Source organism: Hemitrygon akajei, chromosome 7, assembly GCF_048418815.1.
Source record: "Hemitrygon akajei chromosome 7, sHemAka1.3, whole genome shotgun sequence".
Classification (NCBI taxonomy): domain Eukaryota; kingdom Metazoa; phylum Chordata; class Chondrichthyes; order Myliobatiformes; family Dasyatidae; genus Hemitrygon; species Hemitrygon akajei.
This window is the reverse complement of record NC_133130.1, coordinates 143,486,456-143,752,450: the sequence shown is the minus strand read 5'-3', so window position 1 is coordinate 143,752,450 and position 265,995 is coordinate 143,486,456. Positions and strand designations below refer to the sequence as shown.

At 42.8% G+C, this 265,995-nt stretch overlaps 2 protein-coding genes across 5 annotated transcripts; one reads left to right on the top strand and one right to left on the bottom strand.

Moving 5' to 3' along the window:
* Positions 1-113,558: 113,558 nt before the first annotated feature.
* grin1a (glutamate receptor, ionotropic, N-methyl D-aspartate 1a) lies at positions 113,559-215,218 on the bottom strand. 4 transcript variants are annotated; one of them, XM_073052165.1, is made up of 21 exons: positions 214,847-215,218; positions 202,118-202,252; positions 188,364-188,540; positions 176,267-176,329; positions 175,586-175,686; positions 169,812-169,933; positions 165,786-165,960; positions 165,092-165,236; positions 161,835-161,918; positions 160,339-160,474; positions 158,516-158,649; positions 155,794-155,958; positions 153,744-153,862; positions 152,703-152,815; positions 149,749-149,897; positions 147,613-147,770; positions 145,768-145,929; positions 144,220-144,329; positions 141,454-141,599; positions 122,819-122,932; positions 113,559-117,841 (listed from the first exon to the last, which is right to left on the bottom strand). In XM_073052165.1, exons 1-21 carry the CDS (start codon positions 215,096-215,098, stop codon positions 117,773-117,775), a joined length of 2,829 nt encoding a protein of 942 aa, XP_072908266.1. In that variant the 5' UTR covers positions 215,099-215,218; the 3' UTR covers positions 113,559-117,772. The 4 variants fall into 4 exon arrangements, with proteins under 4 accessions (XP_072908266.1, XP_072908268.1, XP_072908267.1 ...); XM_073052167.1 differs by lacking the exon at positions 122,819-122,932; XM_073052166.1 differs by lacking the exon at positions 176,267-176,329.
* Positions 215,219-221,706: 6,488 nt separating this feature from the next.
* On the top strand, positions 221,707-265,490 carry LOC140731002 (cholesterol 7-desaturase nvd). Its single transcript, XM_073052164.1, has 7 exons — positions 221,707-222,089; positions 246,808-246,996; positions 247,920-248,098; positions 249,842-249,967; positions 254,671-254,790; positions 259,309-259,485; positions 262,401-265,490. Exons 1-7 carry the CDS (start codon positions 221,741-221,743, stop codon positions 262,560-262,562), a joined length of 1,302 nt encoding a protein of 433 aa, XP_072908265.1. The 5' UTR covers positions 221,707-221,740; the 3' UTR covers positions 262,563-265,490.
* The last annotated feature ends 505 nt before the right edge of the window (positions 265,491-265,995 follow it).

Sequence of the window (265,995 nt, the reverse complement as noted above, 5' to 3'; positions counted from 1 at the left end):
GCTGAGGCAGGAGTTCAGTCTAGTCATAACCAACTCTCAAAGCATTTCATCACTGTTGATGTGAGTGCTACTGGGCGATAGTCATTAAGGCAGCCCATATTATTCTTCTTTGGCACAGGTATAATTGTTGCCTTTTTGAAGCAAGTGGGAACTTCTGCCTGTAGCAGTGAGAGGTTGAAAATATCTTTGAATACTCCTGCTAGTTAGTTGGCACAGGTTTTCAGAGCCTTACCAGGTACTCCATCGGGACCTTTTGCCTTGCAAGGGTTCACTCTCTTTAAAGACAGTCTAACATTGGCTTCTGAGACAGAGATCATGGGGTCATCAGGTGCGGCAGGGAGCTTCACAGCTGTAGTTGTGTTCTCCCTTTCAAAGCATGCATAGAAGGCATTGAATGAAGCTCTACTTAGTTCATCATAAAATGTTGACACATAAAAAATTCTATCAATCTGAATGAAAGCCTAAACCAAACATCGAAGATAAGAAAAAACTCTAATTGGCCTGTTCTTTAACACCATAAGCAATAGCTCTATACTCCTCAGCCAGGGGAGACATGCTCTCTATATCTGCTCCCACAGCCCCACTCAAAAGTTGAATATTTCAACAAGGCAACTTCTTTTAATGTTTTATTATGTAATTGTGTCTGCTTATCCAGCTGTTTTAAATGTAAAATAATTTAGAACCTCACTGAACATGTTCTGAACAACTTATAGTATAAAGAACAGGTTACATTTTTTCAGACATCCTTAAATTGATTTTTCCCAATAACCCAAAGAGTACACAAAAATCTCTTGACATGGTACCATACCTCTAGTATTATAATCAACGGTATGAAAAAGAACTTAAAAAGAAAGATAAATTATTTAAAGTGAAAAGAAAAAAATAGTTCTGCTGTTCTTAGGGATGAATGTATGCATGCATGTCAGATACTTGAATTTAATATTATTGGACCTCAGGGGCAGCTGTACATCCAAAACTCTAATGGCAGAGTTTTGAAGCATCCCATAACACTTGAATTATGAAAAAACTGCCATGTCCTCATATGCCATGGTAGTTTATTTATCCATATTCTCTACAGAAGTGTAACTGACTGCATATCTGGTAGAATTTACATACAGTAGTTGCAGTGTTTGGTCTCATTACCATGTGATTTAATTCCTCATTCAGATAACCAGATCTTCTGTTCAATCACAGTTGTCAGATATTTAATATATACTAAACATTTTGGTAACACTGATGTTAGAATTATATAATATTTCAACTTAAAAAGCTGTAACTTCCAGTCCATATTTTACTAAATTCAATTTACTACATAGGCATGGTAGTAATTTTCATTTGCTTAATCTTGTTTCCCTAAGACCATAAGACATAAGAGCAGAATTAGGCCATTTGGTCCATCAAGTCTGCTCCACCCTTCAATCATGACTGATCCCTTCTCCCTCTCCTCAGCCGCACTTCCTGGCCTTCACCATGTAATCTTTGATGCCATATCCAATCAAGAATCCATCAAGCTCTGCCTTAAACACACCCAAAGAACTGGCTTCCACAGCTGCCTGTGGTAGTAAATTCCACAAATTCACCACTCTCTTACAAAATAAATTTCTCCACATCTCTGATTTAAATGGACGCCCCTCTAGCCTGAGGCTGTGCCCTTATCCTAGACTCCCCCACCATGAAAAACATCCTTTTCACATTCTACTCTCTCTAGGCCTTTCAACAATCGAAAGGTTTCAATGAGATTCCCCCCTCATCCTTCTAAAGTCCAGTGAGTACAGATCCAGAGCTATCAAATATTCCTTGTATAACCCTTTCATTCCTGGAATCACCTTTTGAACCTCCTCTGAACCTTCTCTAATACCAGCACATCTTTTCTTAGATGATCTGCCCAAAACTGTTCACAATTCTCAAGGTGAGGCCTCACCAGTGCCTTATAAAGCTTCAGCATCACATCTCTGCTATTGTATTCTAGACCTCATGAAATGAATGCTAACACTGTATTTGCCTTCCTCATACACCAACTCTAACTGCAAGTTAATCTTTAGGGTGTTCTGCACAAGGACTCCCAAGTTCCTTTGCATCTCAGAGTTTTGGATTTTCTCCCCATTTAGAAAACAGTCTGCACATTTATTTCTACTACTTAAGTATATAATCATGCATTTTCCAACATTGTCTGTAGTCCTCTGCAGCCTATCTGTTTCCTCAACAGTACCTGGCTCTCCACTAATCTTCGTATCATCTGTGAACTTGGAAACAAAACCACCTATTCCATCATCTAAATCACTGATATAGAGCATAAAAAGAAGTGGTCCCAATACTGACCCCTGTGGAAAAACTCTAGTCACTGGAAGCCAACCAGAAAAGGATCTTTTTATTCCCACTTGCTGCCAATGGCTGTGCCTCAAACTACATTTACCCATCTTTGTTCCATATTTTTAATAGAAATATTAAAGATAATGAGAGTCAGCAATGCCACATTCAGTTGGAAACTCATCAAAAACAGATTCCACAGAAGTCTTTGTAAAGGACATATTTATTTTTTATTATAAAACCAATGTTTTTAAATCCTTTTCAAAACACTTAAGGGACTTGGATTGCCTTTGAATAAAATCCACTGTACATCAAAGCATCATTTATCCTTGAAAAATCATCACTTACAATTTTGGTCAAACAATCCAAAAATCATAACTAGTTAACATTTTACAATGTTCTTTCAGTATTCATTTGCTATCACATAATGTCCTCTGTACGGATCTACAGAAAACAGAAGTAATCACGAATCTAATGGAATTTGAACTGAGGTGTAGGAATCTGAGCAGCATTAATATAGTTTTTTTATACTTGATCAAAATCAGGAAGATAATGGTAATAGATGTACAGCTAGAATAAGAGTAGGATGATTACAATTGGAAGAAAATTAACTTATTTGATTGTCACAATAAATGCACAAAAAAGTTTATTTCCTCTTAGTTCCTTCAGAATCTGTAATGAGAGAAATTAAGTTATAGAGAAATTGACTGACTCTTCACTCTTGTTATCTCATAAAAGGAAACATCTGCATTTCCACTATCAAGATCCTTTAGTATCTTACATGCTTCAATTGTCACCTAACTTCCAGAAGTTAAGTGCCTAACCTTTCATCTTAAGACAATGTATCCATTCTAGGTCTAGAAAAACTTCTGAGAAATGGCCCCCAAAGGTTTGCTCAGTACTGTAGACATGACCTCCTAAATGCCTGATGTAACTGAAGCATAATGTATGCTTTGAACTCAATTTGCCTTGCCATAAATAACAAGTCAGTTAGCTTTCCTGATTACTTGATGCTGAATATAAACCTTTTGCAAATCCTGTACTTGAATACCCAGTTCCTCTACCTCTCAGTCACAGGGAGAATAAGAAAACCCCTTAAAGTCAGGATTGAACCTGGGTCACTAGAATTATGAGTCAACTGCACTAACTTTCATACAACCATGCCAGCCTCTTAAATGATGTCTATATTCAGTGGGACTGAACCCTTGAATTTTTGTCTACAAACACATCTACTTTAATTGATCCAACTTTCATTTCACCTTCATAAACTATTGATAGTTCTTGTGAGAAAACATTTTTTCTAACATATATATCCATCACAATGCTTTCTTCCCTTACACAAATAACTCAGTTTAGTGCATTTTCAAATCTTATTTGTTCTGCAACTAGTTGAATCATTAGATGTGCATGTCGATAATAGTACATAGTGTCAAACCCACTTCGCATTATAAGCACTGACAGCTTCTAAAATCAATTTCATGAAATTGGAAAAATCGGATCACTCCTCCATCTTGCTGTTGCTGAGGTACAGGCAGAAGCTGAAACAAGAGGTGGCTATAGTTAAAACAGACCACTGTTGGTCCGACCAATCAGTCTCCATGCTATAGGTTAGCTTTGATGATGTCAACAGGAATGACTTCGATGATGAGGATGTCTCCAAGTTTACAGAAGGAGTCATGAGTTTCATCCAGAAGTGCATCGAGGATGTTGTCCCATAGTAATCGGTCAGGGTCTATCTAAACCGGAAACCCAGAATCAACAGTTGACCAACAGGAACTCGAGAAATGTAGCTACAATCTGCGCAAAGTCATCAAGGCAGCAAAACAACAATACAGGGACAAGATCCAGACACAACTCTCCACCAACAACACACGCAGCTTATGGCAAGGTCTGCACACCACTGCAGACTTCAAAGCTAAGTGCAGTGGTACTGCCAGCGTCACTGCCTCTCTCCCAGATGAGCTAAATCTTTTTTACACTCGATTTGATGTTGCCAACACTGAGCCCCTGAGGAGAGCTGCCGAAGAGACCTGCACTTTGGTCATTTCTGAGGATGAAATACACAGATATTTCCAACAAGTGGACAGTTGCAAGGCTGCGGGTCCGGATGGCATCCCAGGGTGGGTACTCAGAATGTGCGAGGCACAACTGGCAGGTGTGTTTACAGACATTTTTAATTTCTCCCTCTCCCAGTGTAGAGTGCCCTCCTGCTTCAAAACATCCACCATTGTCCCTGTACCTAAAAAACCCAAGGTAACATGTCTGAATGACTGGTATCCTGTTGCATTCATCTAAATAATAAGCAAATGCTTTGAGAGGCTGGTCAAGGACTACATCTGCAGTATGCTACCACCCACACTGGACCCCCAACAATTCGCCTACTGACACAACTGAACAACAGATGATGCAACAGCCACAGCTCTACACACCGTCCTTACACATCTGGAGAAGAAAGATGCTCATGTGCGAATGCTGTTCTTGTTCTTGGACTACAGTTCAGCATTCAACACCATAATTCCCTCCAGGTTCGACAAGAAGCTCAGAGACCTCGGCCTTCACCCTACCTTGTGTATCTGGATCCTGGACTTCCTGTCAGATTGCTGGCAGGTGTTAAGAGTGCACTCCCTCACCTCTTCCCCTCTGACACTCAACCCAGGTACCCTCAGGGCTGACTCCTAAGCCCCCTCCTTTACTCTCTGCATACCCATGACTGTGTTGTCACCCACAGCTCCAATCCACTAATTAAATTTGCTGATGATATTAATCTCAAATAGTAATGAGGCAATTTACAGAGAAGAAGTCATCACCCTGACACAGTGGTGTCAAGAAAACAATCTCTCCCTCAATGTCTCAAAAACAAAAGGATCTGGTTGTGGACTACAGAAGGAATGGAGACAGGCTAACCACTATTGAATCAATGGATCCGGGGTTGGGAGGGTGAACAGCTTTAAGTTCCTTGGCATACACATCACCAAGGATCTCACGTGGTCTGTACATACTGCTGCGTGGTGAAAAAGGCATGACAGTGCCTCTTTCACCTCAGATGGTTGAGGAAGTTTGGTATGGCCCCCCAAAAGAACTTTCTACAGGGGCACAATTGAGAGCATCCATGGGAACTGTACTTCCCTCAATTGCAGGACTGCAGAGAGTGCTGTGGATAGCCCAGTGCATCTGTGGATGAGAACACTCACTATTCAGAACATTTACAAAGACAGGAGTGTAACAAGAGCCTGAAGGATCATTGAGGACTCAAGTCACCCCAACCACAAACTGTTCCAGTTGCTGTCATCCAGGAAATGGTACCACAGCATAAAAGCTAGCACAGCTTCTTCCACCAGGCCATCAGACTGATTAATTCATGGTGATACTATTGTATTTTTATGTTATATTGACTGTCCTGTTATACATACTACTTAATATAAATTGCTATAAATTACACATTAAGATGGAGACATAACATAAAGATTTTTACTCATGTATATAAAGGATGCAAGTAATAAAGTCAATTCAATTCAATATCTTGGTTGAGCTGTAGATATCAAAAAAATTGTCTGGCTGGATGCTTTCCATTTGAAATTGCCTTGTGTTGCCAAAGTTAAGAGTCTGAAGCCATTGAAAAAAATTACTATTTCTTTTGATACTCTACAATGAATACATAATTTAGGGAAAAGAATCAAGTAAGCCTGAACATTATTCATTGTACAATTAGATTTGCAAAATAGTTAATCACTTAAAATTTTCATGAAGGAAGTCATGAACAACACAATCTTCCCAAACATGGATATAAGTCATAAAATATTTTGTATAAATGTGCTTGAAAAAAATTAGGAATATATTATTTCTATTTTAACTTAGTTGAAATTAAATGATTCAGAGTGAACAATAATGTAAAAAACATTGTGCCTGACCAAGCTATATTTTTTTAAGGAAGAGTATCTTCTACAGATCTTGCAAGAATTGAATTATTTATTTTAATTTCCCACAATATTTTTAAAAAATAATACAAATACATCAATAATTAATCTTTAACTTATAGCCTTTATGTTTGTATTGCTTCCTAGGTGAGATGTAAGCCCTCGCCACCATTGAGCATGTGAAACATTGTAGCAGGAAAGCAGCATCCATCATCAGGGGCCCCCACCACCCATGACATGATCTCTTCTCACTGTTCCCATCAGGAAGAAAGTATAGCAGCCTCAGGACTCACACCATAAGATCAAGAATTGTTATCCTCAACCATGAGGCTCTTGAACCAAAGGGAATAACTTCATTGAAATGTTCCCACAACCTATGGACTCAATTTCAAGGACTCTTCATGTCATGTTCTCGATATTTATTGCTTACATATATTTTATTTTTTCTTTTTGTATCTGCACAGTTTGTGTCTTTTGCACAGTGGTTGAATCCCCAAGTTGATACAGTCTTTGATTCTATTATGGTTATTATTCTATTATGGACTTATTGAGTATGCCTACAAGAAAATGAATCTCAGGGTTGTATAAGGTGGCATATTAACTTTGATAATAAATTTTCTTTGAACTTTGAACTGAACTTTAAGGGAAAAATCCAAAACCGTGATATATACTGAGAGATAGTATCCTTACACTATCAACCTTAATTATTACATTCCTCTGGAGTATAGCCTCTATTAGTCAATTAGATGGATTGTGCATTAGCAGAAATCAAATTGTGGAAGATCTTGAAATCTAGCTCTGCAGCTTAGTTCCTAGGAAAGCCAATTTTTTTTTCCTCTCCAAAAATAGTTTATTCAGGAATATTACAAAATAAAGTTACTTACACAGAAAAAAACCCATTTGTTAAATCTGAATCCTTATACAATAAATAAAGTTATTTACAATAAATTATGCATTGGCTCTCTGTTCCTATTCAAATTAAAGATGTTTATAATAAACCATTCATTGATTCTCAAACTTTAGGCAAGGATTAAAGACTTATTTACAATAAAATAAAAAATAATTAACAATAAACATCCAGGCGTTGACTCTCATTCCTTTACCAAAGTTCCTTTATGGTCTATACATTTCCAGCCACTCCTGGGGCACCATGTTGACTCATTTATCCACACCGCTGATGAGGGCTATGCTCCTCCCCACTCAACCTCTCCCACTCCTGTGGGTGATGAACCTTAAACTGTGGTCCTTCCCCAATGGGCCTTCGCGGTGGCTGCACCAATCCTGAGTGCATCCCTCAGCACGTATTCCTGCAGGCGAGAATGTGCCAGCCGGCAGCAGTCAGCCACGGACATCTCCATGTGCTGGTAGCTTCGGGCTGACCAAAGAGTCTCCTTCACCAAGTTGATGATCTGCCAGCAGCAACGGATGTTTGTCTCTGTGTGCGTCCCCGGAACAGCCCGTAAATCAGGAAGTCCTCAGTTACGCAGCTGCTGGGCATGAATCTTGACACCATCCCTTCCATCCTCCTCCACACCTTTTTTGTGAACCCACAGTGTGCAAAGAGGTGAGTCACTGACTCTGCTTCATTGCAGTCCTCCCATGGGCAGCAGTGTGTGGAGACGACGTTCCAGGCATACAGGAAGGATCTGATTGGGAGGGCTCCTCTCACCGCCAGCCAGGCGAGGTCTTGGTGCCTGTTTGTGAGGTCTGGTGATGAGGCAATTTGCCAGATGTACTGGACGGTCTGCTCAGGGAACCACCCCACTGAGTCCATCTTGTCCTTCTCCTGCATCGCCTGCAGGACATTACGTGCTGACCACTCAAAGCAAACCTATAGTCACAGCCATAATTTGCCACATATTTCTGCAGAGACATGTAAATGTTTACATGGATGCCATGTTCCTGGAAGATCCTTCCATTCAAGAAATTACTTCTGACTTTTTGAATTATAAAGTTTTGGCATTTTCAATTTCCATTGGGAAGTTAACTTACCCTAACATTTTGTAGTCACTTGGACAAATTTATGGAAAGGAATTACCACTTCCCACATACTTACTCCTGACCCCATCTGATTTCCCTCAGATAAAATCATCTAAGTTAATGTTGAGAATGCAAGTGACAAACAGACTGCTGGAAAAGGACTTATGGCAGAAACAGGTCTGGGAGGAGCACATGCCTCAATATTACCATTCTTCATGTCACTGCTTACATCATTATGATAATTTATCTTTACTCACATGCCCTCTTCCAATCCCCATCATTTCTGTCAGGGATTCACAGGAAAAGACCTTGTATTAGTGCATGGAGAAGTGCTAAAGTAGACAAAACTGGCTTCATGTTGCTTCACAAGCTTTGAAGAGTTTCAGATCTAACATTAAAGGTATGTATTTATGAATTTGGCTTCTAATTTTGTGAATGCTATAACCTAGATATGTCCATCAGGCTCCAAATAATTGCATGACCTGTTCCTCATAAAGATGGCAATTTTGGATAGAAAATGACAACCTCAGTTAAATTGCACAGCAAGTTGATAGAAGCTGTAAGAAATCATTCATTACTTTTGCAACCTAGCTCCATAAAACCAGTGTAAATAATTGTCTACCTCAATGAAAATGGAGTGATACGGAGAGAGTCATGTATGCTTCCTTCTCTTTGGACATCAGTGCAGTCTTTCTCTACCTTATCCCTCTATAAGTACTTTGACCTCTGTCAGGAAGTCATATTACTATGCAAAAATTCAAAGTGCAGTAATCTGTTTTTATGCCTTCCAAAATAGCTAAGAACTGTTGTTTTCTCAAGGGTTCTTGTACCTGTATATACAACTGAAACCCTCAATGAGTTGAGCTGTAGATCTTATCCTCAACTCTTTGCCTCCTGCCAATCAGCCAATCTCCTATCTATTCTAGTACCTATCCAGTTTTACTGTGGGCTCTTATTTTGTTAAGCAACCTCATGAGCAACACTTTGTCAAAGGTTTTCTGAAAACCCAATTACACAACAACCACTGACTCTCCTTTGCCTCTTCTGCCTGTTATTCCCTCAAAGAATTCCAATAGATTTGTCAGGCAACATTTCCCCTTTAAAAAATTATGCTGACTTTGACCTAATTTATCATCTGCCTACAAGGACCCTAAAACCTTGTCCCTAATAATCGTCTCCAACATCTTTCCAACCATTGGTCAGGCTAACTAACCTATAATTTTGTTTCTTCTGCCTCCCTCCCTTATCAAATACTGAGCAATTTCCCTGTACATAAGAACTTGGAGCAGAATTAAGCATTTGCCTCATTGAGTCTGCTCTACCATTTGATCATGGATCATTTCCCTCTAACCCCATTCTCCTGCTTTCTCTCTGTACCCTTTCACACCCTGACATATAAAAAATCTAGTAACCTCTGCCTTAAATCCACTCAATAACTTGGCCTCCACAGCTGCCCATGGCTACAAATTACACAAATTCACCACCCTCTGGCTAAAGAAATTTCTCATCTCCATTCTAAATGGATGTCCCTCTATTCTGAGGTTGAACCCTCTTGTCCTTGACTGCCCCACTATTGGAAACATTGTTTCACATCCACTCTATCTAGGCCCTTCAACATCTGACGAATTAATAGGTTTCAATGAGATAACCACTCATTTTCTAAATTCCAGCAAGTATAGGCCTAGAACCATCAAATGCTCCACATATGATAAACCTTTCAATCCTAGAATCATTTTCTTGAACTTCCTTTGAGAACCCTATCCAATGTCAGCATATTCTTTTTTAGATAAGGGCCCAAAACAACTCACAATGCTCCAAGTGAGGGCTCACCAGTGCCTTTTAAATCCTCAGCATTATATCCTTGTTTTTATATCCTAGTCCTCTTGAAGCGAATGATAACATTGCATTTGCCTTCCTCACCACTGACTAAAGCTGCAAATTAACCTTTAGGGCAGGGGTGTCAAACTCATTTTAGGTCACGGGCCGGATTGAGCAAAATGCAGCTTCATGCGGGCCGGATCAGTCGGACGCGTGCGAACGCAGCTTTCGTTGCCTCTGTTTTTTCAGCCTGCTCTCGTGTGTCTCAGTCTCTGCTATAACTACAAAGTGTTTCACTTTACAAATTCCGTTTCTTATGAAGAAGACTGCCGAGCAAGACTGCCGAATAAACACTAAAAACCCTGAAAACCTGGTACCTGAATAAACTCAGCATTAGCCATATCATACGCCATAGGCGCTTCGATTACTGGGGCCAGCTTTAATAGTAATTAGATATTATCTCGCGGGCCAAAGATAATTCCACCGCGGGCTGGATTTGGCCCGCGGGCCTTAAGTTTGACATATATGCTTTAGGGAATCCTACACAAGGACTCCCAAGACCCACGGCGTCTCAGTTCTTTTTTGTATTTTCTCTCCATTTAGAAAATAGTCAAATCTTTAATTTCTTCCTCCAAAGTGCATGATTATATACGAGGGGTGATTGATAAGTCTGTGGCCTAAGGTAGAAGGAGTCAATTTTAGAAAACCTAGCACATTTATTTTTCAACATAGTCCCCTCCTACATTTACACACTTAGTCCAGTGTTCATGGAGCATTCAGATCTTGGACCTCCAGAAAGTGTCCACAGCAGGGGTAATTTATAAGTTTGTGGCCTAAGGTTGAAGGAGATGAGTTATACAGCTCTTGTTACATGCACATGCAGTTCAACTCTTTGAGTGATTATTCAGAAAGTTTGAAGTTAATAACTTATCAGGGGTGATTGATAAGTTCGTGGCCTAGGCAGAAGGAGATGAGAAGGCCACAAAGAAAAGCCCACGACTGTGACACAGTTCTTATTTGTATTTTACGGTGCAACCTTCTTGATGTCATTTAGCCATTTTGGTAAGACGCCGCTGGTTTTGTTTGTTGCACATTTGTTTTTCCCATACAGTCTAGTATCGGAGAGTGAAGACATTACCAACGTTATGAGAAACCAAAGGATTGGGGTAAAGTTAATGTTGTCCGGTGTTTTGGCAGTGATCGAACTTTTTGAATCTTCGTTCAGGAAATTGTGGCATGCACGTTTGAGTTAAACCCCTGCAAAGCCAGGAAGGTTTGTGCAGTGACCACCTTCCAGCCAAAAGGTCAGTTACTTTAAGACAATATATTTCTTCGTGATTACTTCGGACAAGGCATCTCTCGGCTGTGATCGGCAGATTTGTCAATTCTTCGAAGGAATCGTTGTTTCGGGAAAGACTCTTTTTAATGACTGTATAAATCACTTGGACTTTTAAATTTGCCACATTGAGACTGTGTTTGAATGAGAACTCATTAAGAACTGTTTCTAAGTTCGACTGTTTGTTAGATATAGCCGCATAACTGTTAACTTCCGGTTAAGTTAGTTGTTTGTTTACTTTTCTACGTTTTTCAGCAGAGGTTAATAAACTTTGTTGTTTATAAAACCTGACTCAACTTCATATCTATTGCTGCTGATTCATAACACTGTAAACATAGAAACATAGAAAACATACAGCACAATACAGGTCCTTCGGCCCACAAAGCTATGCCGAACATGTCCCTACCTTAGAACTACCTAGGCTTTACCCATAGCCCTCTATTTTTCTAAGCTCCATGTAGCCATCTTAAAAGACTCTTAGAAGTCTCTTAAAAGACCCTATCATTTCCGCCTCCACTGCTGCTGCCGGCAGCCCATTCCATGCACTCACCACTCTCTGTGTAAAAAACTTACCCCTGACATCTCCTCTGCACCTACTCCACAGCACCTTTAAACTATGCCCTCTCATGCTAGACATTTCAGTCCTGGGGAAAAGCCTCTGACTATCCACACTATCAATGATTCTCATTATCTTATACCTCTATCAAGTCACCTCTCATCATCCGTCGCTCCAAGAAGAAAGGGCCAAGTTCACTCAATCTATTCTCATAAGGCATGCTCCCCAATCCAGGCAACATCCTTGTAAATCTTCTCTGCACCCTTTCTACAGTTTCCACATCCTTCCTGTAGTGAGGTGACCAGAATTGATCACAGTACTGCAAGTGGGGTTTGACCATGGTCCTATATAGCTGCAACATTACCTTTTGGCTCTTAAACTCCATCCCACGATTGATGAAGGCCAATACACCATATGCTTACTTAACCACAGAGTCAACCAGCAGAGCAGCTTTGAATGTCCTATGGACTTGGACCTCAAGATCCCTCTGATCTTCTACACTGCCAAGTGTCTTACCATTAATGCTATATTCTGACATCATATTTGATCTACCAAAATGAACCACCTCACTTATCTGAGTTGAATTCCACTGTCACTTCTCAGCCCAGTTCTGCATCCTATCAATGTCCTGTTGTAACCTCTGACAGCCCTCCACACTATCCACAACACCCCCAACCTTTGTGTCATCAACAAATTTACTAACCCATCCCTCCACTTCCTCATCCAGGTCATTTATAAAAATCACAAAGAATAGGGGTCCCAGAACAGATCCCTGAGGCACACCACTGGTCATCGGTCTCCATGCAGAATATGACTTGCCTACAACCACTCTTTGCCTTCTGTGAGCAAGCTAGTTCGGGATCTACAAAGCAATGTCCCCTTGGATCCCATGCCTCCTTACTTTCTCAATAATCCTTGCATGGGCTACCTTATCAAATGCCTTGCTAAGATCCACATACACTACATCTATGACTCTACCTTCATCAATGTGCTAAGTCACATCCTCAAAAAATTCAATCAGGCTCATAAGGCATGACCTTGCCTTTCACAAAGCCATGCTGACTATTCCTAATCATATTATGCCTCTCCAAATGTTCATAAATCCTGCCTCTCAGGATCTTCTCCATCAACTTACCAACCACTGAAGTAAGACTCACTGGCCTATAATTTCCTGGGCTGAGATAGAATTGTGATCACTATCTCCAAAACATTCTCCCACTGAAAGACCTGACACCTGACCAGGTTCATTTCCCAATACCAAATCAAGTACAGCCTCTCCTCTTGTAGGCTTATCTACATATTGTGTTAAGAAACCTTCTTGAACACACCTAACAAACTCCACCCCATCTAAACCCCTCACTCTAGGGAAATTACAATCAATATTTTGGAAATTAACATGTCCCACCACAACAACCCTGTTATTATTACTCCTTTCCAGAATCTGTCTCCAGATCTGCTCCTCAATGTCCCTCAAACTATTGGGTGATCTATAAAAAACACCAAGTAGAGTTATTGACCCCTTCCTATTCCTAATTTCCACCCACAGAGACTCTGTGGACAACCCCTCCATGACTTTCTCCTTTTCTGCAGCCATGACCCTATCTCTGATCAACAGTGCCATGCCCCCAACTCTTCTGCCTCCCTCCTTATCCTTTCTGAAACATCTAAAGCCTGGCACTTGAAGTAGCCATTCCTGGCCCTGCACCATCCAAGTCTCCGTAATGGCCACAACATCATAGCTCCAAGTTCTGATCCATGCTCTAATCTCATCCACTTTATTCATGATACTCCTCGCATTAAAATAGACACATCTCAAACCATCGGACTGAGTGTGTCCCTTCTCTATCATCTGCCTATCCTCCCTTTTGCACTCTCCAAACTTTCTCTATTTGTGAGCTAACCTCCCTTTCCTCCATCACTTCAGTTCGGTTTCCATACCCCAGCAATTATAGTTTAAACTCTACCCAGTAGCCTGAGCAAACCTTCCCACCAGGATATTGGTCCCCCTCCGATTCAAGTGCAACCCGTCCTTTTTGTACAGGTCACACCTGCCCCAGAAGAGGTCCCAATGATCCAGAAATGAATCCCTGCCCCCTGCTCCAATCCCTCAGCCACACATTTATCCTCATTCTATTCCTATACTGTCATGTGGCACAGGCAGTAATCCCGAGATTAATACCTTTGAGGTCCTGCTTCTCAACTTCTTTCCTAACTCCCTGTAGTCTTTTTTCAGGACCTCCTCCCTTTTCCTACCTACGTTGTTGGTACCAATATGTACCACAGCCTCTGGCTGTTCTCCTTCCCACTTCTAGAATACTGATAAATCTGATTTTAGCTTCTCCTTTTCAAACTGCAGGGTGAACTCTTTCATTTTGAAAAATAAAATTAATACTGTGGAACATAAGCTTGTTATCCTGCAGTCCACTACTCTGAGATAATTATACCACAATCCTCATGAGAAAATTATAGCTAAGTCATTTTACCTCTCAGCTACCTTGCTAATTGTCTGAATCTGACACCTAGCTTGATGCTAGCAGTTCAATTTTTATTGTATTTTGGAGTAGCTGTTTTGATTAAACTAAATGCCTCATTTCAAGGTCCATTACAAATTAATAACATTGCTGTGGATATATAGTACATTGATGGTGATGGATGAGTCTGTGACATTGGCTAAAATATGTAATTTTCCCTAGTTTGTGGAAAATTTTGCAACTTTTTGTTACAAATTTCTGGTGTGTAAAGAATGCTATTTTGGAGTTAGAGGTACCAGGAAGATGCCCATGAACAGTTCAGTGATGAGGCAAGTGAAGTTGAGTGAAGTTATTGCCTTTGGTTCAAGTGTTCGATGGTTGAGGGGTAATAACTGTTCCGAAACCTGGTGGTGTAACTCCTAAAGCTCCTGTACCTTCTTCCTGATAGCAGCAGCGAGACGGTGCCTGATGATGGATGCGACAATGCTCCATGTAGATGTGCTCAATAGTGGGAGGGCTTTACTTTTGATAGACTGGGCCGAATCCACTACTTTTTGTAGGATTTTCTATTTAAGGGCTTTGGTGATTTTTGTGATATAGCCAGTCAATATACTCTCCACCACATATCTAGGAGTTTGTTAAAGTCTTGGATGTCATGCCCAATCTTTGCAAACTCTAAAGGAAATAGAGGCACTGCTGTGTTTTCTTCATAATTGCACTTACACGCTGGGCCTAGGACATCCTCTGGTATGATAAGAGGAATTTGAAGTTGCTGACTCTCTCCATCTCTGATCCTATGATGAGAACTGTCTCATGGACCTACAGTTTCCTCCTCCTGAAGCCAATAACTATCTCCTTGGTCTTGATGACATTGAGTAAGAGGTTGTTGTGGCAGCACCATATAGCCAGATTTTCTATCTCCGTCCCATATGCTGATTCATCACATTCGATTCAGCCTATGACAGTAGAACCTTCAGCAAACTTAAAAATGGCTGTTGAGCTGTGCAAGTACAGCAGGGGGCTAAGGAAACATCTTTGAGGTGCACCTATGCTAATGAAGATTGCAGATGAAATGTTGTTGCCAATCCGAACTGACTACGGTCTGCAAGTGAGGAAATCAGGATTCAGTTGCACAAGGACGTATTGAGGCCAGGGTCTTGAAGCTTATTGTTTAGTTTTGAAGGGATGATAGATTTGAATGCTGAGCTGTAGTCGATAAAGAATATCCTGATGTTTGCTTCTTTGCTGTCCAGATGTTCCAGTGTTGAGTGATGAGCCAATGAAATGGCATCTGCAGCTGGACCTGTTGTGCCAGTGGGGAAATTAGAGTGGATCTAAGTAATTTCTTAGACAGGACTTGATATGTTTCATCACCAACCTCTCAAAACACTTCTTCACTGTGGATGTAAGTACTACTGGATAATACTCATCGAGGCAGGTATGTTCTTCTTAGGCACTGGTATAATTGAAGCCTGCTTAAAGCAGGTGGGTACCTCAGACTGCTGAAGCAAGAGGTTAAAGATCTCAATGACCACCTTGATCAGCACAGGTCTTTAGTACTTGGCTAGGTACCCCATCTAAGCTGGATGCTTTTTGTTAGTTCACTCTCCTGAAGGATACTCGCATGCCAGCCTCAGACTGAAATCATAAGATCATTAGAGGGCTGTGGGAGTTTGTGATCTTTCCTCCATATTCTGACAGTCAAAGTGAGCATAGAAGGCATCGAGTTCATCTAAAAGGGAAGCCCTATTGTCACCTATGTTGCTTAATTTCACTTTGTAAGAGATGACAGCATTCAAGCCCCGCAACAGCTGTTGAGCATCTTTCATTGATTCAAGTTTAGTCAGGAATTGCCACTTCGCCCGTGAGCTAGCTTTCAGGATATCAAACTTCGACTTTTGCATGCAACTTTCTTGGTTGCCAGACTTCAATGCTTCTGATCCAGCCCTCAGCAGACTGTGGATTTTATAATTCATCCAGGGCTTCTGGCTGGGAAAGACTGAATGATTCTGTGGGGGGACACTTGTCTACAACTGATTTCATAAAGTCCATGACAACCATGGTGTATTCATTCAAATCCTCAGTTTTGTACTCCAGTGAAAGCACATTTGTTAACAAGATGCTAAGTAGAGGGGATCTCATTTCTCTGCGTTTCAACCTGACTTGAAGTACACCCCACCCCTGGTGATATAATTTTGCCTGCTTAAAGGTGCAGTACTAGTTTGTCTGAGAGTTAAGTCTGTCGAGTCCTTCAAAAGACTGCAAAATCTGTAGTTCAATTGATTTAAAAGTACGCTGATTGAAGGGACATTAGATGCTGTATATTGCAGTGAGAGGAATTCAAAGGAGGTATATTTAAAAGTACTGTACAGTATGCAGTCCACAGAACATCGCCATGGTTCTCTGGTGCCACTGGAAGCCACAGATTCACTTTCAAGGACTCTTCATCTTATGCTTCCGATACTTATTATTTATATATTTATTATTATCATCTTTTTCTTTCTTTTTGTATTTTCACAAATGCTGTTTTTTGCACACTGGCTGTCCACTCTGTTGTTGCAGTCTTTCACTGAAAATCTTGCCTGGCAATCTGTTGGAATTCTTTTAAGAAATAACAAGCAGGATAGACAAAGGAGAACAGTTGATGTTGTGTTCTTGGATTTTCAGAAGACCACTGACAAGGTGCCCCAAGAGGCTGCTCAACAAGTTATGAGCCCACAGTATTACAGAAAAGATACTAGCATGGATAAAGCAGTGGCTAATTGGCAGGAGGCAAATACTGGGAATAAATGGAGCCTTTTCTGGTTGGCTGCCGGTACTAACTGGTGGTGTTCCACAGGGGTCTGTGTTGGGACTGCTTTTTTTTTAATATATATGTTACATGTCAATAACTTGGATGACTGAATTGATGACTTTGTTGCAAAGTTTGTGGACAATACGAAGATAGGTGGAGAGGCAAACCGTTTCAAGTAGAGAGACAACAGAAGGACTTAACAAGATTAGGAGAATGGGCAAAGAAGTGGAAGATGGAATACAGGGTCGAGAAGTGTATGGCCATACACTTTGGTTGAAGAAATAAAAAGGATGACAGTTTCAAAACGGAGAGAAAAATTCAAAAATCTGAGGTGCAAAGGGACTTGGGAGTACTTGTATAGGATTCTCTAAAGGTTAATTATGCAGGTGAGTCAGTGGTGAGGAAGGCAAACGTGATCTTAGCATTAATTTCAAAAGGAATAAAATATAAAAGCAAGGATAAAGCACTAGTGAGGCCTCACTTAGAGTATTGTGAACAGTTTTGAACCACTTATCTAAGAAAGGATGCGTTGACACTGGAGGGGATTTAAAGGGAGTTTATGAAAATGATTCCAGGATTGAAAAGCTTATCATATGAAGAGCATTTGATGACTCTGGGCCTGTATTCACTAGAATTCAGAAGAATTAGGGGTGACCTAATTGAAACCAATCAAACGTTGAAAGGCATTGAAAGAGTGGATGTGGAGAGGCTATTCTTATGGTGGGAAGTCGAGGACTGGGGGCATTGCCTCAGAATAGAGTGGTGTCCTTTTCGAATGGAGATGAGGAGGAATTTCTTTAGCCAGAGAGTAGTGAATCTGTAGAATTTGTTGTGACAGGTGGCTGTGGTGTCAAGTCTTTATGTATATTTAAGGCAGAGGATGATAGATTCTTGATTGGTCAGGACACGAAGGGATACAGGGAGAAAACATGAGATTGGAGCTGAAAGGAAAAAATGGATCATCTATGATGGTATGGCAGAGCAGACTCAATGGGCCAAATGACCTAATTCTGCTCCTACATATAGCTTATGAATAAATAACAGTAAATAAGATGTTAGTTATGGGCATAAAGTCAGTCATAGTGCCTAATATACCAGGAGGAGGAGAAGTGTTTTACTGAATTGTACTAAGACCTGGAATGGGTGTTCTAATTACCAATTTGATAAGAAGGTGTTTTAAATATGCTCTTATTCTAACAATTACAGTCAAACCCTTGGAATATTTGCTTGTCCTGTAATAATTTTCTTCAAGTAATGAACCTGGCACTCATTTCATAAGCACTATTTTCCCACTTCTTGAGGGAGTGAGAAATCCAAGAGTGGATTTCAAATATCCGGACCTGACTTGCAGTACCTTACTTTCCCTTTTCTATTTTCTAATTATGATTTATAATTTAATTGATTTGTATTTCAGGGAGCGCAAAGCACAGAATCAAATATCACTGTGATGATTGTACGCTCTAGTATCAATTGTTTGGTGACAATAAAGTAATGAGGAAGAAAAGATGTTCCTCTTCCTGTTAATGTCTTTGACCAAGGTTTTTACTAAACAGTATCAGAAAACCTTGCTTCTGTCATTCCAATTCAAAATAGTAGTAAGATTGGACTTTGCCAGAGTATATATATATATCTCCCCTGAGTGATCATTAGCATTTGTAACTTATATGGTTGCCCACTGTTGTTGAATTTATAATCAACCCCTTTCATTTTAATAGCATACAAGAGAATACAATATGAGCATGCTGGTGTTTTACATCTTTTATTAGCAACAGTCATTTCTACCTCACTGTCATTGCAAGTTACTCAACATCTAAAGGAATAAAAAAGTTCATGTTCAAACATAACCTTGGTTCACAATTTAACATGAAGCAGGAATGATGTATGGACAGGAATCCTTTTGGAGGAACACAATACATAAACATATCATGCACATGTGTTCAAGTTCTCAATGTGCTGAATCATTATTGTGTCCAAACCTCAGTTTACCCACGTTGAATAAACTTGCAGCTTTGGGAACTGTGCATAAAAGGTTTTGTTTTGCATGTGTTACGCCTGTGCCCCCTCCTTTTTGAGAATCGCAAGATCGCTATTAAATCAGGTCAGGAGACCCAGGAAATGAGAGAGAGACGTTTGGAATGTCCTGGCCCCTCAGCGATACAAAGCCAAGGGAAACGGCCATTGTCTCTTGGAGACGGAATTGTGTATTGAGTACCGTGCTATTTATTTGAAGCCCTCAGGGAATGACCAAAAGTGGGCTGGTTGAGGGGTGGCATCCTTCCAACCTGATTGACATCTGAGACCCTGTGAGTCAGGATAAAAGAGGGTCTGGGGAACAGCCCCTTTAGATGCACCAGAAGAAACACTAGAAATCCTGTAACAGTGTAATAGCGAAAGCCAGTGGAAAGCCCACGTGCGTCCTTTTCCATTTGCCTTGGAATTCATGGGCCTTACCACGGAAGAACGGCTTTAGCTAAAACAAAGGAAAAATCAGCCTCAACGACTTTCGAAGGATTGACATCATAAAAGGAATGGGCAAGTTTTAAACTCTCTCTCTTGACTCCAACCAAAGGTTGCAGCCTGCAGCTTGAATGAACTTGAGTGACTTTTATATTTCCATCAGACAATACATTATCCCCTAGACAATGATAGAGTTATTTCTGATTATTATTATACCCGTGCTTTTAGATTTAGTATTGACAACGTATATTATCTGTATGGTTGCATTGATATTATTTTTGTGTATTTTAATCAATAAATACTGTTAAAAATAGTACCATCAGACTTCAACGGACCTCTCTATCTTTGCTGGTAAGTGACCCAGTTACGGGGTACGTAACACATGTAACTACATATATGGTCCAGACTATTCTGAGATTGACATCATAGATCAGCTTTGCCTTGTCAAGTTAAACAACACAGCTGTTTGATGTGCAAATACGTGTTTCAAAGATATCAATTTAAAAAATGAAAACCATTATTCTAGGATTGGATTTTCTGCACTCCAGAATTAATAAGATAAAGAATTTACATTTATATTTGTTGTAAATTCTTTAAATCAAATGTCATGGTTTATATATCCTCAATCCTTTGAGATCCTTCAATGTGTGCAGCAGGATGTTGGAGATCTTTTACCAGTCTGGTCTATCAAGTGCAGTCTTCTTTGAGGTTTTATGTTGTGGGAACAGCATCAAAGCTGGTGATGCAAAAAGACTAAGTAAACTCATCAAAAAAGCTGGATCCATCCTTGGCTACAACCTGGACTCTTTTGCGTTAGTGGTGGAGAGGAGATCATTTAACAAACTGTTATCCATTATGGACAATCAGGCACATCCTCTCCATGACCTACTGAATACACAGCGGAGCACCCTTTTGAACAGGTTCATTCAGCTCCACTGTCACAGGGATCGTTACAGAAAATCTTAGCTACCAAATGCAATAAGCATATACAACAACTCATCTGTGTGCGACAGGTGAACATATATCATAGTACAATGTCTCTTTTATTATTTTGTACATTATTGGACATTGGTAAATTATTGTGTATATTATTATTCTGTACTTTATTATTATTTATTATTAGTGCTAAGCATGTTTTTAGATGTTGCTGCTGAAATGAAATGATTTCCCACTCAGGATCAATAAAGTACTTATTATTAATCCTTCCATAAGAACTTATCAGCATCAGGTTATCCTTGAACATGCCCAATCACTATCATTTTGCTCAAAGTATGGTGAAAACCCTGTTAATGTGTCTCCAACAGAATCCTGGCAGAAATACAATGTGATGTTAAATTTCAGAAAGTAAATGAAATAAAAGCTTCCATATTTCTTTACCTGTGTGTATCAGGATCTAGAGAAGGCTTTAGAACATATAACATATGTTATAACAGCAAATATAGACCCTTAATACCACAATGTTGTGCTGACTTTTTACCTACTTAGATAAATCTAATTCTTTCCTCCTACATTTTTCTATCATCCATGTGCCTATCCAAGAGTTTCTTTAATGTTCCTAATGTGCCTCTACTGCCACTCCTGACAACATGTTCCACACACCCACCCTCTATGTAAAAAAACCTTACCTCTGACATCCCCACCTATATTCTCCTCCAATCGCCTAAAAATTATGCCATTTTTGCCTGGGAAAATTTTCTGGCTATCCACTTGATCTATGCTTCTTATAATCTTATGCATCTCTATCAAGTCAACACTCATCCTCCTTCATTCTAGAGAGAAGAGCCCTAGCTTGCTCAATTGATCCTTCTAAGACATGCTCTCTAATCCAGGCAGCATCCTGATAAATCTCCTCTGCACCTTCTATGAAGCTTCTACATCCTTCTTATAATGAGGCAACCAGAACTGAACACAATACTCCAAGAGTGGTCTACCTTCAATATTACTTCATGGCTCTTGAACTCAATTACCTGACTAAAGAAGACCAAGCATCATACACCTTCTTAACAAACCTATCAACTTGCACAGCACCTTTGAGGGATCTATGAACATGGACCCCAAGGTCACTCTATTTCTTCATTCCTGCCATTAACCCTGTATTCTGCCTTCAAATCCCACCTTCCAAAGTGAATCACTTCATACTTCTCCAGGTTGAATTCTTTATGGCACTTCTCAGCCCAACTCAGCATCCTGTCAATGTCCTGTTGTAACAACCCTCCACACTCTCCACAACACCACCATCTTCATGTCACGTGTGAACTTACTAACCAATCCTTCCACTTCCTCATCCAAGTCATTTATAAAAAGTACAAAGAGCAGGTACCCCAGAACAGATCCCTGTGGAAAACCACTTGTCACTAACCTCCAGGTATTTTACTCTCCATCTGCAACCACCCTTGGGTCCAATGCCCTCAGAATGTGTATATACAAAGGTAGGCAGGAAGCTAAACACTTGTTTAAAAATTACACGAGCTGGAAGCTTTCTTCATGGCTTTTAATGAGAAAACTTGTGAAACTGCAGAAAGTTACATAAATACGTATTAAACACAATACAGAATCAGAACCTGATTTAATATTATTGGCATATGTCATGAAGTTGTTGTCTTTGCAGCAGCCATACAATGCAATACATAATAATAGACAGAAAAACAAAGTACAGTAAAATATATATATATATATATATATATATATATATATACACATATAATAGTTAAATTAAGTAGTGCAAATATAGAAATAAACAGTATGAGGTACTGTTTATGGGTTCAGTGTCCATTCAGGAATCAGATGGCAGGAGTGAAGAAGTTGCTTCTCAATGCTTTCAGGATCTTATACCTCCTTCCTAATGGTAGTTATGACTTGGGTGATGGGGGTCCTTCATGATGGATGCCAGGTTTTTGAGGCATTGCTCCTTGAAGATGTCCTGGATACTGTGGAGGCTATTGTCCACGAGTTTACAACTCTCTGCAGCTTATTTCGATCCTGTGCAGTAGACTACCCACCGTCCCACCCATACCAGATGATGAAGTAGCTATTAACATGCTCTCCATGGTACATATGTAGAAATCTGCGAGTGTCTTTGGGAGTTTGAGATTTGACATGTCACCAATGAAATTTAGTCACTTTTGTACCTTTTTTGTAGCTGCATCAATATATGCTCAGAGATATTGACATCCAAAAACTTGAAATTGCTCACTCTTTACACTTCTTACCCCTCTGTGAGGACTAGTGTGTGTTCCCTAGTCTTACCTTCTCTGAAGTCAACAATCAGCTCTTTGGTCTTACTGACATTTGAGTGCAAGGTTGTTGCTATGACACCACTCAACTAGCTGATACATCTTGTTCCTCTATGCTCTCTCGTCACCATCTAAAATTCTGCCAATAGTTATATCATCAGCAGATTTATAGGTAGCATTTGAGCTGTGCCTAAGCACAGAGTCGTGAGTACAAAGAGAGTAGAGCAGTGGCCTAAGACCACAACTCTAAGGTGATTGACAGAGAGGTGGAGATGTCTTCTGGTTAGTTAGTCGAGGATCCAATTGCAGATGGAGTCTGAATTGTTGCGTGCCTGAACATGCTATTGATTATTCTCATGATCAGTGTTAGCGAAAGTAATATGCACATGCAACATTCCGTAACTATGCTGTGTAGACCAGAGTGAAATCATGGCACACGACAGCTTAATAGTAATAAACAATAAACAGAACACTTCCCTCACAATACATTTACTAATGTTTACCAGTATTAAGAAAGCTTGAAACTCACAGATATTGCTACTTCAAGGGCAAATAAAGAGTGGTTGGAGAAGATTGTCTTTCTGCCATGTGTACTTCAAGTCAAAATCCAAATTAACCCATGCAGGAAAAGATGTAGAAAGCAGCTTACGAACAGGAAGTGACATTCATACAGCATTGTAAGGGCCCATTCCACAAGGGAGGGAGGGAGGGATGGATGGATAGATAAACAGACTGCATACAAAACAAACAGCACTTCTAGAGGCCAGAACAATGGGCAAGCTAATAATAAATCTACACACCTGTTTCCCAGGATCCTACGCCTCATGACTTTCTGAAAGAGCCTACCATGGGGAACTTGTTGAAGCATTACTAAAATTCATATACAGCACATTCACTGCTCTCCTTTCAGCAATTTGCTTTGTCACATCATCAAAGAATTCAATCAGGCTCATGAGGCATAACGCTTACCCTCACAAAGTCATGCTGATTATCCTTAATCCTGTTTCTCCAAATGCTCATAAATCCTGTCTCTAAGAATATTTTCCAATGATCTGCCCACTACTGAAGTAAAACTCACTGATTTATAATACCCAGGGTTATTGCTACTGCCTTTCATGAACAAAGGAATAACATTTGCCACTCACCAATTATCCACACTAAACCCTGTCAAAATCACTGCTAGCTCTCTGTACAGAGGGACAATATGAATCAGCAGTGGGTTGACACATGATTTACAGAATGAAGATACAGGAATGGCATCAAATTATTAAAGATATTGAAAATATTATGTTTTATTACATCTACACAGCAGAAACAATCCCACAGAACATACAGAAACTATGTTTTTCCTGTGCTAGGCAGCAAAATATTACAGCAAAGCAAGCTTTTCCCCTTTCTTTTGCCACTAACTTGATGTAATATTTATCAGAATAGAAACTCCTACAAGGCTACTTAGGTACAGAGAAGATGTCAGGGGCAAGTGTTTTTTTGTTTACACAGAGAGTGGTGAGTGCGCAGATTGAGCTGCCAGCGGTGGTGGTGGAGGCGGAAATGATAGGGTCTTTAAAGAGTCTCCTGGATGGATACTCGGAGCTTATAAAAATAGAGGGCTATGGGTAAGCTTAGGTAGTTCTAAGATAAGGACAGCTTTGTGGGCCGAAGGGCCTGCATTGTGCTGTAGGTTTTTTATGTTTCTAAATCCTGTGAATGTTCCATGGAAGAGTATTCCAAGTATCTTTATCCTGGATGGATGCTATTCAATGGCTGCAAAAGTATTATTGTCAACAAATTCAGGATTCTCAAACACCACAACATTATGCTAAAAGGGTTATGGCTGATGCAATGAATGGTACTAAACTATAAAAGAATAATGTGCAAAATATTATTTTACAGTATATTACAATGGCACCAAAGATACCACTAGTTAAGGAGACCATTACAGAGATTTATCAAATGAAGAAAATATTATTGCATCAAAGAGAACTTCAAGCATTTACATTGAAGGATACTTGATTTATGTAGTCCAATCATCGTAATTACTACTGGACTTAAATATCACTTAGAACGGGAAAATATAATTTAATTCTAGCAGAATTTAGGGCTTCAGTTTAAACGTTTTGTCTTTTAAAATTATTTAGAAATATTTCAATCTGCTCTGAACACATTTTCTTTGGTGCAAAAATGTTTACTGCTGAGTAATGAAATCATTTTGCAACCTTCTTCCACATTGTTCATTCATATTCAGCAAGTTCTTGTTGGATAAGATCTTCTATTTTATTTCACATTTCATAACCTTCTCTCAGCTATTGATAATATTGTATTTTCCAAAGAAAAATCATACCACAATCTTTTATAATAATTTATTTTTACTACTTTTATGCATTTTGCAAGCAGCACAATTTGATACCTAATTTGTCTAACCAGCTTTGATTAACCTGGCATAAATATATTTTCTCACATAGCATTTTATAAATTAGCTTATTTCTTCATTATATCAACACAGGTAAGTAGAATATACATACATCATTGGAAGTAGGAGAAAGCTCCCAGATGAACAAAGATGAAAGTACATTCACTATTAAAAGTATGTATACTATATGCAACCTTGAAATTTTTCTTCTTACAAGCAGCCATAAAACAAAGAAAGCCAATATAGAATCTATTAAAAGACTGTCAAATACTCAATGTACGAAAAAGGAACAAATCGTGCAAACAATAAGTAAACAACACTCAGAGCTAAAATTCACAAAAGTGAATCCACAGCCAAGAAGCCAGATCATTGCTGCAGCCTGTCTAGGATCTGGTTAGTTGCAGGCCACAGGCTCAGCTCCACGCAGAGACAAGTAAACCTCATAGAGCAGAATGCTGAACACCGGACTGGCCCCGACACCCCAACATTTTCAACATGGCCTGCCACTTAAGATCGTCCAAACACTGGATCATTCCTCCCTCTCAGGCCCAGGACCTACTACTTCAATTCAGCTCCAATTCCGCTCCAGCTCTTGGGCCTGGGCACTACTGACTTGATTTGGCCTGGACCCACCACGTTACAAACTTATTGCACCATTGAGACTGCAGTTCACGCCACAAAAAAAGAGACATTTAACTCTGACTGAGAAGTTGGTTCACAAAATATAAATCAAACAAGAGCACCACTAAGAAATACAAGATGTTTATTGATCTACATCCTGAATACACAGATTTGATGAGGACATTCTGAAAAAGTATCTGGGAATGGAGAGTAATGAGGACGATTAGGATTCAATGTTGTCATCTACTGACAAGTTGTTTCCCTGTATTAAAATGAATGAGAAACAATTTAAATTCTAACATACATCATTTATACTGGGAAGTTGAAGAAAAATGTAGAGCAACATACTTCCATATTCATGCATTCTGTGAATCCAGCTATTTTGGTAATATTGTATCAGTCTCTACCATGGTAGAAGCCTTTCTTCATCAAATGAATACACTCTTATCATATCAAAAGTTGACTTGAGAGTGCTGGATACCGCAAAGGTTGGGACCAGACAACATACAAGTTGTAGTACAAAAACATATGCTCCAGAAGTAGCTCTTAGCATTCAGCTAGAATTCAGTTCATTCAGAGTTCAGCACACTGGTCTATGCAACAATGTGGAAAATAGCCTATGAATGTCCTATTCACAAAAGGCAGAACTAATCTTATCCATCTAATTACTACTCCAGCAGTAAAATGTTGCCAGTTATTGTTAATGGTGCTGTCAAGAGGCAAATGCTCCCTAATACCCTGCTTACTGATTCAGTTAGGATTTTACTCATTTCTAGACTAAATCACAGTCTTGATCTAAACATACACAAAGTAGTTGGAAGCTGAAGTTGCAGCAAGTGAAAATCCCCGTGATATCAAAACAAAATAATTATGATGGTTGGAAGTTAATTATTTCAGCCACAGAAAGTCCTGAGGGCAACATCCTTGGCCTAAACATTCACTGACTATCAAAGAACCTCCTTCCATTATGAGGTCAGAGATGGGTATGTCCACTAATAATTGAAATTCCTCAGCAAATGAATCTGTCCACAATTGCTTCCAGCAGGACCCAGCAAGAAAGACTGCAGTTGCTTGAAATCTAAACCAAAACTCAAAAAAAAAAAATGCTGGAGATATTCAGTAGGTCAGACAATATCTATCAAGGGAAATGAACTATCAACATACTGTATTGGGCTAAGTCTTCATCAGGACTGGAAAGAAAAAGGGCAGAAGCCAAAATAAAGGGCTGAGGAAAGGGGCAGAAGTACGAGCTGGCAGATGATAGGCAAATCAATGGGGAAGGGGGAAGATGGGTAAGTGAGAAGGTCAGGTGGAAATGATACAAGAAGCTTAGAAGTACTGTAATAGGTGGAAGAGGCAAAGAGCTGGAGAAAATAAAATCTGATCAGGGAGGACTGTGGATCATTGAATAAAAAGGAAGGAAATGGAGAACCAGAGGAAGGAAGGTGTGGGTGATAGGCAGGTGATGAAGGTAAGGAAGGAGAAAGAGAAGAGGCACAATACACACAAAATGCTAGAAGAACTCAGCAGGTCAGGCAGCATCTATGGAACTGAATAGTCGCCATTTTGGGCTGAGACCCTTCCTCAAGAGAAGAGGTGATGGAGCCAGATGGATAACGGAAAACAGAGGGAGAGGATTATAATGTCAACCAGAGTGGAGTGATTACCAGATGCTAGAGACATTGATGATCATGACATTAGGTTGGAGACTACCAAGACAGACTAAGATGTTGTTCCCTCTAATATGCATCTAGCCTCAATTTGGCTGTAGAGGAGGACATTGACAGACACATTAGTGTGGGTATGGGAAGTAGAACTGAAATGGTTGGCAGCAGGAGATCGTAGCTATATCATTTCTTGCATCTGGTGCTCACAGTGAAGCCTCCACTACATTGGTGGGACTCAAAATTGGGGATCACTTCATCAAGCACCTACACGCCATCTGCCATAATAGTCAGGATCTCCAATTGGTCGACTCTCCCTTCTCCTCTAATAGTTTCCATTCTCACCTTCTTTACATGCCCAAATTCATCTTTAGCATTGCTTTATACTCCTGCTTATCTGCCACCAGCAGCTATCTCCCATCTTCGCACTCTCCTGCCTCTATTTTGCTCCATCTGCTTTTCCTGTCTGTCTACCTCCATTTATCTATCATCTACCACGGTCTTCCAATTCCACCCTTGCTCACCTCTCCTAGCAAGCAGTAACTGCCTGATAATTTACAGCCCTCCTCAGACTACTAATCCCTTTTGTATCCTTTCTTGCCACTCCCTTTCTCCACTCTATGCTGGCTATCTCGCCTCTCTGCTCTCAGTTCCAATGCAGGGTTTTGACACAAAATGTCATTAATTTCCTTCCTCCCTTCAATGCTACTTGATGCACTGAGTTCCTCCAGTGAATTGTGTGATTGTCGTGATTCCAGCATCTGCAATCCCTTGTGTTTCCATTGGACTTGATGAACCTGTCTCCCCTGGAGCAAAGGAGAGTGAACAGTGATCAATAGAGGTATGTACACATTATGAGATGTCTGGATATGATAAATAGTCAAAATAATTTTCCATGGTAGGAGCATCAAAACAAAAGGACATAGATTTCATGTGACATGTCAAGTTTTAAAGATGATTTGAGATATAAGTTTTTGTTTAGACACAGATAGTGGTTGTCCTACCAGAGAAGCTGGTGGAATCAGCTATAATTATTATATTTAAAGGTCACTTAGACAGTCAACTAAATCGGCAAGAACATAGAAGAGTATGGTCCTAATGCATAGAAATGGAATTAATGTAGATGACCAAAAAGGTCAGGCTGATCATAATAGGGAAAAGAGTGTGTTTTCTTTCCATACAACTCTAAGACTATAAATTGTGATTTAAAGGACAATGACACAAAGTCTAGGTGCTGTACCTACCAAGGATCAGTTGATTCTTTCAATCATCTGCTAAAGGGCAAAAGAAAAAAGTGTCAGAAACTTCCTCTCTTAACACTTTTATCCCATGTCAAGAAATCAATTAATCAATAGATCATTAGTATTCACATAAGCCTCTGTTTATTCCAACCCTGTTTAAGTAGTATAAACTAATAAATTAACTAATCACTTTCCAGTTAACTATTTACTGCAGACACTTTTATGGGTTGAGCATCACTAATCCCTTATTTCCCATGGATACAGAAGAATACAGTGGCATGCAAAAGTTTGGGCACCCCAGTCAAAATTTCTGTTACTGTGAATAGCTAAGTGAGTAAAAGATGACCTGATTTCCAAAAGGCATAAAGTTAAAGATGACACATTTCTTTAGTATTTTAAGCAAGATTACTTTTTTCCCTTTTCTTGGGGGTGCAAAAAATGCCACACGATGATAATAATACATTGAAATAGAAAAGACTTAAAAAGATTTATTAGTGACAGGGGTTTTACTTGAAGAGCGGTCTAATATAGGGTCAAGCCAAAAATTAAAATCTCCACCCATCACTAAGGAATACTGATTCAAATCAGGCAGAAAAGAGAAAAGACGTTCAAAGAACAAGGAGTCATCTGTATTTGGAGTGTATACATTTGCAAATACCATTAGTTTATTCTCAAGACTACCTGAAACAATAACAAAGCGGCCATTTGTATCAGAAATTACATTATGTTGAATAAAGGATACATTCAGATCAAACAGGATAGAAACACCTCTCAATCTAGATTGAGAAGCTGAGTGAAAATGTATACCCTTCCATTCTTGAAAGAACATGAAATATCATCTTTACGAATATAGGTTTCTTGAAGAAAGATTATACGAGTTTTAAGTTTCCGGATACAAGAGAAAATCTTATTTCATTTAACAGGGTTATTTAGACCTTTCACATTAAAACTGAGTATTGTGGCGACCCACTTTCTGCACAGGCGAACTGGCTCACAAATAGCCAGTGCGTGGGGGGAGACTTTGGTAATGCAACTCTGATGTCATTTCTGGCCGGAGAGGGCGGGCGCTAGGGATTTAAATGCCAGCATCGCAAAGTTTGAACAAACTAGTCTCGAAACAACTTACCAACTGCGTGTTGTTATTTCAGCGCTGTGTGTAGCATATCGCTACATTGGTGACCCCAACGGTCCAAACGGGATTTGGACCAAAGATGACTGACTCTTCATCTGTTCACACAGTTTCGCTGAAATTGCCGACTTTCTGGACGCTGCGACCACTCGTGTGGTTTAGCCAAGCAGAAGCTCAGTTCCAGATTCGTCAGATATCCTCTGATTCCACGCATTACTATCACGTGGTGAGCGCCCTTGACCAGGAGACGGCCGCCCAGGTTGCGGATTTCATACAGTTGCCCCCGGAAGAAGGCAAATATGAAGCATTCAAAGCTCTGCTCATTGGGACCTTTGGCCTCTCACGGCGTGAGCGGGGTGCCCGCCTGCTTCACCTGGACGGTTTGGGAGACAGACTGCCATCAGCATTGATGAACGAGATGCTGGCCCTGCCTGACGGACACAAGCCCTGCCTCATGTTCGAGCAAGCATTCCTAAAGCGACTGCCTGAGGACATACATCTGCTGCTGGCCGACGCAGATTTCAGTGACCCCTGGAAGGTGGCAGTCTGGGCAGACGTGCTGTGGAAAGCCAAGAGGGAGAGTGTGGCGTCCGTCGGTCAGATTACCAGGCCACGCGCCCAACAGCAGACCAGACCAGGCCTGGCAGGGGGGTGCATACAACACAGAGGCAGGAGTGAGGAGGCCAGTGAACAGTGGTGTTTCTACCACCAGCGGTGGGGCACAAAAGCTCGCTGTTGTCGCCCGCCCTGCAAGGGCCAGGACCAGGGCCAGCTGCCACTAATGACTATGGCGGCTATGTACAGCACCACATTCTGACCCAGGGACCACCCCTCCACGCCCGCGCACGAAGGCTCCCCCCGGAAAAGCTCCGCCTGGCGAAGGAGGAGTTCAAGAGGATGGAGGAATTGGGGATCGTATGGAGGTCTGACAGCCCATGGGCCTCCCCATTGCACATGGTGCCCAAAGCAGCCGGGAGTTGGAGACCATGCGGTGACAACCACAGACTGAACGAGGTTACAACTCCAGACCGCTACCCCATGCCGCACATACAGGACTTTGCAGCAAACCTGCACGGGGCAAGAATATTTTCCAAAGTAGACCTCGTCCGGGGATACCATCAAATCCTGGTGCACCCTGAAGACATCCCCAAAACAGCACTTATCACCCCGTTCGGCCTGTTTGAGTTCCTCCAAATGCCGTTCGGCCTGAAGAATGCTACACAGACGTTATAGCGGTTAATGGACGCGGTGGGACGCGACCTGGACTTTGGACGACATCCTTATAGCCAGCAGTTGTCGTCAGGTGCATCTGTCCCACCTCCGCCAGCTCTACTCCCGCCTGAGTGATTTCGGCCTCACGATCAACCCGGCCAAATGCCAGTTCGGTCTCGATACCATCGACTTCCTGGGCAACAGGATTACCAAAGATGGGGCAACACCTCTGCCCGCCAAGGTAGACGCGACCCACCACTTTTCCCGGCCCAACACAGTCAAAGGCCTGCAGGAGTTTGTTGGTATGATGAACTTCTACCACCGTTTCCTCCCCTCAGCAGCCTGTATCATGTGCCCTTTGTACACCCTGATGTCGGGTAAAGGCAAGGACATTACTTGGGACGAGGAGGCCGCGGCCGCTTTCGTTAAAGCCAAGGAAGCCTTGGCAGATGCCGCGATGCTGGTGCACCCCAGAACGGTGGATGCATCCGACACAGCAGTCGGTGGGGTGCTGGAACAGCTCATCAAGGGGCGCTGGCAACCCCTGACGTTCTTCAGCAAGCACCTACGACCACCCGAACTCAAGTACAGTGCTTTCGACTGGGAGCTGTTAGCACTGTATCTGGCAATCCGGCATTTCAGGTACTTCTTAGAAGGCAGGCCATTTGCCGCATTCACGGACCACAACCCATTGACCTTCGCGTTCACGAAGGTGTCCGATCCCTGGTCAGCTCGCCAGCAGCGACATCTGTCCTACATCTCCGAGTACACGACGGACATCCAGCATGTCTCGGGAAAGGATAACGTTGTGGCGGACTCACTCCCCAGACCAGCGGTCCAAGCCCTGTCCCTGGTGGTGGACTATGCAGCACTGGCGGAGGCGCAGCAGGCAGACGATGAGATGCCCAGCTACAGGACCGCAGTCTCCGGTTTGCAGCTGCAGGACTTTCTCGTAGGCCCAGGTGAGAGGACTCTCCTGTGCGATGTGGCTACCGGTCAACCTTGCCCCATCGTCACGTCAGCCTGGAGGCGGCAAGTTTTTGGCTCCATACATGGTTTGGTGCACCCATCTATCAGGACAACCATCCGGCTGGTCTCCAGCAAGTTCGCGTGGCACGGACTTCGCAAGCAGGTCAGTGAATGGGCCAGAACTTGCATGCAGTGCCAAACAGCCAAAGTGCAGCGGCACACTAAAGCCCCGCCACAGCAGTTCGAACCCAACCACCAGAGGTTCGACCACATTCATGTGGATATCGTGGGCCCCCTACCAATGTCCCGAGGAGCACAGTACCTCCTAACTTTGGTAGACTGGTTCACGAGGTGGCCAGAGGCGGTCCCGCTCACCGACACATCTGCCAATTCCTGCGCCTGAGCACTGATCGCAACCTGGGTAGCACGCTTCGGGGTACCGGCCCACATTACCTCCGACAGAGGTGCCCAGTTCACCTCCAGCCTGTTGGGAACGCAGCTGCACCACACAACTGCCTACCACCCACAGTCGAACGGACTGGTGGAACGCTTACACCGTCACTTGAAGTCGGCTCTCATGGCCCGCCTGAGAGGACCTAACTGGGTGGACGAGCTTCCCTGGGTCCTGCTTGGAATTCGTACAGCGCCCAAAGAGGGTCTGCACGCCTCATCGGCTGAGTTGGTGTACAGCGCGCCTCTGGCAGTCCCGGGAGAGTTCATACCAGCCCCAAGGGGTCAAGAGGAAGAACCCGCAGCAGTCCTGGACAGGCTACGTGAAAGGCTCGGCAACCTGCAGAACTTCACAGCACGGATGGACCCCGACCCATGTACCCAAAGACCTGCAGAACTGTAAGTTTGTGTTTGTACGAAGGGGCGGACACCGGGCACCGCTACAGCGGCCATACGAGGGGCCATTCAAGGTGATCAACAACAACGGGTCCACGTACGTTCTGGACACTGGGGGAGAGAGGAGGTTTTCACAGTGGACCGACTCAAACCAGCCCATGTGGACTTGGTGCAGCTGGTCGAGGTTCAGGTACCGTGGCCCAGAGGCAGACCTTCCAAACAGAGGCTGATCCAGACTGTGGACATTGGGGGGTGTATCACAGGTTCTGGGGGTGGGGGGGTTATGTGGCGACCCACTTTATGCGCAGGCGAACCGGCTCACAAATAGCCAGCGCACGAGGGGAGACTTTGGTAATGCAACTCTGACGTAATTTCCGCCTGGAGAGGGCAGACGCTAGGGATTTAAATGCCAGCGCCACGGTTTGAATAAACTAGTCTCGAAACGACTTACCGACTGCGTGTCATTATTTCAGCGCTGTGTGTAGCACATCGCTACAGTATATAGTAATGTATAAAAGGTAATCACAGACATGCAGATAGTGAATAAATAAAACAGTAAAAACATCCAATCAGCTTTCTGGAAGAACCCATTTCCCCCTCCCTCCCCCCAAAGAGAGAAATCAGCCAAGGGAGGCTGAAGACTAATTCTAACGTTCCCAACCTAAAACTCCGGTGGCTCCAGAAAATATATATGTATAGCTGTGCTGAATAAATGGTTGTAAATATATATATATATAAAAACAAAATATCAAAGCAAATAAGTTCGCTATTTATGGAAAAAAACCATGGGAAAATATAAGTATTAGTCTCGGTAAAAAGGAAAGACAATAAAATCAAATATTAGTAGAAACCAGTAAGAAAAACAACATATACTTGCCGGTGCAAAAGCAAGGAGTAAAGAAACAAATAGAAAATAATTAGAAGTGGTTTAGATAGCTTCCTACATGACTAATTTAAGGCATTCAAGGGAGAAAAAAAACAAAATGACAAAATGGTAAAATAATGAAAAAACCAAAAACCAGCAATAAGAAATATAGAATATTGTATACTATTGAAAATCAGTAAATGACCAAAAGGTATATAAATAATCAAAAGATAGGAAAGATCAGAGTGAATTAAATATTACTTTTTAAATCTTTTCTATTTCAATGTGGTATTCTCGACGTGTGGCGTTTTTTGCACCCCCAAGAAAAGGAATATTCATATTTCTCTCAGGTTCATCATATGTACTCTCCGATTGACTACTTTTTTATAGATAGAAACTTGCTTCCACTGGTACGATCCTGTGATTATAAGGAGATTGCTTTGTCTGATCATGCACCTGTGCTTCTGGCTTTAAGATTACCTGTTTATTCTGTATCAAGTAGAAGTTGGCATTTTAACTTATCATTGTTATCTGATAAAAATTTTCTAAAGTTTTTGGAAAACCATATTACTTCTTTCTTTAAAGAAAATTTTAAAGGAGATACTACTTTTAAAGCATATATTCGTGGAGAAATTATTTCTTACTCTACCTATATAAAAAAGCTGACAAAGAAAGGTCTGACCTAGCAGCAATATTAAAAGATCTTGATCGAAAGTATGCCCTATCTCCAGATCCAAGTATATATAATAAGCGGATTGAAATCCAATCCAAGTATAATCTTCTGCTGACTTACCCAATTGAACAATAGCTGTTGAGAGATAAAACTCAATTTTACATTTACAGGGATAGAACAGGTAGTTTATTCGCCAATCGCTTAAAATCTTTTACAGTTAATCGTCAAATCACAGAAATTTTTAAAGATAATGGTACTAAGATATCCAACCATTCTGAAATTAACAACGTATTTAAAGACTTTTACTTTAAGTTGTATCAATCTGATTCTTCTTCAGATGATACCTATCTGAATGCTTTTTTCAGTAATATCAACATTCCTACATTGTCTGCTGATAGCCTAATACAATTAGATCAGCCTATTTCCAATGAAGAAGTGGCTGAGGCTATACGTGCTTTACATTCTGGTAAGACCCCAGGACCTGATGGATTTCCTGGGGAGTTTTATAAAACTTTCACTACGTTACTTACACCTTATTTATCCTCTGTTTTATCAGAGTCCTTTAAATCAGGTAAACTCCCTCAATCTTTTTATGAAGCTTTTATTTCTCTTATTCTTAAAAAAAATAAAAATCCAGCTGAATGTTCTTCATACAGACTGATTTCTTTATTAAATGTTGATGCAAAAATTTTATCCAAAATCTTAGCTCGAAGACTTGAAAATATTTTACCATCTATTATATCACATGACCAGACAGGATTTATTAAAAATTGTTACTCACTCCGTTATTGAATGTGATATATTGACCATCCAAAAAAATATCAGAGTGTATATTATCCTCAGATGCAGAAAAAGCCTTCGATAGGATTGAGTGGAATTATCTTTTTAAGACCTTAGAAAAGTTTAATTTTGGGCCTAATTTTATTCGATGGGTTAAATTAATTTACTTGTCTCCTACTGTTCAGGTTATTACTAACTCTCAAATTTCTAAGCCCTTTAAATTACAGCAGGGAACTAGACAAGATTGCCCTCTTTGTCCTTTACTTTTTGCTTTAGCTATAGAACCCTTAGCAATAGCATTTTGAGAATCTAAGGACATTTCTGGTATACCAAGGGAAGGTATGACTCATATAATTTCATTATACGCTGATGATATTTTACTTTTTATCTCTAACACTGAAACTTCTTTACCTTCGGTTCTTTCTTTAATTTCCCAGTTTAGTTTTTTTTTCAGGTTATAAGCTGAACTTCCATAAAAGTGAGCTATTTCCTTTAAATGACCTAATGTCATCAAATGCCAAATTTCCATTCCAAGTTGTTACAAGTCAATTTACATATCTAGGTGTAACAATTACTAAAAACTTCAAGAATTTATTTAAAGAAAACTTAAACCCCTTATTGAATTATGTGAAAAAGACACTTTCTGAATGGTCTCCTCTTTCTTTATCCCCAATTGGCTGAATTAATTTGATTAAAATGAAGATTCTTCCTAAATTTTTATATCTTTTTCAGGCTTTACCTATTTTTATTCCTAAGACCTACTTTGATTCTTTAGATTCAATTTTAATATCTTATATTTGGAATAATAAACAAGCTCGTTTAAGTAAAGTTTACCTACAAAGAAATAAAGAGATGGGTGGACTAGCCCTACCCAATTTTAGGTTTTACTATTGGGTTGCCAATATAAGGAATATTACTTTTTGGTCCTATTATATTTATCGTAAAGATTGCCCATCATGAGTCTCCTTAGAAGTTAATTCTGTAAAAAAATTCCTCTATTGTCTCTCTTCTTGGATCATACTCTTCTTTTTCACCAAATAAAACAACAGATAACATAATTGTTAAGCAAAGTTTAAGGATCTGGCTCAATTTAGAAAATTTTTTGGTTTAGTGAATTTTTCATTATCATCTCCCATTCTCCTTAATTTTTTTTATCCTTTCCATGACTGACAAAGTCTTTAAGGATTGGGATTAACTAGGCATTAAGTGTTTTTGGGACCTGTTTATCTCAGGATCTCTTGCTTCATTTGACCAATTGTCAACTAAATTTGCACTGCCAAAAATACATTTTTACAGATACCTTCAAATTAGAGATTTCTTACGTTCCCAATTAACTACTTTTCCTATAGGTCCTGATAAAAATTTACTGGACGATATTTTAAATTAAAAACCTTTTGTTAATGGTTCTATTACCGGTATCTATAATTTGTTGATTGATTCTAGACAAGACTTTTTAGATAAAATAAAAAAAGCTTGGGAGGATGACCTAAATTGTCAGATTTCTGATGAAAGATGAAACAAAATTCTTAAACGGGTTAATAAATCATCTTTCTGTGCCCGTCATTCTCTTCTACAATTTAAAGTGGTTCATAGAGTTTACATTTCTAAACAGAAGCTGTCCAGGTTTTATCCAAATGTTTCTCCACTTTATAATAAATGCAACTTTGCTGATGCCTCTTTAATTCATATGTTTTGGTTTTGCCCTAAAATTGAAAAGTTTTGGTTGGAAGTATTCCATACCTTCTCACAACTTTTTAGAGTCCAATTTGACCCAAATCCCCTTACTGCCTTGTTTGGTATTATTGCAAATGGAGATATAACTTTAAATACTCCTAACCTACAGGTTTTAGTTTTTACCTCTTTTTTAGCAAGAAGAGCAATCTTGCTTAAATGGAAGGAGTCTACCCCTCCTACACATCTTCAACAGCTACGTGATATTATGTCTTATTTAAATTGAGAGAAGATCCGCTGCTCAGTCTTAAATTCGAAACAATCTTTTTATGATATATGGGGACCTTTCCTAAATTACTTTTCCAATTTATAAAGTTTAACAGTGCACAGACTTTTATGTATATTTCTATCTTTTCTTCTTAAGCGAATATGGTTTTTTTTCTAATTATCCATTATCATCCATCAGCTTTTTTCTTTGGTAGTTGGTAGGGGGTTGACTTTTTTATATAGAAAATTTATTTTATGATGTATGACCTATCTTTAACTTTTTGATTACAGAGTGGTATACCTTTATGTGATATGCTATAACATTTTGATCAATCTTAGATAGATAGATAGATAGATACTTTATTCATCCCCATGGGGAAATTCAACTTTTTTTCCAATGTCCCATACACTTGTTGTAGCAAAACTAATTACATACAATACTTAACTCAGTAAAAAAATATGATATGCATCTAAATCACCGTCTCAAAAAGCATTAATAGCTTTTAAAAAGTTCTTAAGTCCTGGCGGTTGAATTGTAAAGCCTAATGGCATTGGGGAGTATTGACCTCTTCATCCTGTCTGAGGAGCATTGCATCGATAGTAACCTGTCACTGAAACTGCTTCTCTGTCTCTGGATCGTGCTATGTAGAGGATGTTCAGAGTTATCCATAATTGACCGTAGCCTACTCAGCGCCCTTCACTCAGCTACCGATGTTAAACTCTCCAGTACTTTGCCCACGACAGAGCCCACCTTCCTTACCAGCTTATTAAGACGTGAGGCGTCCCTCTTCTTAATGCTTCCTCCCCAACACGCCACCACAAAGAAGAGGGCGCTCTCCACAACTGACCTATAGAACATCTTCAGCATCTCACTACAGACATTGAATGACGCCAACCTTCTTAGGAAGTACATTCGACTCTGTGCCTTCCTGCACAAGGCATCTGTGTTGGCAGTCCAGTCAAGCTTCTCGTCTAACTGTACTCCCAGATACTTGTAGGTCTTAACCTGCTCCACACGTTCTCCATTAATGATCACTGGCTCCATATGGGGCCTAGATCTCCTAAAGTCCACCACCATCTCCTTGGTCTTGGTGATATTGAGACGCAGGTAGTTTGAGTTGCACCATATCACAAAGTCCTGTATCAGTTTCCTATACTCCTCCTCCTGTCCATTCCTGACACACCCCACTATGGCCGTGTCATCAGCGAACTTCTGCACATGGCAGGACTCTGAGTTATATTGGAAGTCTGATGTGTACAGGGTGAACAGGACCGGAGAGAGTACGGTTCCCTGCGGCGCCCCTGTGCTGCTGACCACCGTGTCAGACCTACAGTCTCCCAACCGCACATACTGAGGTCTATCTGTCAAGTAGTCCACTATCCAATCCACCATGTGAGAGTCTACTCCCATCTCCGTTAGTTTGTGCCTTAAGATCTTGGGCTGGATGGTGTTAAAGGCACTAGAGAAGTCAAGGAATGTAATCTTATTACAATATATGAATGTACGCAATTTATGTTGAGATTTATCTATGTGTTGCACTCTGCAAATCTTGTTTTTTCTTCTGAATAAAAATATTGTAAAAAAAAAATTACTTTTTTTATTTCCATCTTTTACAGTTTCAAAATAACAAAAAGGGAAAAGGGTCTGAAGCAAAAGTTTGGGCACCCTGCATGGTCAGTACTTAGTAACACCACCTTTGGCAAGTATCACAGCTTGTAAATGCTTTCTGTAGCCAGCTAAGAGTCTTTCAATTCTTATTTGGGGGATTTTTGCCCATTCTTTTTTGCAAAAGACTTCTAGTTCTGTGAGATTCTTGGGCCGTCTTGCATGCACTGCTCTTTTGAGGTCCATCCACAGATTTTCGATGATCTTTAGCTCGGGGGACTGTAAGGGCCATGGCAAAACCTTCAGCTTGTGCATCTTGAGGTAGTCCATTGTGGATTTTGAGGCGTGTTTAGGATCCTTATCCTGTTGTAGAAGCCATCCTCTTTTCATCTTCAGCTTTTTTTTTTTACAGACAGTGTGATGCTTGCTTTCAGAATTTGCTGGTATTTAATTGAATTCATTCTTCCCTCTACCAATGAAATGTTCCCTGTGCCACTGGCTGCAACAAAAGCCCAAAACATGATTGATCCACCCCCGTGCTGAACAGTTGGAAAGGTGTTTTTTTCATGAAATTCTGCACCCTTTTTTCTCCAAACATACCTTTGCTCATTGCAGCCAAAAAGTTCTATTTTAACTTCATCAGTCCATAGGACTTGTTTAGATGTTCCTTTGCAAACTTCTGATGTTGAATTTTGTGGTGAGGACGCAGGAAAGGTTTTCTTCTGATGACTCTTCCATGAAGGTCATATTTGTGCAGGTGTCACTGCACAGTAGAACAGTGCACCACCACTCCAGAGTCTGCTAAATCTTCCTGAAGGTCTTTTGCAGTCAAACTGCGGTTTTGATTTGCCTTTCTAGCACCTTTCCTTTTTTCCCCACCCTAAAATTGTACAAAACAGAAATAATACACTAATCTTGCTTAAAATGTTGAAAAAAATGTTTCATCTTTAACTTTATGACTTTTGGAGATCAGTTCATCTTCTACTCACTTAACAATTCACAGTAACAGAAAATTTGGGGTGCCCAAACCTTTGCATGCCACTGTATATAGCCTTAATAAGTATTCCTTATATAAATATATGGTTTATAATGAACAAATTAAATGGAGGGTACCCAATACATATACATTGCTGTATGATAATCAAGATTCAGAACTAAATGTATCTGGTGACAGGAAAACTGACAAAGGAGGAAGGGGTACTCCTGTAATTACAATGGAAACTTTATGGGAAGAATTAGGTGAGAGTCTGACCGGAGTTATGTACAAAACTGTGAAAAGAACTCACACAAATTTGAAAAACACACTATTTCAATAATTGGAATAATTAATTCAAATAAATTGGGATAAACTAATCGGTAACACAAGAGTTTCTGAAATGTTGGAAATCTTGAGCAAAACACAAAATACTGGAGGAACTAAGCATGTCAGGCAGCATCGATGGAGGGGAATAAACAGATGAAGCTCTGCCCCAAGACTCTTCATCAAGACTAGAAAGGAAGGGGACAGAAGCCAGAATAAGATGGTGGGGGTCGGGAGAGAGTACAAGCTGGTAGGCGATAGTGAGAACTAAGTGAGGGGGAGTAAGTAAGAAGCTGGGAGGTGATCAGTAAAAGAGGGAAAGGGCTGAAGGAGGAATCTAACTTGAGAGGACATGGACCATGGAAGAAAGGGGAGGGGAACCACAGAAAAGTAATGGGTAACTGAGGAGAAGGGTTAAGAGGGTGATCAGAATGGACAATGGAAATAAAAGGGGGAGGGAGTAGTTCACGTTTGAATCAGTGGATCTCTGGAGTTTACACAGGGTAGCTTTTGTAAACAAAGTTGAAGAATAAAATATAGAACATAGTGTAAAAAGACCAAATTATATTAACAATCTTGGGCAAAGCTGAATTCCATGCAATGGAACAGATATTATCTACTATAAATTGGGTAAATCTGTTTATGGATTAAACCACAGTAAAGTAATAGATAAAAAAGGAATTTGCTGTTTCTACAGAAGCAGACTAGAACTCTAAAAAGGAGAACCAAACATAAAGAAGTTGTACATAAATCAAAGAGGTGTTTAATAATATTTATCAAGCAGAAAATAATGAGAAAACAATTAGTAAATCAGGAAAAGTGATTTGCCAAAATTAGTACTTGTTCACACATTGTTAAAACGTCATATACAAGTACAGATGTCTTATCTTTATTTTCTAAGATTTGGAGTATAAGAAAGCCAAACTATACAAAGCCTCAGTTAGACCACACCAGTGAGCAGGTCTCAGCATGACAGATGAGATATATTGACTTTTGAGGAATGTAGCATAGATTTAACAGAATGATGCATAGCCCTGCAAGCAGTGATTAAGAAAATAGAACTTAATTTAAGAATTCAAGAAAATTAATAAGGTAAATATAGCAAACAAATTTGTGCTAGTTGTTGCAATCTAAAATGACCTCATGTAAAAACTAAAGCCAGGCTTAATTCTGAAAACTATTCTACATGCTGAAAATTTGGAATTGGTCTCCAAAAATTGGAAGTTGATGGTAATTCAACTGTTAATTTAAAATCTCAAAATGGTATTATTTTTGGTTAATATAAGTTTAAGGGAAATGAAGGTAAGGTTGAATTTTAGAGTTAGATCATGAATCAGTTATGACCTTATTGAATGTGAAACAGATCCAAGGAGATAAGTATTCTACATCTGGTCTTATGTACCTAATTAAATGTAGTGAGTGACCAAGATCAAAACACATGTATTGCTGTATTCAAACTACACATGGAATAGTGTGTTCTATATGATCTCTGAATGCAGAAGAAGCACACTATCAAATTATGTTACCCCTCAACTACTGTCAAGTCAATTTACTTTATAATGTCATTTTGACCATAACTGCTAGTACAGTACACAGTAAAAACGAGAAGTTTTTCAGGACCATAGTGCTACATGAAACAGTACAAAAACGACACTGAACTACTTAAAAACAGCACAGAAAAAAACTACACTAGACTACAGACCTACTGAGGACTGCATTAAGTGCACAAAACAGTGCAGGCATTATAACCATATAACAATCACAGCACGGAAACAGGCCATTCTGGCCCTCCTAGTCCGTGCCGAACTCTAAATCTCACCTAGTCACACCTACCCGCACTCAGCCCATAACCCTCCACTCCTTTCCTGTCCATATACCTATCCAATTTTACCTTAAATGACACAACTGAACTGGCCTCTACTACTTCTACAGGAAGCTCATTCCACACAGCTATCACTCTCTGAGTAAAGAAATACCCCCTCGTGTTTCCCTTAAACTTTTGCCCCCTAACTCTCAAATCATGTCCTCTCGTTTGAATCTCCCCTACTCTCAATGGAAACAGCCTATTCACGTCAACTCTATCTATCCCTCTCAAAATTTTAAATACTTGCATCAAATCCCCCCTCAACCTTCTACGCTCCAATGAATAGAGACCTAACTTGTTCAACCTTTCTTTGTAACTTAAGTGCTGAAACCCAGGTAACATCCTAGTAAATCGTCTCTGCCCTCTCTCTAATTTATTGATATCTTTCCTATAATTCGGTGACCAGAACTGTACACAATATTCCAAATTTGGCCTTACCAATGCCTTGTACAATTTTAACATTACATCCCAACTTCTGTACTCAATGCTCTGATTTAAAAAGGCCAGGGTTCCAAAAGCCTTCTTCACCACCCTATCTACATGAGACTCCACCTTCAGGGAACTATGCACTGTTATTCCTAGATCTCTCTGTTCCACTGCATTCCTCAATGCCCTACCATTTACCCTGTATGTTCTATTTGGATTATTCCTGCCAAAATGTAGAACCTCACATTTCTCAGCATTAAACTCCATCTGCCAACATTCAGCCCATTCTTCTAACCGGCATAAATCTCCCTGCAAGCTTTGAAAACCCACCTCATTATCCACAACACCTCCTACCTTAGTATCATTGGCATACTTACTAATCCAATTTACCACCCCATCATCCAGATCATTTATGTATATTACAAACAACATTGGGCCCAAAACAGATCCCTGAGGCACCCCGCTAGTCACCAGCCTCCAACCCGATAAACAATTATCCACCACCACTCTCTGGCATCTCCCATCTAGCCACTGTTGAATCCATTTTATTACTCCAGCATTAATACCTAATGATTGAACCTTCTTAACTAACCTTCCATGTGGAACTGTGTCAAAGGCCTTGCTGAAGTCCATATAGACTACATCCACTGCCTTACCCCTCGTAACTTCTTCAAAAAATTCAATAAGGTTTGTCAAACATGACCTTCCACGCACAAATCCATGCTGGCTACTCCTAATCAGATCCTGTCTATCCAGATAATTATAAATACTATCTCTAAGAATACTTTCCATTAATTTACCCACCACTGATGTCAAACTGACAGGTCTATAATTGCCAGGCTTACTTCTAGAACCCTTTTTAAACAATGGAACCACATGAGCAATACGCCAATCCTCTGGCACAATCCCCGTTTCTAATGACATCTGAAAGATCTCCGTCAGAGCTCCTGCTATCTCTACACAAATTTCCCTCAAGGTCCTGGGGAATATCCTGTCAGGACCCGGAGATTTATCCACTTTTAAATTTCTTAAAAGCGCCAGTACTTCCACCTCTTTAATTGTCATAGGTTCCATAACTTCCTTTCTTGTTTCCCACACCTTACCCAAATCAATATCCTTCTCCTTAGTGAATACCGAAGAGAAGAAATCGTTCAAAATCTCTCCCATCTCCCTCGGCTCCACACATAGCTGACCACCCTGATTCTCTAAGGGACCAATTTTATCCCTCACTATCCTCTTGCTTTTAATATAACTGTAGAAACCTTTCAGATTTACTTCCACCTTATTTGCCAAACCAAACTCGAATCTTCTTTTAGCTTTTCTAATCTCTTTCTTAAGATTCCTTTTACATTCTTTATATTCCTCGAGCAATTCCTTTACTCCATGCTGCCTATATCTATTGTAGACATCCCTCTTTTTCCGAACCAAATTTCTAATATCCCTTGAAAACCATGGCGCTTTCAAACCTTTAACTTTTCCTTTCAACCTAACAGGAACATAAAGATTCTGTACCCTCATAATTTCACCCTTAAATGACCTTCATTTCTCTATTACATCCTTCCCATAAAACAACTTGATCCAATCCACTCTCTCTAAATCCCTTCGCATCTCCTCAAAGTTAGCCTTTCTCCAATCAAAAATCTCAACTCTAGGTCCAGTCCTGTCCTTCTCCATAATTATATTGAAGTTAATGTTATTGTGATCACTGGACCCGAAGTGCTCCCCAACACATACATCTGTCAACTGACCTATTGCATTCCCTAACAGGAGATCCAACACTGCCCCATCTCTAGTCGGTACTTCTATATATTGTTGCAAAAAGCTATCCTGCACATATTTCACAAACTCTAAACCATCCAGCCCTTTTACAGAATGAGCTTCCCAATCTATGTGTGGAAAATTAAAATCTCCCACAATCACCACCTTGTGTTTACTACAAATATCTGCTATCTCCTTACACATTTGCTCTTCCAACTCGCGCTCCCCATTAGGTGGCCTATAATACACTCCTAACAGTGTTACTATGCCTTTCCCATTCCTCAATTCCACCCAAATAGCCTCCCTAGAGGAGCTCTCTAATCTATCCTTCCAAAGCACCGCCATAAGATTTTCTCGGACAAGCAATGCAACACCTCCTCCTCTGGCCCCTCCTACTCTATCACACCTGAAGCAACTAAATCCAGGAATATTTAGTTGCCAATCACACCCTTCCTGCAACCATGTTTCACTAATAGCTACAACATCATAATTCCAGGTATCAATCCACGCTTTAAGCTCATCCACCTTTCTTACAATGCTCCTAGCATTAAAATAGATACATTTAAGATACTCTCCACCTCCTCCTCTCTTTTCATCCCTAACAATGCATTCAAATTTATTATCCTTTTCTTTCTTCTCCCCTACATCTTCGGGCAGAGCGCATCCCTTCTCCATCACCTGCCTTTCCTCCCTCACACACTGTCTACTTACTTGCTCTACTGGTGAACTAACCTCCTTTCCCATAGTTTCCTCAAATTGATTTCCACCCCCCCATCTTACTAGTTTAAAGTCTGCCCTGTAGCCCTAGCAAACCTCCCCGCTAGGATATTGGTCCCCCCAGGATTCAAGTGTAACCTGTCCTTCTTGAACAGGTCACGCCTGCCCCAGAAGAGGTCCCAATGATCCAGAAACTTGAATCCCTGCTCCCTGCTCCAATCCCTCAGCCATGCATTCATCCTCCACCTAATTCCATTCCTACTCTCACTGTCGTGTGGCACAGGCAGTAATCCCGAGATTACTACCTTTGCGGTCCTTCTTAACTGCCTTCCTAACTCCCTATACTCTCATTTCAGGACCTCTTCCCCTCTCCTACCTATGTCATTGGTACCTACATGTACCACGACCTCTGGCTCCTCACCTTCCCACTTCAGGATATCTTGGACATGATCAGAAACATCCCGGACCCTGGCACCAGGGAGGCAAACTACCATCCGGGACTCCCGATCACCTCCACAGAACCGCCTGTCTGAACCCCTGACTATCGAGTCCCCTTTTACTATGGTCCTCTTTCTTCTATCCCTACCCCTCTGAGCTACAGGGCCGTCCTCTGTGCCGGAGGCCCGGACACTGTCACTTCCTCCAAGTAGGCTTTCCCCCCCAACAGTACTCAAACATGAGTACTTATTGTCAAGGGGTACAGCCACTGGGGTACTCTCTAGTACCTGCCTCTTCCCCTTCCTGACCGTGACCCACCTATCTGCCTCCCGTGGCCCCAGAGTGACCACCTGCTTGTAACTCCTCTCTATCACCTCCTCACTCTCCCTGACCAGGCGAAGGTCATCGAGCTGCAGCTCCAGTTCCCTAACTTGGTCCCTCAGGAGCCGCAGTTTGGCGCACCCGGCGCAGATGTGGACGTCCGGGAGGCTTGGAGACTCCAGGATCTCCCACATCTGATACCGAGAACAACAAGCTGCCCTCACACTCATACTTCCCGAATAACTGAAAATAACAAGAACTAAAAGATAAGCCTACTGTGCCCTCTTCCGCCTAAGCCCTTTGAGCCCAAGCCCTACACTCTGCTCCTGGCTCACTCCGCTGCCCACAAACGAAGCTGCCCGCTGCTTAAGGCTGCGTTCTTTTTTATATCTTCCCTCCTTCCCAGGCCTTCTTCATGCGCCTGCGCAGTCCCGCCTCTCAGAACTCCGATCTGAGAAGCAATTTGAAAATGGCCGCCGCCGTACTTCCTCTCAAAGCCTTGCTGTCTCCTTCCAAAAGAGCTACAATAAATTACAATAAATAATAAACAAGACAATAGCCACAGTAGAGGGCAGTAAGTTGTTGTCAGTCCAGGCTCTGGGTATTGAGGAGTGTGATGGCTTGGGGGAAGAAACTGTTACATTGCCTGGTCGTGAGAGCCTGAATGCTTTGGAGCCTTTTCCCAGATGGCAGGAGGGAAATGAGTTTGTATGAGGGGTGCGTGGGGTCCTTCATAATGCTGTTTGCTTTGCGATGCAGCGCATAGTGTAAATATCTGTAATGGCGGGAATAGACCCCAATGATCTTCTCAGCTGACCTCACTATCCGCTGGAGGGCCTTGCGATCCGAGATGGTGCAATTTCCCAACTAGGCAGTGATGCAGCTGCTCAGGATACTCTCAATACAATCTCTGTAGAATGTGATGAGGATGGGGGGTGGGAGATGGGCTTTCCTTAGCCTTCGCAGAAAGTAGAGACACTGCTGGGCTTTCTTTGCTATGGAGCTGGTGTTGAGGGACCAGGTGAGATTCTCCGCCAGGTGAACACCAAGAAATTTAATGCTCTTAACAATCTCTACTGAGGAACCGTCGATGTTCAGCGGAGAGTGGTCGCTCTGTGCCCTCCTGAAGTCAACAACCATCTCTTTTGTTTTGTTCACATTTGGAGACAGGTTGTCGGCTCTGCACCAGTCCGTTAGCCGCTGTCCCTCCTCTGACTCGTCGTTCTTGATGATGAGACCCACCACGGACATGTCATTGGCGAACTTGATGAAATGGTTCGAGCTGTGTGTTGCAGCGCAGTTGTGGGTCAGCAGAGTGAACAGCAGTGGACCGAGCACACAGCCCTGGGGGACCCCATGCTCAGTGTGATGGTGTTGGAGATGCTGCCTCCGATTCAGACTGACTGAGGTCTCCCAGTCAGGAAGTCTAGTATCCAGTTGCAGAGGGAGGTGTTCAGGCCCAGTAGGCTCAGCTTTCCAATCAGTTTCTGAGGAATGATTATGTTGAATGCTGAACTGAAGTCTATTATCAGTATTCGAACGTATGTGAAATCTTAAGTAAAATAATTTATCAAAACAAATAGGTAAAGTAACAAGATACTTAAAGTAATTGCAAGTGATAACATTCTCAAAGTACACCCTGTCCTTGTTATATGTGAGGGATACATTCCTCACAGTCGACGCATAATGTGAATAATTATTTAAATAGAGAAAACAAGGATGCGTTCCAGAGAGCTTCCTAAATGTTTTATCTGTAATTTATTCATATTTTCACACCGATACAAAAGCAGTACCACAAGGCAATGTTCGTATTATATTTCATCAATTTAAGATAATATTCAATGTAATAAATCATAGAAAGTTAACATACTAGAGTGTACAGTACTCACCAACAGTGGCAGGTGTGTTTGCTCCGGGAGGTGAGTGGTGGTTGTGGTGTCAGGCAGCTTTACATGGATAAGGTGGATGGTTGCGGTCGTCAGGATCATATCAAGCACAGCAAAGGGTGAAGGAAGACTCAGAACTCTTGGAACTGCCGGCAGCAGGAGATGACACCGATTTGAAGAAAGTGATGAGGGTTGTTTGCTTGGCAGCATTTTGTTTCTCAGCATAAATGTGCTTGTAGGGAGGAAAGGTTAATGGCAGGAAATGACTGAAGTGCTGACTCCATTCTAAACTTCAGTCTGAGTCCATTGCCATGTGTGCAAAGTATTCCGACTTCCACCATTCCCTCACTGTTGGTAAACTCCTGGGATTTTCAAAATCGTCGGTTGCTTGCAGCATCTGAGAGATAGTCCGCCGAAAAAAAATTACGCCTTGAATGTGGATCACACCTTGGTCGAGTGGCTGAATCAGCGATGTTGTGTTAGGCGGCAGGAAACGCACTGTTATGTTAGGATGAATGCTGTCCAAATGTTTAGGATGGGCTGGCGCATTGTCAAGCAACAGAAGAACTTTAAAGGCAAGATTCTGTTCCTGGCAGTAGCATCCCAAAGCTGTGTTACCTTCACCTGAATAGATGCCGTTTACAATTTCCAACTTTTTTTCAAGTGGTAAAGCGGTTCTCTGCCACTTGGCTGATGGCCCAGAACGTGACACTGGACGCCTCGGAGGCATAGCTGAATATTTCAAGCACAAAATCACTGCACCGTAGGTAAAAACCAACAAAAGTTTAAGAGCGCAAGATCGCACATCCACACCATACCAAAACCAATATGAGACTGGCGGGAGTGAGACTGTGAGGCATGCGCACATGACTTGTATTGGCGGGAAAGCAGTGCTCCTCGCATAACTGTGAGTTTTGGACACACGAGGTAGAAATAGGATCCCCGCATAACTGCGAATCCGCATAGTCTGAAGTCATATATAACGAGGATATGGCGTATTAAAGCAAAAGCTTTCCACATAAACTTCACTGATAAAACTCATTGATCAATTTTTTCATTGCTATGTGTCTCCACAGAACTTGCTGACAGGCCATGCCAGAGCAAATCAGACCATTTCAATAAATGCATTCAGCTAACTCTAAAATTCCATTCTATAGAACCCAATATTATGGATGGGTGATTGTTCAGTAACAGATTAAGCAAGATGAACCTATGTTCTCTAGAGTTTCCAAGAATCCCAGCTAAGCTCATTTAAACATATAAAATTCTTAAAGGACATCACAAGGTAGACAAAGTTTCCCATCAACTAGGGAGGCTAGAACCAGAGATACATTGTTTACAAAATTGAGGGTTAGTCATTCCGAACTGAGGCAGCAGAAGTGAAATAAACATGCTCCCTTCTGACTGTGCAAGCTTTCTTCAGGTGCTCTAATTCCCTCCCGGCTTCCCAAAATATGCAAGTAGATTAGTTGGCAATTGCAGATTGCACATAGTCCAGATAATACAGATAAATAGCAGAATTGAATTGTAGTTGATGGGCATGAGACAGAGTAGACCGCTGGCGTTGCAGGGCCTCCTGTACTGGAAGTTAATATAGAAGTTAGATAAAAAGAAAAATCTTTGTAAGAGGATAACAAACCATTGGAATTAAGACCACTGGCAACACATCTTTAGGCAAGGGTAGAAAACTGCAGCAAGTCTGAATGATCAAACATTGTGGAGCCTTTAATGCATCTGGCTTCTTTCAGTCTGTTATTGGTAGCAAATCTCAGTTTGCAGAATAGTTCTCTACAAATAAAGGCACAGAATGTCTCTATACACATAATCAGAAAGACATTCATCTCATTCCAATATGGTGAAGCATGTATGCAGTTTTGCAGTATTTAGTAGTTTCTTCATTGTGAGACTGCTTTTATTTTTTTTAAATTTAGAGATACAGCATAATACCAGGCCATTCCAACCCAATGAACAAGCATCGTCCTATTACACCCATGTGACCACTTAACCTGCTAACATGTATATATTTGCAATGGAAAGAAAAGCAGAGCACCCAAAGGAAATGCACGCGATCACAGGGAAAACGTACAAACTTCTTACAGAAAACAGTGGAACTGAACTTGGTTTGTGGCACTGTAATAATGTTACACTAACTAGTACACTATCATGCTGACATAAATTGTGAAATTTTGTTGCACAATGACTTTTTGTGAACTCCGCAGCTTAACTTTGTCATACTTAATCACAGAAAGGAATCTAGAGTATCAAGTGTAACTGGCCTATAACCATTAACAGTGCATCATGTAGGTGAAGGACTGCTAGTAATGCCAACATTTCATTCTGCTCCTGTATATCAATCACCAGAAGTTGATCTTGGTGAACAAGAGCTCTTACCTGTGACAGCTCCTGTCAGGAGCCTGCAAGCACAGCAGCAGTACAACTATATAACAGGCAAATGAAAATAAAAATAAATATAGATACTAGAAAAGCAGAAAATGCTAGAAATGCTCAGCAGGTCAGATCATGTATGCGGAAAATCACACACAGCTAACACTTTAGGTCGAAAGCCCTTTGACAGAACTGGGAAGGAGAGAAGCCTGGCATACTGAGCATTTTGCGTCTTTATTTCAGTCACACAACAACAGCATGTTATTGCATAGAAAATCATGAAAATGTCATTGCATCCTCAAATAAGAATTCCATGCCAGGAATACTCAGGAATAATTCTACAACTTTGGGAAAATATTTATGATAATGTGTATTATGCTACACAACCTGGTGAACAGTGCAACCTGTCACCAATGAGAAACATTATAAGGAGGAAGAGGAAAAAGAATAGAACTAAAAAGATGAGGACAGTAGAAGGAGAAAACATGTTTTTGACATTGATGGATCCTTTCGCCTTGGTGCTTTATGTGGTCTTATGAAAAATACAGATAGTCTTCACTACATTTCCTTAACTACAGTGCCAAACTCTTTACAGTTCCTCTCTCAGTAACTATTAAACCAGCCTTTGCTGACTTATCAGTATTTTCCTCAATTCACTGCAGCTGTAAAATTAAATGCCAAGTATGAAGTTTATTCCAAATTTATCAATTGAATTATCTATGAATACACTAATTTAAACTGAAAAAAGGAAATAGCTTCTGTCTGCAAGAAGCATACAAGAACAATCAGGAATGAATTAGTGAAGCATCTCATTATGATTAGAGAAACAGTGATAAAACAGTGGTATGGAGGACCAGAATTAGTACTGGAGTCATGTAGGATTAAAGAGATGTTAGGAGAAATCTTACCTGAGCAACCCTGGTGTGATCATAACCTTCTTCCAACACAGTTTTATGATCCTTAGAGTAAAACTCTCAACTTGGTTATTCCATCTCTTTCCTCAACTGCCATGCATATCGCCTCAACATGAATGGGAAAGAGGGCCTTTATTCATCTGCTCATCTTGTTCATAGCCTTCGTTAAGGAACTATGTAGACCTTGGTTGCACTGAATTCAGTAAAATGAAAAAAAAAAGCTTGCCTGTCCTTCATAAAAAGTGTAGTTCACTTTTAATAAGCAGCAATTCCAGCGGATTTTCTTTCATCCTCAATAGCTGAACTGCCTAAAAGTACTGACATCACCTTATATACGAAAATATGGGACAGGCTTAGCAAGTGCATTCTTGATTCATGTGAAACCTGAAAATCACTCCTACAACATCCTGACAAATAAGCTCTGTTTACAGAAGCATCTTGCTGCCTATATTCATAAAATTATGTTTTTTAAATTTATTGATTGCCATCTCCCATTTGATTAACCACCCTCAAGTAGATACATCTCCCTTTCTACTCTAAAAAAGTTAGGCACTGAAATTCTGCAATGATCACTGAGCACAGAGGACAAATCATAAACATGTAACAGGAGTAGACCTCTCAGGCTTGATTCATGGTTCAATCAGACCAAGGCTAATCTAAGGATCCATTTTCCTTTATAAGTAACAGACAAAGTGCCTTAAAGTTAATAATTTCTAAAAAGTTATAATACAGGGAGTTATCATTTATCTCAGACATAGCAACAAAATGAATGAAGATAAAAATCCTTCGATGTTGCTGTTGGAAAGATAAACATTAGACAGAACAAGAGAACACTATTCTTCAGAAAGTACCTTTTTTATTTTCACTTTAAAAGTCCATCATCATCCACATCCAAGAATGTAATCTCATTTAGACTACACTTTACTCTGCATATGCAAAGATCATTAACATTATCTAGATTAATTTGACAGTCTAAGAAAATGTGAATGAACTAGAAGTAATTCTGAAGAAGTCTATTACTCGTATGCTACGATGAAGTATTATTGCTGATTTGAATATTAATGTTGTAACTTGTAACTATTACAGGGATTATGGATCTCTGCTCTTCTTAGTGCCATGGAGACTTTAGCTTTCTTACCAGACTTTAGAATACCAAATGTCTGGATGGAAAAGCCACATTACAGTGCTTTACAAAGCCCCTCATTGCTTATGTTTTGATCAGGAACTTGGATAATGAAGACCCTGAAAGTAATTTCATGGCTGAAGGAAGAATAAACGATGTATTGAATCCCATCCAACCTATAACCATTTACCAGATACCAGAAAATGCCCCAGGAACTGAGTAGTCAGTCATCATATTAGCTTCTATTGTAGAGGCGTTGCAGGATCGTCCAGGATAAACTATATCCCCAAACAACAGGTTCAGACTTTACTCCCTGGAGTGTAGGAGAATAGGGAGTGATATGATAGAGTATACAAAATTATGAGACGTAATGGGTAAATACAAGCAGGCTTTTTCCACTGGGGTTGGGTGAAACTAAAACTAAAAGTCATGGGTTAAGGGTGAAAGGTGAAATATTTCAGGGGAACCCGAGATGGAGCTTCTTTACTTAGAGGATGGTGCAAAAGTGGAATGAGCTACCAGTGGAAATGGTGGATGCAGGTTTGAAAGCAACAATTGAGGAGTTTGGATAAGTACATGGATAGGTGGGGAATGGGCGGGGGACATGGTCCAAGTGTGGGTCGATTGGACAAGGTAGAATAACAATACAACATGGACTAGGTGGGTTGAATGGCCTGTTTCAATGATCTAGCTCTCCGTAACCTCACACTAGTCACACTGCCGATTCTGGGCAGCTAGCCACATTGCTGATTCTTCTCATGAGGGAAGCAACTCGGATGTGTTTGTGCTGACACATCATTTGCTCTTAATTTGGATAAGGTACAAGATCTTAGCTTCATACATTAATACATTTGGTTACCTTATTCAGACTATGCCTGGAGAGATTTTCTTTGATAGTGCAGAATAATTTAGACAATTTGAACTTATGTTTTTACTACTAATTATGATGGACTGAAAATTTAGTGGAATTTGCCAGCTTCCATGGCCAAATCAGTTTATGTTTCCACAAGATGAAGCCACATGCTTAAAACAAAATACATAAGATTTAATTTACTCTGATTCTCAGTTGACAATATTATGACATGTTAATGGATACCAATAAAGGTTAATTTTATAACTCTACTTTTAAACTACACTTCCTACTTCTCAACAAACTACTTACAACTTTTGAAGTTTCTCGTGGAGCAGACGTGGGTATCGGATGAGCAAAATTCCTGCAGTCATTGTCAGGATACAGAGCAGAGAGAGCAGACCAAGTACTGCTACAACAGCTCTCTCATTTCCCTCTATTACCACATATGAGCAGTCACAATAACCAGCTATTATACAAAGGAAAATAAAATGCCAATTAATTATGTCAGAATTGATAAACAGACATTCTACATCTAATTTAGTCATTAAAACACCTGTTTACCTGTTACCTTCCACTCACTAGCTAATGTAGTGAGTTATGAAACATCCAGATTTAAATTTACAAAGCATGCTTCTAAATTTCAGTTTCTTTCTCTGATCAATCTAACTCTGATTAGGGTTGAATTTGGCAAAATGCACTAAGTGTGTCCATGATGACATATGGCTCTTCATATGCTTTTTATTGAGGCCAATTCCTCAAAAAATCTTTACAGTTTTCACCCCAGAATGTATGACCTACTATGACACTTTGGGTATTAGTGGTCCAAAATCAAAACTAATTCCAGAGAATTAAAAATAAGGGAAACATCACTTGAAATTTTAGTGATTACTTCCTTGGCACAAATATTCTGTGTACCTTGTACATTTAAGAATTTAAAAATCTAAGCATAGAAGCAGATTGGTCACTAAGACAACAAACAACAGAAGTAAATTCATCACAGAAAGAACAAGAACATAATGGTAAGTCAAGTGGCTCCTCAAGCCTACCCTGCTATTCAGTCTGGAAATGACTGATCTGCCCAGGTCTCATCAACTATTCTACCCAGTTCTGCCAAGCTCTCAATTTCTTGATCCTTCAAAAATTTATCTACTAAAAGTAAATTTATCTACTAAAAGTGGCTAAGTAAAGAAATAAAGCAAAGTATACGACTAAAAAGAAAGTTATATAAGGTAGCTAAATCTAGTGGGAAGATTGAAGATCGAGAAGCTTTTAAAGATCAGCAGCAAATAACAAAAAGATTGATTAAGAAGGGGAAGATAGATTATGAAAGTAAATTGGCGAAAAACATAAAAGCAGATAGTAAGAGTTTTTATAGTTACATAAAAAGAAAAAGGGTGGCTAAAATAAATGTTGGTCCCCTAGAAGATGAGACCGGGAAATTAATGGTAGGGGACATGGAGATGGCGGAAACGCTGAACAAATATTTTGTATCAGTTTTTACAGTACAGGACACTCAAAATATCCCAACACTGGATAAACAGGGGGCTTGAGGGGGAGAGAAGCTAACTACGATTCAAATCACCAAGGAAATGGTACTTGATAAATTAATGGGACTGAAGGTGGATAAATCCCCTGGACCGGATGGCTTGCATCCTAGGGTCTTAAGGGAAGTGGCGGTCGGGATTGTGGATGCATTAGTGATAATTTTTCAAAACTTGCTGGACTCAGCAATGGTCCTGGCAGATTGGAAAAATGCTAATGTAACTCCTTTATTTAAAAAGGGCAATAGATAGAAGGCTGGGAATTATTGGCCAGTTAGTCTAACATCTGTGGTTGGCAAAATGTTGGAATCGATAATTAAGGAAACAGTAACAGGGCATTTGGATAAACATAGCTTAATAGGACAAAGTCAGCATGGCTTTACAAAAGGGAAGTCATGTTTGACAAATTTGTTGGAGTTCTTTGAGGACATAACATATAGGGTAGATAAAGGGGAACCAGTGGATGTGGTGTATTTGGACTTCCAAAAGGCATTTGCAAAGGAGCCACAACAAAGATTATTACTTAAAGTAAAAAAATCATGGGATTGGGGATAATATTCTGGCATGGGTGGAGGATTGGCTTTCTAACAGAAAACAGAGAGTTGGGATAAATGGTTTATTCTCAGACTGGCAGTTGGTGACTAGTGGTGTTCCGCAGGGGTCAGTGTTGGGACCCCAACTCTTTACAATCTATATTAATGATTTGGAGAAAGGGACTAAGTGCAACGTATCGAAGTTTGCTGATGACACAAAGATGGGAGGGAGTGTAATGAGTGCAGAGGACATTGAAACCCTGCAGGGGGACATAGATAGGCTGAGTGATTGGGCAGACATTTGGCAGATGAAATATAATACTGACAAGTGTGAGGTCTTGCACTTTGGCAGGAAAAATAATAGAGCAAGTTATTATCTAAATGGAGAGAAACTGGAAAGTGCTTCTGTGCAAAGGGGTCTGGGGGTCCTGGTGCAGGAAACACAAAAAGTTAGTATGCAAGTGCAGTAGGTGGTCAAGAAGGCCAATGGAATGCTGGCTTTTATTGCTAGGGGGATGGAGTATAAGAACAGGGAGGTCTTACTGCAGTTGTTCCGGGTATTGGTGAGACCACACCTGGAGTACTGCATGCAGTTCTGGTGTCCATATTTAAGAAAGGACATACTGGCTCTCGAGGCAGTGCAGAGAAGGTTCACTAGGTTAATTCCGGGGATGGGTGGGTTGATGTATGATGAGAGGTTGAGTAGATTGGGACTCTACTCATTGGAGTTCCGAAGAATGAGAGGCGATCTTATTGAAACATATAAGGTTGTGAAGGGGCTTGATCGGGTGGATGCGGGGAGAATGTTCCCAATGATGGGTGAAACTAGGACTAGGGGGCATAATCTTAAAATAAGGGGATGCCGTTTCAGGACTGAGATGCGGAAAAATTTCTTCACTCAGAGGGTGGTGGGGCTGTGGAATTTACTGCCCCAGAGAGCTGTGGAAGCTACTACACTCAATAAATTCAAAACGGAGATAGACATTTTCCTGGATAAAAATGGCATTAGGGGATACGGTGAGTGAGCAGGTAAGTGGACATGAGGCTAGGTTTAGATCAGCCATGTGATCTCCTGGACCAGTTTTCGATAGCCTGGACGAGTCGGAGAGGAATTTTCCAGATTTTCTCTCCTCAATTGGCAACTCGTTTTTTTTTCCCCGGGTGATCACATGGGTTTGGGCGGGATGAATAATAAAATAAAATGGGCGGCAGGTGCCCTGTTGGTTGGCACTGTTGCCTTGTGGGATTTGGTGAAAACTAGAGTTAAGATTGGATCAGCCATGATCTTGTTGAATGGCGGAGCAGGCTTGAGGGGCCAATTGGCCTACTCCTGCTCCTATCTCTTATGTTCTTATGTACTGTCTTTTAAAATACCCAAAATAATCTAGCCTCCAGTATTTCACCAAGATTGAGAATTAAACAGATTCAACATCCTCATCAAAAAGCTCCTAAGCACCTGGGTTTTAAATGACTGCCCTTAATCTTATAATTATGTCTCCACATTTGATATTCTCCTTTTAGTGGAAACTCCCTGATATCTACTCTATTATGATGCTGAAGGCCCTATGTTTTAATATCATTCTTTGTTCTTTTCAACTCCACAGAATATCAATCTAATTTATTTAAATTGTTGACAATAACAAAGGCAATCTTAGGCTACAGAATGATATTAATCAGCAGGTAAATTGGACAGGACAATGACAGATGTAACTTATTCCTGAGAAATGAGAGGCGAGATATTCCGGGAAAAGGGTCAAATAAGATTAGAATGTACATTAGGAATAGTAGAGCCATAGAGAGTATTGAGGAACAAGGAGACTTTGATTTACATCCAAAAGTCACTGAATTTATAATCACAAGAAGATAGGGTGAAGCCAGTAAAAAAGACGCTTGCCTTTTTTTCAAATCAGTGTAAAGGGGTATGATTTAGTGGCCATTACAGAAACGTGGTTGCAGGGTGCAGAAGATTGGGAATTAAATATCCAAGGATATCAGGTAATAGGGAAGGACAGGCAGGAAGGTAAGGGAAGTGGGGAGGTGGGGTAGCACTCTTAATTAAGGACAAGATCAAGTTGGTCTAGGCAATCTTGAGGAGGACTTCATAGAATGCATGTTTGATAGCTTTCTTAAACAGCATGTTACTGAACCTACAAGGGAACATGCTGTCTTGGAAGAAGGCGAATGTCACACCACTGTTCAAAAAAGGATGTAGACAAAAGGCAAGTAACTATAGCCAATTAATTTAACATCTGTAGTTGGGAAAATGCTTGAAGCATCAGTAAAGAAGAAATAGCAAGGTACCTGGAAACAAATTCAGCAAAGGCAGGTCTGTTTGACAAACCTACTGGAGCTCTTCAAGAATATTACAAGATGCAGTTGACAGAGGGGAACAAGTGGACTTTATTTACTTGGATTTCCAGAAGGCATTTAGTAAGGTGCCACATAAAAGACTTATCTATACTGATAAGGATGCGGAGAGTTGGGGCGATGTATTAGAATGGATTGGTTAACCAATAGAAAGCAGAGAGTTGGGATACATGGGTGTTTCTCTGGTTGGCAATCAGTGGTGAGTGGTGTGCTGCAGGGTTGGTGATGGGCCCGCAACTGTCCATGATATACATTAACAACCTGGAAGAGGGGACCGGGTGTAGTTTGCTGAGGACACTAAAGAGAGTGGAAAAACAAATTGTGCGGAGAGAAGGGAGAGTCTGCAGAGAGATACAGATGGTTTAAGTGAGTGGGCAAGGGTCTGGTGGATGGAATACAATGTTGGCAAATGCGAGGTCATCCACTTTGGAAGGAAAAGTGGACGATCAGATAATTATCTAAATGAAAGAAGACTGCCATGATCTTATTGAATAGCGGAACAGGCTCAACAAGCTAGGTAGCTTACTCCTGCTATTTCTTATGCTCTTCATTAGTGAGAATACAGAATATTACAAAGGTGGTCTTGGTAGAACTTCATGTAATGCTGATTCGGCCATTAATGGAATACTGTGTGCACTTCTGGCTGTCATACAAATGAAGGATATGATCATGCAGGGAAGTGCTTAGGTGATTAACCAAGCCTTTGCCTGGGATGAAAAGTTTTAGTTTTACAGTAAAAGTGGATAAGCTGTGGTGTAAAAAAAATGAGTAGCATAAATAGATAGTATGAAATATTTCCTTATGCTAAGTTATCTAAGATGGCGGGGCAGAGGTTTAAGGTGAGGACTAAAAGATTTAGAGGAGATCTGAGGTAGAATTCTTTCACCCAGAAAGTTATTCTAACCTGGAATCCCTAATTGATGGATGAAGATATTCTCAAAGATTTAAGGATCATCTGACTAAGCACTTGAAATCACCATAATTTACTAGACCATGAACCAACTGCTGATAAATGGAAATATCACAGATGGCTATTTCATGTTGACATGGATATAGTGGGTTAAAAGATCTGATTCTGTGCTGTACAACTCTATGACAAGCAGCTAGTGATAGGACATTGCTCTCATCACAGAAATATAGCATGGTGAATCTCTTTTATTCTGCCTCCAATATATCCTTTCTTAAATAAAGCGACCAAAACTTGCATAGTACTGCAGATGTAGTACTCACCATTACCCTGTACAATTGTAACAATAGTCTCCTATTTCTAAACTCCAACTCCCTTGTAATAAAAGGGCTTCAGGCCACAGTGGTAGTTTGCGTCATCATATGTATTTAAAGTTTCATTTATGTTTTGATTTTAATTAATATAATTTAAAAAAGCTAAAAGGTGACAATAAATGATAAAAAGTATGTTGTATTAGATATTATAATCAGATAAAACAAACTAATTATCAAAAAATGGCATGCACAAAACTGAGATAAGTTTTGAACAACTACATTTCCATTGCTTTTGCCATCTTAAGCAATCTTGGCACACTTATTGAATTCAAATCTGAGCTGAGACCACCACAACCTTAAAGGCAATAATTTTTGGATTATTATTAAAGCCACGTGTAAATTGATGTGGAGGCAAATTAAATCAGAGTTAAATGCACAAATTATAGTGTGAGATATGAGGATTCTTTTTGCCCTGATGCAATGTTACCAATGCTACATAAAAAGAGAGATGGTTCATTAGAATATATTCAACTTAAAGCAGGGTAGAAGCCACGTTCCACTAAAACAAATAATAATGACAAAATAGAATGTCTGGAATTTCTGTTGAGGGAAATTTATAAATCTGAAACTCCAAAGCAAAACAGTGGTTTATCAACTTGGGTTAAATTGATTCTGTCAGGAATGCGTGAGGCATTTAACAATAATCGTGCAAGAGTGAAAAGTGTCAAAGCAGAACCAAATGAGCGGTGGGCTTTCAATTCCATTAATGATCTGAAGTTTTAAATATGAAACTAGTCTTAAGCAAAGATTACCACAAAGCAAGCAGAGCAGCATAAAATTCTACATGGTTCACTACTGCCCTTTAAGGGAAGGAAATCAGCTGCCTTTGATCTGGCCTATGAGTGCCTTCAGACCAACGTAATGTGAATGATTCTTAACTGTCATCTGAAATGCCTAGCCAATCATTCAATTGTACCATAAATGCTATGTTGAAACTGAAAGAAGCAGATGAAAAACTGATAAACATGAAGCATCAACCTGTGCACCAAATATGAATACAACAGTGTTGCTTCTGCCTAATCTGTCAATGTTGTGGTCATCTTCAGAAACACCTGCTGCCCAAATTGGGACAGTTATCCAAGAGACTCTTCAATCAACAACTTGACATGGTCATAGAACTAGAACTATACCTTATATAACGTCAGACTTCTACCTCAGTCCCTGTATGTATATTTTGAACCAACAGAGGACAATTAGAGATAATGGCATAGTGGTATACAGGAGGGAGAAACACCAGAAGTCCTCAGGATTTAACTCCAGACCACACGAAATCTCATGGCAATGTCAAATATGGGATAGAAGCCTTCTTCTGATTATTACCTACCCTCTTCTTTCAACCAATGAAGCAGCTTATGTTGAACAACACAGAAGCACTAAAACTAAGATGATATGGGATGTACTCAATGAGAGATTTCAGTGTCCATCAGAATTACTTAGTGCAATATCCCTCGCTGAATCCTGCATGACCTAGGTGCCAGACTAGGTCTCTGGTTGTTGTGGGTGATTTAGCTTGATGTGCAAGTCTACTTGATGCTGTCCTCATCAAACTATCCACTTCTGATATAAAAATAACCTACTTTGTAATGATGAGCATTAATTATGCAGACAGACATTAACACTGTTAGTTCACTATTGTCCTTCAGTCCACAACAGAAGTGATAGAGTGACCATTGCAGGTTCCTTGTGGAGACAATTTACATCTTCAAACAAAGGTAACCTTCTTCTGTATGGCACTAACTTTGTTCTAAAATGGAGGTCAAAACAGATCTAGTAGCTCAGAACTAGTTATCTACAAGGTCCTACAGACAACCAACAACAGCAGAAATGTACACCATTACAATCTGCAGTTTCATAACTCACATAATAATCCTCACATTACCATTACTTTCAAGCCAATAGTTCAATCCTAGCTCAATGATGAATGCATGGGTACATGCTTGTACAACACCAGACGTATCTAAAATTGATGTGATATTTGTCCAGAACATTAAATACACTTCTTTTTCCAAACATGTTGCCTCTCCTTATAAGTGCTTCTGGCATTTTCTGTTTTGTTTCACATTTCCAGTTTCTACAGCTTTTTGATATTCAGTTACCTTAACAAGTTTTGTCTCTACACCATCACAAATATTTCTTCTGTTCACATCAACCCTCCCTATCTTTGTAACTAAAAATGGTTACCTTATCACTTTCCCAGCTCTGATGAAGGGCCCTTAAAACTTCAGTAATATTTGAGTAATCAGTATATTATTTAAGTATTCTTGTTCGGTTAAATAATGCTTTACAGGTTACATGTATAAATACATGAATTGCGTACCACAACGAAGACTCTCTTCTATTGGCTCTCTTGTTTTCCTTCAAATTAATTTAACGTTTAGGACTTGTAAAACATAACCGTGGATACAAGGTATTTTTAAAGTGAACCTGAGACAGCTGCCAACCTGTTGAAGTGCAGCAATATGTTTAAGTACTAAAAAAAAAACAATGCAGTGTGTTATTCTGAAGGGAAGAGATGATCAAGTTTTTTTTAAAAAAAAGGCAGAAAATGGAAGGATCATGGGTTCATAAGCAGTGATTATAGAGTGATAATAATCAGAAAGATCGACATGTTCGCTTACTTAGTAGATAACTGGCTCATGTATACTGAACTAATTGAACAGTATTTTGAAGCAAATGAAGCAGCCAATGAGAAACAACACCAATTTTTCTGAGTGCATTGGATTTGAAGCATACAGTTTTCTTTAACTGCTCCAACCAAACCAGCTAAAATGAGCTTTGCTGAGATTGTGAAAGTAATGCAGGAACATTTAGAACCAAAACCATTGTTGATTGCAGAATGGTTCAGGTTTCACAAGCAGAATCAAAGGAAAGGAAGTCTACTTTAGTGTATGTAGCTGAATTAAGGAAGCGGAACATTGTCATTTTGGTAATGAGTTAATGATGCACTGAGAGATCATTTAGTTTGTGGAATCCTACAAGAAAACATTCAAAAGCAACTCCCAACTGAGCACAATTTACATTTAAAAGAGCAGTTGAAATAGTGGTATCAATGGAAAAGGCATATAGAAATGCAATTGAGTTGTAGTTAGGAATGAAAGTGAGCATGAATAAAATTGCAACATTTAAACAGACACCAGTCTGGCTGAACAAATTGTGTTACGGTTGTAGCAGGGTCTCGTATACACCAGATAAATGCAGATTTAAAGGCAACACTTGCAGAAAGTCAGACACACACACACAGAGCAAGTCAGGCAGACAAAAAGAAATAGACTGTACAGGGTTAGAGAAAGTGATAAAAAGTCCAGCTGCAGTTTCAAATTGATCACTAATCTGCATCGCAAGGATGAAAAATTTGATAATGATTAAGACTGACACAGGACTGGCTAGGCTTGAGATTAAGATTTTGAAAACTAACAATAGACAAGCAACACACACAAAATGCTGGTGGAATGAAGCAGGCCAGGCAGAATCTATAAGGAGAAGCACTGTCAACGTTTCGGGCCGAGACCCTTCGTCAGGACTAACTGAAAGGAAAGATAGTAAGAGATTTGAAAGTAGGAGGGGGAGGGGAAAATGCAAAATGATAGGAGAAGACCAGAGGGGGTAGGGTGAAGCTGAGAGCCAGAAAGGTGATTGGTAAAAGGGATACAGAGCTAGTGAAGGGGAAGGATCATGGGACGGGAGGCCTAGGGAGAAAGAAAGGGGGAGGGGAGCACCAGAGAGAGATGGAGAACAGGCAGATTGATGGGCAGAGAGAGAAAGAAAAAAAAGGAGGGGGAAAAAAACAAAAAACTAAATATATCAGGGATGGGGTAAGAAGGGGAGGAGGGGCATTAACAGAAGTTAGAGAAGTCAATGTTCATGCCATCAGGTTGGAGGCTACCCAGCCGGTTCCTCCAACCTGAGCGTGGATTCATTTTGACAGTAGAGGAGGCCACGGATAGACATATCAGAATGGGAATGGGATGTGGAATTAAAATGTATGGCCACTGGGAGATCCTGATTTCTCTGGCGGACAGATTGTAGGTGTTCAGCGAAATGGTCTCCCAGTCTGCATCACGTCTCACCAATATATAAAAGGCCATACTGGGAGCACTGGACACAGTATACCACACCAGCCGACTCACAGGTGAAGTGTCACCTCACCTGGAAGGACTGTCTGGGGCCCTGAATAGTGGTGAGGGAGGAAGTGTAAGGGCAGGTGTAGCACTTGTTCCGCATGCAAGGATAAGTGCCAGGAGGGAGGTCAGTGGGAAGGGACGGGGGGATGAACGGAGAAGGGAGTCGCGTAGGGAGCGATCCCTGCGGAAAGCAGAAGGTGGGGGGGAGGGAAAGATGTGCTTGGTAGTGGGATCCCGTTGGAGGTGACGGAAGTTACGGAGAATTATATGTTGGATCCGGAGGCTGGTGGAGTGGTAGGTGAGGACAAGGGGGACCCTATCCCGGTGGTGGGTGGATGGGGTGAGGGCAGATGTGCAGGAAATGGGAGAGATGCGTTTGAGAGCATAGTTGATGGTGGAAGAAGGGAAGCCCCTTTGTTTAAAAAAGGAGGACATTTCCTTCATCCTGGAATGAAAAGCTTCATCCTGAGAGCAGATGCGGCGGAGATGGAGGAATTGTGAGAAGGGGATAGCATTTTTGCAAGAGACAGGGTGGGAAGAGGAATAGTCCAGGTAGCTGTGAGAGTCTGTAGGCTTATAGTAGATATTAGTGGATAGACCGTCTCCAGAGATGGAGACAGAAAGATCAAGAAAGGGGAGGGAGATGTCAGAAATCGACCAGGTAAATTTGAGGGCAGGATGAAAGTTGGAGGCAAAGTTAATGAAGTCAACAAGCTCAGCATGCGTGCAGGAGGCAGCACCAATGCAGTCGTCGATGTAGCGAAGGAAAAGAGGGGGACGGATACTCGTATAGACTTGGAACATGGACTGTTCCACAAAGCCAACAAAAAGGCGGGCATAGCTGGGACCCATGCGGGTGCCCATGGCTACACCTTTGGTTTGGAGGAAGTGGGAGGAGCCAAAGGAAAAATTATTGAGAGTAAGAACTAATTCCGCTAGACGAAGGAGAGTGGTGGTAGAGGGGAATTGGTTAGGTCTGGAATTCAAAAAGAAGCGGAGAGCTTTGAGACCTTCCTGGTGGGGGATGGAGGTATATAGGGACTGGACGTCCATGGTGAAAATAAGGCGCTGGGGACCAGGGAACTTAAAATCATTGAAAAAATTCAAAGCGTGAGAAGTGTCACGAACATAGGTGGGAAGGGATTGAACAAGCAGAATTAGTTCGTATGCAAAATATTTGAGAAAGCTTCTGATATGTTAAGTAGACAGTTATTTGTGAAAAGCAGCTTGGTTTTAAGCTGAAAGAGAGTTCAAGGAGCTTCAGGAAATTTGTAAGCGTTCAGCTTTTCTGAGTATAAAGAACCAAAATCTACACTGTGCATTAAAATTTATTGCACGATCACCAAGTGGGAGACAGAATGCTCCTTGTAAAAGTAGATGCAAAGACCGAAGTTCAGCTGGATGAACGAAAGGCCAAAAAGAAAGGAGTCAATGGAGATATGAAAACAGAGTATTCGTCAGATGAAGTTGTGGATGAGGAAACCAAGAGAAGAGATCAGATCGCAAAGGGAACAATAGCAAGGATTAATAAGAGAGTACTCCAGTGAAATAATGTCCTTCCCAAGATGAAAATGCACAAACTAGAAGAAAAAGGATGAAGGAAGGTGTCTAGAGCAGTCAGAGTCAACACCTACAACTACCACAGAGGAAGCCCCAGAACCCAAGACTGTTTCACAGCCACAAGTCTTACCTGCCAAACAGAGTGATCCCCCTTGTCAGAAAAGACGTCATTCTACAAGACTAAGAAATTCTCCACAGTAATTAAATCTTTAGGCTTGAATGAGACTATTTAAAATTTACAGTGCTGTGATTGTCTGTATATAGTAGTTGTATTATATTGTATACTGTGTATATAGTTGAGATACAGTCTGTATTGATTTGGAGTTTATAGCTAAGCAGGGAGGAGTGATGTGTATTTAATATTTCAGTAATACTTGAGTAAACTTGAATATATATTGTTTGATTAGGCATCTTTATTTAAGTAATTCATTATGGATTTTACATGAATTGCATACATCATCATGCTACCACTTGATATATATGTACCTCTCAAAGTAGAGTAAACTAAGACTTGCATCTCTCAGCTCTTTTGTTTTCCTTTGAGTTAGTTTAATGTTTTGGAGTTACAAAACATAACAGTCAGCTCTTCTTCTCTCCCAAGGCACAGCTTCTTACTTCACTCATCTTAATCAAGATGGCGCTGAGATGCTGTTCGATCAAGATCATGGCTCAGATAGTTTTTTTTTTAAGTTTATAAGGATGGTTTTGTCAACAGAGAGAGGACTTAGGGGTCAGATTAAGATTTTGGGACAGGGATGTGGAGTCAGGTCTCCATTCAGCAATATGATAGTTGACAAAGAACATCAGGAGTTGGGGCCTCTGCTCTGTGACAACTTTTGCCACTGTTCAACATTGTTATTTTAAAACACAAAGTTTTTATGTCTCAGAATCCTGAATGAAGCTGTACATTTAGAACAAAGCACAGGAGCAGGGCCTTCAGCCCACAATGTTGTGCTGAACCAGCTAAAAAGTAAATCAAAAACCCACACAAAAAATAACCTTCTTACCGACACAACGTCCATATCTCTCAATCTTCCTTACATCCATGTACCTATCTAAACGTCTCTTAAAAGCCTCTAATGTATTTGCCTCTACCACCATACCAGGCATCCACCATTCTCTCAGTTAAAACCTTACCCCTCAGATCCCCTTTGAACCTACTCCCTCTCTCCTACATGCCCTCTAGTATTAGATATTTTTACACTGGGAAAAAATATTCCCTGTCTACTCTATCTATACTCATAATCTTAAAAACCCCCATCAGATCTTCCCTCAGCCTCTGCCGCTCCAAAGAAATCAACCCAGGTTTGTCCAGCCTCTCATGATAGCACATGTCCTTTAAACTAGATAGCACCCTGTTAAATCACTTCAACACCCTCTCCAAAGTCTCAACCACCTTCCTATAGTGGGGCGACCAGAACTCTTCATCTCATGTTCTCGATGTTCATTATTTTTGTAAATACAGTTTGTCATCTTTTGCACACTGATTGAATGCCCAAATTGGAGTGGTCTTTAACTGATTCTATCATGGATTTACTGAGTATGCCCATAAGAAAATGAATCTCAGGGTTATATATAGTTTCATATATGCACTTTGATAATAAATTTACTTTGAATTTTCAACAAGGCCATAACCAGATAGATTGTGAGGTCAAAAGTCCATCTTATCAAATTAGAAGACCATTCAATAGTCTTATAACAGTAGGACAGAAGCTGTCCTTCAGCCTAGTGGTACGTGCAGTTTTGTATCTTCTGCCCAATGGGACTGGGGTGAGGAGAGAATGCCCAGGGTGGGTGGGATCTTTGATTATGTCGGCTGCTTTACTAAGGCAGTGAAAAGAGTACACAGAGTCCACCTTAACATCAATCATAGAGGCACACAGCATAGAAACAAAACTTTCAGGCACCAATCACTGTGCTGACCAAATAACTATCTTTACTATTTCCATTTCCCATCAATCAGCTCATGACCTTCTATACCCAGGTATTTCAAGCCTTTAGGTACTTCATAAATGTTGTGAGAGTCCCAAAGAACTTCAGAACTGATATTGCTTTTACTTTGCAGTCACTGCAGTTATGTAGGAAAATGTGTCAATCATTATGTTCAATGATGTCTCAGAAAAATATAAATGATGGGTCAATTGTTTCTCATGATTTTAGTAGAGATATTTACATTGAGAAAAAATGTCAGGAAAGCTCCTAGCTATTTTTCAAATAGCCCATTTTATCTTTTATATTTTCTTGAGTAGATGTAGGACAGAGTTAAGGAAAAACTTCTTCTCCCAGAGAGTTGTGGGGGTCTGGAATGCACTGCCTCGGAAGGCAGTGGAGGCCAATTCTCTGGATGCTTTCAAGAAGGAGCTAGATAGGTATCTTATGGATAGGGGAATCAAGGGATATGGGGACAAGGCAGGAACCGGGTATTGATAGTAGATGATCAGCCATGATCTCAGAATGGCGGTGCAGGCTCGAAGGGCCGAATGGTCTACTTCTGCACCTATTGTCTATTGTCTATAAATTAGGCTTAAATATAATCACTTGACATGAAATATTTTGCACCACATTGAAATAGTAGCCTTGCTTATACACTTAGGTACATAAATAGATGAACACAGCTTGACAAGAACATAATTACCATTATAAACTGAAATCATACAAATTGGGAACTTATATTGCTTAACACATTACTTACGAGCTTTATTCATTCTCTGAAATGCTTTGCCCGATCTGTACTATAAATAGAAAGAAACAAAATATAAATCAGATAAAGAAGAAACACAAACACACAACAAATCATATGCTAATTAAATTGATATAGCTCTAATATTATACTCTATCACTTTTACCTTGAGCTAAGTTACCCAAGTGGTAAAAATGGACATTTGTTCCATGGTTCCAACACAATTGCGACAAAAAGGCTAGGTTGTTACTTCTGGCATAGCAACCACATCTACAAAGTCTTCTGTTGGATTGGACAGGCTACAGTAAAATAATCTGCCATCTGACCATAGTTCAGGATCTGACACACTTTGCAGTACGCTATGTCATGTACTCTTTCAACTCTCTACACCCTGGCTCTCACACTCTCTTCCCACTCACTAGGGATTTGGCTCCAGAGCTCCCTTTCACTTACCTCATTTCCCATGATCCTTTTGTCTGCACTCTTGCATTTCCCTTCACCAAGCCTCACTTCCCACCCTACTTTCTGACTTGGCAGTTCCCATTTCCCATCTTCCCTTCCAATTTGTTGGCGCCTTGAATGCCACACTTTTTTTCTGGTGCCCCAGAACTCTATTTCCTATGTTCTTTTCTGATCTGCAAGCCCCAGTTACCAGGCTCTTGCTTTAAACTTACTTGATTTACCAGGAAATTTACTATATACATTGTTAATACCCAACACATTTTAATTCATTTTTCATCTTAAAATATGTTGGGTATTAATAAAAATAACATCTAATAATCTGGAAAATGTTGAATCGATACCTCTGAATTGCCAAACATGTGGCATTATGGGGTTTTACTGTATTGTCAAATTGTTGAATTGTCACCTTATAACGTACAGTACATACAGTATATAGCCTAGAATGGTTACAGTAAAACAGTGAAGTGTGTATGAGAGCGATTTACATCACAAAGATTTAGCACATTTCATAACTAAAGAATGAAATTTTTTGAAAAATTATTTGTCGTGTCCTTTATTTAAATTTCATGTCTAACCACATGAAGGAAAAAATAACAAACAATGAGATTTTCTAATTAACACATTCCTCTAAACCAGAAACATCTGCCACTTAGTGGTGTCTATAGTGCATACTTCCCTTGGGGAAGTGACAAAAATAAAACTTACATCACCTTCTGGTAGATAAGGACATTATTTGAACAACATTTACACTTCTCTCCTGTTGGTAAATTAATTAACAAATGAAACTTGTATGTGGTTGTCACCAATCTTCATATAAATCCTGAATGAGTTTACAGTAATTTACTGTTCAAATGGTATTTAACACTAAAATATAACCATACATGGAGGCTTGAGTGCCAACAACCCAGAATTTGGGAGGCCTTGGAAGTATACTTCAGCTGCTGCAGATGCATTACAATAATTGAAATGCATACACATTTTTAGTAGGCTTCTCTTTCAGTAACAGTGAAACCAATCAGAGTTGATGCTCCATATTATCCAAAAATGGCTACCAGTATCCTGATCTAGACAGGTATCTGTATATCCGCTTCAGAAATATGTAGTCAGTTTGGACACCCAGTAATAGGTTTGTGTTAAAACAGAAAGAGCTACAAACATTGTACATCACCAATATTAACACAGTGGTAAGTAACTTAAATCTCATATATAGATGGTACTGGCTATATCATTTTTTCAATAGCACACATTAAACATGAAAGGATTGACCAATTATGAGTGGCTAAAGAAATTGTCTCTACATTCTTTCAACTTTGTTAACATAATAGGAGCATACTCAAATTTACTCCACTGAACTGCACCACTAAATGCAAAGTCCATTTAACATACTCCAAAATAATATATGCCTGAGTTTTTATGGATGTTTCATGGTGCAAACCACTCACCTTCGTATCAACTACAATCACAGGTTTAGCAGTAGTATTTGGAGATGTAAACCCAGTGGATGCCAGGGTAGGAACTGAAAGTGAAGTTGTTATGGAGTTCAGATTTGACGTCAAACTGGAAGCTGAAGATACAGTAGGATGTCCTTTGATAAGTATTTCCAGTGCGGATGCAGATGGAACATGAGCTGTTATATTCTCAGTTTCAGTCCAACCTTAGATCAAAATTAATTACAAAAGGTTAGTCATCAAACAAAACAAATGCACAAATAAATTAAACATGTGTCACATATTAAATTAGAAATAACTTGGAAATGTGTAAGGTGGTTCAGTTGTTTTCTGATCTTGGCATCATTTCATCACCATAAGAAGAGATATCGTCAGTGCACTGTTGGCAAACTTACTGCAGTTTTTTTGAGGATACGATAAGTGCAATGGATAGAGGGGAACAGGTGGACGAAATTTACCTGGATTTCCAGAAGGCGTCTGATAAGGAGCCACATAAAAGACATCCATAAGACCATAAGACATAGGAGCAGAATTACGCCATCTGCCCCAGCCAGTCTGCTTTGCCATTCAATCATGCCTGATACTTTTTTTTCCTCTCCTCAACTCCAATTCCCAGCCTTTTCCCCGTAACCTTTGATGCCATGTCCAATCAAGTTCTATCAATCTATGCCTTAAATACACCCAACAACCTGGCCTCCATAGCTGCAAGTGGCAACAAATTCCACAAACTCACCACCTTTAGGCTAAAGAAATTTCTATGCATCTCATTTTTGAAAGGGCACCCCTCTATCCTGAGGCTGTGTCTGCTCGTTCTAGATTCCCCCATCATGGGAAACACCCTTTCCACATCTACTCTGTCTAGGCCTTTTCCCCCTCATCCTTCTGAATTCCAGCGAGTACAGACTCAGAGCCGTCAAACGTTCCTCGTATGATAACCCTTTCATTCCTGGAATCATCCTTATGAACCTCCTCTGGACCATCTCCAATGCTAGCACATTTTTTCTTAGATGAGGAGCACAAAACTGTAAACAATGATCAAGGTGAGGCCTCAGCAGTGCCTTATAAAGCCTCAGTATCACATCCTTGCTCTTGTATTCTGGACCTCTTGAAATGAATGCTAACATGCCATTTGCTTTCCTTACCACCGGCTCAATCTGCAAGTTAACCTTTAGGGTGTTCTGCACAAATGCTCCCAGGTCCCATTGCATCTCAGATTTTTGGATTTTCTCCCCATTTAGAAAATAGTCTGCACATTTACTTCTACTACCAAACTGCATGACCATACATTTTCCAACACTTTATTTTGTTTGCCACTTTCTTGCCCATTCTCCTAATTCTTCTGCATCCTACCTGTTTCCTGAACACTACCTGTCCCTCCACCAATCTTGTATCATTTGCAATCTTGGCAATAAAGCCATCTATTCCATCATCTAAATCAGTTATATAGAGCATAAAAAGACCCCTATGGAACACCACTAGTCACTGGCAGCTAACCAGAATTTTTTTTAAATTCCCATTTGCTGCCTCCTATCAGCCAAAGCTCTAACCATGTTAGCAACTTTCCTGTAACACCACGGGCTCTTAACTTGGTAAGCAGCCTCATGTATGGCACTTTGTCAAAGGCCCTCTGATAATCCAAACATAGAACATCCACTGCATCCCCTTTATCTATCCTACTTGTAATCTCCTCAAAGAATTCCAACAGGTTCGTCAGGCATGATTTTCCCTGAAGTAAAACAATGATGACTTTGTCCTGTGTCACCAAGTGCTCCATCACCTCATCCTTAACAATTGACTTTAACATCTTCCCAATCACTGAGGTCAGGCCAACTGGCCTATAATTTCCTTTCTGCTGTCTTCCTCCTTTCTTAAAGAGTGGAGGTACATTTGCAATTTTCCAGTTCTCTTTCACCATGCCAGAGTCCAATGATTTTTGAAAGATAATTTCTAATGCCACCACAATGTCCAAATGCTATCTCTTTCAGAGCCCTAGGGTACAGTTCATCTGGTCTGGGTGACTGATGTACCTTTAGGTCTTTCAACTTTTTGAGCACTTTCTATTTTGTAACAGAGACTGCATCCAATAATGTTATTAGAGCACTTAAAGATTAATTTTCTGTTATCTTTCAGGATAAGTTCTGCCATGATCTTGAGTGATAGCCTTCCAGTCTATTTTAACCCAAAGTTAAAAGATAGGGTCCACATAAACTTAAATGCCTGCTGTACATGAGGATTCATGACACGTATATAGAAGACTAATATCAATTGTATTTTTCCATACCTTCATTCATAGCAATCAATGTTCATGCATGTGCCGGGCAATCCACATATTGCCACATTCTGCCCATCACAATACTATCCATTTATCACTCCAGAATGGAAAAAGGAAGGCATCCCTACTACCCAACACCATTAATCTCTAGCTCAGAAACTGGTAATTCAAGATTTCAACAGGATAGAGGACTGCAATTTAGATGCAGATACACCTGGTGCTAGCAGTCTGTAAATAAGTAATGAAAATACACTCACCACAAAGCAAAGCTGCACATCAGCCCTATCTGGTTGATTAGAACAAGAACTTCAAAAAGAAACATACAGGAAGGCTGCTGTGAAATCTTATCAAAATACCTTATCTAGTCTGTCTGATAGAATGCAAAAAATGATGTCATGCAAGATTCCATCAATGTAATTATGTAGGACATGATCTGTTTGTCATGCAAAACCTTTTTTTCACTGTATCTCAGTACATGTGACAATAATAAACCAAAGCCAACTCTGGAAGTTTATGCAAAACATTGGATACATATTTCTAGACAGTAAATGGTGTGAAATTCCATGCCTGTGAAATTAACGTTCCCTTGGTGTAGCCACTGCTGAAGCAGGTTTCTGCTTGCACTGAACAGAAATGGAGATCACCGAGTGAAACTGAATACAGTATTCACGCTTAAAGAATATGCTTAAAGCACAACTCTACTTACTGTAACCTGTAATCAAACTGTAGTTATTTAAAAGGAGAGGCACAGCAAAGAACAAATTGTTTCTGAAGGAAATAGCTTACTTTTTAAATATCTGTAATTTCATTTTCAAGTTTAGCATCAATGTTCAGAAAACTCAACATTTCAGCTTCTTCCTCCTCCACCAGATCACTGAATGGATAATGAACCCATAAACACTACCCAAGTTACTTTTTCCTCTCTTTTTCACTACTTATTTAATTTACTCTATATATACTCCTTATTGTAATTTATAGTTTTTGTTACGTATTGCAATGTACAGCTGCCACACAACCAGTTTCACCACATTTGCCAGTGATAATAAACCTGATGCTGATTCTGAGATTTGTTCAAATCCTTAAAACTTAATCACTTCAATGAAATATGCAGATAATGTGACAAGGGAGGCTTTTAAACATGGTGCAATGGTCCTGTATCTCTACAGCCTTTATATTCGATTTATTTATTATCAACAGTACTTTATTATTACTGATGCACCATCAATAACTCACTTTGAGACGTAAAAGCGAGGTATTGGCTTTTATTGACTGGAAGAAGGAATGAGCAGTGAGTGACCACCATACTACATCCTGGAGACTGAGAGGCCGGGCTCAGACCTCCATCACCTTTATACAGGGGTCTGTGGGAGGAGCCACAGGAGCAGTCATCAGGGGACATGTCCAGACAGGTATATGTAGTTCACCACAATTACGTACTACAATGTACTGCAGCAATATTCTATTTATTAAAAGTGTATTGGATATAAATAGCACTTAAAGAGTGATTTTGTAGGTCACTATTTTGAAGCAGTATGCATATTCTGACATTTCCCCTTCAGCAATGAAATGGAACTGCTGTAAAGATGAAGTGAATTTTTCAAGCAAAAAAATGTTAGCACTGCCAGTTGTTTTTATGATTTTTATGCCTTTTACTATCTTGTGAGCATAATCATTTATCCAATGCAAGAGAAGCTTTTGTTGTGCAACATCTGAATCAGTAGTGAGGCTTTCTTAGAAAACTACATACAGACAATATTAGTATGGAACTCTAGAGGTAATGACATTCTGATAGCAATGCCTTTTTCAATGCTCTGCTTTCAAACCTTCAACAAGAGCATCAAATTCAAAGTATTTATCAAACACATTTGTTGTGTGTATGACAACAAATCTTGAATTTGTGGTATTGCTAGAAGTCAAGAGACTTATCACCTGTTTGATATGATACTACATTTGTAGTAATGTGCTTGATTAGATAATATTGATTGGTCAAGGTCAAAGATCATTACAGAGTCTATATCATAAGATACAGAAGCAGAATTAGGCTGCTTGGTCCATCAGATCTGCTCTGCTATTTCAGTATGGCTGATTCAATTTTCCTCTCAGCTCCAATCTCCGGCCTTCTCCCAATATCCCTGACCAATCAATAATGTATCAACCTCTGCCTTAATTATACATAAAGACTTGACCTCCACGCCTGCCTGTGGCAAATAATTCCACAGATTCACCACCCTCTGGCTAAAGATATCCATTTTTAAAGGACGCCCCTCTATTCTGAGGCTCTGCCCTCTGCTCTTAGACCCTCCCACCATAGCAAACATCCTCTCTGCATCCACTCCATCAAGGCTTTTCACCATTTGTGAGCTTTCAATGAGGTCAGCCCTCATTCTTCTGAATTCTACTGAATACAGGCCCTGAACAGATGCTCTTCATATGACAAGCCAATCAATCCTGCAATCATTTTGTTGAACTTCCTTTGAATCTCCAGTTTCAGCACATCTTTTCTAAGATAAGAGGTCCAAAACTGCTCACAATACTCCAAGTGAGGCCTCACAAATGCTTTATAAAGTCTCAACATTACATCCTTGCTTTTATATTCTAGTCCACCTGAAATGAATGCTAACATTTTTGTATTTTCTCTTCATTTAGAAAATAGTCAACCATTTCACTTATTCTACCAAAATTCATGACCATACACTTCCCAGCACCGTATTCCATCTGCCACTTCTTTGTCCGTTCTCCTAATCTGCCTATCTACTCTCTCAAAACTACCTGACCCTCGACCTATCTTCATATCATCTGCAAACTTCACAACAAAGCCATTAATTCTATCATCCAAATCATTGACATCTTATGTAAAAGGAATTGGTCCCAACAGACACTTGTGAAACACCACTAGTCACAGGCAGCCAACCAGAAGAGGCTCCCTTTATTTCCACTCTTTGCCTCCTGCCAATCAGCCATTGTTTTATCCATGCTAGAACATTTCCCATACTATCATGGGCTCGTAGCTTGTTAAGCAGTATTCATGTGTGGCACTTTGTTAAAGGCCTTCTGAAAATCCACGTGTACAACATGAACTGACTCTCCTTTGTCTATCCTGCTTGTTAACTCTTCAAAAAATTCCAACAGGTTTGTCAGGCAAGATATTCCATTGAGGAAACCATGCTGAATATGGCCTATTTTATCATATGTCTCCAAATACCCTGAGACCTCACACTTAATAATTCCAACATCATCCCAACCACTGAAGTCAGACTAACTGACCTATAGTTTCCTTTCTTCTGCCTCTCTCCCTTCTTGAAGACTGGCATAACATTTGTAATTTTCCAGTCTTCTGAAACCATTCCACAATCTAGTGATTCTTGAAAGATCATTACTAATGCTTCCAGAATTTCTTCAGACACCTCTTTCAGAACTGTGGAGTGTAGACCATCTGGTCCAGGTGACCCATGTACCTTCAGACCTTTCAATTTCCCAAGAACTTTCTCTCTAGTACAAGTAACTTCACACACTTCATGACCCCTGACACCTGGAACTTTCACCATACTGCTAGTATCTTCCACAGTGAAGATTGATACAAAATAGATTCAGTTGATCCGCCATTTCCTTGTCTCCCAATACTACCTCTCCAGGATAGTTTTCCAGCAGTTCAATATCCAGTCTCGCCTCTCTTTTACATTCTATGTATCTGAAGAAGCTTTCAATATCCTCTTTAATATTATCGGCTAGCTTACTAGTAATTCCATCTTTACCTTCTTAATTACTTTTTTAATTGCCTTGTTAGTTTTTTTGAAGCTTCCCAATCCTCTAACTTCCCACTAATTTTTGCTCTATTATCTGCCCTCTCTTTGGCTTTTATGTTGGCTTTGACTTCTCTTGTTAGCCACTGTTGTCTCATCTTCCCTTTAGAATACTTCTTTCTTTTTGGGATGTATATATCCTGTGCCTTCCAAATTGCTTCCAGAAATTCCATCCGCTGCTGCTCTGTTGTCATCCTTGCCAGTATTCTTTTCCAATCCATTCCGGCCAACTCCACTTTCAAGCCTCTGCAATTCTCTTCACTCCACTGTAATACTGATACATCTGACTTCAGCTTCTCCTTCTCAAATTTCAGAGTGAAATTGATCATAGGGTTCAAAGGGTTCCTTTTCTTTAAGCTCTCTAATCAATTCTGGTTTATTGCACAATACCCAATCCAGAATAGATGATCCCCTAGTGGCACAATCAGGAGCTGCTCTAAAAACCATCTCATAGGCACTCTAGAAACTCACCCTCCTGTAAATCAGCACCAAACTGATTTCTCCAGCTTATCTGCCTATTGAAATCCCCCATGACTATTGTAACATTGCCCTTTTGGCATGCCTTTTCTATCTCACATTGTAACTTGTAGACAACATTCTTACTACTGTTTGGGTATCTGCATACAACTCCCATCAGGGTATTTTTACCCTTGCAGTTCCTTGGCTCTATGCACAATGATTCAACACCTTCTAACCCTATGTCACCTCTTTCTAATTATTTGCTTTCATTTTTTACCAACAGAGTAACAATGCTCCCTCTGCTTTCTTGCCTGTCCTTTTGATATAATGTGTACCCTTGGACATTAAGCTCTCAGCTATAATCTTCTTTCAGCCATGATTCAATTATGCTTACAACATCATACCTGCCGTTCTGCAACTATGCTACAAGTTCACGTACCTTATTCCATATACTGCACACATTCAAATATAACACCTTCAGTCCTGTATTCACCCTTTGATTTTGTTTGCCTTTTACATTGCAACTCAGAATCAGAATCATCCTGTTGACTGCAATTTTGCCCTATCAATAGCCTCTCTTCAATACACATTGCCTTATTGTAAACCAGTTATCTCATCTTTAGCACTATCATCAGCCTTCCCTTTGATACTTCTTGCATTGAAAAATATGCAGCTCAGGACACTAGTCGCACCATGCTCAACCTTTTGATTCTTAACTTTGAGGTCTTACCAACATCTGTCTCCACAACTTTTCTGGCACTCTGGTTCCTATCTCCGTGCAACTCTAGTTTTAACCCCACCGTGCAGCATTGGCAAACCTTCCTGCTAGGATATTTGTCACCCTCCAGTTTCAGGTGCAAACTATTCTTTCAGTATAGGTCCCTCATTCCCTGGAAGAGAGACCAATGATACAGAAATCTTATGCTCTCCCTCCTACACCAACTCGTTAGCCATGCATTAAACTGTGTAATTTTTCTACTTCTGGCCTCACTAGCACATAGAATGAATAGCAATACTGAGATCATTACCCTGGAGGTCCTGCCCTTTAACTTATATCCCACTGAACTATCATAAGAAATTACTTTGGCTCAATGCTTCAGCCTCATACCCGACAGAAGTGTACAGCAATGCAGCTGTAGAGTCTACAATGACTTGGTTGACACAGTAACAGAAGGTCCTTTGGGCGTGCAGGGCAGGACAATGGGCAGTTAACTGAATATGAGTTGAATGTCAGGAGACTAACTACAGAATTTCTGGCAGGAAGATCTCAGAGATCTCTAGGCAATTATTAACCCCACAACGGCACACAAAATACATTATATAGTTGCTTACTCAGGTTACTCTGGCAGCATCATCTGAACCTACAATTTCTTCCACCAAACCCTAAGGCAGAGGAAATATGAGAACACTATCATCCGTAGGTCTCTCCAACAATACAGCCACCTTGCCACAAAGTGAGACATTTAATCAACCAGCTCACTCAATCTTTGGGAACTACTGAATTTCACAAATATGGCGCCATTCCTTCTGATGGTTTTCAGTGTACTCAGCAAACTGTAAAGAATGGTATAAAACATTACTGTCCCAATCATTCTCAGTGATCTGGAGGCTAGAAATTCAGAATGAAGTGACCTTGACCGATAAAGACACAGCATTTAGGCTGTAGCTCTGCTTACAAAGGATCACAGGCCTCTGAATTGTGAAAATTTATAATCTCCAAGCATATTGCTGCTCAGAGATCTAGAGATACAAATGAGATTCCTCAACACTCTTGGGGAATATGATTTACAGACATAAACTCTCTTCCCCAATTTCATTAGGATCCTGGCATATCCATCCTGTCTTAAACACATTCTGCAGCTCTGCTATTGTTGGTAGTTATATCAACTACCAAAGTAAGTGGAGGAATGCAGTATTCTTACCTAAAAGTCCCTATGCATTCTACTAATCCACCAGTAAGCCTGTTGAGTTGCTGAAGCAAACTGCAAAAGAGTCAATTAGCTCAGGTGTCATTTAAAATATATTAAACTGCTATGAATAGAACTGTGAAGTATTTAATAAATACAAAGGGAAAACATGACCCAATTTTATCTGACAATACTATGAATGAGAACTGCACAAAAGTTGACATTATTCAGTACGTTAAATCCACCAATATCCATCACAACATACAGTTGAAAAAGCTGGATGAACTCAGCAGGTCGGGCAGCATCCGTTGAAAGCACATCCCTTTCAACGGATGCTGCCCGACCTGCTGAGTTCATCCAGCTTTTTTGTAGGTCTTGATTTGACCACAGCATCTGCAGTGTACTTTGTGTTTACAACATACAGTTTGTGGTTTATATCAGATTCTAAGCATCTTCCACAACTATCTTTTACAGAGGGCTACACAAAAGTAGGCAGTGCCAAACAAAAGCACAGCATAATAATTAACGGGTGATTGCACAAATAGAAGTCCAAATTACCCTACCTGAAGGCAAAGTGATGAGAATGGAAAACCAGATAAAATAAAATGTGGATGCTTCCATGGTGACAGTGGGGTCTGTTGTACTTAAAAGCCTCCAACCACCACAAGGTGGCACAAAGAGATATTCTGTATAATACATACCTTTGATTACTAATGCCTTTGGGGATTGTGACATCACATAATATTATTGTTACTGACTTGCATCTCTTCAGTTTTACCTGTACTTTGCAGTCCATCTGACATAACAATATGACACTGTGACATCAAGGTTTCATGGAGCACAATTACAGAACACTTGAAGACATTCAAATAAAACAAAACCTTTATTTTTCATTAAATTCTGAAAGTATTATGCTGTGAAATATTTTAAGTGCTTCACCAAATCTGGCCAGAGAGTCTGACGTAGGCATTGTCTTGGGCTGATGTGAAATTGCTGATGGCCAAGTTTGCAAATGATATGAAAATAGGTGGAGGGTCAGTTAGAGTTGAGAAAGCAAGGAGTCTGTAGAAGGATACAGAGAAATGAGAATAGGACCAAAATGGCAGATGGAATACAATGTAAGGAAGAGCATGGTCATGCACTTTGGTAGAAAGAAAAAATGGGGAGCAAATTCAGAAATCAGACATGCAAAGGAACTTAGGAGTCATTGTGCAGATTCCATTTAGATTAATGTGTAAGTTGAGTTGGTGTTAGGAAGGGAAATGTAATGCTAGAATTCTTTTCAAGAGGATTATAATATATTAAAAAAACAAATGTAATACTGAGGCTTTATAAGACATCATTCAGACTGCACGTGGAGAATTGTAAGCTGATTTGAGCCCCTTATCAAAGAAAGGATAGGTTGGCAATTGGAGAGGGTTCAGAGGAGGTTTATGAGAATGATCCTGGGAATGAAAGGGTTAATGTTTGAGGAGGATTTGACGGCTCTGGGACTGTATTCATTGGAGTTTAGAAGAATAACAGGGAATACAAGGACATCCCTTTAGAAAAGAGGGGGAATATTTTTAGTCAGAGGGGTGAGTCTGTGAAAAACATTGCTCTTGACAGCTGTGGAGGCCAAATCATTGGGTATATTTAAAGTGGAAGTTGATAGGTTTCTGATTAGTAAGGGCATCAAAGGTTCAGTCATTTATCAATATTACAGTCAGGTAAAGGAATTACAGAGGCATGTGAGAGGAGTTGACCAAAGGGAGGACATACAATAGAGCAAAAATTAGTAGGAAGTTAAAGGATTGGTAAGTTTAAAGAAAACAACAAAAGGCAAGTAAAAAAGTCATCAAGGTGAAGATGGAATATGAAAATAAGCTTAATAATATTAGAGAGTATGATATGAAAGTAAATTCAATAATATTAGAGAGTATACCAAGTTTCTTCAGATAGATGAATTGTAAAAGAGATGCAAGACTGGATATCAGACTGCTGGAAAACTATGCTGGAAAGGTAATAATGGGAGACAAGGAAACTGCAGACAAATTGAATGAGTGTTTTAATTCAGTCTTCACTGTATAAGACTCTAGCAGTATGATAGTAGTCCCAGATGTCTGTCGGGAGCATGAAGTGTGTGAAGTTACCATAACTAGAGAGAAGGTTCCTGGGAAACTGAAAAGTCTGAAGTTACATAAGTCACCTGGACCAGATGGTGTACACCCCAGCATTCTGAAGAGGTGGCTGAAGAGATTATGGAGGCATTAGTAATGATCTTTCAAGAACCACTAGATTCTGGAATGGTTCCAGAAGACTGGAAAATTGCAAATGTTGCTCCAGTCTTCAAGAAGAGAGAGAAGCAGAAGAAAGGAAACTATGAGCCAATTAGTCTGACCTCAGTGTTTGAAAAGATGTTGGAATTGATTATTAAGCATAGGCTTTCAGGGTACGCAGAGCCACATGATAAAATAGGCTGTAATTAGCATAGTTTCCTCAAGGGAAAATCTTGCCTGACAAATCTGTTGGAATTCTTTGAATAAGCAGGATAGATAAAGGAGAATCGGTTGATATTGTGTACTTGGATTTTCAAAAGACCTTTGACAAAGTGCCACATGAATACTGCTTAAAAAGCTACGAGCCCATGGTATTACAGAAAAGATTCTAACATAGATAAAGCAGTGGCTGATTGGCGAAAAGTGGGAATAAAGGGGAGCTTTTTCTGATTGGCTGCCAGTGAGGTGTTCCACAGGGGTCAGTGCTGGGCCAGCTCTCCCGTAAAAAAACAGTAAAATAATGTTTAAGTGAAGAAAAGTTAGTAAAAACTTTAAAAAAATTACTTATAAACTACTCAGGATTGTCTTAAGATATGCCTCCTAAACAGAAGCAGAAGAAAACTACTACTTTGAAGACAACACAAGTTGGAAAAGAATCAAGGCCGGCCGCCATGAAAGAGCCTCGGGCTCAAGTGCAATTTACCTCCGGCGATACAAAACAGTAAACTGCAGCAACATCAACCGTTTCCAAAAAAAAAGAGCAACAGGAATTGTGCATGTGTGAAGGAAGGGACATGCGCAAACATGAGCAACTCAAACTACAAATCCCAGCTATGATCGGAACTGAAAGTGAAAGTGAATATGAGGTGGAATCAGATTCTCTGGATAAATCAGACGAAGATGAAGAGACAAACAAAGAAGAGCAACAGGAAGAGGTTGGAGGTGATATTGGAGACATAAAAAAAACTTTGGTGCAAATAATGCATAAATTAAAAGCATTAAAAGTAATAAAAAAGATATTAACAATATGAAGATTATGTTTGATAAAATGATGAAAAGACAGTACAAAATGGACAAGAAAATTAAAAACTTGCAAGAAACAACCGGAGACACCATTGATAGAGTGAATAAAATGGAAGATAATATTTCTGCCTGGACATCAGAAAGAAAACAGTTGTTGGAAAAAGTGGATGTACTTGAAAATTTTAGCAGATGAAATAATATTAAGATTGTTGGACTTAAAGAAGGTATAGAGGGAGAGGATCCAATAAAATTTTTTCAAAAATGGATTCTGGATATTTTGGAAATGGAAGAAGGAACCCAGTTAATTGAAATTGAAAGGGCTCACAGAGCCTTAAGACCAAGACCTCAAGTTGATCAAAACCCACGATCAATCTTGATAAAATCAGAATCAGACTTTAATCGCCAAGTACCTATACACATACAAGGAATTTACTTCCGGCAGATGTTGTCTCTCTGCTCATAACAATAATAATGATAAATATAAATGAAAATATAGATTATACATACAGGTAGTGCAATCCAAGTAATAGATAGCCGACAGTTAACCGGCAGTTAACTGTTCAGCAAAGTGACCGCAGTAGGGAAAAAACTTCTCCAGTGCCTATTAGTCTTAGTCTGGAGGGATCTGAAGCGCCTACCAGACGGAAGCAGATCAAACAGTCTGTGCACAGGATGGGAGAAGTCCTTTATGATGTTCCCCGCCCTCTTCTTCAACCTGGAAGAGTACAGGTCCACAATAGAGGGCAGGGAGGCTCCAATAATGCGCTTGGCAGTCCTCACTGTGCGCTTAATGCTTAAGATATCAAGATAGAAAAGATCCTGAAGGCTGATGCCCAACGTGCCAGAAAGAGAAAAGGGCCATTGATGATAGAAGGGAAAATAGTTCTTTTCTATCCTGATACAAGTTATGACCTTTTGAAGAGAAAGAAATAATTTAACCCAGCGAAAAAAGTTTTATGGGAAAATGGTTATAAATTTATATTGCGCCACCTGGCAACCCTGATAATTTTTTTGGATGACGGAAAAAGAAGATTTTTTACTGATTATCGGGATGTGGAAGAATTTGCACAAGAACTCCCAAATATTCGCTAACCACAGCCAAAGATTTAAAAGTGAAACGGATTAAAGATGAAGACAGGGACAATGAATAGAGATGATGGATGTTTAAGGACAGAAGAATATTTAAATATATTCTTAATTATATGATACAGGGGGAGAAAGGTAAAAATTTGAGAAATATTAATCGAGAGTAGTGACATTACTTTTTCCTTTCTTATATATACTTTTTTATGTTACGGGGGACCTGGGGGAACTTTGGATTGATTGCTATGGGACTCACGTGTGTAATCATGGCGATTGCCATGACCCGTACAACGGAGGGGGGTAATGTTGTGTTTTTTTAAATTCACAACATTAGTAGGGGGTTATTTTGTTTTTTTTTCTTTATAATCTATTTTTCTTTTATCTTTCTTTCTTTGCCTGGACAATCGGGGAGGGGGGGGGGGGGGAACACATAGCAACATGGAGAATTTTAAAAAGATTCCCCAAGGTACTACGAAAGTTGAAAGGTTAGGTATTACTATAGATTGGAGTAACCCTGTTAAAATAATGACTAATTTACTGAATTTTTAGAGTTTTAATGGGCTTAATGGACTGGTGAAAAGAAAAATAATTTTAACATACATTAAGAAAATGAAAATAGATATAGCTTTTTTTTTTACAAGAAACACACTTAATAGAGATAGAACATCAGAAATTAAAGAGAGATTGGGTCAGAAATGTTATTGCAGCTTCATTTAATTCAAAGGTGAGGGGAGTTGCAATTTTGTTTACTAAAACTTTACCAATTAAAATACAAAATATATTAATTAATTCTGTGGGGAGATATGTAATTATAAATTGTCAATTTTTTTCAGAACTATGGACTCATGAATATTTATGCACCAAATGAAAATGATGTAAAATTTATACAAGAGGCCTTTTTGAATTTGGCTGATGCACATGACAAAATATTAATAGGTGGAGATTTTAATTTTTGTCTAGACCCAGTTTTAGATAGATCAACAAAGGTTGTTACAAAATCAAAAGTAGCAAAATTAACTTTATCATTGATGAAAGATTTAAATTTGATTGATATATGGAGAAGAATTAATCCAAAAGAGATTACTCATTTTATTCAAATAGACATAAAAATTATTCAAGGATAGATTTTTTTCCTATTTTCAATGAATATTCAAGACAGAGTGAAAAATATGGAATATAAAGCAAGAATATTGTCAGATCATTCCCCCTTGACAATGACAATGATAATGATGGATAAAGAGGAATTGATTTACAGATGGAGATTTAATTCAATATTATTAAAACTTCAAGATTTTTGTGATTTCATGAAAAAGCAGATTCAGTTTTTTTTAGATACAAATTTACATTCAGTTGATGATAAATTTATAGTATGGGAAGCAATGAAGGCATATTTGAGAGGCCAGAAAATAAGTTATACTTCCAAAATTAAGAAGGAATATATGGTAGAAATAGATCAATTGGAAAAAGAGATTACAAAATTAGAAAAAGAATCTCAAAGATATATGACAGAAGAAAAATGAAGACTTGTTAACAAGAAGTTACAATATAATACACTTCAGACATATCGAACAGGAAAAAGCAATTATGAGAACTAAACAGAGATATTACGAACTAGGTGAAAGATCACACAAGATTCTTGCTTGGCAGTTAAAAACAGACCAGATTTCCAAAACGATAAATGCAATTAGAACAAGTGTAAATAAAATTACTTATAAGCCTTTAGAAATTAATGAAACTTCTAAGAATTTTTATTCTGAACTGTATCAATCAAAATCACAAAATGATAATGTCGAGATAGAAAGGTTTTATCACAAATAACTCTTCCAAAATTGCATTCGTAAGAACAGAAGGGATTAGATATGCCTTTTACATTAAAAGAGGTCAAAGAAGCTCTGGGATCACTTCAGAGTAATAAACCCCCAGGAGAAGATGGTTTTCCGCCCGAATTTTATAAAAAGTTTCAAGATTTACTAATTCCTCCTTTTATGGAGTTAATATACCAAGTGGAAAGAACGCATAAACTTCCAGCAACAACACACACAAAATGCTGGTAGAACACAGCAGGCCAGGCAGCATCTATAGGGAGAAGCGCTGTCGACGTTTCTGGCCTAGACCCTTCATCTTTTACAGCAGAAAATGATTTGTAGTTGAAACTTTATAGCACATTGTTACTAGGGAAATGGCTTGCTGCAGGACTTCACCTGCTCAAAGAAGTGTTTGGTTTTACAGGTTTTGCAAATGCTTAGGGTATAATCAGAAATGTAATTGTCATAAAGAATAACGGTAATAAAAACAGAAATTGCTCAAAACACTCAGCAAGTCAGGCAGCAACACCTAAAACCTAAAAAGGGGCAATTAATTTTTCAGCTTTAAAACCTTTCACCAGCAACAGGAAAGTGAGAAAACGGGTTAGTTTCAAGATAGGATGAAACAGGACAAAATAAATATCTCTATTAGAAAAAAAGCCATTGTCAGCCAAACAATTCCAATATTTATGGAGGCATTTGTAGCTGAGTAAGTAACGACCTTGTTCACTGTATTCTAAATAACAGACCTGCGAGAGTTGTAACTTAAATTACTTCTTGCATATATGCTCGCTGATTTGATTGCTTTTCAAAAGCATACAGGTTGTGTATCCGAACCGGACAAGGGCTTGAAGCCGATTCTCTTATCGGCCGGTGGTAGGATTCTCACACGGCGGCAAGATGGCGGCAGCAACGCCGGCTCCGCGTGCCGCAAACCGGCCGCGAAACGGTCACGTGGTGCGGGCCGGCGGCATGGCGTCTTTCGGCCTGGGTTTGGTTGTGGCTTTCACATCGACGATGTTTTCCTTTACAGGTACGGGGTTGTTGTGGAAAAGAGCGTGTCAGTGGCGGTAGTTTTAGGTTCAAACGACGTGTGGAATGGATGATAGTGACTTAATTGCTGTTCAATATCAAAGCGGGAAAATGTCTTCAAAGCGTCAGGGTCGTCGAGGGCAGCTCGTTTTCGAGAATCTCTGTGGCATAGTTTTCGACAAGATCATTTTCTGGAAACACCTATTAGAAGTGTGCAAAGTGCGTAGATCATTCAAGATTGGTTAATATCCAGAACGCAAGTGTGAAAGAGAACAAAATGATTGTTACATGTCGGTAAAGTGTCTGTACATAAGGTGACCGACAGGAGTGGCGGTTGGGGCAGTGAAGGAGTGGGTTAGACGTTAGAGGTGTTGATCAGCCTTAACTGCTGTGGAAAGTAACTTCTTGAATCTGGTGGTCCTGGCGTGGATGCTATGTAGTAGCCACCTTCCTGATAGGAGTCCATGAGCAGGGTAAGTGCTGTTGCTTCATGATGTTACTGGCCCTCTTCTGGCATCTTTGTGTATATATGTCCTTGATGGCAGGTAGGCTGTTGTGGGTGATGTGTTAGGCAATTTTGACACCACCTATTGTACAGCCTTCCTGTCCTCCACAGTTCAGTTTCTATACCTTGCAGTGTTGCTGCTTGTTAAGATGTTCTCTGCCGCACACCTGTAAAATAAACTGAATATAGATGTGCATAGTCCAGCTCTCTTCAGCATTCTCAGAAAGCAGAGGTTTTGGTGAGCTTTCCTGATTGTGTAAAATGTATTCTGGGACCATGAGAGTTTGTGCGAGAGGTGCGCTCCCAGGAGTTTGAAACTGCGTGCAGTCTCCACTGTTGTGGAGCCGATATAAAGAGGGGAGTGAGTGGTGCGAATTTTCTTGAATTTAATATTCATCTCCTGAGGTACGGGCTTCTGTAAGCACACTCGTTCTCAATTGCTATGAAATTTTGAACTATCCTAGTGGTATCCTTGTGGCTTTTTGGAGATTTACATAAATATTGCTGTGTGGGACTAATTGTTTAATGCTGTTGTGTAGTGATTTGGGGATGATACCAGTTGTAGATATTACCATTCAGACATTCATGTTCTATAGTCTTCTAATTTCTACTTTTAATTAAACATACTTGTTGTGTTTTTCACTTATTGATTTCTGTATGTTATGTGTGTTTGGAATCGGTATATCTATTAAGTTGTTCTTGTTTTATCTTGTAATATTAGATCTGGACAGTGACTATCTGTAATAATGGATTGATTGTAACATAATTTATAGGACTCAGACTCTAAAACTGGATCAGGCTTGTTGTTATAGTAAGATACAGGGTGCTTTTTATGAGTTTGTATTTTAAAGCAAGATTTTGGTGAATGATGTTTGCCACTTGATAGTGCCTGTATAAGTAATCAAATTGAGTTAAACTGCTGTAATCCTATAACGTGCTGGATTGTTTCTGGTTTCTCTTGGTATTTTCAGCATTTATTGTCCTGAATTTGTTGTTTATTATGATTTTTGATTTTTTTTGTATTCGCCACCTGGCCACATATTGCCACAAGGAATTCCCCTGTTTCTGGGGAAAACTCTTCAACTCTGAGCCAGGCATTCAATGCTTCCATGTCAACATCAGATCGTGAGGATGTCTCCCATAAGACCATAAGTTTTTGTGCAGAATTAGGCCATTTGGCTCTTTGAGTTTACTCCTCCATTTCATCATGGCTAATCCAATTTTCCCCTCAGCCCCAATCTTATGCCTTCTCCCTATATCCCTTCACGCCCTGACAAGTCAAGAATCTATCAACCTCTGCCTTGAATACACATAAAAATGGCCTCCACAGCTGTCTGTGACAAAGAATTCCATGGATTTGCCACTCTCTGGCTAAAGAAATTCCTCCTCATCTCTATTCTAAAAGAACACCCATCCAATTTGAGGCTATGTCCTGTGGTCTTAGACTCTCCCACTATTGGAAATATCCTCTCCACAGCCACTCTATCAAGGCCTTTCATCATTCGGTAGGTTTCAAAGAGGTCATCCCTCATTCTTCTAAATTCCAGTGAATACAGGCCCAGAGCCATCACTCTTCATATGACAAGCCTTTCAATCCTGGAAACCTTTTTGTGAATCTCCTTTGAACCCTCTCCAGTTTCAGGATATCCTTTAAGTTAAGGGGCCCAAACCTGCACACAATACTTGAAGTGAGGCCTCACCAGTGTTTTATAAAGTTTCAACATTACATCCTTGCCTTTATATTTTAGTCCATTTGAAATGAATGCTAACCTTTCAATTGCCTTCCTCACCACAGACTCAACCTGCAAATTAACCTTTAGGGAATCCTGCACAAAGACTGCTAAGACCATTTGCACCTCAGTTTTTTTGTATTTTCTCTCTATTTAGAAAATCACTCCTTTATTTCTTCTACCAAAGTGCATGACCATATATTTCCTTATACTGTATTTCAACTGCCATTTCTTTGCCCATTCTCCTAATCTGTTGTAAGCCTTTCTGTAGCCACTCTACTCCCTCAAAACTACCTGCCGCTCCAGCTATCTTCATATCATCTGTGAACTTTGCAATAAAGCCTTCAATTCCATCATCCAAATCATTAACATGTAACATAGAGTTTAAAGATTCAGTCCCAACACAGACCCCTGTGGAACAACACTGGGCACCATCAGCTAGCTGGAAAAGGCTCCTTTTATTCCCACTATTTGCCTTCTCCCAATCAGCCACTGCTTTGTCCATGCTAGAATCTTTCCTGTAATACCACGGGCTCGTAGCTTGTTAAGCAGCCTCATGTGGCACCTTGTCAAAACCCAAGTACACAACATCTACCTTTTCTCCTTTGTTTATTCTGCTTGCTGCTACTTCAAAGAATTTCAACAGATTTGCCAGACAAGATTTTCCCTTGAGGAAACCATGCTGACCACATCTCTAGTGGGCTCAGCCACAAGCTTTTCCAAAAAGGCATCTCATAGGCACTCTAGAAATTTCCCCTCCTGTATTCAGCACCAACCTGATTTTCCCAGTCTGCCTGCATATTGAAGTCCCCCATGACTATTGTAACATTGCCCTTTTGGCATGCATTTTCTGCCTCTCATTGTAATTTGTAGGGAAAATCCTTACTCCTGTTCGGGGACCTGTATACAACTCCCATCAAGGTCTTTCTACCCATGAGTTCCTAACTTCTATCCCCAATGATTCAACACCTTCTATGTCACCTCTTTCTAATGATTTGATTTAATTTGTTACCAACAGAGCAACGCCTTCCTGCCTATCTTTTCAATACAATGTGTAACCTTGGATGTTAAGCTACCAGTTCTAGTATTTCAGCCATGATTCAGTGATGCCTACAACATTATACCTGCTAATCTGAAACTGTGCTGCAAGTTGATCTACCTTATTCCTTATCTTGCGTGCATTCAGATACAACACCGTCAGTCCAGTATTCACCCTTTTCAATTTTGTCCACCTTTTACATTGCAACTCATCCTGTTGAATGCAATTTTGCCCAATGAACACCTTCTTCTCACTCCACATTGCCTCTGTTCAGTAAACTAGCTACCTCATCTTCAGCAGTATTACCTGCCTTTCTTATGATACTTCTTGCATTGAAATATAGGCAGCTCAGAACACTAGTTGCACTATGCTCAACCTCTTGATTCCTGTCTTTGTCTGAGGTTTTACCAACACCTCCCTCTGCAACCTCTCAACTAACTGTTCTGGCACTCTTTTTCCCAGTGTCCTGCAACTCTAGTTTTAATCCCACACCCATTAACAACCACACCCCTCCCCCCACCCCCTGTTCCGGTGCAAACCGTCCCTTCTCTACAAGTTCCACCTTCTCTGGAAGAGAGCCCAGTGATCCAAAAATCTTATGCCCTTCTTCCTACGCCAACTCCTTAGCCACGTATTAAACTCTTAAAAAAATCATTAGGAGGGAAAAGACAAAATATGAAAGCAAACTAGCAAGCAATATCAAAGTGGAGAGTAAAAGCTTTAACAAGTACATAAAAAATAAAAGAGAAATGAGAGTGGATATAGGACTGCTAAAAAATGAGGCCGGAGAAATAATAATGGGGGAATAAGGAGATGGTAGATGATCTAAATGAGTATTTTGCATCAGTGTTCACTGTGGAAGACACAAACAGTGTGCCAGATTTTGAAAGGTGTGAGGGAAGAGAAGTGAGTGCAGTTACTATTACAAGAGAGAAGGTGCTCAAAAAGCTGAAAGACCTAAAGGTATAAGGGTCACCTGGGCCAGTAGAACTGCACCTTATGGTTTTGAAAGAGGTAGTGGTAGAACTGTGGAGGCATTAGACATGATCTTTCAAACATCATTGGACTCTGGCATGGTGCCAGAGGTTTGGAAAATTGTGAATTTCACTGCACTCTTTAAGAAAGGAGGAAGGCAGCAGAAAGGAAATTATAGACCAGTTAGCCTGAACTCAGTGGTTGGGAAGATGTTGGAGTCAATTGTTAAGGATGAGGTTATGGAGTGCTTGGTGACACAGGACAAGATAGGACAAATTCAGCATAGTTACCTTAAGGGAAAATCTTGCCTGAAGAACCTATTGGAATTCTTTGAGGAGATTACACATAGGTAGTGGAAGTTGTATATTTGGATTTTCAGAAGGCCTTTAACAAGGTGCCACACATGAGGCTGCTTACCAAGTTAAGAGCCCATGGCAGTTCAGGAAAGTTACTGGCATGGTTAGAGCATTGGCTGATTGATGGGAGGCAGCGAGTTGAAATAAAAAGCCAACTTTTCTGGTTGGCTGCCAGTGACTAGTGGTGTTCCACAGGAGTCAGTGTTGGAGCCGCTTCTTTTTATGCTGTTTGTCAGTGATTTAGATGATGGAATAGATAGCCTTGTTGCCAGGTTTGCAGATGATACGAAGATTGGTGGAGGGACAGGTAGTGTTGAGGAAACAGGAAGGCTGCAGAAGAACTTAAACAGATTAGGAGAATGGGCAAGAAAGTGGCAAATGAAATACAGTGTTGGAAAGTGAATGGTCATGTACTTTGGTAATAGAAATAAATGTGCAAACTATTTTCTAAACTGGGAGAAAATCCAAAAATCTGAGATTCAAAGGGACTTGGGAGTCCTTGTGCAAAGCACCCTAAAGTTTAACAGGCAGGTAGAGTTGATGCTGAGGAAGGCAAATGCAATGTTAGCATTGTTAGAGGTCTAGAGCAGGGATGTGATGCCAAGGCTTTATAAGGCACTGGTGAGGCCTCACCCTGAGCATTGTGAACAGTTTTGGGCTCTTCATCTAAGAAAAGATGTGCTGGTATTGGACGGATTTCAAAGGTGGTTCACGAGGATTATTCTGGGAATGAAAGGGTTATCATACGAGGAATGTTTGATAGCTCTGGCTCTGTATTAGCTGGAATTTAGAAGGATAAGGAAGGATCTTATCAAAACCTTATCAAATGTTGAAAGGCCTAGACAGAGTTGATGTGGAAAGGATGTTGCCCATGGTGAGGGAGTCTAGGACAAGAAGGCACAGCCTCAGGATAGAAGGCTGTCCATTTAAAACAGAGATGTGGGGAAATTTCATTAGCCAGAGGGTGGTGAATTTGTGGAGTTTATTACCACAGGCAGCTGTGGAGGCCAGGTTGTTGGGTGTATTTAAGGCAGAGCTTGATTGGTTCTTGATTGGACATGGCATCAGAAGTTACAGGGAGAAGGCTGGGGAGTGCTGCTGAGTAGGGGGAAAAAAGTAACAGCCATGATTGAATGGTGCAGCAGACTCTGTTGGGCCAAATGGCCTAATTATGCTCCTATGTCTTATGGTCTTATGTATAATCTTCCTAGTTCTAGCCTCATTAGCACTTGTCATGGGTAGCAATCCTGAGATCACAACTCTGAGAGTCCTACCAATTAATGTAGCATCTAACCCCTTGAACTCCCTATGCAGAACCCTATTACTCGTCCTATCCATGTCATTGGTACTTACGTGGTCTGCAACTTCTGACTGTTCACCCTCCCACTTAAGAATGCTGAGGACTCGATCCGAGATATCCCGGACCCTGGCACCTGGGAGGCAACATAACTATCTGGGAATCTCATTCTCGCCCACAGAACTTCTGTCTGTTCCTCTAACTAATGAATTCCTTATTACCACAGTGTGCCTCTTCTCCTCCCTCCTAGTCTCAGTGCCAGAGACCCAACCATTGTGACTCTCCTCTGTTACATAATTCCCTCCCACCTGACAGTATCCAAAGTAATATTGAGGGAGTTGACTACAGGGGTACTCTGCACTGGCTCTTTAACTCCTTTCCCATTCCTGACTGTCACCCAGTTTTCTGTGTCCTGCATCTTGGGTGTAACTACCTCTCTATATGTCCTATCTATCACCCCTTTGGCTTCCCAAATGATCAACAGTCCATCCAGTTCCAGCTCCAACTCCTTAATGTGATTTGCTAGAAGCTGCAGCTGGATGCACTTCTCACAATTGTAGTTATCAGGGACACTGGAGGTCTCCCTGCATTCCCAGATCCCGCAAGAGGAGCATATCACTATCCTGCCTGTCATTTCTACAGTTCCTAGATGAGCAGATATGAAGAAGAGATTGAACAAACTTGAACTTTTCTTTCCTTTGGTTTCTTTGAGTGAAGCCTCGAAGAGCCAATGCTACAAGATCACCACTCTGACTTTGTCCACTCAGACGGCAGCTACTGCACTTGCCCCTGCCTTCCTTTAATTTGCTCTGACTAATCAATCCCAGATGCCGATTGGTCACTGGTCAGAGTTCTATTACACTGCTGCGACCTGCTGCAGCCTTTTATCCTCGGGCTGTGGACCTGATTGAAGTCCCCTCCTCTCCAAACATCCAATGTCCGGATTGGCTGCTGTTCAAAGCTCTTATTATACTCATGCTCTATCATTTGTTAACTTATTCTTCTGTAGTGATCATTTCTTCCAGTTTAAGATGGCGCTGGCGAAGCCCATCAATTACTTATCAGCAGCAAACAAAACAAAGTATACAACTAAATACTAATAACACTTTTTGTGGTAAAATTTCTGTTGAACCATCACCACAAACAATGGAGAGGCAAATGGAGTCAAGACAGAGATGAGGTAGAGTTGAGTTAGGACCAACAGAGGTGAGGCAAAGTTGACGTGTGCGAAGGTGAGGCCTGTCCAACAAACTGAGAGTGAGGGAAGACCTGAAGTTTAATTGATTTAAGCACCAGGCCGATTTGAAAAGGTTGGGTATGGGGCAAAATGCAGCAGTGAGGTCCAGGCCCAGAGTGTATTGAAGCGATAGAGCCCAGGTCCTAGAGCGAGGAACGATCTGATGTTGGATCATTTAAATGCTGAGCCAGATTAAAAAAGCAGAGTGTCGGGAACAGAGGCAAGGATCAGTCCATTTCTGCTCACTGCTACATGCCGTTTACTCAGCTCTGTGTTGAACTGAGCCAATGGTTTTCTGGTCAAGATGGTGCCAGTCTACAACATTCCCTTGGTCGACATCTTTCAGATACCAAACAAAAAATAGCTTGTTTTACTTATTTTAAGCCTGTTCTTCACCTTAAATGTGTTTCTGGGACTACTAGAGCCTACGATTTACAGTTTGGCAATCACACTCTTTACTAGCTCCGAGAAGACTCCAGGAAGTGAACATGTACTCAGTGGGCCTTGATGCAAAGATGTTTTATTGGTATTCTGTAAGCCAATGCTTAACTGCATTTCGCCATTTAAAGCATCGAGGAAGATTGAGACATTGAGGCAAATGCAGAAGACGAGCAAGAGTTTCAGTGCTGACTACCTTTTTGATTGCTACCGGCGAAGGAATCTGTGAGTGGCCTATCACCAGGTGGCTCGCTGTGGCAGGCGCATAGTCCTCTGTGCTTCATGTGGTGTCCCTCTCTTTCAATGAACATTGGTGATATTGGAGGATGGTATCGTGGTTTTACTTTTATGGATTGGACTGTTGTGTTTATAGAATATGCACTTCTTCAGACTTATGGTTTTTATATTGTGTTTTTTTTAAATCATTGTTCCTCTTCCATTTTGTTGTGCGAGGGGAGGGAGTTTTGGGATTGCTGTTCTGTTAGTTTTTTATGTGGGGGAGGAGTTGTATTTTGGGGGGGGGTCGATATTCCTATTGTGTCTTGTGTGCGGGAAAAGGGGTTTTGGCGGGTTGATGATCGGGATGCTTTTTTTTGTATGGGGGGTTGGGTTTGATGCTTCTCTCTGAACGACTTTATGTTCTTTGTTTTGTGGCTATCTGGAGAAATACAAATTTCAGAGTTATATGTGGATACATGCTCTGAACCAAAATGAACCTTTTGAACCTTTGAACTTCTGCCCTGCTCCAGCTGCAGTGATGCCTGGCTTTGTGTCAGAATTACTTATACTCGTGGAGTGCTGAATCCTGTTTTCACAATAGAAGTATATCCTTAGAAGTTTTATCTGACTGTTGTGTAAATGTTTTTACATCTGTTATTTTCTTCCTTCTATCTTAGCTAGTGTTAATCTAAGTGTGCTCAAGTATACAGAGTGTTCTCTAAAATTTGTCATTTCAGTTCTTATTTTGCTTTGTAAGCTTTCCAGATCAGTTTCAGACCAAGATATTATGCCAAGAGAATTTGTTAATATGAGTATAGGGAATGTATTATCATTCAAGTTCTGTGGTGCATCTGGCTATGTGACTAGCAATGGTCTGAGCTAGCTGGTTGGGAGGCAACAACAAAGGCAGTACTTTCATCTTGATTTTTTAAATTCATGAACAAATTAACATTCAAGTACTCCAGTTCATTAAAATTCTTGCTAATCAGTTGAAGGACAGATTGTTGGAAGGCTGTGAAATTTTGCCTACCCTTTGTGACACTGAGGTATAAATGGCAGAAGTTGCATGTTCCAATTCAAACACAAAACATTGGGTGACTTAACTGTTCAACAATGGAGTGAAAACTTCAGCCATCTGATAGTGCATTATGGTTGGGTCTATAAATATGTTAACATTTTGCCCCAAATTTTTGAGATTAAAATAGAGCATCTGCTTTGGCAGCTGGTATTGGGCATGCAAATAACAAGGCAAGCTCAATGTAACCATTTGAAATTAGAGCTCAGTGCTGGGGATATTAGTTCCCATCAACAAGGCAGGATTGTGGAACACCTTCCTCAAATTCAGCTGCCTGCAGAAATTCATCTCCGTGTTATGTTTTACTTTAGAATGGCTTGAATGCGGTGATACAAACCAATTAAGCCTACAACAGAACAAATCTCGGTGAAAACCAGTTGCAAATAGTGCCATTGCTGACATTTTTATAGTGCATTCTAGCAGAGAAACAGGTAATTTGTTTCATCATCTGCATTGACTTTCAAACAACTATTTACATGAATCCCATTTATTCTCCTAACATCCCCATCAACTCCTCCCAGGTTTTACCACTCACCTACCCACACGAGGCAGTTTAAAGTGGCTAGTTAACCAACACATCTTTGGTAATGGTTAGAAACTGGTGCACATGGAGGAATCCAATATGGTCACAGGCAGAATTTCTAAATTCAACCCCTCATAAATCATTGATACAAGCTGTGAATATAAGTTGTGACTACACAACACTAGATGTTTTATTGTTTATTTTATGTTGATTGTTTTGTTTTGTTTAATCCCTTGCTTTGTTACAGCTCTCCAAATGCATTATCACATATTAGATTAGATTATTTCAATCCAATTGACCAGACTATCTTTGTCATCCTGCTGACTAAAGCCTTCCATCTCATAGTCGATTACGTGACTACATATGTATTATTTGTAAACTATTTTACCCCTTCCAAGACTAAATTATTAATATATCTTACAGAAAACAAGGAACATTATAGAACCCCATGGAATCTGACTGCTGGCATTCTGCTTGTCACAACATTCATCAGCCATTACTCTTTGCTTTCTGCATCTGAGCCAGTTTGGTATCCAATCTCTCACTCTCCCTTCAATCCCATAGACCTTTCCTTTATTGTCCTACTTCACTATAAGCCACTGGGACAATATTAAATACATTGTCCTGATCAACTCTCCTTTATTATCTCCTTAAAATGTATTGACATTAGGCAGATACAACCTTCTCATAACTTAATCCTTGTTTATAGTGCCCAGTTAATATCTACTTTTCTAAATGGTGAATTATAACAACTGTTTGAATAGATTACATTAATGTGAATTTAACTATCAGGTCTGCAGTTGCTTTGATTTATTTCTCTCCTTGATTGTTTTCACACCTTTGGGAGGCAGACTTAGTGAACACCCATTCATCACCATCCGTTCACAAGTTTAAGCTTCCTTTTGCAATTAACAATTTTGTAGGTTCTCAAAGGACTAGCAGTTTGATCAAAGACAGCGATATAATACATAGGAGCAGAATTTGGGCATTTGGCCCATCCAGTCTGCTCTGCCACTCCATCATGACTAATTTATTTTCTCTCTCCCTCTCCCTCCTCCTCCTCCCCCCTCCTCCTCCTCCTCCCCCCTCCTCCTCCTCCTCCCCCCTCCTCCTCCTCCTCCCCCCTCCTCCTCCTCCTCCTCCCCCCCTCCTCCCCCGCCTCACTTTCTGCCTGCAGTTGTCCAGGGTCCTTTGCTGAGCTGTGATGTTCTAACTCTACATATTTAATATCTCAATTTCCTTAGGGAGATGGAAAATGGAATGCTATAAATGTGGCCAAAGAGGCTAAAGCATTACAGTTATACTTGTTTTTTAGCATCCTAGCAGTCTTCTTGCCTCTTGCAGTCTTCCAAGAGATGTTTAATTGGAGTACAAACAAATGTGTTATAATTCTGCACCCCACTGCAGGGAGGCTGATAGAACCAGGAACAAAAAAGCGTGCAGAAAGACAACTGGAAGTGGCTAAAAGAAATCAGGTACATAGTGATATCAGAGATGCCGAAGGTTTGTCACAGCTCAGAGAAGGAGATACATTGAGGATGGGATCAACCTTGTATCAACCCCAGATTTGTCTTTAAGGCAATGGTGATTCAATGTACAGAAGCAGGCATCCCAGATTAGAGGAAAAGGTGCCATCTTAGAAAAATAGGTTGCTTGATGGAAGCATAACTGTACCACTAAATCTGCAGAGTTAGAGCACTACAGCTTGACAATAGACCACCAGAAATCTTCAGAACCAGATCTGGAAGAACAATCCGTCAATACAATTATCTGGACTTTTTTTGCTAAAGTAAGGGATGGACATAGAAACTGGATAGATTTTTATTTTGGATTTTTATTAGGGGAGGGATATAACATGAAAATTTGCTAAGAATTATAACATGGCCGCTGTACATTGATACGTTATCTTAATGGAAAGTTTGTATTTGTAGAGGTCACTGTAAGAAATGAAACTTTGCACTTTCTTTTTGCAAATAGATCAGCTTTATCATTTTAAAGTCCTGCATTCTCTAAGTATCTTCTTAAATGAAAAATAAAAATAAAGATATTAAAATGTTTTTTTTTGTGCAGATGGTACTATTTGTCCTGGGGATCCTGACTGGCACATTTTTCAACATCACTGCTACTTTTGGAATACTACTTTAACTGTTACTTGGGAAAAAGCACTAAGTTTTTGTAGGGCTTATAGAGGCACTGAATTACTCTACTTGGACACTGTAGATGAAAAGGTAACTATAAAGATCGGTGGTAGAATACCTGGATAACCTGCAATGGTTTGCATTATAGTAGTTTAACAATTTCTTAATGAGATTAAGATTCACTGGGAGCACGACTTTTCACATTATATGTGTAAGGGGTTTCTTCTACTGCTAAGGCTAATAAAATGGCTTCTTAGTTATGTTAACTGCTGAGAAAGTGCTTTTCTCTCACAGCTTGTTTGGGTTATAATTACTGAAAACGAGAATTGTATTCATTTGCTAACCAATTGTGATAGATGTTATTCTTCCTTGTGGGTCCGTAAGCTATTGTTTCACGGGCTTTGGGGAGAAGGCGCGATGGGGATAGAGAGAGGAGACTGTATGCTGGGTGACGGAACAGACCCCGAGCGTGAGTCCGAGGCCCAGGGTCTTCGGCAAGGAGAGGAGATGAGGACAGATACGTGTGGAGCGTCTGGTCGACCACCGTTGTTGGTCCCCGGCGGCGGGTCGAGGAGGTCGGGGGGATCGAATGGTGGCAAGAAGACTTCATTAACTGAGCTCCAACGGTTGTGCACAATGTGGTTGAACTTTGATAAGTTTGGCACCTTTTACTTTTCCTTTTATATTGTATCTCTATTAAGTACATAGTTCCAGTAAGATCTATAAAGTGTAATCATTTAATCGCATATGGTGTACTGTCTGTTATTTGGCGTGGTGGGGACATCACATAGCATCTACACAAGCTGATTACCCAGTTTGGCAGGGCCGAAGGCTGCTCCCCCTAGACCAGTGGTTCCCAACCTTTTTTTGGCCATGCCCCACCTAATCACCTCTAAAATCCTGATGCCCCCTGTGGTGATATATAATTCTTATTATTCAAAAAGTGAACTCCTATTCACCTGGAGGAAGCCTAAAAGACCATTAACTTGGTTTAAACAAGCTTCCAAAGAACATGGCATTCATGAAAGAGAAAAATAAAAGAACCAAAGGACTGTTAAAGTTCTGAGGAAGAAATTACTAAGAAATTGTAAAAAAAAAGAGAACATTAAGTGATATTAAAATAATAATAATAATAAATAAATAAAACAATGCCGATTCGTTTCTACAGCATACAAAGACAGATACACCGTATAAAAGAGATGACGCAATGTACACACCTTCACACCACCAAGAACTGAAAGCTACTGCAAAAAGCAGCATTGGCGTGACCTCGTACGAGTTTCTTATGCGTTTGGACTTGTTCATTCGTTCCTTCCTACATCAGTCAATTCATTAATTATGAAAGCCATTTGATGGTTGTAATGATGGTGATACACTATATATACAGTACATACGCAATTACACATGTACATACACACAAGTATTTTTATGTATGCATACTGTATATACACATATGTATTAACTGGCACACATACTCACACAGACTAGAAAAAATTCACTGTTAATAACTCATTCTCAAATTGCCCCCCTTAAAAATCAAATTACCCCCCTGTGGAGCATACGCCCCACATTGGGAACCACTGCCCTAGACGGAAGCAAGCTGAGCGAGCCTGAGGCTTACCTGGGGGCCTCTGGATGACAGAATTGATGGCTTTACTGCCAGGTTTGCAGATGATACAAAGATAGGAGGGGCAAATAACGTTGAAGAAATGGGGAGCATGCAGAAAGATTTGGACAATGGGCAAGGTATCAAATGGAATACAGTGTAGGGATGTGCATGATAATGCATTTTGGTGGACAGAATAGAGCCGTAGACGATTTTCTAAATGGGGAGCAGATTCAGAAATCAGAGGTGCAGAGAGAATTGGGAAACTGCAGTATTCCCTATAGGTTAATTTGCAGGTTGAGTTGGTAGTAAGCAAGGTAAATGCAATGATAGCATTCATTTCAAGAGGAGAAGGTGGGATGGTAGCGTAGCGGTTAGTTCAACACTTTACAGCACCAGCAACCTGGGTTCAATTCCGTTGCTATCTGTAAGGAGTTTGTACATTCACCCGTGACTGCATGGCTTTTCTCCAGACGCTCTGGTTTCCTGCCACATTTCAAAAGTTGTGTTAGGATTAGATGGGTTAGGGTTGGTGAATTGTAGGCATGCTTTGTTGGCAGCGGAAACATGACAACACTTGTGGGTTGCCCCCAGCACATCCTCGAACTGTGTTGGTTATTGAGGCAAACAATGTATTTCACTGTATTTTTCAGTGTACATATGACAAATAATGCTAAAGTTTAAATCTTTTAAAGCAAGGATGTAATGCTGAGGCTTTATAAGGCATCATTCAAATCACATTTGGAATATTGTGAGTGGTTTTGTGCCCCAATTCTAAGAAAGGAAATGCAGGCTTTGGAGAGAGTCCAGAAGAGGTTTACCAAACATTGAAAGGCCTAGATAGAGCGGATGTGGAGAGAATCTTTCCAATAATTGGAGAGTCTAAGTCCAGAGGGCACAGCCTCAGTATTGAGGGACAACCCTTTAGAATAGAGATGAGAAGGAATGTCTTTAGCCAAAGGGTGGTGAATCTGTGGAATTCATTGCCATAGACAACTGTGGAAGTCGTCATTGTGTATATCTAAAGTGGAGGTGGATAGGTTCCTGATTAGTAAGGGTGTTAAAGGTTATGGGGAGAAGGCAGGAGAAAGGGGTTGAGAGAGAAAATAAACCATGACTGACTGGTGGAGCAGAGCTGTTGGGCTGAATGATCTAATTCTGCTGATATATCTTATGGTTTTATGGAGATACAGTAAAATTTTAACAGACAATAGTATTTCTGTTTTAGTCACCTCTAAGTTGGATTTTTTTGTCATGCAGACATGAATATGAACTAATGTGGAGATATTCTGAGTCCTTCCTTAGTAGTAAGGCTGACCTGTGGATTGGCTAGAAAAGTAGTGTGAAAGTATTGCTGTCACATGAGTAAACTACACTTAACATGGCCTCATCTATTTACTGAAATCCTGCATGTCACTTTGCCTTTTAAACTATTTTTGTGAAGCCATTTTGGGAGCCTAATACATTTCTTTATTGAGGACATTGCAAGACTGGCGTTTAGGGCAGCAATGAAGTCCTGCATCTCTGACTGTTTTCAGGGCTTCCTTTATTATCCCAGTAGCTTCCTCTTAGATTTCACTACTGTGAGCCATGCAAGTCCCAGGTGGACACTCAGGAATACCGGCATGCTCAGATGTAGAAGGATTCTTTGTTGCTGTTTTTGTTTTACCAGTCAGGGTTGTTAGTCCTGAGCTAAACCCCCGAAACTGGAGGATTGGTGGACCACTCTCAGTCTGGCCTCTAACCTTTGACCTGTTTGGCATGGGTGGTCCTAGCAAGAGCCAAAGATAAAGCCAACATAGCTCTAGGTCCTTGAGACATGCAAGCTTCCGTACCATGAGAAAGTTTTGGCCCTCTTGGAGGTTGGTAAGTAGAACGGTCTGCACTTAATCATCAGATGTTCCAGGTTGGGGGAACAAGGATGTGACAAGATTGCTGCATTCGAGCACCACAAAGAATTTATGCAACACAGATCTCCACCTTTAGTCTTCTCTGAGTCAATAGTCCTTCCATTCAGTGTATCGAGAAGCCCTTGGGTCTTACCAGTGTATCTAGTGTGGTACACAGAACACAGCAATTCATTATTTCCCTCCGATACAGCAATCTTGCCCTTAGGCCATTAATCTTATTCTCCAGTGACTATATATTTGTTAACAAGATCCTAAGTAGAGGAAGTTTCATACCTCGATGTTTTAGTCTGACATGGAGACCTCCCCTCCTCCCTCCCTTTCAGCTGTGGTGAAGTACATTCGTCTTTGTAAAGGTGCCATACCTGTATGCTTGGGAGCTAAGTCTGCCGAGTCCTTCAGCAGATTGTGAAATCACCAGTTCATTAAGATGATTCAAAAGTATATTACTGAAAGGGAAATTACAGGTTGTAGCTTGCAGTGACCGTAGTTCAGAAGAACAGTCCTAATGATAACCTAAACTGGAAATTAGTGAACAGGTTATTGAAACACAAGTATTGCTTGATAGCACTGAGGATGTTCCCTTCTGTTTCTTTGCAGATTGACAGTTGGTTGATTAGGCAGTTATTAACTTTACCGTGGACAGGACATTTCTGAGAAATGCTTCACATTTTTCTGTTGGATGTCAATGTTCTATGTTTACTGGAATTGTTTAGCTAGAGGTGTAGCTTGTTCTAAAATGAAAGTCATAAGTACTATAGCTGAAATACCAACTTATGCCCTAGACATTACACACTACTAGCAGCAGTTTCTTGATAAAATATGAATAAAATTCATTTGTTAAAGAATGACTTCTGTGATTTTGGGAAAGTCAAGAGGGAGCTGATATAAATCACCTCAGCAGCTCTAGCTAAACTTAGTTGTGAATGCTGCAATGGCCGTCTATCATAATGCTGAGTCATCACAAATAATTTGCTCAAAGAATTTGGGCAAATGCTATATACCATTCTCCCATTGCATAGATTCTGCTAAAAAAAAATAGATTTCCTGGGCTTATTTCCTCAGGCCAGAAGGCTTGAATTAAGTTCCAGGGTCGTAGAGAATTTAGCATGTTTAAAGGGAAGAGAATTTAGTTGTTATAATTGAATTGTTTTGCAACAGGATTGGCTCGCAACTGAAATTTCTGGAGTTTATTGGACTGGACTCAATGATCGTGACACTGAATCTGATTTTCAATGGACAACAAATGCTCCTTTGAATGCTTCTCTGATCCCGTAAATATGTTATAATTATTTTATTATTCTCATTCTTGTTATCTCATCCTCCCATGGCCACCAACACCCCTCCGCACCCCACTTTTCACTAATTCCACTTTGTAAATTAATCCAGTCCTATACGATATATTGTTACAGTAAAAAGCTTTTGTTGCATACTATCCAGATAGATCATTCCATACTTCATTATTCTAATGTGGTAAAAAGGAATCAGAATCAGGTTTAATATCACTGACATAAGTCATGAAATTTGTTGTTAGGCTGCAGTAGTACAATGCAATACATGATTATAAAATCTGTGATTTCCAGTAAGTAAGTGTGTGTGTGTGTCTGTGTCTGTGTCTGTGTCTGTGTGTGTGTGTGTGTGTGTGTGTGTGTGTGTGTGTGTGTGTGTGTGTGTTTTTAAATTAATAGTGCAAAAAGAGAAAATAAAAGTAGTGAGGGAGTATTCATGGGTTCAATGTCCATTCAGAAATCTGATGTCAGAGGGGATGAAGCTGTTCCTGAATCATTGATTGTGTGCTTTCAGGCTCCCATAACTCCTGCCTGATGGTAGCAATGAGAAGAGGGCAAGTCTGGGTGATGGGTGTTCCTTATGATGGACACCTCCTTTTTGAAGCATTGCTCCTTGAAGATGTCCTGGATGCCGGGGAGGCTAATACCCATGTTGAAACTGACTGAGATTACAACTTTCTGCAGCTTATTTCAATTTTGTGCTGTGCCCCCATCGTAGATGGTGAAGCGGCCAGATGGAACGCTCTCTATGGTACACCTGTTGAAATTTGCAAGTGTCTTTGGTGACATACCAAATCTCCTCAAACTCCCAATGAAATATAGTCACCATCATACCTTCTTTGTAACTACATTGATATGTTGGGCCCAGGATAGATCCTCAGAGATATTGACACCCAGGAACTTGAAATTACTCACACTCTTTCCACCTCTGATCCATCTCTGAGAACTGGTGTATGTTCCCTCATCTTGCCCTTTCTGAAGTCCACAATCAATTCTTTGGTCTTATTAATGTTATGTGCAAAGTTGTTTGCTGTGACACCACTCAACTAGTTGATCTACCCTGCTCCTGCATGCCTTCTCGTCACCATCTGAAAATCTGTCAACAGCAAATTTATAGATGACTTTTTTCATTTGCCTAGCCACACAGACATGAGTGTAGAGAGAGTGGAGCAGTGGGCTAACAGAATGCAGAATATAGTGTTGCAATAAAGTACAGTGCAGGCAGAGAAATAAACTGCATGGACCTGATGAGGTGAACTGAGAGATCAAAAGTCCATCTTTATTGCATAAGTTGTTCATTCAATGTCTATTTTCTCAGCAAGAGAGAAGTTGTTCTTGAGCCTAGTAGTATGTGTTCTCCAATTTTTGCAACTTCTGCCCATGGGGGGTGGGGGCAGGGGAAAGATGTGAAAATGACCAGGGTAGAAAGAGTCCTTGATTGTGTTGGCTACTTTCCCAAGGCAGCATGAAATGTAGATTTTTTTTTGAGTCTACTACTGCAATTGATGCTTTCTGTTGTCTTAGCCCAGAATTTTGTTATATTACATTAAAGATCTTTCTCTGAAACTCTTTCTCTCTCTAAGAACCATATCCCATTGACTAAACATTGGCTTTCATTTCACCTTTTTTGTTTAGTGTATTTTTTTTCTCTGATAGTGGGGAAGGATCTCCCCTTCTCTCCCTCTGTTCTGCCTTCACACCACAACCTAAACCCTGTCTCTCAAATGTTGGTTTCTAAAAACTCAAATCCTGTCATTTACAGAGAAAGAAAAGTTACATTAACTCACCTTTGTTTAAATACTGTACCAGAATATAAATTAATGGTATGTGGAGTAACCTGGTTTTAGTGGGAGATTTATATAATTTAAACTTTCTCCTTTCAATTTTCCACAGTCTCTTTTAAGACTTTCAATACAACGACCAAAAATTATGGTGCCTATTTGTTCCCTTCTGCTATTTGTTTGCATTTTGTGGTCTTCAGTTTGCAGCCAGTTGCACTTCTCCTTTAAATAGTGCTGCCCAATAAGCCCTCTCTTTCCACTAGCTGAGAAGTGGGAACAGGTGAGAGAGGATTGACAAAATTATATTGAATTAACTGTGGAGAGTGTGTGGTGTGAGATTAAGTGGGAGGGTAAATATAGGAAAGACGTGTGTGAAAAAAACCCCTTTTCATGCGTCTCCTCTACAGCCAAGGTTGTTCTACAGCCCATTAAGGTCAACATTTTTTTTTCAAAGCAAATTAGATCCACTGGGGGCTTTCTCCTCCACTGACAGCTTCCTGACATTAGTGCCCTATGCAGTTTGCATTCTGCTGTCCTTCTGTATTATATCCTTCCTCCCGTCCTAGTTCAGGCCTTCTAAGCTACCTCTGGTCCTGTAGTAATGTCTTTTGAATCTAGTTATCCCATGCTGTCTCTGACTCCATGCATTCTGCACTTTTTCTGGACCATTTCCAGTCCTCCAGCAAGCTCTGTGATCTTCAGTTCTCAAGCACCATCTCTAGTCCTTCCACAGTATCTCTGATTTTCTTGTTCAGTCTCCACTCTCCAGTCTTCCTTATCCTTGCTTGGTTTTTGTGTGTTTTCTCTAGTTCTCCTCTATTTTTAGTCCTGCTGTTGCTTTCTGGTTCCTTGCCTCTCTGTGGTTTCTTGTGTAGAACTACAGAATTCTGTTTCACAGAAAGAAAACTGAACTGATGCTTTACAAAGAGATCTGCTTTCATATATGAAGCACAGAAATTTGTATGTACATCCAGAAAGTATCTGGAAGTCAAAATGAAATACTAGTCTGGACATGATATTGATGAGACATGGAATTACCTCTCACATACTTTGGTCTTTTTATTTAAAGCACAATATATACCATTGGAGGCAATTCAGAATTGGCTGATTCCTCAGTTGAATGAATTATCTCATGTGGAAAAATTTGGTTTATATGCAGTGGAGTATAGAAAAAGTGAGAGCTGATCATATTGAAATATAAGATTCCGATCGGGTGGAGCTGAGTGAGCATAGTTTTAAAAGAAGATATCACATGTTTAAGATGGACATGAGTACTTTTTAAAAAAAGATCTCTTTGAAGGCTGAGTTAATGAAGATATTCTAGCTGAGATAGCAAGATGTTTGGTCTTTGGGTGTCAGGTACTACAGGGGACAGGAGAGTAGAGCTGAAGTTCCAATTATGATATCCATAATTTTATTGAATGGCAGAACAGGCCAGAGGAGCCAAATGACCAGTTCCTGCTATTTCATAGGTTCATACAAGTGTATATACAAATAGTTCATGCCAGGCAATTCCAGACAGTTTGAGTATAATCAAATAGATTCCCAGCAGTACACAGTTTAATTTTTGTAAGGCACAATGAAGATCACACACAGCTGATCTTTTGGGCTATAAAAGGCTGGTTTTCCCAAAGTCAATAGTTATTTCAACTCAATTCATAATGTCATTTAAGAAAATTAGGAGACCTTTCATACAGTACATTTAATGGCCTCCACATGTATTGTACCAGGTTGTAGTTAGGCCTCCATTAGTCACGATAGACCATGGATTTGCACCTTGGAAAGTTTCCAGGGCGCATGCCTGGGCAAGGTTTTTTTTATGGAAGACCGACAGTTGCCCAAGCTGCAAATCTCCCCTCTCCACGCCACCAATGTTGTCCAAGGGAAGGGCATTAGGACCCATACAGCTTGACACCGGTGTCATCGCAGAGCAATGTGTGGTTAAGTGCCTTGCTCAAGGACACACATGCAAGCCTCAGTCAAGGCTGGAACTAGCGGCCTTCAGATAACTAGGCAAACGCCTTTACCACTTGGCCACGTGCCAACACCAAGCTGTAGTAAAGTCAACTGATATGTAGTTTTACAGTAAAATATACAGTAGATACTGTATATGGTTTACAGTAAAATCTCTTTAGAATCATTATCAACTAATGTTTATTAACTCTTAAAGTTGGAGGTTTTTATTTTAATCTATTAACATTTCTCTTTATGTTTTGAAGATATCTTAGGAACGATTTGCAGAATGGAGACCTAAAGGACTGTGTTCAGTTGGATACAAGTTCTGGACTGCTAACAGACATTCAGTGTACAGTGCAAAATAATTTTGTTTGTAAATCAGAAAAGGGTAAGTAAAGGCGAATTAGAACATTTGGCTCAAGTATATCTTGGGTGAAGCCCTGTTTGCTGCCTTCCATTCCCCTCCACCCTTGGTTGATTTTGCCTAAATCAGTTTTTCTTTTCTGTACCTATCTGAGTCTTCCTTAATGTTCCCTCTCTACCTGTTCACTTGGCTTCATCTGTCATTTCTCTTCATCATCTAGTTCCACCAGTCTCTGCCCCACATATCTCTCTCTCTCTCTCTCTCTCTCTCTCTCTCTCTCTCTCTCTGTCTCTCTGTCTCTGTCTCTCTCCCTCCCCCCCTCTCTCTGTCTCTCTCTCTCACACACACACACACACACACACACTTTTTTACATTGAATGTGGAACATAATCACTCTTTATGAGTGTACCAATTAGTAGAAGGATTTGGTCACTCAACCCTCAGGACTATTCTGTCATTCAATAAAACCATGGCTGTTCAGAATATAACCTCAGCTCTGCTTCTTTTTACTTATAGATATTATCAAAATTGCTCTAATAAATTAAGTTCTGAGTAGTATTTAAGAAGGTTAAAGGGAGAATTTTAGCATAAGTTAGAGAATTGTGGCAAATAGGTGGCATAGTGTTCCCCATCCAAGGGCTGCAGTGGGAAGTCTGTTCCATTTTAATTACTGCCCTCTGCATCTTGTGGTCTGGTTATTCCCTTTAAACTAGTAATCAAATGTAGCTTGCAGATCTAATCAAATTGTTAATATTGTCCTCCGATGGATCGATAGCATGACAAATCAAAAACCTCCAAAGATATTAAAAGCAATCTACTCTTTTACTAGTGAGTCATGGGTGTCGTTTTTCCTTGATATATGCTGATATTGACTGTTCCATTAGCAATAAGGTTGAAAGAACTGGGATGGTCACAAGAATTCATATTGCTTACCTTTTGTGAAACTTTGGGAGTCTTACAGATAAAGTTGAGAAGAGTATAGAAAGTCTATGAGTGAAATTAAAAGGGTAGGTTGACAAGGAAAAGACGTTATGGAAATATGTACACAGTGGCCACTTTACACCTATACACCAGCTCATTAAAGTAAACATTTAATCAGCCAATAATGCAGCAGCAACTCAATGCACAAGAACAGTTGCTGTTCAGATCATACATCAGAATGGGGAAGAAATAATGATCTAATGTGACTTTCACTGTGGAATAATTGTTGGTGCCAAACAGGATGGTTTGAGTATCTCAGAAATTGCTGATCTCCATAAGACAATAAGACATCGGAGCAGAATTAGGCCACTTGGCTCATTCAGTCTGCTCCACATTCCATCACGGCTGATTTATTATCAACCTCAACCAAGTTCTCCTGCTTTCCCCCCGTAACCTTTGACACCCTGATTAATCAGGAACCTATTAGTGAAGATATCTTAACTTCTATGGAAATAAATGTATCACCTCTCTTCTTCAGGAAAGTTTCCTTTCTTCTCTTTTTCTCATTTCCTAATTTACCCTATCACTCTCCCCTTTGCTCTACATCAAGAGAAATCTCACATAAAAACATTGACCATTCAATTCAAATAGTTCAGCAGAAGCATTTTCAGGCTTTTGTTTGATTGGACATTGTTATGTTTTTTAACTCCAGAAACTAATTGAAAAGAAAACACGAGAGCTGGGGATAACGTGTCTACTTAACTTAGAACATAGAAATCTACAGCACGTTACAGGCCCTTCGGTCCACAATGTTGTGCCAGCCATGTAGCCTACTCTAGAAACTGTCTAGAATTTCCTTATCACATAGCCCTCTTATTTTTCTAAGCACCGTGCACCTATCCAAGCACTTTAAAACTATGCTCCCTGTGTTAGCCATTTCAGCCCTGGAGAAAAGCCTCTGGCTATCCATAAGATCAATGCCTCTCATCATCTTGTACACCTCTATCAGGTCACCTCTCATCCTCTGTCACTCCAAGGTGAAGTTTTACTTTGTTTTCCTTTAATGAGCCGTCTATATATGACATGGTGGCGTAATAATGTATACGAGTCATGTACTTACATGTAACTTGTAAAGATTATGTAAACAAAGAATGCTTAATTAAACAATATATTTACAAAATTACTCAAACATTACTGAAATATTAAATAACACAACAGACACAAGGACAAGGAATCTATGACCTCAGTGTAACTTTTCACAAAAGACATGAACTTTAAGTAGTTTTCTTTATGCTGAAGACCGGGAGGGAAATACCGATTATATGTGGGCATTGAATTTAAAGCAAGTCATGAAGAAGATCATTTCTAAAGTAAGTAATGTGCCAATGAATTGCAAGTCTGATTATCAGTATTACTTTTCATTTTGCAGATAGTACATCGGATTAATTTACAACTGTGTTCCTTTCAGATATGGACTGGTTTTTGAAAAAGAATAAAATGGGTCTGACAGTAACACCAACACGTGTAGACCCTTCAGAAACAGATCTGGTCACAGCCAAAAGTGCATGCTTGCAACGAGGAACTGCATGTACCGGAATACTGGAGACTGGAACTCCTAAAGTTTTTTATATTCTTGATGCTTCTGCCAAATTTGTCGTCAATCCTCACTCCAGTGTTTATATTCCAAAAGGTAAAAGTCAGCTGTTCAGGACTGAGTTCTCTTCAAGTTCTAATTAAACTTACTAAAAATTAAGTTGGGACAGGGTGCAGTTGGGTGATTGAGTCACCTGGGGCTGTACTTGATGGGATTCAGAAGAATGAGAGGAGATCTTATAGAAACATAACATTATGAAAGGGATAGATAAGGTAGAGGCAGGAAAGTTGTTTCCACTGGTAGATAAGACTAGAACTAGGGGACGTAACCTCAATTCTGGGGAGTAGATTTAGGATGGAGTTGAGGAGGAACTGCTTTTTCCAGAGAGTGGTGAATCTGTGGAATTCTCTGCCCAATGAAGCAGTGGAGGCTTCCTCAGTAAATATATTTAAGACAAGGTTCGATAAATTTTTGCATAGTAGGGAAATTAAGGGTTATGGGGAAAAGGCCAGTAGGTGGAGATGAGTCCATGATCAGTTCAGCCATGATCTTATTGATTGGCAGAGCAGGCTTGATGGGCCATTTGGCCTACTCCTGCTCCTATTTCTTATGTTCTTATGTTCCTTGTGAATTTTGATAGCAGAAAATGCATTAAGTCACTGACCAACACCATTTTAGTCCATGGGATTTTTCACCACTTGTGAAAACCTCCAAAATCCAGATGGGGCACAGTTGCAGCAGAGAAGAGTAAGACTTTTTGTTGAACAAGACAGATCTCTCCTGCTGCTCTTAGTCTCAGACAATGTAAATAAAAGCATATGTTCTGGCCATAATCCAGTGGACTCTCAACCATCTGCTAAGTGGTAAAAGTCATCACCAACCATAAATCAGCACTGACTCAACACTAGCCTGGTCATTATTACCAGGGTTAGAATTTCATCAGAATGACATAATTCAGTTAACATCTCAGCCTTAGTCTAAACATGGACCAAAGAATTAAATTATATAGATGAGGTGAATTGATGAAGTCTGGCATCAAAGTACCCTGATAAAACTAAAGTCAAAAGGTGTATAAAGGAAGATGATCCAATGGCTGAAATCATAGCTCGTACTGAGGAATATGTAGTGCTCTTTGGACATCAGTCAACTCATCCTTCGGGAATAGTTGTTGGAGCTCCTCAGAGCAGTTTCTTAGGCCTGACCATCTAAAGCTGCTTCATCAATGATCTTGTTCCTTCAGAAGTGCTGAAGTTTGATACTTTCATTTCCATTCACAGTTCCTGAGCAAGCCATGCCTGAGTGCAGCAAGGCCTAGGTAATATTCAGGCAAGACCTGATGTGACAATTAACATTTGTGCAATGAAGTGCAGACAATGACCGTCTCTAGCAGGAAAGAGTCTACCTACTTCTGACAATTCAGTGTACTTAGCATCTCCAAATTCCCTTCCAGGATCATTCTAAAGATTACAGTTGACCTTAACTACTTTGGGCTTGTCATGTGAACACCATAGCAACAAGTGCAGGTGAAAAGATCTCTTTTTTTGTGATGAGTGACTTGCCTTCACATTTAGCCTTCCAACTATCTAAAAGATACAGGTCAGGAGTTTGTTTGCTCTTGTCCACGTGAGTGCAGCTCTAATAACAGGCAAGAGGCTCGATATCATACAGGTAAAGCACCATGCTTGTTTGCACCACTTTAAAATCCAACCCCGAAGAACATGAGCATAAAATCCAGATTTTGTTCCAAGTGTATCAAATCAGATCTTTAGTAAAAATGAGAAAAATTGAATGAAAAATGTGACAAAAAGCTGAAAAAAGTGAAATTCAAATTGTGGTTTGGGGATTTGCAGAAATACTGACAATATTCCATTTTTGAGCAATCCTTTTCTAATCCTTGTCTGCAATTTTGTTTAATTTTGTTTTGAATATGATTGGTTTCTTTGTAGTATGTGCTTCAGAATTTCCTGGACCAAAATGTGGTATAGAGGATCAATTGTGCAATTGTATTGGGATTGTACAAACATCATTCAGTGAAGGTATGATTGGTGATTTCTTTAGTTTTTGTTGAACAAATATTGCATTCAATGAATAGTTTGTAAAAATACAAGAAAGCAGAGGTTCACAGAATTGCATGTTTCACTTCTCTTCATAGTGTGTGGTATTCCTGTACAAGCATGCAAGAATTATTGTGCTAAAAAGAAGGATGGCACAGATTGTTCCAAATGTGTTCCAGTTTGTCCAGGTTAGTACCCAATGAAGTGCGTTCTGTGTCATATAAACTTATGGCATCATAGAATATCTTAAAGGGCAATATGGACAATAGTTTCTTTAAGCTACAAACCTTTCATTTCTTGTAACACAGTGAAACAAATAACACATTGGCACATTTGAAAATGTAAATGTGAATTTCATTAAGCTTTCCTGAAATTGTGAAATAAAGCACCAATAAAATTAACTATCTGATCCATTAAGACAAGGACCAACACACAGTGGGACAGCTTCTTTCACCAGGCCATCAGAATTATCAATACTCATTGATCTGATTGCATGTCTGACTGTACATTGCTCTGATTGTGTATCTGACTGTACATAAATGTATACAAAACAATTATGTATACAATTTTAGTGTTAGGGCAATACTCTCCCACATATCCCTTCTTTATTGCTTGTACATTGCGACAGAGACTTAACATAAGGATATTTACTCCCTTGTGAACACAAAGTACACTGCAGATGCTGTGGTCAAATCAACACGTACAAAAGCTGGATGAACTCAGCAGGTCAGGCAGCATCCATTGAAATGAGCAGTCAACGTTTCCATAATACAGAAATTCATAGATAAAGATTTTTTTCACAACTTAGCTCAGCCTTATTATAGAGAGTTTATAGTTTGGGCTTTCATTTACTGTATTGTAACAAAAGATTTTGCAGGAACATGTATTGAAGTGCAAGTGCTTTCAATCTTAGTGAAAAGCATCAAAGAGCATGTGATAATAAGGAAAAAAGAATACTTATGTGATTTTTTTTTGTTTACTTCCTCAGATAATGCTGAAGAGGTTTTGACTATAGAAGAGGCTGCAATAATAATGATGGCAAAGGAAAGGATTTTTGGAGGTGCTTCTACTCTAACTGTCAATGACCAGGATGATCTTGATGGATTTAAAGTATTTTACAAAGTGGAATAGTTACGTCTTGTCTGATTCTACCACAGTAAGTTTGAATGACTCTGGTATACAGTAGGTTTAACAGAGTGAAAATCAGCCAACAGCATTTGTACAACTCCTCAAAGATTCAAAGTACGTTTATTATCAAAGTATGTATGCAACATACAACCCTGAAATTTGTCTTCCTGAGCTTAAAATTTCCCCATGTAGATTGAACTTCAATCTTGAGTTGGAAATTTTTGAAAGATGTGGATAATTTAAGGTAAGTGGCTGTATTGCTGGAATAAAGCAAGGTTGTAGATCAAATATTGTCATGGGGCATACTGGTAAATTGAGGAATACTTGCATATAAACCAGACAACCCAGGTTCAGGAAGTTATTACCTCTCAATCATCAGGCTCTTGAACCAGTGGTTCATGCATCTTCACCTGCTCCATCACTATGGGCTCACTTTCACCAACTCAGGAAGGTTTTTTACTCAGAGAGTGGTTGATGCGTGGAATGCACTGCCTGAGTCAGTGGTGGAGGTAGAAACACTAGTGAAATTTAAGAGACTACTAGACAGGTATATGGAGGAATTTAAGGTGGAGGGTTATATGGGAGGCAGGGTTTAAGGGTCGGCACAACATTGTGGGCTGAAGGGCCTGTACTGTGTTGTATTGTTCTATGTTCTAACTCTTCATCTCATGTTCTCAATATTTATTGCTTTTTTTCTCTTTTGAATTTACACAACTTGTTGCCATTTGCACATTGATTGTCCACCCTGTTGGGGACAGTCTTCCATTGATTCTATTATGGTTCTTGGATTTACTAAGTATGCCCACAAGGAAACAAATCTCAGGGTTTTATTTGGTGACATTTCTGTGCTATAATAAATTTACTTTGTCTGATATTTTATCAAGTTTCATAGTGCTTTCCAGCTATTACAGAGATGAGTCAGGTTGGGGAGAGAACAAAATGGAGTCAGTTGGAAAAGGGTGGCGTATTGCAACACCCATCATCCTAATTAAATGGTTAGCAGTGTTGGATTCTGATGTTTTTGATCCAAGGTTCTTTCAGAAAGAGGCATAAAATCTGTGTTTTATGAATATTTTATGAAGTGCTAGTAGAGCAAAGAGAATTGGAAACGGGAAGAAGCAGTGGAAAGCAAGATGATGGTGGTCCAACTTGTTCACCCTTTCTTGTATTCCAGATAAGCAAACATTCCATTTAAATTTGTAGATAAGAGTTAACCAATTATATAGCCCCTATTCAAATAATGTGATACCAAGATGCTTCCAAAGAGTAGACAAACTGTAACCACTAAGGGACACACTGAACAATTGCATATATATACTGTGACCACTAGGAAACATATTAAACATCTATTTTGACACAAAATATCAACCAGCTATAAAAATTAAGCTGCTAAAAATATAACTATACAGTCTAATCCAGCAGTGGCTTGAGATAAGAAAAAAGAAAGCTGTTCCATTTGCCATTCCAGTACGTGATTTTTGGAGGAGGGCAACCTGCCCATAAACATTTCAGTGAAATAATTTTACCAGCATTTTCTTTCCAACATAGTTACGCAAAGCAAATGATGGTAGCTAGCCAATTTGTTTTTGATGGTACAGATCATTGGAGAAATGATTATAAGGCACCAAGAAAACTTTCTGTATCACTTTGAACATCATAAAGACCCACTGGAAGCAGTGGTATACTATAAGAAAGATGACCTTGACTTTGGACATCTGGCCATTGCCCGCTGGCATCCACACTTAGCTGATGATTTAGTCCATTTTGAAGAATATTTAGAGGAACGCTGAAAGTTGCAAAGATACAAGATGTAACAAGGGTTAGGTACTCCAGTGTACATCACTATGACTGGCTTAGTAATACAGTCATTCATTAAAATTGGTGCGTACTGAAGGACGTAGCTGTTGGACCTGTTCTACAACAAGTGATGAAATAACAAGAATCTGGTACTCATTGCCACCAATGTCTCTGTTGTAAATATATCTGTCCATTATAACTTTGGTAGGAATAACTACAACATATGGTCTGTGAAGACAAAGTTCTACCTTCACACCAAAGACACCTTTACCATGTTCTATAGCACCAAGACTGTGATCATCCAACGGGCAGCTTGTGAGAGGAATGATGATTCGGACGTGCTGGAGGGATCTGACTGAGAAGGCCCTTCCCACCATCAACTAGGCAAGGTCTTGGTGCCTTTTGGTGAGGATTGACAATGAAACAGTATTGGTCTGGACAGTCTGCTGAGGAAACCACCTCACTGTGTCCATTGAGTCCTTCTCCTGTAGTATTTGCAGGATGTTCCATGCTGACCACTGCCTGTTGGACGTATGGTTAAAGGTGAAGAACTTTCCCAAGAAGGTAGTGTGGCAGTGTCCAGCTGACTGGGATGTTTCGCGGCTAAAGAACCATGTTTCACAAAACCTCAGCATGTAGTGGTATTGGTGCCCACATACTTAGGTTCCATACACAACCTGTTACAGCCACACACAAAAGTGGTCATCAAGATGAGGGTGATATTTGGGACATTTTTGCCCCCAGTTCCAGGAACTTGCATCATAACCCGTCTAACCCACACCATCTTGTACCCCTAGGTGAACAGCCAGTTGGCCTGGGTGGTTTCCAAGCTGGAGGAGCAGGGGTCAGGCCACACCTGCACCTAATATAGCAGTCTGAGAGCACTTCCCATCTAATGACAAGGTTCTTACCAGTTATTGAGAATCCAGCCAGTTCTTGTTGCATGCCTCGTCCCATCCAAACCAGCACTTCCAGGTAATTGGAGTTGACAACATCCTTACCACATGAGGATGAGCTCCAAGTTTGTTCTGTCAATCTTGTGAGTCTCTGGTATAATCTACGAATCCTCCACATGGATGAGCACTGTTACATGTTTTCCAGAATGGAAACCATTATATCCAAATAAAAACAGTCCTCAAACCAAAGTCAAAGATTCAAAGTGTTCACATTTGAACGATACATAAGTGACAGACACCTTTTAAAATTATTTTATTATTTCAGAATTGTTGAAAAAAGTGTGTCTATTTTCAATACCATGCAGTATCTATAACCTGTTCTAAAACAAATTTGTAAGAATTTACATAAACTATCTTAGGCACTAAACATTACTCATAGACAAAATACTGGAGGTGCTGGAAATCTGAAATATTAATAAAAGTAATGGAAATGCTCTTCAGATCAGGCAGCATCTGTGGATTTAAAAAAAAGGCTAATGGCTAATGATCTTTCATCAGAACTAGGCAGAGTTAGAAATGAAGCAAATTTTGTAGTTTTGTTACAAAGAATGAGGAGAGAGGGAGAAACAACAAAAAAGGAGCCTGTGTAATTGGGTGGAGACAGGTGGTGATGCCAACTGAAAGAGGGTGCCTGTTGTAAACTGCAAGAGGAGCTTCTGTTCTTTGAGCTGGAAGAGACATGCCTGAGAGTCTTGTATACTATTGCTGAGGTGAAAGCCATATTGGAACCATTGGAGTGAAAGGTGACACAGCAGTCACAACTGATGCAATAGAGACATAGAAACACATTCCTTGCCGGAAACAGATTGAGAGGAAATCTAGTCAAATTGACTGTGGGAGTCCTTGAAGTTGTATTCAGATCTAAGTAACTTGACTTCAAAACTTTCTAATGAAGCTCAGTGTAAGCTTGGGAAACCATTTTCCAACATCACATAGGAGCTTCCAGGAATTAATACTGAACAACAATTTCATATAATCAGCCATTGCAGTTGGGTATCTCACATTTCTGGTATTCAGTATTTTCCCCTCCCTCCTCCGATATTTCAGATTTCATTCATCTGCTCCTAGTTAAACCTCTCCAAGATGTACTTTTGCCATCCTCTCTCTATGTGCACCATTACATTTATGCCCTTCAACCTCTCTTTGGTTTCCACCCTATGACTAAGCTTGCCTTTCCTTCTAGCAACCCTTCTCCCTCTCTGAAAATTTAAACTTACTTCCTAGTTCAGATAAAAGTTAATTGACCTGAAACATTAATCCTGTTTAGCATTCCATAGATGTTTCCTGGCCTGCTGAGATCTTCCATCGTTTTCTGTTTTTATTACACATTATCCACTGTACAGGGAATAATACAGGCTGCATCGTTTACAATGTCCTGCAATAGTGAGGATAAGTGCACTACAAGAATTTCCCAAAACATGTATGATAATAAATCTGCAGTGTTGACTTACAATCATAAATTAGTATTTTTCAGATCAAGTATATAAAATTATTTAATGGATCTCTATTCATCAACATGGAAAACTGCAATAATAAATTTCTATTCATAAATTTTTTGGCAGTTCATGTAGGAATACCCTGGAGATTTTAGTCCCAGAAATAGAGCCCAAAGTATCTCTCTATACGTTCCTCTCCCAGGCACAAATCTGAAATAATTATTAATTATGTTTGAGAAGAAACATGATTTATAGTTTCAGCAGTTTACTGTGCAGCGCAGTTGAGAAGAAATATGTAGTGTGTATAGAAGGATTGCATTTGTTAACGTGTGTAGCTCTTCAAGTAAATAACTGCTATCTGTATAACTTGTTCTGTTTAATTTCATAGATATTCTTGGGCAAGGTGTATCAATATTTGTACCTCATATCCTGTCTACTCTTCGAGTCATAATTTTTAATAACTTGTTGATGTATAAAGTTGTGCACATAAAATTTGTGCAGGAAGATTGGTGCAATAAGTTTTTGCAGTGCATGAAGACTATGGTAATTAAATTAGTGTGGGATGTTTTCATTTACAAAACTTGAAAGCATGATGTTGGATCCCACAGAATGCCAGCTCATTCTCCATATTTTCTTCCCTTAAGTACCAATCCAGTTCTCTTTTTCCACCACCCATTCCAGTTGGGAGTTTCGGATCAAAATGTTTTCTCATGTTATTCTGGGTCTTTAGCTTTATATCAATGACAATAATTCAGTGTTAAAACTAGATCCTTTATTATTTTGAATATCTTTATCAAGTCATTGGAGCATTTTGGCATTCTAGTCCATGGATGTAACTGGACCCCAAAAATAATTGGCACATTAAGGAAAAAGATTGGGGATCTTGGATGTCTGTTATCACTGCCATCCTGATAAATATGGCATCTGGGCTAAATCTTTAGCTGCAGATCTAACCTTCCAGACTATGATTTTAAGATTTTACTCCACACAGAAAAAAGGATGGGCTAACTAAATCGGGGCTGACTCTGTATTTCAGAGCTGTGAAATTAGTGTCTGAAACTTTTTTCTGCCTTCTGTTTACAGATGATGATAATTCTGGGAAATTATATTAACTGAGTGCATAGATTTGGAAATTATGGTAGAAACCTAATGAAATTATGTTGTGCAACTTTAAATACAGCATATTAAAGCTGTCGAATGCTGAAGATAAAAGATCTCAGCATCCCTCCCTCTCCACCCTGTAACACTGGGTGGCCTAGAAAATTGGCACACAATGATCAGCAGAAAATTTTACTGAATTTTTCGGCCACAGATTTCCCTCTTTGGGAACAAACATAGCAGTGAAGAGACCAAAATCTTCCCAATACAGTTATATTGCTTTACAGGTAACACTGGTGGTATATTGAAAGGAAGTCTCATACAGACAGCACAGGCTGAGTATATGTTCAGATCCTTAATTTGTCCAGAGTTGGTAAAACAATGGATAGAAAACTGATTAAGGTAGCATTTTTTGAATTTGCTCCCAGACATATAGCACCTATTTAAACTGGCTTTCTTGTTAAAATTAAAATATTGGTTCATTTATATCTTTCTTGAAATAGCACTGCACTTCCATTGTCATGTTCTCAAACTGTTATGAATGGATAAAGTGCCTACGGTCAGTGCCACTTTTTGAGTGTTTCCATTTTCTCCACGGTATGAACGGATCTGAACACGTTTTTTGTTGTTTCTATTTTTAATATTAACAAAGGAATTGACATAATTATTGAGGTTTTCTTAACTTACATAAAAATAACAGTAAAGGGAATTTTTGGCTCAATGGTTCTATGCTAGTAATAGTTTTGTTTATAACTAGAATTATCCATTTGAATCACTCTTTTTCTATTTGCTTTTATATATTTCCTTTTTAATTAGGTAAGCAGTTATGTATCAAATATTTGTCCATTAATAGCTGTTTTTAAGAAAATAATCATCTCTTTAAAGACTTTTTAATACCTCATCAAAGTCTCCCTCTACCCCCTTTAATCATCTGCTGAGATTGTGTCCCTCATTAGTAATTCACCAAACACTAGAGATAACTCTGCTGTCGTTTTCCAAGAAAATACATTGTAAGTCTTTTTTCAGAACTATAACTTTTAAATGTTGTTATTGTTTTACTTCATCTTTGATGCACATTTCATGATACATTGGCATGGAATTTTCTACAAATTGTTAGAAAGTAAAAAGTTATACCCATCATGTCTACTTACTAAACATACCTAGTGAATTGGTGTGAATTCAAAGTTTGTTCTCACAAAACTATGGCTTTTCCCTCTTTAAAATTAATTTGTGTAGATTTGGCACAATTATTAAAAACACAACAAATCTGTTTTCTTCTCCTCCAGCTCATTATATACACTTTAGCGTTTCAGAAATGTACCACCTACTGCATCAGTGTCATACTCATCCTCTTTCATACTTGCACTTTTTGTGTCCACCCTGATAAACTCTGTCAGGTAAACAACCATTTCTGCAGACCTATGGGTAATGTGTGGCTTGATGCCTACTAGACACTTAAAAGTGTACCAAAGCCATTTTACTTCTGTACCCAGCAGCCAGACACTATCATTCCACTACTCTTGGGTAGACTTTTGGCATGTTCCCAAAGTAACGGACTATGACACTAAGCTACTGACCTATCCAATTTCTTCCAAATAACACTGACAGTCAATGAGGAATACTGAAACTTTGCTGATTCATGGAAGTTTGATGGATGGTTAATACTGGAAGTTTGGTAAGTAAATAAAACACCTACAGAATGAGTAACTTTCCTCTGATCACACAAGGTTCAGTAATATTGAAGTTTTGCAGAAAAAAATGCTGACAATTTTGTTGTGATTCCATTGTATCTTTTGATTCTTCTTTCAATCTGCGAACTGCTGGTGTTCTAAAGTCTAGTGCTGTTGGATAATAATTCTTGAGTAGCTTAATTCATTCTGGTTTAAAACATCAGTATTCTGGGATTCTGGGCAGATTCACACTACAGTGCTGACAGAAGGGTCTGAGAGGTTCAGTTGCCCACTTATGTCAGTAGGATGGTATTGCTGTAAAATAAGAAAGAGAGAGGAATTAGAACCAGTCTTCCACAAGGACACGGAAGAATCAGCATGCCCTTCATCCTAGATGTCTAATGGTCATTGCTCAATAACTCTACCACACATAGGCTGAATTTGTCAAGATTAACTTTATTTATTGTTGTAGGAAAATGGGAATTTCAGGTGAGGTTAAATTAGCATTCAGGTGCGCTCATGAATGGTGAAGTAGAGGTTGCACATCAGTCAGGCACTATATGAGAAAATCTGTAGATGGTGGAAATCCAAGGCAACATACACAAAATGTTGGAGGAACTCAGCAGGCCAGGCGGCATCTAGTGTATGGAAAACAGTAAACAGTCAATATTTCAGGCTGAGACCCTTTATCGGGAGTCCTTCCAGCATTTTGTGTGTGTTGCTCGGTCAGGCACTATATCTTGGCTTGGTGCTTGCTTAAACAGGAGAGTTACAAAACTAGAACCAGTTTCAAGTTCAGTTCTTGTTAGTACTTTCTTGATGAACTGTGGGTATCAGTTAGTCAGCTTCCTGCAGGTAAAAGATTTATTTTGATAAAAATTGTTCAGCTAACCAGCCAGCAGTTTATACTTCGGGGGAGAGAAGCAGGTGCTGCTTCAAAGCCTACCAGAAATCTTATCTTTTGGGATGAGCTTCCAGCAATCCCTTTAAGGATTGCTGATTAGGTGTCTCACAACCTGGGGAAATGAGCTTGTCACCAGCCATTCATGTTCTCCTAAAAAGTTGTAATTGATTGTAACTCTTTTAAAAGCTTCCTGAAGAGACAACTCTCAGAGTTTATATTCTGATCTACCTCTATAACATAGAAAACTGTTATAGTGCCAGCATTTTCATAACTACTACAAAACTACACTTATCTACTGCACTAACTACACAAAGCTAATCAAGTCTGATATTTTTGACAAGTCAATATTTCATTGTCACTGATCGAGGGTGAGAAGATGGGGTCATGATTGTGCTTTAGGAACAATCTGCAACCTAGATTGTTGCAGATTGTTCCAGAAATCTGCAAACTGTTCCAGAAAGTGGAGCTTTTCAAGTGCTGTCACAGTGTAAATAAGTAACACTGAACAACATTAACTCCAATCAGTACATGTTGTCACTAAACTTGCTACTACTAATTATTTAGTGAAGTAAATGTATTGAAAAGAAGAACAGAAAGATTTTTTTCTTTTTCTCTGTGGAAGTTCCTAGGTCATATGCTCCAATATCAGAGCCCAATGCTTACATTTTCAGCCCCAGCTCCTTCCATAAAACAAGGTACAATCTTATCCACAAATGTTTTTAATTTGTAATCTACAGAAACTAGAACATACTCAGTTGAAGTTATAAAAAGATGCTAATTGCTATGTTAACTCCCATTTACTAAAGGCTGAAGATCCTCTATGTCATTATTGAGGTAATAAGCCTTTGCAATAAGATGATACATCACCCAAATAAACATGTTCAGTTCAATCTATTCTTATTTCTCACTGCATTTGTTTTAAGCATCTATATTTTACACATTGTTAGGAATATGGCTAGTAAAGTTATATTTTATTCATGAATGGTTTTTGCTTTAATAATAATAAATTCATTTTTCTTGTCATATCATGGTAGATAAGTGTGCTCACCTGCATTTAGAATAATATCTTAATTTAAAAATACAAATTACAAAACTGGTATCTATTAAATTAAAACTTGTCTTATGAAGTTTTTGACTGATAATACAAATCAGTCAGAGCCAATAGAAGATTCAGTTGCTGTGTTACACAAGTGAGCACCTAATGATTTTCATAACCTCATTAGAAATGTGAATCAGAATCTGTGGCATCAGTATTTTTCTTTGATTAAAGCAAGAACTATAACCCCTTTACAAATAATACAGTTACTTATGATCTAGTGAGGTCACTATTTTCCATGCACCCTTATCATGCAAAATTCATCAAACAATAACATTTAAAAACAATCAAATTATATTTTCATGAATATGGATTTTATCAAGCTTAGCTTTCTGGCCTTTGCATTAATCCTAGACAGCCAGGCTAAAATGAAGAAGCAATTTCTCAAGATCCATATTCATTATTACTTGAGTAGTCAAGTTTCTAATCTAAAGAAGAAGCAGGAAGAAGCATCACTGTTCCATCTGAAAGCAGGAGGGAAAATACATTTTCTTGTACAACAACAGATTAAATAACTGCAATACATACAAAGGTTCTTTTGAGGAATGCCACAATGGCTGGGAAATGACAGTTGGCAGGCATATCGCAGAATGGAGCAGAACATACTGTATGAAGTTAGCAACTTTGGAGTTCATTAAAGATGGAATTATTCAGTGCATATCAAAGAACAGGAAAGCACATAAAATCAGACTGACAGACAAGACACATCAGTTTGCATTCTATTTTATTTAGAAAGTAAAATGCTGTTCAATAAAAAATGTACATTAAAATTCTCAAAACAAGATCTGGAAGGATTAGAGCACAATGTACAATTAAGGGGAATGGGAAAGGAATTCATCATGCAGTTTTTCTGAAATGTCATCTTGTCTGACTTTGTGAAGATCAGAACACTGTAGAAACAAAATTATTTTAAGGTGCCACTGATGAAATGACGCAAATAAAACGTGCTTCTAAGTGAGAAGGCAGACAAGACAATGACAGAAGACGAGGCGTAGCCATACCTTTGAAATAAAAATGCCTACTAAGCTATGCTTTTTTTTTTTAAAAGGGAAGGGAAAGATCCTAACAAATGAGAAATTTTCCTAAATAGAGGCAATGGGAGTAAGCCGCATTCAAGGAGAAGGGTTCTAACCATTCAGATTAAAGGAATTAAAGACTAATTTCAAAGTAATGCCCTCGGGAAATGCAGGGATAAATAGTTGAAGCAATATTTTTTAACTGGATTTTAAATTATCATTGACGTGATAGTCAAGAATAATCCAACTGTGTAATAAAGATGTTATTCACTTCACAGTTGGCTTAGGAAAGTTAGATCAGCAAGATTAAAATATCGGCAAACCAAACCCCAGAGAGAGTAAACATGAATATGTTCATCCAAGATTGAATATTGTATATGATACCCTCTGGCCTTGTTACTCAGTTATAAGGAGAAAACATGAGTTCATTTGGCAATATGCCAAAACTCTCTAATATATTTTTCCTGTTGATATTAAATCCTGTTTATATTATTAAGTGCCCAGAGTAATTCTCAGATCTGAAATATGCTAACAGTCCTTGTGGACAGAAAAAGGCATTGTACTGTGTCAGCATAATCACTAATAGAAATTCTGACTTTAGAAATTTAACTTTATCATTCATGTTACTCTTATTATTCAAGCAATGTTTCCTGGCTTCCTAGGCATGTCCTGCTGATTTTTAAAATTTGTGCATCATTAGTTAGCTACTTTTTTAGTGCTACTCAACTATCATGACTAAGGTTACAGAGCCAGTCTCTAATAGTATACCTATTTAAAGTTTTCAGCTACAATCATGGTTCCAGGAGCTGTGACTTGGATATAATTTATTGGCTTTACATTGATTCTTTTATAGGGAAACAAGGATATTAAACAAAAACTTTAGTGAAAATAAACACTTAAAAGAACACTGCTAAATTACAATAGAACCACAAAAAGGCTGAATGGCTAAAATGGTTTAATGGTGTTATTATGTAGATGATCACTGTAATGAAAAGTGGGAAATGCCTATGTCTCTAAACAGGTGTGTTAATATATTCTCAGATATCTTGTGTCAGGGCTGGGCATTTCTGCTGTTTTGTAGGCCTGTTGCTAATGGTAGAGAAGACTCATTCTGCTCTTTCTATTGGGGAAATTTCAACCTAAAAGTATCTCTGTATCCAGCTTAATTTCTGCAAATTAAATAATTTGGCAGGCCAAACCCATGTTTAATATAGCTGAACTTGATTTTGTGATGAGGTGACTGATTTAGTATGAGTGTACAAACAGAATTCCAGCTGTCCTATACAATATATTCTTTGTGATGGTTTTGATCCATCTTGTAAGAAAACAAGTTTATTAAGGGTTCCAGTTTCTATTTTTATACTGTGAGCACTAAAACTAGCAAAATTCTCCCTTTCTCCCCCACATATGTAATATTCATTTTAAACAGTAATATTTCTGTATGGGACTATAGCCAGGATCATAAATCAATTACTAAATACATGAAAAATATCTAAAAAGAGGAAGTGGAAAATGCCAAGATAAAGGACTTTAGTTGCTGAAAATGTGTGACAATTATGTATCATTGATGACCTTGCAGTAAGAAGTCAAGATAAAGATGAATTTCAAGAAGAGCTTGAAAAAATTGGTCAAGAAAAAGATGAAATCTAAAAGGAAGAACAAGTGTCTGCAGAGAGAAAGACAAAGTCAAAACATCATTACATCATCACAGTCAACAAATATATCATAAAAAGGTCATGTCAGTGATTTAATTTAGAAATTTCATCCTCATCATCACCATCATCAAAAAGCAGCAGAAAGAACATGATCCTTGGAAATGGTGAGGGATGATTCTTTGGAATGATAAAGAACATGATTTGGAGGAAGTATATAAAATATCAATGCTTAGAAATGGTAGAAGACATGAAGCTGAGGAATGATGAAATCCATGGATCTTGGCAATGAACCTAGACTCCTGTGGCAGTTGTGAGATTTAACTGAAGGTTATGTTCATCATGAATGGATCAGCAATAAGCATAGGGAATTTTCTTTAGAACAGAGCTCAAGACCAGGGCAACTAACAATGGTAATGAGAGCAAGAACAAGTGTCAGACATAAACATTCAAGGATGTTATCAACACTTTTGGAGTTCTCCCACATTATTCCTTTGCCCAGTGTTAAGGATGTAATGCAGCTGTTTCACATGGGCATGTGGTGATGTGGATATGTAATAGTACTGAATGAGCTTTGGGCTAATGGACTCATGGTATGGTGAAAGGAGTCCCAGATCCTCTTACCGTGTCTTTGGAAGACCTACGTCTCTTGAAGCTGGAGGTCAGTGTTGAAGTGAGCGATCTAAAAGGTGTTGCTTTCTTTTTAGGGTCAGGCTCTGCGCTACCACTTTTTCTATCCTAGAACAGATATATTTGATGTTATTGACTTTTTTTGTTGATAATAGTTATTTATAATCTACCTTTGTCTAATATTTGTAGTGGCAAGAAGAAATCAAGTAGATGTACACTACAGATAATTTGCTTGGCAAACCTCTGTGGCAACCTGGCCCAAGAAAGGCAGTTCCAACAAACTGACAGGAAAAGGATGAGAATAATCACTTTGAGGGTCCCACATTGTTAACTGGCAAAGGAGGGCCTAACTGTCAAGCAGCAATAATGGTAAATCAAAGGAAAAATCTCACCACAAGCTGAGATTTGTGAAAGAGCAGTGAATCTAATGAACGTGACTCAGATCTTGAAGATGAGAATGCATGAACCTTCGTGTATGTAGTGCACTAGTCACTAATACACTAGTGTTTTTGTATGATTTACAAAATAATTTATAAAAGTTAAAAAAAATCTAAAATTTATTTCAATCTAGAATAAACTTAAAGCAAAATAAGTAATATCTAAACATTTCTGTTAAAATACTAGGTATAATTTTCATATCCAGTTCAACAATGTCTGTTCTTTTAAAAACTTTGTCTCTTTTGTTGCCATGAATGACACATTATTTTGAGCCAAGACAAACAGACTCTTTCATTGAAAAACTCATGATCCAAACTGATTCCTCCTTTGATGTCCTGAAGAGTGGAGTCCTTTTCAAAGAATGCAGAAGGATGCATTTAATAAACATGACTGAAGGAGCCTATAGGCTCCAGTTCATCTATATAAGACCGAGGTGTCAGCAGTCACTACTTCCTGTGTGGAGACCAGACTCTTCATTAACATTGATCCATTATTAGTTGAAATATTGATTCAAACCAAAACAAACATAAACAAGAACTTTTTAATCTCGAGTTTTGAACTACGGAATCCAGAGTACAATGAAGCACACCAATATAGATGATGTCAGACAGGTTTAGAAGCAAAGCTGAATCCATCTAAATTCAGGAAGACTTGGGGAGAGAGACAAATGCTGGAAAACAGACGTGGATTGACAGACAGTCAGGATGCTAAAACAGCAACATAAGAGAAAAGTAATTTTGGAAAAAAACACTTACAAAAGAACCTTGTGTAAAATGGGTTTCTATCACCATGGATGAAAGACAATTATACAAATGTGAAAAATGTAGTTTACATTTTAAGGTATGATCTCTTCAACGATAAAGAAAAACAGGAAACAGTCTTTTTGTTATCCCACTGTTTCTTTAATTTCCTCATTTGTTAGATCAATGGCAGGATGGTAATCCTGTGTGATAGAAGAGTCACAGAAACAATTAAAAAACAGATCATGACACCTTCATATCGTCCACATTCATGTTGGTCCCGCTTCTACTGACAGTATCCAAGGTTGTAATGTGAAACAACCAAGTTGGAAGTTGCACAGAACAATATAAGCAATGAATATGTTCATATGAAATTCTTTTGACTACTATTTTAATTAGGTATAGAATATTTTATCATAAATGTGCTAATATTAATTATTAAACCACCAAACATAGAAATCTGAAACAAATGCAGTATGTCAACATATTGATTACTAGTATTGTATCAGGCAATTTAGACAATATTCCCTTAATCCCATTGCTCTTTTTTGTGTCTGGACTAACTCAATGAAAATTTGATGGATCACCTAGTTGTCCATCAAACTAGGATCAAACTTGTCCACCTAAGATGTTTATCTAAATATCTAATACTGCCCTGCATTGAAGTCAGGTGTGCCATCTAATAAAAAAGGATGATATTTATTTCTTTGTCCATGAGCTAATGGAGTTCAGTCCAAGTATGATTTGAAAACTGGACTTCCAGGCACTTAAAACAGTGTAGCAAATATAAGCCCACCTGAGTGAAAACAGTTGTATAATTCAAAAGTGTTTAATATAATTTTCTAAAAATATCTGCCCATACTGTTGACTTTGTTATTTCTGTTTGCACAATGCAACAGTTCATTTCACAACTTGAGATAAATAATCATTTTTCATTTAGGATTTAAAAATTTCCTCACATTCTCCTTTCATTGGTTAATATAAATAACAGCTCATGTGGATCAGACTATTCCTGGTGCTTTTTAGATTATGTAAAATTTATGGATACATATAGCACATTTTGTACTAGTCATATTTTGTTTAATAAACAATAAATATGTGCAGTGCTCAGCTGATTAAGCTGCATCAGTGCAGATTCTTACATATCCACACGTCAGACACTTGCTCCTTCTAGAGCCTCTCCTGACTTGCTGCATTTTTCTGTTGAAATTATCTCAGCATCTGCAGTTTTTTTGGAAAAAAAATCAGAATCAGAATTAGGTTTAATATTACTGGCACATGTCATGAAATTTGTTGCTTTTCAGCAGCATTACATTGTGATACATAACAATAAAAATCTATAAATTACAATAAGAAGCACATATTAAAAAATTAGTGCAAAAGGAAAGGAAAATAACTCAGATGGTATTTATGGATTCATTGTTCATTCAGAAATCGGATGGAAGAGGGGAAGAAGCTCTTCCTGAAATGTTGAGTGGGTGTCTTCTGGCTCCTGCACCACCTCCTTGATGGTAATAAAAGAGGGGTGTCCTAGGTAATGGAGATCTTTAAGGATGGATACAGCCTTTTTGAGACATCACCTTTGAAAGGTGCCGACAATGCTGGCAAAGCTTGTGTCCATGACGGAAATGACCGAGTTTACAACTTTCTGTAGCTTTTTCCAATCTTGTGCAGTAGCCCCTCCATACCAGATGGTGATGCAGCCAGTTAGAATGCTCTCCACTTTACATCCTTAGAAATTTGTGAGTTTATGATGTCTCCTCAAACTTCTAATGAAGTAAAGTCACTGTCATGCCTTTTTTGTAATTGCATCGATATGCTGGGCCCAAGATAGATCTTTAGAGATGTTGATCCCCAGGAACTTGGAACTGCTGACCTTTTCCACTGATGATCCCTCAATAAGACTGGTGTGTGTTCCCTTGACTTCAACTCCCTGAAGTCCACAATATATTCCTTGGTCTTACTGACATTGTTGCAACACCACTTAACCAGCTGATCTACCTCGCTCCTGTATGCCTCCTCATCACTATCTAAAATTCTGCCAACAATAGCAGCAGCTTGACATAGATATTGCTATTGTCCAGGCGATCCAAGGCTGAGTGTAGAGCCAGTGTGATTGCATCCTCTGTAGATCTATTGTGGCGATAGGCAAATTGCAGCAGGCCCAAGTCCTTGCTTAGGCAGGAGTGGATTCTAGCCATGACCAAACTCTCAAAGCACTTCATCATAGTAGAAGTAAGTGCCACTGGGTGATAGTCATTGAGGAAGCTCACCCTGTTCTTGGGCACTGGTATGATTGTCACCCTTTTGAAGCAGATGGGAACCTCTGACTGCAGCAATGAGAGATTGAAAATGTCCTTGAACACTCCCACCAGTTTGTTGGCACAGATTTTCAGTGCCCTACCAGATACAACATCAGTGCCTGACATCTAGCAAGGGTTCACCCTCTTGAAAGATGTTCTGGCAGAGACCACAGAGTTACCAGATGTTACAGGGATTTGTACAAGTGTAGCTTTGTTCTCCATTTTGAAGTATGCATAAAAGCCATTGAGCTAATCTGAGAGTAAAGCATCACAGCCACACATGATGTTAGGTTTTGCTTTGTAGGAAGTAATGGCCTGCAAACTGCCAGAGCTGGTGTGCATCTAATTCAGTCTCTAACCTCAATTGGAATTTATTTTTAGCTCTTAAAATAGCCATCTGTAGATTGTACCTGGATTTCTTGTATAGTTCTGGATCACCCATCTTTATTGCCACAGATATAGCCCTCAGCAGACTGTAGATCTCCTAGTTCACCCACAGCTTTTGGTTTGGATATGTCCCATATATTCTTGAAGGCATGCACTCATCCACACAGGTCTTGATGAAGTCAGTGACACAGTGACAACTTTGCACGTTTATTCCATTTAAAGTTGAATCCCTGAGTATTGTCCAGTCCACCAACTCAAAACGGTCCTGTAAGCGCTCCTTTGCTCTCTTGACTATATCTTCTTGGTCTTCACCTCTGGTGCTCTGATTTTTAGTATCTGCCTATATGCTGGGAGTAGAAGTACAGCCAGGTGATTAGACTTTTCAAAGTGTGTGTGTGGTCTGACACAGTAAGAGTTCTCAATGGTGATATAACAGTGGTCAAGTGCGTTGGTTCCTCTGGTTCAACAGATGATATGTTGGTGGTAGTTATTCAGAAACTTCTTCAAGTTGACCTGGTTGAAGTCCCCTGCAATGATAGTGAAGGCATCAAAGTGCACTGTTTCATGCCTGGATATTGGCCTAAAGATTGGTAAATGGAACAATTCACAAGATCCTTATATAACATAGCATATGCATTGCCAATAAAAGGGAAGAGTCAATTCCTAGTAGAAATGAACCACCACAAACTGTGAAGTGCAGATTGAGATAAGCTCAGACCACTCAGCATAACAGAGAGCAGAGTTGATTAATACTATACATTCTTACTAAGAATACTATTCTTAGCAACAAGAATCAATAACTTGCAGTCTTGTGAAAAGGTGGCAAGTTAAACTCCAAGAGAAATCAAAACTAAGGTTAAATATATAAATTATCAGATCTTGCTTATTCCTCCTCATGCTCCCTCAGAGTTCAAGAGGCTAATATTTGCTTGCCCTACTATCTCCCTTTAAATTATAATCTTGTGAAAAATATCAAAGCAAACCAAACCCCCAATCAGGTCCAACATACAAATCTCATGAGTTCATCATTAATAAAGATCAAGGTGATTAAAAAATCTTCCTTGATTTCTTCCTGTCTTTGCCTTGGCCTCTTCCTCTAATGTTCCCTGTAAATTAGCCAGCAACAAACAGGAGCAGCAGATGGTAGGAAACCTTCCTAGATAGTGAGCTGAGAGGCATAGAAAACAAACATGGGGATCTGTAGCTGAAGTGTCCTGAATATATAAAGATAAAGTAGACACTGCATCAAGTGTTGGCAATATTTCCGAGTGAGTGCTGCAAGTGGGATGATTGAACAGCACTCTGGTTCACTGTGGATTATCACCCAGTCTCACAGACATTTGCTCTGGATGCTCCTCTGACACAAGCTGTGAGATCTGCCTTTGTTTTCTCCATCCATCCATCCTTGCAACATCTAAATGTTTCTCACAATCTGTATTGTGGCCTTTGCAGATAGACATTGCCTATAATAACACTGGAGCAATTACAGGTGATGGTGACAGTAAAAAATCAATATTTATTGATTTTTGTTCATCGTGTGGTAGAAGGCATTCAGTTTGGGGCTTAAAACAAGAAGCTAGAACTACTCAGCAGGTCAAACAAATGATTCCACAAGCACTGCTTGACTTGCTGAGCGTTTCCAACATTTTTATTTTGGATTTCCAGTATCTGCCATTTTTATTTTGATTCTGTAGGCCATGGAAGGGATTAGCTATGGTAATGTGACAGATTGGATTCTACTTAAGAACTCTTGACCTCACACCCTATCTCCTTACAATCTTGCACTTTATCATTCACCTACACTACACTTTCTCTGTAGCTGTTACACTTTATTCTGCAATGATATTGGTTTACCTTGTTCTATCTCAATGCACTGTGTAATGATCAGATTGGTATGAACAGCATACAAGACAAGCTTTTCACTATCTAGGTACATGACAAAAATAAGCCAATACCAAGATTGGCTGAAGTGCAGTACTGAGGTAGTTAACACCCTGAAACAGGACCCGTAGGGTCACCTGATCAATGAGGTAGAAGCCGAGAGTGAGATTTCCCATACACTGGAGGGATGTGGAAAGAAAATTCATGATCTCACAAGATAGATCAGGGTGATTGGCACACTGCAGATCCCATCTGCAGAGTGGGGTCCCCTCATCAGAAAAAGATTTTTTTGCAGAGTTCCAAATGTGGTGCCACTCATCAGGAAGTAGAGAGATGTTATCAATAGGCCATTTAGGTATCTGGAGTCGGGGTTCATTCATCCATCAGCTGTAACCTGTGCAACTGGATCTGCAGAGCAGGTTGGGGAATCAGCGCAGCATTTGGGCTTCCCTGCCTTATTGGTAAGTGGAAAGCTAAAAACAAAAACTGCAAATGCAATTGAGGTGCAACAGAAAATGTTCAAGATAGTCAGCAGGTCAAGCAGCGTCTAGAGAGAGAGAAAAACAGAATTAATGTTTCAGGTAGATGATTTTTCTACTTTTGATGTGCTTTGTGTTTCTAAATTGTAAATGATCAGTTGATTTGTAGTGGGGAACTTTGTTTGCAGGTACCTTGTGAGTATTATTTCTTTATGAGGGTGATTCTTGTATGTGGATAATGGTTTTCTTGGCCACTCAGAGGGAGTTGAGACCATGGATGCTGAGCAGGAACACCTCCCAGTCACCACCACCTCACTCCTGCTCAACCACATAGCCTCAGGCTCAAGGTCTCTTTGCTGTTCTCCTTCTGACACCAGCTGCTGGGGACAAACATAATTTCTCACTACAATCCTGATGCTTCAGTGGCTCTCATTATGTCTGCACATGTCTGTTGTGGTAGCAAAGAACCTGGGATGAGGATGAGGAGTCAGGGGCACTGAGGATGACCCCAGCCCTGGATTTATACACTGCAGACCCCACGCACCCTGCGGTGAGGGTACTCAGCATTCACCATAAGGAGATTCTTCAAGGAGTGGGTCCCATGCAAAGGGAGTGGAACCTCTCCTGTGCATAAAAGAGGATACTAAGGAAAACCCAGTGCACACACCAGAGCAGACAACAGGGCCAGTGATCATTGTAAGTCAGCAACACTGGCAAGTCCCAGTGCTGATCTGTCACACTTGCTGTAGGTTGCACCTTGAGCTCCAATTATTACCAGTAATAGAAACAGAATCATAGAAAATAGGTGCAGGAGTAGGCCATTCGGCCCTTCGAACCTGCACCGCCATTCAGTATGATCATGGCTGATCATCCAACTCAGAACCCTGTACCTGATTTCTCTCCATACTCCCGATCCCTTTAGCCACAAGGGCCATATCTAACTTCCTCTTAAATATAGCCAATGAACTGGCCTCAACCGTTTCCTGTGGCAGAGAATTCCACAGATTCACCACTCTCTGTGTGAAGAAGTTTCTCCTCATCTCAGTCCTAAAAGGCTTCCCCTTTATCCTTAAACTGTGACCCCTCGTTCTGGACTTCCCCAACATTGGAAACAATCTTCCTGCATCTAGCCTGTCCAATCCCTTTAGAATTTTATACATTTCAATAAGATTCCCCCCTTTAATCTTCTAAATTCCAGTGAGTAACACTGGAATATGGCCACATCAATGAAGACTCTGTCTGGAAGCAAGTTGTTCTAATTTCATTGAAGTCATTATGATTTTCATGTACTTCTATAACTTGATTATCTACTACTACATTAAAGCTCACCCATTTACATTGATTGACAATTCAGTCCCAGGATGATGATGCACTGAGAGTCAGAGTGAAATTCATATGACGTGCCTTCTTGTGTAAAGCACTGATTCTGTGCGTAGCATTGACCTTAGGACATTTGGAAAGACTTAGGGTCATGGTCTCGGTACTGTTGGACATCAATCCCTACACAACCTCTGTTCCTCAGTCACATTTTTGTTTCTTCCTCTGAATGCAAGTCATTTTTTCTCTTTGACATTTAGCAGCAAATGGGCACAGTATTGGGCTGAAATATGCTTACCTTTCACTGGTACCTGGGGAGATTTGCCGGTGATGTCCTCTTCACTGCTTGGAAACGTCCCGGTCTTCTGCACTTTCTGATGCAGTACAGAACTTAGGAGCGTGCTGAGGATCAGATGTTGTGATATCTGGTCTCCCTTATGTCTCTGGGCACCATGCTGGGTGGAGGTGCTGTAGTGAGCAGAGGGCCAGGATACTCTTTATGTCTGTCTCCTGAGCTTTATGCCAGCCAAGGCTGACAGTGGGGTGCATTCCCATTCACTTCATCAGGGTCACTGGCCTGGATGAGCATGCTAAGTGAAGGAAGTTTCTCTTGCATGTTAATTGTCTATCAATAGTTTACTTAATTAATTTCAATTAAGTGTACATTTTATCACCATATTAAGTATTTTTTAATTATTTAAATTTATTTCAACTATTTTTGTGTTCATTTTGATCAGAGCTGTATTGAACTGTTGAGAGGACTTTGACAACACAAGCTGAATGGCCCTCTCTCATTCTGTACAAAAAATATCCTCCTCTAACAGTGGCCATTTCTCAGAATCTGACCTTTACCCCTTGGCCTGTCAAGATTTGTTTTGTTCATAATGTAAGAGTTGTGAAGATGACACTACAAAACATTTAACAATAATGATTCCTTTCACACGTCATGTATGGGGTGACTGGCAGCTTCCACTCCAGCTGCTGACTTCCTGTAACCCACATGTGTCCATGTAAGTCTCAAGCTGAAGAAGCCAGACTCTTCAGAGCTGTGAACAAGGCAAACTTTATGTAATGTTCACATTTATACAATATGTGGGGATTGGAAATTCTTTTTTTTCTCTCATTAAAGCTCATAAAGCCATTTAAAACATGATCTTATCAATAATATTATTGCAAAGGTAGAATTTATTACAGTTTATCATTTGAAGATTACTATGTCCTTATCATGACAATACACACATTTCAACAAGACTGTAAAATATCGTCCTCTCTGGCATAGTATTTTACCTATACCTGTTCGTCCCATAAAATGATAACAATAAGCCTCCTTATCGCATATTGTCATGGCTTGACACCTTTCACTACCGCCATTCTTCACAAACCCATCCCACATCCCCTTCCATTGACAAGTTTATACTGCCAGAGTGGAATGAAACTAAAGATAATTCACAGAGCTACAGAAATTGCATGCTCTCTCAGAAAGGATTAGCTGCACCCTTTCATTGATAGCTGCCACATAAACTTGCCTCCAATTATAACACATAGGTTTTATTACTGAGAGAGGGATGAACATGGAGAAAGACAAAGAATGAGAGAATATGGGGAATGCAGACTTGTAATTTTATTTACATTTATGTTGAAAAATGCCACATTCATTCAAACTGTACCAGGTTAAAATGTAAACTGGCTTACTTCCATTGTAGCTTTAATACCTTCTAAAGCCCCAACTAGTATTTTTGGCCATTTTCTACCATATAATCTTTCTTGCTCACTGGGCATAGATGATTCAATACAAAAAACGGGTCACATACACAGCCAGTTCACTTCGATGAGTATTCTCCACAACTACTTTACCCTCACATAACCTATTCTTCAATGCATGCTTCGGTCAGCTAGTGCGATAGATGGACTCTGGAGCTCACAATTCATTTCGTTCTGATCTTGCACGTTATTGTCTATCTGTATTGCACATTCTCTGTAGCTGTTATACATTACTCTGCATTCTCTTACTGTTTTACCTCAATGCACTACGTAGTGATTTGATCTGTGTGAACTTTTCATTGTATCTGTGTATATGTAATAACAATAAACCAATTCCAATTCAATCACAAGGTGAAATATCTTCCTATAAAGCAGCCTTGCAGTTGTAAAACTTACATTATTATTGACAGATTAGAATTTCTCAACTACTTGTATGCTTTAGTAATTTGTAAACAGAATGAGCTTCCATATTAATTATTGACTCTCACCTCTGACTGTCCCCCACATTCCTAGGCCTCTCTTTTGGCTGACTGCTTGACTTATATTCTCTTCCCTACAGGCTGAAGTTTCCTCAATGAAATACTTAGAAAGCTGACACCACTGTTTTGTCTCCAACCACCTGAATGAAACTATGAACAGGCTGTTTGCTGTATGTTAAACTATGGGTGTTTGCCATATTTTAGTCTACAGAGCACATGCCTACAGCATTTCCAGGGCCTCTTATTTCCACCACTATAACATCAGCACACACAGTTCCTGCCACCGTTGATCACTGCTGGAACTCTTTTCTTGCCTTTGTTTCAGTCTATCATAGTTGCCCTCCTCTCCACAAACTATTCATCCAGATCTCTCCTGTGCTTGTCCTTACTCCCACTTTCTATTTCACTCTTGTGTGTGGTGCCCTGTAGTGACTGCCAGTTAAGCAAGTTCAGTATCAAAGCATGACGGTAGCCTCTCTGTTCTCTCCTCTTGCCCTCAACTTTATCCTTACTCCTTTTCTTCTGCCCTCTTTATTATCCTTAAAATTAATCGATAGCTGACTAAGCCTTTAAAATTCACCCCCTTAATGTTTCTGCCTGTCTTTTTTTCAGATGCAGCTTGCAATCTACTCCTTTGATCCGAGGATCTGCCCTGATATCTCCCAGTGTTGTGAAAATTTTCTTGGTAACACTTCCAAAATGCTCTGGAATGTTTTTCTCCATGTATACAATGCATAGTTGTTATTTATTTAGTAACTTATTAAAATTATTATTCTTATCAGCACTTAGGAGTCATTCTGAAATATTCTCACAATATTCATGATATGTTACACTATTTCTAATGAGATACAATGACTTTAGAGACACTAAAAACTTCACCCAAGTGGATGGAAGCTATTTCATCTGACTGTTATACCTCACTGCCGGGTACTCCACAGTCAAAACTAAAGAAAGGACAAATTAAAAGTTAGATCCATTAGTTATCACAAACTCTTGCCAGCACTCTAAGTTTCCCGTGGGAAGGTTTTGCATAGGATTTCTCTGATCCATAAAATTATGGGCACCACAGTGGTCAGCGCAAAGCTATGGAGTTTGGAGTTCAATTCCAGCACCATCTATAAGGAGTTTGTACCTTCTGCCTGTGAACCATGTGAATTTCCTCCGGGTGTTCTAGTTTCTTCCCACAGTCCAAAGACATTCTGGTTGGTAGGTTAATTGACCATTGTAAATTGTCCTGTGATTAGGCTAGGGTTAAATAGGTGGGTTGATGGGCAGTACAGCTCGTTGAGCTGGAAGGGCCTGTTCTGCATGGTATCTCTAAGCATAAATAAATAAAAAAAATAATGCAGATCATATTTATAGAGTTTATAGTGGCCTTACAGAGTTGCTGTAGTGCAACTTGTAGACAGTACACAGTGCCCCTAGGAATTGATGGATGGGGTATCCATCAAGTGGTTGCTTTGTCCTGGATGGTTTGGAGTTTCTTCATTGCTGTTGGAGAATCTCAGGATAACTACAGTGTACTACCGACTTTGCGTCTGATCCACAACAGAAGGCACTTGTCGAGTATACTCTACCACTTTATCGCCATAGTATTTATGAGCCTTGCCTCATTGAGACCAACGTTCTGGCCAGTGCTGGCCCCAAGGTTGTGATAGTGGAGGCAATCATCTACTGCAAAGCCACTGAATACTAAGGGGAAGCGCTCGAGCTCTCTCTTTCAAGATGGTCAATGCCTAGTGGTGCAGAGGTTACCTGAAGCCTCGCTGCCAATGGTTGAAGTATGAGCAGGACTGCACTACCACCTGAAGAGCTGCAAATGGAAGAACACAGTATGCAATTTTTGGCAAACAGTCCCACTTTTGACTTAGTGATAAAGGAAGACAGTGAAGGATTGTAGCAACTGGAGATGGTGGGGCTAGAAAACTGCCTGAGGAACTCCTGCAGTGATATCTTGAGCCTCAATTGATTGACCCTCAACACCACAACTGTCTACCTTTATGCGAGGCACATAACTGTTTTCCTCTTGCTATCCAGTTTTGCTGGGGCTCCTTGACATCATATTCTCACCTCACCACTGGAATTCAAAGCTGTGATGACACCCCGAGTTGGTGATCAACCCAAAATGTAGAATGTCCATTTCCCTGCAGAGATCCTGTCTGACCTGCTTTTTATGTGTTGCTCCGGGTTCCAGCAACTGTAGTCTCATTGGGATTAGCAGAGATAAGCATGGTGGTCAGTACAAACACAGTGCACTGAAGGGCCTATTCCTGTGTTGTCCAGCTTCATGATTCTATTACTGGGCTATACAAGTGTAACACACTGTAAGGTTTCTCTGCTAATGTAGTGGCCTCTCTGTAGCAGCAATGTTTGGGTTATGACTAGCCTTTCATGACTTATTCTGACCTACTAGTGTTTGTAAAAGAGCCAAAACTTCACTTTCAGCATTTACAGAAGAGCACTTTCACTGATAGTGTGAGAACATATCATATTCCCTATGAATGTGCAGTAAATGGCCAGTACTTAGCCTAATAGAGATAGCCAGCTCTTAAAGGGCTATGGCACAATCCTAGCAATACACTTCCAGTTATTGCAGAGTGATACTACTTGATGATTAGATGGTGCAGTGTTGGGAGGGAGTGAAGGGCGCTCTCAGAGAGGTCAAGAGGAGCCTGAATAGCTTGGTGAAAAGCAGTGCTCATAGAGGATATGACCAATGTGCAAGGAGATATGGAGACCTCCAAAGTTACACCAGGTGCTCCTCGAGAAAGTCCCTGTAAGGATAGGAGTACTGTCCCTGAATGCCTGCCCTCAAGGGAAGCTTGCAATACTCTGTGCCCATTCTGACTTCTCCTGTGGTCTGAAGCCCATGTAGATAAAGTCTCCTCTCCCTGATTATGGAGTTTGGGGGAAGTAGAAAGGTGTGAGATGTGGCAAAGATCAACAGCGGCAGCTTGGAATGATCCAGAGGCCAGGAGAGCTGTCCTGATGCATGGTCACATCTTAGTGAGGACAAAGAATGAATCATGAGTATTTGAGAAGCCCTTTAAATAGTTTCCAGAGAAACGGGGTGGATAAATATAAGTGGTTCCCTATCAGGCCAAATCTCGCAGCAGACTAATTCTGCCCATGATACTTCTGTTGACACAGAAAGTAAAGTCTTAGGTAACACAGAATTGCTACTGAGAAATGAGTTTCCCGCCAGGTCTTGGGACCGAGAAATGAGCTAAAATAAATCTCCAAGTTAATCAGATTTTCAGTGGGGCAGTGCTGTTTCTTTGGAGTTTTCTGAATGATTTTTTTTTTAAAAACACAATGCCTTTTTTTTATATTTTAAGGAAGCACTTGTTGAAGCCACAGCAGAATTATTTTGCTGGAATGTCCCCATCAGTGTATCTCTGAACTTTCTACAGGCCAGCAAGCGTTCACTGGTTTGTGAATGTTTAAGGCTACTGACCAAAGGTGACAGGATGGATTCCAACATTATATAAAAGCCTCTCACCAAATAAACATGTTTCTTAGTTTTGGGGGTAAGGGGTGTTACATAAAGATAGCATTTTGTGATATATTAGAAACTGCAAATATTAGAAAACTGCAAATATTAGAATATTAGAATATTAGAAATATTCTAATTAGAATATTAGAATATTAGAAAACTGCAAATATATTAGAAACTGGAAATATGGAATTAAAACTGAAAATGCTGGAGAATACTTAAAGATCAGCCAGCATCTGTGCAAAGGGAAACAGAGTCAACATTTCTGTGCCAGGATTCTTTGTCAGACTCAAAACATTAATTCTGTTTCTCTTTCTATAGATACTGTAAATAAAAACATAATGCAGGAAGTATGTAAGTAAATATCTATTTGCATTTTGCAGTTCAAGCTAAATATGGCAGGTTCCACCACCTGCTCCTCACTGCAACTTCCAACTCGTAGCCCAAGTGCCCTGCCATCAGAACTCTTACTCCTATCATACATTACAAACTATTCTCAGCTCTACTTTTGCAAACATCTACCTCTCCCCTTTGACCCAAGGTGCCAAACAGCTCCAAGTCCAGCAGATATATACACCCACACAAATGCACTGGGCAGAAACATTACAAGCAAACCCTCTGAAATGGGTAGAACACTTAAAGGTGGCCCTGGTGCATTTGGAAAACCCACAGGGACATGTGGACTCAGCAAAACATTTAATTGCAGCTGAATGATCTGTGCAGAATGGTTACGGTGGTCACTGAACACAGCATTTAAATTTAGCACATCACATCTACAAATTGTACGTGCCTCTACCAGTTCTTCCAGCAGCATAGCATGTTCCATCTACCCATCACTCTCTGTGTGAAAAACACCCTTCAGAATCCCTTTAAATCTCTCCTCTCTCTTCTTAAGCCTCTTGATTTGACTCCTCAAAAAATGGAGAAAACACAGTGGTCACCCACCTTATCGTTGCCCCTCATGATTTTACAAACCTTGATAAGATCACCCTCAGCCTCCTTCACTTCAAGGAAAACAGTCCCTACCTATTCAGTTTCTCCTTATAACAGTCCTAGCAACACCTTTGTAAATCTTTTCAGCACCCTCTACAGCCTAATCTCATTCTTTTTTGCAATCATCAGAATTCATTAGGATGAACACATAACCAAGGAAACTATAACAAGATGGTACATTTACAGAATACTTTAGAAAGAACAGTACAAAACATGTCTTTGAAGGATCTTAGTCATCCAGATCATTGTATGTCAAGCAGTAGTAAATAAAGGCAACTGGACTTGCTGTGTTGTCTAGAAGACATTTCACCACTCATCCAAAAGGCTTCTTCAGTTCTGATCCACAGTGGGTTGTTTTCTAGTTTATAAACTCTGAGTTGTTTAAAGGTATAGCAATCACATGAGGGTCGTTAAGAGTCATAGAGGTAATGAGAGGGTCATTAGCCTTATGAATGGAGGTGTGAACTGTTGTGGAGATGCCAGGGTAGGGATTTTAGGACTGCACTGGAACACCCAACCATGAACATCCCCTCTGTTCATGGTTGGGTGTTCCAGTTTTACAAAGATGGCTTCTTTAACCCCTCTTTCAAACCACCTGGCCTCCCAGTCCAAAATATACTCATTATTAGCATCATAGGCGTGTCCCTTATCCATCAGGTGTAGACATACAGCCAAGTCATGTTGGACAGGGAGGACAGGTAGTTTGAAAGAGGAGTTATGAAGCCATCTTTATAAAACTGGAAAACCCATCGCAGAACAGAGGGGATGGGGTACAACACCACCTGTCAGCTACTTACAATGCAGTCCTAACATTTCTATCCCAGAGTCTCCACAACAGTTCACACCTCCATTCATGCAAGGATAAGACTAAATACCCTTTTATTATCCTCATGTGATCGCTACACCTTTAAACAACTCGCACAGAGTTTTTATAAGCCAGAAAACTACCCACCATGGATCAGAACTGAAGACGCCTCTTGAATGAGTGGTGAAATGTCTTATACACACAACACAGCACAGTTGCACACACAGTTGCCTTAATTTACTACTGTCTGTACAAAACAGTATGCATTGGGCAAAGCATTTAAATAATCTGCAGCAAGAACACATTTAACAAACTGTAAACCATTGTTGAATGAACACTTGAAAAAGTGACCAACATTTCTAATCCAGCATGTCACAGGTAACCATGGGACATTTATATGGGTTCTTAGCTGAAGGATGAGCAGAAGGAGTCTTTCATACAGAGACACAAACAAGACTAACCCAAAGGCACAATTTACCTATCCGCTTTCTCCACAGGGTTTCTGTGATGGGCTGTACAGAAATTTTCCATGTCAAAATAGAAGCATGTCCTGGAGCAGGAACCTTTCAAGATGTTGATAATTTCTGAGTTCCTCCCCCTCAAAATAACATTGTGTGAAAACTTATGACAAGAACTAGACAAACCAAATATGGGATAATTCAGACACAAATGGTACCACCAAGAGGGAGACAGTTGTGCCAATTAATTGACATGGTGTGGTTTGTGTATTATGAAAAAGGGTATTTTAGTTAGAAACCAGTATATGTGAATTGAAATGACACACTGAAATTCATTAGAGTGTATAGACCATTTAAGTATACTTTAAATATTTTTTATCAAATAATTATCCTACAATTCCTTGTAATATTTTATTTTATATTATTTGTGGTGTATTGTATTATATTAGCTGTAGTGTACATTTCATTTTAATGAACTTTAAAAGAGCCAAAGTTCTGGTTTGCACGACTTCATGATCTTTGGTGATTTTACCAAAACCAGACACATTCGGGCCAAACTCAGTGAGTAGACATAATGGAGAACACAATGCACTGGACAGAATAATCACAGTAAGCACAGGGCACTGGGCAGAATATAGTAAAGCTGCTCATCTGGCAAATCCTAGATCTTATGATGCTGTATAAACAGATTTTTCAGTCTGTTAGATGCTAATTATATTAGTATTCCAACACACTTTTACTTAATTGTTTTTAAGATGTTGCACATTTGAATGTCAAGTTTAAAGGAGTGTGGAAAACTGGTAAGTTTCCAGAGAACTAGAAAAGTGAGGAAGTGTAGAGAGGTAATGTTTGTGATTAGAGTGCAGACCTGAGATGTCAAGGTAATAATCACTTTAAAAATTGCCAGTTAGATATAAATGGTTTTAAAAATTAAACAAACTGAAAGGTACAATCACAACGGTGGAGAGAAACAAAAAAATCGTGATTACCTGAAATCATTAAAGTTAACATTAGACCTCTAAGGCTGCAGTGTGCCCAGACAAAAGATGAACTTTGGGAAATAACAGACAAATGTGGGAGGTTGCATGTCACATGTCCACAGGATATTTCTGAATTCCTTATATGCTGCCTGTCGTTTTCCACAAATGTTTACTTTCAGTTTCAATTTGTTTTTTTAAATTTTCCTGTCAGGTTTTAAATTATTATTTTAATATCTTTGGTGTCCACCCTCTCTTCTCTCCCCACTCTTTCATGAAAACCCTTGAAAACCAAAATATGTTTATTTCCCCACTATTCCCATTTCCTTGAAGGCTTTTTGGCCTAAAACATGTGAACATCTGTATAGTCACTCAGTCTGAGATCCTTTGATTCCTTAAACCACCAAATAAAACAGATTAAATGCTCTGTACAAGTGGATTAGGGGTTTGTGTACAAACCAAAGACTTGCTCACAATCTAATCAGTTATTCCTTCACTTGCCACCCCAAAAGGGGTATTTACCATCGACACTCCTCTCTTCTCCTGTTCTTTGTTCTACCTCCCCTCCAGCTATTGCTCCACAGCTGCTGGTAAGGGCTGGTGGGGGGGGGGGGGAAGAGGGGTGGTGGGTGGAAATACATTGGGGACTCCCTCCAAAGCTTAAAGCAGGGGACCCCTCTTGTGCCCTTAGCCAGGGCATGTTTGCTCCTTGCTCTCCCTGTCTGATAGCTTCCCTTGTATACACAGGTTTTGACTACATATAGATCATGGCTGCTTTGGTGGGGGGGGGATGGTTCTTGAGCACAGACCATCGTGGACATCTGCGAATGGTGCAGACCAGGTGGATGTAACTGAGACTGTGATGCCTCATGGTTCTCGGACATTCTGACATACTGATGTGGCTCAAGCTTTGGAAGATGCAGAGGTGAAGAAATCCAGTCTCCTTCACTGCCGCTGACAACGCAGGCCTGGCCATGCTCCCTGGCCGCCGTTGTGCCTGCAGCATCTGCATGTCTTGGTTAATGCCTCCTTGCATTACTGGACACATGCTCCTTACTGCAGTGGATGTGGAGATCTATTCCCTGAATGTTCTTGGCGACTAGCATTCCACTCTTCCTCTAATGGGTGGTCTTGTTCTGCAATCCCTCTACTTACCTTCCCTGCCTTGCCTTTAGACCTAGAGGAGTATCTTCAGCTCAGTTCAAGTTGCCTCAGGTTTTGGCTAAAGTTCAGAGGTCAGACTTCAAAGCACACACTCCCTGGAGACTTCCGAAAATCCGATACTCTCCGCACACCAATCAGCAACTCTTGCTTCCGAGAACTCACCATCACACCCACAGTTAAGTGTCAGTCCTTCGAGTCCTGCTGGAAGTGCATCCTTCGAGCAGCCGAACGCTGGCTTCTCGTGTCACATAGTCGAGAGCTAGACCAGCAGCACTGTATGTGGTCTGCCTTCTCTGCATGCTCACAGCATGCACAAGGATTGCTCGGAGTACTATAGATGGCCTGAAGGTGCACATGCATCGCACATAAACTAGCAGCCATAAGGTGCTCTTAGTGCAGGGGCAGCGGTCATGCACTGAAGCCAGTGAGGGCCAAGATGCAGAACATGTAGAAAAAGGCCACGATCGGGGAGCAGAACATGTTCAGGGAGCAACATGCAGGGGGCACAAGATAAACCAAACCGTGCGGAGGCAACCGCCAGCCAATGAATTTAATGTATTTCAAGGACAGCATCCTGTTTAAAGAGTGCAATGTGTCTAAACAGTCACATAAATTACTTAACCAAGTTATTGCTACATTGTGACTAATAGAACTTATTTTCATTTTTGAACGGTTTGCACATTTCTTCATCCACATTTTTTTTAAAATGGCAAATGTGTCTTCACTGTCACATTTTCTATCTGATGACATCGTCTGCAAGCAGACGAAACAGGCAATCACAGATCCATGACTTACAGTGTACCTGCAGCGGTGGCTGAAGTTGTGAGTGGGTAATTCTCAGGCTGTTTCAATGCAGCCCTCTTGCTTTGTGACGGTTCTTGGAATCATCCCTAGAATTACTGTACCTCAGCGATGTGTTCAAAGGTTCTGCGACCTTCCCCTGAAACATACCTGCAAATTCTTTCTCCACACGTTGACAGCAGCAAAGGCTAACTGCATCTGTTTTCTCCGAGCATCCTTGTGACGCTTGTAGGCGATCTCAATGAATATCAGGAATATTCCTGCCACAATCCCTCCAGCAACCAGCATAAAGACTCCTACAGGACAGGAAATAAGGCATGAGTTCAATGGCTTCTGACTTTAAATTCCTCAAGATGAAGCCCTACTTAAAATCAGAGATGACTTAGCATCTGTGTGTGTGTGTGTCTGCGTCTGTGTGTTTTTGTGTGACCAACAGGTGCCTAGGGCAGTAAGGGCTGACCTGCTTCTGATCTGTAGGCACACAATGCAGAGATATAATGGAACTGTGGGTCACAGAACATAGAACACTACAGCACAATACAGGCCCTTTGGCCCACGATGTTGTGCTGACCTTTTAACCTACAATAAGATCAATCTAGCTCTTCCCTGCCACATAGCTCTCTATTTTTCTATCATCCATGTGCCTATATAAGGTCTATATAATGTTCCTAATATGCCTGCCTCCACCACCACACCTTGCTGGGCGTTCCATGCACCCACTACTCTCTGTGTGAAGAATTTACCTCTGACATCCCCCCCCCCGCATACTTACCTTCAATCTCCTTATACCCCTTATATTAGCCATTTCCACCCTGGGGTAAAGTCCTTGGCTAACCACTCAATCCATGCCTCTTATCATCTTGTACACCTCTATCAAGTCACCTCTCCTTCACTCCACAGAAAAAGCCCAAGCTCGCTCAACCTATCTTTATAAGATTGCTGTCTGACCCAGGCAGCATCCTGGTACATCTCCTCTGCCCCATCTCTAAAGGTTTCACATCCTCACTATAATGAGGTGACCGGAGCTGAACACAATATTCCAAAAGTGGTCTAAACCAGGGTTTTACAGAGCTGCAACATTACCTCACGTCTCTTGAACTCAACTTAACTTGATTAATGAAGCCCAACACACTATATGGTTTCTTAACAACCCTATCAACTTGTTCAGCAATTTGGAGGGATCCATGGATGTGAACACCAAGATCCCTCTGTCCCTCGACACTGCCAAGAATTCTGCCATTAACCATATATTCTGCCTTCAACCTTCCAATATGAATCACTTTTCACAATTTTCTGGGTTGAACTCTATTTGCCATTTCTCAGCCCAACTCTACATCCTATCAATGGCCTGCAGTAACCTAAAATGACCCTCCACACTATCCACAACTCCACCAACCTTCGGGTCATCTGCAATCATACTAACCCACCTTTACACTTCCTTATCCAAGTCATTTCTAAAAATCACAAAGAGCAGGAATCCTAGAACAGATCCCTGTGGAACACCATTCATCACTGACCTCCAGGCAGAATACTGTCCATCAACAACCACCCTCTATCTTCCATGAGCAAGCCAATTCTGTATCCACACAGCCAAGTTTCCCTGGATCCCATGTCTCATGTCACACAGCTTCTTAACAACCCTATCAACATGCCAGAACTTTGAGGGACCTGAACACCAAGATCCCTCTGTTCCTCCACATTGCAAAGAATCCTGCCATCGACCTGTATTCTGCCTTCAAATTCGACCTTCCAAAGTGAATCGCATCATACTTTTCTGAGTTTTCCTGTTCCACCTCATCTCATCACTGGTTCAATCTTTCCCCACCATGAAGCTTGGCCACAGGAAGTATCACGGAACTGACACCATCTGTCAAAACTGCTTCGAAACCAACTCTTTGCTGAAGCTTCAGCCATTTGACATGTTACCCACTTCAGGGATTCAATTTTGTTCTGTCAAACTTATTACCATCAGGATGTCACAGAACTAATCGTTCAGTGAGTGTGGTTACAAGTTACCATCTCACTAAGAACGTAAGTGTGGTTGAACTCATTTATATCATGCTGTGTCCAATCTCACAAACTCACAGGCCTATGACCCTGGATACAGCTGTGATCTGCTGACCTGTGACCCTAGATCCAGCTGTGAACTGATGACCTGTGGCATCGGATCCAGTTTGATCTTCAGAACTGTGGCACTGGTTCAAGCTGTGAAATGGTGGTTCTGCTCCTGTGCTTTTCACTAATTCATTGTCTGGGTTTAGGTTACCAGTACTATCTGCCCTGTCCATACCTCTCACATTAACCCAGACCACTGTGACCTTCGCTGCACAATGATTCCGTTCTACCTTTGGTCCCTTTCACTGGTGATCAGATTCTCCACATCACTGCTTCCAGTTTATCATCTATTTTCTTAAATCATGGTGCAACTCCACAGGAGTCGACAGGACCCTTGGCCATATTCATTCCATCTCTTATTTCCTGCTCTCACCCTACACTCCTCTCAAAGCAAGGATAGTGTTCCCTTTGTCCTCACATTCTCCTCCACTGTGGCTCCAGACTGAGGTTTTTGGACACCACTGTATCTGTCTATTGGCATCTTAGTCCGTATACATAATAGGCTCCATGTGAAAAATTTGCCCCTCTGAACCTCTTAAAAATCTTTCCCCTTAAACCTGTGTCTGTTAGTTTTTGATTCCTTGATCTTGGGAAAAAACCTGCAACTATTCATTGTTTGATGTCTCTGTGATTTTATAGACCTCGGCTTCCTACATAATCAATGCAAACTATCAGCCTATCCAGTCTCTCCTTGTAACTCAAGCCATCCAGTCCGGTCCATGGCGGGCTGGATCTGTGACTATCTCTTTCACTCATACACTATGCAGCATTCTCTGAGGTACATGTGGCGGGGGCAATTACCTGCCATGTTTTCAAAGGTGAGAGTTGCTGGGGCATTGCTGCGAGAGTCACACTCCTGGTACCTGACCCACGTCTTGTCCAGATCCTCCATAAAGCCATTCTCATGGAAACTGAAAGACAAGGAAAATAATCAGCCATTGAGGGTTCTGAGAATGTACGTGTTGGATTTTCCAAGTATGAGTCTTGGATAAATGTCAGAAACTTCTCAGGAACTGTGGAGTTAACCTTCAGTACCTTAAAAAGGCAGATTTCTCAGTATATCCTCTGTGGCCCATCACTTGATCCAGCGTGTCATTAAAGTAAATTGTCAATGATAAATTTACCAAGGTATTCTGGAGAAGGGTACTTAGCCTGAGGGGTTAAACCTTGGATTCAACCTCTCTGGGGGCAAGTACTGTAGCTGCATATAATGGTTAGATAGTAGCAGGTACATGAAGGAGAACAAAATGAAAGTGTCTAGATGGGTGGGATATCCCGAAGGGTGATAATGAGGGGTCTGGGGTGAGACTATATCAACTTGAACTTGGCCGATCCTCATGACAGCTCCTCCAATTTTGGAAGAAGAACTTGTTCCATTGCCAAAGACCTCCTCTCTCAGGATCGGTGGAGAGGATATTTAAACTGATCTTTCATGGGGGTTTCTCCTTATTGCTCTGTCTTAATAAGGACATATATGCCAAGCATTAGACCCCACCCCCCTGCTCCAGCACTGTATAGAATGTCCAGTGAGGAGATTTCAGGCTGTCTCCTACTGTGACACAGAATACAGCTAATTTATGCTGAAGAATATTCACTGAGCACAAGGAGAGAAACGATTGTTGCACTTCTTGCCGTTTCCTTTCCTCTGCCACAATCTAACTCTTCTTTATCTGCTTTGGGAGGGAGTGTAAGGAGCAGATAAAGAAGAGTTAGATTGTGGCAGAGGAAAGGAAACAGCCAGAAGTGCAACACCTGCCCTTTTCCCACCTTCCTTCCACTCAAGTGAAATGCAACATATTTTCAGTTTACTGTACTATATGAAGCCTCTCCTATACTCAGAAGATCAAAGTTCAAAATAATTGTGTTATTAAAGTACATATATGTCACCATATAGAACCCTGAGATTCATTTTCTTGCAGGCATACTCAATAAATCTATAGAGTAAATGCCATAACAGAATCAATGAAAAACCACCCAACTTGGGTGTTCAACCAGAGTGCAGAAGACAACAAACTGTACAAATACAAAAAGAAAATAATAAATAAATAAACAAACAAACAAACCAACAAGCATTAAATATCGAGAACATGAGTCCTTGAAGGCGAGTCCATTGGTTGTGGGAACATTTCAATGATGGGGCAAGTGAAGTTATCAAATGTTAAAATGGATGACAGCTTAGCTTGGAAAATCTGGACAAAGCTAATGTTATTCTGATTGTCTCTGGAAACATTTCAGAACTTTCAAAGAATAAAACATGTTAAAAATAATGAGCAATTTAATAAACTCCCAAAACAGTGTCTTCTTTCTGGGAGAAGAGGGTAAAGTCTAACAACTTTATGGTGATGTTACCTCAGGATGGCAAGTGACACAGCTTGTTTCCATGGACTGTCCTTTCTCATCCCGATACCAAACCCAGATCGAAAGAAGAGCTCCCCTGTGGTGATGAGGTCACACTTCTGAGAAGCCTCGAACTCTAGCACTGCGGAGTCCCAGATGAATGCGTGCAGTTTCCTGGAATAAAATAGCTTCTGGTGAGCAGCGGTTGTATTTGTCTCATGCAGCACAGGAGGGCAGAGCAGCTACAAGCCACCAAATTGCTCCCAGCACTGCCGTGAAACTTTCTGCACCAAACGCCACTCAAATTTGTTTCCTATTTAGGCTATTTTATCCAGTAATGCTGAATATTATAACACCAAGTGTTGTTGGACGCTGATGGGATTCACAGGCATCAGCTGGTCTCCTGTGTGGTCTTTCCCTACAAAACACTGTCAAGGTGCTCAACCTAATCCTGACCTTTCACATCACAGACTGAACATTTGGATGTAAAATATACTTCATGTGAGATGGGGGCGGGGCTGTACAAAAACAGTCCAGAACCCTAATAGCACTGCCTGTAATGTGATGAGATACTTTCTTTGGATGCTGTAAGAGTTTGTAAACCATAAAAGATTTCTGTTTTCACTTAGTACTGGTTGGGGTCCAATCCATCAACCTGCATTACCGCAAGAAGTGGGCATATCTGAGCATTCACACCGTTTCTTCAGAGCATCTGCTTAATGATTCAGAGTTTCACATTTTAAAGGTGGTTGCTGGAGGGTAAGGGTTGGGATGCTGTGGGATTCTACCAGATGCTATATAAATGTACATGTTTCTCTCCTGCAGTTTCAGACCCTGGAGCTTATTGATCTTGAATCATTATGCCGGGTGTGCAGATGGCACAGGCTGCCCATGCTTTAACCAAGAGGATTTTATCACTCAGCAGCACCACAGTTCCTGCATCATTTCTCTTCGCCTCTCACCTCAGATCCTGAAGGCTATTCAGTGCCCAATTCTTGTGTTAGCTCTGATGGACAATGTTACCAACATAAGGACATAAGAAATAGAAGCAGGAGTAGGCCATCTGGCTCGTTAAGCCTGCTCTGCCATTCAACAAGATCATGGTTGACCTGGCCATGGACTCATCTACACCTACCTGCCTTTTCCCCATAACCCTTATTTCCCCTACTTTGTAAAAATCTATCCAACCTTGTCTTACTGATATATAAGACCAACCCTGCGAGCTCTCTGCACTTCACACTCTGGCCCACAGCATGCATTGAGAGATCAACAACATGCACTGCCTCAAGTCCTACATTATCCAGCGATAACTGCCTCAAATGATGCACCATTCAATGATAACTGCCTCAAATCCTGCACCATTCAGTGATTACTGCATCAAATCCTGCATCATTCAGTGATCATTGTGTCAACCACTGCTTCTCTAGTGATCACTGAAAACCCCTACATTATCCAGTGACTCACACAAAATGCTTAGGAACTCAGCAGGTCAGGCAGCATCTATGGAAATCAACAAATGAAATGACTGCCTGATCTGCTGAGTTCCTCCGTTATTTTGTGTCTGTTACTTTGGATTTCCAGCGTCTGCAAAATTTCTTGTGTTTATGAATGTCCAGTGATCACTGTATCAATCCCCACAGCCCCCACTGATAACGAAACACTGCATTATCCAGTGATCATTGCATCAACCCCTGCACCTGACCAGTCCATCTGCAGGCCAGAGACACAGTATGATGTTTACTTTGGTAGATTTGGCTAATGAGTCCGCAACAGGCCCATTCCTGATCTATTTGGGATCAACAGCCTCTGAAACCCTTGCTGCAGGTGCCATTACTTTGAGGGTGTGGAGAGCATTACCCATCCCGCACCGCCTGGATGGCATCAGCTGCGTTCTCATAGTTGTGCTTCTCCATGTGCCGGTACATGGTGCTGAGCTCCACCTGGCGCCGGAAGTAGATGTCCACCGAACTCTGCTTCACCGTGGCGTAGATAAACTTGTCCGAGGGGTTCCGCAGCTGCAAGCAAACACCAGCAACTTTCAAACCCAGGCACCCGAGGCAAGGCTTCTCACGGGACAGCATACATCCACACAGAATGTTCTCTAAGATGTAGGTATGGGTGCACTGTCCTGGATCCAGATGTGGGAGTTAGTGTGGTGATGGGAACATCATGTCAGTGAATGCAATCAGACTCCCAGACCCTGTTCATTCACTACACGTGGCTGCTCCTGACCTTCAAACCTTCTCTTGGGCCAGGGCGAGTAGGCCTCTCTGCCGCATGTATCGTGGTTCTGTGGTTATGGATTGGACTATTGTGTTTATGGACTGTAGACTTTTTCAGACTTATAGTTTTTATATTCTGTGTTTCTTTATTCTCTGTTCCTTTTCCATTTTGTTGTGTAAGAGGAGGCTGTTTGGGTGTTGATGTTCTGATGTGTTCTGTTAGTATTTTGTGTGGTGAAGGGGTTGTATTTTGGAGATCAATGTACCTGTTCCATTTTGTGCAGGGTGAAGGGGGTTTTGGGGACTGATGATCAGGATGCCATTCTGTTTTGTGTGTGTGTGGGGGGGGGGGTTTGATGTTTCTCCCTGAATGACTTTCAGGTTCTTTCTCTGTTCTGTGGTTGTCTGGAGAAGACAAATTTCAGAGTTATATGTGTATACAGGCTTTGATAATAAATGAACCTTTGACCTTTGAATTCATGATCATTCTTATAGGTTGTTTGTGGTTGTATATATGTACATATGGATGCACATATGTGTGGGGGTGGGTGTGGATTTGTGTGTATGTGACAAAGTCTAAGTCAAGTTTATTGTCACATTCACCAATACATGTATGCACAGCATAATCTAAAATATATTTGTAGCAGCATCACAGGCACAAAGAATTAGAGACACAACGTTCACAAGAAAAAGACAAATTAAACATAAATTATACAAAATTATCCAAGTAAAACACGATTGGAACAAAAAATAATATTAGGGTAGTATTTGTGAGAGTCTTTAACTTCCCTAATACTGACTGGGTCAACCATAGTGTGAAAGGCTTGGATGGAGTGGAATTTGTGAAATGTGTCCAAGAAAGCCTTCTTGATCAAGCTGAGGGACCTCCTCGAGAGGGTGGGACACTGTATCTCCTCGTGGGCAGAGCAAATGTCAGAAGTGGTCTGTCGGCAAGCATTTTGGGTCCAGTGAGCAAAGTTCTATCATTTTAAAATAGTTGTGGAGAAGGGTACAGTCAGTTTAGGTTCTGAGCTGGGGCAGAGTAGATTTTAGAACCATTAGGTGGGATCTGGAAATGGTTGACTGAGCAAGGAAAAGGAGTATCTGCCAAGTGGAAGGCATTTAAAATTGTAATGTCAAAAGTTCATGTCCTGCAAGTTCCTGTGAGAGTGAAGGGCAAGAGTGCCAGGTTTAAGGAATCCTTGTTGGCTAGAAATATTGAGGATCTGGTTTAACAAAAGAGGGAAGTATAAACTGTGCATAAGCAATTGTGATCTACTTTGTTTGTTTGACTATTTATTTATTAATTGATTGATTGATTGAGATCGGAACAGTCCCTTGCAACCCTTCGAGCCGCGGTGAGAATGTACAAACTCCTTATAGGTAGCGGTGGGAATTGAACCTGGGTCACCTGTACTGTAAAGCATTATGCTAATCTAATGAATTGCTTTATGACTACACGAAGTGTGGCAGGGCGCTTAAGAGAAGAATTAGGAGGGCAAGAAAAGAAAAATCCCCGGAGATTCTATAGGTGTATTAAAAGGATGTCTAGGGATTAAACAGGTTCCATTAAAGAACAGCATGGCCATCTGTGTGTGGAACCAAAGGAAATTAGTGAGATTTTTAAAGTTTCTCTTCAGTTTTTACTATGGAGAAAATGATGGAAGTTAAGGAAATGGGGGAGATGAGTGGTGTTGTCTTGGACCACATACAGATTAGCAAGGAGGTGGTATTGGAGGCTGTTGGGAATGTCTGCAAGTAGTGACCTTACCCGAGGATCATTAATTCCTGTGATTCTCTCCTCAGGTCTGTCCAACACCAGGAAAGCTGCCAGGTTGGCAGTGTAAGAAGCAACAATTATCATAGCAAATCCAGCCCAAACCATGCCCAGAATTCGAGCAGAGAAGCTTCTTGGAGCCCCTAAAAGCATAGGTTGGAGAGGAAGCACGTTAGAGCTTTGGAACATTGACTTTGCCATCTCCCCCCCCCCCCCCTTTCATACACACACCACACCACACCACCACCCCTCCTTTGGGTTGATGTATACTTCCCTCTATCCACACCCATACTATTTTCTGGTAGATTTTTGTACATACCAGGGAAACCGACTGCAAATCAGATCTGCTATTCAATTCCCTTGTTATGAGATTCATGAAAGGACCTCTTGTATAAGGTAGACTCTTTACCTCACAATTTATTGTTTACCTGCACTTTCGCTGTAGCTTTTATATTCTGCATTGTTACTATTTTGACTTATTCTACCTCAATCTACTGTTTGATCTGTTTGAACAGTATGTGAGAATTATGCATAATTTTGCATTTCGGTACTGTATACAAAATTATGAAGGGTATAGATAGGATTAATGTAAGCAGGCTTTTTTCACTGAGGTTGGACAAGACTGGAACGAGAGCTGATGGGTTATGGGTGAAAGGTGAAATGTTTAGGAGAACATGAGGGGAAACTTCTTCATTCAGAGTGTGGTACGAGCTGCCAGTGGAAGTGGTGGGTGTGGTTTGATTTCAACATTTAAGAAAATCTTGGGTAGATACGTGGATGGGAGAGGTATGGAGGGCTGTGGTCCGGGTGCAGGTCAATGGGACTGGGCAGCATAATAGTTTGGCATGGATTAGATGGGCTGAAGGGCCTGTCCCTGTGCTGTAATATTCTATGACTCCATGACAAGCTTTTCACTGCATCTTGGTGACAATAACAAACTAATACCATGGCCAATACCATCCATCCCTCTCCCACGCTAACTTCTATGACTGTGGCCTCCACACTGCTAGACTGTTACCAGCTTGTGGAACACCTCATCCTCCATTTGGTCACTTCAGTTTGCCGGACTCGTTATCTCCAAATCGTTATTTCCTTTTGTCTGTATCAGAACTGCTCATTTCTGCCAGTCACCTATCGAGGTTTACTTGTTAGTCAGTCTTCATTGGTTTTGAACAGGCACCAGTAATGGCAATGTTATGGAGATGTGTTGAATGATTCCGGTGGAAATTACCAAAGAGTGCTATCTTTGTGAGAGAGATTTTAACAGAAATAATTACACAGGTGATCCTGCTATACTTAAGCAAGACACCTTGCTGCTCCTCTTCCACATTTTGACACTCTTATCTGACAACTAAAAGTTATCACCTCTTACGACAATTACATTGTTCAACATTAAATATAACTTTGTTAAATCACTATGGGTCTGCAGGCATTACTTCCCAAGCATTTGGAAAACTACCCCACTGGAGAGGTGAAAATGACCCAGTCAGCCTCAAAACATGTTGTAAGGCTGATTAAGCCATTTTCAAGACTGATAATCATACAACAAAGCTTGGCTCACAGTAAGAGGTTAATTGGTTATTGTAAATAATCTTGGTGTAGGTGAATGGCAAAATAAATAATGGGAGTTGATGGGCAGATGGCAGAGAGAACAAGTTGCAAGAGTACAGGGAAGTTAGAAGAATGTGACTGGGATTGTGGAGGGGGGTAAAGATTACTTTTCTTGGAGCAAGTATCAACACAGTGGAGCAAAAGGCCTCCCTCTGTGCCATAATGTGTAAGACCTTGAACTTTCCTAGCGAGAAAAGTCTCTCTCAGTACTTCGAAACAACCTAAAGGGACTCAAAGGGATAAAGAAATTTGAAATAAAATTGCCAGATCAGACTGCTTACAATGAAAGGTCATTGACCCTCAGATGTTGACTCTATTTCTCTCTAGAGATGCTGTCTGACTTGCTGAGTATTTCTTGCACTTTCCACATAATATTTTCAAGAATTTCTGGGTGTGGTGGTGCTTTGGGAAGCACAGCAGCCCATTTGCAAAGAGCTTCCACATTGCTGACTCAGTACTGCTGAAGCCACCTATTTTCGTGGTGTCAATGCCTCAAAAATACTGCATCCATCATTCAGGACCCCCATCACCCGGGCATACCCTTTTTATTTCACCATACAGTGTGGGATAGGCTCTTCAGTCCCTTGGAGCCACGCTGCCCTATTGAGCCCTGACAAGCCCAATTAACCCTAACCTAATCACGGGACAATTTACAATGACCAATTAACCTACCCGGTACCACTCTGGACTGTGGGAAGAAACCGGAGGACCCGGAGAAAGCCCACAGATTCCACGAGGAAGATGTTTATAGACTCCTTACAGGACGGTGCTGGAATGGAGCTGTGAACTTTGGGATGTCCCAAGCTGTAATAGTCTCACAATAACCACAATGGTGGCTTTTCTCATTGCTACCATCAAGGAAGAGCTTGAAGACAAGCTATCAATGTTTTAGGAACAGCTCCTCCCTACCATCATCAGATTTCTGAATGGACAATGTACCCATGTACACTACTTCACTACTTTCTTTCTTTTGCTCTCTTTTTGCACCTCTTATTAAATTATATATATACTTATTGTAATTTATAGTTCTTTATTCTCATGTATTGCTGCCGCAAAACAAAATATGCCAGTGATATTAAACCTGATTCTGATTCTGATTCTGATTCTAATAAAAAAGCTTCCCAAACTGTGTTACTGGGAAGGATCACTGTTTATTCAGTGGGGGAAGGGAGGCTGGCATTGCAACTGCTGCTCCAGATTCCAGCATCTGCAGTCTCTTGTGTCACTGTAACCTGCTTGCTTGCTTTTCTAGATTTAACAGTAAGGTGTCCTGGATCCAAATCTGGATCTGCAGCCTGAGGCTGAGATTCTCAGTACCTGACCATCCGTTCTCTCACCTTCTCCAATTCCAGAGTTTAGCAGCACACCCCAGGAGAACCACATGGCCGAAGACAGGGTGAGAGCATCCTCCTCTTCTTCCTCGCTATTCACTTTAAATCGCCCAAAAGGACTGGGGAAAGAAGGTTCATGTATTAAAGGAGAGGTAACTCTTGAAAGGACAGATTTGTGACATGGGGGGTAGGAGAATTGCAGGCGCATGATCAGCACAAGAGTAAAACTGATGGAAGAATAAACATAAGAAGTGGTCGCTTCACTCTTTCAAGCTGATCCTGGGTGCAGACTGGTCTGTGTAAGTCACACCAGCCTCCATTACGAGATGGAGAGGTTACAGGTGGCTTAGCTGGGAAGGGATGTTGGAGTTATCCATTGGAGGTCTGGTGCTAGTTCCACCCCAGCCTGTCCACCCGCTGGAAGGAAGGCCCGCAATACTATGGGACATCTTTCTGCACTGCTGGGAACACCTTCCCGGGTCTCACATTCCACTTTCAGCCTGCACCACCACCCCTCAGCTCCAGTTACCCCTGCTGGTTCTGTGTGGAGTCCAGCAGAGCAGTCCTGGGAATCATACCTTTGATTCAGGATGGTCTATCCAACTGGAGGCACAGGGCTCCTGCCAAAGAATGCCCGTAAGGATGTAGGCAGGTAACTTCCATTTATTAGTTATATGAGTCAGTGTCTGAAACTGGTTTTTTTGGGACTGTCCAAGAGTGAAACAGGTGAGTGACCTTGGGGGGGGGGGGGGAAAGAACAGGGTGACCTAAGACTCAATGCTGATGTCACAACTTCCTGCAGCCACCCCTTCTGATGAATAATGACACTGTCTGAAGCAGCTTCTCACTTTCTTCCCAATAACCCCTGTGCTAAGCCTCATCAAATCCTTTCCAAGTCCACAAGCTCAAAGAATTCTGGACCTCGTTGGAGACATGACAAAAGGTCAGTAATGTCATTGTCAAAATGTTCTCAGATCATTGAGCAAAAAACTTCTTCGCTAATCACACAAGGGAACGGAGAAATGACATTAACTGAGATGCACAAACCTGAATCTGTCTAAGAGGTAAAGCATCACTGCCACCACATGTACAGAAAGCCCCACCAGTAGCCAGAGCGTGCTCTGGAATGGCTGCATGAACGAGTCCAGTGTACTGCGGGGAATTTCCTGTTAACAGGAGAAAAAATGCTACCATGAGCAAATGAAATGGGATTATAATCCATGTGAGAATAATGATCTCACATCTGGTATGAATGTCCGGTGTCAGTGCACTTTCCCTCCCTTTGTCTGTCTCCTTGAAGATAATAAACTCCCAAATAACTCATTAACTGGTAGCCTCATTCATCATCTACTGCTTTTCTATCTCAATAGTTTCTCCTTCTCTATCTCTGGTTGATACCTTCTCTGAATAACAGGCATCTCTCTCCCTCATAAACTCTTATTAACTGGAATCTCTATCCTTTGTAATCTTAGTAAGCCGTTTCAATGTGAGTTGTGAGCTTGATCCGGGTCTGTTTTCACACACATACTCATCTATCTATCTCAGTAACTGATGTCCTTTCTTCATCATCTAGTGTCCCTGTCTAGATGATGTTGATAGAGCAACTCTGGACCATGTTAATGGGATTGACCTTTGACAGGAGAGGCTCCCAAAACATCCAGGGTTTAAGGCTTCGTCTTTGGACAATCCTCAAACTTCTTGGCAGAGAAATAAAACAGGGAAGAAGGTGGTCCTTTACCCAGCAGTGAAGGACTATACCCAGAAAGACTAAGGGCTGCTCTGCAATTGTCTGTAGAAGGCAGTGCCCTGTGAGGATAAGTAAGATGAGCAAGGGTCAGGAGAACAGCTCCCTGACAGAGAAGGTCATGTCAGAGAGAGGGCAGTGAGGTAAGAGATTATTTTGGAGTTCTACCATTCTTAACTCATACTTGTCAGCCAGTAGCTAGCCTGAAGGATTGCAATCCAGTGTCCAACTCTCTGGGAATGGAGAGATTCATTGTTTTGGTCTGTAGCGAATTCCTAAAGCTCCTTTAGAGTTCCTCTTGTCCTCACCTACCACCCCATCAACCTCTGTGTCCAGTACATAATTCTCCGAAACTTCCGCCACCTCCAACTGGATTCCGCTACCAAATGCATCTTTCCTTTCCCCCACCCCCCACTTTCTGCTTTCAGCAGGGATTACTCCCTACGCGACTCCCTTGTCCATTCATCCCTCTCCACTGACCTCCCTCCTGGCATTTATCCTTGCAAGCAGAACAAGTGCTACACCTGCTCCCTCACTACCATTCAGGGCCCCAAACAGTCCTTCCAGGTGAGGCGACACTTCACCTGTGAGTCTGTTGGGGTCATATACTGTGTTCGGTGCTCCTGGTGTGGCCTCTTGTAAATCAGCGAGACTCGAAACAGATTGGGAGACCACTTCACCGAGCATCTACGCTTCTTCCACCAGAACAAGCAGGATCTCCCAGTGACCACCCATTTTAATTCTACTTTCCCATTTCCATTCCAATATGTCCATCCATGGCCTCCTCCACTGTCAGGATAAGGCCACACTTAGGGTGGAGGAACAACACCTTATATTCCATTTGGATAGCCTCCAACATGATAGCATGAACATTGATTTCTCAAACTTCCAGTAATGCCCCCCACCATCCCCCCTTCACCATTTCCCATCCTCTTGTCCCTCTCTCATGTTACCTCCTTGCCTGCCCATCACCTGACTCTGGTGCTCCTTACCCCACCCCCCTTTTTCTTTCTTCTATGGCCTTCTGTTTCTTTCACCAATCAACTTCCTAGCTCTTTGCTTCATCCCTCCTCCTCCAAGTTTCACCTATCACCTGCCATTTCTCTTTTCCCAACCCCCACCTTTCAAATCTACTCCTTAGCTTTTTTTCTCCAGTCCTGCTGAAGGGTTTTGTCCCAAAACGTGGACTGAAATTTTTTCCACAGATGCAGCCTGGCCTGCTGATTTCCTCCAGCATTTTGTGTGTGTTGCTTCTAAAGTTCCCTGCTGTCTGATGGTAGGGACCTGATACTGGATGACTGGTCCTGATTTCTTGATGATGATGGCTGGATGAGCAAATGGCTGGAGTGATACCTTCTTCACCAAGATGGTGAGTCCTTGGTACTTGTAGGGTTTGGAGAATTCAATGTACTGGGCTCGCTCATTATTGATGGTGAGAGGTGCGACGATCATGTCACCAAGCCCACTCAGCAGTTCCCCCATCATCCCGTTCCATTCCTTCCTGTTGCTGTTGTTCACCTGGAAATACAGAAAGTTTCCATGAGCTTTGGCAGGGCTACAGTGACACGGACAGTGGGAGAAAGTTGGTAGAAACCACACTCTTCCCACTCAACACAAAGTGCAAGCTAAAGCCATCTTTAGAACAAACCTTCTGCAGTCTTGTACAAGGATGCACAATGAACAGCCTCTGTCTATGTGCTTGTTGGTAGCTCTACCCACCTGAGAGTTTTCTCTGCTCCCCTCTCCCATCGGGCAGAAGATACAAATGCCTGAAAGCACTACCACCCAGTTCAAGGGCAGCTTATATCCTACTGTTATCAGGCTCTTTAATGGAGTCATTTATATAATAAGATAGATTCTTGGCCTCACAATCTACCTTATTATGATCTTGTCTACCTGCACTACACTTTTTTTTAGTAGCTTTTATGCTTTATTCTCCATTGTTGCTTTACCTTATTCTAGCTCAATTCCCCCACTACCTTGTGGCCTCAGGAGAGACGAAGGCTATGGGAGTAAACCCGGACAGCAAATCTAAGCTGACACCAAACGTATTGCTTCATAAGCTTTGCTTTGGTCTACACTGGTGAGGCCGAAAGGGGGATCTTGATGACTGGGCATCTCAGGATCTCCCTACCTTCCGCCCAGGGTTGTGATGATGACCATCACCCATTGTCCTTCAGGACAGATGGATGCAAACCACCAGCAGCTCAGTACACTGTAATGATTTGATCTGTATGAACAGTACACAATACAAGCTTTTTACTGTGTCTTGGTGCATGTAACAATAATAAAGCAGTTCCAACACTTGTACCTTTGCTGGTGTTAGAGATGACTCACTTCTGTCCTCTCTCGACAGGTCAAACATACACACATGTATGTGCAGAAATACTATATAAATATTTCACACATACACACACATGTCCACCATGTACACCACACCAACGAAGAGGCATTTCTCCTTCCTGAAAGAAAGTTTTCTAACCCCTAGAGAGTGTGAATCCACAACCGTATGGCGAGTGCCCCTCACTGTCCCTTCTTCCCAGCCAGAACCCATCTCAGACCCTCCCATTTCCTTCTCACTTCCTACTGATTCTCAGAGCTACATTGACTATACTTCTTGCCACCCCCGTCACCTGTAAAAATGCAACTCACTTTTCTCAGTCCCATTTCTCCACCATGTCTATTCTCAGGGTAAGGATTTTCTTTCCGGAATATGGAGATGTTGTCCTTTGAAGAACAGGGTTCCACCATTGATGCTGCCCTCCTCTGCCTCTCCTTCATTTCCCGGATATTTGCCCTAACCCTATCTTCTTGCTGCCTTAATGGGATAGAGTTCCTTTTGACCTCACCTACCACACAATGACCTTCACATCCAGCTCATCACTCTGTGCAACTTCTGCCATCTTCAATAAGAACCTATTAATAAATACAACTTTACCTCTCCACCCCTCACTCTTCACTTTCCACAGGGATCGCTCCCTCCATGACTCCCGTGTCCATTCATCGCTCTCCCTCCTAGCACCTATCCCTGCAAGCAGCAGAATTGCTACACCCTGCCCATTAACCTCCTACCTCACCTTTACTCACAGCCCCCAAAACAGTCCTTCCAGGTGAGGTGACACTTCACCCGCAAACCTTTTAGGTGCTCCCTGTATCCGGTGCTCCCAAATGTGATCTCATCTACACTGGTGAGACCGGGAGTAGACTGGGGACTGCTTTGTTGAGCAACTTCACACTGTCAACAAAACAAGCAGGATTTCCCAGTGGCTAGCCATTTTAATTCCAATCCCATTCCCATTCCGACATGCCTCTTCTTCTGCTCTCAGGGTGGAGGAGCAACTCCTCAAATTCCATCTGAATAGCCTCCAACCGGATGGCATAAATGTCAATTTCTCTAACTTCCAGTAATTTCTCCCCCTTCTCTCTTCCTTCTTCCATTCCCTACTCTGGCTTCCCAATTACCTCTTTGCTTCACCTCACCTGCCCATCACCTCCTCCTGGTGCCCCTCCTCCTTGCCCTTCCCCCCATGGTCCACTCTCCTCTCCTATCAGATTCTCTCTTCATCCCCTTTACCTTTTCCACCAATCACCTCCCTGCTTCTTACTTCATCCCCCCATCCTCGCCTTCACCTATCAGCTTCTAACTTGTAGTACTTCCCCTCCCCCACCTTCATATTCCCGCATCTTCCCGCTTCCTTTCCAGTTCTGATGTAAGGTCTCAGCCCTGTTTCTTCCTTTCCATGGATGCTGCCTGACCTGCTGAGTTCCTCCAGCATTTTGTGTGTGGGTGTGTGTGTTATTTTAGATTTCCAGGATCTGTAGAACCTCTTGTGTTTATCCTCCTTGCTTCATGCAAGTTGGAAAAACATTGCAACCATGTAAGTTCAGTAAAATCGCCTCCTGTCTGAACCTTGTGCTCTGTTGATGGAAGAGAGGCTTGTGGTAATCCCCTGTGTGATCTGCTGTCCTGGCGTTTCACAAGGTGCCTGCTCTGACATTGCAACATCCACCGGATCAAGCCTTGCTCCCATTGGGATACCTGTAACGGGCCAGCAGTGCCAGGCGGAATACCTACTCTCTCCTGTGTCCCAAACTTCCCGTCGTGGACTAGGTGCACCTCGTACGTGAAGTTCAGTGCGGGGGTGCTGGCAAGCTTGATGAGTAAATCAATACAAAACCCGTAGCAGCACTGAGGGACGATAGGCCGACCTGCCGAGCAATGCAAAGAGCATAGGGTTCATCGTTAATGCCTCCGGTAGTCAGGCACAGCATTGCACCCTTACACAGGCGATGTACAGCACAGAATCCACGAACAAAACACTTAATCTTCAACAAAGTACCTACACAAAATGCTGGAGGAACCCAGCACCTATGGAGGGAAATAAGCAGTCAACATTTTGGAATGGTGCAGCCTGAAATGCTGACTGTTTATTCTCCTCCGTTGTTGCTACCTGACTTGAATTGCTCCACAATTTTGTGTGTGTTGCTCAAGATTTCCAGTATCTGCAGAATCTCTTGTGCCTCTACTCTTCTGTTCCAGAGTTGGAGCCTTCCTGCCCCCATGTGGTAATATTTCTTCATCGTAACACTTCAAAAATAACTTGCTTACCCAGAACCAGCTCTCAGTTGATTGAGAAGGGTGCTGGAGCACAAAGAACAGGAGCAGGAGTAGGCCTTCCAACTGCCCAAAGTTACATTGGACCAGAAGTCCCTACAAAGGACTGTGAGAACAGCCAAGAGGATCATAGAGATCGCCCTACCATCCATCAGGGACATTTTTCAGGAGTGGCTGTGCACGCAGGGCCCTTAGTATTATCAAGTATCCTACCCGTCCACCCAGCATCCTCTTTGACTTTCTGCCATCAGGTTGGACACTCTGATGCAAGAATGGTCAGTTTGGGAAACAACTTCTCCCCCCAGGCCTTTATACTTCTGAGCTCCCTGCCACGTCACATTTAAAGTGTCACCAGTCACCTGTTCTGTATCTGATAATACTTAATTTATGCAATTTATTTATGCATAATTCATCTGTAGATTTTATCCTTACTATCCTAAGTTATTGTGTGTTATATACTGTGCTTTGCACCCTGGTTTGAAGAAACATTATCTCCTTTGATGGTATACATGTATATAGTTAAATGACAATAAACTTGACTTGATTGTGATGGTGTGGTGAATAAGTATGATGTGTGGCCATTACATTGTTAATTTATGCTGTGGCTTGTTAATGGTTTGAGACAATACTATGTGTTACAATATAATTGTTTGCATTACATCGAGTGTCAGGGAGGCACAGAAATCCCATCGGCATGGAAACTGGTTTCTCAGGCCCAGGCCTCAGGCTTTCCCAGGTCATCTCACCTGAAGCAACAGACAAAATGGCCATGTTGGAGCTGGATCTGGGGTTTGGGGGGGGGGGGGGGAACAGGGTGGGGAGATGGGAGGAGATGGCTGGCAGTCAGAAACCTGGCAGAGCCAGGGATGGTGAGTGGGGGGTGGGGTGAGGTAAATCTTCAACAGGAATGGCCTACACATGGACACAAGCCAGTCATCAGGAGGAGAGAGAATGGGGCCGGACAGTGGGAGGGGAAGATGTTTCTGGGCTGGGTTCCAGGAGACAATGTTAGTGATGCCTCTAAAACACAGGGAAAGAAATGCTACAGGGTTGGAGGGAACAATGTGACCCACAAGCTCCCAGCTGGGGAGAAGGTATTCCCTTGTCTGACTGGTGTGGAAATAGCATCAGTAGGGACCTGTGATATCCTGATTGAGCCCTGTATGATTTTAGGCTGGGGATGGGACCAATCACATTCTGCTCCAGGTATTAGGTACAGACACATGGCACTGATTGGACCAGAACTGCACGGCTTCATTCCCAGACATAGTCCAGAAACTTACCTGGTACTGTAGAGTTCGGGCCTGTGCAGATCACCTTCTTAATGGGCTCCCCGTTAATGGAGGACTCCTCCTGACATGTACCATCCGGTAATGTTGGCTTCACATACACAAAAGGCTCTTGGTAAATAGTGACAATCTGTGCATAAAGTAAATTAAACCCAACATGGCACTGAATAAGCTGTAGCAATGAATCTTTTCCATGACTGTATATTCAGTTCTTTCACTGATGCAACTACAATTTCATGGGGCAACAATTTTGACCTGATGCAGTAAGAAAGGTTTTTACATTCCAAGAGCTTCGGACTGAAGCTGGGCCAGTCTAAGGTACACTCTGTGGAGGGAAGTTACAAACACAGCACCTTCTGGGCCTGACAACATGCAATTTGAACTTGAGTTTCAACATCAATTCTCAGTTCTGCGTATATGCTTTCCACAGCCGGTCGAGATGTCACAATGAATAAAAGAATTCCATGTTTATTACCAGTAATTTATCTTACACCAGATAAAATATAATCAGACTTCTTGCAGGCTTAGTCATTTCCTTACTCGGTGTCAATAAGTCCTATAAATGTCAGGCTCAGAACTCTTCCCTATTCACAGAATGTACCTGTCCTGGTGACTCGTGAACAACAACCACCCCCCAGCTTATTACTTCACATAAGATCACTATATTAATGACCGCTACACCTAATGATGACCACACTAATGATTACTACATTAATAACACTACACTAATGACCGCTATGCTAATGATTACTCTACTATTGACTACTACACCCATTTATTGAACCTCACGAGCTTTGGTTAACCTTCAGGCAATGGACAGTGCTGCCTTTCCTGGTGCTAACTCTCAGCATTAAATAAATCTCCACTCTGTCACTTTGGGTAGAGCTCCCCTCCAGCAGGGCCACAGGCGCTCCATGTGTCCTCTTGCTCCCGGCTGCTTGTTGGCCACTTCCTCCTCCAACGTCACTGATGGAAATAAATAGACAGGGATCTGCTTCCAACGTACTGCAAGAGCAACACTTCTACCCGCTGAGTGGTGTCCTGAAGACGCAGCCCGAGTGGAGACTGGCTATCGTCCTTGTAACATGTTCAGGGGTCATTTGGCCTTTCAAGTCTATGCTGGTTCTCAGAACAATCTCACGAATTACATCGCGCCACTTAACCCCGTCCAACTTACTGTCATTTTTCCATCAGCTCTCCGTACCCCACCCACCTACGCCAGGGGTAGCTTATATCACCCAATTAACCTCCGTCTTTTAAAGGTAATCAGATCACCAGGGGAAAACCCACGCATTTTTCAGGAGAACATGCAAACTCCACACAGACAGCACCTGAGACCAGGGCTGAACCAGGGTCAGTGGAACCCAGGAGGCAGCAGCACTACCCGCTGCTCACTATGCCGATGCAACTGAGAGTGGGGGCCTTCTGTCAGCAGTCGGCGTTTTGCTGTGTTCTGTACTGCTCACTGGTTCCTTCAGCCCATTTTGTACCTTTAGTTTTGTTGACATCTGAAACCCCTTGGGTGTGTTCAATTCACCACCCGGCCAGATGATTTTCTTGTCATTCAGCAGTACCTGTGGGATGGACCAAATGAAGAATCAGAATATTGCAGATGTTAGACTGGCAGAGTCAGGTTTGTGTGCCCCTCCCCGACTCCTCCAGCTTCTCTTCGCGACGGGACACAGATGGCAAACAGCAAGGAAAACTGGTGGGAAAACCGCGGTGTGACCTTACTCAGAGATGGGTATTCAGCTGAACAACACCACTTCCAACACTCCAAACGACTGGCCTGACATCAGCTGCTATTCTCGTGAACTCAGTAACACAGGCTGCTGAGATACATCCCAGGATGGGCTGGGGCACATCATCAGTGATGTAACCTACAGCAGCCTCTGTGACGGTCCGGATGGCTCTTTTCTTTGTAGCCCTCATAATACCAAGGAGAGAGTGGGCTCTGCACAGCAGCAGCCAACAAAACCTCTACCCTTCACCTATATCAGTTGTCTACAATCTTCTTGCTTATTGTTTAGAGACTGCTTTCAAACAGGAATTTCCACCGTTTTTGGTTAGACCACAAACTGTTCCAGCTGCTACTGTCTAGGAATTGGTACCACAACATAAAAGCCAGGATCATCGGGTTCAGAGGCAGCTTCTTCCACCAGGCATTCAGACTGATTAATTCATACTGACACAGTTGTATTTCTGTGTAATATTGACTGACCTGTTGTATGTACTACAGTATTTATTACATATTACTATAAATTGCACTTTGCACACTTAGACAGAGACATAAGGTAAAGATTTTTACTCCTCATGTATATGAAGGATGTAAGTAATAAAGTCAATTCAATTCAATTCAAGGGTCACACATCTATCTTCCAATCTCTGTCTGTACACGTGGGCTCACATTCTGCTTTCCATGAATATGAATATGTACATCATGGTGCCCACAGTACAATGCTTCTGAGCCAGAGGTTGGTGAGCTTTAGCCATGTCACTGAGCCAGGCAGTGTCACCAACATTAGTGACCTAATGTTATTGATAATTAGCAGAGAAACCTGTTCCTCTGATGACCTAAGCCTTTGCTTCCCTGTTAGACCTACAACATTGACCACTAACTTTTTAACTCTCTCTGTTAACCTCTCCAATTATTTTGTTTGATGGGCGACATTTGTAAAAGGAGGAGGACACAGAATGATTGACTTGGAATATGCTCCATGTAAATCCGTTAACGATTTGAAAATTCCAAGTCGCCTAGTTTTTGATGAAGTGTACAGTACTTGGAAACTAGTGTTAGAACAACCAGTGTCACATGGGGACAATCAAACAATGACTACACCAGCCGGTGGCGTAGCGGCATCAACACCGGACTTCGGGGCAAATGGTCCCGAGTTCAAATTCGGTTAGCTCCTCGCATTGCACGCTTTTCATCCGCAGTGGGTTCTGATCGAGCCTCGTAAAAAAACAGCTAAAGAAACGCCAAGGTTGCTGCCAGAGAGGAACTACAACTGGATCTGTTAGCGTTGCACATAAATGCTGAATCTGCGTCAGTCTGTAACACCAGGGGGAAACTTTCTCAAACTTAATGAACATTACTGGATCAATGCTAGCAGTTATAAGGGTTTTTAATTAAGTTGATCCATCAGTATATTAATCGGTAGTCCCAAGTGCTTATATGGTACATCTGAAGTTTTGTCTTTTGAACATTAAGGCAATGTGTGCACAGCAAGCTACCACAAACACCAATGTAATGGTGAACAGAGTAGGTTCTGGTGGTGTTACCTAAGGCAAAAGCATTGACCAGAACTCCTACGCACTTCTTTGAATTGAGATCCCACCCTCCCCACCCCCCCCCAGTTAACAAGACAGGGCAGGCACTGCCACAACGTCGAAGATGGCAACCCCGAGAGAGCAGAACTCACTCTAGACTTGAATCTTCTCGCACAGAGATGGGCTGGCAGTCAACAGGTAACAGAGACAGGGAGCGCCATCGAAACAGCAGTCAAGTTGCTTGCCAACCAGATCCACTTAAATGCTGAAATGTACAGAGTACCTCCTCTACCACAGAACCTGCAGCAGAGAGCTGCACTCAGGCAGAAATAGTGCAGTGGATATGTCCAGGTAATTGTCTGGGGTATTGCCTGGCAGGATTTTGCACCAGGCTGGGTGAAGAGTTGGAGTTCCTCCAGCATTTTGTGTCTGTTGCTTTGGATAATGGTTGCTGCAGGCTATCCATTTGTCCATTTGTAACAAGTTTCTCTTCTCTCCAACAACAGGCTGAGCTTCTGTGCATCCTAAAGATGTGCTCTGCATTTAACAACTTTTACATGAGCATTTGTTTGTACCCTCTCTCTCACTCTCCCCTCCCCCCCCCCCTCTCTCTCTCTCTCTCTCTCTCTCACACTCTCTCTCTCTCTCTCTCTATTTTCTGCTATTTCTATCTCTCTCCCTTCCCCCTCCATCTTTCCCCGCCCCTCCTCTTTCACTCCCTCCCTCTCCCTCCCCCTCTCTCCCCCTTCTTTTCTCACTCTCCTCCACCCTCCTCCCTCGCCCCCTCCCCTCTCGCCTACCTTCCCCTTCCTCTCCTGCTATCTCCCTCTCTCTCCCCCATCCTTTCTCTCCCCCTCCCCTTTCTCTCTCTCCCCCTCTCTGTCCCTCTAACATCACTCATTACCTAACAACCAGGTCACTTCACTAATGCAGCTTATCTTAGTGGCAATCCTGGCCTCCCCCTATCATGGGTATTCCCTTTGACCTATCCATCTGGTCCCCACTGACTTTGCAATTTAAAACCAACTTGCCTTTCCTCTTTCCAACCTGAAATATTAATTATTTTTCTTTTTCCACAAATGCTGCCTGACTTGCCAAGAGTTGCTACAACTTTCTGTTTTGTATTTCAGATTGCCTGCATCCGTGGTGTTTAAATTTTCGTTGGAATAGTTGAATCCAGATACAAAAACGACATGAACAATAGTTGAAGCACCAGATGTGAGGTGGAGACGGGGCCTTTGTACTGAGGGGATGCAAGAGGCCATGGTTATTTTTACTTCATGGACAACATGCATTTATGCGGCACCTTTCAAACTCCTCACCTCTTCGGATGGTGCCGCTCAGCACCACTGCCTTGGGAAACACAACACAATAGATTTCTTTGCAGCACGTACTAGCATTACATCACAGTCAAGATTAGGGGTTAATATAAAGGTCAGCCTCTGCAAGGACTGACATGGTTTTTCTGCATACGTACATTAGTCCCGTTGTAAACTCCAATTTGCACCAGCTTTCCCTTCTGCACATTAACGATGCTGTAATTAGAAAACTTCCGATCTCCTTCATCGTTAAATTCCACTTGTCCAGTGTACCCTTCTTGGTACTTGGTGGACAGAAGGACCCTGTGGAAACAGACAGAAACACTCTCACCACTGCCATAAGTTGGATTTATGCAGTTACGCAGTTCCAGGTGCTGAAAAAAACAGTGGCAGACGGGATCACGGGTCCTCAGGATCACAGTCCCACAGGATAATTGATCCATAGGATTACAGGCCCATTGGATCACATCCACAGGGTCATTGGTCAAAAGGATCATAGATCCATTGGCCCACAGGATCACTGCCCTGGTGGAAACCTAATCAACCTGCCAGGAAGCAATCAGCTGCTTCTGGTCCATTTGGAGATGGGTAGCTACTATCATGGGACCTCTGTGTGAAAGTTCTGACCTCTGTTATTATCGGATTCAGTCACAACTGGCACTGCTGTCTCCAATAGCCCCAGACTCAGCAGACCAGGGGAACCACGGGGAGACCGGTTTGTGCTTTCTCTCGTATTCCACTCCTGTGCATCTAACCTGAATCATTTCAGAAGAAAATAGTAACATGTGAGTGTCCTGTAATCAAGAAGCCCTCCGCCTACTGAGGGACCCAAATGCCAGACTCTATGTTTACCTTTTAAAGAGGGGTCCAGTCTTCCAGATGTTGGTGTTCCCCACGCAGCCTTTGGGAGGGTCGGTAATGTTTTCTTTTTCAAAGAGCTCGTGGATGGATTGAGCCACAATGCCCACTGCGTCATTAATATGGGCCGTTTCATTTTTACCATTTATCAGTTGCAAACCAATTACACCTGGAAGGGAAACAAGCCACCATACCTGAGATCAAAGGGTACTGAGAGCTGGATGCCACAGAGTGGGAGAGGGGGGCAACAGAGAGCCAGAGTAGAAGGGCACGGAGTACAACACAGTGGGACAGAACAGAGGGTCGCAGGAGTGAACTGGGATACAGAAGGAAGGCACAGTCTTGTAATCATAGTAAGACCACAAGGTGACGCAATGATGTAATCATCACAATGACGATGACTGGTCTCTCGGTACAATGCAACAGAAAGATGTGTGGGGCACACAGAAGGATGTAGTGTAGTGTTAGACCACAGAGACAGAGAGGTGTGGGGAGTGGGGAGGGACCGACTGCGGGGTGTGAAGTGTGTGGGAGATACACTGAGGTCTGTGGGGTCAGTTAAGGGCACATTGAGGGGTGTGGGGTCTCTGTGGGACTGAAGGGTGTGGGGTCTCTGTGGGACTGAGGGGTGTGGGATCTCAGTTGGACAGTGAGGGGTGTGGGATCTCAGTTGGACAGTGAGGGGTGTGGGGTCTCTGTGGGACACATTGAGGGGTGTGGGGTCTCAGTGGGATAGTGAGGGGTGTGGGGTCTCTCTGACACAGTGAAGAGTGTGGGGTCTATGGAACACAGTGAAGGGTGTGGGGTCTCAGGGACACAGTGAGGGGTGTGGGGCCTCTGTGGGACACAGTGAGGGGTGTGGGGCCTCTGTGACACAGTGAGGGGTGTGGGGTCTCTCTGACACAGTGAAGGGTGTGGGGTCTATGGAACACAGTGAAGGAAGTGGGGTCTCAGTGGGACACATTGAAGGGTGTGGGGTCTCGGTGGGACACAGTGAAGGGCGTGGGGTCTCGGTGGGACACATTGAAGGGAGTGGGGTCTCAGTGGGACACAGTGAAGGGTGTGGGGTATCTATGGGACAGTGAGGGGTGTGGGGTCTCGGTGGGACACATTGAAGGGTGTGGGGTATCTACGGGACAGTGAGGGGTGTGGGGTCTTGGTGGGACACATTGAAGGGTGTGCGGTTTTGGTGGGACACAGTGAAGGGTGTTGGGTATCTGTGGGACACAGTGAAAGGTGTGGGGTATCTATGGGACAGTGAGGGGTGTGGGGTCTCAGTGGGACACAGTGAAGGGTGTGGGGTATCTATGGGACAGTGAGGGGTGTGGGGTCTCAGTGGGACACAGTGAAGGGTGTGGGGTATCTATGGGACAGTGAGGGGTGTGGGGTCTCGGTGGGACACATTGAAGGGTGTTGGGTATCTGTGGGACACAGTGAAAGGTGTGGGGTCTCAGTGGGACAGTGAGGGGTGTGGGGTCTCGGTGGGACACATTGAAGGGTGTGGGGTATCTATGGGACAGTGAGGGGTGTGGGGTCTCGGTGGGACACAGTGAAGGATGTGGGGTATCTGTGGGACAGTGAGGGGTGTGGGGTCTCTGTGACACAGTGAGGGGTGTGGGATATCTATGGAACACAGTGAAGGGTGTGGGGTCTATGAAACACAGTGAAGGGTGTGGGGACTCAGTGGGACACATTGAAGGGTGTGGGGACTCAGTGGGACACATTGAAGGGTGTGGGGTCTATGGAACACATTGAAGGGTGTGGGGTCTCAGTGGGACACATTGAAGGGTGTGGGGTCTCAGTGGGACACAGTGAAGGATGTGGGATCTATGGAACACAGTGAAGGGTGTGGGGTCTATGGAACACAGTGAAGGGTGTGGGGTCTCAGTGGGACACATTGAAGGGTGTGGGGTCTATGGAACACATTGAAGGGTGTGGGGTCTCAGTGGGACACATTGAAGGGTGTGGGGTCTATTGGAACACAGTGAAGGGTATGGGGTCTATGGAACACAGTGAAGGGTGTGGGGTCTATGGAACACAGTGAAGGATGTGGGGTCTATGGAACACATTGAAGGATGTGGGGTCTATGGAACACATTGAGGGGTGTGGGGTCTATGGAACACAGTGAAGGGTATGGGGTCTATGGAACACATTGAAGGGTGTGGGGTCTATGGAACACAGTGAAGGGTGTGGGGTCTATGGAACACATTGAAGGGTGTGGGGTCTATTCGAACACAGTGAAGGGTGTGGGGTCTATGGAACACAGTGAAGGATGTGGGGTCTATGGAACACATTGAAGGGTGTGGGGTCTATGGAACACAGTGAAGGATGTGGGGTCTCAGTGGGACACATTGAAGAGTGTGGGGTCTCAGTGGGACACATTGAAGGGTGTGGGGTCTATGGAACACATTGAAGGGTGTGGGGTCTCAGTGGGACACATTGAAGGGTGTGGGGTCTATTGGAACACAGTGAAGGGTGTGGGGTCTATGGAACACAGTGAAGGATGTGGGGTCTATGGAACACAGTGAAGGGTGTGGGGTCTATGGAACACATTGAAGGATGTGGGGTCTATGGAACACAGTGAAGGGTATGGGGTCTATGGAACACAGTGAAGGGTGTGGGGTCTATGGAACACATTGAAGGGTGTGGGGTCTATGGAACACAGTGAAGGGTATGGGGTCTATGGAACACATTGAAGGGTGTGGGGTCTATGGAACACAGTGAAGGATGTGGGGTCTATGGAACACAGTGAAGGGTCTGGGGTCTATGGAACACATTGAAGGGTGTGGGGTCTATGGAACACATTGAAGGGTATGGGGTCTATGGAACACAGTGAAGGGTGTGGGGTCTATGGAACACAGTGAAGGGTATGGGGTCTATGGAACACAGTGAAGGGTGTGGGGTTTATGGAACACAGTGAAGGGTATGGGGTCTATGGAACACATTGAAGGATGTGGGGTCTATGGAACACAGTGAAGGGTGTGGGGTCTCAGGGACACAGTGAAGGGTATGGGGTCTATGGAACACAGTGAAGGGTGTGGGGTCTATGGAACACAGTGAAGGATGTGGGGTCTATGGAACACATTGAGGGGTGTGGGGTCTATGGAACACAGTGAAGGGTATGGGGTCTATGGAACACAGTGAAGGGTGTGGGGTCTATGGAACACAGTGAAGGGTGTGGGGTCTATGGAACACAGTGAAGGGTATGGGGTCTATGGAACACATTGAAGGGTGTGGGGTCTATTGGAACACAGTGAAGGGTGTGGGGTCTATGGAACACATTGAAGGGTGTGGGGTCTATGGAACACAGTGAAGGGTGTGGGGTCTATGGAACACAGTGAAGGATGTGGGGTCTATGGAACACATTGAAGGGTGTGGGGTCTATGGAACACAGTGAAGGATGTGGGGTCTATGGAACACATTGAAGGGTGTGGGGTCTATGGAACACAGTGAAGGATGTGGGGTCTATGGAACACATTGAAGGGTGTGGGGTCTAAGGAACACAGTGAAGGATGTGGGGTCTATGGAACACATTGAAGGGTGTGGGGTCTATGGAACACATTGAAGGGTGTGGGGTCTCAGTGGGACACATTGAAGGATGTGGGGTCTATGGAACACATTGAAGGGTGTGGGGTCTAAGGAACACAGTGAAGGATGTGGGGTCTATGGAACACATTGAAGGGTGTGGGGTCTATGGAACACAGTGAAGGATGTGGGGTCTATGGAACACAGTGAAGGGTGTGGGGTCTATGGAACACAGTGAAGGGTGTGGGGTCTATGGAACACAGTGAAGGGTGTGGGGTTTTGGTGGGACACATTGAAGGATGTGGGGTATCTGTGGGACACAGTGACAGTTGTGAGTTCTCTAAGTTACATATTGAGGGTGTGGGGTGTGTGAGACAGTGAAGAATATGAGTTCTATGGGAGCCACAGTCATTGATCAATAAAATCCCCCTTGCACCAGAGGATGGAGTGAAAGTGGCTTCCAGAGGTATGTGGAATGCTTTTCTGGGACCATACCTTCTGGAACATGTTGCATAGCCCTCCCAGATATCTCTCTTTCTCCAACAAGCCAGACATAACCGGGCCCAGTCATGTTGAGGAGTGTTGCAGTCTTGTACATTGTCACTGCGTCGTCTTCACTGGGGGAAAAGAGGAACACGTTAACGTTTATGAGAACAGCTTCCACACGGCCTCAGAATGTCCACGATCCTGGGTCTGGTCACCTCATATCTCTGAAACATCAAAACACAGCATTAGTAACTCGGCCACTGCTTGGTCTGATTGGCTGAAATGCGTGTACACTCTGAGTAGAGAGGAGATCGATGGGTTAGGGAAGACAAGGGGCTAATTGACTAAAGGATAGCTTGTTCGGGACATTCTAATCATGTTTCTGTTCCCAAACTCATTTCGTCCTCCTCTTGGAATTTGCCTCCTCACTAAGAGGCTTCTCCTCACTCTGTGAGACCCTTTGCCTTGAGCTTCCTTCAAGGTGAAGAGGAAACAACCATGCTTTCCTGGGAAACGAAAGCATCATTTTCCCATAAAATCTGGCTGTTCCAGATTTTAGCTGGACTTCAGTTTTGTCAACACATATCGCTGGCCTTAAATAAATGGGAATGAGGCTCAGGTGAGGCAGCCCGACGTCTTCTGCTGAGGACGTCCGGCACAGAGTGAGATCAGTGCTGAGTATTCAGGCATGTGGGGGATAGGGGGGAGGGGGATAGAATTCAGGCTTGCATGAGCCTAGAGCCACGAATTCCAAGTGGACATCCCAGCTCTTCTTTGCTAACTGTCCCTCCCACCCTCAAACTTATATCAGCTCAGCTCCGTACATACCCTTCAGCCCATGGTGTTGTTCTGATCTATATAAACCTACTCCATGATCAACCTAACACCTCCCTCCTACACAGCCCATAACCCTCCGTTTTTCTTACATCCGTGTACCTATATAAAAAAATTATATATGTCCCTATTATATCAGCCTCTACGTCCACTCCCAGTAGTACATTCCAGGCACTCTGTGTAAAATGACCATCTCTGACATCTCCACTAAACCTTCCGCCATTCACCTTAAAAGGGTGTCCTCTGGTATTGGCCATTACCAGGCATTACAGGCACTGCTCTCCACTCTGCTTTACCACTTTTATACCTCTTTCAAGTCACCCCTTATCCTCCTTCACTCTGTAGAGAAAAACATTAGCTTGCTCAGCCTTTCTGCATAAGACATGTTCACCAATCCAGACAGCATCCTGGTAAATCTCCTTTGCACCCTCTCTACAGCTTCCACATCCTTCCTATAATGAGGTGACCAGAACTGGACACAATACTCCAAGTGTTGTCTAATGAATTCTCCAACTGTGATAACACAATGTGCTTCGCATTGCAGATTGACATTGGCTCTACCTCATCTGCATCTTATCACCTGACTCTGAAGGGCATAAGTTTTGCAGAGTTACTGCTTTACTTTGAAGTAAACGTGCTGATGGGTGTCTGATGAAGAACGCCCGCTGCTGCAGCTTTCTCTACGGGTTGGAGTCACAGCACTGAAACAGAGTCTATGGCATGATTCATCCATGCCTGCTTTCAGCCCATACCCCTCTAAACCAGGACTTCTTAACCTGTTTTATGCCATGGACCCCTTTGGCAGTCTGCTGAAGCCTACGGACACCTTCTCAGAATAATGTATTTCAATATATAAAATCAAATACATAGGATTGCAAAAGAAACCAATTAGATTGAAATAGTTAGCAAAATATTTTATAAAAAATCAAATAATTGAAGGAAATGCTACATTTCAGTTAGAGGTTAGTGAAAATAAAGATGTAATTTTTTTTCCCCATCTAAGTTCACGGACCCCTGGAATCTATCCACAGACTCCTTGGGAATCTGAGGACCCCAGGATAGGAACCCCTGCTCCAAACCTTTCCTAGCCATATACCCGCCCTAATGTTTTTTTATATGCTGTAATGGAGCCTGCCTCGGCGGCTTCCTCGAACAGTTTGTTCCATGTGTCCACCACACTCTGTGTGAAGAAGTTGCCCCTCAGGTCTCTTTTCAGAAAGGTATTGCAGGGAGGGTCGCACAGAGCACAGGCTCTTGTCCACATCAACAATGTTGAGGTTGAGATGCTTGAGAGCTTCAAGTTTCTAGGTTTGAGATCGCCTATGGCCTGTCCTGGTTCATCTTTTTCTCGTCACGACCAAGGAAGAACGTAGAACAGTCGTAATAGTATTGGGTTTGCCGACTGCAAAGTTCCAAATTCAAACAAAGATCTTAAGCCTTATCTGTTATAGATAGCAATGGGTACCCTCACTAAAGGGAGGTTATAGTATAGCCACCTACTCTTCAAAGGCTGGATCGCTTCCCTATTTATCCGCCATGTCAAGTTTAGCTGTCAAAACCCACTATTTGAGTGTTGGGATTCCCCTCCCCCCACCACCAAGGAGGAGATACTTCCAGCTAACAAAGTAGTTTCAAAACAGTTCATTTATTTTTAGTGGTACATGTTTAAATTTAGATAAAATTCTTAAAACACATTTAAAACTCTCAGAGGATTTCTATCTTCTAAAAGATTTTCAAATTACAAATGGTTTCTAAAATGCAAAAATGTTTCCAAAACACAGGTGCAATTGAGTTGCAGATGAACGAGTCGCCCATCGCAGAAATTGAAGGCAGAGAAATGGATTCTAATTTGCCCCAACTTTCTGTAATTTTTCTCACTGTTCCTTGATCATTCCTAACAAGGCTGACTGCTCTCTTACATTTATATTGCTTTTAGTTCTACTTGGGTTACTTCACACACATGAAATGTTTTTCAGATACGTTTTCACACAGGTGGTCTAAACATTTCTGGGGACAGAGTTCCCAAACACCCACAATTACTGCTGACTCCTAAGTACACAAATCTTCCAACTATTGATAGATCAGATATTTGATGTACATTCTGGTCTGCAAGCTTCCTTGAACTAAATAACTTGCCCAGTGTGGTCTGGTTTGACACAAGCCAATTAACATAACCCCATTGTCTCACACTGCATCTCCTGAGTAGACAACCCCCTGCAGTGGGCCAACAGTCTGTGCCCTGTAGACAGTGCTGCTTGTCTGCTAAGCTATCCTTTCAACTTTAGACTGATTATTGCTTGCCGTTTACATTAGACTGGCTCTTGTTTATGACAGGAAGCTGATATTAGTTGGAAGTTTAACACTCAAAAACAACTCTTTGACCTCCAGAAGTGTTAGCTGCTGTGTTAGAAAGCTGAGCTTGGAAAAAGCACTCCCCCGCCCCCCCAGTCCAGGACAGAGAATATCCACCATACAGTACAGCACAGTTCAGACCCTTTGGCCCATGATGGTGTGTCAACCTTTCAACCTACTCCCGCATAGCCCTCCATTTGTCTTTCATCCATCTGCCTTCCTTAAAAGCCTCTGTTGTATCTTCCTCTACCACCACCCTCACTAGTGAGTTCTGTGCACTTACCACTCTCTGTACAAAAATGTACCTCTGACATCCCCCTTATACTTCCCTCCAATCATTTCGTCATTGCTGCTCTGGGAAAAGGGCCTCAAATTCATTCACCAACTGGGATTCTCTCATCCTTCCTAAACATGATATCCCTGAACACACTTTTTAAAGTCACCCACTTGCCAAGTGTCCCTTTAACAGCAGACAACATCTCCCATTCAACCTTTGCAGTCTCCTGTTCAATACCTTCAAAGTTTGCCTTGATCTAATCTTGGACTTTATTTGTGGACCGGAGAACTGTGGAATGGCTGCTGGAGGAATTGGTGATTTACATCTCAGGATTGGGTGACAGTTGAGAACTGGGTCCCTGCCCACTGGTCTGGCCCATGGGACCTCCTGACATAATGGGAGACAACAGACCAGGACTTGCATTGGTCCAGGCATGATGTCAACCATGGGCTAGGCTCGGGGGGAGGGGAACGTGAGGGAATGGCCCCAGGGTGACCAACCCAGGGTCTGAGTTATGAAGGGAGTTCTTTCACCAACACTCCAGAGTCAGGGTTAAGGAGGGAGCTCCCCCAGCACTGACTGACCTGTGATCAGAGAGGGAGTTCTCTCAGCACGGCCCCATCCCTGGGTCAGGAGGGAATTGCATATACTATCCCCGTGTTTGACAACAAACAGCAGGAACAGGTTCTGAGCACTCACACCAGATGAGGCTTCTTTTGATGGGCACAGTCGGCCCGTGGCATCTGCTCCAGTGTCCAGGAAACACATTGCCTTCAGGTCACGGCTTGCATATTGCTGCGGACAACGACCCTACTGTGGGAGGGAGAGACGAGCCTGGCTGATCTACCATCAAAAGGGCCCAAAGGAGCCTTGGAACCGAGTGCGCTGGGCTGTTTCAGGAGGGTGGGAGCTCTGTCTGTGAGCAACAAGTCTGGCTCAGTCCAGGGAGAGCTCTCAGTGAACTTAGGTAGGGAATGGAGCAGATCACGATCCGACTGGTGCCAGGGACTTGGCTTGAGGGAAACCAAAGTAGTTGCATACGGTATTAGGACAAGTGGGCACATTCAGGCAGAATAAGAGTAGCTGCAGCTGGCTACAGACAGACAAAGTAAGCTGCTTACAGACAGGCAGTGGAAAAAGAAATGTGCACACGCAGGTTGAAAGATCAATCATAATGCAGCCCATTTTCAGTACAAGAGGGTTTGTAGGATGAACAGGGGAGATCAGAAGCAGAAAGAAAGGGATAGTTAGGAAGAAGTTTATCTGAAATTGGAGAATCAATGTCCATTCTGTCAGGTTGGGGAAAGGGAGCTGGGGATAGGTACAGTCTGGGCGAGAGAGATGGGTACAGTCTGGATGAAAGAGATGGATGCAGGTGCACTCTGGGTGATAGAGATGGGTACAGGTACAGTCTGGGTTGAAGAGACGGGTACAGGTACAGTCTGGGTGAAAGAGTTTGGTACAGTCTAGGTGAAAGAGATGGGTACAGACTGGATTGAAGAGACGGGTACAGGTACAGTCTGGGTGATAGAGATGGGTACAGGCATTTTAGGAAGAGAGTTTTGGGTATTGATACACTCCGAGGACTGGTACTGAGTGCAGGCAGACACGGTGGCAAGGAAGATTCACAGGGGAAGTCACAGTGAGAGTGAAGCTCCTTGGTCGTATCCCTGGGAGAAGCGAACACAGGTATGAAGTGATACCGGGGATTGCAGATGGACACTGAGTGATCTGAGAGATGGTGAGGGACACAGCCACAGCTAGTTATGGACAGTGTTTGCAGATAGGAGATGGATACCGACAGAGACATGAGGTGGGGGGGGGGGAATCAAAGGAAGTACCTGGGGGAGGGAACTGAGTGCAATCATAAGGAGAGGGGAAGCAAGTGCAGATGGACACATAGAAGGAGAATGAGTGCAGCTAGTTACAGGGGTAGGGGACTGAGTACAGGTAGACATAGAAAAGTGGGCTGATTGCAGATGGACACAAGGAAGGGGACTGAGTGGGAGTGGAATTAAAACAGCAGATTCTAAGAATTAAAAAATGCCAGAAACACTCAGCAGGTCAGGCAGCATCTGCAGAGAAAGAAGCAGAGTTAGTGTTTCAGGTTGAAGACCCTTCATCAGAACTGGGTAAGGCGAGCGGAGAGGAGGTGTGTGCCGATGGAGACGGCGGGCAGAACTGGCTCTGAGGAACAGTCTTGAGTTTAGCAGAAACTCACGGATGCACGGCACCTTCTTGTGAACTGCACCTGGAAAGAGGGATAAGCACAGAACAGGGTGAGCGTTGTGTGTCAGTCTTCTGACGGTTAGGCACTTACTTGGCTGACAGAATGATGACTCTGGCTTCCAGTTCCTTGGCTTCCAGCAGCATTGATGTCATGTTTGTGGTGCCTGATTCAAACTGCAGGACCTTCTCAGCCTGTAGTTGGTGCAGGGATTCAGAATTACTACACAACTTGTCCAAACCCTTCTTCCGCAGGCTCTTTCCAGCAACGTCGCCTCTGATCTCCAGCAAAGATCATCTTAAAGGCGATGGAAGAACTAGGCCCCGTCCGGAGCCAATGTGAGCTACAGGTTCTCTGTACTGGGCATGCAAACTAAGATAGAACAAGACCAAAAAAGGGTGCGTGCAGCTGACAGAGTAGAATAGACGAGAAAAGATGCATCTCAACCTGAGAAGGAGTTGGTCGGTCTTTCAAAAAAACAAAATAGCGTCTTAAAGGGATTGTAGTCTCGGGAAAAAGTCATGGCTTGATTCTAAAATGTACTTTAAGAAACTTGCAAGTTAGTCTTTATTCAACATGCACGTGTCCTTATGACAAGATTTGGTTAGGTAGGGCGACTCATGTTCTTTAACCATTCTCATTGACAAACCAAATAATCTGTTTGAAACTAACAGCGTGCTCCCAGAACAGTCTCATTGGTCATACTGTGACTGCGGCTAGGCTACTCCGTTAGTTTAAGATTGGTGGGCTCGTGCATTCTACATGCAAATATACCTTTGGTCCTCGCCTGCTGTCATACGAATGTTGGTCCTTGTTTTCAAAGTTCCTTTTTTTATTCTGATGAGTAATGTGCACAGAGAAAATATGCAGACACAGAAGAATATTATAAACAGTTGAAAATGACGTGTAGTAAGCAATTTAACCCTCTCTTCTCCTCAGGGTCAATACGTAACACTGGAGCTTGCAAATAAAAAACTGCTCCTCATTTGACTGAAAGTTCTGTGGCTCTGTCTCGTTAACACGGATACAGCCACCCCTCTCTCAGTGAAACAGGGTCTGTGACACTGTCTCTGTGGTGCTCTGACTGGCCGGCTGGTTCTGTGGGATCGGTGCAGGGTGGCTGACTGGGCGAGCCTGACACAGGCTCTGGGACACCAGCCCTGAGTCTGGCCCTGTAAAGCTGGAGTATGGCACGGCATCCATGGTGCGAGCTACGTGACACCGAAGCTGTGGGAAGGCCTCTGTTACACTGGCACAGTGAGGTCAGCTCAGCGGCACTGGGTTTTGCGGGTCCGGGAATGTGAGCTCTGCACATTTTGACGTCAGCTTTTGCCAGGGTGCCCGGGGTACTGCGGACAACGGATGGAGACTGGCAATGTCTCCCTCCCTGCACTTGCTGGGGTTCCTCTTTGTTTCTGGGGACAACTGGGTGGGGGGGGGGGCAACAGTAGGGGTCTGATGAGCTGGTGTGGGTACAGGCAACTTTTTTGTTCCTGGGTGCCCTGAAAAGGGATTGTCTCAGTCCTGTGCAAACTGCAGACATCTCTACCTTCAGAGGGATGTAGAGTGATCAGACATCTCATCTCAGAATGTGAGGCAGCACACGAGGGGAAAGTTCATTCCCAGAGGAGGAATGGTTTTTCCCTGCTGAAGCAGTAGGGCTGAGCTTGTGGGATTAAATGTCTAATGCCAGAAAGAAATTCCATTTATTTGGAAAAAAGTGTAACTCCATAAGTGATTGATAATTGTTACAGGGGAGGCCCTTATTGACCTAGGGGGAAGTTTATTCCTGAAAATTGCAGATGTTATGAATCTGAAATAAATCTGAAGCACTCGACGGGTCAGGCAGCAAAAACGGAGAGAGAATCAGCGTCAGATCTGATGCAGGGTTTTCAGCCTGGAACATTAACTCTTTTTCCCTCCACAGGTGCTGACTGACCTGATGAGTGTTTGGTGCATTCTGTAATCCATTCACGTTGGGCCAAAGAGAGCAAAGGTTCAGTCCGACTGAGTGATGAGAGGGGCCTCTCATCCTTATCGATTTACTCTGAAGGGTTGCTGACCCATGATCAACTGAGGTGTCTTATTCCAGGGATTACTTCTTACAGTTATGTTTGCTGACTTATTTTTCAGATGTGAGCTGCTGGGGAGGACCACATTTTCTCTTCCTAATTGCCCTTAAAAACTGCTGGTGAAGGTGTTCCCGCAGTGGTGTGTGCACACTTGCAGGGTGAGGTTTGGTGATACTTTTACAAGTTTCAACGGGGCAGAAATTGAAGGGGAACCTGCGTGTGGCGGTGTTCCATCTTTTCGTGATCCGTCTTTTCTGTGTAAAAGGGGACTGTATCCTGTTGCCCTGTTGAAGTAGATAATTCATCCCCCTTGAGCTCCCACTAGGACTTCTCACACCTTCCATGTAGGACTTGGGTCTGCTCTGAGCGAGAGTGTTCACATTCTGCTGTCCCAGCTGAGAGTCAGAGAAGATACAACAGTGCAGCCCATATTGTTGTGCTGAATGAATTAAGTGGTAATTAGATGCCTAACTACACTAATCCCTTCTGCCAGCATAATGTCCATATCCCTCCATTCTCTGCACATTCCTATGCCAATCTAAGAGCCTCTTAACACTCTCTTTCATATTTGCCTTCACTACCTTCCCTGACAGCGAATCATTCCCACAATTCCCATCCTGTTGATTGAGTGAGGGCATGGGGGGGGGGGGGGGGGTGGTTGGCATCACCTCAGAAATCCTGCTTTTATGCCATGGGAAAGAGAATAATCTCTTATTTATCCGATCCAAATGGGAGACTTTTGTTACTCTGCATGAGCCTTCCCCTTTGTTAGGCAAAGCACTGTCAATCCCATGGGAGGAATCGTCCATTCCTACAGGTCTGTTGAGTGAGATTACCTAATAACCAACTGATGACAAGGATCTCCTATCCCAATGACCTGGTAAGAGGGATGTTATCAATGTGATGGTGTTGATGAGTTGCTTCAATGTCAGTATGACTGAATCTTGCAATAGGGTGTTAGGGAATAGGTGACAGCCTGGCCATCGATCCACCAGGCTGCTTTGCTCTGGGAGGTAATAAGTGTTTGGAGAGTGTGCTGTAGTTGGAGATGGGTAAAGGGTGTTCTGTCACACTGTTGACCCCTGTCTCTTTGTTGGTGGTGGAAGGGGACCAGGGGTTGATCTCTGCTCATGTGGGCTCTCCCTCCTCACATAACACTCTGCTGTGACATATCACCACATTCCCTTTGCTTGCCTGGAGCTTTAGCCATTGCAGGAAAAAGTTTTCATCGTGAAATGACCAGCTAATGAGGACTTTGCGGCAAATATATATCTGGGCTGATTCCCATCTTGATCATGGCCTTACCATCTCTCTAATCATGTGCTGTGCAAATCCATCAGCCCACCAGAAGGGACAGTGCACATGTCATCCAACACCCACAGACACCAAACTTAAGGAGAAGACCATGATTCCCCCACCAGCCTGTCCTGCTATTCACCCTGGTCATACCTCATTGATACTGTTTCCACAGTCTCTCACCATCATTAACTGATACACTGGTAGGAAAAAGCTCACAGTCTTCAGATAGGTCTTGAAAACTCTATCTGTCATCACACCCAGACTACTCTGGGTAATAAAATTCCAAATTCCAGCCACGCTGGTCTGAAGAAGTGCTTCCCGAGGAATCCTTGTCTCTCATTCTTTTTTTCTCTGAAGAAATGTTCAGGATTATTTAGACTCAAAGTCATCCATCATGGAAACAGGTCCTTCAGCACATCCTGTCAACGCTGATTATGTTGGCCTGTAAGCTAGCCCCATCTACCTGTGTTTAGCCCATAGTCCTCTAAACCTCTCCTATCTACTTACAGTACTTATCTAAATGGCTTTTAAACATTGTAAATGTGCCCTCCTCAACCACTGTTTCTGCACCAGCCTTTGCATGAAGAAGCTGCCACAGATGTCCCTTTTAAATCTCTCACCTCTGATCTTAAACTTATGCTTTCTTATCTTTTTGCAACCCCTGGTGCATTTTGTTATATATTTTTAATGAACTTTTCATAAATTTACCTCTTCAGTTACGTGTCAGCCCTCCCAGATCTGTGTATTGACAACTCAGTCAGAATAACTGAGTCCTTACTCCACTAAATCACTAACCCCTGACCCTACCGGATCTGCAATCCCTCACTCCATAAGTGGGTGGAACTCTCAATCATCAGATTAAAGTAGGAAGTTCCTGAGGAATCTGTGCTGAAGACTCAAACTTGTTGGTGAGGATTTCTGGACACAATCACACAATCTAATCACTCATGCCTGGACAGAGGATGTGAAGGGAACCTCAGGAATCCTGAAATCATGGTAGGCTCCACAGAGGGAAATGCATCCACCTACACTGGCTAGAGAGGTGTCTCTGTGAGACATCAGCCACAGGAAACATCACCACCTGGCTTCACCTCAACCAGCTGATCCTGGAAATACAGTGAGGGCTCCCTTCATCCAGAGACTCGGCCAACATGATTGTCACAAAATGCAGGGAGCTGCACCAATCACAGACATGGCCTCCACAAAATCTGTCATTTGAAAGAAACTCTGATGCATCCTCCTCAAATGTATCATCCCACAGAAATACATCTTCTTATCAATGTTTACTGGGGGCATGCAAGGCGGGGTTCCACCAAAGATTGACAAAGATTTCCATCTCAGTATGGACTTGTGCCAGACAAGATTTTAACAATCTTGTGCCTCTCTCCCAACCACCTTCCTACTAAAGTGAAGCTCTCTTATTAGGTTGATGGAAGCTGTTCACCCTACTCCTTGACACCAGAAATAAGGTCACCCCGACCGCAGCTGCAGTTTGAGTCTTGAATTCTCTAGATCTTCGTCAACCCTTTTTTTCTCAGTGAAGCGAATAGAAGCATGTGCCTCGAACTTAACATCCACAAAACAGAGGTGGTCTATCAGCCTTTGCCTGTACAACACTGCCCAAGAATAAACATCCACAAGATGTAGAACCATGGGCTACTTCCCATCTCACAGCAGCTGCTGATGATAAAATTCACAATTGACTCCTGGTTGAGAGCAAACCTTACAGCCGTTCGATGAAAATGTTAGAAGAGGAAGATGAAGCTGGTGGGGTGCTGGGCAGCTGTAATCCCTGCCCTTCTGTAGGCTTCTGAGATGAACTACCCTGTGTGAGCATCTCAAGCTGCTGAAGAGATACCACCAGTGGTGTCTCTGCAAAATCCTTCAAATTTATTGTGGTCTAAGCAAACCAGCAGAATGTGACCAGCAGGTAGTGAAGATGAAGAGTGAGTGTGGCGTGTTTGCCTTTTCTAAAGACGATTGTAAGGATCTATATCAAAGGTTATTGCGCACGGGATCAGGGATGACATGTTGGTGCAGATAGATAGTTTTATACAGAAAGAAAAGGATAGCGACAAATAGATCACTTTCAAATTACTGGATTGGACTCACTCAAGGAACATTGGCAGAAGACCAACCATATACAGCTTATGTTGATGAAAGGAGAAAAACATGAAAAGCTGAGTAATTTCTAAATGGTAACAGTTTGGGAAACATGAATGACAGAGAGATTATCTGCTTGAATGCACAAATATTGTTTAAAATTTGTGAACTTTTTGAAGCTGGTGTTTAGATAAATGAACACCTTGGCCAAAATATACAGAGAAGGTTGAACAGAATCTTGGCCATTGTCAAGAAGGAAAGGGGGAAGAGACAACAGTGGGACCACATCTGGCACTAGGTACAGGGCGGGTCTCCTTGTTGAAAGAGGGAGAGAGAGAAGTGAAGGTTCAGTGAACCGATTCCTAGTATGAAGGGACAGTTGTATGAATGGACTGGGCTGTTTCTTGAAATATCTTAAACCTCGATAGAGTGTAATGAAATAGTGGGGATGATTATCCGGCTGGCAATAATTATACAAAGGGTCAACGTCTCAGAAAAAGGCATCAAGCTCTAAAATGGGAGATAAGAACATTTTTTTTCTCTCAGAAGATTCAAGCCTGTGGACAGGTTTCTCCACCACAGATCAATCAAGGATTATAAGATCTTGCCTCTCACTTAGTCTTCATAAATTTGAAAATAACTTTGGTATCCTCTTTTTGATTATTGGCTAGCACCTTCATATTTCATCTTTTCTCTCCTTATTGTTTTATTAGTTGCCTTCCATTGTCTAGTCAAAAGCTCCCTAATCCTTTCGTTTCCCACTATTTCTAGCTATAGGCTTTTATGTTGTCCTTAACATTCCTTGTCAGTCACGATTGGGTCATCCCTCCCTTCAGAATGCTTTTACTTCTTTGCGATGAACTGATTCTGAGCCTTCCAAATTACTCCCAGAAAATCCAGCATTGCTGTTTTGCCATCATCCCTGCTAGTGTCCCCTTCCAATCAATTTTGGCCAGCTCCTCTCTTGTGCCTCTGTAGTTCCCATTACTCTACTGTAATACTGATACATCCGATTTTAGTTTCTCCCTCTCAAACTGTAGGGTGAATTCTATCATATTATGATCACTGCCTCCTAAGAATTCCTTTATCTTACGATCCTTAATCAAATTTGGTTCATTACACAATGCCTAATTTAGAATTGTCTTTTCCCTAGTGGGCTTGACCACATACTGCTCTAAAAAGTCACGTTGTAGGCATCTTACAAATTCCTTCTCTTAGGATCTAGCAGCAACCTGATTTTTCCAACTTACCTGCATATTGAAATCCCCTATGACCATCGTAACATTGCCCTCTTTACATGCTTTTTCTGTCTCCCATTGTAATCTGTACCCCACATCTTGGCTACTGTTTAGAGGCCTGTATACAACTCACATCTGGTCTTTTTACCCTTGCAGTTCCGCAACACTACCCATTAGAACTCACACACAGCAAAATTAAGCCCTCCCTGAGCTCTGAGCTCACTTGATCACTGATATGATGATCTGATGAACCAAAGGGACAATTAGAGGATGACAGACAGGAAAAAAATACCCACTCTTGGATCTTGTCCTGTCTGATACAGGTGGGCACAGGTCGGGAGGACGGGCATAGGGGTTGGAACAATGCAAAGAGGAAAGGTAAGGAGGTACTTGGTTGGGAGAAGAGGGCAAGAGGAGGTGGTGGGAAGGGAAGAGGAAGGGAGAGGGAGCAGAGGAGGGATGGAAAAGGAGGGAGAAGGAAAAGGAAGGAAGATGCATTAAAGGAAAATCAGATATATGGTGAAGAAGGAGAAAAAACAACATCTCTTCAGGAGGGTGTCAGAACTTATAGAGAGTGAGAGAGAGAGGGACATCATTGCAAGGTAAGAGCCAGTTGAAAAGAACATGTCTCATCGGGAGTGAGCTTTATTTGAGCCAATAAAAGGAAGAGAGGTGTAAGTGAAGTGGCCATTGTTGGAGTGGGCCAGTGTTAGAGCGGGAGACTTTAGCTCAATCAGTCTTCGGCAAGCACAGTTGGAAGTTCTAAGCATGTTTCTAGTAAGTTTGATTTTCTCTTTTTTTGTCTAATACTACATAGCTAGTTTGCTGAGAATGGGTCCAGAGTTAGTGATATGTTCTTTGTATGAGACGTGGGAACTCTGAGAGACCTCTGAAAACTACACCTGTCCCTGAAAACTACACCTGTCCCTGAAAACTACACCTGCACAAGGTGCATTGAGCTGCAGCTTCTTAGAGACCATGTTATGGAACTGGACCTTCATCTCACATGAGAGAATGAGAAGGTGAGTTAGGAGCTACAGGGATATAGTCACCCTTAATCTGCAGAAGGCAAAAGGCCGCCAGTGCAGAGTACTCTGTGACCGTTCCCCTCAATAATCAGTATACCGCTTTGGATATTGTTGGGGGGAGCGAACTACTGCGGGAAGCTGCAGTGACTGAGTCCCCGGCACTGAATCTAGCTCTGTGGCTCAGAAGGGATGGGTGGGTGGAGGGAGAAGAGGAGAGCAGTAGTAATAGTGGAGCAAACGGCAGCTTCTTCGGACATGAAAAAGACACCTGGATGGTACATTGCCTCCAAAGTGCCAGGGTCAGGAATGTCTCGGATCGGGTCCACAGCATTCTAAAGGGGGGGGGGGGTGGTGAGCAGCCAGATGTCATGGTACATATAAGAGAGAGGTCCTAAAGAGCGAATGTAGAGAGTAAGGTAGAAGGCTGAAAAGCAGAACATCCAGGGTAGTATTCTCTGGATTACTACCTGTGCCATAGCCAGAGAGGGTAAGAATAGTATGATTTGGCAAATGAATGGATGGCTGAGGAATTGGTGCAGGGGCAGGGCTTCAGATTTCTGAATCATTGGGATCTCTTCTGGCAAAGATAGGAACAATACAAAAAAGGACGGGTTTCACCTGAACCTGAGGCGGACAATATCCTTGTGGGCAGGTTTGCAAGAGCTGTAAAACTAATTTGGCCGGGGAGGGGTGGGACCTGGAGTGATAGGACTGAAGGTGGGGCAGTTGGTATACAAGTAGATGCAGTGTGTGGGGAGACTGTGAGGAAGGACAGGCAGATGAAAGGGCAAAATTGCAGTCAGTGAGATGAGTTGAAGCGCAATATGGAAGCAAAATTGAAACAGGTGATGAATACAGGGCTGAAGGTGTTATATTTGAATGTACGCAGTGTACGGAATAAAGTAGATGATCTTGGAGCACAGTTAGAGATTGGTAGGTACGTCATTCTGGGCATCACTGAATCATGGCTGAGAAAAGATCATAGCTGGGAATTAACATCCAAGGATACATGATGTTTCAAAAAGCCAGACAGCTAGGCAGAGGGGGTGGGATGGCTCAGTTGGTAAAAAATGAAATCAAATCCTTAGAAAGAGGTAACATAGGATCGAAAGATGTAGAATCCTTGTGGGTAGAGTTAAAAGACCCTTTTACAAGTTGTATACTCCAAACAGTAGCCATGTTGTGGAATCTAAATTAGAATAGGATATAAAAAGGCATGCAAAAAGGGCAGTGGTATGATAGTCATGAGGGATTTCAGTATGCAGGTAGATTAGGAAAATCAGTTTGGTGCTGGATCCCAAGAGAGAGAATTTATAGAACATCTATGAGATGGTGTTTTAGAACAGCTTGTGGTTGAAGCCACTAGGGGGATCAGCCATTCTGGATTGGGTGATGAGTAACGAACCAGACTTGATAGAAAGCTTAAGGTAAAGGAACCATTAGGAGGCAGTGATCATAATATGATAGAACTCACGCTGCAATTTGAGAGGGAGAAGATAAAGTCAGATGTATCAGAATTACAATGAAGTAAAGGGAATTAGAGAGGCATGAGAGAGTAGCTGCCCAAAGTTGATTCGAAGGGGAGACTAGCAGGGATGACAGCAGAACAGCAGTGACAGGAGTTTGTGGGGACAATTAGGAAGGCACAGGATAGAAACATCTCAGAGATGAAATATTCTAAAGGGAGGCTGTGTCTGACAAGGGATGTCAAAGACAGCATAAATGGAAAATAGAAGGCATATATTATAGCAAAAATTAGTGGGAAGTTAGAGGATTGGGAAGCTTTTAAAAAACAACTGAAGGCAACTAAAAACACAAGGAGAAAAAAGATGAAATATTAAGGAAAGTAGTCAATAATATCAAAGTGGATAGTAAAAGCTTTTGCAGATAAATAAGGATTAAAAGAGAGGCAAGAGTGGATATCGGCTGACACTGGAGAGGCGGTAATGGGAGACAAAACTAATGTCGGATGAACTCAATAAGTATCAGCCTTTACTATGGAAGAAACTAGCAGTATACCAGAAATTTGAGAGTGTCAGGGGCAGAAATTTGTGTAGTTGCTATCATCAAGGAGATGTTTAGGAAGTTGAAAGGTCTGAACCAGATGGACTACACCCCAGGTTTCTGAGGGAGGTAACTGAAGAGACTGTGGAAGCATTAGTACTGACAAGCAGGGTAGACAAAGGAGAGTCTGTGGATGTTGCTTACTTGGATTTTCAGAAAGCCTTTGACATAGTATCACACATGAAGCTTCTTAACAAGATAAGAACACATAGTATTGTAGGAAAGATACTAGCATGGATAGAAGATTGGCTGACTGACAGGTGGCAAAGCGTTGGCATAAAGGGGCCTTTTCTGGTTGGCTGCTGGTAATAAGTGGTCTTTTGTGGTGCTAGGTGTTGGACCGCTTCTTTTCACATTAAATGTCAATGATTTGGATGATGGAATTGATGGCTTTGTGGCCAAGTTTGCAAATGATATGAAGATAGGTGGAGGGCGGGTAGTGTTGAGGAAGCAGGGAGTCTGCGGAAGGACAGACAGATTGGGAGAAAGTGCAAAGAAGTGGCAGATGGAAGACAGTGTTGGAGGTGTACAGTCATGCATCTTAGTAGAAGGAATAAAGGCATAGACCTATTTCTAAATGGGGAGAAATCGAAAAATCAGAGGTGCAAAGGGACTTGGGAGTCCTTCTGCAAGGTTAACTTGCTGATTGAGTCAGTAGTAAGGAAGACAATTGCAATGTTAACATTCATTTTGAGAGGACTAGAATATAAAAGCAAGGATGTAATGCTTAGACTTTATAAGGCATTGGCCAAACTGCATTTGGAGTATTAATAGCAGTCTAGGATGCCTTATCTAAGAAAAGGAGTGCTGACAATGGAAGGGGTCCAGGGAGGGTTAACATATGAGGAGTGTTTGATTATTCTGGGCCTGTACATTTAGAAGAATGAGGGGAAATCTTATTGAAATCTATTGAATATTGGAAGGCCTAGATAAAGTGTTCCCTCTCATAGGGGAGTCTAAGACCAGAGGGCAGAGCCTCAGAATACAGTGATGTCCATTTAGAACAGAGATGAGGAGAAATTTCTATAGCCACAGGGTAATTAATCTGTGGAATTCATTGTCACAGACAGCTATAGGGTCCAAGTCATCGAGTATAGTTAAAGCAGAGGTTTATAGGTTCCTGGTTAGTCAGGGTGTCAAAGGTCATAAGGAGAAGGCAGGAGAATGGGGTTAAGAGGGAAAATAAATCAGCCATGATGAAATGACAGGTGAGACTCAATGGCCGAATGAACTAATTCTGCTCCTATGTCTTATGATCTTATGGACTTATGGAGGAGGGAATGGGAAAGCAGAGATATGCATGAGGATTTTTAGATGGAAGTGGAGGAAAAGAGAGAATGGGGAAACAAAACAAATGTATTAGAAGAAAGGAAGAGGGGTGAAGGACAGGAGGAAATACGTGAAGGGAAGAGGGAGGCAGAAAATATTCTCAAGTGAAAATTTTCAATGATGTAATTGGTGTGTCATTGACCTGATGTTTAAATGTGCTTGTCGATCCTGGCCCAATTGGCTATGACCATCTCTGCCAAACAAACATGTTAAATTAGGCCAGCATTCTGTGTGAGGCAATTCATGGCCACAGGAAGGTAAATTAATCCTCTTCCCACCACTCCTACTGTATCCTGAAGCAATGTTCTAAAGTGAGTGAAGAACTTAATATTAAAGACAGAACAAATAATGGGATAAAGAATGCCCAGTCCTCAACTGGGCAAGATACATGTTTAAAGATTGCTGTAGTGGTACTGGGTAAATATGATAAAATATTCCAAAATTGCTCGGAATCTGCAGGAATCACAGCAAACTGTGAGGTGCCAGTGTTACCCTGGTATTTCAGAATGAAGGGAGAAGGGAATCAGAGCCTGTGGGCCAGTTGGCTTGATGTGAAATGTCAGCAAAGTGTTAGAACCAGTTATTGATGATATATTCACAGGAAAAAGCCTAAATTAGTTAACATGCAGCAGTTAATAGGGAAACAATATCTGACAAATCTATTCAAATGTTTGAATATGTAACCAGCAGGAAGCAGGTTTATTTTTAAATAGTGAAAAATGATTAGGCGTGGGTTTATGTGGGAATCTGCGTGCCTTTTGATGTGAAAAACAGTAATTAACTGGCATAGACAGACAATAATTGGAAAGGCAAATGCTGTGTTGCATTTTTTGATCTGTAATTGTCTCAGAAGGTATTCAGAGCACATCAGTTTTTGCCTTGGAGATGAGGGAAGATCTACTCACTGAAGAGTGTACCTGGAATGGGGCATTTGTTCTTGTGCAGAGAAAAATTAACAGAATTCTGTGCTCCTCACAGGGGAAAGAGAGGCAGACTCGTTGAGAAAATAAAATTCTGTGAAGAATTGATAGGAGAAATCTGAGCAACTGCTTCTCCTAGCTGGAGGATATAGTTCTCAGGGCACCCTGGGGTAAAGGACAGACAGTTATGGCTGAAAGGAGGAAAGATGGTGGCTTGTGGAAGGATGAGGATGCCCAGTCGCTGGGATGGTTAGATTGGTGGGATCAGTGGATGGTGGTTAGAGATGGAGCTGAGGTAATGGGTCAGCCATGATCTTACCGAAAGCTTGAGAGGTAGGAGGACCTCCTTGCTTACCTCATGAAAGAGCCAGGCAGAGGATGAAGGAAATGGGAGGAGAGGAATTCACCAATGTCCATCCCAAGAGCAGGACCAGGAATGGGGATGGGTGGACCACGTGTTAAGGTGGAGTGCCCAGCGTAATGTTGGCATTGGGCACTACACCTGAGCTACTCAGCGCTGCTGCTGGAGTCTGCTCTCACTCATTGACAGGCGAATTAGTCTGACTACAGAAAGAGCTGCGGGTTGTTTTTTTTTGCACAGCTCCAGTGTACGGGCTCTCATCCTGCTGCTGATCACATGTTGACTATGGTGAAGCACGTGGAATGATAAATACAAGTTTTGTCAGGTACCACTCAAGACACCGTAGATGCTTCAAGCAATATGTTAGCCATGTTCATAATGAAGAGAGAATGTGTTCACGTACAGATATCTACACACATAAAACACTCGGGAGGTGACAGAGAGGTGACACACTAACCTTTGACTCCTTTTCTTCCAGAAGCGTCTCCAGCTTCTTCTGTGCAGCTCGGCCCTCGTGGTCATTGCTGACCACCAGAATAATGTGACCCCACCGAAAGCGCCTCATCAACTCAAACCAGACCTGAGCTTGGTGAGAATAGGGGGGCACAGTGCGCAGGAAGGAGAGGTGGATACTCTGCGGTGGAAAAGAAAAATACAGATCAGAGAATGGTTCCCATATCTGGAGAGGCCAAGGCCATAACTCAGTGCTAGAGAGCTGGCTCCCAGTAAATCTAGGCTTAAAGAGGTGGGCTCCCGGTAACTTTGGCTTAGAGAACTGGATTCCCAGTAACTTTGGCCTTGGGGGATGGCTCCCAGTTTTCAAGAAAAGCTGCATAGAATGGGGATAATTTCTTAGCAGTAAAGAAGACAGAGAGGGCATTTAATGAAAATAGTAAACAGGGAAGATAGATTCATGAGCAGAGCAAAGAGTAACTGGGACACTTGGATGTTAGCTCATTGGCAGAGGATCCGAAAATGGATTCTTAGAACAGCTTATACTGGAGCCTACCAATGAGAAGGCAATTCTAGATTTAGTGTTGTGCAATGAACCGGATTTGATCAGGGACCTGGAGGTAAAGGAACCATTTGGAGGTAGTGACCATAATATGATATGTTTTAACCTACAATTTGAGAAGGAGAAGGAAAAATCGGATGTGTCAGTATTACAGTTGAACAAAGGGAACTATGGAGCTATGAGGGAGGAGCTGGCCAAAGTTCAATGGAACAATACCCTAGCAGGGAAGACAGTGGAATAACAATGGCAGGTATTTCTGGGAATAATGCAGAAGGTGCAGGATCGGTTCATTCCAAAGAGGAAGAAAGATCCTAAGGGGAGTAAAGGGCAGCCGTGGCTGATGAGGGAAGTAAAGGGCAATATAAAAATAAAAGAGAAGAAGTATAACATAGCAAAGATGAGTGGGAAACCGGAGGACGGGAAGCTTTTAAAGAGCAACAGAAGATAACAAAAAAGGCAATACGCCAAGAAAAAATGAGGTACGAAGGTAAACTAGCCAAGAATATAAAGGATAGTAAAAGCTTCTTTAGGTATGTGAATAGCAAAAAAATAGTTAAGACCAAAATTGGACCATTGAAGACAGAAACGGGTGAATTTATTATGGGGAACAAAGAAATGGCAGATGAGTTGAACAAGTACTTTGGATCTGTCTTCACTAGGGAAGACACAAACAATCTCCCAGATGTAATAGTGGTCAAAGGAACTAGGGTAAAGGATGAACTGAAGGAAATTTATATTAGGCAAGAAACGGTGTTGGATAGACTGTTGAGTCTGAAGGCTGATAAGTTGCCGGGACCTGATGGTCTGCATCCCAGGGTACTTAAAGAGGTGGCTCTAGAAATCGTGGACACATTGGTAATCATTTTCCAATGTTCTATAGATTCAGGAACATTTCCTGCTGACTGGAGGGTGGCTAATGTTGTCACACTTTTCAAGAAAGGAGGGAGAGAGAAAACAGGGAATTATAGACCGGTTAGCCTGATGTCAGTGGTGGGAAAGATGCTGGAGTCAATTATAAAAGAGGAAATTACAACACATTTGGATAGCAGTAGAAGGATCAGTCTGAGTCAGCATGGATTTATGAAGGGAAAATCATGCTTGACTAATCTTCTGGAGTTTTTTGAGGATGTAACTATGAAAATGGACAAGGGAGAGCCAGTGGATGTAGTGTACCTGGACTTCCAGAAAGCTTTTGATAAAGTCCCACATAGGAGATTAATGGGCAAAATTAGGGCACATGGTATTGGGGGCAGAGTACTGACATGGATTGAAAATTGGCTGCCTGACAGGAAACAAAGAGTAGCGCTTAACAGGTCCCTTTCGGAATGGCAGGCTGTGACCAGTGGGGTACCGCAAGGTTCGGTGCTGGGACCGCAGCTGTTTACAATATACATTAATGATTTAGATGAAGGGATTAAAAGTAACATTAGCAAATTTGCTGATGACACAAAGCTGGGTGGCAGTGTGAAATGTCAGGAAGATGTTATGAGAATGCAGGGTGACTTGGACAGGTTGGGTGAGTGGGCAAATGTATGGCAGATGCAGTTTAATGTGGATAAATGTGAGGTTATCACTTTGGTGGCAAGAACAGGAAGGCAGATTACTATCTAAATGGAGTCAAGTTAGGAAAAGGGGAAGTACAATGAGATCTAGGTGTTCTTGTACATCAGTCAATGAAAGCAAGCATGCAGGTACAGCAGGCAGTGAAGAAAGCTAATGGCATGCTGGCCTTTATAACAAGAGGAATTGAGTATAGGAGTAAAGAGGTCCTTCTGCAGCTGTACAGGGCCCTGGTGAGACCCCACCTGCAGTAATTGTGTGCAGTTTTGGTCTCCAAATTTGAGGAAGGACATTCTTGCTATTGAGGGAGTGCAGCATAGGTTCACAAGGTTAATTCCCGGAATGGCGGGACTGTCATATGTTGAAAGATTGGAGTGACTGGGCTTGTATACACTGGAATTTAGAAGGATGAGAGGGGATCTGATTGAGACATATAAGATTATTAAGGGATTGGACACACTGGAGGCAGGAAGCATGTTCCCGCTGATGGGTGAGTCCAGAACTAGAGGCCACAGTTTAAGAATAAGGGGTAGGCCATTTAGAACTGAGATGCAGAAAAACTTTTTCACGCAGAGAGTGGTGGATATGTGGAATGCTCTGCCCCAGAAGGCAGTGGAGGCCAAGTCTCTGGATGCATTCAAGAGAGAGTTAGATAGAGCTCTTATAGATAGCAGGGTCAAGGGATATGGGGAGAGGGCAGGAACGGGGTACTGATTGTGTATGATCAGCCATGATCACAGTGAATGGCGGTGCTGGCTAGAAGGGCCGAATGGCCTACTCCTGCACCTATTGTCTATTGAAGAGAGCTGAGAAGATATGTTTTCATCAGTGAATGGTGAGTGTCTGGAGCTCACTGCCTGACACACTTGGGAGGCAGAAACCCTCGTCACATTTGAAAAGGATGTCCAGATAACCTCTTTGTGCCGTAGACAGGAGCTGGGAGATGGATTAACCTAAATCCACTTACAGTAACATCGACACGATGTATTAAAGGGCCTCCTTCTGCACTGCACATTTCTCATTCTGTGGTAACTAGTGGCGATCCCTGGATCTCTGGGAATGTGAATGCTGTTGCTGCCAGCACCACACTGGGATTATTCCAACTGCATTTCACGCCGGTGAGAGTCTAACGTGGGAGGGGTGGGAATATCACATAGCACGGAGTTCCTGTCCCATTCACGTCCTGCTTTCTGACAACATTTCAATATTTTAAATATAAAAGTTCTTCTATTACTTTTCTTCTTGTTTATCATTTCTTCATAAGATTATGATATTTTAAGAGTTTTTTTCTGTTTGAACTTTCTGAAACATTGATAAACATTCGGCCCCTGACAACTCTGTCCATTTCAGTGTGTTAACACAGCCAGCTGCCTAAATTCTTCTTTAGAACATTGGTAGAAATAGGAACAGGCCATTTGGCCCATCCTGACTGTTCTATTACTTAATGAAGCCACAGCCCACAGTGTGCTCTATGTCCATACTCACCCCAGCTCCCCATGCCCTTTTCAGCCCATTCAGTTCACAGTGACCATTATTGGAAACTACTGCTTTTTAATACTTTTTATAAGATTTGTACTCTTTAATAAACTTGTGTATTTTTCACATTCACTGGCAGAAAGCAGTATAGCATCTAAACTAATAGTTTATCACTTTGCTCATGTTTCATTGGCTAAGTATTAGCATATTACCCACATGATGTAATTGTTTTAATTATGCAGCCTATTAACTAGTTTATTCCTATCTAAGCAATATCTTATATACAAAAGTGATAAAATTTTCAGAGGCGCCAGTTTGGCTTTTTGGTTTCTTGACTTCTTTTTTATACCTTTGTCTTAGTCCCTTTAGCATAATTTTCCAGCTCTTTATTTAGTTTGCTCAGTATTTCTATGTTTACACTCTGAACTGAAGTCTTGCAATTAGGACCCTTAGAATCAGATAGTAAACAGAGATCTACAACATACATTTACTAATAAACTAATCTCATGTTATCCTTCCTACCTACCCATCAACTACCTCTTTTTACCCCTCACCTACACTCTAGGACCCTATTTGCTGCAACAATTAACTCACCATCCTGCACATCTTTGGGATATGAGAGGAAACCGGAGAACCCAGTGGAAAATGCACAGTTGCGGGGGGGGGGGGGGGGGGGGGGGAGCGCAAATTCCACGTAGACTGCGCTGGAGGTTGGGGCCGAAGCCAGGTCCCTGGAACTGTGAGATAGCAGGTATACTAGCTGTGACACTGAGCTGTCTTCTGCATTGCTAATGCTCAAAAATTTATTGACTTCCATGGTCTCAGGAAGCAAATTTGCCCTTTGAAGATGAGCATTCTGAAGATTTCAGCTTCTGACAGCCCTGAGCCGGGGCTGGGGTTATCAACCTGCCTCATAACTGTGAGCCACTTTCTTCATGCCGGCAATGGTCAGCTTTGGTGTTCAAGGATTAGAGAGAGCCTCGGAGGAATAGAGACATAGTTCTGCTTCAGGATGGCGTTAACCGGACATGGCTCCTACAGATGGTGGCAGTATTGTTCACCGTGATCCCTGACCTGACACGTATTGCCAAGATGCTACTAAAGATGTACTGCTTACTTGCGGGGGAACCAACCACATTCTGTATCGCGTAATTGATTTTCAACAATCTACTCAGCCCAGCTTCAGCACTCTCAACAAGCACAGCTAGCCATTGGAAAGGTGCTTGCTCGTGTCATCCCCAAATGGCTCAATGTTCATCTTCGGCTCAATAAACAAGGGAGACAGGAGCAAGAATAAACTATCGAGGAAGTGGAAGATGTCCTGAAACCACTGGCTGCCAAGAACCATGCCAAACAGCAACACGTGCACTAGACGAGGGTGGAGAGAGTCCTCACATTACACAGGACCAGCAAAGTTCCCACACAGAATGGCAGCAGCGAGGTGCCTCAATCTCTTTGGAAGCTGAAGGTTCCTCACCAAGATTCACCAACGAGAGAAAATCTGCAGGTCCTGGAAATCAAAATGCTGGAGGAATTCAGCAGGCCAGGCAGCATCTATGGAAAGGAGTAAACATTTACTCGGCCCAGAACGTTGACTGATTTCTCTTTTCCATAGAAGCTGCCTGGCCTGCTGAGATCCTCCGACATTTTGTGACAGAAGCAAGATTGCTCACGTTCATGGAGGCAGCGAGATCTCTCACACTGCTCACTGGACTGCAGATGGAGCTGACTTGAAGCAGTGAACTACATTCTCATCAGAGCTGCTGGATGAACTGGTAGAGCCAGTTCTGCTGAATGGCAGCTAGTGGCTGCATAGTTGCCAAAATTAATTCAGCAGGAAGTAAATTAAGGCTTAGAATCTCTGCAGTAAAGAAGTATTTCATACGCCCACTTAAGGCAGTTTACAAGTCATGTTCAGTACTAATTATAATATAACCTGCCAGTTTTGTGGTCTGAGGTCACATTTGCCATGGAACAGAATCAGTAGCTGGAGGACCTCTTCCCACACACACTTCTAACATTTCACTTGGAGATCCGCAGTTCAGGCCCATTGTACACAAGGCGTGCCTCCCCACCCCACATGTAGCTTGGCAGATCTTCAGATGGTATGTGTAAATGACTTACAAGACACTGGCTAGGCCACATCTGGAGTACTGTGTGCATTTCTGGTCTTCGCACAATGGGGAGGGTGCAGAGGAGATTCACCAGGATGGGGACGCAAGGTGTATAGGTGCTGGACTGTAGAGCAATTGGCAATCTACTGGAGGAACCCAGTGGGTAGAGCAGCACCTGTAAGGTGGGAGGAGGGGGGATGGAGGGGTTGGAACTGTAAATGTTTTATATCCTGAAATGCAGACAGTTTGTGGTGAACTAGATATACCTGTCTGACTGCTCCTGTGGCTCCTCCCACAGACCCCTGTATAAAGGCGACTGTGGTCTGCTGCTCTCCCTCATTTTCCCCAGGAAGGGGGGTGGCAGGCTCTATCACTTTCTGCGCGTCCCATTTGGTGTCACAAATGGGGTCTCAGTCTTCCAGAGGGAGATGGACCGGATGGTGGACCAGTACAAACTGAAGGCCTCATTTTCCCCAGGATGTAGTGTTGTTTGTTCTTCCAGTCAATAAAATTGATGCACCATCAATAACTCACGCTGAGACTTAGGAAGTGAGATATCGGCTTTTATTGACTGGAAGAACAAACAACACTACATCCTGGGGAAAATGAGGGAGAGCAGCAGACCACAGTCGCCTTTATACAGGGGTCTGTGGGAGGAGCCACAGGAGCAGTCAGACAGGTATATCTAGTTCACCACACAGTTCTTTTCCTCCCACAGATGCTGCTCCCGCTGACATCCTCTAGAGGACAGATTCACCAGGATGTTGCCTGTGATAGGTTGTTTCAGTTATAGATAGGCTGGGTTTATACTCCCTTGAGTGGAGGAATCTGACGGTTGACTTGACAGTGATATCCAAAATTATGAGGGGTTTAATTGGAGAGGGTTCAAAGGAGGTTCACGAAAATGAAAATTGAAAGGCTTGTCACCTTGTCACATGAGGAGTGTTTGATGGCTCTGGGCCTCTACTCGCTGGAATTCAGAAGAATGAGGGGCAACCCGATAGAAATCTAGTGAATGTTGACAGACCTCAATAGAGTGGATGTGGAGAGGATGCTTCCTCTGGTGGGGGAGTGAAATACCAGAGGACACAGCCTCAGAATAGAGGGGTGTCCTTTTTGAACGGAGGAGAGGAGAAATTTCTTTAGCCAGAGGGTGATGGTTCTGCAGAATTCATTGCCACAGTCTGCTGTGGAGGCCGTCATTGGTATATCTAAGGCAGGAGATTGGGGCTGAGAGGGATGAAATGGCGGAGCAGACTTGATGGCCAAATTGCCCAAACTTGCTCCTATATCTCATGGTCTTATAAGTAGGGCAAATGTTAAGAGGTTCTCCCCTTGTAGCAGAGGTATCTGACACTAGAGGACATGGGTTTAGAGGAGATCTGAAGAAGAATTTCTTCATCTCGTGGGTGGTTGCTATCTGGAGTGCACTGTCCAGTTGATGAATACAGGGACTCCCACATGATCTAAATCACAAAGGCCCAGAGGTCTTGTGTTGGTGGGATTAGTATAGGTGGATACTTGCTGGAGGCATATATATCATGGGGTTAAGTGTTGTTTCTCTGCTATATCACTCTATAGTGTTATATCACACTATGAATCTGTGACGTACAGTGTGCTATATCACTCTATAATATACACAACTGAGGAACACACCCAGACGAAGAATAAGCATAGCAAAAGAGGTGTAGGGGCAGCCATAATCGTCTCTGCTCTGCCCCGGGCCTCATCTCCACCTCAGTGGCAGTTCCACACAGCCCTCAGGCCTCATCTCTACCACGGTGCCAGTTCCACACAGCCCTCAGGCCTCATCTCTACCACGGTGCCAGTTCCACACAGCTCTCAGGCCTCATCTCTACCACGGTGCCAGTTCCACACAGCCCTCAGGCCTCATCTCTACCATGGTGCCAGTTCCACACAGCCCTCTGTTCCGTGATCCTTCATAAATTTTCCTACCTACTCCAACAAGCTAGCCTGCAGAACCCTCCAGGGTTGAAAATTCTACCATCCGCAAGAAGAAATCCCTCTGTATATTAGTTTTTGAAGACTGGCCCCTCATCTTATTTCTGTGTTATCTTGTTCAAGACCTCCTCCGGTGCCAAAGGGAGGGTGGCACAGTAGCACAGCACCAGAGACCTGATTCAATTCCTGCTGCTTTTCCCCGTGACCGCCTGGGATTTCCTCCCACATTCCAACGATGTACAGGTTAGTAGCCTAATCATTCACATCGGTGTAACAGAGCAGCATGGGCTTGTATGGCCAGTAGGGCCTGGTAGTGAGCAACACTATATGTATCTCAAAAATAAAATATAGGACTTAAATAAGGGGATCAGAACTGTGCAGTTACTCCAGCACCTTGCACGATAACACTTCCCTATTTTTATTCTCCAAACTCCCTAACAATAAAAGCCATTTGCTTCCTTCATTATTTGCTGCACCTGTTCTTTGTGTTTCATGCACAAGAACACCCAGAAGGTTTTCAGAATGGATCGAACCTCGAACTCTGGTAAGGAAAGGGTGGTGGAGTATGCTTTATTCAATTCTCGTTGGTGCACAGACGTTGGGGAGGTGTTACCTTCTTGTTCCCCTGGCTGAGAACATCTAACGATGAAATGTAGACTATTCTATTTGCCTCGGGCGTTCTCATCCGTGATCCTGACCACCGTTTACATATCAACTGCGGCTGATTATAAGCAAGCACTCACGAAACTGCATGACACTGTCTGTAAACAAGAAACGGTCCGTCATGACACTTTTCAACTTACTGTCAGTAACTTTAACCAGGGCCGTTTGATGAAAACCCTGTCCAATTATCACCAGCACGTAAATGTTGCACCAGAGGTCCCGACACACTAGACCACTGTCACACTACCATAAGGAATGCCTATAGTTCCTTTCCAAGACTGTATTTTGCAAGTCAGATCATTTGGCTGTACTCTTACTACCTTCTTACAGACAGAGCCTAAAGAGCAAGGCTCCAGAGATCAAGACAACCAAGAGGTGGTTACAGGAGGCTGAGGAACAGCTACAGGATTGCCTTGAGTCAGTGGACTGGGCCCTGTTCAAGAACTCACCTGAGGACCTAATTGGCCACATCTGAGTCATTATAGACTTTAGTAAAACAGCTGTGGATGAGTGTGTCCCCACAAAATCATTCAGGGTTTTCCCCAATCTGGAACCCCAGATGAACAATGAAATGCAGAATCTGCTGAGAGCCAAATCAGAGGCATCCAAGTATGGAGATCAAGAATGCTACAAGAGGTGCAGCCATGATCTCCAGAAAGCCATCACTCAGGCGAACTGGAGATTCTGGACTAGCCGGGATCAATGAGGGATGCTCGACAGCTGTGGCCGGGTTTGAGTGTCATAACCTCATGCAAAGTTAAATCTTGTGACATCGGGCACAGCAGGGCTTCGATTCCAGATGAGCTCAATGCCTCCTATGCTCACTTTGATCACCAGAACAAGGAGTAACCATTGCGCATCTCCAGGTCTCTCCATGATCCTTTGGTCTCAGTATCTGAAGATGACTTACGTGAATCCAGGGAAAGCATCCAATCTGGACAGAGTACCTGGCCGAGTATTGAAGACCTGTGCTGACCAACTGGCTGGTGTGTTCACGGATATATTCAACCTCTCGCTCCGGCAGTGCTTCAATCATACCAGGGGTAACCTGCCTAAGTGATTATCGGCCAATGACACATCCACAATGATGAAGTGTTTAGAGAGACTGGTGTTGAAGCATATCAGCTCCTGTCTAAATGGCGACTTGGATCCTTTCCAGTTTGCCGACAGAAGCAACATGCTGTCTCATTGGCTCTTCACACAACTCTGGAACATCTGAACTGCAAAGCTGCATACATCAGGATGCTCTTTATCAATGACAGCTGGGTATTTAACATCATCATTCCCTCAAAACTAAGCAATAAACTCCAAGACCTGGGCCCTATTACCTCCTTGTGTAATTGGATCCTGGATTTCCTACTTGTAGGCTCCAGTCAGTTCAGATTGTCAAAACATCTCCTCCACAATCTCAATCAGCACAGGAGTACCGCTGGGTTGTGTACTTAGCCCCCTGCTCCACTCGCTTTCCACCTATGACTGTGTGGCTAAGTACAGCTCCAACACCATATACGAGTTTGCTGATGACACCACTGTGTGGGCTGTATCAAAGGGAGTGATGAATCAGCCTACAGGAGGGAAATTGAAAACATGGCTGAGTGGTGTAATAACAGCAACCTGTCACTCAATGTCAATAAGACCAAGGAACTGATAGTAGACTTCAGGAGAGGGAAACCAGGGGTCCATGAGTTAGTAATTACTGGAGGATCAGAGGTGGAGAGGGTCAGTATCTTTAAATTCCTGGGTGTCACAATCTCAGATGACCTGTCCTGGACTCATCTTATATATATATATATATATTATTGTGAAGAATGCACGACAGCACATCTACTTCCTCAGTTCGGCATAACATCAAAAACTTCTACAATCTTCTATAGATGTGTGGTGGAAAGTGTGCTGACAGGCTGCATCATGGCCTGGTATGGGAACACCAATGCCTTTGAGAAGAAAATCCTACAAAAGGTAGTGGATTCAGCCCAGTACATCATGGGTAAAACCCTCCCAACCATTGAGCACATCTACATGAAATGTTGCCACAGAAAAGCAGCATCCATCATCAAAGATCCTCACCACCCAGGCCATGCTCTTTTCTCACTGCTGCCATCAGGTAGAAGGTACAGGAGCCTCAGGACTTGCACCACCAGGTTCAAGAACAGTTACTACCCCTCAACCATCAGACTCTTGAACAAAGGGGATAACTACACTTATTTAAGAATTCTGTTATATTGCCATTTCACGCTCGTCATTTATTGCTATTTATATCCGCATTTGCACAGTTTGTTTACAGTTTACAATTCCTGATGTTTACAGCTTACAGTTACTGTTCTATAGATTTGCTAAGTATACCCACAGAAGAGAATCTCAGGATTGTATGTGGTGACATGTTTGTATTCTGATAAAAAAAATTTACTTTGAACTTTGTACATCCCTCTGTACTCCAGTCATTTGGAATCCTTCTCCTTTTAGATAGTAGTCCACCTTTTAATTTTTCCTCACACTTTCCTACATTAAACTGGATTTATCAAGATTTTGCTCACTCATTCTACCTGTGCTGTTGTAGGATCCAAATACTTATATCACAGCAGGCCCTCCCATCAACTTTTGTGTCATTTGTAAATGAGTACCTTGAAAACTAGATACTACTGGAATACGATCTGAATAATTGACATGTTGAATCACAGATAGTCTGGAGTGACTTGTTGGATGGAATCTGATCCAGCTATACAGCCTTTATTTACAAAGAGAAAGATATCTCAGATAAAGACTTAAAAATGATTGGAATTACTGGGCAGATCTGGCAGTATCTGTGGAGAGCTGGCATTTCCAATGCCCTGACATCCAATGAGGGATGCGCAGATTTAGGATGGAGAGAAAAGGGAAGGAGAGAAGTGAAAGAATGCAGAAGAGGAACTGACAAAAGGGGAGAAAGTGCAGAGCTGCAAATGCCTGGGGATGGTGAAGTTGCAAAACAGCAGGAATTTGGAAGCACGCTGCTTTGCATGGAAGTAAGCTTGAGTCCGCAGCTATGTGAAGGGAAGAGACGTGAATGGACAGTTAATGCATTTGCCTTCTTCCTTTCCATCCAATCTGCAAAACACAGCAATTGCCCTGCACTTCTTCCAGTTTAATGTATTCACTGACCACAATCTGGCCTCCTTCATTTTGGAAAATCTGTGCATGGTTGGTTGACTACCTTGTAACTTATCAAAAGCAGAGAATCACAGGACAGTGCAGATGAAGGTTACATAGCCCACCAATTTTATGCTGGCTCCATTGAGAATTAGTTCAGCTGGTCTCAGTCCCCTCTCCCAAGAGCCCAGCAAATTCTTTCCCAGCTGATACTCCCATTTTATTACTAGATTTGAATTTGCCTTGACTATTATTCCAGCAGTGCATCTCAGACCATTACCAATAACTTCATAAATTGATTTTCTCAGGTCTCTTTGGATTCTTTTGCAAATCGTTTTGCTTCCATATCCCTGGTTCCTCACCCTTTGTCACTGAGAACAGTCCCAGCCCCTGTACATCCACAGACTTAAAGTCCCTCCTCCACAGAGTCATTTCAGTAAATCGCTTCTGCATCATTTTTCTAGATCATATCTCTCCTGAAGTGTGAAGGCCAGAGCTAGACATGATATTCCAGTTATGGCTGAACCAGTGTTTATAAAGGCTCATCCTGAGTTCCTCTAAAGTTCAAAGTTCAAAATAAATTTATGATCAAAGTACATTCACTTTTGGAACTTCTCATCTTGTTTCATGTTTAGACAATGGATGTGCTGAGATGCAGAACTGAACAACACTCCAAGTTCAAAGTAAATTTATTATCGAAGTACATATATGTCACCATATACAACTTTGAGATCCATTTTCTTGCAAGCATTCACAGTAACTCAAATAAGCTCAATAGAATCAGTGAAAGATCACACGTAACAGAACGGGCAATGACCAATGTGCAAAAAAACCCCACAAAGTGTGTAAATGCAAAAAGAAATGTTAAAATAATAAATAGATAGGTAAGCAAGGAAGCAAGCAATAAATATCAAGAGCATAAGACGAAAAGTCCTTGAAAGTGAGTCCATAGGTTATGGGAACAGTTCAGTGATTGGGCAAATGAAGTTGAGTGAAGTTATCCCCTCTGTTTCAAGAGTCTGATGGTTGAGTGGTAATAACTGTTCCTGAACCTGGTGGTATGAGTCCTGAGGACCCTGTACCTTCTTCCTGATGGCATTAGCAAGAACAGAGCATGGCCTGGATGGTGGGGGTCCCTGATAATTGATACTGCTTTCCTGTGACAACGATCCGTGTAGATGTGCTCTGTGGTGGGAATGACTTTGCCTATGATGGACAGGGCTGCTTCCATTACATTTTTATAGGCTTTTCTGTACAAGGGCTTTGATGTTTCCATATCAAGATGTAATGCAACCAGTCAATATACTCTCCACCACACGTCTATAGAAGTTTGTCAGAGTTTCAGATGACATGTTAAATCTTCACAAACTTCTAAGAAAGTAGAGGCACTGCTGTGCTTTCTTTTGTAATGGCATTTATGTGCTGGGCCCTCTGAAATAATAACACTGAAAAATTAGAAGTTTCTGGCCCTCTCCTGAGGTCAATAATCATCTCCTTGGTCTTTCTGACATTGAGTGAGAGGTTGCTGTTGTGGCACCACTCAGCCAGATTTCCAATCTCCCTCCTGTAGGCTGATTTGTCTCCACCTTTGATTTGGCCAATGATCGTGGTGTCATTAGCAAACTTAAATATGGCACTGGAGCTGTTCTTAGCTTCACAGTCATAAATAAGTGGTATCTATGCCTATAAATATAAAAAGGTCCATGCCTCTATTTATAGAGACCAGCAGCCCAAGTGCTTTTGTAACCACTTTCTCAACCTGCCCTATTACCCTGTTACAGGATTGGATGTCTTGAGTTACAAAGAGAGACTGGTTAGGCTGGAGCTGTTTAACCTGGTGCACAGGAGGCTGAGGGGTTATCTTTTCGAGGTTTTTCAAATTGTGAGAGGCATAAGTAAGGTTGATAGTCATGTCTTTTCCCCAGGGTAGGACTTTGGATGTTGTTGGTTAGACTGTTAATCCTGAAGTAGGCTGAATCCTGGTGATAAGGTTTGGGATTGATATGATGGCCTTGGATATTTAATCTTACCAAAGGTTTGTAGAAGCAAATTTCAGGAGAGGTGTTAGGATAATGCAGTAGAGCTCCAGGACTGAGTCACAGATTAGAATTCAACTTGGCAACTCCATATTTGATGTGTAAATACCAGTTTTAAACATGGTGAAATGATTTGTAAAGCTTATCTGTGGTATGAAAGAGACTACACATTTTATCAATGAGGTAAAATTGACATAAATAATGTCTCTGCCCCAGGACAGATGTGGTGAGCTGCCCCATTTGTCTGGGTACTCCTTACCTTGTCAGAATATATTGACATACGTGTCGTCAAGCCAATCACTGGGATTCGATAGAAGCCAGCAGTGTAGGATACTGGTGTTGGCGTGAGGTGGTCACTAGGACCAGGTGGATGACTCACCAATATTGCATACACCTGGAATAAAAATGTACAAAGGGATAAGAACCACACAGGACTTGACTCAACCTCCTCCCCTCCTCTGGGCCTTAATAGCCTGGAGGACAAAGACCTCTCTCTTCTCTCCCCTCCATTGGGCAGGACATACAAAAGTCTGAAAGTACATACTGTTATGTTCATTATTGAGGGAGGGTGCAGAGCACACCAGGATGCCAGCATGCAGGATATTCAACTGAGCTTTACTGACCGATCCCCTACTTGTACAGGATGTGAAGGATTTGTAAGAGTGGCTAGCTGAATGGCATAGGAATAACTACCACTACATCTCCCCTACCTGAAAAAAAACTAGGTATGTACGTTTTGTTCATATAACTGAATTGAAATGATAGTCACTGAAATTGAGGGATTCATTTCACTTTACCCATAGCACGTAAAGTATGTTCCTTACATAAACATAAAGAATTGCCAACATTAACATTCTCTCTCATTCTCTCTCTGCCTCTCCTTCCCTCTCTCTCCCTCCCTCCCAGATCCCAGAGTCAGTAACTAACCAACAATTTCAACGTCCAAACCTCCACGCCCATCTCTTGCTCCTTCCCAGTTGACTTTGCCCTCCTCTTTCACACTGCTGCCTCTTCTCTCTTCTTCTTTTCCCCTTCCCCATCACAGGCTTTCTCTCCTGTCCGATTCTTCCTTCCCCACTTTCTCTGTCCCCATCTCTAAACTTTCCCAATTCAAATAAAAAAAATAATTGACCTGAAAGCACTGATTGCAGAAGCATAGAGAATCATAGAGCCACACCGTACAGAACCAGGCCTTTTGTCCCAACCAGTCCAAAATGAATCACCGATTTACACTAAGCCTATATTAATCCATTTAAAAACAATATTCCGACCAGCTTCCCACAGGAGGTTTATGAGAATGATCCTGGGAAAAAAAATAAACATGAGGAGAACAAAGATGAAGAGGTACTTGTTTAGCCAGAGGCTGGTAAATCTGCAGAATTCATTGCCACATTTAGCTGTGGAAGCCAAGTCATTGGGTATATTTAAAGTGGAGGTAGATAGGTTCTTCATTAGCAAGGGCATCAGAAGGGTATGGGGAAAGGTTAAGGCAGGAAACTGGAACTGAGAGGGAAAATAAGTCAGTCATGATCGAATAGTGGAGCAGACTTGATTGGGGAATGGCCTAATTCTGCTCCTGTGTCTTATGGTGTTGTAGTTTTATGATTCTACTACTCATCTACACATTGTGGTAGTTTACACTGGAGATCTAACCCATCAGCTTGCAGGTCTTAGGAATGTGGAAGGAAACCAGAGAGCCTGAAGGAACCCCACTCCATCAGAGGGATGATACAAGCATCACATCATCAGTACCTTAAGGCCAGAATTGAAACTGGGTCTTCTGGCTCCACCAGTGCACAGCTCCATTGTGCCACCCAACTGTTTCTCCACCTGGCCACCTACATAGGACTTTAGGGACTAAGTGTAGAGAGAGATTGAACAGTCTTGGACTCCACGTTTGTGTATAAGAGAATGAGCTGTATAAAATTATGAGGGGATTAGACAGGTTGAATGCACTCTATCTTTCGCCGGGGTTGGGGTGTCAAGAACTAGAAGGCGTAGGTTTAAGGTGAGAGGGAAGGGATTTAATAGGAGCCTGAGCAACAAAAATATTTTTCCTCTCAGAGGGTGGTCCATACAGTATATGAAATGAGCTTCCAAAGGAAGCGGTTGATGCAGGTACATTAATAACATTTAAAAGACAAGGACAAATTGGACTAGTTTAGATGGGCATCATTGGCCAGCTGTTGCCGAAGGGCCTGTTTTCTGCTGTATGACTCTATGTGACAGAGGAATTAGACTGGAGGAGATATAATTCATCAGATAGGTTGGACATAGAGAGAGAAATAGAGGGATGGCAGGGCAAGGGTTAGCATTATTAAGGAAATTAAGATAGTAGATGTGATGGGAGGAAAGAGTTTTCAATGAGCTGGAGCAGTCTTTGCTTGTCCTTGAGTCAGTGGTGCTGTGCATTAGTTAGAATAGGGTGATCTTGGTTCTATCAACCGCACATCTAAGTTATCAATTACCCTGATGGGTCAGATTTCAGAGGTTTAGAAAAGTGCAGTAAAACTGGCTGTAATATTATTTGCTTAAGGTTGTGCTTGATCAAAGTGCATTTGGTTGTTATTGCTGTCGGCTGGGAGCACCGTACAACAGGAAGAGCAAAGTTGGAAAGAAAGGAGAGAGACTTCCCAAAATGTCTGTGACAAACATTTGGGGATCAGCCCCTCCTCTGTGAACTAGCCCTGTCTTCATCCACTATACGGAGAAAGATTAACGCAAGAACTGGTACTCCTCCCATCCACTGCACTGGAGACACAACTGCAGTGAAATTAAGGATCACCTCTCATCATGTACAGTAAACCCTATCTCTTGGATCTGCTCTCCCAAGAAAATCCCGGGAGTATCCTAACTCATTCAGCCCAAGATCTTAAGGCACAAACTAACGGAGATGGGAGTAGACTCTCACATGGTGGATTGGATAGTGGACTACTTGACAGATAGACCTCAGTATGTGCGGTTGGGAGACTGTAGGTCTGACACGGTGGTCAGCAGCACAGGGGCGCCGCAGGGAACCGTACTCTCTCCGGTCCTGTTCACCCTGTACACATCAGACTTCCAATATAACTCAGAGTCCTGCCATGTGCAGAAGTTTGCTGATGACACGGCCATAGTGGGGTGTGTCAGGAATGGACAGGAGGAGGAGTATAGGAAACTGATACAGGACTTTGTGATATGGTGCAACTCAAACTACCTGCGTCTCAATATCACCAAGACCAAGGAGATGGTGGTGGACTTTAGGAGATCTAGGCCTCATATGGAGCCAGTGATCATTAATGGAGAATGTGTGGAGCAGGTTAAGACCTACAAGTATCTGGGAGTACAGTTAGACGAGAAGCTTGACTGGACTGCCAACACAGATGCCTTGTGCAGGAAGGCACAGAGTCGAATGTACTTCCTAAGAAGGTTGGCGTCATTCAATGTCTGTAGTGAGATGCTGAAGATGTTCTATAGGTCAGTTGTGGAGAGCGCCCTCTTCTTTGTGGTGGCGTGTTGGGGAGGAAGCACTAAGAAGAGGGATGCCTCACGTCTTAATAAGCTGGTAAGGAAGGCGGGCTCTGTCGTGGGCAAAGTACTGGAGAGTTTAACATCGGTAGCTGAGCGAAGGGCGCTGAGTAGGCTACGGTCAATTATGGATAACTCTGAACATCCTCTACATAGCACCATCCAGAGCCAGAGAAGCAGTTTCAGTGACAGGTTACTATCGATGCAATGCTCCTCAGACAGGATGAAGAGGTCAATACTCCCCAATGCCATTAGGCTTTACAATTCTACCGCCAGGACTTAAGAACTTTTTAAAAGCTATTATTAATGCTTTTTGAGATGGTGATTTAGATGCATATCATATTTTTTTACTGAGTTAAGTATTGTATGTAATTAGTTTTGCTACAACAAGTGTATGGGACATTGGAAAAAAAGTTGAATTTCCCCATGGGGATGAATAAAGTATCTATCTATCTATCTATCTATCTATCTATCTATCTAACTGGTTGCATCATGGCTTGGTATGGAAATAACAATGCCCAGGCATGGAAAAACCTGCAAAGAGTGGTGGATACCATCCAGCCCATCTCAGACAAAGCACTCCCCACCACTGAGTGCATCTACACGGAGCACTGCCATAAGAAAGCAGCATCCATCGTCAAAGATCCCCACTATCCAGGTCATGCCTCTTCTTGCTAATACTGTACAATGGGGCAGGAGGTACAGAAGCCTTTGGTCCAACACTACCAGATTCAGGAACAGTTTGTACTCCACAATCATCGGGCTCTGAACCAGCATGAAGAACTTCATCCACCAGTGTTCTGAGCAGATTCCATGACCTACAGACTCACTTTCAAGGATTCTTTACAACTCATGTTCTCAGTATTATTTTGATTTGTATAGCCTGTCTTCTTTCAGACGTTGGTTGTTTGTTAGCTTATAGCTTTTATGTAAAATTCTATCGTATTTCTTTTTTCCTAATTTATTTTTAAGGTAGTATATAGAGTATACAGTAACGTATGCATACACTGATAAAAAATATTACTTTGGACTTTTGAACTTTGGAGGACAAACACTATCAAGCTCCCATCACAGAAAGCAGTCTAGCTGTTCTCACCATTGTTCCTGGGACATGATGTTACAATTTCTCGTGTCTGACCTTACGTCTCTGAAGGACACTTGGCCAGCACTTTCAGGAAATGAACTGACACTTGGCAGTGCAAGTCAGCAGCTGCTCAGTCAGAGTTAGGACAGAGGCCCCAGTGTGGTCACTGTCAGATGCAGCCTGGACGACAAGGGGCACTTCCAACGTTCCCTGCTTCCATTTTAGCTCAGTTCCACCATCCAGCACTTGGAAGTGTGTGGGAAAGGAAGGACAGAGAGAGAAACCTGTGCTGAACAGGGTGACAGAGGACACAACAGCTGCAGGAAGTTACAAATATAAAGAGAAAGCAGGAAATATCCAGTGTCTGATAGTTTTGATATAAACTGGAAAATCTGGTTGCCTGAACCGGTTCAATTCAATGTTGTGACCTCAGGTTCACTAATTGCATCTAGTTGATACTTGAGTTTACTGTATGTTATGATTCAGTCTAACAGGGAGAACAGAGAAAGATTAGGATGGGGAGGGTAATTGGAAGTTCACGACTGCCTGTCTCTGTGAGCCCAATGAGTATTCTGCAAAATGGCCATGCAAACCAGGTACGCTTTTCTCAATGTCAAGCAGACCACATTCTGAGTATCAAATGAAGATTTCCAGCAAATGCAGTGTTTATGACTCACAGAACCGGCATTTATCTCTCTCTCCCCCAACCTCGTTCATTTTCCCACTACTCATCTATCTCACACTTACCCTAGGCAGACTGACTACAACTAACAGAACTTCCTGCTGCCATCTCCATAATTATCTATAATATTCATTCTCTCCAGTCTCCAGAAAGTCGTTCTGATCCCTTTGTTCTACAACTTAAACTGAGCCTCTTTCCTAACATTTTCCGGTTGTGATGAAGGATCATTGACCTGAAACGCTTTCTCTCCCCACAGATGCTGCCCAACTTGCAGCAGATTCCCTGTTCTCCCCCTCGGCATCTCTCGGTGAGAGTGCAGCACAGTGTTACTTGTACCCAAGGTTGAAGATGTCAGGGAAGACAACAAGATCATCTCCTTGGTGAGAACGTATAAGAGAACACCTCAAGGAACTGGAGCAGCAGCTCAATGACCTTCAGCTCATACGGGGAAGCGAGAAAGTGGTTGATAGGAGGTAGTCAGCCCTAGATTGCAGGAGGCAGGTGAATGAGTGACTGTCAAGAGAGGGAACGGAAATGGGCAGGCAGTACAGAGCACCCCTGTGGCTGTTCCCCTCAATAAATTTACTGTTTTAGATATTTTTGAGTGGGACGACCTACCGGGAGGGAGCTGTAGCGACTGAGTCTCTGGCACTGTGGCTCAGAAGGGCAGCGGGGAGAACAGCACCACAGAGGTGACTGGGGATTCCATGGGTAGAGGAGCAGACACAAGACTCTGTGGATGTGATGGTATGTTGCTTCCCGGGTGCCAGGGTCAGGGATGTCTCGGATTGGGTCCACGATATTCTCCAAGGGGAGGGTGACCAGCCAGAGGTTTTGGTACATATTTGCACCAATGACATAGGCAGGAAAGGCGAGGAGGATCTGAAGAGAGAATTTAAGGAGCTAAGTAGAAACCAGAAAAGCAAGACTTCCAGCAATCTCTTGATTCTTGAAAGATCACTACTAATGCCTCCACAATCTTCTCAGCTTACTCTTTCAGAACCCTAGGGTGTACTCCATCTGGTCTAATTAATAACTTCAGACCTTTAAATTTCCCAAGCACCTTCTCCCTAGTAGAATTAACTACACTCACTTCTGGATTGCTGCCTGTGCCCAGGTGCCAGTGAGGGTAAGAATAGGAACATTTGGCAGATAAATGTGTGGCTGAGGAACTGGTGCAGGGGGCAGGGGTTTAGATTTCTGGATCATTGAGCTATCTTCTGGGGAAGGTATGACCTGTACAAGAGGGACTGGTTACACCTGAACCCGAAGGGTACCAATATCCTTCTGGGCTAGTTTGTTAGAGCTGTTAGGAAGGATTTAATCTAACTTAGCAGAGGGATAAGAACTAGTGAGAGGGCTGAAGACTGGGCTGTTGGGTTACAAGCTGAGGCTGTCAAGAAGGGCAGTGTATAGAGAGACTGTCAGGAAGGACAGGCAGATGAAATCGGCATAGATTAGAAGGGCCGAGATGGCCTGTTTCCATGCTGTAACTGTTATATGGTTATATGGCAAGATTGCAGTAAGTGGGCTGAATTGCAGTTTAAAAGGGGGACAAAATCAAAAAAGGTGAATGCAGGACTGAAGGTGCTATATTTGAAAGCACGCAGTATATGGAATAAGGTAGATGAACTTGTAGCACAGTTAGTGATTGACAGGTATGATGTTGTGGGCATCACTGAGTCGTTACAGAAAGGAGATTATAGTTGGGAGCTTAATGTCCAAGGATACACAATATATCAAAAGGGCAGACAGATATGCAGAGGGTGTGGTAAAAGGTGATAAAAGATGAAATCAAATCCTTAGAAAGAGATGACATAGGATCGGAAGATGTAGAATCCTTGTGGATAGAGTTAAGACACTGCAAGGGTAAAAAGTCCCTGATAGCAGTTATATACAGGCCTCCACAGAGTAGCCATCATGTCAGCTACAAATTACAATGGGAGATAGAAACGGTATGTTAAAAAGGTAATGGTACGATAGTCATGGGGGATTTCAATATGCAGGTAGATTGGGAAAGTCAGGTCAGTGCTGGATTCCAGGAGGGAATTTGTAGAATGCCTACAAGATGGTTTTTTAGAACAGCTTGTGGTTGAGGCCACTAGGGGATCAGCTACTCTGGATTGGGTGATGTGCAATGAACCGGACTTGATAGAAAGTTTAAGGTAAAGGAACCCTTAGGAGTCAGTGGTCATAATATGATAGAATTCACCCTGCAATTTGAGAGGGAGAAGATAAAGTCAGATGTATCATATCACATTGGGGTAAAGGGAATTACAGAGGCAGAAGAGAGGAGCTCGCCAAGGTTAATTGGAAAGGGACAGTAGCAGAGTTGATGGCAGAGCAGCAATGACTGGAGTTTCTGGCAGCAATTTGGAAGGAATGGGGTTGATACCTACCAAAGAAGAAGAAATCTTCTAAAGGCAGGATGACACAACCGTGGCTGACAGAGGAAGTCAAAGAGAACATACAAGCAAAAGAGAGGACATAAAATAGAGCAAAAGTAGTGGGAATTTAGAAGACTGGGAAACTTAAAAACCAACAGAAGGCAACTAAAAATGCCATAAGGGGGGAAAAGGTGAAATATGCAAGTAAGCTAGCCAACAATATCAAAGAGGATACTAAAAGTTTTTTCAGATATATAGAATAAAAGAGAAGTGAGAGTAGATATCGGACTCCTGGAAAATGATGCTGGGGAGGTAATAATGGGGGACAAGGAAATGGCGGATGAACCGAGTATTTTGCATTAGTCTTCACTATGGAAGACACTAGCATGATTCCGGAAGTTCAAGAGTGTCAGAGAGCAGAAGTGAGTGTAGTTGCTTTTACTAGGGAGAAGGTGCTTGGGAAATTAAAAGATATGAAGGTGGATAAATCAATTAGACCAGATGGAACACACCCTAGGGTTCTGAAAGAGTTAGCTTAGAAGATTGTGGAGGCATTAGTAGTGATCTTTCAAGAATCAATAGATTCTGGAATGGCTCCAGACTGGAAAATTGCAGATATCATTTTACTCTTCAAGAAGGGAGTTAGGCAGAAGAAAGGAAATTATGGGCCAGGTAGTCTGGCTTCAGTGGTTGGGAAGATGTTGAAGTTAATTATTAAGCATGAGGTTTCAGGGTTCTTGGAGGCACATGATAAAATAGGACAATTAGCGTAATTCCCTTAAGGAAAAATTTTATCTGACAAATCTGTTAAAATTCTTTGAGGAAATAACAAGCAGGATAAACAAAAGAGAATTGGTGGATGTTGTGTACGGATTTTCAGAAGGCCTTTGACAAGGTGCCTCACATGAAGCTGATTAACAAGATAAGGGCTCTTGGTATTACAGGACAGATACTAATTTGGATAGAACATTGGCCAATTGGCAGGAGGCAAAGAGTGGGAATAAAGGGAGCTTTTTCTGTGTGGCTGCTGGTGACTAGTGGTGTTCTACAGGGGTCAGTGTTGGGACTTATTCCTTTTACATTATATATCAAAGGATGAAGAAATTGATGGCTTTGTGGCCAGGTTTGTGGATGATACAAAAATAGGTGGAGGTAATGTTCAGAAAGCAGGGAGGCTGTAGATGGACTTGGTCCAACTGGAAGAATGGGCAAAGAAGTGGCAGGAGGAATACAGTGTCAGGAAGTGTATGGTCATGCACTTTGGTAGAAGGAGTAAAGGCGGAGACTATTTTCTAAACGGGGAGAAACTTCAAAGTATCCAAGTTGAAAATGGTCTTGTGAGTTCCCATGTCAGATCGCCTAAAGGTTAATCTGTAGGTTAAGTTGGTGGTGCAGAAGGCAAATGCAATGTCAGCATTCAATTTGTGAGGACTAGAATATAAAAGTAAGGATGTAATACTAAGGCTTTGGTCAGACCATACTTAAGAGTATCATGAGCAATTTTGGGCCCCTTATCTCAAAAAAAAAATGTGCTGCCCTGGTGAGGGTCCAGTGGAGGTTCACGAGAATGATTCCAGGAATGAAAGATTAATATATGAGGAACGTTTGATGTTTCTGGGCCTTTATTCGAGAATTTATTACAAGATCTCATTGACTCATTGAAACCTATTGAATGTTGGAAGGCCTAGACAGAGTAGATGTAGAGAGGACATTTTCTATGGTGGGGAGTCTAGGACCAGAAGGCACATCCTCAGAATAGAGGGGTATCTATTTAGAATGGAGATGAGGAGGAATTTCTATAGCCAGAGAGTGGTGAATCTGTGGAATTTGTTGCTACAGGTGGCTGTGTAGGCGAAGTTATTGCATGTATTTAAGTTGAAAGTTTCTTGTTTAATCAGGGCAGGGGTTGAGAGATTAATGGATCAGCCGTGGTGAAATGGTGGAGCAGATTCAATGGGCCAAATGGCCTAATTCTGCTCTTATGACTTATGGTCCTTTGGTATTTTACCTCTGTAGCCCAATAACCAAACAGCAGAATGACCTTGAAATTTATTATCACGACCCCAAGAAAAAAACACAATTGTGCTGCTGGGGGAGAAAAGAGGTTTAACATGGAGAAAAACAACATTTTCTGATCACTTGCTGAGAAAGTCTATACCTTTCCTTAGGGAATTTTTTAAACTCTAGGACTGCACCTCCAAGGCTAGATTTGCCCTAATTAGCAATAGTTCAAGACCAATTTCCAGAACGATGTTGACCCACATTGATCCAGCAGCTCAATGGCCCTTGTCCACTCCCAGATCAGGCAATTCCTCCTAATGCTGGTTCCTTGAAGCCATATTACTCAAAGGGCCAATCACTCACAAGCATTTTTCAACATAAATGCTCATCCATGCGCTCAAGCAGGTCTAGTGGAGACGCTGACCACGGGGGACCACAAGCAGCCAGAACGAACACCACTTAAAACCTTACTCATCCAGAGTTTGTGGAGATTTTCACCCATATCTACACTTCCCAAAGGACCAGCGTTGATGTAGACTATGCTACAACCAAGCCTGTTCTTGTGCTTGTAACCAGGACCCAGTCACCCAGGCTACTCATGATTATCTCTGCCACATCTCACATTCTCCTACTCCTGGCTGCAAAGGGGGCAGGGGGGTAGGGGGAAATCATTCATCAAAGTAGCTCCGGCACTTGTTCCACCTCGTATGCCATCCCAGCCCCGCTGAAGCGTGATGTGCAAGTCGGGGCTGCAGTGAATCACGAGTTTCAACACCAAGAGACCAGTCCTGTGTGGCTGCCATCTGCAACTTGGTTCATCTGTGAACATCTCACAGATTGTGCCCAAAACACCCAGAAAAAAAAAAGCATAATGATTGTTTAGTTCTGACAAGTGGCCCTCTGCAGGTTTAAGTAATGGTTGGCTTTGAGTGTTACACTGCGCTCTTTTAATTATTGCAGGAGAGAAAGGAGAGGATCTTTTCTTTGAGCATAAATAACATTGCGCTGCACTCTCACTGAGAGATGGCAAGGGGGAAGGCAGCAGGCTGGTCAGCGTCTGTGGAAATGGGGAAATTCTCAGGTCAGCAACCCTTCATCAGACAGAGAAATTTTTAGAAAAGAGGCACGTTTTAAGTTGTAGAGATTGGGAAAGTCAGAAGAGATAAGAGGGGTTGTCCGAAGGACCAGAGAGAATGAATGATGCAGACAGTGTTGCTAGTGGCAATGGGAAATTTCATTTATTGTAGCCAATCTGTCTGGAGGAGGTGTAAGTATTTGGAGAATAAAAGAGGTCAGAAGAGAGAGAAACAAAACACCAGAACTGTGAGTCATAAACTCTGCAAAACACTGTAATTCCTGAAAATCTCAAAAAAGCATATATGGTTGGGTGATCATTTTGCAGAACACTCATTGTGTTAACAAGGACAATCATGAGCTTCCTGCTCTATCTCCCACCCTTATTGCTATTTCCATTGTCTGTATAACACTTCACACAAACAGCGTCATCACACCACATCTCAGCGCTTAGCAACTCTCTGATCTGAGCACTAACCCCAGAAACATCTCCCATCAATTGTAAATATCATCTGAAATTAATTTCCAGCTTACGATACATTTGTTCACCCACTTTGGACCCATAAAATAATAAACCAGCTTACTTACTATAAAGGAAAAGCTCAAGACAATGGAAACACTTATACACTTAGAATTCCACATAAAACCAACTCAAAATGTCACCACATCTAGAGAAAATATTCACAAAGGTTAACAGAAAGTTCAACTTAGTACCTCCAAGTGTACCAAGTGTGGACATCACCCACAGAGCCTGGCAGGACCACACCTGTAACACCAGCAGTGTTTCTGGAATCCATAAAATGGGGACAACACATTGTAACTTGGAGAAGGAGCAGCAGATGTTTAACAGACTGATATCTGTACTCCAGAGGTTAAATTAGAAGATATTACAAAACTTGTGTTTTAGAATGTTAATTGTGATTTACTTGAAGTTTTTTTAGATATCAGTGAGAACTATAAGGGCTGATGGAGAGAATCAGAATCAGATTTATTATCACTGTCTTATATGTTGTGAAATATGTTGTTTTTGCAGAGAGAAGCTGTTTCCAGTGGTTGGAGGATATTTAAAAATCAGAGTGTTCTGCAGTGAAGCCAAGAAACACTCCACACATCAGAGGACAAGAGAGGTTGACGGCTTCTTTCAGCAAATTGTCATCAATTCAAAGTTGGCTGTCAATTGTAAATGATAGGAATAATTATCTGCTGTATATTGCCTCTTTGTATAGGTGGTTGGCAGATGTGTTGGCGGAGAATATGGGCATGAGAAAATGGGTCACAGGGAAATAAATGGGCTAATGGATTTGGCATTGGAATGCAAGCCAGCACATGCTAGAAGTGCCAAATTGTTCTCCTTCTATGCCATAAAAAATGAGAAAATAAAATTTGATACTAATAGATTTTAAATAACTGTAAATATCGATATGTATGGAGATAGGCAAGTGCATTGAGTTGTCACACATCAGCCATGCTCTCCATGAATGGGGGAACACACACATCAGGGGTTAAAAAGCCTTTTCAACAGTCTTTAGTGTTGCCCCGTCACCAACTCCCCTCCACCCCAATCAACCACAGTGTTAGCACCAATAATCCACTCCCTCCCCTACAGAAGAAAATGCTACTGGTTAATAGTATATACTAAAGTAAAATTGCTAATTTAATCATAGTAAATCCTACTGGTTTATAGTCAACACTATAAAATATCAACAACCAGTACTCAATAATGCTGTATATCATTATTAATGATTAGTAGAGAAAATGTTGCAGATTTGTATTCTAAATTAATATGCATTGCTAGTTAATGGTTAGTACTAGAAATGTTATTAATAAGTATCAGAAAATTCTGCAGATTAAATTTCTATAACAGTAGATATTGCTACTCAATATAAACTATTGCTGATTAGTATTCAATAACAGTATATATAGTTAACAGAGAGTATCGCTGATCAGAATTCGATAACAATAGATATTACTAGTTAATAAAGCATGCTGCTGATCGGTATTCCATAGCAATAGATGTTACTAGCTGATAGAAAATGTCTTTGATCAACATTCGTTAACAGTAGATATTGTTAATTTATAGAAAATGTCGCTAATTAGTATTCCATGACAGATGTTGCTAGTTAATAGAAAACGTCGCTGATTAGTATTCGTTAACGATAAATAAAGATGTGGTTGTAAATGGAGGTGGTTAATGATGAGCAGTACACGGTTGGGGTAGTAGTTAGCGATGCGCGTTGGTAGTTACCGGTTTACCTGGCTGCTGATGAGATCCTCGCATACTGCCAGTGCCATCTGTATGGCATTGGGCTTGTGTGTGACGGCCGTGGCGTTGAGTTGGATCCTCAGGGCGCCGTGCTTGCGGTTGGCCAGAGCCACCGCCTCCCTGAAGATGTTCTCCGTCTTCTTGGTGCTGAGGACAGCGCCGATGTTCACCACTCTGGGCGCGGCGCCGGCTCCAGCCGGGAGCAGGGCGCCGACGAGGAACAGCGGAAGGAGGCACTTCATCCTGCGGCTGCTCGGGACCCTGAACGACGGCGAAAGGCGCTGGGGGGCGAGCGGTGCTCCGCGACGGCCGGCCGCAGTTCAGCTGCCGGGGATGCTCTCTCCCTCCCTGGCTCCCGCTTGCTGCAATGCCGCATTCAGTCGCGTCTGATTGGCGCTGCTGTTGGTGCAGAGATCCGCGCTCCCATTGGTCCGAGCTCGCCCACGTCCCGTGTCATTGGCTTGGCATTCGCAACCTCAAACCTCATTCCCTCTCATCCGGTTGCCATGGTACCTCCTGCCAAGGTACCCAGACTGGGCTTCTTATTTTACCCTTAGATGAGCTTCCAACTCCAATGCAGTCTCTTTCCACTGCTATCCGTCTCATTGGTCTCCCCTGGCCCACCGTTTCCACTAAGTCGTTCAGCAGCCCCAATATTCACAAAATTACCTCACTGTCCCTGAAGTCTTGACAATAGCTAGTCTCGAACGAACAACCACCGTCCCTAACAAACATCCTCTGCATCCCAGGTGCAGAGTACCCCCGTGGCTGTTGCCTTCAACAAACAGGTATACACTTTGGATACTGTTGGAGGGGATAATCTAGCAGAGGAAAGCCATAGTGTTCAGGTCTGAGGCACTGAGTTTGACTCTGGGGCTCAGAAGGGGAGAGGGCAGAAGAGGAGGGCTGTAGTGGTAGAGGATTCCATAGCTAGAGGAGCAGGGTGCTGGGGTTAGGGATGTCAGGGATTTGGTCCACCGCATTCTAAAGAGGGAGAGTGAGCAGCTGAAACTCCTGGTACATATTGGCACAAATGACATAGGTAGGAAAAGGGAGGAGGTCCTGAGAGAGATTATAGGGAGTTAGATAGAAAGCTGAAAAGCAGGACCTCTAGGGCAGTAATCTCTGGATTGCTGCCAGTGCCACATGCCAGTGCGATTAAAAACAGGATGAGTTGCCAGATAAATGAGTGGCAAAGCAATTAGTGCAGGCACCAGGGTTTCTGATTTCTCTATCATTGGGATCTCTTCTGGGGAAGATATTAACTGCACAGAAAGGACAGGTGCCATCGCCTGAACCAGGTGCATGAACCTGTAGGTGACAAATGTCCTTGCAGGCAGGTTTGCTAGAGCTGGTAGAGAGGGTTTAAACTAATTCAGTCGGAGTATGGGAACCGGGGTGATAGGGCTGAACATGGGACAGTTGGTATAAAAGCAGGTGCGGTGTGAAGTAAGACAGTGAGGAAGGACAGTAAGGATGATAGGGAGGAATTGCAGCCCGTGGGATGTGCTGCAGAGTAACATGGGGGACAAAATCAAAAAGGGCAACAATTACGGGACTGAAGGTGTTATATTTAAATACACACAGTATACAGAATAAGGTAGACATTCTTATTCTCATACCTGCAGTTAGAGATTAGCAGGTATGATGTTGTGGCCATCACTGAAACTTGACTGAAAGATCATAGTTGGGAGCTTAACATCCAAGGGTACACTTTGTATCAAAAAGACAGGCAGGTAGGCAGAGTGCTTAGCATGGCTCTGTTAATAAAAATGATATAATTCTGGAAAGATGTCTTCACTACACTATCGGGTATTCTGAATCAGCACCTAGAACCTAACCCCTTAATTGCTCTGTTCGGTTTTTGGGGCGAGACAGATTTATGTCTAGGTCCGACCAAATGCCGAATACTATCCTTTGCCTCTCTCCTGGCGAGACGCTTGATCCTCCTTAGATGGAGAGATGTTGCCCCGCCCACTCATGCGCAATGGCTTAACGACATTATGGCCTGCTTGGACCTCAAAAAAATTCATTATTCAGTTCTCAATTCGGATTTAAAGTTCCATAAGGTCTGGGGGCCTTTTATCCAGTACTTTCATAACCTTCCTCTTGACTAGGGTTTTTTTTTCTTTTCGGTCCCTTGCTTTCAGCTCCCTTTTTTTTTTTCTGGTAGTAGGCATTATTATCCTCTGTTGCTAAGTGTATTCACAGTCTGGGAGTTTGACTGTCCGGACTTATACTCTCTATACCGTGTGGTGGTTGGTCTGGAATTGTTGTTTTTTTTCTTGTGTTGTGGGGCTTGGGGAGGACACTAAGCTCACTTGTCTTTAATTTAGGTGCTTTTTTGTTAAATTCTCTTCCTTTGTAGCATATTGTTATTGTATGCTTAACCTTGCTCTGTATTAATGCTCCTCACTGGGATTTGGGGTTTTTAATTTTGTAAAATGTTTTGAAAAACTAATTAAAAAATTTAAAAAAAAATGATATCAAATCCTTAGAAATGGGTGATATAGGATCAGATTATGTGAATCCTTGAGTTAAGGAACTGCAAGAGTAAAAAGACTCTGATAGGAGTTACGGTATTTACAGGCCTCTGAAGAGTAGCCAGCATGTGAGGTACAAATTACAATGGGAGATAGAAAAGGCATGTAAAAAAGGCAATGTTATGATAGTTGCGGGGGATTTCAATAGAGTGAAAAAAAACCAGGTTGGTGAAGAATCGTAAGAGAGGGAATTTGGTAGAATGCCTATGAGGTGGCTTTTTAGAGCAGCTTGTGGTTGAACCCCCTAAGGGGAGGGCAATTCTGGATTGGGTGTTATGTTATGAACCAGATTTGATTAGGGAGCTTAAGTTAAAGAAGCCATTAGAGTGACCATAATATGATAGAATTCACCATGAAATTTGAGAGGGAGAACCTGTAGTCAGATGTATCAAAATTACAGTGGTGTAAAGGGAATTACAGAGGCATAAGCAGCCCAAAGTTGATTGTAAGGGGACACTAACAGGGAAGATGGCACAACAGCAATGCCTGGGAGTTTCTGGGGACAATTCAGAAGATGCAGGATAGATACCTCCCAAAGATGAAGAAGTGTTCTAAAAAGAGGATGAAGCAACCACGGCTAACAAGGGAAGTCAAAGACAGTGAAAAGGAAAAGAATGGACATAGAGTATCACAAAAAAATAATGGGAAGTGAGAAGGATTGGGAAGCTTTTAAAACCAACAGGAGGGAACCAGAAAAGCCATAAGGAGAGAACAGATGAAATATGAAGCCAATAATATAAAAGATGATACCAGAAGTTTTTTCATATATATGAAGATAAAAGAGAGGTGAGAGTAGAATTTGGACCACTGGAAAGCAATTACTGAGATCGTAATGGGGGAACAAAGAAAGGGAGGATGAACATAGTAAGTATTTTACACCAGTCTCACACCAGAGCGCACAGCCTCGGAACGAAGGATATCCATTTAGAGCAGAGATGGGGAGAAAATCCTTTAGCCAAAGGGTGGTGAATTTGCAGAATTCATTGTCACGTAGGATTGTGTGGGCCAAGCCATATGATATATTTAAAGCTGAAGTTGACTGGCTCTTGATTAATAAGGGCATTGAAGGTTATAGGGAGAAGGCTAGAGAATGGAGTTGAGAGGGATAATAAATTAGCCATGATGGAATGGTGGAGAGGACATGATGGACTGAGTGGCCTAATTCTGCTCCTATGTCTTATAGTCTTATAGTAGTTGAACCAGGACAAGCTACTGTTGACATGGACAGCTCAGAACTTAAGGTATTGACCCTATTTCCACCTTAGCACCATTGGTACATACAGGAGAGTGAGTTCTGCCCTTTTTCCTGAAGTAAATGAGCAGCTCAGTTTGCTTTGCTGACATTGAAGTGAAGGGTGTTGCTTGGCACGATGCCACCAGGCTCTTTATCTCAAACTGTAGGGATTAAGCAGAATCTGGCCAAACAATTGTGACTGCGGGGACTGAGATACAACATTGCAGGGCACCAGAGTTAGGATAATCGTGGAGGAGACATTATTACCTTCCTTACTGATTGCTGCCTGTTGGTCAGGAAGTCAAAGATCCAGTTACAGATGGAGATGCGGAGTCCTAGGTAGAGGAGTTTGGAGATGAGTTTGTTTGGAATTATGCATTGAAGATGGAGCTTGGTCATTAAGTAGGAGTTTAACATGGGTGGTTTTACTGTTCCGATGCTCCAAAGATGAATACAGAGCCAGGGAGACGGAGTCTGCCATTGAACTGTTTCAGTGGTAGGTGAATGCCAGTGAATTAAGGTTGTCAGGGAGGCTGGAGTTAATTTGTGCTAGCCTCTCAAAGCACTTCATGATGATGGATGTCAGACGGTAGTCATTACGGAATAATACCTTGATTTTCTTTGGCACTGAGATGATAGAGATCTTCTTAAAATAGGTGGCGATTTCAGATTGGTGTAGAGAGACATTAAAAATGTTTACAATGCTCCCACCAACTTCATGCAGGTCTGAGGGCATGGCCAGGAACTCTGTCCACGTCAGTAATTTTCCACAGGTTTGCTCTGAAATATGCTGATCTGACATCTGCAAAGGTGACCGTGGGTACAGGTGTGTCAAAAGCTTAAGATAAGCTTTATTTGTCACATGTATATCAAAACACGGAAACATAAAGTGAAATGCGTCATTTCTGTCAACAACCAACACAATCTGAGAATGCATTAGAGGCAACTTGCAAGTGGTGCCATGCGTCTGGCATGCCTGCAAGCACTAACCCTAACCCATACGTCCTTGGAATGTAGGAGGAAACTGGATCACCTGGGGGAAACCCCTGCGGTCTCAGGGAGAACATACAAATCCTTTCAGGTGACAGCAGGAATTCAACCTCAAATGTTGATCTGGTGCTGTAAAGTGTGGCACTATTGCCCATTCTACCTTGGCACCCTGTGCTTCGGGGTGGGTGGTGCCACTTCACTGACTTTCTCTTCAAGATGTGTATAGAATGCACTGAGCTCACTGGGGAGGGACGTGCAGTTGTCAGCGATACTGCCGAACAACACACTGGTAATGGAATTACTGTCAATTGTATAGATTCTCTGACTAGGGATTAGGGGAAATAACAAAAGACTAGAATTCCTTTACTTGAAATTAAGAGATTACAACTACAGCTAACATTTCACTGATCAACTTCACCCCTCCCCCCTCTCCTGGTTTCACAATACTTGCAAACAGAACAAGTGCCATATCTGCCCCTACACCTCCTCCCTCACTACTATTCAGGGTCCTGAACAGTCCTTCCAGGTGAGGTGACACTTCACCTGTGAGTCTGTTGGGGCCATCTACTGTTTCCAGTGCTCCTGGTGTGGCCTCCTGTATATCGGTGAGACCTGACGCAGATTGGGAGACTGCTTTGCTGGGCACCTATGCTGCATCCATCAGAAAAAGCAGGATCTGCCAGTAGCCACCCTTTTCAATTCTACTTCCCATTCCCATTCCCATTCCGACATGTCAGTCCATGACCTCCCCTTCCGCTGACATGAAGCCCCAGTCAGGTTGGAGGAACAACACCTTATATTCCATCTGGGTAGCCTTCAACCTGATGGCATAAATATCGATTTCTAGTATTTCCGATAATTGCGCCCCCCCCCCCAACCTTCCCCATTCCCATTTCCTTCTCTCTCCTTATCTCTACCTGCCCATCACCTCCCTCTGGTTCTCCTCCCCTTTGACTCCTTTTTTGAATTATTACTGTTTCGCTGCAAGGACAATAGTTTGCTCATAAACATTCCTCAGTGGACTGAAGGAGTGGCCTTATTTGATGGACACAGTCATTCAGGAGTGATGGACAGCTGAGTCCCCGTTAGTAGGGATAAAAGACAGGTCTGGAGAGACACCCTCCAGACACGCCAGTGGACACTGATTGAGGGTTGGAACCCACAAGAAAGGTGGGGGCTTTGAAGACTGAACCAGGAGGTCGGTCATTAAGGTTATCAGTGTTAAAGCAGGGCCGGTGGGGACTTGTGTGTGTGTGTGTGTGTGTCCACTCATGCCAATGACCACACCGATACAACGGATTAAGAAAGCAAAGAAAGGTTTGCCTGACTGTAGCTGTTACATCTCGCTCGTTCTCTCTCTCTCCCTCTCTCCAACGATTACAATACAACAACTATAACTACATCAGCACTCATGAACTGAACTCAACTTTATACTTTTCTATGACAATTTATTTACCCCTAGACATCGATAGAGCTTGTTTATTATTGAATATTATTATTCCTACACTTTTAGGTTTATTACTGCTAACTGGTTTTATATGTATATTTGAATTATTGATATGGTTTTGCTTATTTTTATTAATAAACACCTTAAGTATAGTACCACCAGACTCCAACGAATTCTTCTTTCTCTGCTGGTTAGACACCCAGTTATGGGGTATGTAACACAGTGAATTTCTTTGCACAATTTGATAACCTGGAATACAGGCTCGGCCCTTCAAGTTGTTAATGCCGGGAACAGAAGTGCCTTCCGTGTAACAAATCCAACATTCACAGCCGCAGCCTTAGTCCTGTGTGAACGGTACATCTCAGTGCATCTGGAAATTATGCCCAAGGGTGGAATCGGGTTGGAAGTTTATAATCATCATTCCTGCCCGCTGCTGCGCTAGGTGGGAGGGGGGAGATGTGATGTTACCGGGCAGAAACTGTATAGGTACCGTTGCGGGAACTGAGCTGAAACGGGCGCGGGAAAGGGGTAGGTGTGGAGGCGGGGCTCACAGGTGCGGTGCTGAGGTAGTGCGGGGGGCGGGGCAAAGCAGGTGCAGGGGCGGGGCAGGTGCCCGTGGTTTATCTAAGCTGGGGCTAAGCCGGGTGCCGGAGAGCGGGTTGCGGCGGATATGGAGTGGGTCGGGAGCCGCTGGCTGCCCGCCTCAGGACTCCTGCTCATGCTGCTGTTGCTGCTGCCAGTGGACCGGCTGTCGCCGCTGGTGCTCCTGCTCCTGTTGCCGCTGCCGTTCGCCCTGATCTGGTTATACCGCCTGCTCTTCGCTCCCCTGGAGCTCTTCCGGAAGCTGCACAATGTCGGCTACACCCCCGACCCCGGCGTTAGTCTCCGTCACAAGGCCAATGAAGTGAGGCGGAGGCGCAAGCGAGGGGAGCTACCCCCGGTCTACCCGAATGGCTGGTACCGACTCCTGGGCTCCCGCCAGCTGCCGGTTGCCCATGTGAAGAACGTCACCATCTTCGGTAAGGAGAGGGGAGAGAGGTGGAGTCGGGTAAAAGAGGGATGGAGTGGGCCTGAGAAAGGGGGGGGGGGGAGGAGGTCATAGAGCGCAAAAGTGGGCAATTCGGCCCATCGACTACCCAGTCATGTAGCGGTGAAAGGGGTTGGGTTCGAGGGCAAACAGGGGGCGGTCAGTCAGGACGATGTGCGATAGGTGAAGGTTAGATTATAGAATCATAGACCACCACAGCACAGAAACAGGCCATTCGGCCCATCTAGTCATTGCTGAACTATTTATCGCTCCATATCCCTCCCGTCCAAGTAGCTAAACAGAACTCCCTTAAATGGTGAAATCTACCGCCAGCCGCTTCCACCCCCGTGAGTGAAGGCGTTCCCTCCCACGTTCCCCATAAGCATTTCATCTTCCACATTTAACCTCTCGTTCTAGTCTCACCCAACCTCAGCGGGGTGAGAATTTTTGGGGGGCTGGATTTGGGTGTCGGGGCATTGATAGGGCTGAAGTGCGTGCGGTGGGGCAAATAAGGAGGAAGACGGGGTTGATATCTGTGGGACGGTGTGTAGAGCGTTGTGTCGGTGGGCCGCTGCTGTTGTTCGGCCTCCAAGCTGGCGTTGCATGTAAACTGGAAACAAATGCGTGCGAGGGGCTTCAAGAGAATAGTGGAGCATGGCAAAGCATTGGAGGTTTGTGTTGTTTTGGGTAGAGAGGGTTTATGGAATCCATGAACGATTGGGTTTCACTGATGGAGTGACCTCCTCCTGAAGTTTTGTTCTGTTAGGAGTAGGAAACTGTTGCCATGGTGATGCACAATGTGGTGTTTAGATCATGTTGCTGGATGGAATATCAATAATTATAGTACCACCATTGCCACTGCTGTGATTTGAGAAAGGGCCAGAATGTGAAGGGCATGAATTGCTTCCTGAAATGGAGCTGGCAGTAACTATCTTAATGCAGCGCCCCTGTTTTCATGACCAGGAACTTCTCTCAGTGCAGAGGGGTCTGACCTACAGTGGTGGAAGCGGGTGGTTTAGGATATGGAGCAGTGATGCAATTTCCAAAAGGTGCTCGACTGAAGTGTCATGTCAAAGATGATTGCAGAAAATCAAGCTTACTGTGCAACAGGCAACACATTGGTGAGAAATGGAAAATCAATGGGAGGGAGAATCGGTGTATTCCAGGGTGATGTGGGATAGGCGCATTTATATGTTTTAAAATCGTCAATATCATTCCTTTTTGTAAAGGAATTATTGTGATTTTAATATCAGTGTTATCTGTATTAACTGGAATTCGTAATTGTCATAGAGTGGCAATCTTTGTTTTGCAAACCATCCAGAGAAATAATACGTACATTAGGCAAAACATATAATCATATAAACAAATAATACATCAAGGTATTATACAGGAAAAGCAATGACTAACTGCATGTCATTGCTCTCAAGCCCACCAGCTCCCTACAAGCTTCCTTCTCATTTCATTTCCATCTATTGTCACAACTTTCTTTCCGTAGATTTTTCCCCTGAACATTTATGAATTAAATCAAGAAATGCCCAAGCATCACTCAGTTCTGAGTTAACACAAAAGTCTTAGTTTCTTTATAGCCGAGGTTGTTACTTGGCATGTATTGTAACACTCCTTATTGACATGGGTTCAGTTATTCTCAGAAGCATGTTCTAAAAATTGTGTTCCATTATTGCATTTTATTGTAATTATGTACCTGCTGTGTTTCTGTAACTACCAACACAGTGTATGGACATTTGAGCAAGTTGCAAGGCTGATGATCACCTTGAACACAAGAGATTCTGCAGATGTTGGAAGTCTTGACCAACACAAAATGTTGGAGGAACTCAGCGGGTCAGGCAGAATCTATACGAGGGAATAAACTGTCAACGCGTTGGGTCAGACCCTCCATCTGGACCGGATAGGTAGGGGGCAGAAACCAGAATGAGATGGTGGGAAAGAGTTCAAGTTTATTGCCATTCAACTGTACACAAGTATACTGCCAAGCGAAACAACGTTCCACAGGACAAGGTGCACAACACAGTACATATAAATCTCACACATAATGCATAAAGAAATATTACCCCAAATAAATTAACAAATAATAAGGTGCATTACAACACAAATTAAAATATAAACAGTATAACGCTACTGGTGCATCATACGTGATGAGATCTGAATGGAGAGGGGAAGAAATACAAGATGGCAAATGACATGTGAGACCAGGTGAGGGGGATGGTCGGTGGGTGGGGGAGAGGAGATTCATCTTGCTGGCTTTCTTTAATGATCATGAGATGTCAAGATATGTCAATATCTCACTGCCATTCAGATACGTCACTAATAAAGCTCAATGCTGGTAACAACACCCCTTGTGAAAGTAGTAGTATCTTGTAGATAAGGAAGGATTTTCATTTCAAGTGCAGTGATGGTTTTGATCATGAGGGCAGAGGACTGATATTAATTTAGAAAAGATTGAAGCTTATTTGTTCTTCAACAGTCTGAATAAAATGTTTTAAATGATAATTCCCCCAATGATTTTGCCAGTAATGTTAGCTTAAAGTCTGAGGCTGACACTGTTAAATAGAGGAGGGAACTAATGTATCAATGAAGATCTGGGTTAATCTAATCAATCTGGTGGAGGAATTTAGCAGATCAAGCAATATCTATGGGGGGAGGGGGAGAAGGAAATGTTGACATATTGGTTTCAAACTCACCATAAAGTCCCAAAACTTCAGCATTTTGTATCCCCCGCATTGCTTCTCGGCCTGCTGTGTTCCTCCAGGAGATTGTTTCTTGCTTCAGCTTTATGTTCCTCCTGGGTTGCAGTCCATTCCAGACCTCTGCCATCACCTGATCCCAGGTAGATTTGTGGCGACGGCACCATGGTTATTCTGGGGACCCCCGAGGATAAGCCGGCACTGGGGAGAGGGGGTCAGTTTGTTTGCAGGTGCACGTATTTGAAAATGTTGAGGGAAGACAAGAGCAAGTTTGTGCAGTCAGACACATGACCGGCAGTGGTGCAAAGGGCCAGTGAAGTCAATGTGCAGGTATGGTCAAGTGGGTGTGCATACTGGGGAGGCACAGTGAAGGTACAGGGGCATGGGTGTGGGAGTGTATGTATATGGTGCAGAAGTGCTTATGGCAATATGCATAGACATTGATGCGGCTGCACTGGGGCCAACAATGTTCCTAATTTATTTTTATAGCTGTACAACCATTGCTCTGAGTGGAAAATTTTTACATAGCCTGAAAATTGCACACACTTTGTAATAACATTATATGACCGTAAGATATAGGAGCAGAATTAGGTTACTTGGCCCATTGAGTCTGCTCCGGCATCAAAGCTGATCCAATTTTCCTCTCAGCCCCAATCTCCTGCCTTCTCCCCGTATCCCTTCATGCCCTGACCAGTCAAGAATCTGCCTTAAAAGATGTCCTTTATAGCTGCCTGTGGCAAAGATTTCCACAGATTCACCACTCTTGGGCTAAAGAAATTCCTGCTCATCTCCGTTTTAAAAGCATTTCCTCTATTCTGAGGCTGTGTCCTCTGGTCTTAGACTCTCCCATTATTGGAAACATTAAGGCCTTTCACCATTCGACAGGTTTCAATGAGGTCACCCCTCATTCTTCATGAATTCCAGTGAATACAGACCCAGATCCATCAAAGGCTCTTTATATGATAAGCTGTTCAATCCTGGAATCATTTTTGTGAACGATATGGGCTGCCAGCGGTGGTAGTGGAGGCAGAAACGATAGGGTTTTTTAAGAGACTCCTGGATAGATACATAGAGCTTAGAAGAATAAAGGGCTATGGGTAAGCTTAGGTAGTTCTAAGGTAAGGACATGTTTGGCAGAGCTTTGTGGGCCGAAGGGCCTGTATTGTGCTGTAGATTTTCTGTTTCAATGATATACACTTCATAAATTATATAAAAGAAAATTCCATCTGGGCAGCAACAAAGGCAATGTGTTTGGTACATTTCAATTACTGTGCGTCCCTGACCACACAGCTTAGTGGGAGTAATTGGAGGAGGGGTTGTATCAGGGGTCTGGGGTGCATTAAAGGAAAATGCTTCACAGCACTCCCACTGGTGGTGAATGCCATTTGTGTATTCATTATCGGGTTTTATAATCAGAATAATTGGCACACACAATGATTACGCACATTCTTGCTTTTGACAGTTTTATCAACAAGCTCACAAGCTTCGCGTGATCTTATGGAGCAGGTGTCAGGAGGTGGAGCTGGGATACAAGGGTTACAGCAATTACTCATTTCTCGAATCTGCGAGTCAGACGTGCAGTTTGCTACAAACTTGAGCCTTCCATTGGCCTGATTGACCCACAGACGTGACTTCTGTCTAATGGGAGGAGGGAGAGAAAGGGTACAGTACTGATGTTCTGTCTGTCATCACTTACTGATTGCACATTGTGTGAACGCGTGGTTGATGGTGACCGTGGTCTGATATGGTCAGGCCTTGAACTTGAAGCTATAGTCCAGCACCTTTAGTGATGGCTGATCAATAGCTACCATAAACTGCTCCCCCCCTCTCCCCAGCATCACTTGATATTGACCCGAATATCCATAGCAGAGTGAAGACACAGGCTTCACAGCTCTCCTCACGGCCACCTCGAAGAGCAGATTTAATGTCTGATCTGAAAACCGGTGTCTCCTGTGTCAGTTTTGATTTTTATGTGCTCAAGCCTCTGAAATTCTACTGACTGAGCTGTGACGAATACCCATGTGGCATCACAAAGCAGGAAACCTTCCCCGGGCCTGGTCTTCCAGTTTGCCTTTCTGTACCTGCCTTGGATAATTCTGAGCGGGTTATGTCTCTCCAGCCTGCAGTGGCTGACTGTAGTCCTGTGTTTGTATCTGTAGATGCATTCTCAAAAGCTCTTGTTTCCAATGAAATTATAAGCTCCCATATTATTACAATCCACATTTGGTTGTGAACCTTAAGAGTACTTGCTGAAAACACTCATCTAGTCAAGCAACATCTCTTTCCACAGATGCTGTCTGTTCTACTGAGTGCTCCTGACATTTTCTGATTTTTCCCAATATTTGCTGTTTGGTTTACATTAGATTTGCCTGTGGCTGCTCCAATGCAGCCTGATGGCTTCTCAGTTCACCAGGTGGATCATACAGCATCCTCAGGCAAAGTTCGAGGTGCAGGAGTCTGCTTCCTAATCGTGGTCCTGGCAAGTTTCTGCTCACTCCTCTAATGGTGAAGACATGCTATCAGAGTTCACTTCACCCCAGGCAGACATGATGCCTGCACTCACTGAACTATGCTCCTTGAAATGGGAAACCCTGAGGCTCTCTCCGTCATCAACCAGGCCAACTTCGAGAGTGTGTTACCAAACTATTACCGACACTTTTCTGTCCCGCCAGGAACCCAAACACCCTTGACCATTGCTACACAACCATTAAAGATGCCTACTGAGCCATCCCCTTCTCATCTTTGGCAAATCAGACCACCAGGCTGCTCTTCTGCCTACCAACAAACAGAAGTTGAAACGCGAAGATCTGATACAGAAAATCATTCAGAGCTGGTCTGACGAAACAGATGAGCTTCTATGTGACTCTTTTGGGTCAGTAGACTAGTCTATGTCCAAAGACTTAACAGCCAGCCTAGATGAATATATCACTCCTGTCATCGACTTTAAATGTGTGGAGGACAATCCAGGTAATCCTAAACCAGAAACCATGGATGAACCTGGAGATCTACACTCTTCTGAAGTCTAGGACTGCAGAATTTAAACTAGGTGACCCTGATTTGTACAAGAATTTGAGATATGATTTCCATAAAGCCATCAAATATGCTAAGAGGCAATACCAGTACAAAATAAAATCCCAGACCAGCTATCAGTTGTGGCAGGACTCGCATGCTATAACAGGCTACAAAACAGAATCGGGCAGCAACATGTCCCTTTGCAATGAGCTTAATGCATTCTATGTGCATTTTGAAAGAAGGGTGGACTATCGCCACCCATCCTAACTGCCTTCAGTGCCTCTGAACCCCATAATCATCATTGCAGACATGTTCAGTCTTCTGGAAAGTGAACCTGCAGAAAACATCTGACCTGGATGGCGTCCCTGGTGGTATCCTCAAATCCTGCCCAGGTCAACTGGCGAGGGTAATTGCACATATTCTAAACCTCTCCTTGCTTCAATCTCAGCTTCCCACATGCTTTAAGCCCACTATCACCCCTATATTTAAGCATTTCAAGATGCTGTTCTTCAACAACTACTGCCCAGTGGCTTTTGACATCCACCATCATGTCAGAAAACCTCAACCCACTGCCAAAACGGGTCTACAGTAGGGGCCTTCTCACTGGCCCTACACTCATCTCTGGAACATTTGGACAGTAAAGGCACCTATGTAAGACTAATGTTTATGTGCCACAGCACTGCCTTTAAATTCCAAATTCCTGTATCTGGGACTCAACACCTTTGCAACTGTATCCTTGACATCCTGGCCAACAGATTACCACTGGTAAAGGTAGGCAGCTGGAGCTCTGCCTCGATTATTCTCAACACTGGTGCCCCACAATGCTGTGTCCTCAGCTCCCTGTACACTTGCAACTGCATGGTCAGTTTCTGTTCTAACCCCATCTGCAAGTTTGCAGCTGGGCTGCATCTCAAATAACAATGAGCACAGGAAGGAGATGGAGATCCTACTGGCAAGGTGTCATGACAACAACAGTGTTGAGAGTTTCAAATTGCTCAGAACAAACATCACCAGTAGCCTGTGCTGGTCCAACCTCAACATGCCAAGGGCAAGGGAGCTCACCACCTTTACGCATCATGGAAACTAACCCCTCCTCCGTGGACTCTGTGGTGTCGGGGCAGGGTAGTTCACCACAGACTCCTTGACACTTCGCGCTGCACACAGCAGCTGAAATGTACCAAGCACATTGTCTTTGTTGCTACCCAGATGGAACTGTCTTTTATATAATTTATGAAATGTATATCATTACGAAAATGATTCCAGGATTGAACGGCTTATCATATGAAGAGTGTTTGATAGCACTGGGCCTGTACTCGCTGGAATTCAGAAGAATGAGGGGTGACCTCATTGAAACCTATCCAGGTGAAAGACCTGGATAGAGTGGATGTTTCCTATGGTGGGAGAGTCTAAGACCAGAGGACACAGCCTCAGAATAGAGGGTACCCTTTTAGAATAAAGATGAGCAGGAATTTCTTTAGCCTGTGAGTGGTGAATCTGTGGAATTCTTTGCCACAGGCAGCTGTGGAGGACATCTTTCTGTATATTTAAGGCAGAGGTTGATAGATTCTTGACTGGTCATTCTTGGATATTCTCTCTGTCTCTCTTCTCCCCTCTCCCATTGGTACAAATATCTGAACGCATGTTCCACCAGAATCAAGGACAGCTTCAAGTCAAGTGAAGTTCATTTCTTTTAACTATATACATGTGTATAACCATATAATGTATATAGAAACAAGACAACGTTTCTTCGAACCAGGGTGTAAAGCACAGTAGTACACATAACACATGATAACTTATGAAGGTACGGATAAAATCTACAGACGAATCACACATGAATAACAAACTAAAGTGCATTAATATTAAATATTGTAAGCTACGGGGCAGAATATGATGCCGCTGGGAGTTCAGAAGCCCAATGGCCTGGAGAAAGAAATTGCTTCCCATCCTAACCATCCTTGCTTTTATGCATTGCAATTTCCTGCCTGATGGTAGAAACTCAAAGCTTCTATTTTGTTAAAAAACTGTTGAATGATAAGATGGACTTTGGACCTTGTATTCTACCTTGTCATGGCCTTGCACCTTGCTGTCTTCCTACACTGCATAACCGTTTTCTCCGTACTGTAACACTTAATCCTGTATTCCTATCATTTTACCTTGTGCTGCCTTGATGCACTGTTGTAATAAATTGATCTGTAGGAAATGTATGCAAGGCAAAAGGCAAATTTTCCACAGTTAACATGACAATAATAAACAAATTTTATTAATTATAAAGGGAAAGGAAGATGTTGTTCCTACTGCAGTTTGCTACAGCCTCACCCTCTCAAACTTCCTTAGGAACCTGCTAACATATTATTAAAGTTTAGATACTATTGTAACCTGGTAACTGTGATGGCTAATTTGTACAAACAAAAGAAGGTAATAAATATTGGTTATAGATATCAGCCAGGGTCAGGGTAGTTAAAACAATGTTTGAAACATTTCTATAGTTGGTGCTAAGGCTGATACTGCAGACTAGGAACCAGATAGGGAGTGGGTGGTTCGGGGTAGTGGGAGATGAGGGAAGGACTGGATGGGTGGTGTGAGAGGTAGGGGAGAGGCAAGGTCAGTATTTTGGGGATGAATAATACTGAAAATTAAAGAGATGGGTTAAAGAGCACAGAAAGAAACATGTTATCAGTCGTCTCCCTAATCCCTATATTTTGATATTGCTGTGAATCTTTAATTATTCCAAATGGTTTAACTGCCAGCAGTGAATCTGTGGGGCCCATTAGGTACCATTCCTGAGCCCCTGTGCCTATACCTTCCATCTCCTTCCTTCTGCTGGGGCTTTTCCATCTGGTCGGCTGTGGCTGGAAGTGCCACCCTAGTTCTGTCCTGTTGATTGTTTCTCAGTGGCTCTGGTTGCTTCTCAGCAACCTGACCACTCCAATACCTCTTTCCAGGTTCTCAGTTAATATTTTCTCTTATTCCTTGTGACATTCCTTGGCCATTCAGCCCATTTGGACTTTACTTGCTCCCAATTCCCCCACATTTCCTATCTGCAGGATGGTGAATAGATTGGGGTTCAGAGTTTAGCCCATTGTAAGTAGCTCATTCTCTATTAAGGATGCTGCTGGGACAGTGGAAATGTAGTCCAGGGTAAGAGGAAGAGCTTTGAGAACTTCCAGAGTAGAGGCTGTACCAGACTCTGGGACAGTGGAGGGAGACAGTGCGAGTACTGCCAGCAATAGAGAGGGGAATGGACAGTATGACCTATCTTGAGCTGGGTGGTGTGGGACAGGGACAGGGGTTTGGGTAGTGGGTCTGAGTGCGTGTGGGACCAGACCTTGTCATGGAGTGTTGGAGTGTCAGATTGGGATCTAGGTTCTCTGAAGGAAATGGGAGTGAAATGGGGTTTTGTTCTTGTATTACTGGGATAAGGTGCAAGTGAGACAGGTATCTTGACCAGGAACCAGGTGGGTGGGACGTGGTGGCGGGGGACATGGCGGAGATGGGTGGTGGTTTAGGAAACTGGGATGGAGTCGGAGATGGGAGTAAACCAGACTACGAGTGGAGGTGATGGTTATGGAGGCAGCGGTGGTCCACGAGGGAAGGTTAGACTCTTGTTTTGGCATGGTACAACCTTGGGTCTAGACTAACCATGGACTAGAATGAGAATGGATGGGTTAGTGTGTGGGAATAGGACTTCCGTCTGAGGGCGAAGGAGGGGAGCGGGTGCAGAGTGGAACCAGACCCAGGGTTGGGTGGGAGTGACATGGGAACAGTGGGGGCAGCTGTTGCCTCTGGAGCTGGGGGGGCTGATGGTGGATAGGCTGGTGTGGAGGGTGTCCTGTGTGCTCCTTGGAGACCTGTGGTTGTGGTTATAGCAATAAGCCACCTACTAGTGCGCAGGAATAGGAGAGCACTGGAGGGAGGAATGTCCTGTTCCCCAAAACCTGCACTGTCTAAGGAATGACGGACACAAAGATGCGCGATGATTCCGGGGATGAGGGGGCAGTCCTGTGAGGGTCAGGGGAGCGGCAGGTGAAGAGAATGCCAGTTCAGGAGAAGGCTAGAGTCATGTGATCCTCCCCTTTACCCCCACCTCCTCTTGTCGCTCCCTCAAGTGGGTTTAACCTTCGTCACCACTTCTGAATATGTCTCCTTGAGCAGAGAAGGTTACCTCTGAAACCTCTTCACATTGCCCCAATTCTAAATGTAGGTACAGCTCTGGCATTTATTTATAGTTGCTCGAAGGTTAATTAGGGATTTTGGCACCCTTCGATCGCTGTTTAGAATTATCATCCAGTTTGGTCAGTGGTCACTGACATTTCTGGGCAGTGTGGAACGGACAGAGTTCTGAGTGTTCACGTACCAGTGACTTGGATGAAGGGACAGAGTGCAGAGCATCCAGGTTGACTGGGAGAGTAAAGTGAGAAGTGGCCACATTGACGTGTAATGGGTTTTTGGGAAGGCTAAGGTAATGAACAGATAGGAAGGGAATTGTGTGGTGACATGAAACAGTGTTGGTGTGCACATGTGGAAAGGCATTGGAAAGTGAAGGGGGATGTCATGGATTCTGGGACAGGGTGAGGAAATGGCCTTGTTCTGGAGTAGAATTGGGTTGGGCCTCAGAAATGGATGCATCACATCTGGAGTATAGGAGATTTATTTATGTATTTAGCAATAAAGCGCAGAATTGAACTCTGAACTCCGGAACACCCGGAGCTGTAGTAGCATTGGACTAACTGCTATACTGCCGTGGTGCCCAAGGGAGGTTGTGTTAGTACGTGCAAATGGGGCTGGGCCTTGAGTGGGACCAGACCTCAGGCTGGGAGGGAGTGGAGGTGCAGCCGGTGCTATCTCTGGAAATGCAGTGATCTGCCCCTTCAATCCCCCCTGACTCTCCTACCCAGCGTTTGTTACGCAACGTGCTAAAACAGGCCATTGAGGATGCTTTGTGACCCATCCTTCCATATCTTCCCTGCTGTTTCTGCTGTTACCACATATCTCAAGTTAGCACAGTAACTAGGGAGACTTTTTTTTGGGCAATACTGTAGCTCAGCTCATAGTGCCAGGGGCCCAATTTCAATCCTGCTCTCCCCTCCTATCCGTGCAGTTTGCATGTTCTGCCTCTGGGCACATGGGTTTCCTCCAGGTGCCCTAATTTCCTTCAACATGCAGGGCAGTATCCTACCTGGTCACAGTATATTCCCTAGTATGTAGGTGAGGGGTAGAATCTTGGGGAGTTATTGGGAATGTGGGGAGAATTGGGCTCCATGGTAGTGGGACGCTATTATAGATCAGGGCATCGGAGTTTGGGAGTTCAGTGCCAGCGTCCTTGGTCAGTGCGATACTATTACAGCTCAGGGCATCAGAGTCCAATCCCAGCATCCTCTGTAAGGGGGCTCTGTACACGGAACGCGTGGGCTTCCTCCGGAAGCTCCGGTTTCCTCCCACAGTCTAAAGACGTACCGGGTAGGTTAATAGGTAAATTGTCCCGTGATTAGGTTGGGGTTAATTCAGGGTTGTTGGGCGGTGAGGTCAGAAGGGCCTATTCCGCACTGTATCTCTAACCGAATGAATAGCATTGATGCAAACGGAGCGTAAATGGGTAGTGGGTGGTCAGCATGGACTCGATGGGCAGAAGAGCCTGTTTCCCTGCTTTATCTCCCTGTGACTCCGTCCACAAATTACAGATCAGTGTATCGTGTAGGTACAATGCTGAATATTCTATTCCTCTTTTCGGAAGCTGTTGTTGACGATTTATTCCAGTGGGTCGTGTAAACATATCTGTAACGAGCCGACGCCGGCCCCTGCGGCGGATTCGGCACCTGTCTGTCCATGAGCAAAGTTCCACTGTGATATCAAGATTTTACTATGTGCCTGAGACGCTGCTACCAGGTTTTCCCACTGCCTACTTGTACTCGTGCATGTGACGATACACTCGACTTTCGCCCTTGGCTTTGCGCAGTGAGTACACTATCTGGAAAGGGAGCTCACGGCCGTGCACAGAGCGCCACAAGCCGCTGTCTAGTGGGGGGGTGAGCCGCAGGCAGTGTGTTAGCGAACAGCTGCCCTCCGAGCCCTCCCTGACACCACCCTTGGTGTCCCAGATAAAGTGGATTACACCGTGCCCACAGCACACTGCCTGTTCCTGACATGCCACAGCTCACGTAGGGACTTTTCTTTCACAACCGCTCTGCATTTTTAAGAAGTGAGGTAAGCATTCTTCAGTTGCAGAGAGGAGGCTCGGGGACGGTCGCAACGTTTTGCAGCCGGTGGAGTTACAGCGGAGACGCCCACCGCACCAGCTACCTCCCAAATTCCCCTCGGTTTGTCCAGGCTGCCCATTCCTCGGGCACTGCCCCAGACATGATGTAAATGGGGGGGGGGGGTTCATGTGGGAAAAACAGTGTTTGGGGGAGGGAGGATTAGGGAAGTGTTAATGCCACACAGTTTCGAGCAGTTCAGTTGGGCCAGAGCAGTGGGTAACCAACATAATGTTACGAAGTTTAAATCAAGGGTGTCAAACTCATTGTAGGTCACGGACCGGATTGAGCAAAATGCAGCTTCGTGCGGGCCGGATCAGTCGGATGCGTGCGAACGCAGCTTTCGTTGCCTCAGTTTTTTCAGCCTGCTCTCATGTGTCTCAGTCTCTGCTATAACTACAAAGTGTTTCACTTTACAAATTCCGTTTCTTATGAAGAAGACTGCCGAATAAACACTAAAACCCCTGAAAACCTGGTACCTGAATAAACTCAGCATTAGCCATATCATACGCCATAGGCGCTTCGATTACTGAGGCCAGCTTTAATAGTAATTAGATATTATCTCGCGGGCCAAAGATAATTCCACCGCGGGCCTTGAGTTTGACATATATGGTCTAGGTGGTTTGAAAATATAACTGTGATATTGCAGAGATCTCTGAGTACGTCACTCTGGGGTCGCTAGTTCCCCTCATTTTACTGAGTAAACTTTGAAGGTTGCAGGTTGTGAGCTAATCACCCGTCTTCTGTCACTGACCAATCAAAATAAGCATTGCAACTTGACGATGCCCTTCATAAACAAGATGCGACTCTTGTTTTGATTGGTCCATGACAGAGGATGGGTCAATGGGAAACAATCTATCAGGGTAATTCCTAGCTGGTCTGACTGTAACCTCAAACCCACATTCTGCCTGTGGGTTCTTCCCCCACCCCACTCCCACAGTCATTCAGTAAATGCCTTAAAATCATTCAAGGACTGCTTTCGCTGTCCTTAGAAGAGTTTCAACAACTGCTGAGCCACAGGACACACAGATCCAATTTCTCACACCACTTCCGTTCTTTGTGGTAACCTGAAGGGGCTAAATATTGGTGGGTAAAGGGAGGAAGCTTTTGATCGAGGATGGGATGTTGGGGTTCATATTGGGGGGGGGGAAGCTGCCCCATGGCCAAGCTCCCTGAGTGCCACAGTGAGCTTCCGCGTTCCGGACTCTCACCAGGAAGTGTGAACCGCAATTACAATTGATTTGTTCATAGCGTTGGGTGGGGGCCTGACGTTACTCAGGTCGACGTTGGAGTGCACGGCGATGGTGCTGGGAAAGAGAGTGGCCACAGTCACACCTTACTCTCAGCTAGTTACTGCTGTGGCTGCAGGAGTGGAGGATTTCTGAGTGATGGGAATGTCTAACCAAGAACAGGGTGTGCAGGCTGGGCAGGTTAATGGCTGTGCTGGGTGTGATGGCACGCCAGAGCCCAGAAGCCAGATTTGAAATATTGTGCTATCAGATACAAGTAATCGTCTCGGTATCTTCAGCATCTGGGTTTCTCAGGACTTTACACCATAAGACATAGAATCGGAGCAGATTTAGGCTATTCAGCCCATTGTCTGCTTCACCATTTCATCATGGCTGATCCATTTCCCTCTCAACCCCAATCTCTTGCCTTCTCCCCGTAACCTTTCACATCCTGACTAATCAAGAACCTATCAACCTCCTCATTAAATACACCCAATGACCTGGCCTCCACAGCTGCCTGTGGCAATGAATTCCACCGATTCACCACCCTCTAGCTAATGAAATCCCTCCTCATCTCTATTCCCTTTAGTCTGAGGCTGTGCTCTCTGGTCCTAGACTCCTCCCACCACAAGAAGCATCCTCTACACACCCACTCTATCTAGGCCTTTCAGCATTTGATAGGTTTCAATGAGATCCCCCATCGTTCTTCCAAGCTGCAGTGAGTAAAGGTCCAGTGCCATCGAAGGCTCCTCGTACGATAAGCCTTTCATTCCTGGAACGATTCTTTTGAACCTCCTATGAACCATCTCCAATGTCAGCTCATCCTTTCTTAAGTAAGGGGACCAAAACTGCTCACAATACTCCAAGTGAGGCCTCACCATTGCCTTATAAAGCTTCAACATTACATCCTTGACTTTATGTTCTAATCCCGAGTGAAATGAATGCTAGCATTGTGTTTGCCTTGCTCACCACCGACTCAACCTACAAATTGACCTTTAGGGAACCCTGCATGAGGACTCCCAGGTCCCTTTGCACCTCTGATTTTTGAATTTTCTCCTTTTTTCGAAGAGTCTATGCTTTTATTCTTTTTACCAAATACTTCCATATACTTCTTGATGCTCTATTCCATTTGCCACTTCTTTGCCCCTTCTCCTAATCTGTCCAAATCCTTCTGCAGCCTCCTCACTTCCTCAACACTACCTGCCCCTCCACCTAGCTTCATATCGTTTGCAAACTTGGGTACAAAGCCATCAATTCCATCGTCCAAATCATTGACATATAATGTAAAAAGAAGCAATCCCAATGTTGACCCTTGTAGAACACCGCTAGCCACTGACGGCCAATCTGAAAAGGCTTCCTTTACCACTCTTTGCCTTCTGCCAATCAGTCAATGCTCTATCCATGCTAGTATCTTTTCTGCAATACCATGGGCTCTTCTCTTGTTAAGCAGCCTCATGTGCAGCACCTTGTCAAGGCCTTCTGAAAATCCAAGTACACAACATCCACCCCATTTCCCCTCTGGCTATCGTGCTTGTTATTTCCTCAAAGAATTCTAACAAATTTGTCAGGTAAGATTTCCCTTTAAGGAAATCATACTGACTTTTGCCTATTTTATTATGTGCCTTCAGGTACCCCCAAAAAAAAGATCGACTCCAACATCTTCCCAACCACTGAGGTCAGGCTAATAATTTCCTTTCATCTACCTCCCTCCCTTCTTGAAGATGGAGTGACATTTGCAATTTTCCAGTCCTCTGGAACTATTCCCGAATCTAGTGATTCCTGAAAGATCGTTACTAGTACTTCCGCAATTTCTTCAGCTACCTCTTTCAGAGCTCTGGACTGTAGTCCATCTAGTCATTCAGACCTTTCTACCTACATATTTTTCAATTTCCCAAGCATCCTCATCCTAGTAATAGCAACTGCCCTCACTTCTGCCCCCTGACAGTCTCAAGCTTCCAGCATACTGCTAATGTCTTCCACAGTGAAGACTGTTGTAAAACACTTATTCAGTTTTTCGCCATTTCTCAGTCTCCCATTACTACCTCTCCAGCAACATTTTCCAGCAGTCCAGTATCTGCTCTCACCTCTCTTTTACTCTTTATATATCTGAAAAACTTTTGCTATCCTCTTTGATATTGTTGGCTAGCTTACCTTCATATTTCATCATTCTGTGCCCCCCCCCCATAGTTTTTTTGGTTGCCTTCTATTGGGTTTTAAAAGTTTCCCAATCCTCTAAATTCCCACAAATTTTTGATCTATTATATGCCCACCCTTTTGGTTTTATGTTGGTTTTAACTTCCCTTGTCAGCCATGATTGCATCATCCTGCCTTTAGGATACTTTTTCTTTGGGATGTATCTATCCTGTGCCGTCTGAATTTCTCCCAGAAACTCCAACCATTTCTGCTCTGCCGTCATCCCTGCTGGTGTCCCCTTCCAATCAACTTTAGCCATCTCCTCTCTCTGTAATTCCCTTTATTCCACTGTAATACTGATACATCTGACTTTAGCTTTACTCTCTCAAATTGCAGGGTGAATGCTGTTATATTGTGATCAATACTAAGGGGTCCTTTATCTTAAGCTCGCTAATCAAATCCAGTTCATTACATAACACCCAATCTAGAACAGTTGATCCCTAGTGGCCTCAGTAACAAGCTGCTCTAAGGAGTCATCTCATAGGCATTCTATAAAATCCCTCTCCTGGGATTCAAAATCAGTATTGTCCTGATTTTCCCAATCTACCTGCATATTCAAATCCCCCGTGACAAACCTAACACTACCTTTCTGATGTGCCTTTTCTATCCCCCATTGTAATTTGTAGCCGACATAATAGCTGCTTTTTGGAGGCTTGAATAAAACTCCCATCACGGTCTCTTTACCCTTGCATTTTCTTAACTCTACCCACAAGGATTCTACATCTTCCAATCCTATGTCACTTCTTTCTAAGGACTGGACTTCATTTTTTACTAACAGAGCCATGCCACCCCCTGCCTACCTGCTTTTCCTTTCAATACAATGTGTATCCTTGGTTATTAAGCTCCCAACTCTAATCTTCTTTCAACCACGACTTAGTGAGGCCCACAACATCATGCCTGCCAATCTCTAATTGCGCTACAAGATCATCTACTTTATTCCATATACTGTGTGCATTCACGTATAAAACCTTCAATTCTGTATCCATCACCCTTTTCAGTTTTGTCCCCCTTTTTTACACTGCAACTCATCCCTTTGATTGCAATTTTGCCCTATCTTCCATCTGTGCTTCCTGACAGTCTTACTGCACGCTATCTTCACTTGTAAACCAACAGCCCTGTCCTCAGCCCTATCACTCTGGTTCCATCCCCTGCCAACTTAGTTTAAACTTACCCCAAAAGCTCTAGCGTATCTGCCCGCAAGGACATTGGTCTCCCTCGGGTTCAGGTGTAACCCTCTCTTTTGAACAGGTTGTACCTTCTACAGAAGAGGTGCCAATGATCCAGAAATCTGAAACTGCTATTTGTGCCAACCCCAGGCACCCGGTGGATGTTGCCCCAGTGGCTGGGTCTGCTGCCTCACTGTTACAGGGTCCCAGGGTCAGTCCGTGTGGACATTGCATGTTCCCTCTTTGACTACAAGAAGGTTTACCCTGGGTACTCTGCTTCCCTCCCACACACTAAAGATAGGTTAATTGCCTACCCCTTAGAGTAGGGAAGTGGCCTACGAATCAACGGCAGATTTGCTGAGCTGATGAGAGAGAAAATAAGATGTAGGGTTGCAGGGAATAAGGATAAAGAGAGAGGGACTGATGGGGTTGTTCTGAGAGCTGACCACTTCTCCCTCAAAGCTGCTCAGGTGCACAGCCACACAGTAACCGAAATGCCCCCACGCACATAGCCCTTGTTACCACGCAGCAGGAAAAAAAGATAGACAAGAAGAAGTTTACGCAATGTGTAAGATTTTCTTTGTTGTATTTCACTATACCTTTCGATTAATAAATAAAATCAAGAGAATGTGATTTTTCAGTTCTCATTCTAAGTATTCATCGTATGCATATTGCAAATAAACACATTTAAAGTGCTGCGCAGTTTTCTGGCATGTAAAACATTTTCTGCTCAGGGCAATGGTTGGTCAGCGCAGCTGTTTAAAAACAAAGTGCAGGGCATGTTGGAGTTTCCTCCTCCTGTGTTCTGGTAGGCAAAATGTTCTCTACACTGTGCCAGATTATTTACTGCAGAGTGTGAGTGATGACAAAGTCACATCAGTCAAATTCAGGGAGACTGGTGAGCTCAGCAACCGGGAGAATGCAGGAGAAGGCAACTTGCTAAACCTCGTGCGGGGGCTTTATTGATCCTTCTCAGCGTAACGCTGCACATTGCTCCAACCAGCTTGCTGCTGGACTGAAGCTCCATTTACAGGCTGTTCTACCCCTGTTACCTTCACTCCATAACCAAGATCACCACAGTCTTCTCATCGAGCCCGGGTAAGCAGGCAGTATGTCCTGGGGCTGTGCTCCAAGACACCACCGACCAGCTCAATCTTCGGTGTGCCACAGCTCACCTTTGGGGATGACGGTATCCGAACCTCAACCCTGGCACAATGCGTGCAGTCTGTCTGGCAGTGGTGATTACTCCGCGCCCCCGACCCAAAACACTGCTCAGACGTGTACCACCTGCCGCTGGCGCTGGATAAATACAGCAACGCTGTCTCTAAAGCATCCTGCAGACTCACTGGAGTGATAAGCGAGCCAACATCAGTGTCCTCCCTAGGACCTGACCCTCCCTCTGTACGTAGTTACAGGAACACAGACCTGCCCCCGTTTCCTCGTCGGGTATTTATTAAATGCCCTTTGACTTCTATTACTGGATTTGCATCAGGTTATTCCAGCCCAGAACCAGTTCTGTACGAAACACTCTCCTCCACCACTGCACACCCCCCCCCTCCCCGCTTATCCACAACTGATCACTGGCCCAGACGCCACCTCCCCACCATAACCTTTCCAAGTACCCAGAAAGGTACTGAGATGCTCTGCTCCCCAGTCACCTCGTGCTTGTTTGCCAAGGGAGATTCCATTAGCGGATTGAGAGAACTTCCTCGCCATTTTATACTGATGTTTATAGGATTAGCTGTGTTGTGACTGTAACAGTGAATTTGCAAAGGAACACCAGTCGACGTTGTGGATTAAGAGAGGAAGTGGGTAGACCAGCAAAGAGTTGGGGTTCAGTCCCTTTGTTGATCCTTGTCTTCTGGGAGACTAGGGCGTACGTCTAACTGAAATGCCATGGCAGTTATTGGGGAGAGCTGGTCAAAAACTGAGAAGTATGGAGGGCCTCATGAGGCTCTAGACTCTAGGGCCTAGAAAAATGCCTGCCTAGAAACAACCTCCAGGTCCACTATTAGCCATGGTGCTGGGCTGACCTGCCGGGTGTTTCCAGCACCTTCTGTTTTTGCTTCAGATTTCTGTCATCTGCAGCTTTTTGACTGAAGCTGGTTTGGTTGTGGACAGTCTGTTTATCAGATCCGTTTATCCCTCAGACTATTTGATCCAGTACCGAGCTCCAGTAGAGGGAGAACGTTCATTATGTGTCACCCAAGGGTGGCGGGTGCATGATCAGGGTCAGAATCAGATCCAGGGTTAGTATCACCGACATATGACATGAAATGGGTTGTTTTTGTGGCAGCAGTACACAGCAAGACACAAATAATACCAAAATTAAATGAATGGCGTAGAAGACAAATAATGAGTTATTTGTGAATGGTTCAGGTACCATTCAGAAATATGGTGGCAGAGGGGGAGAAGCTGCTCTTAAAACACTGAGTGTAGGTCTTCAGACGTGTGTACATGTGTGAGATGAATACTTTCCTCAAGAAATGTATGCGAGAGGAATGCAGGGGAACCAGTTTATAAATGGCATTAAGGGAGGGATAGTGTTTCAGATTTTCAGCCTATGAATTGGAAGGGAAAGCAGAGCACCTGTGGTCTGGCTCCACTTACCCAGAACTCCCAATCTAACTCAACCCCAGGATGCTGAGCTGACTAGGCTATTATCCTTCTTTTCAATCAAACTGTTCTTTTATCAGGAACACAAACGGTTGTAGGCAAGGTAAATGTGTAGTATGTGACTGCAAGTTGTGCAAGGTTGCTTTATTTATTTAGCCAGACAACAATACATCTCCTTGCAACATACTGTGGTGAACTACATATACCTGTCTGGACACGCCCCCCTGCTGACTGCTCCTGTGGCCCCTCCCACTGAGTGTGGCTCCTCCCACAGACCCCGGTATAAAGGCGATTGAGGCCTGAGCCCGGCCCTCAGTCTCCAGGATGTAGTATGATGGTCAATTACTGCTTGTTCTTTCTTCCAGTCAATAAAAGCCAATATCTCGCCTCACGTCTCAGAGAGTTATTGATGGTGCATCACATACAACAGGATTTTTATGTATCATGTTGTGGGGGCCCAGTCAGTGCAGTGGTTACTCTCTTAAAAGTAAGTTGCTGCATACTGCCACTGTGATCCTGTGCCTGACAATCCCGAGTCCATTCTTTTCGTTTAATGCAACACCCAGTTAGCCATCCTGCATCGTTTACGAAGCTTCACTCCTTGGCACCTCCATCAGAGAGAAAAGCCCAAATCTCTCCCTATCCGTGATTGGCATTGGCATTGTTGTCTCTCCCTGGTACTGAGGCATGTGGGCGGCCGTTGAGGCCCACCGCTGGCCCCAGGCCTCGTCAGCACATGGGGTCAGGCGCGACCTGTACAGATTGACTGGGGTAGTGTGTACTGTGCTGTGGGTAAATTTATGATCGAAATCCACTCTGTTTCAGTAGCATTTAGGCAACCTGTGGCCCCTGATCTGACCACAGGACCGATATTCTTTGTCCACATTGTCAGTGTACCATGCACCGAATCCCACTCGCTGAGGGATCTAATTTACACCCAGAGCCGGGGTGATGCACAGCAATCCCAAACCACCTCCACATTCAGATTGTTGGCCCTCACCCTCTGTCCTCCGGCTAAGGTTTGCTGAAGTTGATTGGATGATCAAGACTGGATTCTCTTCCCCAGCAGAAATTTGCTTGTGTGGCGCAGTCACCCCCTGTAATGTGAGAAGTTCTGCAGTATCTTTACACGCGGAGTTGACAATAAACCATTTACACCACGTCAATCCCTCACACCTCACTTTCCCCTGTGTGTGCCCACCTCAGAACTCTCCTCTCACTCACTACCACCCTCACATTCTTCCTTCCACCCCCCCCCATCATTGCTCTCCAGACTGACCCCCTCAATTTTGGGAGCCCCCGCCTGGCTTTGAAGCACGTACCCTCAGTGCTGCACCCGATCTGAGGCACGGAGACTCCGTTCCCCGTGACTGTCAGCCTCGGCTGCTTAGCGGTCAGTCAGACTGGGACAGGCGCACTGCTTGGAGCGGTGGGGTCGGGGTGGAGCTGGGCGTGCTTTTGGGTGGAGGCACTTCACCGGGTGTGTTGTGGACACCACCAGTGTCCCAGGCTGCCCTGAAAAACTGTTCAGCCGCTGCCCACGACACAGCGGTATTTGTGTGCGTAGCTGCTCCTGTTCCATGTCTCTGCTTATTATTGGATTAACCATGGTTTATCTGAATACAGCCTTGTAACCGGGGAGGAGAAAGTGCAGTTATCATCACCCCCAATCTCCCTTTCCTCTGAGCCTCTCAGCCATCCGCTCCACTTTATTCGACCACCCCCACCGCTTCCTCTCCTCCCACCCTCCTCCTTCACTGCCTCTCGCTCCTTTCATAAGGACGAGGAGACCATCCTGACAATTGGCTTAGTGTTGGACCGCCCAGGCCAATAATTTGCACACAGCATGTGTCCTAACTCCAGCGAACTGGAACTGGTGTCCACCTCGGTTTAGTGGTTGGTGCCCCTTGTATCGGGGTTTGGACGGATGTGACAGTTGCCATTCTCCGTGCAATGATGAACACAGCCCACGAGATGTAACTGGTGAAACAAAAGCGTCTCATTCCTTTTGGTCTTTTTTCCCAATATATCCCTACGGCAGATTATCTGGTCCCTGCCTCGGATATTATAAGAGCATAAGAAATGCAAAGAGGACTGATTATCCAATAAGATCAGCACTTGCCCCAATCTCCAATTCCCTCAATAGACGAAACTCCACCCTTCTCTGTCTTGAATATTTTGATACCTGAGCTACCGCAGCTGCCCAGGGCAAGGAATTCCAAAAATTCACGTCCTCTGCATGCAAGAAATTATCTTCTTCTCGTTATACCCTAATTACGCCTCTTATACGATCAGATGAAATCTTGACTTCATGGTCTTCCTCATGAGTGTCCTTGCACCTTGCTGTCTGCCTGCACTGCACTTGCTCCTTAATCGTAACACTGTTAGGTGGTCATTCCATTGCTGGTTCCCACCGTACTACCTCTAAGAACTGATGTGATGAATTGATCAGTATGGTTGGAATGCAAAACAAAGTCTTTCACTTTATCTCGCTGCACGTGACAATAATTCACCAATTTATGTTGAGATTGTTGCCTCTGGTTTTACAGTCAATGGAACCATTGTTCTTATCCACTCTATCAAGTACTGTTTTTTTCAAATATCATGTATGTCATAGTCCTCTGATCTCTTGAGCGTACTGACCCTCTTCTAGATTTCTACCCTACAACAAATCCATTGACCCCAGACTCCGTCTAGTGAACCTCCTCACTCCCATCACAACTATCTCCGTGCATCACCCACAAAATACTGGGGAACTCAGCAGGCCAGGCAGCATCTGTGGAAAAAAGTTGACGTTTCAGGCCAAGACCCTTCGGCAGGACTGGAGGGAAAAGATGAGGAGTAGTTTTAAAGGGTGGGGGGAGAGGAGAGAGAAACACAAGGTGACAGGTGAAACAGGGAGGGGGAGGGATGAAGCTAAGAGCTGGAAAGTTGATGTTGATTGGTGAAAGAGATACAGGGCTGGAGAAGGTGGAATCTAATAGGAGAGGACAGAAGGCCATGGAAGAGAGAAAAGGTGGGAGGAGCCCCAAAGGAAGGCGATGGACGGGCAAGGAGATAAGGTGAGAAAATGGTGAAGGGGGGGCATTACCAGAAGTTCAAGAAATTGGGTTGGAAGCTACCCAGATGGAATATGAAGTGTTGTTCCTCCAACCTGAGTATGGCCTCATCATGACAGTCCTGCCTAAGGGTTGACTGTACTTTTTCCATAGATGCTGCCTGGCCTGCTGAGTTCTTCCGGCATTTTGTGTGCGTTGCTTGGATTATCAGCATCTGGGAGCACGCGGTGCCTGCTGGCTTGCTGAAGTCTTTGTGGGGCTGGTGGGTGCTGCAGGTGCAGGAATATAACCAGGACAAAGAGAACCTTTTGCGTGTCATTGTTCATAATAAGGTTATTTTATAGCAAAAAATAAGGCAAACAAAAAGTTCCTGACAGAGCTGAGGCCTGTGATGTAGGCCAGGCAGGGAAATCGGTAATTGGTCTATTTGTGAGGATGATTTTTCTGAGTGTGTAGTATAGCAAATATGTTTGTAACTGGTTTTGTTATTGTCAGATGGACCGAGGTACCGTGAAAGGCTGTTGTTTGCATTGCCGTCTGCTCCAGTTACAGAGAAGGTGCAGTACAGGGAGACAAATTAGGTGCGAGAGTCACGATGAGGTAGATTGAGAGGTCAAGAGTTCATCTTTATCGTATAAGGGTCCATTTAACGGTCTTGTAAACTCTGTTAAATGGTCCTCGTGGAGGGATCATCAGTGGAAAGAATGAGCAATTTCAAGTTCTTCAGCGTCAATATGTCTGAGCATCTATCCTGGGCCCAGCATATCGACGCAGCGACAAAGAAGGCACGACAGCAGCTATATCTCATTAGGAGTTTGAGGAGATTCGGCATTCGCAAATTTCTGCAGGTGTACTGAGGAGAGCATTCCGGCTGGCTGCATCACCACCTGGTCTGGTGGTGGAGGGTGGGGGCTACTGTACAGGATCGAAGTAAGCTGCAGAGAGATGTGAGTTTAGTCAGTTCCATCATGGGCACTAGCGTCCGTAGTATCCAGGACATCTTCAAGGAGCGATGCATCAAAAAGGCAGCATCCATCATTAAGGACTCCTGTTACCCTGGTCATGCCTTGTTCTCATTGCTACCATCAGGGAGGAGGTACAGAAGCCTGAAGACACACACTCATCATTTCAGAAATAGCTTCTTCCCCTCTACCATCAGATTTCTGAATGGACAATGAACCCACGAACACCACCTCAATACTTTCTTATTTCTCTTTTTGCACTACTTTTGGTGCCAAGAAAACAAACTCTCCCTCAATGCCACAAAAACAAAGGAGCTGGTTGTGGACTACAGGAGGAATGGAGACTGGCTAACCCCTATTGACATCAATGGACCTGGGGACGAGAGAGTGAACAGCTTTAAGTTCCTCAGCATAAACATCACCAAGAATCTCACGTGGTCTGTACATACCGGCTGTGTGCTGAGAAAGACACAACAGCGCCTCTTTCGTCTCAGATGGTTGAAGGAGTTTGGTACGGGTCCCCAAATCCTAAGAACTTTCTACAGAGGCACAATTGAGAGCATCCTGGTTGGCTGGATAACTGCCTGGTATGGGAACTGTACCTCCCTCAATTGTAGGACACTGCAGAGAGTGGTGTGGACAGCCCAGTGCATCTGTAGGTGTGAACTTCCCATTATTCAGAACACTTACAGAGACAGGTGTGTAAAAAGGGCCCAAAGGATCATTGGGGATCCGAGTCACCCCAACCACAAACTGTTCCAGCTGCTACCATCCGGGAAACGGTACCGCAGCATAAAAGCCAGAACCAACAGGCTCCGGGACAGCTTCTTCCACCAGGCCATCAGACTGATTAATTCATGCTGATACAACTGTATTTCTATGTTATATTGACTGTCCTGTTGTACATAATATTTATTATAAATTACTATAAATTGTGCATTGCACATTTAGACAGAGACATAACAAAGATTTTTACTCCTCGTGTGTGCGAAGGATGTAAGTAATAAAGTCAACTCAATTCAATACTTATTTAACTATTTAATATACATATATTTACTGTAATTCATGTGTTTTCTATTATTATGTATTACATTGTACTGCTGCAGCAAAAAGACAACAATATTATGACATTAAATCTGATTCCGATCTCTATCTTGTACGCCATCTCATTGTTGTTTGAGAACTGGCGCATTTCAGTGGTATCATGAGAAACATCAGACATAGAGTTGGAACGGAATCCGGCCGCACGTACACAGGTATATCGGGAATACAAGTGGCTGAGTGTTGAGGATTATTGAGGTGGAAGTGTTGCTGCCGATCCTTACTAACAGTGAGTTGTTTAAGAAGTCAAAGGGAGCTGTTGAGCCCTGTATCTCGGAGGCTGGCAGTGAGTTTGTTTGGAATTATGGTGTTGAAGGTGGAGCTGTAGTCGATAAACAGGAGTCTTGACCTGGGTTACCCACCCAGGATTATGGAACACAGTCTGGTGACCACCGCCTTCTGTACTTGTCTTCTTGCAGGTGAGCAGGTGGCCGTTTACCGGGGCCAGGACGGCACAGCCTACGTGGTCGATGCCTATTGCCCCCACCTGGGCGCCAACCTGGCTGTGGGGGGCAGGGTGATCGGCAACTGCATCGAATGTCCATTCCATGGCTGGCAATTCCGTGGTGAGGACGGCAAGTGCACGGAGATACCATACGCAGAGAAAGGTATGGGAGGGATGGACAGGGGTGGGAATCGGGATGCGCAGGGCACAGCAGGGAATGGGCAGGGGTGGAATTCGGGGGATGGGCAGGGCGCAGCAGGGAATGGACGGGGGTGGAATTCGGGGGATGGGCAGGGCACAGCAGGGAATGGACGGGGGTGGAATTCGGGGGATGGGCAGGGTGCAGCAGGGAATGGATGGGGGTGGAATTCGGGGGATGGGCAGGGTGCAGCAGGGAATGGACGGGGGTGGAATTTGGGGGATGGGCAGGGCACAGCAGGGAATGGACGGGGGTGGAATTCGGGGGATGGGCAGGGCACAGCAGGGAATGGACGGGGGTGGAATTCGGGGGATGGGCAGGGCGCAGCAGGGAATGGACGGGGGTGGAATTCGGGGGATGGGCAGGGCGCAGCAGGGAATGGACGGGGGTGGAATTCGGGGGATGCGCAGGGCGCAGCAGGGAATGGACGGGGGTGGAATTCGGGGGATGGGCAGGGCGCAGCAGGGAATGGACGGGGGTGAATTCGGGGGATGGGCAGGGTGCAGCAGGGAATGGACGGGGGTGAATTCGGGGGATGGGCAGGGTGCAGCAGGCAATGGACGGGGCATCGGAATGGACAGGGGTGGGAATCGGAATGGGCAGGGTGGAAATCAGGAATTAGACAGGGGTATCAGAATGGGCAGGGGTGAAAATTGGGGTGAGTAGGGCACAGCAGGGAATGGACAGGGGTGGAAATCAGGATGGGCAGGGCATAGCAGGGAATGGGCAGGAGCATTTGAGAAGGGCAGGGTGGACATTGGGGATGGGCAAGGGCATCAGGAAATGTGTCTGTTGCTGGGCACAGGGATAGAGTAGAATGGGGTGGGGAGGGTGCTGTGGTGACGTGACTTTGGTGACTGGGGAGTGCCTCCTCTCCCCCTCCCCAGTGCCGGACTTTGCCAAGATTAAGACGTGGCCGTGCTGTGAGCTGAACGGGGCGGTGTACGTGTGGTACCACTGTGACAGCCTGGACCCCAGCTGGAACATCCCGGTACAGAACGAGATCCAGTCCGGAGAGTGGGTGTTCCGTGGCTGCACGGAGCATTACATCAACTGCCACATCCAGGTGAGGGTGGGTGCAGCCTGCTGCGTAACGGAGGACGGCACTGGGAGGGGGCAGGCCGGGCTGTGTGGGGATCGGTGATCCACCAACACCGTACGTTGATCGTCAGCACTGCTCCTGGAAGCCTCCTCTGCTGACACGACCTGATTCCAGTGTGTGACTCCGGCCCCTGCTGGGTGTGCGTGTCCTCGGGGAGAACATGCGGCAGCGTGGTTTGAGTTTGCCACCGTCCCCCCAGGAAGGTCCCAGCCTCTGTCACTGGCAGTTCCAGATCAGGCAGCTTTGGTTTACAAACTGTAAGGAAGTCCCGTGATCCTTCAGGCCAGAACGTTCGAGCATCAACAAACTCCACCTCGCCACCCCCTTCCCTCCAACCTTCTCACACTTTCAATATCATCTGTCAGGATCCGTGGCTGAGAATGACTCAGAATCGATTATTCAAGTTAACAACAGTTTACTACAGAGGAATTACAGTACAATACAGATAAGATTACTGTAAACTACAGACAATGTCAGAATACATTGCAGATAAATTATATTACACTATAGAGTATTACAATACTGATGAAACTGAAAACTGAATGATATTACTGTAAACTACAATACAGATGAAATTATACTATAGCATATGTTTCAGAGAGCATATACTATGGATGTAATTACAGTGTACTGTAGTATGATACAGTATTCTCTGGACAATATTACAGAATCCTCATAGAGGAGGATGAGCAATTTTGAGTTCCTGGGTGTCAATATCATTGAGGACCTAACCTAGCCACAACACATCGGTGCAGTTATAAAGAAGGCAAGACAGCGGCTATACTCATTCGCAGTTTGAGGAGATTTGGTTTGTCACCTAACACACTTGATAACTTGTGCAGATGTACTGTGGCGAGCGTTCTGACCGGCTGCATCACCGCCTGGTATGGTGGGGGGAGGGGTGCTACTGCACAGGATCGGAGTAAATTGCAGGGAGTTGTAAAATTAGCTCCATCCTGGTACAAGCTCCCGTAGTATCCAAGAGATCTTCAAGGAGCGGTGCCTCAGGAAGGCAGCGTCCATCATTAAGGATCCCTTTCACCCAGGACATGCCCTCTTCACATTGTTAATGTCATGATGGTATTACAGGAGCCTGAAGGCACACACTCAATGATCCAGGAACAGATTCTTCCCCTCTGCCATCCGATTCCTAAATAGACACTGAACCCATAAATACTTTTTTATTATTTCTGTTTTTTGCACTACTTATTTTAACTTAACTATTTTAATATACGTATTTAATTATTTTAATATACATATATAGATAGATAGATAGATAGATAGATACTTTATTCATCCCCATGGGGAAATTCAACCTTTTTTCCAATGTCCCATACACTTGTAGTAGCAAAACTAATTACATACAATACTTAATACCTACTGTAATTCAGTTTTTTTCCTATTTATCATGAATGCATTGCACTGCTGCCACAAAGTTAACAAATTTCATGGCTTACGACGATGATATTAAAGCTGTTTCTGAATATCATGCAGTACACTACATTAATACACATTTCCACACAGTATAGATGTCAGATATATTCTGTGCAACCATGTTCCAATAATCCTGAAATGCAGGAACATTTCCCGGTCTCCAGGGCCCTGGTGGGTGAGCAGTTGGGCTGCGTTTTGTTTTGAGTAGCCTTCAGCCGTTCCCTGTGCTGCTCCTGGCTCCGCTGACACGTCTTCACTGTGCTTGCATCGCAGGAGATCCCCGAGAACGCAGCAGACGTGGCCCACCTCACACATCTCCACAGCCCCGCTATCCTGAGCGGGGCCGACCTCCGGAACACCCGGACCAGACTCTGGGGCTTTGTGCGGCACGATTGGAAGGTGAGGAGTGTTGGTACCCGGCTGCGGGGTGGGGGCGGGTACTGTGATCTCGGCTGATACTCCTGGCTGCAGAGAGGTTTCAGACCCTCTAGGGCGAGAGGGGACTGTTGAAGTCCCACCGAGCTTTGTGTAGCAAATGGACTTCAAGGAATGTCTTCTGGTCCTCCACCTGCCTGATGGTTGGAGTTAATCACGGTTTCTCTGCGCTGGGAGCAAACAGCCTGCACCACCACTTATCTGCAGGTGGGAATACGCTCTGCCGTGTCTGTTTCAGACTTCACTTTCTGTCGGAGCACCTGTCAAATCCACGGCTCCAGATGGGATACAGATAGAAAGAAGCTGAACAAGCGGATGGACCAATGTAACTAAAAGCACCGTAACGTGGGCTGAGTTGGTCCTTAAAGCCCTTCCTTTCCTCACAGCGGTGCTGTGGGAGGGAGACCAGCAGGGTATACAATGCACGAAGCGGCACAGGTTCACACCGAGTCCTGTTCACCAGCCCTGCTGCTTAGGGAGTAATGAAACGCTGAACTCAGCAGGCCAGGCAGCGTCTGCGGAGAGGAACAGACAGTCGACGTCTGGGGCCGAGACCCTTCAGCAGGGCTCCGCCCACCATGTCAACTGTCTATGAACTTCCGTAGACCGGCTGAGTTCCTCCAGCAGTCTGTGTGTGTTGCTCTGGACTTCCAGCATCTGCAGAACCTCGTGTTTATGAACCCTTGCAGTGAGCTGAACATCCAGGCAGGGATAAATGATCAGAAAGCCTCGTGTCCAGCTGAAGGCAGGACACAAAATGGTGAAAAATACCTTTTATTTAGCTTTCACAAGACTGCTGCATTCTAGAGTGTGAATTGGTTGAGAGAAGCATATTTTGTAATTTCTCATTAAATCTCGACTTGACAGCCTGGGCTTGTTGTTTCACAGGAGTGAAAGGGGCAGAGGAAGTAATTGGGAACTTGTCTGTGACTGTCACGTGTACTGAGATGGAGTGCTAAACATTGTTCTGCATACCGTCATTCCACACATAAGTGCATCAAAGTAGCGCAAGGGGAAGGAAGTGACAATGTAGAGCGTTGTGTTCCCGTCCAAAGAGAGGTGCCGAGGTAGGGTAGCAATTAGCGCGATGCTCTTACAGCTCAGGATGGAGTTCAGTTCCGGCGCCGTAAGACACAGGAGCAGAATTAGGCCATTCAGCCCATCGTGTCTGCACTACCATTCCATCATGGCTGATCCCGGATCCCACTCAACCCCATCCACCTGCCTTCTTGCCATATCCTTTGATGCCCTGACCGATCAGGGAAACGATCAACTTCAGCCTTAAATATACGCCCGGTCTTGGCCTCCACCGCAGAGCATTCCACAGATTCACTCCCTTCGGGCTAAAAGAATTCCTCCTTACCCCTGTTCTAAAGGATCTCCCCTCAATTCTGAGGCTGTGCCCTCTAGTTCTGAATACCCCCCACTATAGGAAACATCCTCTCCACATCCACCTTATCTAGTCCTTTCAACATTCAGTAGGTTTCAATGAGATCCCCATGCATTCTTCTAAATTCCATGAGTATAGACCCAAAGATGCCAAATGCTCCTCATATGTTAACCCCTTCGCTCCCAGAATGATTCCTCTGCACGCTCTCCAATGACAACACGTCCTTCAACACAACCGTCTGTAAGGAACCGTGTGGGTTTCCCCCTACGGTCTAACAGTGTGCTGGTTAGTAGGTTAATTGGTCACTGTAAATTGTCCTGTGATTAGGCTAGGGTTAAAGAGTGTCGTGGGAGCACACAGAAGATCGAAAGCAGTGAGCTGGCTGCTGGCTGTGTGTCCAGAGAAAAAGCGACACATCAGACTTTTAACATCATAAATCAGTGAGTTGTTTTGTTACGTCTCCCCTCTCACTGTGAAACGGGGATACCTCTTTTTCCCTTATTAGGGAGAGAGAGAGCCTGTGGTATGTCGAATTATTGGGTGAACGAGTGGTCTTTGAGGCACTGCAAGTCTGTATCTTTATTGATGCTTTGCTGAATGCTTGAGTGGTGGGGAGGGGTGATGCTTTTTGTGCTGGTGGGGGGGGTCATTGCTTTGCTGCTGTTTATGTGTGGGAGGGGGGAGCTGGGGGGCTTTGGGGTTCTAACATTTAACTGTCATTCATTCTTTGGGGGCACGCCTCTGTTTTCATGGATGTTTGTGAAGAAAAAGAATTTCAGGATGTATATTGTACAGAGAAATTTCTCTGACATTATTGAAGTTGCTGAGCGCTGCAGTTTGTTGGGCTGGAAAGGCCTGTTCTGTGCTTTATGTCTGAATAAACAAATATGTAAATCGTGCAGTACAGTGAGACAAACGACGTGCAAGCTCGATTGAGTTTAGGAGTTCATCTTTATCTGATCAAGTACCTTACAACAGGGCTACAGAAATGGTCCTTGAGCCATAGACAGACAGTTTATCTAAAACAAGAGGGCATAGGTTGAAAGTGAGAAGAACAAACTGAGGGATAAGTTACTTGTAGCTTGCTGTCAGAGAGGGAGGTAAATCATAAATAAATACCATGATTAAGAGGCCCTTAAACAGAGCAAAGAAGGATACAGACCTGGAGCAGGCAAATAGAATTGATGTAGGTGGGCTAACAAGGATGTGAAGGGCCAAAGGGCCTGTTTCTGTTCTGTACGGTTGTGACTATCTGACTCCTGGACGTAAACGGCAGAGTGTCTTTGTCAGTAATAAACATGGGGAATTACTGGACATTACTACACACACAAAACGTTGGAGGAACTCAGCAGGTCAGGCAGCACCTATGGAAATGAATGGACACGTCGACTTTTTGGGCCGAAACCCCCCTTTAGGATTGAGAGAGAAGGGGAAGATGCCAGAATAAGAAAAGTGGGGGGAGGGGAAGGAGGCTAGCTTTAAGGTGACAGGTGAAGCCAGGTGGGTGGGAAAGGTCAAGGGTTGGAGAAGAAGGAATCTGATGGGGGAGGAGAGTGGACCATAGCAGAAAGGGAGGAGGAGGAGGGGGTCCTAGGGGAAGTAATAGGCAGGGAAGAAGAGGTAAAAGGTCAGAGTGGGGAATTGATGGGGGGAATACTGGAAGGAGGAATCAATATTCATGTCATCAGGTCGAAGGCTACCCAGATGGAATCTCAGACATTGCCAATTCTGGCTTTATGACTCTGCTAGGAGGGAATGGAGCATGTGTAAACCTTTGAAAAGCACGGGATATGGTATCACTGTGCCACAGAGTCATATAGCATGGGGAAAGGCCCTTCGGCCCTCTGAGTCCATGTTGACCATCAGGCACTCAGGTTGCCATCAGTAACACAGATACTACGTGTTCTGGGTGCCACGTGGTGATGTTCTACTTCCTGGGGACGAAGGCTTCCAGTGAATGGGGAGGTTCAGAATGACGAAACCTCTTCCTTTCACGAACAAGAACAAATCTCTTCCATCAGCAGCTTAGTAAAAGGGACGGGGGAAGAAAGAACAATGTTGGTTAATTGTTTTCAGGATTGGGTTGGAACACGTGGCCTGAAAGAGCAGTGAGTTTGGAGCAGAAATTGCAGTTGGGATTGAGAAGACACGACAGTTCTTCTACTTTCTTAGAAGTTTGTAGAGATTCCACCTGTCACCAAAAGTTTTGGTGAACACCCATAGATGCACAGTGGAGAGGGTATCCTGACTGGGGATGGAAAAACCAAAGTCCGTGAACAGAAAATCATACAAAAAGTAGTGGATACAGCCCACTCCAAACAAAATGCTGGAGGAACGCAGCAGACCAGGCAGCATCTATGGAAAAGAGTATAGTCCACATTTTGGGCTTGAAACATTGACTATACGTGTGTGTGTGTGTGTGTGTGTGTGTGTGTGTGTGTGTGTGTGTGTGTGTGTGTGTGTGTGTGTGTGTGTGTGTGTGTGTGTGTGTGTGTGTGTGTGTGTGTGTGTGTGTGTGTGTGTGTGTGTGTGTGTGTGTGTGTGTGTGTGTGTGTGTGTGTGTTCCAGCATCTCCAGATATTTTCTCGTTTGTGACAGCCCAGTCGATCACAGCTAAAGCTCTCCCTATCATTGAGCACATCTGCAAGGAGCAAAGCCACAAGAAAGCAGCATCCATCATCAAGGACCCTTGGCACCCAGGCCATGTTCTGTACTCGTTGATGCCATTGGGAAGAAAGTACAGCAGCCTAAGGTTGCACACCACCTTATTCAAGAATAGTTAATACCCTTCAACCATCAGGCTCCTGAACCAGCGTGGATAACTTCACTCACCCTAACACTGAACTAATTCCACAACCTATGGACTCACTTTCAAGGACTACATTTCAAAGTTCTCAATATTATCTATTTATTAATTATAATTTTTGTATTGTGTAGTTTGTCTTTTTCTCATCGGTTGTTTGTCAATCTCTGTGTGTAGTTTTTTTGTTGATTTCATTGTATTTCATGATTTCTACTGTAAATGCCTGCAAGAACACATACGTACTTTGTACTTTGAAGGGAGCCAGCATAGATGGGGGGTGAGGCTAGACGGGGAAAGTTTCAATTGCCAGCCTGACCTCTCTCTCACATTGTTTGTTTCCAGGAATGGGAACAGGTTGCCCAGTAGTGAAGGTGTATATGCCTCTCGTGCACAGGGACGTGGATCGTGGCGGAGGGAGGGCAGCCCAAGGGGGTGCCCGACAGCTTTACTGACACTGTTGCTACCCATCTGCAGGTCCAGTGGAGCCCCGAGGCAGAGCCTGACAAACACTGTTCGCGGATGCTGGTGAACCATACGCTGCACATCCTGGACTGGCACTGCCCCCTGCTGGACCTGCACGTTACTGCCAGACAGGTGTGTACTAACCTGATGACCTGCAGGGGGAGCCACATCGGTGAAATGGGCACTCTGAACAGATCCAGAATTTAATCCAGAATTAAAATTCTATGGAACTTTAATTTTGAACATAGAACAGTACTGCACAGTACGGGTCTTTTGGCCCATGATGTGCTGACCCCATTTTCATCCTAAACTTTCTCTCCTACAGAGCCCAAAACCCACTCTCAGACAACTCCTCTTACTTGCCCCTCGAACAGGACCCCACTAAGGCGCACTAGGCCATTGTCTCCCACACCATCACCGACCTTGTTAGCTCTAGAGATCTCCCATCCGGTGCCACCAACCTCATAGATCCCACACCCCGCACCTCCCATTTCTATCTCCTACCCAAGATCTACAAACCTGCTTGTCCAGGTAGGCCCATTGTTTCTGCTTGTTCCTGCCCCACTGAACTCATCTCTGCATACCTCGGCTCTGTCCTATCCCTCTTGGTTCAGTCCCTTCCTTCCTACATCCGTGACACTTCACACACTCTTGATCTTTTCAAGGATTTCGGGTTCCCTGGCCCCTATCATCATATTTTCACTATGGATGTCCAGTCCCTATACACCTCCATCCCCCACCAGGATGCCTCAAAGCTCTGTTTCTTTCTGGACACCAGACTCAACCAGTTCCCCTCCACCACCACCCTCCTGTGCCTAGCGGAATTTGTCCTCACTCTCAATAATCTCTCCTTCAGCTCCTCCCACTTCTGTCAAACAAAAGGGGTAGCCGTGGGCACCCACATGGGTCCCAGTTTGTCGGCTACGTGGAACAGTCTTTGTTCCAAGCCTACACTGGTGCCCGTCCCCAACTTTTCCTGCGCTACATCGATGACTGCATTGGTGCTATTTTCTGCAACCATGCAGAACTCATTGACGACATAAACTTTACCTCCAACTTCCACCTTGCCCTCATTCACCTGGTCCATTTCTGACACCTCCCTCCCCTTTCTCAATCTCACTGTCTCTATCTCTGGAGACAGCTTACCTACTGATGTCTATTATAAACCCATAGACTCTCACAGCTACCTGGACTATATCTCTCCCCACCCTGTTACTTGTAAAAATGTCATCCTCTTTTCTCAATTCCTCCGTCTTCGCTGCATTTGCTCTCAGGGTGAGGCTTTTAATTCTAGAATGAAGGACATGTCATCCTTTCTCAAAGAAAAGGGCTTCCCTTCCTCCACCATCAATGCTGCCCTCAAACACATCTCTTCCATTTCATGCATGTCTGGCCTCACCCCATTCTCCTGCCACCCTACCAGGGATAAGGTTCCTCTTGTCCTCACCTACCACCCAACCAGCCTTCATGTCCAGCACATAATTCTCTGGAACTTCTGCCATCTCCAACAGGATCCCACCACCAAGCACATCTTCCCTCCCCCCCATCCCCCCCACTTTCTGCTTTCCACAGGGATCGCTCCCTGCATGACTCCCTTATCCATTCATCCCTCTCCACTGATCTCCCTCCTGGCACTTAATCCTTGTAAGCGGAACAAGTGCTACACCTGCCCCTACACCTCCTCCCTCACTACCATTCAGGGCCCCAAATAGTCCTTCACCTGTGAGTCTGTTGGGTTATATACTGTGTCTGGTGCTCCCGGTGTGGCCTCCTGTATATCAGTGAGACCCGATGTAGATTGGGAGAGCGCTTCACTAAGCACCTACGCTTCATCCACTAGAAGAAGTGGAATCTCTCAGTGGCCATCCATTTTAATTCCACTTCCCATTCTGATATGTCAATCTGGTCTCTACTGTCGTGATGAGGTCACACTCAGGTTGGAGGAATAACACCTTATATTCCACCTGGGTGGTCTCCAACCTGATGGCATGAACATCGATTTCTCAAACTTCTAGTATGCAACATCCGACCCTTCACCATTCCCCATCCCACTTTCCCTCTCTCACCTTATCTCCTTACCTGCCCATCACCTCCCTCTTGTTCTCCTCCTCCCCCTTTTTTCTTTCTTCCATGACCTTCTGTCCTCTCCTATCAGATTCCCCCTTCTCCAGCCCTGTATCCCTTTCACCAATCAACTTCCCAGCTCTTTCTTTCACCCCTCCCTCTCCTAGTTTCACCTATCATCTTGTGTTTCTCTCTCCCATCCCCTCACCTTTTAAATCTACTCTTTTTTTTCCTCCAGCCCTGCCGAAGGGTTGCGGCCTGAAACATCAACTGTTCTCTTTTCCATAGATGCTGCCTGGCCTGCTGAGATCCCCCAAGCATCTTGTGAGTGTGGCAAAGCCCATAACCCTCCATTTTTCTTTCATCCATGTGCCTATCTAAAGAGTCTCTTAAATGTTACCAATGAATCAGCCTCTACCAACACCCCTGTCAGTGCACTCCAGGGGTGAAAAAAATATTCCTCTGACATCTCCCCTAAATCTTCCTCCAGCCACCTCTGGTCTTAACCGTTGCCGTGCTGAGAAAAAGACTCTATGCCTCTTATCATCTTTTACACCTCCATCAAGTCACCTCCTATCCTCCTTCACTCAAAAGAGAAAAAGCTCTAGCTCGTTCAGCCTTTCCTTGTAAGAAATTTCTTCTCTCTTCCACGGATCAAAGGGCAGTCTCATTAATGGGATTACACTGGAGGATTTAGTAGGGTCAGCCACGGTGAATTTGGGCTGACTTCAAAAACCACTTCCTCACACGTTACTTGAGGGAACATGGTGAAGTATCCACTGTGGAGGAGGTCCCTCACCCAGCTCTCACCGTCACACAGCACAGAAGGAGCCCATTGCCCACTGAGTCTGCACCCACTGTGATCTTGCATTCTCATTCATAAACTCGAGTCGAAAGAGACGACAGATATTGGACAATGGGGCAACAAACGAGTGGCTGGAGGACCTTTTTGGTTCGAGCAGCATCTGTGAGGAGATACCTGATGCAGGGTTTCCAGCCAAACCGTTGACCAGTCTTTCTCCTCCCACACAGATGCTGTTTTCACTGGTTGAATTCTTCCAAACAGGCTGTTTGTTATTCAAAGCGTGTGGCCTGGTCCTGAATCTCTAGTGAAAGACTAATGAGTTATCTTCCCACTCTCCCCCCATTTCAGGCTTTACATCCAGGTAACTGCAACCAGTGGTGAACGGGGTTCTTTTGTTTTATCGGATTCTGGATGATCTCTGATTACTGACACTTCTCCCATTCCAAACAGTCTGTCTAGCTTCTCTTTGAAACTTCTCTGATCTCCCATTTCCCGTATTCCCGACATAAATGCTGCTCGACCCAATCCCATTCTGAGAAGCCAGTTTTCAAGACCTTGACATCTACTTAGGTGAACTTCCTTGTCTTAGTGCTGGTGGGATAAAATGAAAGGCAGAGAGGAATTCCAGAATGGATGCCTGGGAGCCTGGGTTTCCTGGATATCATGGTGTTGGCAATAGTTCTTGTTTCATGTTATTAACAGTTGTCCCATCTGAGTGTGACATGGGGAGGATTTGAAGGAAAAGTAGGTGAGATGGAATTTGAGTATGTGGGGCATCAGTGTCTGGAGGTTAATGGACAGGGATGGGTTGGGTTGGGAGTAGTGATGGGTTGGAGTAAGGGGCGGTAATGGTGGGTGGGGAGATGAAGGTGGATGACAGCTGTTGGGGTATGTTGGGAAGATGAGGGGTGGGGAAGAACTGGGTGATGTGCTTGGGGTGGGTTGGATCAGGAAGATGAGGGTGTTTGAGAAGGTGGCTGATTGATGTTTGGGTTGAGTTGGAGAATAAGGGAGTGGGGTGATGGTAGGTTTTTGGGGAAGGTTGGGGAGCAGGCGAGAGTCTTTGTGGTTATTGACGGAGGCTGGGTCAGGAACGTTGGATGCTCTCAGTGATTGTGGGGAGTGTCTTGTGACAAGACAGTCCTGCATCTCCTTGCCCACCAGCAACACCGGACATCACGTTTTCTCTTTCTCATGCACCCTCTGCAAACTCGCCCTAACAAACTGCCGATCAGACTGTCCTTCCTGCATGGTGTCTGTAGTGGTGAACGGATTCCTTCCTTGTGTACGGACTGCCGCCCTTCCAGTCAAGTTGAGTTTATTGCCACGTGCACAAGTACACGTGTACACAGGAGCCGAGGGAAGTCTCCATGCAGGATCACAGGCACAGAGCATCAGGCACAAAAAATATAAATTGTAATCGATTCTTGCAAGAAGGAACACGTTATGTCTTTGTATTTACAAAACCTCTGGACTCTCATTCTGTGTCCATGGGTTGTCTATGTGACTGGAGATCTATCTCAGGGAACTGAAGGTCTTGTGACATCAGTGGCCCAGTTGTTGGGTTGTACCCATCGTTTTGGCCAATAGACAAAGTTCATTCTATGTCCTGAAACGGTGGTTGTTTCTCCGAGGTTGATACCGCTGACGAAATGGCTGATGGTCCGGTGTTTTTAGTTCACCTCTTGTACCCTGTGCTCCCTTCCCCAGCACACTCGCCCTCTTCCCTCTCCCCTCTTCCCCCATAGCCGTATTCTCACCCTCTCTCTGTTTCGTTGAAGGTGGGGCCTGGGCTGGTCTACATGCTGTTCAACCACTCGTTCCTGGGCCGAGGAGTCATCCTGCACTGCGTGACCCCTGTGGAGCCCCTGCTGCAACGGGTCAGCCATTGTATCTACTACCAGAGCAACATCCCCGCCATCATCCCCAAGTTCCTACTTAAGGGCGAGTGTATCCAGGTGAGTCCTTCCCTCCAACCACTGTCACTCAGTTCCTGTGCCGTGGGTCAGGGGGGTGGGGGTTAGTACTGAGCACAGGAACCAACACTCACTGAGTTGGGAATGGTGGGCCGAAGCCCCCTCGGTAATTTGGACGTGTGCACTGCATGAACTGGCCAGAGGCGGTTACAGAGATGGTGGGAGGAGTGAAAGGTGCTTTGTTGGTTTGTAGGTGGTGTTCCAGCCCACTTGTATCTCAAAGGATATTATCCACCTCACTGGTTAGCAGGTGTTATTACATTGTCCATCTTCATTCCATGCTCTATCTCCACTTTCCACCAATGGCAGACCTCGCTCACCTCCCAATGCCCACTCATCCCTTCTCCATCTGCATATCTCCCCTCCTCACCTGGATGCACCTATCGCTTGCCCTTCCCTCACCTCTTCATTCAGGCTACCTCCCCTCCGTCTTTCAGTGCAGGTGAAGGGTCTCAAATTGAAATGTTTATAATCCAAATCACCCTGCAGATCTGCTGAGTTCCTCCCTCTTGGCTTCAGTCTCTCTTCTCCAGTATTGCATTGCTATTGGTTTGATCTTCTTGTGCGGTTTTTCCTGTTTCCCGTCTGTGGGTTCTCACGGCAACAACTCTTCCTTGGTTCTGAAGCACTCGGGGACCATGATGAGCTGGTGAAAGGGCAGCTTGAACATCCTCTGTCTTAAGTTGTGGGGCTGGGTTGTGGGATTGATGCTCATGGAAACAGACTGTGTTGAGGTCTCTTTCCCTGTCCATAGCCTGTCAGTGCCCAGCCTGAGCCTTTGCTTGATAACCAACATTGTCGGCATCAACGTCCACTGTCTGTGAGAGGCTCCTGTTGCTGACACCAGGACCATTCCTTGACCCCTAACCCAAACTAAATTCACCCATCTGGTCTTTCCCAGTCCGCTCAGTTAGGAGAAACTGTCACCAAGAGCACAATCTACCCCATCATTGTTCGGGGGAGTGTCACAGAGAACTCTTCTCCACCCCCCCTCCCCAAGTGGATGAGAGTTCAGTGTTTGCTCTACCCACTGCTTAAATTAAGCAGCGGTTTGCCCAGCACCTAACAGGGTACTGAGAGCCTAAAGACAAGGATGTCTGCAGATGCTGGAAATCCAAAGCAACACACACAAAATGCGGGAGGAACTGTAGGTTAGGATGCATCTATGGAAGTGAATAGGCAGTCGATGTTGTGGGCCAAGACCTTCCTTCAGGACGGTTCCTCCAGCATTGTGTGTTGATTGAGAAACCCAACTGAAGCAAATACTCTCTTCAATCCTAACACTTGCTCAGGCCTGTCTGTCAACTGGATGTTGGCAGATTTACACCTAAATCATTGATAAAAGTTACAATGGTCTTCATAATCTCTCTGGAATACCATCAGTGATTGGTCTCCCAACCCATCTCCAGCTGACTTCCCTTGGCAGCACATTCTGCACCATCCTCATCACCCTGGTTCCCTGAATATCAAGTCAAATTTACTGCCATCTGCACAGGTACCATGAAGTCCAGGTACCATGAAAATCAGTGGCTGGTAGAGTGCTGGCCCAGGTACCATGAAAATCGATGGCTGGTAGAGTGCTAGCCCAGGTACCATGAAAATCGATGGCTGGTAGAGTGCTGGCCCAGGTACCATGAAAATCGATGGCTGGTAGAGTGCTGGCCCAGGTACCATGAAAATCAATGGCTGGTAGAGTGCTAGCCCAGGTACCATGAAAATCAATGGCTGGTAGAGTGCTGGTCCAGGTACCATGAAGTCCAGGTACCATGAAAATCGATGGCTGGTAGAGTGCTGGTCCAGGTACCATGAAAATCAATGGCTGGTACAATGATTGCAGCAACGTCACAGGCAAAGACAACACACACAGAATATAAATTGTCCATAAATTAAACACGTCAGTAAATTTAAAAAACAGTTCAGATCAGAACAAGGAAACCTCAATCCGAGACAAGTGCATGCTGGTGCCGGGGGTGTACCACTGCTGAGGTAGAATTAGGTGTGCTGTTTGGTTCAAGGACCTGGTGGCTGCAGGAAAGTAGCTGTTTCTGAACCTGTTGGTGTGGGACTTCAGGATTCTGCACCTCCTGCCCAATGTTAGCAGGGAAAAGAGGGCATGCCCTGGATAGTGGGAACCTTTGAAGGTAGATACTGCCTTCCTGAGACATCCCCTCCTGTGGATGCTGTCGGTGGTGTGCCCATATTAAACTGGGCCACTCTTTGCAGCCTCTTGCGTTACTGTACATTGCCATGGCTGGACCCCTTACTCTGAACTTGAACAAACTGCTCAACTGGGGAAATCTAATAAACTAACCCAAAGTCTCCCAGAGTGGAGTTTTCTGCCATCACTGCCACTGCTACAGCCACTCCCTGACAGGACATGCATGGAGAACCTCGAGCAGTTCACCTCACCTCACTACTCTCCAGTTCTCCCGCCAATCCCTCCCAATCCAATTTGCTCTCCTTTCTGTGTCCCCTGGTCCACCTTGGACAATATTTGCTATTCTTCCTAAGCACAGTGTGATGGGGAACAAAACCTTTGGCCAATTTCAGCACCAAACTAACACCACCAATAAGTATGTTCCCTTATCTCAGTGGAATCACTTTCACATAAAATTTACCAACGGGTTGATTTTAAAACCAAATTTTACAGGGGTACTGACCAGATTGACTGTGGTTGGAAGGTTTCAAAGTGCTGCTTATAGGAAGGGAGAGGCTTGTGGGAGATCCTTCCCTTAACCGCTCCCCTCCTACGAGGATGGAATATTTTGTTGAAGGGCGTGGCACCTGGTAAGATCGAGGGGCAGTACAGAATATTGGCTGGATTAAGGCGGTGGGAGGTCACAGAGCGAGAGCAGCCTGTTGTAAAGAGGTATGAATTTACTTGCTTCCTCTTGCAGTTTGAACGGGACGTCATGATCTGGAATAACAAGAAGTATGTGTCGAAACCTCTGCTGGTGAAGGAGGACTCGGCCGTCGTCCGTCACCGCCGCTGGTACGCCCAGTTCTACACGGAGAACAGCCCCCGGTTCTCAGCCCAGAGGGACGGCCTGGACTGGTGAGGGAGGGACAGTGGCTCAGCCGAGGCAGACTGGTGGAGAGATCACCTAGGATGCAGCAACTCTCCCATCTCCTGGTCTTCGGGCAACCTCAGATCTCCCCACTCTCCTCGGGGGGAGTGATTCCAACTGCATCTTTAGGACTTGCATTCATCTGCACTGTATACACAGAGGCTTGAGTCGCCTTTCCTAGCACGGGCCGGAGGAGGGGGACAGACTTACTGCCTGGTGGGGCTGCTGAGACCCAGGGAAGGGTCACTGCCGGAGAGTGGAACTGGGCGGGCTGAAGCCTCCTGGGGCGGCAGTGTGGCAGGGGCCGGAGATTGTGACCGATTGGGGGGAGGGCAGGGGCTGTTACGCAGTCATCCGGAAAGCACTTCTGCAGCGGTATGGGGTGAGGTCGGATTCGGGGTGAGTGTGTGTTTACGTGTCTGCGTTTGTCTGTGCATTCGCGTATCTGTGTGTGTGCGTAGGGAGGGAGGGGTAGTTGGTTTAGACCCGCAGTGGCAGTGTGTGCTGTGCTTGTATACCCACCCCTTCCGCACTCCTGTGCCCCCAGAGGCACCTGGCTGCCTGTGACTCTGCCCAGGACATCGCCAGCTTGTTGTACAAGCCTGCACTGGGCAGCCAGAGCCCACAGTGCGTGCCCTGGCTCCAGCCAACTCTCCGACAGAGATCCAGATTATTATTTTTTTTAAATACGTGCATCAAAATGGTTTTTATTATTGAATTAGAATAAACTTTAATACTGTGTGACTTATGTAAAACTCGGAGCAGCTGCCCCACCAGCCTCAGGCCCATTAGCTGGGTTATCGTCAGACTGGCACTGGGATCTTTGGAAAGCAGCAGAACCTTCAAGGGGGGGTAGTAATAAACGTAGTTGTGATCACTCCCACCACAGGTAGGAGGAGGTGCCACTGATAGAGGACTGACCAGGATCCTTGCCCCTGGGGCTGGCCAGTATTTAGCCTGGGGAGGGATTGGCCAGACTCAAGCTGTTTTTGTGGAGCTGGATCAAAGTTTGGGAGGTTTGAGATGACAGCACTGGTGGGCGGCACGGTGGTGCAGCGAGTAGTGCCGCTGCCTCACAGCTGCACGGAGCCGGGGACTTTCGTGGCCTCGCGTGCTGTCTGTGTGGAGTCCGCAGGTTCTCCCTGTGACTGAATGGGTGCTGCAGTTTCCTCCCACATCTCACAGTCCTGGGAGTTGGTAGGTTGACTGGCCACTGTAAGTTGCAGATACTCTTACTAAATTGGAACAGACGCCAATCATCACCTTCTGATGATGTCAGTGTGCCCCTTGTCATCTCCTTTCTCCTGTAACCCTCAGCTTCCATCACCACACAACCGTGGTTTACCTCGATCAGACCTCAGGACACTAGCTCAATGATTTACCATGCCAACTAGAGAGGGTTCTCCATCAGAACCTCTCGTGGTGTTCCTCTGTGGCTGGAGAACAAGCACCTGGTCTCCAGCTGGGAATGGTTGAGGGAGGGTCCTTGAGCTCTGACTGGTGGTGGCAGAGAGCTGGCTGAGGTCAGGGGAAGATCTGTGCTGCCTCGTTCCCTGTGTACAGAGACCCTGACTGTGGAAAGATCAGCACAGGGAGAGGTTTCAACAATGTCCCACTTCCAACAATGCTGGACATGCAGGCATGTTCCTGATTCCTCTGGAAGGATGTCTGGGCCCCGGGACAGTGGGAAGGGAAGAGGTGGAGGGACCGGTGCTGTGCGTCCTGTGGTGAAATGGAAAAGTAACATCAGGTGGACATGTTGCTAGGGATGGAAGGGCAAACTCAGGAATTGTGGATAGGAAAGGCCCCTTTGGAATGCAGAAGGGAAAGTTGGGGGAAGGTGTGCCTGGTGTGGGGGCTAGTGGATGGATGGGAGAGGGGGCTGTTCTGTCTCAGGCTGGGGGACAGGTTCTGAGAGATAGAATTGATGTGATGGAAAGTCACACCAACTAATGCGGACAGGAGGCCTCAGTTAAGGAAATAGGAAGAGATCTGGAACTATTGGTGTGGAAACAGGCTCTTTGGCTAGAATCGTCCATAATTACCAAGTTGACCATCTAAACCAGACCCATTTGCCTGTGTTTGATCCATATTCCTTTAAACCTTTCCTATCCATCTACCAGTCCAAGTGCTTTTGAAGATTATTGTACCTGCATCAACTACTTCCCTTAGAATGAGCTGCCACGTGTCCACCAGCATCTGTGTGAAGAAATCGCCCCTCAAGTCACTTCCAAATCTCCCCTCACACCATAAACCTCTAGCCCTGGGAAAAAGGTTGTGTGCTTCAATCTTATCAATTCCCTTATAATTTCATGCACCTCTATAAGGTCATTCCTGGAAGTGATACAAGGAAGGGAAGATTCCAAGATGGACCGTGTGTAAGTGAGGGCACAGTGGGACGACATTTCAGGGCTCTACAGGTGCAGGAAGCAGAACCCATGCGGCTATTAGTGTGATAGAGAATGAAGAAGTTTGAACTGGCCTGGAGCAAGGACTGTTATGCATATTTCTAAAAAATTTATTGAGGTACAGTGAGATAGGTCCTTCTGGTCCTTTGAGCCACACCACTCAGCAACCCCCGATTTAACCCTAGTCTAACCACAGGACAGTTTACAATGACCAATTAACCTACCAACCGGTACATTTTTGGACTGTGGGAGGAAACCGGAGCGCCCGAAGGAAACCCAGACAGTCACTGGGAGAACGCACAAACTCCTTACAGGCAGCGGCAGGAACTGAACCCAGGTTGTTGGTATTGTAAAGTGTTTTGCTAACCATTATGCTACCATGCCGCCCCAATAGACAGGGACACTGGAGGCCCAGATGGGTTCTCAAAGCTACACCTTGTTGGTAAAAATAAGTGGAGTTCAAGATCGGATTCATGATGAGAACGTGGTCAGTCCGGGGAAAGGGATGGTGCAGGAGGGGGACTGACGGGGGGGGGGGGGGGGGGGGGGGGGGGGGAGCGAAGGGCCCTCGCACCTTCCTGGTTTGGGGTGGATGGTGAAGCTAAGCCAACCAGGACCAGCAAATTGGAAACTGTCAAGGAGGTGTAGGGCATGGTTGTTAAATAGGAAAGAACTGGACCTGGGGAGAAAGAATGGCACCAGGGCTGGGCAGGTTGAAGCAATGGGACCTTGTACACAATGGCCTATGGAGGAGGTACAATTACCACTGTGGAGGTAAGGATATAAAGAATAGCTTTATTTACACATGTACATTGAAACATCCAGTGAAATATGTTGTATGCGCCAAATCAGCGAGGATTGTGTTTGGGCAGCTCGCAACTGTCGGCTTGCTTCCAGCGTCAATCTTGTAAGCCCACAATTCACTAACACTAGTCCTTGGAATATGGAAGGAAATCCACATTATCATAGGGAGAACTTACAAACTCCTTACAGACAGCGGTGGAAATCAAACACTG

Bases quoted from the DNA above. Each gene is read 5' to 3' on its own strand.
- grin1a (XM_073052165.1), bottom strand. From the start codon at position 215,098: ATGAAGTGCCTCCTTCCGCTGTTCCTCGTCGGCGCCCTGCTCCCGGCT. The intron at 155,959-158,515 runs GTAGGTATTCCG...CTGTATTTCCAG, and splicing joins AGTTTGGGACACAGGAGAGA to GTGAACAACAGCAACAGGAA. The intron at 122,933-141,453 runs GTATGTTTCAGG...TATCTGTTCTAG, and splicing joins TGTGGAGAAAGAATTTGCAG to GATAGAAAAAGTGGTAGCGC.
- LOC140731002 (XM_073052164.1), top strand. From the start codon at position 221,741: ATGGAGTGGGTCGGGAGCCGCTGGCTGCCCGCCTCAGGACTCCTGCTC. The intron at 248,099-249,841 runs GTGAGGGTGGGT...CTTGCATCGCAG, and splicing joins ACATCAACTGCCACATCCAG to GAGATCCCCGAGAACGCAGC. The intron at 254,791-259,308 runs GTGTGTACTAAC...GTTTCGTTGAAG, and splicing joins TGCACGTTACTGCCAGACAG to GTGGGGCCTGGGCTGGTCTA.